The sequence below is a fragment of the Melozone crissalis genome, unplaced genomic scaffold, assembly GCF_028551555.1.
Source record: "Melozone crissalis strain CALT ecotype California unplaced genomic scaffold, PUWL_Pcris_2 ptg000026l_1, whole genome shotgun sequence".
Lineage (NCBI taxonomy): Eukaryota > Metazoa > Chordata > Aves > Passeriformes > Passerellidae > Melozone > Melozone crissalis.
This window is the reverse complement of record NW_026535804.1, coordinates 3,143,659-3,374,010: the sequence shown is the minus strand read 5'-3', so window position 1 is coordinate 3,374,010 and position 230,352 is coordinate 3,143,659. Positions and strand designations below refer to the sequence as shown.

Below are 230,352 nucleotides of genomic sequence, written 5' to 3'. Positions count from 1 at the left end.
TGGCTGTAAATGAGGTCTCCATCAACTGCTGAGGGCTGTGGGAACTGCTACCCCCACCACGTGCTGGGGATGTGCTGCTTCTGGGATGCAGCCAAAGCAGGTGTGTTTACCTCCCAGGAAAGAAAGGAAATCCATGTTTTGGTGAACAAATAGAAATTAAAAGGTAAAAAGATGGAGATAAAGTTATTTCCCATCTCCTAAGGGGTTGGCAGGGATAATAAAGAGAAGAATCTAATTTAGAAAGAGTCTACAAAGACAGAAGTGCTGGAGGCGTCTTGGCTGTAGTGTGAAGCTGCAGCCTGAGCATCAATGGAGCAAACCCATGGGGATGGGATGTGCCCTGGCAAGAGTAGGTGTCCCCATAGTGTTTGGAAACTCTTCAGCCCATGAGCAGGCTTCGCCAGGGGCTAAGCTCTGGCTGGGGAAGGGTTCTTGCTTTGCTTTCTGTGGCCACTGCTGGCGAGGAGCTCAGGGAGGGCCCAGTCTGGGAGGCAGGATGAGGAGAGCCCTGTGCTGTGAGCAGGCAGGCAGAGGCAGTGAGGCAGAGCAAAAGGAGACAAGAGGCAAAATTAGGAGACAATTAGGCTGGAAACACATCCCGGGGAGGGAAAGCACTGAGCACGGCTGGGTTAAGCCAGGTCAGTGCAGGGCAGAGGTTCAGTGTCACCATCGCTGTGACTGCAGTGCTTTGGCAGAGAGAGCCCCCAGAGGGGAGTGGGGTGGAGGGGACTGCAAGGGCCTGGTGTCCTTTGAGGCTTGCAGATCGGAGAATCACAGGCAGAAAACCCCTCTAGGAAGGTGCTGCTCTCTCTCCACCCCAGCTCCCAATCCTCCTGTCTGCCGTGCTGCTCTGGGCTCCCCCATCACATGCTAATGAAGGGCCTGGATACTGCCACTAATGAAGGGCCTTGGCTTTGATCACCACCACAGACCCTTGCCCTGTTTCTGGATGAGATCCTTGTGGCAGCAATGAAGTCCCTAAATCCCTTCTGTCTCCCAGGACAGCCAAGGGGAAGGGTTGCAGTGCCGTGGGGGTCCTGCCGCCCCCTCAGAGCAGTGCAGCACCCGGGCTCCTCCTGAGCCCCATCTCCATGGCAACACCGTGGATGCCTCTGCTGGATATTCCTACAGGGCCGTCTAAGGGGAATCCCAGCAGCCTGGGAACTTTGGCAGGGTCAGGGAGAAAATGCCTGTCTGGGTTAGGAGCACGCCTGTCTGCCTGTGTGTTCTGTCCACCCACAGCTACATCCCTGTGGATATTGCTCAGAGGCTCTGCTTGATCCCAGCAGCAGCCACTTAAAACTCAGTCCATGCAACCTCTCCAGTGATGACGAGCATCTCCCAGAACAAACAATTGCAGAATTAACCCCAAAGGCCTTTCAGCCCCTAATTTTCCATCCCTGACCATGTCCTTAGCTTGGCCTTGATGAGCCAAGGGATAGAAAATCCCAGCATTTCCATAACACAGCACCAGTGCAGCCTTTGGCTCTTGATACATATTTTTCCTTAACATCTGTCTTTCCTTTTTACTGTGGTTTTTATTACCAGGCACAGTCAGATTTAAGGAAACATAGCTGAGGCACGGGGGGCTCAGGAGTTCTTATGGTGCACTGGGAGGGGGAAGTCTGGGGCTGTTTCAGGTGAATGCATGAGCTGGTTAGCAGAGATATGGGATCCATCCTGCTTCCCTGAGGGTCTCCCTCAGGACGTCTTAGGGCAAAAATCAGCCCTGCAGAGGAAACACATTGCTGTGTTGCTGCTTGCTGGCTGGGTTGGAGGTGTCTTGAGGGGGCTGTCCTCCTCTCAGAGCTGTCCCCCTTGCTCCCCCAGGCTATGCACTGGGGAGCTCAGGCTGTTCCCCTTCATTTGTTGTCATTTATCTATAATTTAGAGTGGGATTTAGTTATATTCTAATTGAGTTTCATGTGTCACAGCATGTCTCAAACAGAAAATAAAATATTTAACAACCTCCACTGGTAATAAAGATTCACATTTGCCTCATTCTGGTTCACAGTACATGAATATTCTGCACTGCACTCCGCAGGTATTAACTTCATTCAGATTTCTCCCTGGTTATGCAATATAACAGTAATGACAGATAGAAGCCAGAGCTTAAAAAAATTATAATCAAAACCAACAACAACAAACCAGTTTGATGTCATTAACTCCCCTCTGTTGGTTAGGGGAGCATTAATATGTTCCCTTTCATTGCTGGCTCCTCTGTGCATGCAAATTCTCGATGTCTGCTCACACCATTATGGGCAGGAGGAGGGCAGGGACAGCTCCAGGGCTGGGAGAGCTCTGGTCCTGGGGGACCTAGGACCCAGCTGGGATGAAATAAAGCCAGGATTGTGTCTCCACTGTGCTGCTGCTTGAGAGATGTGCACTAAAGCATCACTGGTCCATGCTGGGGCTGGGTCAGGGCTGTCACAGCTGGACACTCAGGTGGTGAAATGGGTCAGGCCCATGGTGGGGGGAAACCCTGGGTGATTTTTGGGTGGTAGCTGGTCCCCATGAGGGTGAGCTGTGTCTGTCCTAAGCAAAGAGGACCTGGGTGCTGTGGGAAGGTAGATCTTGGGGAAGGTCTTGGGACTTGCTGAGGATGACTGAGTGCTGTAGTCAGGCCTGGTGTCTAGGGGCTTGCTCAGGGCTGTGCTGGGGAGATGAAGCCACTTGGGACACAGTTGTATCCAGGCTTTCCACTGCAACAGCTCTCCAGAGGCAGATGTTGGTGCCCTGTGCTTTGCTGTGGGGCTGCTGGGGGGTTGGTGTGGGGCACCTGCTCGTCCCTTGCCCCATCCCTGGATGGTGTGAAGACTTGGGCTGTTCCTTGGAGAGCTCCCATGGGAAAGGTTGGGGCTATGATGCCTTGGAATCTCCAAACCGACTCGTTACCCCAGGAAAAGGGAGGATGGAGGGGCGTACTGGTGTGGTACTGGTGTGCAGAGCATGAGAAGGGGCACGGGGCTGGTGCTGGACTGCCCTGGTGGTGTGGAGCTCCTCAGCACCACATTCCCTTGTGCTCCCTGCACCCCTTAGGGCAGCTGGATCGCCACCAGCCCTGCCCTTCTCCCACGCTGCCAGCCCTGCCCCACCCATGGCAATCTCATTTTGTCCCCGGTGCCTCTGTCCGTGGGCAGCCCCAAACCAAGCGCTCCCCTCGCAGGGTTAACCCAGCGGCAGAGCTGCTGTGCTGCTGCGGATTCGCCAAGGCAATGATGATTCATGCCGGGGAGAGGCCACCCACAGGCGGTGCGATCCAGCTAACACGGTGCGATCCAGCTAACACGTGTGGCACTGGCTGAAAGCCCCCCGGGTGCCACCAGCGCCTCCCCAGCGGCACTGGCGAGGAGCTGGCACATGTTATGAATAAGAAGCTTGACTAGGCCAATATTCAAGCAGCAATCAATTTATTATTTAATATGGTAAAGTATGAGCAATACAGTGCTGGGTAGAATGGGGGAAGTTTTCCCTCCAACTGCACACTGATAATTGATGGTTACAGGTATTTATATGGGTACTCATCAGGGTTTTTTTCAGCAGTTTCTGTTTCCAATTTTTACTCATCAGCAATTTTTATTCCAAATTATTACATCACAATTCCATACACTATTGTGATTTTAATTTCTCAGGATGTGTCTCAAAGGAGTATCCCCAGATGGTGACGATCCAGTTTCTGAAAGAAGAAAGACGAATCCCATCTGGTGGGGTCCAGCTCCCCAGATGTGTGTCCACCTTTTAATTGCAGAGATTCTAAATCTCATAACAGTGATGTCCAGCTTCCCTTTGGTCGAAACCATAAACCCTTGAGGTGATGTTCATCTTCCTTTCTCAAGCTGTTTTTCTCTGCTTCAATAAGGCATGAGATAAGCATATTTCCTTTACATATATTCCAAAGCTATAGTTTCAAGGATACAAGTAATATTCTAAAATTATACTTCAAAAGGTTTTTATTGCAGAGCTTTTTTATGGATTAAATGCAAGCAAAAAGCAACATCTTTAACACCTTAATTCCAATGCTCCTAAATCAACTAGGGTTAATTGCGAACAAAAGATAGGTTCAAAGGCCTTTTCCCATGCTTTATTCTCCTCAGTTATTATTAGAATTTGCAACTATCCCATTGTCGATGTCCACACATTTCACATTCACAACTACACATGTCGCCTGTTTGTACCTGACACGAAACACAGCTTTGCATCTCACACACAGAGGAGGGACCACAGGGAGCTGCCGGGTCACCCAGCTGCTCTGCCCCCTCACACCACATCCATGGTGTGTCCTTCTTGCATGTCCCCAGGCCTGGCATGGCTCTGGGGCATTGCCTCTGTTGCCTGGGTTCCTGTGCATCCTGAAGATGCTTGTGAGATGCTGAAAATTCGAAATGTTCTTTTAATTATGTGCCATGAAGAAAGCAGCCTTGATCTTGAAAGGAGGCTAATGATGGGACCACCGAGATATTTTCTGTAGCAGAAGCCCAGACTCCATCTCAATGTATCTTTAAAAAGGAAAAATTTCAGGTTTGCCTATGAAATAGTAACTACTAACTTATAAACAATGACATCACCATACACATGGCTGCTGGGGAAGTGATTTAGAGATGCCTTGCTGATGTGAAGCCAGAGCATCTGCTCTCTGCTGGAAGGTGGAGGAAGATCTCCTCACCAGCATTAAATTGAAATGAGCCAGTCCTCACTTCCATGCTTCTGCAGTGCTCAGCTCCTGCAAGAGGATGGCTGAGGAGCACAGGCTTCAGTGGGGGTTCAGCATGCCAGTTCTCTGTGCCTGGCCTTCTAACAGTGTCAAAATCAGACTTCTCTATCCAGGAAGGCTCCCTGGGTCTGTATGGACTCATTGCAGGGTGGGATTTGGTCTCCACTTGCCCCAGCACTTTGTTCAGCATCTTGTCCCAGCAGAGCCACCCATGCCCCATCTCCCACAGGAGGATGATGAGGAGGACTCCAGTGTCCCCACTGGTGAGACAGAGAAGTCCAAGTGCTCTTGGTGATGTAGAAGTTGCTTTAGAGTGAAGTGAGAGCAGGATGACCCCAGCCCAGCATATTGCAGTACCCCCACAGCCCAACCTGGGCACCTGTGTCTGCAGCCACTCAGGTGCACTGCCCCCACAGCCACCCCCACTGCCAGCTGCTGGCAGGCTTGTCATGTTCCACATTATTTTTAATTATATTTTATTTAAAGGGCTATTAATTACAAAGATTTCCCAGCAGAGGCCTTATACATAAAAAAAAAAAAAAAATCAGAAGGAAAGGAGTAAAAAAGCCCTGCTTTTCACATCAAGAGTTCCTACAGGTGAAATGGAATATGAATAAAATTGACAGGAGTTAAACAGTGAAGGAGCAAAGTTTGGGGTGTGGCACTCGAGGTGCCTCCAGTTCACAGCCAAGATCATTTGTAGGTACAGAACCCCCTCCCTGGAGGAAAGAGCTGCCATCCCAGCCATCCCAGGTGCTCCAGCCTGCAGCTGCCAGCTTGGGGCAGCACTCACTGGGATGAGATGTGCAGTGGGGTGGAGGGCAGCAGCTCTTGCTCACAACCCAGCACCCTGCTGGCCTGGCCCCGGGGTACCTGGGTCTCAGAGGGCAGGTCTGTGGTCAAAGCCCCACCATCCCTCTTGCCCTGAGCCCTCTCCTCCTGGCTCCCCTAGGGTCAGGTTTCTCTGCACCCCTGTCCTAGCTGTTCTCTGCTCCTCAGAGAAAGGGAGGCATTTGTCCCATGTCAGTCAGTCATTGCTGTCAGTGCCACGTGCTCATTCAATATTCACTTATTTTAAAGTCATTTGGGTCATTTTCTCCCCAGCTGGAGAGGGAAGCTACTGTTTTAGGGCTGGGGAAGAGGTGTGGGCAGTGTGGTGCTCACCTGAGCTGCCATCCAGAGCTGGGAGTTAGGGGACAGAGTCGGCCTCTTTGGGGAGGGATGTGACCCCTTCCCCACAGCAGCACAGCCCTAGCACAGGGATTTAATGACTTTGACCTACATGAGGTGGAGCTGATGCCTTGGAGTGGCCACCTAGAACAGGCGAGATTAAGAGAGTCAGAGTAGGTATTTAATAAAGGCTTTCAATAGGTACCTTGGGCAGTCAGAAACCTCTGAGGCTACACCCAAGATGGACAATGGTCACGAGTTTTTCAGGAAATTGTAAATTCAGTCCATTTATGTGAAAAATGCATGTATTTTATGATTGGCTTTTCACAAATATTAAAATGAATATTATATGTGCTGTGTCAGACAGCAATGCTGTAATAATTTTCTTAAGTACTGTGTTAAATATAGTTTTAGGTTATAAAAATTGTTAAAACAGAAACTATGCTATATAAGATGCTTTGTTTAACAGAAAGGACTTGGAGCGAGATAGCAGCCACAGGACACCTAGATCCTTCAGAGAAAGAGAATTTATTGCCTTCTTATCAGAAGAAACAAACTTCTTCCCGCCTTGGAGGCACTGTTAGGATTAGAAGGAAGAAGCTGACACTGACCAGATGGAATCCTGTGTTTGAATGGAATTTATGCATCATGTATGAGGTGTATGAATATGCAACAGGCTATTGTTTTTAAGGGTTAATCCTCTGATAACAGGTGTCCTTTTTCGGGCTCGTGATACCCAGAAAAAGGTATCCGGACGTCCGTAACTCTTTGTTTTTATTGTCTCATATTGTCCTAATTCAATTTGTCCAAATTATTATTACTCTAATTGTATTACTATTCTTCTTAACCATTTTATTACTATTAAACTTTTAAAAATTTTAAAAACAAGTGATTGGCCTTTTTCACATTTTACATATCAGGGGTTAATCCTCCAATTACAGCTTCGGGTAATGAAGTCATTTTCCCCCGGGTTGCTCTTCCCCCCTGAACTCACTTTTGTTTCACTTTTCTGGGTCTGAGGCAGAAGGGTGTGCTTGAGTTTCAGGCCTAGAGGAATTGTTTTGTCTGACCAAAATGTGAAGACAATAACCAACACTCTATATGGAGTTTAGAACTATACACTAAAGCAGTACAAGGTTTGAAAAATATAAAAGCTAAAATCCTAAGGCATCAGGGCTCAGTTGTTCTGTGGTGGCAGAGGTCGTAGGAAACAACCTTTACTAGGGAAAATTTTGAGGGTTTTTTTAAAATATGGGCCAAGATCTGGGTTTTTTTTGTGACTGTCCACCAACTCTGAACTCCTAACCTCTCCCTACTCTCTCCCCTCCCATGTCTGCCTTTTCCCAATTAGCAATTTGCTCAATTGCTCAGCAGGTGCTATCACAGCTCCACCTCCCACCTGTTCCTCAGCAGACCCAGGGGCAGGAGGGTGTTTGGTGCAGCTCTGGGGTGAAGGTGTTCTCTGGCTGGAGCTCCTGAGCACTCAGGTAAGAGCTCAAGCAGAATTATTAAGCTGAGACCTCTTGCTCTTGTGCCAGTAGAGAGGGGCTGGTGATGCCCTTGGGTGCCTCTGGAATCTTTGATGGAGACAAGGGGCTTTTTTTGAGCTTGGAGCTGCTGTGAGCAGTGACTTCTGGGTGTGCTGCTGTTGTTTAGAAGGTTTCGTTTCTTGCCAACCTGCACGTGCTGAATGAGATCTTAGTGTCCTGATCCCTGCTGAGCCCAAGGCTGAGCTCCACAGCTGGTTCCCTTGCCTGACTCTCAAGTGTTCCCCTGCCTCTGCCCTTCCCCTTGCCTGTCTCTCAGTTCTTTTCCCTTTTTGGCACCTTATACCCTTCCTTTCTGAGGCCATTCTTATCTCTGGGGATGCCTTCCTGAGCTCCCTGGGGTGCTGGAGGTGCTTTTATCAGTGCTGGGGCCAAGGCAGGTGCTCACCAGCATCCCAGTGCTCAGCAGAGCTGGCAGCAGCAGAGCTCGGGGATCCAGGGCCTGGCAATAAGCATCTAGCTTCCCTCCTGTCTCTTCCTGTCAGAAAGATTTGAAGATTCAATTAGAGGGGGAGTTGCTGATAGCAGCAGGGTTGGAGCACTGCTCGTGCCCTGTGCTCCTGCTTAGTGGGGACTCAATGAAAGCCAAAGAACTTGGGCGAAAAAAGCAAGAAATGCAAATTTGAGGGGGTTGAGGGATGGTTTAGAGCACAAGTCTTATGAGGAGCAGCTGAGGGAGCTGAGGGTGTTTATGCTGGAGAAAAGGAGGCTCAAGCAGGACTTTATTGCTCTCTACAGCTGGAAGGAGGTCGTAGCCATGTGGGGGTCGGTCTCTTCTCCTGGGTAACAGCAAGAGGGTAAGAGGAAATGGCCACAAGTTGTGTCAAGGGAGGTTTAGAGTGGATATTAGGAAAAATCTCTTCACTGAAAGAAAGGATGGTCAGGCATTGAAACAGCCTGCCCAGGAAACTGGTGGAATCATCATCTCTGGAGGGATTTAAAAGGTGTGTGCATGTGACACTTACAGATGTTGTTTCATGGTGGGCTTGGCCATGCTGAATTAATGATTGCACTTGCTGATCCTAGAGGGCTTTTCGAGTCTAAAATGCTCTGTAACTCTATGGTTGGAGGCCTGAGGGTGTGCTCTGCCCCCTGGCACTGCATAATGGTGCCCAGTCAGGAGAGGGCCCTGAGGCAGCACCAGGCTGGGATGGGGCAGACCTGGTTCACAGCATGTGCTCAGTGGGGTGAGCCTGGGTGCCAGGGCAGGGCTTGCTCCTCCAAATCCTCATCCCTCAGAGCTGGGTGTGCAGAGCAGCACTGAGAGCAAGCCAGAAGCTGGGCTGAGGCTCCATGTCCAGGGAGAGAGCAAGGCAGAGCCTCTCTGGGGCATTGGACAGGCACCTGCCTTGATCTTTGCTGGATTCAGCAGAGCTTATTTTCTCTCTGGAGGGAGGGAGCCATGGTAAATGTGAGAGGACATTTAACAGGGACAATACTGAGTGTAGTGCTGGGTCCTTGTGTGCTGTCTGGGGGGGGTGGGGTGGTGTCTGTTTTTGTGCCTTATGATGGTCAGAGCCAAGATGTAACCACTAAAACACCCAATCTGCCCGGACAGAATTGCCTTGAAAGGGAACTTCCCTCTCCTCTTCGTGTTTTCTGCAGGTAATAGAGGTTGTGAAGGGGAATGTAAACTTTTTAAGGATGGTGGGGGCCGAGAGATTTTTATTATAAATTATGTTCTGAACCCCAGAGCTGAAACATGGGTCAGCTCCTTGCCCTCTCAGGAGAATGAGCCACATCGGTGCTGCAGCCTCAGGCTGCTCAGCCCTCGCGTACGAAGCAGTTCCCAAAACTCAGGCCGTGCTCAGGCATGGATTGATTGTGTACCAAGAAGTCAAGGTGCAAACATTGATCATGTAGGAAAGTGCTGGTCATCTGCCAACAACAAGCATTCCCCAGCCTAAATTATTAATTCCTTCATGCACACCAAGGGGATTGCTCTGGTCACAGACGTCCCCTTGCACATTTGCGTGGTGGTGCTTTATGCCATAGTATATATTCCCTCCAACTACTTGTCTGGCTCTTCATTTAATAAAGATTGAGAGATACAATAAACCCATCTGTTAAAGAGGAAAAAAAATGAAAGATGAAGCTCTGCTTATGGCCTCCAGCAGTTGGTTTCATTAAGTTTCTCCCAAACCCTCCATGGTGGTTCCTGGTGCCAGGACCCAGCCCTGGGGTTTGGGGATGCAGCACCAGACTGGGGAGACCATGGCATTAATGGGATAACTGGGAAGAGCACGAACGTGTCTGGATGATGACAGAGCAAAAGGACCTCTTGAGGGAAATCAGATGTTTGGATGGGATTATGAGGAGTTAAGGTGCTGGTTTGTGCTGTTTGGAATGTGGGGCTGGTCTGTTGCTCCTCCCAGATCCTCCACTGCTGTCCATAGTGGGGAAAGCATTCTTTGAGCTGTAGGTACTGAGGATAGGAGCATCCCAGCAGGGCTGTGTCAGGGCTGGGGCTGGGAGGAGCAGCCAGATCACAGGAACAGGGAGGGCCGGGAAGCAGGGTGGGTGTGAGGCTGGGTTTGGTGGGTGTCTCTGCTGTAGCTGTGTCAGCTGAAATAGCGTGAATGGTGTTTCTCAGGGAGTCAATTCACTGACAGGGCAGTCAGGAGCCCCCTTGCACAGCAGGGACTCTGATCCCACAGAACTGGCTGTCACTGCTGGGGTGGGGGAGCAGGGACAGAGCAGATTTGCTGCTCTCAAAGTGCTCTTCCACAGCGCCTGAGTCTGTGAACTGCTTGTGGGAGGCCTGCTCTGTCCCCAGACTGTGACATCCAAAACAAAATGCGTGTTTTCTATCCGGTTCCAAGGCATGAGAAGAGCTTTGGACCTTGCTGTGATTAATCATTCAGCCCTGAGCTGGATACTGTATGGGTTCCATCTATAGCTCCCAGAACTGATAGAAATATTGTCCTGCCTTATTAAAATCACCCACAGCTACTGCAGCTGTGTGTCAACAGCAAAACAAATGGTGACTGGATCCCATCGGGTTGGAGCCTCTCTGCTGAGGCTGTCTGCAATCCTCCTCCTGCCAAAGTGGTTACAGATGTAGGCTTTCCCTATTGCAGCTCAGAGTAGCTCCTGTATGGCTGATTCCAAATCCCATTACCATGCTGGGGCCACAGCCATTTTTGGTGAGCATTTTTTAGCTTGGCTAAATCTCCTCCTTGACATGAAATGTTGCTCACAATGCTTTTCCTAGAAGGACTGCTGGGGAAGAGAGTGCAGGGCTGTGCTCTCCCCAGAAATCTCCTAAACTATGTGGAAGAGCAGAGTAAGAGGGCTGTGCTGGAATGAAAGCAGGGCTACTTCCTCTTCCTCCTCCTCCTCAGGTGTCCCTGTCAGGGTCTGCTGAGTAATCTGGTGCTCATCACAACTGCTGTTGAGGGCATAACTGATGTTGCAGTGCATGAGTCCCCTTCCTCTTGCCCCTCCAAAACCACACAGCCCTATAATTCCTGCCACTATATAAGCTGTCCCTGGCTCACCCTCATCCCCTCTCTCCTGTGCTATCTTTGGTCTAATTAGAAGGCCAGGACTGTGCATGTGAGGTGACCTCGTTAGTTCCTTATGCTGTATTGAAATTTCTACTCATTTACATCCCAAATCCCTAAATGTGCAGCTCTGGTCTCCGGGGTCACTTCTTACTGCTTTCCATCCTTCTCATCAAGGCTCTGGGCTGGAGCTCTGTTCCCTGTCCTTGCCCACATCACTCCACTTCTGTCTGGAAGCTGAGTCCCCCTCAAACAAACCCTGTTGTTAGAGGAAGACAAATTCCTGGTCTAGCCTGGGCACAAGGGAAGGGCTCCCTGGGGAGATGCAGTGGGCTGGAGAAGTGCTGGGAAGGAGATGCTCATTTGCTCACCCCCTGAGACAGGGGTGGGCAACTGAACATCCTGGCCGGGCTGTGCCAGGCTCTGGGTCCTCGTCCCTCCGAGATCCACAGCCAAGATCACTCTTCCCCTAGCAAGAACTCTTTTTAGTTTAGTATTAACTTGTGCCACACTCCTATTAGGCTGGTGGTGCAGGCTTGATCCTCCTTGAGTGCTTCACTTTAAATATAGGCTTGACAGACTGTATATCCTCTTCCTTTTTTCCTGTCCTAGTTGAAGGGAGAATGCTATTGGAGATGGGAAGGTTTGCATCGTCTCTCCTGTGTGATGTTGATCCCTTTATAGGGCAGGTATCTTCTAAAGCAAAATGCTTTCAATTCTCACGGTAAGCATAATTCTTGAAAATGTATGCAATAAACAAAACGAGCCAAATGTAATTAAAATGAAGACAGCATATAATCTGGTAACCCACTTAGAGGCTCAAAGCTTCGGCTTTAAAAAAATGTTTGCTCCAAATCCATTTAAATAAACAGACCGACACACAAAGGCTCTCTGTACATTATTGGGATACAAAGAGAATCGGATCAAAAGCAGCTGTGACCAGGCTGTACATGTGTAGCGAGGAAATTGCTTGATCTAGGACTGCACCTTGTACATGCAAATGTGTTTGTGGACCTTCCCAGGAACTGCCTTTGTACCACAGCCGAGCTGTTGGGCTGTGCCATGCCAGGGAGCTGGGGCTGGTGCGTGCCCCGCCGTGGGAGGGCTGCCTGGGCGCTCAGGGGCTCTTGGCGTGCTCATGTGCTCTGGCTGTGGCAGGGAGAAGCCAAAGACAGCCAAGCTCTGCCCCTTCCATGCACACACTGCATCCGGAGGGGGGAATCGCTCAGAAACCTGGAGAAAAAATGGGAGTCCCTGTCCTTAGCACCTGTGTCATGGGCTCTCCACTGCCCTGATGTCACACATGCCATGTGCTGTCACACCAGAGTGCCTCTGGGCCTGCAGGAGGGTCTCCTGGCCTGCACAGAGGGCTGTGGGGTTTGAATCTCCTCTGCCTGGACACTGTCGCTCACAGCTCTGCAGCAGAGCCTGGCTGGCCTTGAAGTTTTGCCAATAGCAATGTGATTTGTCTCAGGTTGGACAGCACAGGCTGTGAATCCAAGATCAAGTGTGCTCCCAGGCCAGCAGGGTTTGGCCAAGAGAAGGCACTTTGGGTCAGACAGGAGCATCTGCCTGTTGTTCTTGCAGGTGTTTTTGGACTAGCTGGAGCTCTTGGGAAGGACATGCTCACATTTATTAAAATATGATGGAGCGGCTACTGGGGAAGAGTGAGAAAGCTGTTTCTAAAGTGGAAAAACATTCTAAGCATTTAGAAGCACGGTCCTGGCTCAGCCTGGGGATGTCAAAATGCCGGCTGGTGGCAGAAAATCCTTTGCTCGGGTCCCGCTGGAGGAAGGTCTGACTCGGTAGCGGCCGGCAGCGCCCAGCGGCCCGTGCCCCTCGCTCGGGGCCGTGTGTCCCCCGCCTGTCCCCCGTCGTCGGGGCCGGCTCCCGCCGCGGCCGGGACTCGCACCGGCAGAGGGAGCTCCGGCCGCGTCCTGCGAGCGGGGGTAACCGGGGGGACCGGCTGCTCCCACGGCTGGGGGTGACGGGTCCCCTTCCCCTCCTGGGGCCGAGCCTCCCTGGGGCTGCTGGCTGTACCCAGTGAGCCCGGGGCGAGCGGCTCGGGACGGGGCGGCCGCTCTCGAGCAGCCGCACACCGACAAGGGGGGAAGGCCGGGCCGTGACCCACATGCACCGAGCTCAGCAGCACGGTCTCCGCTCTTGGGCGGCGAGGACGGGGCAGGAGGCAACCCCTGGGGACCCGCAGCAGGGCGAGGATCTCTTGCCAGGCTCAGGCAGCACTCGGGAGGGCTCCATTCCGGCTCCTGCAGCCCTCTCGGCACTTTGGCCCTGCCGGCCTTGCACTCCTGGCGCTCTTCTCTCCCGGGCGGGGCGGTCTATTCCCGCCGCATCTCTCCCTCTCGCCTCTCCCCGGCTCCCCTTCTCCCGGTGCTGCAGTGTCCCACCGGGGCTTGCCTCCGCCTAACGCAGCGTGCGGCTGTCTCGCTCCTCCCTGCCCCCAGCGCTCGGCGCTTCGTCTCCCCGTTGTGCCCCGCACCCCGCGGGGCAGCGGCTGCCCGGCCCCGGGTGCGCCCCGTCCAGCCCCGCCGGGGACCGCGCTGCCGGCCAGCGGTGCCCCCGGACGGACAGGCGGGGCAGCCAATGGGGAGGCGCCGGGGGGCCGCGGGCGAGCCCCCATTGGCGGCGGGGGGAGGAGGGGCCGGGACTTGAAGTTGGAGTGAGGGATCCAGCTGTGCGGAGCGCTCGGCTCGGCGCGGCCGCCGCGGGAGCATCCTCTGCCACCGCCCGTGCCCAGCGCGCCGGGCAGCATCCCATCGCCCCGGGCGGATGTTGGGGAGCAGAGGGGCCAGGCAGAGCCGCTAGGGGCGGGCCGCCCCCCGGGAGGGGGCCAGCACCGGCAGCGGGGGCCGCCCCGCCGCCGCCTCCCTGCCCGCGGCTCGGGCCCCCGAAGGCACGGCGAGGAGGAGCTACGGAGCCCGCAGACAGCAGGGCAGGACGAGGGGGGCGGCCCGGCCCCGGCGGGGGGAGAGGCAGCGGCTCGCCCGGCCATGCCACCCCGGCGCTGAAGCCGCCCCGCCGCATCCCCCAGCCCCCCTAGCCCGCCATGGCCGCGCCGCTCTAGGCGTCCCACCGGCTCGCCCCGCGTCGCCCCGGTTCCCCCGGGGCCGCCGGCCGGAGGATGGACGAAGATGGACCGCGAGCGGCCGAGGAGGATCCGGAGCCGGGCAGAGCCAAGACTTTCATCCGCCTTAATGACCTGTCCGGGGCCGGGGGCCAGCCGGGGCCGGGGGACAGGGAGGCGGGCAGCGGCGATTCGGAGGCAGAGGCGCTGCCCTACCCGGCGCTGGCTCCCGTCGTCTTTTTCTACCTGAGCCAGGAGAGCCGGCCGCGGAGCTGGTGCCTCCGGTTGGTCTGTAACCCGTATCCTTTGCAGGTGTTCGGCGGCGAGGTAAGCCCCACGGGGCCCGCACGGCCCCGGAGCGGCCGGCAGGGCGGGGAGCACCTCCTGTGCGAGGCCCGCCGGGTGATGGGGAAGGAGCCGGGCTTTGGGGGCACCCGGCACGGGCCGTCCCCGGGGTAGCGGGCGGCCCCCGGCGATGCTTCCCCCCCTCCCCGCTGCTGGCCCGGGAAGTTTTCCGGGCTGTTGCAGGGGTGGTCGGTCCGTGCCGTGCCGTGCCGCGGGGCTCCCCTCCCTCGGGCTCCCCTCCTGCGGCCGCCCCGCCGCGGCTCCCGCGGGCTGCAGCGCTCCGTTCCACGGGGACTCGGAGTGGAGCCGCTGGGGACCATCTCCCCCAGGGCACCGACCGTCTCTGCTCCAGCTCCCCGGACACACTGAGCGACCCTAAGCCCGGTCTCTTCCCTTGCGGATCGGTTTTTCGTTCTTGACCCCGTTTCTTGCCCATTTTAGGCTCCCTGGTCCTTTCCCTGAGGTTTTGCGAGATGGGTGCAGTGATGAGGGAGGCGGAGGTTTTGGGGGTTGGTTTGCTGCCCGGCTCCAGGGTCCCTAAACAATTCCGGGTGCTTGAGGCCCGTCCAAGGGCCCATTCTCGGCCCCATCCCCGGGGGATGCTCCTTGCCTGGACGGGCTGGGGCAGCGTGGGGGTCGTGGTCCCGGGCGGGCATTGGCCAGGGGCGGCTGTTTGTCACATCCTGGGGTGAGCCACGGCCCCCCAAAGGCTTCTGATCTTCTTCCAAGCCCCCTGTCTGCTCTGGCACAGGCCGAGCCGCTTCAGTCAAGTTTAAGCTTTCAAAAGGGGGGTTGTGGGGGGGAAGAAATAGAGGAGACAATAGAAAAATTTCTTCTTTCACAGTCTTGGTGTCTTTAAAGCTTCCCTTTGGAGTTGAGTTGCAACCAGCACATGGCTTCCGCATGGCTTCTAGCATTCCGAGTATTTTACCATCGCCAAATTCCAGCTTCATTTATTATCTGTAGAAACAAAAGCCCAAAATGAAATGAAGTGAAGCGATGTGGCTTCCAGCAGGGGCTGGTGCAGGAGAGGCTGCCTGGGAAGTTCCTGCATGGAACTGGGCTGCCGGCAAGAGGCAGGCGAGCAGTGTGGGCAGCAGCCCCACATCTGGAGGGGGAGAGGCTGTGCAGCAGCACGGAGGACATGTTACACGGTACAGAGCACCAGAATGCCTCGTGCTAGTCCTTCTCCGCTCCTGGTATGCAGGAACTGTTAAGGACGACATCTCAGCTGAGGCTGGTGTGCTTGGTGAGGGTCTGCTGGAGTTGTGAATATTGTTTTACTTGAGCTTCAGCAAAGATTCTCTGATAAACAGGCTGCCTTCTCTCCTAAAATGTCCCCCAAGAGGGAAAAATCCAAGATTTCTCTTCCCAGTCATGAATACCCTCAGCAGCTTCTCTACAGATCTCTTTCAGGCCAGCTAAGCAGTTCAAACTGCCTTTATTTAAACATAGGAAATCTAATAACTTTGTGAAGCCCTCTGTTTTGGAAAGAAATATTAATGACAGGCTGCAAGTCAGTGTGCTCTACTATGACTGTTAGTATTTATGATTACTGGTTTAAATATGTTTCCAAGTATTTATGGGTTTTTAAAATTTAAAAAAAAATTTTTAACCTTTGACATGCTATTTTGAATCTGATGTTAACACCTGTATGTTTTAGTGTTTTCAGCAAAGTCCCCCACCCCAGTAATGGCTTGAAATGCGTTTTCTCCTCTGTGGCTGCAAAAACAATCTGATTAACTTTTGTCCTTGGAAAATCAGTGGTATTGTGGGCACCTGCAAACACCACTGTGAGTCAGGGATGAGCATTACGTGCAGCCCCACTAGCTGGGATTTTTGTCACCAATTTTTCACTTGTTACTGACAGAGAAAGGATCTTGCTGGGAGTCCTGGGGCCACAGGGCTCTTTGAGTCATGTAAGCATGCAGCTGGTTTTTTTTTCAGGGTCACTGACCCAGAATTGGGGGAGTTTATTTTAAAACAACAAAAACAAACAAACAAACAACAACAACAAAAACCAGATCAGCTTTCAGATGAGAGGAACATAGTAGCTACTTTGGTACCTGCACTGTGTCCCATCACTTGCTGGGTTGCTCAGAACAGCATTGTCTTGCTCATCCCTTTGCCTTTCTGCCACTCCAGTGCTGGAGCTGAGCCTGCTCTTGTTTATATTTATTACTTTTTTTTTTTTTTTTCTTTAGTGTGGTGGCCCTTCTCAGGCTGTAACCTTCTAGGAATTGTGCCTCAGTGTTAAAACCATGTAATCATGTTGCTGGAAAGTCTTTGTTGCCCCCAGCTGCCCTGCAGAGGAGTGACAGTGCTTTGGCTGAGTGGGTGGTGAATCCTGCCCCAGCTCTGGAGAGTTTGGAGCTTTCACTGCCTTCTGCCACTCCCTCAGGTGGATTTTACCTTTCTGCATTGGCTCCTGCAGAAACTGGATGGGAGGGCTCTGGTTTGAGCTGTGCTTGTGGAGACGCAGAGCTTGCGGCGTTTCCAGGCAGATTTGCAGTGTTCTAATCTGACTGATAAAATTTACTGTTGATGGGGCATCAGGAGGAGGTGCAGGGCCCACTCTTGCCCAGGAATGACAGTCTGTGCCCCTGAAGTGCAGCTGGAACTCCTGGGGTTCTGCTCTACATCCCTGCCCAGGCAGTTGGTGTGACTGTGGTGCCTGAGGCCGGGTTGGGGGAGGGTGATGGTTGAGGTGCTGAGTATCCAGCAGGGATGCAAAGTCCTGTTGGTGTGGTTTTGGGGGTTTTCTGCCATGTTTCTGTCTAGAGCGTTCTCTGCCTGGACCAGGAAGCTTTTTCTCTTGCTGTCTGGGGCAGAGATGTGGGGCACTGTGTTGCTCTCCTGCTCCTCCTCTCCCTTAGGTCTAGAAAGAGGTCATGAAGTTTGTCCTGATGCAGAAATTTTCCAGAGCCTGAAACCTTGGGATTTTTAACTCTAAACACGTACCAGATGGCCAACATGCCTTCTCCCTGCACTCCATTGTGGTCTTTGAGTGAAAACCTCTCTGGGAGCCATGAGGAGCTGAGGGGACGAGCCTGGGTGACAGCCTCCATATTCCTGGTGGCTCTGGGGTGGAAGGTTCTTCCCTGGTTGAGAACTGCCTGGGTGTAGAGGGAAGAAGAGCAGGGACAAGTTCGGTGGTCACAGTGCTGCAGCCGCAGGCTCAGGGGTGGGAAGGGCTGTGGCACATGCAGGGTGTCCTGCTGTGTGTGCTGGCAAGGCCGTGAGAGGATTTTCTGAGGGGGAGGAAAAAGGAGGCAAGCTGGTTACTTGACTTTCACTTGTGAAATGAAAGCACCATGAATGATGGGAAGATGAGAGGCTGTATCAGGGTCTGTGCCAGGCTGCTCCTCTGATCAGAGACAAGAAACGAGGCTATTTCTTGAGAGTTGTGGAGTGATTGAAGAGTGGGGATGGAGAAAGTGGGGAGGATGCTACCACTTGGCATTAAGAGCTCTGAATAGAGAAATACCAGTGTAACTGAAAGGGCCTGTGATATCTATTGTACTGCTGGAAACTGCCTCATCCCCCACGGCCGCCTGCCTGCAGAGCGCTGCTGCCGGGGAAGCAGCACACGGCAATGGGCGCTACAGAACCCTGCTGGGAGGTGCCATTCCTGGGGAGATACACCCACCCTGGCTGGAATCCTGGTGCTTTCCTCCTGGCTGGGAGGGTGAAGGGCAGCTCTGCAAATTCCCTCTCTGGGAAGGGGAGGTTTGGGTGGCGCCAGGAGGAGCGCTCCCATCCTGCCTGGCTGCTCAGGGGTACAATCCCTGGGATGTGGGGTTTGGGAATGGCCTGGCTGCTCAGGGGTACAATCCCTGGGATGTGGGGTGTGGGAATGGCCTGGCTGCTCTGGGGTACAATCCCTGGGATGTGGGGTGTGGGAATGGCCTGGCTGCTCTGGGGTACAATCCCTGGGATTTGGGGTTTGGGAATGGCTTTGGCAAAGAAACACATCTTGATCTGGTCACAGAAACCAGCCCTGCCTTCTGTCAGCAATAAAACAGAGAGGACTCTTCCAGCAGCTGCCTCACACGGCTCTGCTCACTCCCCAATAGGAAGAGGTGGGTGACCAAAGCTGGGGCCTGGGAGGACTGATTGCCCCCAACTCCTGCTGGAAGTTGCAGATGCCCAGACACCTCTAGGAATGGGTCTGGAATCCCCATGGCTGCATGCCAAAGTGCAGCTGAGATCTGCACCAGGCTGGCTCACAGGGTGGCTGGAGCTGCTGTGCTGGAGCTTGGTTCTTCATGGAAAGCGGTGCTGGCCCCATTGAGAGCACAGTCAGCCCCTGCTGAGTTCACCCTGTGCCCTGCTCTGTGTTGGAACCACTCTGTGCTGCTCTGGCTGGATCCAGCTCTTCAGGGAGGGAATGCTCGTGTGTCCCACTGCACAGAGCCAGGACCCTCCTGCCCGGTGGGGTGAGACCTGAGGCTGCTCAGCTGTGTCGTGGTTTGGGCTCCCCAAGCCCAGCAGTGCCCCCCAGTATCCCTTCTCATGGGAATGCCTGTGGTGAGGGCAGGGCCAAGTGGAACCCCTGTCACCCTGTGGAGGATTGGGGTGTCCTCACTCCCTCCTCAGCCATGTCAGCTCATGGGGAGAGCCAGACACCGCTTATGCTGCTCTTTGAAGAATTCAGTGTAATGCAGGGTTAAATTCATTTTTTTGTTATCAAAAGAGAGTGTTTTTTGGGGCAAGTGCATGTGGTGTCCTTATATACACTTCTATACATTTGTTCCAGCCTCACTTCTGAGTTTAACAAAGCAAAACGCTTTGATTTGAGAGGTCAGACCTGAAATGGATCTTGTTTTAATTTAAAAACCCCACAAAGGAACCAGAATCCACTTGCTTCACCTGTGTCTGATCCATCCCAGGGCACCTGAGCTTGTTTCTGTCCCCTGACCCAGTTCACCCGCTGATGCCTCCCCCCCTCCCTAGACAGATGGAATTTCTCCCGCTGCTGCCGAGCCTCTGCTCTCTCTGTGCCCCTTCCTTGGTTCCTGGGGAGAAGAGAAGCCTGGCTTGTGTGGCTGGTGCCCGACCAAGGGGTCCCCAGAGCCCCTTGGCCCTCCTGGCTGGGATGGAGCATCCTGGGCAGGTGCGGGCGCCTCCCTGGGCTCGCTCAGCTCCTGCGTGATGATCTCAGCCCATCACCTTTGAGCAAGGGCAGCACAGAGGTGCTGTGGTTATTTCCCTCCTCCCAGGAGACAAATAACTGCAAATCCTCTTCCCTGCTGTTCACAAACCTTTTGCAAGCTCAGCGGGAGCAGGAGGCGGTGTTCGCTTCCCAGAGCTGGGTGCAGTGGCCAGCGTTCCTGTAATCCCTGCTTCCCTGGAAGAGCCAGGAGCAGCTTGATCCTAATCTGGGTGACACCTCATCTCACCATGGCCCAGCTGTGCCGGCAGCCCGGCGCTGCCTTTGCTCCCTGCGTGTGGATGTGTTTTTTAAGGAGATTCTTCTGCGAATTCCCCCTTCCAGGCTGTTGTGTCACATCTGGAAGTTTGTGTAGGAGTTTATCCAAGTGCTGGAGTACAGCGCAGCTTTTTCTCATTTAAAAATCATAGGCTGGCATTTTGAAGCGGGCTGGGCTGGGGTGGGGGGGAGGGAAGGGGAGAGGGGAAGCTGTCTGCCAAAAAGGAGACTGGAGCAGAGGAATCATAATGACTTCCAGAAGTTTTCTCTCTTTCTTTCTTGCTTGCTTGCTTTCCCTCCCTGTCTCCCGGCGCACAGACAAAGGCTCGGCCCCATGCAGTCCGCGGTTATGTCATCCCGGGGAGGGGAGCCCCCGTCCTGCCCGGGGACCCCGCAATGCTGGGACAGCTCTGCTTGGGCTCCTTGTAGGAAATCCGGAGCGCTGCTCTCCTGCGGGCTGGGGAGCGTCTCTGGAGACTCGCTCGAGATCAGGGCACAGAATATCCCGAGCCGGAAGGGACACACAGGGATCATCGGGCCCAGCTCTGCAGTGAATGCCCGTGTGGGGCTGCTCTCATGTGGGGCCAGGAGCCGGGGCAGAGATCCCAGCGCTCCCCAGCCCCCGTGCCCAGGACAGGAGGGGCAGACATGGGGCTGGACCTCCCCAGCCACCGCTCGTCCTTGGGGCTGGCGTGTCTCCCGTGGCTCTGCTCTCACTTTGATCGGCCTCTGTGTGCTCTGCCCTGCTCAGCAATGCAGGTTGTGGGAGCCAGTCTAGAAATGCCCAGGATTTTACGATGCACAGAAAATTTTCTGCTTTCTTCTCCCCCTGCACCCCCCGCAGAAGCTTTGGCATTGTGCTGAAAAATTCTGCTTTTGCATTTTTTATTTTAAACTCTCTTTCATTTTTTCCCCCCCCATTCTGAAAAAAACCAAGTTTCGGATTACCCCAAGTTCCCTGCCCAGCTTTTACTCAACTCCTTTTTTTTTTCTACTGTTTTGCTGGAAGGGAGCAAAACCTTAGACCAAAATGAACCTCCCTGATGGCTTTTTCACTTGGATCATGAAATCATTTTCCCTTGGCAGAGGACCCATGGGGAGCCTTTGCCCCCGGCAGCTTTGCTGGCTGGGAGTAGAGTCTGAGGGAACGGGGCCGTCCACGGGGAACTGTGGAAGGAGCATCCAGAGTCAGGTTAGAAGGGCTTTGAAGCTTCGCTGTGGTTTGGAGAGGGTTGAATTTCCTAGTTAACTAGGAGGCCTAAGTGTTTCTGGGTTTGTTACGAGGCCAGATCGTGGCTTTCCCTTCCTCTGTGCCTTGGCTCTCTGCTGAGCAACCTAGATGTGAAATGTTCTCTTTGGATGGTGATGCATGCAGAGGTTTCCCCCAACCTGGGTTCATTTGGCTTTGGCTTTCTTCAGCCTTGGCCTCTCACCCAGGAATCTGGCCTGGTGCTAAGAAATAAAACAAAAAACCAAACCAAAACAACAACAAAAAAAGCCCCTAAAACTCATCCAACCAAACAAAAAACCACAAAACAACACAAAAGAAAAAAAAAAGAAAAAAAAAAGGAGGAAATTCACATGGTTTTATATAACAGAGTGAGTAACGACTGGTCGTGCTTTGGGATGCTCTCATGCTCTCACATCTGCTTCCTACCAAAGCCCCAGCAAAGAAGCTTCGAGCAGATGGAAAAACACATTTTTCAGCCTGAATATTTGCTGAGAGAAGCTTTGAGGCTTGCTCTCTGTGCTGGCTGTGGCGGTGCTGGTTAGAGCCTTACGGGAAAGGGGCTCTCGGGGTGCCAGGAGCAGCATCCCCAGCCGGGCAGGGCCTGGCACACGGGCATGGCACTGGGATGTGCCCAGGACTCAGCCCCAAACCGTGACTTGGTTTAGTCACAAGTGGATAGAAATTGTCCATTGGTTTGGCTCCTGTGCCTGAAATGTTGTTTTGGTTGGGATTTTTAGCAGGTTTCCTAGGTGCAAGGCACTGGCGGCTGTTTGGTGTTGGGGTTTTCTTGTCACCTGTGTCATCCCAGTTTTCTCTCCCTCTCTGCCGGGATGCAAAATCCAAGGGCGAGAGCAGAAGAGGGCTGAAAATGGGAACAAAATGCTAAACAGGGGATGACTGAGAGCTTGGAGCTTGGCACAGACTAGCTTATAAAGAAAAGGGGATTTATTTACTGTAATCCAGGTGCTAGCCCCACACTTACTGGGTTTCTGGTGCGAAGCATCCTTACATTTATCTCTAATTTGATTCTCTTCCAAGAGGTTTCCCATTCCCCCAGTGCATCCACTGAATGAGCTTCGAGATGCTCCCTAAGCCTGGGGGCTGAAGGCAAGCCCACGGGCAGCAGCAGTGGAACTGGGAATCTCACAGGGATTCACCGACCTTGGCTGTCCGACCACCCCCGGGGGGTTTTTTGCCTCCAGGATTTCCTTCTATTCATACCTTAATCAGGTCAGGTTTCCAAGTCCCTCCTCTTGCATTACTGATGGCCTCTGTGCTCCCTGGGAGATGCTGGTGGCCAGAGCCGCCCAGCCCTCCCCTGCCCAGATGGCGAGGAGGGCTTGCCGATGATTTGTTAATTCAAATAGAAAGTGCTTTTAACCCCTGGTGAGGCTGGAGCTGCCTTCTGGAGGGCAGGGCTCGCCCCCATGCCTGCGACTCCTGCTGCCAAAACATTTATTTGGTGTTAAGCTGCCAGCCACGCTATGTAAGTAAGGATGTTAATCATGAGTAAAGTTCATTTTTAACTCTGGGTTGAGACTAGTCTTGGGAAGAGCTGTACTCTGGGAAGGGGAGAAGGTGGTGGGAGCTCTGCTGTGTGTGGGCGTGCAGCTCCTCGGGCCAGGTCGTATGGATCCTGTGGAAGGGAGCAAATGTCTCTGCTCCTTCTTGGCTACAGGGGCTGTAGGAATAAATTGTTCCTTCTGCTGTGGGTGAATGAGGCTTCTAAGTGTGTTTGATGGGCTGCTCTTTAATCAGACTCCTCCACATCAGTGCTAGCTGCCAATAACATGAATCCCAGATCTGGGCTGGTGGTCCCTGTGCCTGTGTTGGATGCAAAATGTCTTTAATTTGGGAACCATCATGTCTAGATAGCCTGGCTGTAACAATTCTGCCTTAATGAGAGAAAAAAAAAACTCCAATAAGAATGATGAATAAAGGAGCCCTCTGATGCGCCATTGAATTAATGTTTATCCGGGCAGATAGGGAGGAAAGGAATTAAATTAATATCTGACTTGTAACTGCTACTGTATGTGATTATTGACTTATCTTGCTTTGGAGGGCCATAAATATGTCTCAGGATATACCCCTGAGACCATAATCTGCTCAGGATCACTGTGCAGGTCTGTCTCTGATGTTCCTTCAGAGATTCATCTTGACTTCTAGGGTCAAAAATCCAAATTCCTCTGACAAAGGACCTAGCCACATGCAGAGAGGAATGTCTTTGCACTATATGGCAAGCATGCAGCATAATTCCTGCCTCATATAAATTGCTTTATTGTTTGTGATCCATGGCTGGCTCAGCATTGGAGGCTGTGGGGCCTGATTCAACTCAGAGGAGACATGCAGGTGAAGTTTCTTGGCTCTGGAATTCAGATGGATCACAGCTGCAGTCTCATATTCTCATCCACTGCCTTTCTTCCTGTCCTTGGGATTTTGTGCCCCTTAGGCAGTTGTTTGGGGAGATAAGATGGGCCTCAGCCTGCCCCTCAGCAGCCCTGGCCCAGGGCTTTGTGTGTCCATGAGCCTGGGGAGAGGGGTGAGCTCTTCCATTTCAGCCGTCGGTGCTGAGTGGATGCTTCTGTTGATGACCCAGTGGATGTGAGCTGACCCCAGGCACCCAAAACCCTGCTGGCCATGGGGGTGGCACAGGGCATTTCACGTTTCAGTGTCCTCAATGTCCTGGGGCTTTGTACCCACACATGTGTGGTGCACACAGGGCCAGCAGCTTGGGAAACGGAGGGATGGTGGCAGCAAGGGCCAGGTTGACCTCTCGTGTTCCCCCGGTGAAGCTGAGCTGGAGCATCCCTGTGTGGCAGGGTGCTTCCTCTAGCTGAGGTGGGTGTTTCCCCTCTTGGGCTGTGTTTCATGTAGGGGATAACTCGCTGCCTGTGTGACTCCTCTTTCAGCAGTGTGTGTTCACCCCATTCTCTGGCACAGCCAGTGTTAGTGCAGGAGTCCCAGGCTGTGAATGGTGCTCTGATCCCCCAAATCTCCTCTTCTTCCCACCCATTGCCTCAGGCCCTGCTGCCTGGATGGGGCATTGCTGTGGTGAGGGTATTTTTAAGGATGCTTCTGTTTTTTCCTTCCATCCTGTCCCTTATGATGGTGCGCATCCTGCCCCACAGCAACCCCCTCCACACACCAACATGCTGTTCCCATGGGGGAAAATCACAGCCCCTTCTCCAGAAGCTGCTCATGGCAGCAGAACAGGGGAATCCTGTCTTTTTCCAGGAAAAGAAGAGCAGAGGAGCCCAAGGCCAGCACGGGGTATCCACAGTGAGGGTGGAGACACTTCTGCCTTCATCTCAGTAAACGGGCTCTGGCTCCTCCAGCAGCAGCCGTTCACATCCCAGTTGGGTTCTGGGCTTGGCTTTGTGCTGGGCTTTGTTTTCTCCTGTCTTGTAGCCCCATGAAGCTGGGCTGTCTCAGCTCTGGGAGCTCAGAGGATTGAGCCAGTGGGGGTCAATCTACAGATCTTGTGGTGAACCAGGGGGTGAAAGGAAAGTGCTTTGCAGGGCCTCCCCCCTGCCACCTCTTCTCCAATCTCTCCCTTTGGTCTGCCGAACACCTGGATTTTTTTCACCTCTAGTTTGGGATTTTCTTTACTATTGCCTGGAATTTGCATGGGGGGCAGGCTGGAGGTTGGGGGGGGGGGTGTGCACTGAATCTATTCAAGGAGTTGTGATCTCTGCATTTCATTTTGCAGTTCAGCTGGAAAGATCTCGTTTCCAAATACACCCACACACAGGCACAGCAAGAGAGGAGAGCGCAGGGGAGGGAGGGAGCTGCTCAAGGGGGATGGGGCAGCATGGGCAGGGCTGGGGACCATGGCATGGCTACTGGGAGCCTTGGCAAATCTGACTGGGAATGGTCCTGCCTTTATCTGAGGACAGGAAATGCCTCTGCCCTGTATCTCGAGGCCATGCAGAAGCCTGGTGGCCCTGTGAGTGCCTGGCTGCTTTAGTGCAGAGCAAAAAGGGACTGAGAGGAGCAAAGGTCCCTGAGCAGAGCCCTTGCTCTGAGCCTGGCAGTGGCCCTGAGAGCATCTGGGGGGGACTCCAGGGCAGTTTTAGAATTGCCCACAGTGTGTGTGTGGGTACATACACATCCCCACCATGGGCTGAGCAGAGCCCAGGACGTGGCTGCACCGTGGTGAGACCTCCTTTTCTAATGGAAGAAGAGCAAAGGCACAGAAAGAAGTCACAAAGCTCCTTTCCTAATGACCTTCAAGCCAAAATGATCTTGTTTCCAAAGATGAGCCAGTTCTGGAGTGATTCTTTTAGTCTGTAACTCCCCATCCACACTATCTCCCTCCAGGGCCTTCCTTGCCTGCCATGTCCTGACTGCAGCTCTTGGGTTCTGGAGGAGCTGTGGGAGATACATCCTGCATCTCCCAGTGCTGTTAGGGATGGGGTTAGTGGAAAGCAAATGGACCTTCATCCTGGTGGGCTTCTAAATGTGCAGCAGAGGGTAAAAGTGAGGAGCTGAACAGATGGGAACTTGGTGTTGGTAGAAGGTTTTGGAGAGACACCTCAGTCTGCCTAAGCTGGGAGCTGACAGTCACCTTGCCTTGATGTTAGCGTGCCAGGGCAATGTGGGGACAGTTACCTGAGCCCCCAGGTCTGGCTCCTTCCCTCACTTCAGGGCTTTGGAGCAGCTTGGGGTGCTGGGATGTTGCCACAGGTACCTGCACTCCCACCCAGCTTCCCCTCGGGCCCCTTGGGTGGATGCTGGTGGCACGTCCCAGGCTCAGCCCCTGCACACCGAGTCCTTCCATCACCCCTTCGGGTCAGTGCGTGATTTTTTCCATCGCTCTGAAGCGGCTGAGCTCATACAACAATATTCCCTGGGCCAACACCGCTCCTTTTTGAAGTTCCTTGTTTTGGTGTTCCTCAAGCTCCGTTTCCTCAGGCATGAAATACAACACCCCTTGGCACTGGAGGCTTTCCCCAGTGCTGTGGCTTTGGTTATCCCCTGCATCCTGCTGCCAGGTGAAACCACTGCCCTGTCCCTGAGCTGCTACTGGTGGATGCCATCACCTCCCTAACTCATCCCAAGGCTTAAAAGGTGGTAAAATGGGATCCTTTGGCCGCCTTGGCGTGCCGCAGGATGCCGCCAGTGGAAAGGCAGACACTGGAGCGTGCCTGGGGCCATGTCTGCCTTAGCCAGTGGCCGCAACTGGAGCCAAGCAGTGAAAATGCCAGAGCAGTGAGTTTATCCCACGATGTTTGATTTGTGGTCACGGTGGAAGCTGGGTCAGGAGTGACAGTGGAGGATGCAGCAGAAAAGAGCAATTTCAAGACAGTCGCAAAAACGTTTCATGCTGCTAAAAGTCGGGATTTTCTCCTTTGTTTTTCCTCCCCCGCTGCTGGCCGCGCTGGCGGTGAGGTGAAGTTTATGGGAGAAATAGTGCGGTTCTGGGAAATATTTTGCCTCACTTGTATTGTTGAATTCTTCTTTTTCTGGCAGCAGATGAAGGAAATGGGAACACAAACAGCTTGGCCGGTGGGGTATTGGTCCAGAGTCAGCCTGGGCAGCAAGAAGCTGCTTTGCTGGGGACAGAAAATACTCGAAAGCGGACGGGGTTTTCATTGTTTTCATTCCTCTCCCTTTCTGTCCCTGTGCTCAGCTGGCTCTTAGGATGCTGCTAAAGGAGGGGTGAACACATCTTGCTGTTAAGGCAAGGATGTGCGTTGATGCTCTTGGCCTCCCGTGTGTTTTCACTGATTAAAATCTTAAATTCTTCCATTTTTTTACAAGATTTTGGGTTTCTGTGCCAAGCTGGAGAGTCTCTATGGCAACTGCTACAGGCAACTTTTTTCTGTAACCCTCATTGGGTTTTTTTGGAAGACGGGAGGAAGAGGATGAGTGTCTGGTGCTGAAGCATCAATAGCTACTTGAATACCCCAAATATTTGGGGTGGTGAGTGCTGGGAGAGCAATGGAATTGAAATAGAGAATTGCTTCGTGCCCAAGAAGCCAAGCACCAGGGCCCTCACTGGACCCCTCACCCCTCTGCTAATTAGAGTGGGTTTTGACTGTGGAGAGTGCAGGGTCCCATCCACCTCCACCTCCATCCCACCCCAAGGGCAGAGCTTTCCCACTTGGGTCTGTCATTTCTGGAGGCATTTAGAGCCATTCTTGGAGTGTGATTGCAGCAACATTTCAAGACACAATTAAAACCTGAGCCTTTCAGGAAAAGTTGCAGCATATAATAGAAAGGAAACCAGCTGGGCTAGATTGAAGCATAATAGGTTTTGGGAGTAATTTTTAGAATCCTATACTGCAGGTCTTTCTAGAAAGATACTATACAATTTAATAACATGTTATATTCCTATATGTTATATTTAAATCACCCTATAGTATTGTGTAGGAGGAATCTAATTTTCCACTACAGAGTAATATACCTTTCTATAGGTTTTTGGCTGTGGTTTTTTCAAATTTATTTTGGTCCATTGGAGTTAAATGAAAAAATTACATCCTTCCTAGAAAAATCAAACAGAATGATGAAAAAATAATACCCTTAATTTATTTAATAGAGCATGTGAGTATTTTCCATAAGGGTTTATATAGCTGCATAAAAACCCATTTAGGGTCTGTTGGGGAGGTGATTTGAGATAGGATGGAGATGTGTTCAGATGCTGATCAAGCAGTGTGGGGGCTCTGAAATAGGGCCTGGGACTGTCTAAAGGGGGAAAAATTAAAAATAAATAAAACCCAGGACTTTCTTGCATCTCTATTTCCACTCCTGTGATGCAGTTAGAGAGATGATGGAGTGGTGGGTGCTGGGCTGTGGCATGAACTGCTGGAGCAGGGCGAGACTGGGGGCTGGATTTGTGCCAGGGGCTGGAGAAAGGAGCAAGGAGCTCTCCAAGCTTGGAAAAATGGGCTTTGGAAGTAGCATGCAGGGGCTGTGCCACCCTGCGTCGCTGTTTGCAGCAGGCTGGGGGAGGCAGGAGGGGAGTCCACAGCAGAGAGCACAACGCTCTTGTCTGCATTTTGCAGCACTGCCTTGTTTGTAAGGGCTAAGTTCTGTGGTGGTTTTGCCTGGTGACGCATGGATTTGGCCGTACCAAATCCACCATACCAAGTGGGGCAAAGATTCTCTGTGCCGTGCTGGTGGGCAGGTGTGACAGGGTTCAGTGGGCAGATGGCAACTGGGCCCTTCTGTGTGCTCACTGTGCTTTGTGGGGTCTTTGTCAGCTGGAACCACACCAGCAAAAGCCCGTGGCTGGGATGCTCTGCTCACTTATGGAGAAGACACCTCAGAAGCTGGGGCACATGTGGTTCTGCATGGAAAAGTGCAGGACTGGGCTCCCTCTCCAGCTTAGCATGGAGCTGCCCATCCCTCTGGAGTCGGAGCCCTGCATGGCCGGGTCCCCAGTGGGATCCTGGGGAGCTGGTGCCATCCCAGGGAGAGAGGGAAGGGAAAGGTGGCAGCCTTGGTCCTTCCAGATCCCCAGAGGACAAGTGCCTTTTAATAGCCATGGCAACTAATAAGCCCTGCATGGTGACAGCCCTGCTGTCTCCATGGAAACGGGCCGAGTATCACATAGCAACATGTGCCTCATGTACCCATAGAAACGGCCCGGTAGCTTTTCAGCATCCTCTGTCAGATCCCTGCTCGGAGGGAGCAGAGCGGTGCTGGGGTTTATCCCGAGGTGAACCCGCTGCTGCAGGGAGCTGGGGCTGGGCTGAAACTGGGCAGGAGGGTCCCAAGGGCTGCAGGAAACCTGGGCCTTCGTGGGAATCAGGCATGTGAGGTGCCCACGGGCAGGCCAGCAGGGTGTTCCCAGGCTGATGGAGATTTGGAAGCTGTTTGCTATCCAGTTTTTATCTTCCTCATGACAGTAGCAGGACTTAGCCGAAGGGGGGGGGGGGTGTGTGTGCAAAATAATTTGATTTTGAATCTGATGGGTTTTGCTTTACTGAAGGAGAAGAAATAGAAAAGATGCTCAGGGCTGGAGGGCTGGAAACCACCTCAGCACAGGCAGAATGGTGTCGCAGTAGGATGCTCACAGCTGGGTTTTCTTTGTGGTTTCTGGAGTCACCTCGTCCTCAGGCTGGGGGTTTCCAAGCCACCAAGATGAGGTGTAGAGGCTGGGAGTGCCCCTCCTCTCTGGGCAGCACTCAGCAAGGGGGAGGCAGCAGGACACTTGCTGTCTCTGCATGCAGCCTCTGCCATTTCTTGCTCAGCAGCTCATTAACAAGCCTGAGCTGTTACAGGTTAATTAGGATTTGTAGCTGGTGAGTGTGAAGGCTTTGCTGGGGTCACACCGTGCTCAGGTTCATGTAAAACACTGTGGATGTCAAGTTGCCTACACATGCTGGGCGCAGCAATTCCTCTGAACCGCTGTAGCAAATGCAGCCTTCCACAAATTTATCCACTAAGACGCTGAAAATTTTAAGAATTCATTTATTTGGAGCAGTTGGAGCATTTCTTGCAAATGCATTTCTTCCCCCATTGTTGCAATGTGTTTTTAATGGGAAGCCTGCACGGACACTTAGGAGTGTCCCTGGTTTCTGTAAACATTCATGTAAATAAATGTGATGGGTTTGTGGGTTTGGGAAGGTTTACTGGTTTGGTGTTCTAAAGGCTGTGAACTGAACTGGTTAAATTTTTCTCTTTTTTATTATGAACTTTCAGAATTATTGTCTCTTAATTTTTTTTCTCACAGCTTTTGTTTGGTCTGTGGGCAGCTGGGAGACACTTTTAGGTAACACCTGCAGCAGTGCCCAAATCCCACTAATGTTTTGGGGAATGGGAGCTCTAACTTTGCTCAAGTGTGTTTTGAGTGAGACTGGGGAAATTGGAAACTTTTGGAATTTACCCTGTGTTTGTGTGTTATGGGAAGATAAATGTGAGTCAAGAGCAGGTGCTGTGGGAGAGGTGTTTTCTGTGGGAAAGTTTGGTATTGTGGGTCCATCCTGGTCAAAAAAGAAACTGATGGATTAACCTTAAAACTGGAAAATCTGTGCTGAAGCTCTTCTGGCTGTTGGGTCTGGCAGCAGAGAGACACTTCTGTGGTGCTGCTGTGCCCTGATTGATCTCGGGCCTCCATTCCAGCAACATAAAGCTGGTTAAATAAACAAATAAATAGGGAATTGCAATAAAATTTCCAACTATTGGGCTTCTTACTCTGACAAGAATTTGCTTCTGGGATGGGAGTGAGCCCTGGGTTGAGCATTACCCCCGTGGCAGCACTGGGCAGGAGTTGCCCCCTCTGGCTCCCTGGTGCTCGTCCTGCTGCGTGCAGCAGGCTCAGGGATAACGGCGTCAGCGCTGGCCTCAGAGGAAGGTTGCAGCCTGCTCAGCAAGGTTTAATTAAATCTGAAATCCCGGCTGTTTTCTCCTGGGCTTTGGTTTGGGATGCCACGGGTAGGGAATCAGTGAAAGGAAATAAAGATAATTAGAGCGACTTCAAGGGCTGTTGCACTCGCGGCGAGCGGGGGGCTGGAGGCTGGGTGGGCTGCAGAGAGGCTGAGCTGTGCTGCTGCTTTGAGACATGCACAGCATGCATGGGATCCTTCCCAGGGAAAGACTGAGCTGCCAATCCAGCCGAGAGCTGTCCAAATCAGGGATTTGTTCAAACCCAGAGCTCAGAGTTGGCAGTGCCATCTCTGAAACCCCCAAATGACTGGGCAGCTCTGAGCCAGCAGCAAACATCCCCTGCAGTGAGTGTTTCCCCCCCCCATTTTTTGGGGACCTGCTTATTAAAGCTGTGAAGATCCTGGCTATAAATGAGATACAAATGTACACTTAACACCACATCTCCCTAAGGCCAGTGTAGAGTGTAGATATTTAAACTACCAGAGCCAAGGGGAAGGAGACAGCAAAGGGGGAAAAAAAAGAGGAAAAAAGGAAAAGTACCTCTAATTGAGGTCAGTATTTGAACAGTGAAGATCAATTAATTCTCCTGAATCAATAGGTCTGGGTGACTTAAATAACACATCCCCACCAAGGGCTGGTACAGGCTGAGAGCTGGCCTGGAGTGAGCTGCTGCTGTGGTGGGGGTTTCAGTGTTGGCAGAGGCTTGGCCGGTGACAGAGGTTTTGGTGCTGGCAGAGTTGCTGCTGTTGGCAGCCCTGAAGGATGCTGAAGCTGGTGGCTGGCTCTCGAGGGCACTGGTGGGCAGCTCCCTCTGCCTTCAGCCTTGCAGGAACCTGTGAAAATCTACTTATACCCCCAAGCCGTGGTCCCTCACCCACTACACTTCCATAAGCAATTCTTCAGGCTAGAGTAGATTAAACAGAGGGGGTGGGGAAGATTCTCAGCCAGGAAAGGTGGGGTGCAGCCAAGGTGCTGAGCAGTGCTTTCCCCCTAGGTCCCCACTGGGATGCATGGGAACTGTGGACATCCCTCCCCTCACTTTTTGGCCAGGCGAGCCTCTCCAGGGTGGTGGCTTAGAAAATGTCCAGCCATTCCCAGACTCACATTTTTATTCTCCTTTATTGCTCTTCCAAGAAAACCCGTTGGTTCCCGTTTGTGTGTGTGTGTAGAGGAGATTATCACGTTAGCGTTAAATACCCTGAGGGAAGCTGGGGAGGGCGGGCTGTTTTTCCCGGTCTATCTCCCAAGGACAGCCGGGCTGGGCAGCAGCAGGTGCCTGTGGGATGTGGCACCCATGGGTGCAGCCGTGCTGGGCACGCAGTGTGGAGCAGCCAGTGCCTTCCGGGGAGCCTGCACCCGCAGCAGGCAGGAGAGCACGGCAGGGCGGATGACAAAACCCCTCGTTGTTATTGTTCCACGAATTTTATACACTGAACTGATGCATGTGGCAGATGAGATTATTTGCCTCCAGGCACACGGGAAAAGTGATGCGAGGCAGGATCTTTTTGGCAATCCTGCGTCTTAAACGTGAGATGAAATCTTGTGGGATGGGAAGGCAGTGGAGGAGCTGTGGTTTGGGTCCTCTTGGGGTCACACTGTCCCTGTACCACGAAGCTTGGCGAGGCTGCAGCTCGCCCTAACAGTGCTGCTTTCTTCCCCCATCCTTTCAGAGCAGGGGAGAAAGCCGCTGCTATTTCCACCGTCTCGCTCCGTTTCCAGGTTAGGAATCCAGGACGCTCTCAGGTTTGCCGGAGGAAGGTGAGGGAAAGGCTGTAAAACCTGGCTGTGCTCAGGAGATTATTTATGGCTGGGTTTGGTGCCACGTTCGATGCTTTTTGCTGCCTCGTTCCCACCTCCCACGGCCCCTCGCTGCAGCTGGGCTGGAGGAGGGGAAGGGGAAGATGCCTTTGGCAGCCCCCACGGGGTTGGATCCTGCCCTGCTTGGCCAGTGGGGAGATGAGAACGCCGGGTCTGTGCAGGTGCTGAAACAGCGGCTCCCCCCGGGCATCTCACCTGGCCTGGCTGCAAGGAACACGAGGCTGGTGGCAGTGTCCCCGTGCCAGCTCCCTGCAAGGTGACACAGATCCCGGGGACCCCCAGCCCCTCCCGCTGTCGGGGACGCGTGGGCAGACGGGATGAATGAGCGGTGCCTTCGGAGATCGCAGCAGGTGCTAACGAGCGTGGCTTGAAATACTTCATCACCTTTGGATAGGGGGGGTTTACTGCGTGTATGAAAAGGTAGAAAATCTGCCTGTGTGCTGGCCGAGGTGTCAGTGGGAGCTTCCTCCCCCTCTTCCTTCTCCCACGGCGCTGCCTGCAGTGCCCTGTGACCAGCACGGGGCTGAGGATGCTGCAGGTTGCGAGGCCATCGGATACCGGGGCGGGTGCAGGATGCATGCCCTGCACGGCTCCGGGTGCGGCAGCGCGGGCAGGCTGCAGTGCTGGTGCAGCTGTGCTCCAGCTGTGTCCCTGGGAGTCAGACAGAGCTCCTGGAAGGGCCCGTGGTCTCAGTGCTTCAGCCCCTGTGCTGCTAGGGGCTCGGTGAAACCAGCACCGACACAACGAGTTTAGAATGGGCAAAAGCAGCGCCTTTTTTTGCCTCCAGCCGCATCCTGAGCTGCAGATGAGAAGTGTGATTTGTTTTCATGCTTTTCTAGCAATTTCTGGTGTGTTCCCACGACTCCAGCTGCCGGGACAGCCGGGGAAGCAGCTGGCTGGGCGAGCTGGCATCGCCGGGCACTCCTCGCTCCTCGTGGCTGGCCCACGCCTGCCCAAATCAAAGCTGGGGAGAACGCGGAGCTCGCAGGCTGCTGCTGGAGGTGCAGAGAGTGCTTTAGCAAGCCAGCGTGCACTAAAATTACTGAGGCAGGCTCCCTGCTGGGAAAGCTGCTCGCAGGGTGCTGTGTGCCCCATTTCCTCAGCAGCTCCTTGCTGCTGGAGAGGCTGATGGCACAGCGTTTTCCATGGATAGAGGGGCACCAGCGTTGGGCCGGGGCAGCTGGCACTGGGTGGGCTGTGGGGACCCCCCGCACGCGTGTTTTTGGAGAGTGGAGAGTAAACACTGTCGTTTTGCATTATGTCCCAGCTCGCTGCCACACAGGCGCTCCTCGCACCCGCCGTGCCGCAACCCGGCCAAACCCGGGCGGCCCCGCCGGAGCAGCTCCTTTGAATGAGGAATTGTTGCGTAACCTCCGACGAGCCTTCCCTCCGCTTTGCAGCCGCTCGCCTTTCTCCCCTCTTTATTAAGCTGGCGCACAATTCCCGCTGGGTTTGCTTTCCAAGGAGGGCGGCTGAGTGGATAACGGGGCTGGGGCTGCTGCTCACCATGTCGTCTGCCCCGGTTTTGAGTGGTTTTTTAACGCTGGCTCAGCGGCGGGGCTGGGGACAGGGACACCTGAGAACGCGCCCAAGGGATCGTGAGCGTCGCTGCTGCCCTGGGTGCGGGATGGGGCGGCTGCTGCTCCAGCACTGCCGGCCTGAGCTGCTCCTCACCCACTGAGAATACGCAGAGGTGCTGCTGCCTGGAAGGAGGAAAAAGCTGAAATATTTTTCTTGGAGAGAGGAGGGAGCCAGGCCGGGAGGGCGGGAGGCGCTGCAGCGTGGCGGCAGCAGCCGGAGGGGATGGGATGGGGTGGGATGGGATGGGATGGGGTGGGATGGGATGGGATGGGAGGGGATGGGATGGGAGGGGATGGGGTGGGATGGGATGGGATGGGGATGGGACGGGATGGGAGGGGATGGGATGGGGATCGGGATGGGATGGGATGGGGTGGGATGGGATGGGTTGGGATGAGATGGGATGGGGATGGGGATGGGGATGGGATGGGATGGGATGGGAGGGGATGGGAGGGGATGGGAGGGGAGGGGATGGGAGGGGATGGGATGGGATGGGAGGGGATGGGGTGGCTTCTCCCTGCTGTGACCCCCGGGCCGGGCACGGCCCTGCTGGCTGAGCTCGCTCCTGCTGACACACACCATTGGCAGCAGCCGCCGGAGCTGGTTGTGCTGCGGGGAAACCCAAGAGGCTTTGGCTTTGCTGGAAATGAAATGAGGAGAGGGCAGGGGGCCCCGTTGGCGGGGGGGGGGGGGGGGGGGGGGGTCTGGCTTTCCTGCTTGGGGCTAAGGGAACAAAAGAAGAACCCGCAGTGACATTTCAAGTGTTGCACAACTTGGCACAGTTGACGGTGGGTTGGTTTTCTCATGCTGTTCCCTCTGTGCATGGCCTTCTTCTTCCCGAGCCGTCGCTCTCCCCCTTCCTCCCTAGGGGAGCAGCTGGTGCTGGAAGCTCCTCCTGGATGATGGCTCCAGGGAGAATGTGCCTTATGAGTCCCTTTGCCACCCAGGGAGGGGAAGCCGTGTGATGGAAACTCCTGACAAGGAGGCTGACGTTCCTGCTTTGCCTCCTGGGGGTTACAGCGGGACAGTGCTGAGCCCCGTGGGGTGCTTGCTCCTGCCTGGAGGTGGTGGCGGGGAGAGGGGGACATCCCCGGGGTGGCCCCGTTGGGATTGAGGCAGCCCTGTGATCCCGGTTCTGTGGGGTGGGTGCTGGGTGGCTCTGTGTCCCCCATGACAGCAGCCCCGCAGTGGGTGGCTGGTCCTGCTGGAATGCCTCCCTGCATACAGGCAGCATAAGGGCTTGGGATCTCATGGGATCCAGCTCTGTGCTGGCAGATCCTGGGGATTTGGGATTACAGGGGGCTCAGGAAATCCTGAAGTCTGTCCTATCCCCATCAGCAATGCGGGAATTGCAGGGAGAGTGTCATTCCAAACCAGTGAAGTGGAATGAGTGTTTGGGAACTGGCAGCTCTCTGGCTTTTCTCCCACCGCTCACAACCTTTCTCTTGCTCACACAGACAATTTTTGTATTTTACTTCTTAAAATACATATACATGTATATAAATACTGTATCTTGGCAGCTGCTGTTCCTCAGCACCTGCTATTTCCCCAGGAAAATGGGGATTTGGTAATGGTACAGCCTCCCTGGTCCCTGGGGCCTTGTAAACCTGGCAGTTGTTTATGGCACCGAGCGGCAGCATTCTCGCTGCTGCTCTCCACCTCTGAGCATCTCCCTGGCTGGGCCCTGCTGTGCAGGGATGGGCTCTTCAGGGGTCCCCTTCCCCTGCTCCCAGCTTGGAGTTTGCTGGGGGCTCTTTGTGGCAGTTGGGTTGTTTGAAGATGCAGGGCAGAGCTGGTCCTGGCTCAGTCCTGGAGCATCCCCTTCCGGAGTTTACCCCAGCACGTCCCTGAGAATGGAGCTGCTGCTTTGGATTTAGATTTTAATGACTTGCTGGTTTCTAATAAAAATAACCTGGGTGGAGTCATGGTCTGTCCCTTGACTGACCAAGGTCACCGCTCTGGGTTTCAGTAATGGTGAGGCAAAGGCATTGCCTGGTCCCTCACAGGGCTTTGCAGTTTGTCCCCACACCATACACACTCTGCCTTTTGCTTTGCCTTTGGGACACTCATCCTCGCACCCATGCAACTGAGGCAGCCTCTGCCACGGCCACGTGTCCCTTTGCTGCTGTGGTGGAGGCACAGAACATCACCATCTTCCTCCTCTTCGTCACTGCTGGAGGGAAAGGCTCATGGGGATGCTGGGCCCTGATGGGGAAGCTCCTGCCCTTTACTCCCTGCTGCTGGATTCCCATCATGGCCCCACAGAGGGAGAACCTAGCCTGGGGGTGGCTGTGGAGTTTTATAACCCTGAGAATGAATCCCAGCGCCATCCCTGCCTCTCTGGGGAGCAGGGTCACGTCACTGCTCAGGAAACCACTCCCTGGGAGCCACAGCTTGTTAGAGAGGGAGAGAAACCCAAGGGGGCTGGCTTGGCGTGGGGCTGGGAGCTGGGGCGCGGGAAGGCTGGCAGTGGATGTGCTTCCTGCATGCTCCCCGCTGCTTTCAGCACACGCTCAAGGGTTTTCCCCAGTTCAGGTGTGGGACCGCAGTGTTTTGGGGGGATTTCATTGCACATGGGGGACAGTGAACGTGCTCTGTACCTGCAGAGTCTCGGGCAGGCGCAGTCGCATTGTTCACTCACATGTGGGGTGGCTCTGGTTTGAGGGACTCTGAAAAGTGGTGATGGTCTGGTCCAGGAGAGGACAGACTGTGTGCTGATGGGGGATGTGAGACCCAGATTCCCCATGAACAAGGCTGGGGGTTAAGGTCTGCAGGGTCCCTTGGGGGATGTGCAGTAAATCTGATTCTGGGTGTCACCAGTGGGCACGACCCCACTTTTGGGGGAGCAGAGACAGGCGGTGGGACAGCAGGTATGGCCTTGGGGGCTGAGTGCAGGGACAGAGCTCTCTGCCCACCCTGGCCATCCCTTCACTGACACTACACCGCCAGTGATCCAAGCTAGCTGTGCCCTTAGCTGTCACCCATCCTGAGAACGTGTGTGGTCCCCAGCACTTGCCACATCTTCTGGCATGACATCCCCGCCTCTGCTGTTCCCCACTCGCTCCATCCCCAGGGTGAGAAGTGCCCAAATTCGGGCTCTGCCTGGCAGCATCGAGCAGCCAATGCCTCACCTGTGTCCCTGTCCCCGCTGGGGTCCCTGGCTCCTGCCCAGCCCCTGCTGCACGCTCGGCACCTCCTCAGGAGAAGGAAAACCAGGCGAATCATTCGCCCTGAATTATTCAGCTCGCTAATTTATTAGCTGGACAGACGTCACTGCATTCCTTCCCTGGGCTGCCCACCAGCAGATCCCAACCTCCTGAAAGCGGAGAGCATTCCTTCCCCTGCCGTTTCCGCTGCCTCGCTCTGTTTATTTGCAAATCGCCCATTTGCGTGTGTTACTTGGATCCCTCTGATTGCGCCTGCCTTTGATTCGGGCACGTAGCTCGCTCCGGGGGTGGCTGACCCCCGGCAGGGTGGGATGTGCTCTGAGAACCGGGGCTTTGCCATCAGCAGCTGCAGTCTTTTTTAATTCAGCATTTGTTTTCTGCAGCCGATCCCTGATTTTTCTCACCGCCGCTGCTCCCGGAGATGGGAGGATCCCGTGGGAAGCAAGGGAAGAGCAGACAGAAGTGGAAGAAGGGAAGAATGGAGTGCTGGCTTCTGTCTGGCTCTCCCTGCCTGGTTTGGGTAGTGGTTGCTGCTCTCCTGTTCTCAGTGCTGTGGGACGGGGCAGGCAGTGCTGGAGCTGCACTTTTCCAGACTGAGTGCTCTACAAACCTCCCTCTTGGTCTGGCTGTGCCCTCTTGGTCTGGCTGGGGTGCAAACCACCCCACGCACCCCATTGTTGATTCCTTTTCCAGGACTTGAGTTCAGGTCCGTTCTCTCCAGGGCCTGTGGGACGTGCTCCATTGACTCCCCAGAGAAAGATCGAGGCTAGCTGGGGTCCTGTTCTGCTTTGCCCCACTTGGGTACAATATCTGGGAAGTGCACAGGTTCTGCACCCATTCTCTGAGTTATTTTGGGCTTCATTGCAGGGCAGAGTCCCTGATGCGAATCTGGTGTGCAAGGCAGGGGTTGCAGGCTGAGCAGGGGTCCAGCAGAAGCCATAACCCAGGAGGATGCTGCATGCCAGCCCTCAGGTTTGAGGCCATCTTTAAAAATCGCTGCTCAGAGCACAGGTGTCTGTGGAGAGGAGCAGCCTCTTCCACCCCGTGGGAAGTGCAAGCTGTCCTGACACCTCCAAAGGCATCCCTGGGAACAGAGTGTGGAAGGAAAATGTGCCAGAGGCAGGGAAAACCCCCATGAAAGCTGGGAGGGAACAGCCAAGCTGCTTCCTGAGCCCTGGCACGAGGCACTCACCTTGTGGCAGGGAAGGAAGGGCTGGAAGAGGATGGGACCCCTGGGGGGGTTGTTATCCAACAGCCCCTCGTCTGACTCTCATCTTCTGGGTGCAAGAAAACATCTGGAGGGAATGGGAGGTTGTTCCCCCTGCCAGGATGGCTCTGGGATGTGCATCTGGGATTGGCAGTGGGAGTCTGTCCTCCACCAGCATTTCTCTGGAAGCTGTTAGCATCACCCTGGTGCAGGGCAGAGCCCTTGGTCCCTGTGGGGTTTTAGGGCAGGTGTCCGTGGGCAGACGGTCCTGCTGTGGCTGTGCTGGGCTTTGGCAGTGGCTCTAATTGTGCCTGAATTCCTCTGAACCACAAGTGAAATCTGCAAAAATACAGAAAGTAAACAGCTCGGGGCCAAAATTCCCAGCGCTTTAGGGAACCTTCCACTAGGAAAAGTTTCTGAGCTGCTAACAAAAGGTCTGCCTCTCCCCCAGCCTGCCTGTGTGAGGACCCCCTGCACTGGGAGGGGTGCAGCCACAGTGCCATGGGGCTGTGCTGAGAGCTGGACTGACTTCATGCCTTGGAGCAGCTTGAATATTTTCTTCTTGTTGTTGGATTTTTGTTGTTGTTGTTATTTTGGTTTGCTGTGCTTTTGGTTTTGGTTTTTTTTTTTTGTCTTTTTTATTATTCCTTTGCTGCTTGTGTCTGCCAAACAGGGAGGTTTTAATCTCCTTCTTGCAGACTGTGAGAACAATTGCCAGGATGCTGGAGTGACCTTTGCTGCACAAATAGGAAAGATGGCAGTGGGAAGCAGCCCCTCATTGCAGCTCCCTGGCCTGTCCTGCCTTGGGGAGCTCTGCTCACCCCCAGCTGCAGGTGCTGGAGGGGGAAGAGGCTCTGGCAAAGAGATGAGCAGCCCTTGCCTGTCCCTCCCTGCATGCTGGCAGGGTCTGAGAAAGATTCTGTCCCCTCAGCGTGTCCCCAAGGGTGAGCATCTCTCATGCTCCCCCCATCCTCCCTTCTCACTGCTCTGGTGCCCAGTCCCTGGTCACGCTGACCCTGAGGAGCTCTGGGCAGGGCTGTGACAGTGACATGGACACCTGGGAATCTCTGGGGCTTCACTGCACCCAAACTGTTCCAGGTCAGCTCCATCCCCAGGGGGCTGGGTGGCTGACTGTGTGCTGCACCTGAAAAGGTGGTAAATTTGGAGGAGAAAAACCAAGTTGTGCACATGAGTGCATCAAGAGGTTTTTGGTTTTGGCTCTCCATGGGAGAAGCCTGGCTTTCCTGGGAAACATCCCCGCACTGGACCCACTCTCCCACCCACCCACCCACAGATAATTCCTAGTGACACCTTCCCCTCCTGCTAGGGATGGTCTCCTGACCCTGCAGCTCCATGGGGCAGCTCTGGTTCCCTTGGCCTCTCCCTGCAGGTCAGGCCTTTCTCTGGCTCTCCTCCAAGTCTTTGGATCAGCTCTTGGAAAACTAAAGCCATAAAGTTTGCCCCAGCTGGAGTAGGAACCCGGAGTGGCTGGCCTGGGAGGCAAGCACTGGGCCCAGTGGTTATTTATAATGCAGCAGTGAGGTTAAAAATAACAGAAATTTGAGCTCAGGAAGTTGTTTTGGAGGATAAGAAACTTTTCCTTTGGTATTCAGATGCCAGGTCTAGTGCTGGCCATCCTTTGTCCCTGATGTCCCCATGCTGTGTCCCTTGGGGGTCTGCAGTCCCTTCCTTCTTCCCAATGCGTTGAGTCCTGTTTTGTGTCTTCAGGAATCATCTCTGTTCCCAAAGAGAGTGGGAACATTGTGGGAAGGCCCAAAACTGTGCAGGGGTGAGCTGCCTGGGATGTTCTGCTCAGGGGTCCTGGTGGCTCTGGGGAGGGGACAGTGTGTGCTCGCAGTTCCTGTACATCCCCCTGGTCACGGTTATTGTCACTCTGTGTGTGGGTCAGAGGGGTTCCCACCCCTGCTCCCAACCTCTGCACTGCCAGCCAGGCACACCTTGAGCCCCTGGCTGCCCCTGCCTGGCAGCTGGAGCCCTTTCAAAGCCTTTCTGGGGGGCTTCTCTGGCATTCCCAGCTGCTCTCACTGCAGACTGGGAGTCAGATCCTCCCCTTCATGTTCCCGGCATCCTTGCAACGGAGAGCCCAAGGGTTCTGCCGCCCAAAGCCTGAAGCCGGTTGGTGTCCCCCGTGACACAGTGTCCTCTGTGACACAGTGTCCCCTGTAACAGAGTCCCGCGTGACATGGTGTCCCCTGTAACAGTGTCCCCCCTGACACAGTGTCCCCCGTGACACAGTGTCCCCCATGACACAGTGTCCCCTGTAACAGAGTCCCCCATGACACAGTGTCCCTGTAACAGAGTCCCCCGTGACACGGTGTCCCCTGTAACAGTGTCCCCCATGACACAGTGTCCCCCGTGACACAGTGTCCCCTGTAACACAGTGTCCCCTGTGACACAGTGTCCCCCATGACACAGTGTCCCCCGTGACACAGTGTCCCCTGTGACAGTGTCCCCTATGACACAGTGTCCCCCATGACACAGTGTCCCCCTGACCCTCCTTCCAGCCGCCTGCTGCCCGAGACACCGAACCTTCCCAAACCCCTGTGCAGGCACGTTTCTTGGCGTGGATGTTTTATTTTGCTTCAGCTCAAACCTTTTCCCTGTTGACACAGTGCCAGTTTTGCTCCAGATTTCTGGGCCGAGCAAGGGTGACCTTTCCCGTGTTTGCTGTCTGGGTTTGAGATCCATCAGTGCTCAGTGAGGCAGTGGGCAATGGGGAGCACCCAGCAGGAAGAGCTCCCTGGCAGGTGCAGAGCCACCTCCCCATTGTCATGTCCGTCCTCCCGGCCTTGGGCCGTCTGTCTGTCTCCTTGGACCCAGCTGTGTCTTGTTTTCCTGATGCAGAGCCGTGTGGGGAGCCAGGCTGTCCCTGTCCCTGTGCCTCAGAGCCAGGCAGTGTGCCCCCAGCCAGGCTCCCTATAGGGGGTGAATTTCGCAGTGAAGGACGAGATGTAAAGTGCTGACCTATCCCGTCTCTGCATCACTACCAGCAATACAACCCTCTATGAGCAGGGGAAAAAATCCGCTCTTCTGCAGGAGGGAACTTCAGAGGTTAATGCCAGGATCACATCCTCTGCGCGAGGGTGCTGTCCCCAGCCTTGGACCCAGGGAATGAGGGTACAGCCAGTCCTGCCCACCTGAGTGAGGAGAGCATCCTCTCACTGGCCTGGGACCCACCACAGGTTGTTCCATCAGGGTGCACATTTTGGGTAGTGGAGCCAGCGGCCACACAGCCACTTTGGCAGCATTTCTAGCTGAGCAGAACAAGGCAGGGATGGAAACTGGAGATGAGCTGGAGGCTCCATTTGTGACAGCAGTTCCTGTGGGATTCATGTGGACTCGCCTGTCTGGTTCTGGATAGCAGAAGCAATGTGTTAAAGCCTGTGGGGGCTGTCCCAGAGCATCACCAGCCCCTTTCTTCCCACTAAGTCCAAGCAGCACATGAGGCCAAACTTTGCCATTTGTGATGTGTGAGGAAGAGAACTCGCTAATGTTACTTTTTGGCAAAGTCTTGCTGAGAACTCCTCGAGGGTGAAATGAAACGGGGTCACAGAAGGGTTTAATTCGGTACGTTGTCCTTCAAGGGAAGGAAAAGTCAGACAAGAAGTTTTAAACATTTTATAAAAATATCCACATGTGCTCAGCGCAAAACTCACCGTCTTTACCTAATTTAGAAAATGACTTTATATGGAGAAAGATTTAACTCTGCTCCATGGAGGAGAAGAATAATGAATACGTCTGCACCAAATCGTGCTGTCATCTGAAGATCTCCAAGTGCTTTCGAAAGGGTTGGAGAGAAATAATTGTTCTTCTCTTCCCTGGTTTTAGAAATTGAGGCATGGGATGAGAAAGCCTGAAAAGTGCAACTTTCCTGACTAATTTTAGCTATTTGAAGTCCAGATCTAAGTACCTAAATAAATGACCCGATTTTAATAGACAGCTGGTCAAGTCTCCAGGGTGAAACCTGGAACGAGTCAGGCTCCATAGGTCTGCAAAGGGGGCCTGGGTCTGGAAAGGGCGCTTCCTTCCCTTAATTTGACACTGTCACCACAAGCCTTGCTCAGATTTAGGATAAGATGAAGCTAATGAGAAGGAATCTATCTGAATTTCTTTGAACTTAAGAGAAAAAAAAGAAAATTTCTGTTTGGAGGAGCCTTGTTGTAGCCATGTGAGTTCAGATCCCTTGGTGTCTCTTGGGGACAGTGGCTGGATCCCTCTGGGTCTGGGAAACAAAAGCAACCCAGGCTTTTCTGCCCTGTTGTCACACCCCCAACCTCTGAAATTTATTTAGTAATAAATAGTGCAGATAGTGAAGGAAAAGAAGGAAATGAGTGAAGGACCTGCACTATCCTGAGCAGCTGAACTGCTCCTGGTGTGGGGAATTGCACAGACCATTTCCCACCCCTGCAGTGGTGGTGGGGCTGAGGCTGCTGGCCTCAGCTCCAATCCTGCTGCCCAAATATAACCCAAAATCCCTTGAAAGGAAAATGTGATCTCTCTTTCCCAGCTGAGCAGTCCGCTGGGTCTCCAGGGTCAATCTCACCAGGAATGAGCAGCAAAATTCTTGCCAAAGTGGAGCTTTGAATTAGGTGGGCTTAGCTGGGATGCTAAAGCTGAGCAAGTTGAACCTGAGGACAAATGGGGGCTGGTGAGTTGTGCTGGGAAGTGTATTCTGTTCCCAAAGTGCCTGGCCAGGCTGGGAAGATGCTTCCCACGGCTTGTCCTGGAGGGGCAGTGCAGATCCTTGGGGAGATGCTGGCTGGGTGGTGATGTGAGAAGAGGGCAAAATACCTGTCTTTGTGTTTTGCATCCTTGGACAGCCATGAGCTCACTTGTGCACCTCTCTGTGTGCAAGACAAAATTATAATTTAATTATGTGTGTACAAAACCAACTCCTTCTTTGTGATCAAGGTCTTGTCTGATGAGTGAGAATTGTAGTAAATATTTCCTGTGACCAAGGGCTGGTGCAGAGCTCCAGCACCTGCATCTTCTTCTCTGCATGCCACAGCTTGCTTTATTTTCATTCTGTCTTCCTGCAAAATCACCTCTCTCTGAAGAGGGATGGCTGGGCTGATCATGTCCAGAGCTGTCAGGTGCCCCTGAGACTCCTCCATCCCAAATCTGCATTGCCTCAGGATGGAGCTCACAGTGTGACAGGCAGGCTTAAGCAAGAATCTGGCTGCTGTGGTCATGGCTGGTGCTGGCAGATTCCTGCCTGATTGCCCTGCCGGAGCCCTGGGGACCCATGATGCAGGAATATTTTCCCTCAGCAGGAGCAAGGCACTGGGCACCCAGCAGCACTGGCATGGAAAAGGCACCCAGGCTTTGGCATTTTGCTTTCTGCTTGCTGTCTGATGGCCCCATGCCTGGTTTTTTGCTGCCTCCCCATTTTGTTGAGTCTGGACACGATCCTTTGTGCTGCAGGACCGTGGGCATTGCCAGCAGGGCTGCCTGGCTCTCTGGGTGCTCAGTGGGAAGCAACTGCACTTTCAGGTGGCTGCTCTTGTGGGAAACCCACCTGCCTTTGCTTTCTTGTAATTTAGAGATATCTCCCGCTCAGAGTGCCTGAAATGCACCTCCTGGCCTGCTGGCACTGAGGGCAGGAGGAACTGTGGCTGTGATCCAGATGAGATGGGAAAGACCAGATCAGGGGAAAACGAATTAGGACATACAGAAGTCCCCTTGATCGGGACGGTAACCTCTAATCCGCTCAGTTCTCCTTATTTACAGTTGCCGAGAGGGAAGGCAGGAGAAAAGCAGCCTGGCAAGATACACAGAGCTGATCTCCTTCCCCCCAGCTGCTTTGCTCTCACTAATGTATTTGCTGGCAGCGCTCGCTGTCCCCGGAGCATTCTGAGCTTGGTCGGAACAAGTGTTCACAGCCAAAACAGAAGTGTCAGAGCAGGCACAGGACTGGCAATGGCTGGGAGCTGATTGGAGCCCCCAGCCCCTCAATACAGGAAGCCTGTGGGGAAATGAAGTGCTGAGCCCTTGTGTGTCCCCTCCTCAGCTAGCAAGGATGGAGATGCAGCAGGGAAAGCTTGCAGGCCCTGACTGCAGCAGGGTCCCTCAGCACCTACAGGGTGTTTCTGCTGAGGGAAGGGACTGGGCACTGGAGCGGTTCTCCCAGGCCGTACTGCTTGAAAATACTCCCTGAGAAGCCCCAGGGCTGCTTTCCTCTAGCTCAGGACTCAGTAAGATGAATAGAGACACCTGAGAGCGCTGCCCTGTACCGGGACACGATGAAGGACAGAGTCCTGAGGGAATCGATTTGGTTGCACTTTGCAGTGTTGCAGAGGAGATCAAAATCTCCTCCAAAATCTCCTACACTGTAAAATGAGGCATTTGATACCCCAGGCTGCAAGCACATGCTTCTCTCCTGAGCTTCTCCGGACCTGGGCTGTGCTGGGACAGTGGCATTCCAGTGCCTGCTGCGGAATATTCCAGTATTTTTAGTATGGCCTGGTGCGGTCACTGCGTTTGTTACAGGCAAAAGCAATGAGAATTTTATGAGGTATAAATGTATAGTGCCTGAAAGCATCCATGTCCTGCTCAGCTCCATACATGCATATACTTCTTCTCCACCTCCTGTCCTCAGCCAAAATATCTTGTCTCCTTGCAGGCTCAGAGGGAAGATAAATATTAGCACTTCAAGATGCTCTGATCTGAGTTTCAGTCTGTGTTGCTGTTGTTGTGGTTAAAAAACACTTTTTCTGGCTGCAAAATTCATCAGGGTCCAGTCTCCAGGGTTCAGAGGGAAACCGGAGCAGCTGTTAATGAGGGAGCAGTAATATCTAGAGCTCATTTCAAAGCAATAATGGGATTAGAAAGGAGACAAACATACATTGGTCCCGTGCTTGATGGTTTTATTTTCAGCTTTTTTGTTGCTTTTCACTTTATTGGTTGGAACATCCATTTTGCATTAGACAGCAGATGATGAGATCACGTGGGATCACAGAGAGCTACCAGCAATGGGCTGAGATGGGGAAGTTTGAGCTTTCTTGGCCATTTCAGAGAGTTTTCAGCACACAGAGCAGGAGTTAGAAGTGCACAGGGAGCAGGAGCGGACAATGAGGCTGTGATGGAGAGGGAGACAGGACAGCGAAGGGCAGGAGCTGGAGACTGCAGCCCCTCTAGTGAGGTTTGTAATACCTTATTAATGGAAGAGAAACTGCAATTTTTATTTTGTGGAAATTCTTTTCTTCCACATTAAATTTTAAAGCACTTTGCTCCCATTATAGTGCCCTGCCAGAGCATGCTGCTGGCTGGGAGGAGCTGCCCTTTGAAAGGTTTTGGGAGAGCCCATGTTTGCATCCAGGCTGGGGGAGCAGGGCAGGGGTGCAGGGTCCTTCCCTGGGGCTGTCACCCCAAACCCAGCCCTCCTGTCAGAGTCTGGGCTGGGGTGTGAAAGGTGCCAGGCCGTAGTGGGCTGCATGCCCTTGGTGGGTGCAGGGGCTCAAGGAGGGCTTGCCTACACCCAGAGCTCTTTTTAATTCACTCCATGTGCAGGGACACGCGGATCCTGGAACAGGAACAAGGCACCCTTATTCCCCAATAAGCTTGTCCGCACATGGAGTAAATCAATAGCAGCTCATCAGGAGCTGTTGCTGGCTGGAGATGCCGCCTAAGGATGAGTCACATGCAGAGAAGGGGGCAATATAAAAAGAAAAGGGAAAAGAAATCTGAGGTTTGAGTCCAGACCTGGGCTTAGGAATGCCCATTGTGTTGCTGGTGTGCCAACCCAAAGGGCTGGCTTTGTGCTGTGTCCTCTCCCCTGCCTGCTAATCCTTGTGGGTGGTTGGAACAGAATTTTTCACCTTGATCCCATGATCATATGCTGTGCTGTGAGTGCCTGAATATCAGGACTCTTTGTGGCTTTAGCTGGTTATGGGTTAGTCCCACTGAGCTCCAGAGCAAGTGGTGCTGGCCTTGGGCTCCCAGTGAGAAGGCAATTGAGTGGGCTGGGACTGAACAGCTCCAAGGATATTTTGAAATGCCAAAGGTCATCCCTGTTGCTTTTCCGAAGCCAAAGCGAGCGAGGCTCGGATGATGTGCTGGAGATTGGGAACCTTGGGAGTTGTGTACATTTTTCATGAAGCTTTTTGGGAGATGAAAAGCATTAGAAATAATTTGGTTTAAGGTTCCTGAAGTGACCAAATGCCTTGAGTGAGGCTTATCCAGAGCAGCCTGAGGCTGTTCCAGGACACAGCAGTGTGCAGGGCCAGATCCAGCTGCAGAGGTAGGGTCTAGTAAAGGTTTTGGAAAGGAAAGGATGAATTGCTTCTTACTGGGGGCTGAGTGCCAATTATGTTTCTCACCTCTGTCCCAGCCCAGCAGTTCCTGATGGTGAGGGTCAGGACATCTGCACCAAAGGTGCCCAGTCCCCCTTGGCAGGATAAAGATCCCCAAAGTGACAATTTCCGCCCAAATGTTCTCAAACCAGTCTTGCTCCCAGTTTTCTCAGTAACGATGAGCTGTGCAAGGGATGTGGAAATGGAGCCTTTGCAGCTGCCGGGGTCTCTCTGCCTGATTTCTCTCCAACATCAAGAAGATCCCAGGGTAGTGGGCACCCAGCAGTTGCCAGGGCTTAGCCTGCAGGAATGAATGAATGGAATAAATCCATTTCAAATGCCAGGTTTTGACAGAGGTGGCAGGCTTTAGGAGGTGGCAGTGGCTCAGTCCCTGCTCTCCCTTTGTAGAGGTTTGACTCTGTCACACCTCACTGTCGGGGCTGCCAGCACAGGAGGAGCCATTGGGGCTGGAGCTGGTCCCTGGCTGCTGCCAGAGCCCTTTCAAGGCATTACAAGTCATGTGCCATCCTCTCGCTGAGCTCCCTGGCTATTGTTAGCTGCTGTTGAAACCTGACACTAATTAAAGAGGGTATTTTGCATTTAATAAATTCCCACTTGAGTCATGCCAGCAGGAGGGCCCTGGCCAGATACCTGCCAGTGTCACTGCGGGCTGGCAGCCCTGCTATAGTTCTCTCTTAGAGTCTCCTGCACCCCTCAGCCCTGTGGGTGCTGCCCCACAGGGTGCATGTCCCTGCACCATGGCAAGCTTCTCTGCCCGATCCTTGGAAAGAAAAGTCCCCTCCCTGTGGTAGCAGCACCTTGAAATACCCGGAGGGATCATCAGGTGCTGGGAGCAGGCTGAGCATCCCTGGTGCCATGTCCCATCCTGCCCCCTTTGCTGCCAGCCCAGGCAGCCAGCCCTGTGCTCACCCTGCTCCCTGTCTGTTCCCATCTTTGCAGGGAGACCCCAAGGCGCTGTCAGGGAGCTGAAAGCACCAAACTGCTGCCAGGCCCCAAAGCCTCAGGAGCTCTGGAGCCCTGCCTGCATCTCAGCTGGTGGGAAGGTGGGGAGCTGCCCCCGCTGCCAGCCAGGCTTCATCCTTCTCCTTCCCTTTCCTTGCCTGGAGGGGAGGCTGGACTGGTCTGTTTCCCCTGGGAATACCAGAATCACTCGGACCACCGCTAGCAGCAAGCTGGGAGGGAATTGCAGGAGTAGAGGACACGGCTGGCTCCGTGCCCCTCTCTAGCAGCTGTCCTTGCCTGGGCACAGGAAACCAGGGGCAGTGCCATCCCTGCAAGCAGATTCCACAGGATGTACCTTAACTTTTGCAAAATAGCCACTCCTGTAATATTTTCTAAGACTTCAGATATTTCATCAAACATCCATCATGCAAACCCTGCAGGGGAGCCTCTGCTGCTTTTTGTGCACCTTCCCTCCACATCTACCTTTGTTTTTTGGGCAGTGGGGTGTGGCATGTATAGTGCATCCCATCTGAGTGTAGGCCAAGGTTTGGGGTGGAGCATGTGGGGTGAATCCTGCTTTTAAGCTGGTCTTGCCCTGTTTGCCTTGGCTGCAGCTGTGTGAGTGTGCGAGATGGGAGGTGTTTGGGGTGGCATTCCCTGTCCATACAAGTGCCACAGGAGAGCTTGGCTCCTGTGCTGAGCCCCATCCCAACCCTATTCTCTGCTTCTTCCTTCCTCTACCACCTCCCTCCTTCTCCTCTGCGAGCAAGATGCTAATCCATGAGTTCCTGCCATGGATTTCCTGCAGGGTTCAGTTGGACCAAACACCCAACTCTGCTGAGCCCCTGCTCCTGCTGCCCACAGTGGCTCAGCTGGGGAGAGCAGTTTCCTGCCCCTGGTCATTCCACATAAGCCTGGGATGGATTCTAGTCACTGTGGGATTTTGACGTGCTGTCAGGATTTTTCCGTTCCTGCAGACAAGTGTTGCTTATAGACACCTCAAAAACTGAGTCAGGTGCACCAGCATCTCCCAGTGAAGTCACGGACTGGCTGCAGCCTCTTCCATGCAGGGAAAAAGGCAGGGATTGTGGGCTGGGGTAGCCTTCACCTCCACTTCCCCACCTGCAGAATTCCCTCCTTGCTGCTCATCTCCATTGTGAAAGCTCTGTGTTGCTTTCACTGGAAACAACTATTTTTCTTATTTTTATTGATCGTAGACTTCAAAACCCAAAGTGCGTAAGATGGTTCCAGTCTAATTAGTACTTAACCTGCAACAAAATATTGTATTTTACATTGATTTTTTTTTTTTTTTAGAAAGGAAACATTGGCTCAGTTTCTAAATGAAACACTTTAGCAGGCCATTTGGAAAATCATCATCATGTTCAGACTCTGTAAACATAATTTCTTCAATATTCTTTTTCCCACAACTTGCAGCCGGGTAAGAAAACATACACAATAATTGGTGGGTGGTTTGGGTGGCCCCAGAGCTGTATTTCTCCAGCAGCACTCTGAATGGAAAGTTGTACCCGGCATTGGCTAATGAGAAGTGAGAAGGGCTTGGTTCTCCCCTGGTCATGCTCAGCTCCCAGAGCAAGGTTTCCTCAAAGGAAGCTCTCCCTCAGTGACCCTTCCAATCACAGCGATCAGGCCTTGCCCTCAGAAACTCCTGGGGACCCCCAGGCCAGCGTCCCCAGGTCAGGGCTGCAGTGGAGGGGAAAGGAGAAGGTGTGGGGACAAGGGGTCTGTGTGCCCCAGCTCTGCTTTAAGCCATTTGCACCCTTCAGAAGTGATAAGGGGCCCTCCATCCTTTCTGCCCTGGCTTGTTCCATAGGCCTAAAATGATTCTGGGTTTGTCCTTGGATTTGTCCTCTGAGCTTTTTGTAAGGCTTGGCCAGGTTTCCTGAGGGACTTTGAGCTTGTACCCTTTTGCAATCAAAATACTGTGCTGGGGACATGGAGGGCACAGCTGCAGCAGATGTGGCCAAGAGCTGGATGCTTTTGGCTCCTCTTGGAGCCACTGCAGCCAGGACTCTGCCTCTCCTCCTGTCTCACTTTTTCCTCCCTGAAGCCAGTTTGGGGAGCGCAAATGGACAAACCCCAAAGCCCCAGAGCTTCTCTAGGGGCCTTGGAAGATGTTTGCCTCACTGCAGTGGACACATTTCTCTGCTTGGTGAAGGAGGGTGGGTGGAAGGTGCTGTGGAATGTCCTCATTCCTATTTGCCTTTTGGGACTTCTTGGTGATGACTCTGTGGGTCTGGCAGTGTGGGGTTTTCTGGTGAGGGCTGTGCTGTGCTTCGGATGCTCTGCCTCTCTGGGAGAGTTCCCTCTCTGTGGCCCTGTGCCATCATTTCCCTGTCTGTCACAGTCTGCACGTGGGCACCCCTTGCCCAGTGTCTCTGGATGGATGGGAATGGGCTGAGTGCAAGGCCAGGGCAGGGTAGAAACAGCTCATGTGTCTGGGACGGAAATGGGGTTGTTTGTTTAGCTTGCTCACCAAGAGCTCTTCCTCTGAAGTTTCCCCTGGCCCTCAGTCAGCAGAGGGATTCCCTTTCCCTCTGCCCAAGATCCAGCTGGATTGCTGCAGGAAACATGCAGACCAGCTGTAATTGCTGTCTCTCCCCATGTTCACCAGGTTTTGTGGTCCTCACTCGATGCCATCCTGCCTTTCGCTTGTCTGGGTGATTGGGGATGTGCTGGATTCATCAGCAGAGGTGGTGGTGATCCTGCAGACCTGTCCCATCTCCTGCACTGCCCCAATGACATTCTCTGCCCTGGATGAATCTTTCATGCACTTACTTTGTGTATATTTAATAGGCTGGGATTTGGTTTGAGCTCGTGTTTGGGGGCTCAGAGGGCTGCATCCTGCAGTGGGATGTGGCTGGTCCCCAGGGGAGAGGTGTGTGGAGGGAGGCAGAGAGCCTGTTCCACCTGTGACAGGCAGGGTGCTAATCTTCACAGGGAATACTTTGGCTTCGCAAGGAATATTTTGGCTCTGCAGGTGTGGGCACAGAGTTTTCCTGGCCAAAGAGGGTTAACCCAGTGTTGGTGGGAGCAGACAGTGAGCTTGTCAGGCATGGTAAGGGAAGCAGAGGAGCTGCCAGGACAATTAGCACAGGCTTGTTCTCCCCAGCACGTCCCTGGGATGTAATCAGCCCGTCAGTTCCCTGGCTTTATTAACACATTGGTATTTGGAGGTCTTGGCTCTGTGCAGTGTGGTGCCTGCCAGCCAAGCCTCTGCGGGAAGTGGGGGTTCAAGGTGGCATGTCTCTGGGCATGGCAATGCCTCATTTTGGAACCCTTTCAGCTTTCTTCCTTGGGGACTGATGGCAGAAGAGGAGGAGGAGGAGGAGAGACATTCCCTCCATCTGTGCACTGCCCTAGGAAGGGATTTAAATCACAGGTTTGCAAAAAAGAGGAAATGTGCCTGATTTTTGCAGGCTTTGAAGCCTGCAGGAGTCTCCTGACAATGATTCCCTTCCAGCTTCAGGCAGGTCTGGCTCAGACCTGGCTTCTTCCCCGGCCAGGGAGCCAGGCACTGCCAGCTGGGGCCTCCATCGTGGGGCTGGGCAGCAGCAAGGCTCAGGCTGTGCTCCTGCAGCTCCCAGTGAGTGCAGGCAGGAGAGTTTCTGTTCCCAGGGTCGGCACCCTGCATCTCATCTACCCTCTGTGCCAGCAGCAGAGAGTGAGAGATGCTCTTGAAGGAAATACATCAATATTAAAATATAAATAATAAACATAGATTAAAAATTCATATATACGCTTAGGACTAGTTTTATCCTCATCCATCTTTCCATGAGTCTGGGAACTCCTCTTCCCTGTCCTGTCATTCTTTCCCCCTCCAGTGTGAACTTGTCTGACCACCACAACCTCCTTGGCACGGCAGCCCTGATGCCACATGTGTGGCCATGCAGAGCCATCCCTTCAATTCCTTCATTTCACCAACTGTTACATAAATCTGCTTTTATACTGAACTTGTGGACGTCACCGGAGCTCTGTCCATACCCATAACATCACTGTTTCCATGGGAACCAGCGTACTTCCAAGGGGGAAAAAGTAGAAGGAGACTAAAAAAGGACAAAGAAGGAACAAAATAAGACAAATATGTGACATATCCCAACTATGTGTCGGTGTAGGATGTTACAAAGATTTCACTGCAACTTGTTTAGGCAGCCTTGCATAACAGTTTTTGTCTTGAGCGTAGCAGCAAGCAGAGTCACGGGTGGCAGAAACTCAATAGTATCCCAAATATCCGGGGTCCCTTAGTGAGGAAGAGATGTCCCTGGCAGCTCTGCATGAGGTGCTGCTCTGTGTAAGCAGCAGGGGAAGATGCATCTGCACGTGCTGCAGCATTTCCCCAGGTTTCCATGGGTTTTCCTCTCTCCTGGAGTGTGGCTGGGGCTGTGCACTGTGAGCAGGTGGCACTGCTGGGTGTTGTGGATGTGTCTTGGCACCGCTGAGCTTTAGGGGCAGGTGCTATTAAGGGACATTTACAGTGAGTGAGTTTAAATATATTTATCTGGGGGGTTTAGTGTCCATCCACTGTGCACTTTATAAGGCATGGTGGGAGAAAAGGTCTTAAATAAGTTATTGAGCCTCAGCAATGGCTTTGGCATATTGAGAGTGTTTTAACAGGTAGCCCCTGACTCCTTGTGGAAGACCTGGCCATTAGGAAGGATTTTACTGTTCATGACAACATCTTTGTTCATGCCATGTGTGAGCTGCTGGGAGGGAGCCATCCCCTGGCTCTGTCACAGGAGGTGAGGGCTGGGGCAGAGGCTGAGCTGGGGCCTGGCAGGGACAGGGCTGGGTACAGGATGGGGACGTGCTCCCAGCCCTGCAGCCCCATTCTGGTGGGGTGAATGGCAGGAGTGCCTGTCCCCGAGCCACCCAAATGTTGGCTGAAGGTTTGGGGGGAAGTTGAAGCTTCTGTGGAGCTTGATTTGGGTGAGTGAGGCTTCACCTTCTTCTCTTCTGACCTTCTCTCCAGGAGATGCAGGGCAGTGGGAGTTGGATGGTGGCTTTGGCTGGTGAAAGAGATGGTGAACTCCATGGGGCTTCCACCTGACCCATCCTGCTGAGCCAGGGCTGGGGCCATGCACTGACCTTTTGCAGCACTTCATTTTGGGCTGTTTTGGTCACTGCTCTTGGTGCTGAGGTAGGCATGAGGAGGAAGGAAGGACTGGGATGAGAAGCCGAAATAAATTTTGCCTAAAGTGCCCCTGCTTGACATATATTATATATACTAATTATATTATATTAATTATAGTATATTTTATTAATTATATTAATTATATTAATTATATTATATTATATTATATTATATTATATCATATAATATCATATTATATCATATTATATCATATTACATTAATCATATCATATCATATCATATCATATCATATTTCTTTTTCTAAAGCACCCATCCTTGCAGGTGCTGGTGCCAGAGCCAGGCTGCCAGCAGCCGAGCCCTCCCAGCTCAGGAGTTAATTGCAACCGGTATGTAGGGCTTTTCTTAAAAGCTCCAGCTCCTGAAATTTGGTGATTATGCAAGTCACTCAGCTTGCAGGATTTTTTTATCTTCATTTTTTTTTTTTTCTCTCTTTAAGCAATAAGATTTTAAACCCTTCTGGTTGCTGGAAAAAAAAGCCCTTAGAGTAGAAATCTAAAAGGTTACCAGGAAACAATACTGAAACTGTAAGACAAATAAGAACCTCATCAGGGTTTCAATTTTATATCTTTTCTTTTTTTTTTTACCAAACAACCTTTTTTGTCACTCCCCATCCCCTCTAAATATGGCATCATTCTTTGCCTCATCACTTGGGTGGCTGAACAGGGCTCCTCCACACTGCTGAGCAAATCCTACCTCTTCCTTCAGAGGTGGCTGCATCTCACAGGCACAGGAGAGCATCTCTGCCTGCAGCTGACAGCGCTGATTCTGAGTCCTTGGGAGAAGAATGATAAGGTGATTGCTCCCTGAAATCCCCCTTTTCCTCCACTTTTGGGCTTTACAGTCCCTTTTATGTGTCATGGAGCCACTGGGGACTCCGTAGTCTCACCAGGATGGGAGCAGAGTGCTGCCTTTCATGGCAGAGGGAAGCAGCCAGCAGTGCATCTCTTTGAACATCTGCAAGCCGAAATTAATTAGAGATGACATTTCCAAAAACACTGCCACGAATAATCAACCTGTTTTGGTTTCCCAGGTTTAATTGTGAGGCTGCATGAATTAAAAGAACCTCCTGTGTCTGTCTGCACTGGGAGGGAAAAGGTTCTGAAGAGCTGCAGAGCAGTGATGAGGCAGGGAGGCTCCTGCCGAGCTTTTTCCCAGCTCAGAGCCTGAGGATGGGGACGTGCCAGGCTCAGTGGGGTCATGCCAGCTCCTGGCAGCGTGTCCTCAGCCTGCCAGCTGCACTGACCCGGCATGGGGACACTATCTGAGCAGTGCTTGAATTTTTAAACTCCTCTGTGCAGCCCCACTGGAGGAGCCTCATAGCTCTGCTTTCCAGGAATGCCCTGGCGATGGGACTCGCCTGGCACAAATCCCTGCGGACCGCAGGGCAGGAGGCAAGGGCTCCACCCCACGTGTGCCATCAGCGTGCCGGGGCTGCCGTGCCTGCGGTGGCTTTTCCATGCTGCCAGGGGAAAGCAGGCCTGCTGCTGCTGTGCTGCCGTGCTGCTGCAGGAAAGGCTGCAAACCCTGCAGCATCTGCCCTGCTTCAGCCTGAGCTTGTGTCCCTCAGAGGGACAGGTGGCAGCAGGCCTGGAAAAGCGTCTGGGAGGGCAAAGCTGTAGGGTAGAGACCACAGTGTTACAATGACACTGGGGGCAGATCCCTGCCAGTGCTTGGCTGCAGCTCAGGGAGGTGGATTCACTGGGTAGAGGTGCTTTGAGAGCACCTCTGGCATTGCTGTGCCCACAGATGTGGAAATACTTCCTGCAAATGCTAAAAGTAAAATACAGAGGCTGGTCTTGCTTTGGATGTTTTGGAAGGAATGTGGTAGGAAAAAAAAAATCTAATTAAATGTCCAGGACTGTGATGGGAATCCTATAACCTTTAACTGGGCATGACATGAAGAGCTTTTCCTGTTGGCTTGGTGCAGTGAGAGGCAAAGCTAGGAAGGGGTTATTATTTCCATCTATGAGGCAGATTAATTCTGAGAACTTTTAACTTCCCTTGCAAACGGCCTAAATTAATGTTTTAGGATTTTAGTCCCTGCCTTCTCCCACCCCCCCAAAGGCCAGGCCCTGGAAGTGCCATTATGCTTCTGTCAAAGGGGCTATTTCTGGAATTGATGATATGAATGAAGCCTAAAACTCCACTCTCATTAACGTCTGCAGCTTATCCCGGTGTCACTCCTAAGCTGGTGGGACTTGGTGACACTGCAGGGGAAGGCTGTCATTTCAACCCAATTTTCATATCACATTTGCACAAAAATTTCCAGGCCTTGCCAGAGCTTTCCACACATTTGTCAAATCCCAGCCGCTGTCCCAGTGAGTGAGGCTTCTCCTGGCACAGAAGCGACGGCTGTGGGTGCTGATGGAGGACGTGGTCCTGGGTGTGATCTCTGTGTTGAAACGACGACTCCTTGCCCTAGAAAACAGACAGCAGAGAGAGCCCAGTGTCACCTGTGTGGATCCAGGGGGTTTATGCATTGCTGTGGCTGAGTTTCATTGCGTGGTGCAAGCCTGCAGCCCCTGGTGCTGCCCCTTGCCCACGGAGCCCTGCTCCCATCACGCTGCTGTGCCTGGGGTGGGGGCAGAGGGCTGTGCCACCCCCTGCCAGCAATGGCAGCACGTGTCCTTGTGTTGAAAGCGAAGGGAGATGACCCATCCTTGTTGATCAGCATCGAACTCCAATTTATTGATCTCACTTACACACTTTATAGTGGTGTTAATTAAACTCATGCATATTGCAAAATCCGAGCTCCTCATAGGCTACAGCTAAAACATGAATCCCTCCTTTTGTTTTCAATACCTGTGGTTTGTTATTGAATACAAGATTTATTTTCTCACCCTGTTATGAAAGTTCTCAAGGCCTCCATGTTATTGAAGACAGGTTTGAGAACTTAGCTGTTTACAGAAACAGGCTGTGAGAATTTGCTCCTTGCAGCTGCCTTTTACGCCATTTCTGAGCAAAATTCTCCAACATCCTTGGAGCTGCTGCTTGGCTGGAGAGGGGTCAGGAAGGGAGAGAGGGGGATGCAGGGAAGGAGGAGAAGGGGAATGGTGGGAGCTACCTGGGAATAGCAAAGCATCAAGGGAAGAAATAAACATTAATCCCACAGAAAAGTGTGCGTCCCTGTAGAGCATCACCAAACACTCCCCTCCATACTCAGCTCAGTCAGTGGCACTTCCCCAGGGAAAGGGAACCCAGTCTCTGGGGCACAGAGGTGTCTGCTGTCCTCAGCCCCAAGCCAAAGAGGCCACCAGGAGCAGTGCAAGTGCTCCACCTCCTTGGAAAGAGTCCAGGATGCAGCTGGACAGAGCATCTCATCTGGTTACTGCTGCCCTTGGGCAACAGATGCTGATTTAATTCACTCACGAGTGAATTTGATCCAAACTCTTGCAACCAAATCATAGCAAGCATAATGCAATATCTTTCTCTTTTAATTATATTAGGCTGGATAGTGTTGGCTAATTGAATCTGGGACTCTTGCCTCTTAATTACAAAAGGTCAGGTGCTGTGAATCGTGGGCAGGTGGCACTGGGACCACCGGTGATGGGGAGGGGCTGAGGGCTCCTGCTCTGTGAAAGACCTCCTTTCGTAATGAGTGAGTGACTCCTGGACATTTTCCTTCTTTTTTTCTTTTGTTCTCTCTATCTCATGAATTTTAAGTCAGATTACAACAGAAGTGTTACTGCGAATTTCTGTGTGGCAGAAACAGGGGTTTTTTTTAGTTGAAAAGAATCTGTGAGGATTTTGGCTGCCTGCCTTGAGCACATTGATGGTACAAATGTGGATTTTTAAGAATACGCTGGGATGAGCAAGTGACCCTTAAAAGTGGTGACTTCTGACACCCATCGGGTGGGGTGGATGGGGTGATCACCCGCTGTGTGGTCATGAACCCCATTATTAATCCTTTTTCTCTTAAATATCAGCTCTGCTTGGTGGGAGGAGAGGGCAGGACCCTGAAGGCCAGCTCTGTTCCCAGTAAATATTTACCTCATGCAGCGAGGGCTGTGGGCTCAGCGCGACACTGGGTGGTGGCAATGCCACCTCTGCCCCTGCTTTCAAGTAGTCTCCTCCTCGCCTGAACTGCTGGCCAGGGACCAGCACTGTCTCTGATGCTCCCCCAAAGCTGCTTTGCCCCTTCCCTGCCTGCCCTGCAGCAGTGAGAGGCATTCAAAAAAGCACCTTCTGCTTTTGCTAATTGAAGAGTTTCCCTTTGTCAGCCTCTCGCTCAAAGGAGGGTCGGTACAAAGCCGTAGCCAGCAGCACTTTGTGTGCCTCTGAAAATCCCATTAGCAGAAGAAAGAGCTTGAATTTTCATTCAGCTGGAAAAAAAAAAAAAGAGGGGGGGAAAAATAACACCCCCCCAACCTTCTGATGTATCAGCTGCACATTAACATACTGCCCTCGGCACTGCTGGGGTGCCTGTCCCGGGAATATTTAATCAGGGAGAAGTGTTATATTGGACTGAAATGTATGTGCTTCAGGGAGAAATGTGCTGAGAAGTGGTCTGCAGTTAAATTTGGGGTAAAAAAAACCCTCTGCCCTCGGCAAATAAACATCCCTCCCCTCCCTGGGTCCCCCTCCCTCTCCAGCTGTTTTCCTGCCCGCAGATGTTTGTTCCTGCAAGACAAGTTGGGATGTGGGGAGGGCAGCCCTGAGATGGGAGGACAGGGTAGGATGGAGGGACCTTCACTGTAGCCATGGTGGGCAGCATGGGGGAGCCATGGCTGTGCCAAGGTGGGAGGTTCTGGCCCAGGGTAGCATGTCTGTGGGCAGGTTGGGGCTGCTGGCTGTGCCACGGGGACCTTCTTGGGGTACAGATGTGGCGCCAGTCCCCAAATCCTCCTGCTGGCCACAGCTGGTGCCCTGTGTGGGGCAGGTTGTGGCATTTTGGGGGGTGCACTCTCCTGGCTTCCCTCCACTTGCAATCGGTCACTGGTACCAGTGCCAGCACTCTGATGAGTATTGAGGGACATCTGAGCCATGGTGCAGACTGTGGCGTGCCAGGGAAGGACGGGCCTTTGGTGCCATCCTGTGCTCTTCCATTTCAGCCTTTGCTCATCCCTCTGTGCCAGATATGGGGCTGTGGTGGGCTTGGCTCTGCTCAGCTGCCCTGGGTGAGCATTAGGGCTGTGCTGAGTCTTGGACAGGGAGGAGGTGAGATCAGAGTGGCTCCAAGCTGATGCCCACCACGGTTGTGTGCCCGTCTCTCTGCTTGCCCAGGAGTTTGCGGTCCTCAGCCAGCATCAGCAGCTGCTGACTGGGCCAAAAGCCCTCCAAGCTGGGATGGAATGTGTGGAGGAGATCCACATCCAGTGAAGGCTCTTGGTTGGTTGGGTCAGAACCTGCGGAGACAGATGGACAAGTCTCCAGCTGTCCTGGGACATCCTCACTTCCCTGCTGCGTATCTTCACAGGCTGTACAGGTGACGTTCCTTCTGTCACTCCTTTGGGATCATTCAGGGTCTTTTTAATTCTTTCTGTTCCCAAGGGCTTTGCAGCTCCTTGCTGGCAGAGCCCTGGGCATGGCTGGTTCTGCTGGGGAACCTTCCCAGGCCCCCAAGCTGGGGATTCTCTTCAGCAGCTGCCCCTTCTCCTGGCTGCTCTCCATGCCTGCCCCCACTGGGATATTTAGGCTAAATATCCCAGCCCATAGCCCCACCCTGACAGTTGGAATGTCTGTCCCAATATCCTGTAAACATTTCTCCCGATTAAAAGATCCAGATTGTCGACAACCAAACTGTGACTCAGCCCCATGTGGTTTTCCAGGAATTCGCCCAGGATGGGTGGCAGGAGCTGCCAGCCCCAGGCCTGTGTGCCCTGGGTGGAGAGGCACCTGCTGATTCATCCTGACCTTGCGCTTCCCCAGCAGATAACGCTACAGCACGGGCTCCTCAACACCACCCGCTGCTGTGTTGCAGTGAAAACTCTCGTCTGTCAAGGGCCATGCTTATTTTCCTGGAGCAGAGAAGCTGCTGCTGGCACTCAGGCAGGAGCATGGCCCTGCTGTCTGTGGGTTCTGGCAGTCGAGAGGGTGTTTTTCATGCTAGGCTGGAAGATAACCCCAGCACCACACTGAACCAGTGCCTGGATTTCCCATCTCTGTGCTCCTGGAAATGCCCCCAGAAGTATGCAGGAATTGGGTACCAGGTTTGAACCATCCCTATGGGGATGTGCTGCAGCAGCACACTCTATTCTGCCCCAAAAGTGCATCCAAGGTCTGTCCCAGCAGCTCAGCTCTTTAAAAATTGCTCTGAGAGGCAGGAGGCAGGTGGGGATTGGGCTCTGCTGGCCCTCCCTTAAAGGCTTTTAGGCTGTTCATTAATGGTTTTGGCAGTCTTGATTTGGATTGGGAATGAAAGTTTAAGCAGTGGCTTCGAGGAAACACCCCTGGGATAAGCTGAGACATGGTTAATAGAAATTGTAATGTTAAAGTGCTTTTCTGTAAAACGCTAGGAGAGGAAATTAATGGTGTGGAGTTTTTTAGTTTTTTTCTAAAAGTTGAAATAATTCATTTAATTAAATGTTTTAATCCATCACATCAGCACTCAGCACTCTTGCCATGCAACTTCCATTTTAGAGTGGTTTTCACATCAGCTGCAGCCACTGATGGCAGCATGGCCAGAACACCTGCAGGTATCTCAACATGCAAACTCAGAGAGTGCCTGATGTAGGGAAGCTGCTCTGCTCCTGGCCTTAAAGACCAGGAAAAGCTTTCCAATTCAGATGTTGCTTCTTGTGGATGCACCTCTGGGTCTGCTGCCTCCTTGACAGGTGTGTGCAGATGGTTTGAGAGGGTCAGCATGCTGGTGATTCTGCTCAACTGTGTGACGCTGGGCATGTTCCACCCCTGCGAGGACATCGCCTGCGACTCGCCGCGCTGCAGGATCCTCCAGGTACGGCCCCAGAGCTGCTGGGAGCTCAGCAGCAGCCCCAGGCTGATGTGGAGGGGGAAGGAGTGAGCTGGCTCCAGCCACGGTGCTGTGGTGTCACAGGATGTCGGTTCCTGCCTGCGCTGTCTGTGCTGTGAGCACTTGGGAAATGCTGGGTTTGGTGCTCAGATGAGAACATGCAGTGCCATCAGGCAAAGCCCCTGCCAGGCTGTGCCAGCCCCAGCCCAGCTAAGCCTCTCTTGGAGTGCCTGGGGAAGGCCAACCATCTAGTGGTCAGTGAAAGCAGAGCCCAAAATTTGCTTGTCCATTTTCCTGGCACTATGGGTGCTGTTGGACCATCTGGGCTGGGCCCTGGTCCACAGGGCTGCTCTCAGCACATCTTCACAGGGATTTAGCGTTTAGAGATGCAAGAGGAGATCTTGCTAGGTTCAGCTTTCTAATTCCCTCCCTTGGAGCAAATGTGCAGGAGCATCCCTCCTCCCTTCCTTTCTTTTGCAGAGCTTTGATGACTTCATCTTTGCCTTCTTTGCCGTGGAAATGATTGTCAAAATGATTGCACTGGGGATTTTTGGGAAGAAATGCTACCTGGGAGACACATGGAACCGCCTGGACTTCTTCATCGTCATTGCAGGGTAGGTCTGGGGAGGCAGGTCCCCTTCTTCCTGAGTCTCTGGGTTGTCATTTATGGCTCTGCTCAGCAAGCACTGGACTTGGGGGAGCAGCTGGTGAAGGCTGGGCCTGGCTGGTGTGGATTGTTGGCATTGTCCATCCCAGCTTCCCAGCAGGGATCACTCCTGAGCTGCAGCTGCCCCTCTGGTGCTCTCAGTAGCTGGAGGCAGAGCTGATGCTCAGTGCACGGGCAGAGCGGGGCAGGGTGACAAAAGTTGTTTGTGGTGGATTTTGACCAGCCTGGGGCTCCTTTGCTGGATACTGTGCTTGGCTCTCTTCCCTCCAGCCCACCAAAGGTTTCACTTTCCATGGTTGGAGTGGGCAGCTGGGAGCATGGAGGGCTGTGCCAGGAAGGATCATTCAATGAAACATGCATGATTTCCCTCATTATTATACTTTTTTTTCTTGAGGGAAAGTGATCAAGTTCGCCTTTCTGAGTGTTTTCCTTTCAGAGGCACCTGGTTTGAATTAAAGGGTCTTCCAGCATCTGAGAGTCTCCTGGCAGAGGAAATACACATGGAAAGTCCTTGGCCACTGGCCACTGAGCTGAGTTTCTTTGATACACAAATTTCTTGCTGGCCCTTGCCTCCCTCCCTGCCCCAAGACCCCCAAGACTTTTGGGAAAACAGTTGGGTTTTGCCTCTTTTGAGAGAGCTGGGGATCAAATTTACTAGATTTTCTTGGAAAGAAGCAGAGGCTCCTCCCAACTTGTTTGCCTGGCATAGGTTTGATGTCCCAAAGAAAGGGCAACAGCCCCTTCTTGTTTGGTCCAAGAAGGAACAGCACCTTAATGAGTTTTGCTTATGGTCCATTGCTGGCCTCACAGGGACATGGCCCATGCTGATCAGCTGGGAGAAGTAAAACAGAGGTTCCAGGTCTCTCAGTGCATCCTTGGCTTGAAAAATTCATTGTTTCAGAGGTGGAAAGGTTCAGTGAGCTTCAGACCCAAGAGCTGTATTTGTCCCCATAAACCTGTCTTCTGCAGGAAGCCACAACCTCCTCCTTTCCAGCCCCACCAGCCTCTGGCTCCTCAGTTTAGGAGAAGGTTCAGGGTTTCCTCCTGAAATGTCTGAGCAATGTTAGGGACAGCAGTGATGGGATGCTGGACCAAGAGGGAGCCACAGGTCCAGTTAGGTCTGGTAGGGTTGTAGGCACCAGCAGCACATCCAAGGGCTGGAGCTTGCTAAGCCACCTTTATTTAATCTCATTTATTATGTCTTATAGTGGAATTAATTGTGATGAAGAGTCCAACCCAAGCAAGGCCTGACATCCCATCCTGGGAAGCATGGTCACAGATGCTGGGCTGTTCCAAACTTCACTGTGCCAGGGTTCTGCCACCTTGCCCTCCCAGCCTGGTCCTGCCTTTACCTGTTGATCTTCCAAAATCTTTGGAGCCAGACTTAGCCCTGATGTCACTCTGTGGGGACCCACCGTGATGGGACCTCACTCTAGAGGGACACCAGCCGGGACCATTCTTATTCCTAAGCCAAAATAACTCACTTCTCTTTGCTTAAGCAAAGAAATCTCTGCACAGCTGCTGCACCTGGCCAGGTGTTTGCATATGTGAGAGTTGTCTCCTTCCTGGGCAGAGCTGCATCGTGGCACAGATCCCCTCTGCAGCAGCTGCTCCCCATCCCCGTCATGCAGAGACATTTTTTGCTGCAGGATTTTGCAGCAGGGTAGCCTGACCCTCTCGTGCCTTCTGCCAGGTCGGCTTTGCTTCTCACTAAGTGACGGCTCCTTCCTCCATGTGCATGAACTGTTCCCATCTGGGCCCCGTCAAAACCAATTCAGCTGGCAAAGGACCTAACTGGATTTAAATACAAAGCAGAGCCTCTCCTCCTCCAGCACTGACTTTGTCTGCTCCCTTTTGCTCCCCTTTTGCGCCCTTTTGCTCTTTTCCAATCCTAGCCCATCCATCCTGGAGTGCTGCATCCTACTCAGAGCATTGCTGCAGTCCTGCTGAGGGCCAGGGAAAGCTAAAGGGCCTGCTGGAATGGGACACTGCTGAAGCAGAGGAAAAAATAAAAAGGACTCAAGCCCTTGTAGACCTAAGATATTGGTTAAAAACACCTTTAGTGTTTTTACCTAGATGCTGCAGGGTCAAATCCCAACCAGACAGAGGGAAATTCCTCAGGTAGCCCTTAGTGCAACTCTTTGGTTCCCAAATGGGGCAAACTACCCCAAGGAGCACCCAGCCCATGGTGCTCACAGCAAGGAGCAAGGGATGAGCAGGGCTCTGCATGGAGGAGTCCTGCATCTGAGCAGGTGTCAGGAGAGAAGCCAGAGCCAAACTGGGGTCCTGGAGAGTGCAGGGCAATCCTCAAAACCCAGCTGGGTTTGCTTAGATACCAGATAAAGCAAGTCATGTTTTTAATGGAGGTCTCACATAAGGGCCTCAACCAGATTCCCCAGTGAAATTCCAGGGGAGGAGACTGAAGTTTTCCTGTGGTCCTGGTGACCACAATGAAGCAATTCTGTTTCTGCATTCACATTTTTTCTCTGCCCTTTGTGTGCCAGAGATGGGAGGAGGGAAGCAGCAGCACAGTGTGAGCTCCCCAGCACCAAGCAGGACCCTGAGCTCCAGCTCTCCTGCTTTCCTTGCCACTTCCCTTCTCATGGGCTGCAGAAAGTGATGTCAGGGGAGAAGAGAAGCAGCAAACTACATCTGTGGGGCTTTGGGTGGGGAAGGCATGTGATACTGGGACTGAGCACTCCCACGGGCACAGCATCCATGGAAACCCACCGCCCCCCTCCCCACAAAAATCCCAACTTAGACCATTTCAGCTTCCCCATTCTCTGAGAACTCTCTAGATCTGACAGGGGTTATCATTGTGGAAGAAGCCTTTTTGTGCATTTTCGCTCCAAATCTCCCTCCCTGTTGTAGTTCTGGGGGAGCCTCTTGGATGCTGTCCTTGCTCCTGCTGGCCACTTCTGTGGGATGCCATTAAGTGCTTCTCGTCTCTGTTAAACTGTCCAGACCAATCTCATGAACTCATGGAGTGTAAATGACTTCTTTGTGACAATGTAATGCAATTAGTGCTAATTACAGAGTGTGTAATGTCTGCAACACATCTCTGTAATTACAGTAAAACTTGCTGGAGATGAGAATAGTGCTGTATTCTCAAAACTCTGCTTAGGGAAACATGGCTTAGGCTGGAGGTTACAGAGTTGCGTGGGGAAAAAAGTGATGAATGGCATAATTATGTTGCATTATTTTTAGAGGAGGGCATTTGGGGAGTTTGCTTGTGAGAGAACACTTCTTTGAAGGTTAAAAGGCATTGCAAGCAGCTCTTGCCCTCTAAAGATGATTAGATACCATTCTGACCTCTCCCAGCATAACACACAGATGTACTGAGGATGGATGCTTGTTCGCATCCCAAAATATGCAGAAGATGCTGACAGGGGCTTGGGCTGGCAAGCCAGAGCTGTGGGATGGAGATGTGCCCTGACTTGGTGTTTCCCTGGTCACTGTGGGACCCAGCATCTGCCATCCTCCCAGCAGGGCACAGGAGCACCCTCTCTGCTCCTCTGTGGGCAGAGGAGAGCCACAGACTGAGGTCTCCCTTCTGCTCAGCTGGAGCCAGCCCCAGCCCCACACTTTGCTGCAGTCCCAGCAGCTTGCAGGAACACAGCTTGTTCTGGCTTTGTCCAGATAAGGACTTCCATGGCCTCTGCCTTCCTGTAGATCCAAATGGACTTTAAGCCATCCTCATCAAAAAACCCCATGGTGTGATTTTGGAGTTAGCCTGTGCAGGGCCAGGAGCTAGGCTTTGGTCTTTGTGATTCCCTTCCAGCTTAGGAGATTTTATGATTCTATTTTATGATTCTAACCCCAAAACAACAAAAACCCCTAATGGTTTATTGTTTTCCTGTGAGAGAGCCTTACACCAGGGGATAATTTGGAGCTGTCAGAGCTCATGGGGCTCCTCTCTGCCTTCCTGTGCCCACATTCTGCTCCCCACCGAGCAGGGCTGTGCATCATCCCCTGCTTGAGCTGTGTGGGTCTGTGGTTACTCCAGGCTCAGTCAGTTGCTTGGCCAAGACTGAGGAGCCCTGTTTGTGCTTTGCTCATTGTAATGGTAACAAGCCTCTTCAAAGACTCTGTAGGAAAGTTAAACACTTCTGGAATATTTTGCTTACGACTGAAGAGGAGCTGGGGCTGGAGGTGGTTGGCAGGCTGCTTAATTCAGGCACAGACACCACTCCTTTCTCTCTTTGCTTCCTGAACATTTCTATTGTTTGTTATGATATTTTTTCTCTCTCTGTGGAAGGCTGTATTAAACAGTGAGCTCCACTGAAGCCTTCATAAACAACCTTAAGGATGTCTTTCTCCCTCCTGGTTTTGAGCATTGAATTTCAGGGATGAAATAGGCTGCAGGAAGCCCTGTTGTGTCCATAGGTGACAGGAGAGAAAGGGATGACACAGCCCCCACTCCATCCCTGCTCCATTTAAATCTGGATGGGATCTGAAAAACTCTTTAGCTCAGAAATTGGAAGGAGGGCTATGGTGCCAGACGGGTCTCCGCAGGGAGCTGTGATCCCATAGCTGCAGCAGCCAGAGCAAGATTCCTGCTGGGTGCTCTTGGTGAAGCTTCCAGCATGTTGCCTTCATCCCACAGCGCCAGATCGCTCCACAGGCAGGCAGGGCTCCTCTGGATGGCATTTTAGCTGTTCAAGGCTGATCAAGGTGCTGTTTCAGCTCCCTGGATCAGACACGGGGAAGAAAGAGCTGGTGTGGGACTGCCTACAGGAGCCCCTGCTGCAGCTTCCCGCTGCAAAGGCTGATTTTCCCCATGTATTAGGCTTTCATCCCTTAAAAACAAAACTCACAGGGAGGAGGGGTGAATGTTGCTTTTTCATTCCCTCTGCCAATGTTGAGCTGTCTGACCTGGGGAGCAGCACAGGGGGATGTGGCAGCAGTGCCCTCTGTGCTGCCTGGCACCCCGAGCCAGCCCCGGCTGATTTGCACACACAATTACCCAATGTGCAGCACTGCCACAGCCCCTCTGGGCCACAGGGAAAGCTGCACCAAACCTTCTCCCAGGAGCCTGGCCCTCTCCTGGGCTTTCCAGGATGGATTTGAGTGTCCTGGAAACTGGGAGCCTCCTCCACGGCCTCACTGTGTCCTGACTAATCCCAAATTAGGTGCTTTGTGCTCTGAGCACAAGTGCCAGAACATCAAGCCAGTACTCGTCATCGTGAACTGCCAGGACTTCGATATCTGGGGCTGAGCTGTGCAATTTAATGTTTTAAGCTACTTTTGGGTGGATAAAGGGTAGCCAAGACCTGGGCACAGATGAAACCCATTGGCTGTGGATGCTCCGTGCTGCCTTCCCACAACCTTTGGAGCAAAGCATCCCGAACAAGCTGCATCCCTGACTCACAGAAACCTGCTGGGTTAAAGAAAGCACTCAGCAGTCTCCCTCGCAGCTGAGCTGACTCAAGTCCACCTGTGAAAAGCCTAGAGGGTTTTTTTTAAGTTTTAGGACTTTTAAAAAGGTAATTCTTTAGTTTCTTTCAGTTCTTCAGCTGAACTTGCTGCTGCTTCAAAAGCCTCATTAGTCAAGTGTCCTGGCTGGGACACATGGTGCAGCCAGATCCAGCAGGCTGCAGGGTTCATGCTCTCTGTGTGCTATTCTTTTTCTTCTGTTCAGCTTGATTGAAATGAGTATTTTTAAAATTAAGCAACACCCACGAATGCGGTGAGACTCGCAAGGCTCCAAACGCAGCCACTGAGTGAAAGCGGAGCACAGCTGAGCTGGCGAGAGCTGGGCGAATTTTCATTCCAGCTTTCTGAAGATACACCACCTAAATAATTTCTCCTTGTCTTTTCCAACACCGATGGCTTAATATCACCCACTGATGGCTGTGCTTTGTAGATAAAGGGTGTCTATACGCCCAGTTTTGGAAGCTTTTTAACGCTGAATAAATCTCAGACTATCTCTCCCCAGCAGTGCAGGGCTCTGAGTGCGCAGGGGGTGGGCAGCTCTCGGGGGTGGCCCTGCCTGCAGCCGCTGCTGCTTTGCCACTGTTCCTCGTTGTGGGATCTCAGCACAGCAGTCCTGATGTGCAGAGTCACCGAGACAACCCTTGGGGGGCTCGGAGGTCCTGGAATGTTGCCAGAAGTGTCTGGTGGTTGGACTTTGATCCTGCACAGGAGACGACACCTGTATGAGGATGGGAGGATCACACGGGGATAAGTGGTGAAGGGATAGGTTAATTATAGTGTGAAACACAGGTTTTAGAATCTCGGTACAGGGGGGTTCTAGGGAGACATGATGGAGGAATTGGGGCGTGTCCTGTCCTTCTTCTTCTTCTTCTTGGCCTCCATCTTCTGTGGTGGTGGTGGCACTTTGGGATTGATTCTTACTAAAAGTGCACTTGTCAATAAGGGCGAAAGGTATTGGGGAAAATAGGTAAATATCTTACACGTAGTTTTGGGTATAAAGATAAGTGACCGCCCCGAGGGCTCTCAGTGTGTCCATGGCCGACGCGCTGTGCGGACCTCTGTCGGGCCGGGAGAAAATATTGTAGATAAAAACTAATAAACACTGAAGACCGAGAAAAAACCTGAAGACTCCTTTCGTCCTTTGGAGCGTGGGCTGACCCAAGGCCATCCCGAGCCTTTCCAGGCCATCAAAAACAGCCGAGAACGGGACACCTCGTGTGCCCTTGGTCACATCCCCTGGGTGTGCAGCACCCCCAGCACCCAGCTGTGCAAGGGGGGAGTTCAGGCTTTCCTTGGAGAGTGCCCTCAGCAGAAACTCTCTGTGTGACGCTGCTGGGTTCTCACAACGTTCTGCTTCCTGAGCCGGATTGATCCTGGAGATGGGAGCAGAGTCAGAGCTGAGAGCAGGGCGCTTCAGAGATGCAAGGCTGGCTAGGTGTGGGAAGGACTTGGCTGGAATTTCTGTGCTCTGCTAGGGACTCTCTGGATAAGCAGAGCCCCTTGAACCCTTTCTGTGATGCCCTGAGCATCGCTTTGGAAAGCCCTTTGCCTCAGGGTTGCTGCCTGGCATTGCGCTCAGGCAATCCTTCCTGGTGCATTGAGTTTTACACGAGAGAAACCCCAGCATGATCACTGTCTCCAGGTGGAATAGGAATGAATTTCTCCTTCCTGGTCCATCTTGAGCCATCCTCGTTGCCTGTCAGCTGAGCTCTGGGAGTTTTCCTGCTTGGAGAAGCATTTGCCAAAGGTTTGCATCAGCTCCTTCTCTGCCTCCCACTAGCAGCCCGTTGTATGTCTGGCTTTGCAGATGCTCCACTTTTATTCTTAGAAAGTCCTAAATATTTCCGCTTTCCTTCTGAATAACTCCAGTGATGGGGGTTGCTAATCACCCTGACGAGCTGTGAATCCATCCTATTTAATGCTGACTTTCTTTCTGAGCCTTTAACTTGGCTGGGCACCAGGTTGGTGGCAGCGGTGCTGACAGGCATCATGCCTTTCCCTCTGAGCAGAGATGACATTTGAATTGAAGCTTCATCAGGAGCCTTTTACACTGCAGATTTCCAATGCATAAATGCTATATGTGCTGGTAAATGTACCTGTCACCTCACCAGCTGGTGACATCCTGACATTTGCTCTCCCTGAGTATCTTCCCTTGCCAGGGATGTGGATTGATTCTTCCCGTGTTTCCCCTTGCCTTGGGAAGTGACCTTAGAGCTGAGGACTGCTGGTGTTCTCACTGGACTTGCTCTTTAGTGACTGAGCTTTACTGACATTCTTTTCTCTAATACCGAGTTCTCCCAAGGCACTTGAGAGAGGTTACCAGCAAGGTGTGGGCCCTGTGCTCTGTGTCTGGGGCTGAGCTTGGCAGTGCTGTCACACCAGTTTTGGCAGCAGTGCCCAGCAGCATAGGCAGGAGACCACCTTCTTGCTCTTGGTCTTGGTGTTCAAGTGTTTGCTTGAGCCTCTGGGTTGTTGTTCGGCTCGTTCCTTTAAATTTGGCATAATAATTGTTCTTTAATAAGTTAAATCAAAATGTATTTTACAGCACATCCTTTGCAGCTTACAAGCACTCACATCTCTGGAAGTGTGTCTGGAGCTGTCATTAATCAGAAAATGATTTGTCTTGGTGCATTTAACCACGTGCTGCTCTGAATTTTGCTGGCAGCCTCTGTTTTAATAATGGATGAAAGAAAAGCTGTATGTTTGATATGGGCTTTTTACCTGAATTTTGCCAACCACACAGAAATCTTTTTGAACAGCAAGTGAAACTTGACAGCAATGAAACCACTGCCCCTCTCCTCACCTTAGCCAAAGCTTGCCCAGTGCAAGGAGTCCTGTGCACTGAGGAAGGGACTAGAATAGAAGGTTTTCTATTCCCAGGTCAGGTGGGATTTTGTGAATACATTGCATTCCTTTCTGGGTAGGGGCTGAGAACAAATTCGTAGTATCCATACATGCATGTCCAACCTCCTGGGGCTGTCCCAGTGCTGTGGGATTCAGCTAAGCAGAGAGGAATATGTAGAGGTTATTTTAAATGTAGATATGGTTTGATCATCATCATCATCATTCCCATTAGAGCCCATCACTGCATTAAACACGGAGTTCTTTATATGAGGGTTGGAAGGGGAGCCTTCCCAACCCTGGGGCACCCTCACCTGCTGGGGCCAGGAGGGAGGAGAGGGCTTTGGCTGCTCACAGCAAAACAGAAGCCTCCAGTGTGCTGCAGCCAGGGCAAACCTGACACAGCATGGATGGAGCCTGCAGGATTTCCAGCAGGGAGGAAAGGGACAGCATTGATGCCTTGGTGCAAGGACCAAAACCTCTTCCAGAAACTTGATGCCTAATCAATCAATTCAGACCAGGGCAAGCGTGGAGGAAGGTTGTGACTGAGAAACAGAGAGCCTGTCTGTGAGATGGGGCTGGAAGAACTTGATTTGTTTGACTTTGCAAAATCAAGGCTGAGAGAAGATGTGCTTTGTGCTCCGTAAATACATGGGTGAGTAAACACCAGGGACAAATAACAGCTAGAGAAGCTACTTTAAAGACAGTGCTGCTGTAAGAACAAACAGATATGAGCTTGTCCTGAATACATTCAAGCTGGAAGTTAGCCTTCTAGTCATTAGACTTGGAGGGAGGGAACCACCCAGCTTGTTTGGAGATGGAATTTTTGGAAGAGATTAATATGCTGTGGTTGCCTGTGGTAGTGGGAGCCTGACTGTCCAGGGAGCCTCAGGGCTGTCTTTCTCACCTTTGCCTGGCTCTGCCTCTTCAAGAATATTCTGGGCAGAGCTCTGGATCTTCCCACAGCCAGAGAGCAAAATCCTGGAGGTGTTGTGGCTGATGACTCTGTTGTGCTTGAGCAGAGGTGCCATGAGAAGAATGAGAGGTGCTGGGACACCCCAGGAGCTTGCAGCCATCCAGGTGCATCCTTAGACTAAGTCCTGGGAATGTTGCTCCTCTATCTCCTGAGCTGGGGAATAACCCTGCCAGACAGTGGGAGCACTGGGAGGTTCCTAGGTCCAGGTTGGCCCCATTTTTTTGTCTGCAAGTGTCACCAGTTTTGGTCCCACCTGCTAAGGGTGCCTGCTGAGCAGAGACAGCAGAGCTCAGTGTCCTGTGCTGATCATCTCCTGTGTCCCACAGAGGGTTCTGCACCAGAAGATGTTCTTCCTTTCTGGACTGTGGTGGTGCTCAGCACAACAAACTCAGATTCATTACAGTATCTGTAGAATTGATAAAAGCAGGGCTATGCCTGGAAATTTCCTCTCTGGAATGTGCAGGGACTTTCAGAAGCTTCTGCCCTGTGCAAAAACAGTAACCAAAGTGGAAGATAGAGAGAGGGAGAGATTGAGAGGGAGAGATCTGTGGCTGTGTGAGCTGGTGTATCACATTCCCCCTCGCTGACTTTATCCTGACATGCAAACAAGCCTTAATTAATTCCTCAGGCAAACTTTCCTGATGGGAGAGATGCAGTAACAAGTCCCTCTGTGAGTGGTTGGCATTTAATGTTTGCTTTATAATGTTTGGTAATCTAACATTTCTGCAGCGGATCCATGACACTGCTCGTGGTTGTGTGTCTTCCCCAGGATGCTGGAGTATTCCCTGGACCTGCAGAATGTCAGCTTCTCAGCCGTGCGCACCGTCCGAGTCCTGCGGCCGCTCAGGGCCATTAACAGGGTCCCCAGTAAGTCAGATCCTTGTTCCTCACTGTTGGGGCCAGCTGGCTGCATCCATGCCCCAAAGATGAGAGGGCAAACCCAGACGCTTTGCATCACAGCTCAAACATTTGGCCAAGGCTTGCAGTGATGGGTACTACCACCACTGTCTGGGTTCCTTTTGACACCTGTGGCATCAGAGATGAGTCAATGAGTTATCCAGGACTGTCTTCAAACACCTTCCTTTCTCATCTGGAGAGGGGCTGAGGAGGCTGCTAAAGGGCTGCAGGTGATAGGGATTGACTGAGCCAACAGCCTTTGCCAGGCAGTGCAGGCAGTGGGGTCTGAGCCCCACTGGTCCCATCCTCCCTGGCATACTCCATCCTTCCCTGGAGAAATTGGTGTGAGGAACTCTTGTTGTGCCTGAAGATAGTGCTCTGGGCGGTGCTGAAGACTCTAGAGCTGGTCCCTACAGCCCAAACCCCCAGCATCTCCAAAGCAGGCCTGGGTGGGATGGGCGGTGACTCTTCAGTCCTGGTGTACCAGGACATGGACCAGGGCCTCAGCCCTGCTTTAAGCAGCAGTGGGTGCATTGCCTGCCCAGCCCCACATGGCACTGGCACCACAAACCCTCCCCTGCCCCATGCTGGGCTAATCCCAGTGCTCCGTGGGACCCTGGGCACGGTCCCTCTCAGATGCTGTGTGAATCAGGTAAGTACAACTGCACCAGGAGCATTCCTTTTCCATCCTGGTCCAACAGTCCTGGTCATCAAATCCAGTACTGTTTTAGCCAAATTAAATCCAAGTCTGCACTCTCCTATCTGAACTGGCCCAATGCATTGATGAGAACTAATCAGCTTCAGTTCTCTATGCTGATGCTGGAAGTTCCTGGGATCTATTTATTTTCCAGCTCCTGACTCTTGAACTTAATCTGGCTGTGCTGCTGATGTTTCAATCATTACAGAAGCTTCAGAATCGTGTTTGCAGTGGTTGTTTGTTTTTTTTTTTATCCCCACCACTGAACTGGTGGACAGCTGAATTTATCCACCAGTGTCTAACTGGGGGTGTAATTCACTTAATGGGTTTTGAAATCCTGGGTAGTTTATCTTGTCTTCTCTGCAATGTAGTTACAATGGGATAGAAATGCAAGGTAAGAAAAATAAAAAATGAGCTTTGTTTGATGATCAATGCAATAACCACAGAAAGTAATTTTAGTTAATTAGGAGTTGATGGAAGATGGTTGTTCCTGGTAAAAGAGTAGAAGAAAAACCCTGAGAGAGGAGGTGACAGCATCAGGATAAGAGAAAAAATCTTCCTGAAGTATCAAAGTAAAGGATGCAACAGTAAAGCTTTCTTTAGATAAAAGCCAATATAAGCAAGTGAGAGAGTGCAGAACATGGGGAAAGAAACAGAGTGAGAGGTGAGCAGAATATTACACAGATGTCAGATGAAATAAATTTTTTGTGTGTAAATGTCAAGTTGAAGTCACCATCAATTTGTCCTTGTTACAGAACTGGCTGTTCCTGAACTTGTGAGAATTAACTGCCAGAGAGAGTCCTGTATTTTAAGGAAGAGAGGACATTTAGGGTAGATGAGGGGAAATAGGGAGGGAAGGGAATTTTGAAGTATACTGAGTGGAGAAAGGAATACAATTGAGCAAAAGAGAGCATCAGAATTTAATCTGAGGGAAGAAAGGAAACAAAATTGCTAGAAAACTTCAGAGAAGAGGACTTGAGGAGCAGGGAAGGTAGGTCTGGTGTCCAGGAGCAAGGCATGAATGAAAGAGCTTGTTCCAGAGGCTCTGGGGGGAAGCTAAAGGGGATGGGAAGCTGTGACTCTTCACAAGCCACATGAGGGTGATGAAAATAGGAGGAAAATAATAGAAGGAAATACAGGTGTAAAAGTATCAGTGGAAAGGAGAAGGTCAGGAGAACACAGCTGGAGCAAGAAGATTCAACGTAAGCTTTTCCCCTTTGCCTCAGGTATGCGCATCCTGGTGACGCTGCTTTTGGACACGCTGCCCATGCTGGGGAACGTCCTCCTCCTCTGCTTCTTCGTCTTCTTCATCTTCGGCATTGTGGGAGTCCAGCTGTGGGCAGGTTTGCTCAGGAACCGCTGCTTCCTCCCTGAGAACTTCAGCATGTGAGTCTGGGCAGCCCCAGCGTCTCCCCAGCCTGAGGGAGGCTCTCCCTGCAGGATCTGCTCTGTACAAAAGCCCTTCTCTTCTGTAAATGCTCCCCGCTCCTAAATGCCACCATCACTCCTGCTTGGGCACGCACAGCGGGTACAGAGCGAGCTGTGACAATTTGCCATTTGCGTTTGCAGGCTGTCCTTAACTCTCAGCTGGCGCTTGAGAGCCTCTCTGATTTCTAAAGGCCTCCAAAAAAGCCCTCTGAGAATGGGAGTTCAGGCTTTCTAAATTCAGCATATCATTAGTGTGTGACCTTTTCTGTGTGGAGATGCCCAGGTCTGAATCCCCTCCAATGGCTGGTGGTCTTTATTGCCACAACTTTTGTAGTCCCACCTAAATCCCGGGAAAAGCTAATGGAACGCCTGTGCATTTTTAATGCTAGATAGTTTTCAGCCTCAGAGCAAGAGATAGTCCCTATCCCAAAGTCTTAATTTTTACACATCCCTGAATTTTAAGGCTAAAATAATTGTTGTGATCAGTTTGCTGATGTAACACTGTTTGGACAGTGGTTGAAATACCTGGTAGCTGACAGCCTCTTTCAGGGTTTCCTTGCCTGTTCTACCTACCTGCTTTTTCCCACCACCTCCATCGCATCGAATGCTTGGAGAAAGGCAGGTGACTGCAAACCCTTGATGGCTCTGCCCAGTTCTGCCATGCTGGTCACCTTTCAGTGGGTTGCTGACTCCCCAGGGATCTGGCTGGATTCCCACCTAGATGGAGGAATCTTACAAGCCCAAAGCCTCTTTTCTGTACACATCAGGACCATGTTGCTGCTGCTGCTGCTGTGGACAGGCCGGCACAAGGCACCTTCCAGCTTCTCCCACCCACCTCCTAATCAACTCCCACCCCTCTTGCAGGTCATGCCCTCAAAGGGTGGCTGGAAATGACATTACCAGGACATGTCCCTGTTAAGTAAATGTCAACAGAGCAGGGGGACAGCCTCACCACCGAGAAAATCCAATAGAGCCACAGGTTTGGGTGCTGTTTAATTGAGCCAGAATTCCAGGGCTTTAGATAGGCTTTGAAGGGTATTACAGGCAATTCTGCAGGAATTAACCAGGCTGAACTAGGCTTAAAAATATCTTTGCAAGCTTTAGTGGGAGTCCTGGCAGCATTAAGGAGATAGTGTGTGCAGAGCAAGGAGCCAGGTTCTGACTGGTCATGGGTTGTTTCATCTCCCTGAAGAGCATTTTTGCTTGGTTTCCTGTGGTAAGGCCACCCTCAGAGGGAATTTAGACCTTACCTGTGGGCTGAACTGACATGGTGAAATGCAGATGAAGTCCCTGTCTCTGATTTTTAGGAATTTTGGGAGGTCCTTGTACACAGAGTCTTCCTAAATGATTCTCAGCATCTCCAGAAGGACAGGACACACAGGAGCTTAAACAGACTGATTTCCATCTTACTGCAGCAAAGATATTTCAGAGAAGCCCTGTCATGCTGAATCCTTCTCTTAGTCTCCCAAAGTCAAAGCCAGAGTGCTTCCAGAGGGAGTAACTTTTAATAATGCCTTCAAAGGGATTTCCAAGGGGCTGAGTGCCCTGCCTCAGTTTCTCAAAACCCAGTTAAGGACATCAGTTCACCCTGTGGAGCTGCAGTACGTCCAAGGGGACTCCTTTAAAAAATAGCTTTAAGATCCAGGAGAGCAGATGTCAGACTTCTATGCTGGTACAGCTGTCTCTTTGCCGGATTGCTTGCAATCAGTGTGCAAACCCCAGCCTTGTCTGGACTCTTTCAGCCCCTACACGGTTGATTTGGAACGGTACTACCAGACAGAGAACGAAGATGAGAATCCCTTCATCTGCTCCCAGCCCCGGGAGAACGGGATGCGCTACTGCCGGAGCATCCCAACACGGAGGGAAGAGGGCCTGGAGTGCACTCTGGATTATTATTCCTACAACGACACCACCAACACATCTTGTGTGAACTGGAACCAGTACTACACCAACTGCTCTGCTGGGGAGCACAACCCCTTCAAGGGAGCCATCAACTTTGATAACATTGGCTACGCCTGGATTGCGATATTTCAGGTGAGCCCTGTCTGCCAATTGACACCAGGTGGGCAAACAGCAGGTCCTGCTCTCAAAATGTTCCCAGGGGATTTGTAATTGTACTCCTGGGAGCTGTTTTGTACTAGTGTGCACCTACAGAGTAGTGCACAGGTGCTCAAAGTGTTAGGGATACAATATGATGCCTATTTTGAGAATTTCTCCACCTCACATGCATGGACAAAACCTTGTGGGTGTGCAGTCTGATGATGCTGGTGTGGGGCAGAGCCTAGAGACTGCTCTTCTTTCTGCAAAATGCACTAGTGGCTCTTAAGTGCAGGTGGAAAAGGGCTAGATTCAGCCTGGGCAGCTGGTAACATGGCTGCTGGCGTTGGGAGGAGCAGGAGTTTGGTTCCTCAGCATCCTGTTCTGCACCAAGACCTGCTATGAGGTGTCAGACATGACCCAGCCAGAAGAAACATTGGCTGTGCACTTTATTGTAACTGAGCCTTCAGGAGTTTGTTTTCCCTTCCTGTCTCCACCAGGTCATCACTTTGGAAGGCTGGGTGGACATCATGTACTTTGTCATGGATGCACATTCCTTCTACAACTTCATCTACTTCATCCTCCTGATCATTGTGAGTGGCCTCAGGGGAGCAGGGGGCATCCTCCTGGCATTTGGAGAGAGCAGAGTGGAGTCACCCAGAGGAACAGGGCAGAGGGTACAGTGAATATAAAAGCTGAAGTAGCAACCAGCCTGCTGGGAGAAACGCAGCTTCCCTATGGAATTGTGCTGCAGCTGCATTTAGCTGCAAACATGAAGAAGGAAAGAGATGTGCTCAAGCGGTGGTAGATCCACTTCTGTTGTTGCTGCTGCTACTTCTCTTCTTGTGCTTAGAGAGCTTTTCCCTCTTGCTTACCCCCTTGAATTTAAGTTTTAAAGTAGGCAAATTTCACCTGCCCAGTTTCTGAGGAGAAAAAAAAATTCACCTGCCCAGTTTTTGAGCTAGAAAGGGAAGAGGCTGCCCAAAAATTCCCCCATAATACAGAACCCATCTGGCTGGGTCCTTGGTGCCGTGGGGATGTTACGGGAAAACAGTCCCAAAGTTCAGAGAGCACATTAGGAAAGGAGGGAAGAGATTACTGCCCACAGCCCACCCACACTTCACAGCATCATCTGAGACCACCCACAAAGGAGCCAACAAAGAGTTTCTGTGGGGTGGGCTCCATGATGGGCTTCATCTATGCAAGCAGAATTGTCTACAGTGACTGGCTGAGCTCGTTGTCTAGACTCCCTTTATCGTCAAGGGAGAAAAATAGGTGCTTTAAGGGGGTGATTCATCTCCTCTGAAGGTAGACATCCAAAATAAATTAGATGCATTGCAGACTTGATGCGCCTATTTCTTGTTTGACTCTAAAGGATCATTAGGTACCTCACTCAGATGTAGCTAAGTGAGATGGGTTCTTGTCTTGCTACACAATTGTCTAAGTCCAGAAAAATAGCTGCACATGGTCAGTTAGATCATTGTGGGGATTTCTGCTCCTCATCAAACCAGGCTCCAAACCCTGACGAGAAAGTAGACGGTTGTTTAGTCCATGATGCTGTTTTTTTTCTGTTAGCTTCCCCAAGAGAGAAGCAAACCCTTGCTCTCAGCCTCCCCAAGATGACGAAGAGGAAGAGCAAGCAGTACTTTTCCAGATGCCGTGCGAGTAACGGTAGCAGTTTGTGATAGCCCGTTAGCACGTCAGTAATTCCCTGTAACCCAGGCTGGGCTCTGCAGAAGGCAGGACCTCATGAAACCCTGGTTGGAAAGAAAATCTCCAAGCTGTGGGTACAGGATGATGATGCCCTTGCATAACAGTCACCCGCAAATCCCATTAGCAGGGGAAAGGGATCTGCTCGCAAGCTGCCCACACACTGGCAGAAAAACGCTCCTATGAGGAAGGCGCAGTGCATTCATTGTAATGTCACTAATTGTGATAATTACAACTGCTGTCTGTGGAGAGAGAAAAACACCATCTTAAAAGAGCAAGAGATTTTTGTCAAAATAATCTTCTCTTGTCTTTGATCTCTGACGTCCTCCATGGAGGGCTGGCGTGGGAGTCCCTGGGGTGAGAGCCTGGGGGTGAGTCAGCGCAGTCAGTGGTCCCTGCTGGGTGACACAGGGGGTGGGGTTGGCTGGGGTTTGCTGCTCTTTGTCCTTGGCAGATCTGTGTGGTGCCACGGCCACACTGAGGTGCCTGATGTCCCCTGCCCCCTTAGGTGGGCTCCTTCTTCATGATCAACCTGTGCCTGGTGGTGATAGCAACGCAGTTCTCTGAGACAAAGCAGCGTGAGAGCCAGCTGATGAAGGAGCAGCGCGTGCGCTACCTGTCCAACGCCAGCACCCTTGCCAGTTTCTCAGAGCCAGGAAGCTGCTACGATGAGCTCCTCAAGTACCTGGTTTACATTGCCCGGAAGGGCAGCAAGCAGCTGGTGAAGGCCTACAGGGCAGCAGGCGTGAGGATGGGCTTCCTCAGCAGCCCCACGAGCAAGGCGAGGGCCGAGCGGCATGCCAGGAAGCGCCGGAGCAGGAAGAGATCCTCCGTGCACCACCTCATCCACCACCACCATCACCACCACCACCACTACCACCTGGGCAACGGGAACCTGCGAGCGCCCCGCGCCAGCCCGGAGATCAGCGACGTGGAGACCAGCTCGCTCCACAACGGCACCAACCGGCTGATGCTCCCTCCCTCAGCACCCAACTCCCTGGGGGCCCCCAGCGCCTCTCCCAGCAACACCGAGTCCGTGCACAGCATCTACCATGCCGACTGCCACTTTGAGCCGGTGCGCTGCCGGTCATCCCTGACGCAGCCGAGCCTCGGTTTGCCAAGCCCAGAAGGGATCCCCAAGAACGTGATGGGCAGCAAGGTGTACCCCACAGTGCACTCCAGCACCTCCCATGAGATGCTGAAAGAGAAGAACTTGGCGGAGGCGGCGGTGGGCGCTGGGAGCAGCACCTTGACGAACCTCAACATCCCGCCCGGGCCATACAGCACCATGCACAAGCTGCTGGAGACACAGAGCACAGGTGAGCTGGGGTTGGAGCTACATCTGGGGCTGCTTTCCAGAAATATGATTTTTGTCCTAATTTTTTCTCTCTCTGAATTTTTGCAGGGTTCTTTTCAGTCCATGTTACAGAGAAAGGTGATGGCTTTCCAGGTGAGATGAATAGGAGTCTTATGACCTACCTAATGCCTCTTATAGCCAAATTTAGGAGGGAGATTTCATCCTCCCAGACTTCATATCTACAATAATCGAAGGCATATGAGGGTTTTCAGTGAATCCATTTGCTTTGCAATCCCCATCTCATAGATTAGAAGAAGAGTACAAGAGAGCTGCAGAGGGACTTTGACAAGGACATGTAGTGACAGGAAGGGGGGAATGGCTTTAAACTTTGCAGAGGGTGGGTTTAGATTACTTGTTACGACAAAATGCCATTATTTCCCTCCACTCCTAAACCATTTACAGGGAGCACTTCCCACATCCTGTACTCCCAAAATCAGCTAGAGCTTGCAGATGGACACCTTCCAGATCTGGGTCCTATCACACACCTGAGTACTGTGTAGCTCTGCTCCTGTGGGACACAAGGCTTGTGGAGATTGAGTGTCTGCTTTGTGTGAGTGCTCAAGGACAATCACAGATGCCGAGTATTACAAAACTGTGATTTGCTCAGGAAGCCTGTAAGAGTCAGACATCTTTCGTGGATCAGGGATTTCATATCTTCACTTCAAGAAAGTGAAGATATTTTTCTTTTCCCCTCCACATCCTGAAGTTTGGGAGTTCAGGCCAGTCTAGCCTAAATACTCCCAGCCTTCAAGAAGCGTTTCTGGCCAAGATTTCCCAGGCAGTCAGTGCCTTTTCCGCCCCACTGCAATGGCATTGACCTTTCCAGCCAGGAGCTGTGCAGGGAAGAGACCAAATCCTGCCCCCAACCCAGTGCTGCCCAGAGACTGAACACACAGAACTGGGCTCTGAGTTGGTTTTGCACTCTCACTGCTGGGTGCTGCCGTGCAGGAGTCAGGTGCATGCATTGCTGTCTCCTTGCAGCCAGCTGGAGGGAATTTTGGGGAATATCCCACTGGTATTTCACCCAGGATACACCTGGCAGCTGCCACCGAGGCCAACGTGTGGAGAGGGAAGCCAGTGGTTTTGGAGCATCAGAACAGGAAAGAAGGCTGCTAACAGTCCTCCTGATAATTACAGCCAGGAAACTGCCAGGACCGGGGGAACCGATTGCTTCCTCCTTCCTGTGATGGCTGGAGATGTAATGAGGTGCGCTCAGGGTCCACGGCTGGGGCGGTGTCTGTCTAGGGGCAGCAAAGAGAGCTTCATAAACAGAGAGAGGGCACTTGGGAAGCCCAGGCTTTAACCCAGCAGAAGCCCTTTTCCCTTTAGGAAATGCCTGTCATGTCAGAGGCAAAGGCTTGGCGCTAACAGGGAGTGAGGGTTGCTTCCCGCAGCCCCCAGTCCCAGCTGACCAGCTGCCCTTTCCCTGCTCTGCTGGCATTTCAGGTCCCTGCCAAAGCTCCTGCAAGATCTCCAGCCCCTGCAGCAAGCTGGATGGAGGCTCCTGCAGCCCCGAGAGCTGCCCCTACTGCCTGGCGGCGCTGGGCGAGGCCGAGCTGTCCGACAATGACACGGCCGACTCGGACAGCGACGGCGTCTACGAGTTCACGCAGGATGCGCACTACAGTGACCAGCGAGACCCACAACGGGGCAGAGCCCGGGCCGGGAGGGCCCATCTGGTGCTGGCCTTCTGGCACGTGGTGTGTGAGACTTTCCAGAAGATCGTGGACAGCAAATATTTCGGCCGTGGGATCATGGTGGCCATTCTCATTAACACACTCAGCATGGGGATCGAATACCATGAGCAGGTGAGTGCTGTCCTGGCAGCTCCTGGTGCAGAGGGGTTGCAGATGGAGTTATGAGTCTGAATTCATCTGCTGGTGGGATGGTTTGGGGTGAGAGGAATTAAAAAACTCTGGGAAGGGTCCCAGAAGGGAATAAGGCAGGCTTTTTCCTCTGAGTGTGCTTCCAGGTTGCAGCAATCACCTTGACTTGTACCTGGCTATGTGAGCTCCTGCATCCTAGCCCTACCAGGGATGGTCAGCACCATGCTGAGACCACTGTCCCCTGGGCAGCACCAGGTGGTGCTGGGGTCTGTGGTGAGGGAACCAAGGAGATGAGGCAGTCCTTTGCCACCAGGTCACTGTGAGCCTGGCAGTGCTTAAGGTGCTGCCAGCACCTGTGGGCTCTGTGGGCTCCGTGAGCTCTGGGGTCAGTGCAGCTGCAGGCAGAGAGCTACTGAATTTGCACTCCTTGGAGAGGAGGTAAAAAATGGCTTTGCCTCCTCAGTGAACGCTCCAGCAGCAGCATGATGAGTCCAAAATAGCCTCATCACTGGCTATTCCTTTGCTCAATTATCTGAGTCCTTGCAGGCAGGAGAGTGCCTGTGCTCCAGCCTCTCACCACTTGTCACCTAGCAGAGCTTTCCCTGTGTACAGTCATTAAGAAAAGGAGTTGCCGTGTTCCTCTTGAAACATCTCCATTATGTTCCATGACAAGAACTCTGCTTTCAGAGGGTTTGCATGCCGTGGCCTCACATGAGTTTTGTGGCTGCTGCTGAGGCCTGCCTGGCGTGGTGTCCTTGATCCTACCTCAAGCACATGTCTTGGGGCTGCAGGTGCATGCTTCCTTTGGGGCGGAGAGTTTATTAGTGGGGATGCAGGGATGCTGCAAAACCTTGTTATAAAGCACTCCCATTCTTGAGAGCTCCCAGCATGTTGTTTCTGCTGGGATGTCAGAGCTCTGGGCTCCCAGAAAGACACAGCCACCCCTGTGCTAGCACCAGTCTTGGCTGAGAAGCTCGTTGCATCTCAAGTCGTGGCTCCCCTTTTCTCCCCTCCTGGCATGTTTCCTGTTTGCTGGGTTGCACGCAGAGGTGTTTCTCCCCCAGCTCCCGGTGGAAGCAGTGGTGGCTGTGGATCAACTCCCAATTCCCCTGTCATCCTGTGGCGTTAATGCCTCAGTGACCAAGTGCCAGGGAGATGTGGCTGTGCTCAATGTGTCCCTTCCAGCCAGCACCTTCCCCCTGATGCCCTGATGCAGTCTAGCTGGCTAGGTGTTGTTTTCAGTTCACAATAAACAGTGGTGCACTCCAAAGTCCTGCTGGTTTCACCTTCATTTGCTGCCCTTGGTGGGAGCTCTGCAGGGAAGCTTGAGTGATTCCTTTATTTAATAATCTTGGGAAGATTATCCCAAAGAAGCTGGGAGGAGGTGGTTCACAAAAACCAATAAACACTTTTATTCCTACCTTGGCTGAAGGGTGAAAGCACATCCACGGTGTCTTTGCTGCAACTGCCCAAGGGACAGACTGTCAAAGCTTGTTGCTCTTTTACCAGGAGCGCTTTTGGGAGATGCTGGTGTGGTCTCCCATGTGGGGGAACCACCCCACCGGGGATGGGTGCCAAGTAAGCTCCCATCATTAAACACCCTAAGTGCAACACAACTCCTTAATTCTTTGCCTTGGGAAAAGTGGGGTAGGAGGTTTCCGGTTTCTGCCCTGGCCAGTGGTGTCCCAGCAAACATCTGGATGACAAGAGGCAGATTTTTGTGTGGTTTTTGGGTAACAAGGGTGAAGGGAGCTGATATGCGTGGGGGTACTCCAGACACTGTGGGTGGTTGCTTTCTTTAATGGTATTTTTGAAGCTACTATCGTTCCAGATTCCTTTCTCCCAGGCACTTGGAGGGAATAGCAGAGCTTGTTTTTATTAGTTCATCTTCTCAAAGTGGCAGAAGAGAACAGAGAGGTGTTTCTTTGTAACCTCGTAAGGTTTAGAGTTGGCAATTTCATAATCTGACAGTTATGAGAGCAGGAATTAGAGGGGCAAAATGTTGGACCAGGCCTTCCTGCAGAGATTATGAACACTGAAACATGATTTTTGTCTTTTGGAAGAGCCTTTCCTCAAAGTGTGAGTGATCAACCATGTCAAATTTATCTTTACTGACTGATGTTTGCAAAGATGTGAGGGCGCTTGAAGAGTACTTGACTCCGTGACTTTCTATATTAAGCTCTCTGCTTATTCAGACAGTATTTACCTCTTGGGCTTTCCACATGCTGCCCTGGGCACCGTGGGCTATATTAGGGTAAATATTTTAAGGGCCTATTTTAAGGTGTCACGTCAAAACCTTGCGTTGTTTAGAGGCCCCTTGGCAGAGGGGCTGCTCCTCTCTGAGAGGAAGGACAGGCTGGAGGTTACCCAGAAAGGAAGAAGGAAAATGCCCACCCATCTGGCCCCAGCAATGCTGGATGGGATTCAGCAGCTCTGGGACCGCCAGACCATCCTGGACTTCAGGACAGGAGCTGGTGAGCTGAGCTCCTCAGAACAGCCAGGGAGAAAAGTCTGCTCTTCTGGAGGTTTGACATCTCACCTTGGGACAGGCAGCCTGGAGGGACCTGAAAAATCTTTTAGTCCCTTGTTTAACAGACAAGGCAACCAGAGTAGGCCTGGTTGTGATATTTAAGATGATAGTGGTTCTCTGAAGGCACATACAAATTAGTGGGAATTGGGAGTGTGTTGAAAACACTGGCCCCCACCTCTTGCTGCTTATTTGTATTCACCCATCAGTCAGCCTGGTCAGATTGAGCACCCATGGCCAGGGCTGCTGGATGAACCTCCTCTTCCACCCAAAGCTCTTTTCCATAAGCCACCTTCCACCCTAAATTGTCAACACACATTTTACCATCACATGGCTGAAGCTTCAAGAGCTGGGTTTCCTCTAGGCTCCTTCTGACATGAGCTGACTTTCTCACTCATCACCAGGTTGTTGCCACATGGTTCCTGCACATGCCTGAGCTGCAGGTACACCTGACTGGTTGTAATTCTGTATTTCCTCCACACCCCACCCATCCAAAACCAACTCCTGCTGTTCTCCTGGCTCTAGGTGCAGTCAGAGGGAGCAGCACAGTGTGAGGTGCTTGCAGCACTTGCCACGTTGTGGCTGCTGGGCAGCAGTGTGAAATTTTCCATCAGGGAAATGACAACCAGATTGCCACAGATTATTAATGTGGCTGCTAAATAGCTTGTTTTTCTACAGAGATGAAGCAAAATGCAGGTAGAAACTATTAGCTTTGGGTAGAGGAATATAAATGTGATTTAAAGGTAGACTCAGGGGATTTTAAATACACTGTTGAACCAATTGACTGATTCGCCTTAAGGAAGCTGAGCCTCTGCAGCACTGTGGGTTCAAACAGCTGCGGCTTAGCAAAAGATTTTTCTGCCACAGAGCAGGAGTAAAATGTGCTGCTAAACCAGAGGGTTTCTGTGCTGCTTTCCCCCCCGCCCTGGCTGTAAGCCAGGCTCTGTTCCATAATATGCTGCTTTTATTTTCCTTTATTTCCTCCAACTCCTTTCTTGGAGTGAAAAGCAAAGGCTTTAGTATGAGGCGTGATGTTGGACTCCTCAGTAGGGGAAAGAATTCAGCAAGGGCTTCCTTGAGGAAGGGCTTTGGGGGTTTTGTTTTTGTTTTTAAAATCTGGTTCACATTGAGCTTCCTGGCTGTTCTGAGTTTCCTTGTCTGAACTCGCATTGTATGAACTATACCCTACATATTCTTTTGTTTAAATAGCCCTTGAATTTCAGTCGCTGTCTCTGCGGTGTTTTGCCATTGTTAACAAGAAAGAGACTGGAGAGTCCTTCACTGGCCTCCCCAAAGCTGCAATGGGTTCAAATCCCTGCCTGGGTCTTGTGTGGACTTGGATCTAGATTGATCCAAAACCCTGGTGTCTCCGAAAGGAAGGAAGAATTGGTTTAGACCTGTGGGGAGCCTTTTGTTGATTTTTAAGATCAAATTGGAGAGGTGGCAAGGGTGAATGACTCTCTGGGACAGCACCCAAGGAGAAAAGCTCATTATCCATGGGAGGCAGTTCTTCAAGGAAGTGGGATGAGGCCCTGCCTGACGTGTCCCCAGCATAAGTGCAGCCATTGGAGGACCCCTGGCTACAGCAGCCTGTTGTGGGGATCCACCGAGCCACAGTGCCCCAAGCCAAGGTGGGCAAATCCCTTCTGCAGGAAACAGGAGCAGCCTGAGGCCGTGGCAGTATCTCAAGCTGAATTCCTGGTACATCCTGCTGCAGGGGAGGGAGCAGGGTACAGATGATGTAGAGTTGTCACTGTTAACATTACGATCTAATAGCTGCTGCAGCATGGAAATAGCAACCATCTGTGCCAAGGAGTCAAAGGAAACCTTGCTGGCAAAATGCATTAAAGTGTCTATTTATGTAAACAGTCAAGGCTTGAGAACAAGAGGGTTGTCTTAATCAGCATCAAAGAACATTAAATTTTTAGATATCCAGTATGATGGAGAGGGGGGGTGAACAGTTAGAAAACCTGCCAGCATGGAGCAACCATTAGGCTGCAGGTTCAAGTATTAATAACAGTCACCCAAATGGTATTTATGTATTTCTGCTTCTGCCTGAATTCAATGTGCAGAGAAGAAGGTAACTGGAAATTATTAGCTGTCATAACACCCACTGATTGATTTCTCCATGTGGGAGGAAAATTGGATTGTTCCATGGAGAAATGGTGTAAGGGAACTGGGCAGTGGGGCTGTGACAGGTTGGTGCCCAGGTCTCAGGGTGTCCAAGGTTCTGGGCAGACTGGAGAGTAGCAGGTCTGGATCCCTGTATGAGCACTGCCTCAAAAGTTAAGGGCATATTTGGGATGAGAAGTACTTTGCTCCCAGGACTTGGTGGTCAGGAACATCCCAATCCCCACCAGTTTCAAGCCCAGTTGAATATTTTGCTGTTGGTAGATGGCAGCTGCAGATTTGTCAGATGTGTGGAGGCTGCTCCTTTGACCATCCCTATATCCTAAAAGGAGATCTTGCCCAGTGCTGGTTCACCTCCTGAGGAGGCTGTGGGAGATCTGGAGACTGGTTGCAGCTCACCCTTGTCTGGCTGCATAGGGCAGCTGTGGACAGCACTGTGTCCCTTCCAGCCTCTGTGGCTCCATGCCAGGTCAACCCAGGGCACACATATTTTGCCTTCTTTGATGTGCATGGATTTGTGTCAGGCCCCCAAGTCAGGAAGGAAGAGAATCCTTTTGTTTTGTAGAATATTTCTGGTGTCTCTTGCATCTCTTCTGAGTTGTTTCCTGTGAGTGCAGGGACTCAAAGACCTGTCCCATGTCCATGTCCCAGCTGGTGCTGCACCAGGGGCTCTCTGCATCACACACTGATGCAAACTGGTGCTGAACTCCTTAACCCTGTACCTTGGCTGTCCCACTCCAACTGAATGGTACAGACCAGCTTTGTGGTGAAATTTCTCATTTGATGCTTCCTCATATGAGTCTGATTCATTAGACTTTGTTTTAGAATGGCACTTACACAGGTGCGTGCATCCCTGAATCAATGGAACAGCCTTTCCTTGGAAAACCTCCATCTGCCCAGGGCTCTTCCCAGGAGCTCACAAGGCCTCGTGTTTATGCACTGCCTTCTCTTCCTGTGGAGGTATCTCCACTTCCACTGAAGTGCACATCCCACATCTCTATTTAACTCCATTGCACATCTCTCCAGCCCTGTGCCAGCTGCTCTTAGCCAAGCAATCAAAGCCTTGGCAGCTCAGCGTCGGCTGGCTTTGCCCAACGTAGGGCTTGGAGCTACCGTCAACGTAATTCCTCGACACTCCAGCTGCAAGGGGCACTCCCACAGCAGGCAAATGCAGTGCCCTATGGGTTTGCACGCACTGTATTCAATTAGCTCCTGCTTATGCAGAAATTACTCTTATTAATGGCTTGTTGTTGGAGACTGGAGGAGTCATCATCCAACGCTAATGGAAGACATCAGAGCTGTTAATCGCTAGGATTACCGACTTCAAAACCAGTTTTCTATTTGTCAGTGGGGGTAATTCTTTTTATGGACCTTGGGGGTTCTTCTGCTTCTCGGGGATTGAAAGGGTTTCTGAGGTCTTGTAGAAAGTCACATGTTTTAATTGACCTGCTTGTGAAGCTCTTCCAGGGATAAAAAATGCCATGGTCCTCTTAGTCATTAAAAAATGGACTGTGACTACAAAGCAGACTTCATCCTGGTTCTGGAGACTGAATTATTTGACAATTAAATGGGATTTCATGCAGCTGGGAAGGTTAATTTTTTTTATCAGATAAATCAGTTCTTTGTATGCTTTAGGGATGAGCCTATATAGATTCCTTGGCACCTGCTAAAGTTTTCTTCAGCTCCCTGGTTGGGGAGCCATAAGTGTCAGTTCTTTCCTGTTAATTTAGTTGAGAGGCTGGAAATACTTGGGCTACCTTAGATCCTATCATTACAGCTGTTGTTTCAGCTGCCATCCATAGCTTCCTGTTATCTCTGCCCAGGCAGCATGGAGAAGAGACTCCAGCTAGGTGAAATGGAAGAATGATGTGCACTTCCAAAACTTGCTTCATCCCTGTATGGATGAAAAATTGCTGCTCTATGCAGATAGTCAGGCGTTTCTTTCTATTCCTTTTTTGATTATTGTGGTTGTTCCCCTTGGGTGGGATCCAGGAAATTCAGCTAGAGCATCTGGAGCACCCTCAGCTTGCACCACAAGCGCTTTCATCTGTAAGCACTTCTGGTTGTTGGTGTTTTCCCAGGGATCAGTCCGTATTTTTCCTCAGTTCTCCTGGCAGAGGTTTGTCCCAGTGCTGTTAGCACCCGCGACTCTGCCCTGCTGTCACTCGTGTCCTCACAGAGCCCATTCCCACCCTGCTCAGCCCCCAGCAGGAATGGGGGCAGCAGCTGAGTGTTTTTTCCCTCATCTCTGCTGGATTTCACCTCTTTGTTATAATTGGTTTTTTGCTGATGTTAGGAAATGAGTGGCTTTTCCCCCATGGATGTCTGTCAGCATTAGAGATAGTGTTACCAGCATCAGAAATCCAGGTTCAGCAGAACTGTGCAGGAGCTCTACAGTGACAGCATTTTTCTTTGCCTCTTTTTATTTCCTCCCTCCCCCTGGTCCCTTCTCAAGTACTAATAGGGAGATAAGTTTCAAACTTGGTTTAGATTAACCAGAAATAGAGGGCTTTAAATCTTAAGTACTTACAAGGTGTGACCAAGTAGAAATGCAGCTTTTGTTCATTTTAAGCTCCTGCGAAACCTGGGCAGAGGGATGAGCTGGTTCATGTTTTTCTTGCATTTTCTGGGATAATGCTCATCCAGAAATCTCAAGCAGAGAGAGATAAGGAATCCAGGCAAGATTATATGCTGTCCCTCCTGAGAGCGATAACGAGAACCCAGCTGCAGGGCTTGGTGGAGGAGGGTGTTGTCTGCAGGCCCTGTTTATGGGTCTGGGCAGCCATGCTCCATGGAAGGTCCCTTCAGGGTGGGTCGATGAAATTCTCCATCAAATTTGGGGCTCATTCCCTCGTTTGCACCCCACTCTCGAGGCAGACAGGTAGGAGCAGGGAGACAGGTGCCCTGTATGGGCAATAGGGGCCAGGGAATTCAGTTTTTTGCCATGGTTCCTCAACAAAGACATGTTGGAGAGGAAGGTCTTGCACCAGGAGGTTCCACGGCCACAGGACTCATCTCCTTCTCTCTGCAGATGTGGGCTGGGAAGGGACACTTGTTGATTGCAATGGGGGAGGCTGAGTGGAAGACAAGAAGATTAGCAGAAGGGATGGAAGGGGAATCCCTCCTGTGCAGACAGCTCTGATTTCTCTGAAATGAAAGCTGCTTTCCTCCCTTTCTTACAGCATTACTTGCTGTGGCATGAAATATTCAGCCTCCATTCAGCCCGTAAGCAAATCCTTCTTTCCCATGCAGTGAAGGGATGTAGCTGGACTTGTTAACTTGTCTGAGAAGTCATTTCCTTATAATAAATGCCTATAAATCCTGAACATCCCAGCAGTCCTCCAGCCCACTGAGCAGTGAGCACGCTGTCCTTTTCCATGTCTCCAGCCCCAGGAGGAGCAGAGCAAAACCTGCTGCAATCCTCCTACTTTCTGATTGTTTTCTTTAACCAAGTCAGCAAAGGACAAGTAGAGAAAGCCTATCACACCCCGATTAAGCATGGCTCAGGTTTGCTCTGCTGGACACAGGACAGTCGTTAAAGCTGATACCTTTTAAGGAACCCCAAAGACAATGAATGTCACTTCTGAAAATATGTGTGGATTGAGTTTCTATTTATAGTCACAAGCAGCTCCCGAGCCAACAGGAGCTGTATTTACTGAAGGGAGCTGAAGTGGTATTTTGGATGGTCGTGGCTCAGTGGGTGCACTGATACAAGGGGTTTATGTGGATACGATAGGGGCCGTGCATGGAGAAGGCTTGTGGGTTGAATGAGGACACAGCCATGAGCTATCAGTCATGGGGAACTGAGCGTGGGAGAGGGCAAAGACAGGGCACCTCATTTTGTTAATTAAGAGCTGCTTCTGTTGGTGAGAATTTCTTGCATTTTGCCCCAGGACTTGTGGTCTGGCTTCTGTTCTGGGGTGGACCTGGTGTGTGTCTGCACCCACAGGGAGGGTGGAGAGGATCTTAACAGAGCAGTGTTAAGTTGAAAATCCTATCTTTGTGTGACCCATTTGATTTTCTTTCTTATGTATATATATTAGAAATCTGCAAGTGATGAGTCAGTAAAATGTTGTTGGTGTTTCCTGTGAAATAGCTGAGGTCGCTATTTTCTTTCTGTGTTATTTTTCCTAGTTGCCATGGTAATGATTTCAGAAAGGTCTTATTCTTGCAGCACTTTGAATGGGTTAGAAGTTTTCACGGTCTTCTGGATACTCTCACAGCAGCAGAGCAATATCTCAAAGATATCCCTTGGGATCAGGAGGGATCTGCCTCCTGGCTGGTTGTCCCATCCCTCGCTCTGCGCTGCGGTGAGACAGAGTGGGTTTTTCTGTTTTAATGTTAGCAAGACAGAGAGGAAGGACCCTGGGGTGCTTCTGTTCTTTTGTGTTGGCATCCCAGGACCAGGGGCTGGACAAGATCAGGCTTGCCTGCATCCTGGAGCTCATTGTCTGGACAAGGGGAGTGTGGGATGGATGGATATGTGCCAGCCATACCACGGCACTGGGTGCAGGTCTGATGATGATGATGAAGATGATGAAGACCCTGTGCCCTAAATGGGTCACAGCTGGAGGAAGGCAGGAGTTGGAAGCCTTGCAGGCTCTGGGCACTGTTTGCTGGGGCACTTGGTTGCACTTCATGCAGCAGCAGGGCTCGTTTTTCAGAAATTGGGGAACACAGACCCTGGGGCTGGCACGGCCTTCTTCCCTACTCAGTGCCCACAGCCTTGCTTGCTCAGCAGCACCTTGGAGCCCTGCGTGCAGGGAGAAGAGGCATGTGCCCGCATAGAAATGGAGTGTGCCACTTCTACCATTGAGCTTCTACTCAACTTTGAGAATTAGGGGGGGGAAAAGAGAAAGAAGGGCATTACAGCCTATTTCTGAGTGCCAGAAAAGGGCAAGGTGCTGGTCCAGCTTTGAGATACCTCTTGAGGCACTCTGGGGACATCTTCCCTTGCTTCCTGCCATGCCCCCTGGCAGTGCCCTGGCTGGTGCCAGACAGCCCTGCCTGTTTGCTGCAGACAGGTGCAGGGAGCGTGCCCTCCTGGCTGCCACTCCTTCCTCCTGCCAGGCAGGATCAGCTCTGGGTGGGTGCCCAGGCTCGCATCCTCCTGCTGCCCCAGCGATGCTCCGTGTGTTTTGAGCAGCACTGCCCTGTCTGCTCTGATTTCTTGTGCTGCCACAACTTGTCAGTGTGCTGTTTGGTACATCAACAAATCGACACTACACAAACAGAAGGCTAACAGGGAATGATTTATCCAGGACAACATATCTGTGTGTCCAGCAAAGTAAGATGTCCTGTAAACAAAATTCAGTATTTACTGAGGGCTCATCGGCAGAGCTGGTGTTTTGTACCACAGTTGAATTACACTTGGATCTCGCTCTTTCTGTGTGTTGCTTGTTTAATCATAGGATGCTTTCCTTTTAATTAGGCACTGCTGCTACTGATGAGAGAATTAGCAGACTCTTCTTTTAATGGAGAAGCTGAGGCTGTGGCAGCTGTGCTGTAATGGGGGTGGTGGGCAGAGGCTTCGTGCAGCATAGAAACCCCAGGCTCTGCACCTCAGTTTCTGCTTCCGGAAAAATGTCTTTTTTAGGGTGGTCCTGGAAGGTTTTTTCCCCCCCACAATATATCATTTAGCCAAAGGAAGGATGTTACTTCCCCCAGCTGCTGTGTTGTGGCCCTCAGAGAGAAAATCTGAGTGATTTTGCCAGCTGTTTTCCTCCCAGCCCAGTGAGGATCCATGGAGCTGGTTGTGTGCCAGGAGTCAGTGATTCTCTCAGGTGCATCATGTCTAGAGCTGGTCGATCGTGTTTTGATTAGACAGTTATTGTCAGAAAATGGCAGTTTATCACATTTGAAGCTGGCTGTGGGAGAGGAGCAGTTTCAGTGGACTGGCCTCAAAAACCCCCCAACTTTATTGGAGTTTGTTGTCTGAGGTGTTTGAAATGTCCAGCTGGGGGTTTAGCTCCCTAATGGTTCCCATTGGTTTCCCAATGACAGTTGGGGAACAAAAAGTTCCATGTTCTTCTTCAAGCTGGCTTTTATTTATGTTGGTTTTTTTTTAAATTTTGGTTGATTTACAGTACAGAGCAAAGGGATAAAGGAATGGGGAGTGAAATAGCGGGAAGAACCTCCAAGATTTTGTGCATTGTGTCTTAATTTCCCAAGTTTGAAATTTTGAATTCTTGTTTGGGATGGATTGATAATTTCAATTCCCATGGGAGACAAAATCATGTTCCTGCTGTACTGTAATGATGTCTCAGGAAAGAGATCTCAGACATATTTGTGATTTCTCTAGAGTAGAAGCATCTTATAAAGAACCTTATTATCTTATACATCTATGGCTGAATGAAAATCCCATAGCTGGCATTCTTAGAAGGGTTTGAATCCCCACAGCTTGGCTGAGATTCCCCAGGGCAGGATCATGATCACAGCCCCCCGCTCTTGGTACAAATAAATCCCAGTGGTGTCATGGCAGGGGTCCCCCATGGACCAGCTGCAGCTCTGTGTCCCTTGAAAGGGATGATGAGCTGCTTCAAGGGACTCATGGGCTGCCCTGGGGACCCCTGAGTGGGACTGAGGGTCTTGAGGGGATGCCCTGCTTCACAGATGGCTGTGAAATCCCCCAAGTAATTTGCATCACCCCATCTCAACTGTTTAGGGATGTGTGGTTTCCCGAGGCAAGCTAACTCAGCGGATTTCAGCCAGGTCAGAGTGGGATGTTCTTCCAGTAGATGCTCAAATTAACCAGCCCAGCAGAGCTCCAGGCTGCTCTGGATCTTCTCTTCTCTTTTCCTGGATGGATGACATGGAAGTTTTCCCTTTCTCTTTCAATCCAGTTTGACCAATTAGTTTTTTGGATATTAATTCTCACCTCTGGTTCAGGAGTACCCGCTCTTCATTTTTATTATGTCTGCCCAGTGTGTCAGATATTGAAAACTGTTTCCTGCAAGAGAAGTGGAAAAGAGTGTGTGGAGGAGGAGTAGGAGGGCAGGCAGCTTTTTTGGGGTGAAGTAATGGGAGGCAGGTACATTTTTGGCTGCTATGCCAGCACAGGTTGACCCATAGCCCTCACAAGCCAGTGCCAGGGCTATTTGGGTGTTGGGTATCTCCTGAGTTGGATGGTCTGGGAGGGAAATTTCATGGGCCAGAAGGGTCACAGCCCCTCCAGTGTGTGCTGAGGATCCTGGGAGAGTTGCAGTGTAAGTGCTGCTCCCCCCCTGCCTTCCCACATCGCCCAGCTATGCCCTGCCAGCACCTCCCACCTGGATTTGCACATTCCAACATCTCTGACCAGAGAGCGCCCATGAAGTCCAAAGTTTCATTAATCCATGCTATTAACATGTCATCCCTTTCCAGGGCTGTTGGATTTTCCATGTCAGCCCCCACGAGGAAGGGATGTTGTGGCTGTGGGAGATGTTGGGCGAGGGGTTTAACTGGGTTGGGCCTGTGGCTCCGGTTGGATTTCACTGTACCACTGCAGAGAGGGAAGAGAGGGTGGAAATCACCCTTCAGGGTCCAGGTTAGTGGTGCTGATGGATGAGAAGGAAAGCTTCCAGGAACGCATCTCCTTTCCAGCTGTATCACTGCAGTATCACTAATAACAGCACAGAGCCTCAGCACTGAGGCACTCATGAATGAGTTGGCATTTTTTTGTGAGTAATGTAGAATTGTAGCTATTTCAAATTGTCCTGAGGTGCAGCTTGACATATAAGTTCTTGGCCTATTTATTACCCTGTGTCTGAGTGTTCCCATAGGTATTATGGCATTAAACCATGGCTGAATTTAATATTGGGAGCTGCCACGTTTGTATTTTAGCTGTAGATCAGTGGCAGATGATTTGGGCTGTGTGCACGATGTGTTTGGCAAACTCTAGCCAAGGGATCTGTTCTTCAGCAAGGATGTTTGAGGTATAAGTTGTGTTCAACACCCTCTTTTTTTTACTTTTTTATTACATTTTCTTTTAAATGCTGCTGTTTCCTGCTTTGCTATCCTGTGTCATCACAAGCTCCTGCCAATATCCGTGCAGGGATATTATCCGTGCAAGTCCTCAGGGATTCACTACTATGTTGAGATAACATCGCACCGATTTGTTTCCCCATCTACCCTCAAGCTGGGTTGGAGGAGCTTGAGCTGCAAAGGCTGGACCTGGCTAGTTTAACTCTTGGAAAAATATTTGAATGCTTCCATGGATTTATCTGTGGTTTTTGCCAGCATGTATTTATGAACCCCTTGGTCACTGTGGTTTTTTGAGACACTGAAGCACGGTTGACCAAGTGTTGATCCTGCCCCTGAGGCCTCTACTCTCGTGGTTGCCATCATGTCAGGGTTGGGCCACCTCAAGTCAAACCCTACAGCCTGTGCTGTGTTGTGGCAGCTCCTGGTCTGTCACAGGAAGTTTTTGGCCAGTCATGAATGTCTCTCATGTAAGTGGAAGGTGCTGCCAACTGCATGTGTTGCACATTGTCTTCTGCTCATAGTGTAGTGCAGTGTATGCACATCTGGCCATAACCCACCATGGTTATGGTCCAGGCATCTAAAGCCACATCGGTGGTTATAAGTTAGACCAGCCAGTGCCCAACTAGCCCAGGGGAGCCTAGCAGCCCCTGTGTGTGAGGTGTGAGGTGTGAGGTGAGCTGTGCCAGCCCACGGCCGTGCGCCACCTCAGCGCTGCTGATGTGACCCCACCACCACCTGCCAGCAGGATGTCAGCTTCTGGTTTTAATGAAGCCTTTCAGCAGAAACAAGCAGCTGCAACTGTGTCTTGGGGTTAAATGGGGGGAAGTGATCTTGTATGGTGATTCTGTCCTTGCCACTGACTGATCCCACACTGGCTACACCACTGGGTTTTGTCTTCTGCCATATGTTTTCCAATAATGCCTGCCCTCCTGCTGGGGAAACTGAAGCACTGGGCATCTGCAGGCATTGTTGGGAACCCTCTGTGAAACATGCTAAAAAAACATTAAAGGTATTAATTTAGGTCTAAGACTACCAGGGGTCTGTTTGATAAGTTTTTGTGGTTTTTTCATTCCTCTATTTTCAGATTGCCTGTCTGGAATGCCAGCATTGGGCCCTTCCTCAGTTGCAGATTTGGGGCCACTTGATAATGAGATTTCTTTTGAGTAATGAGATTTTTTTTGGAGCCATTCTGGTTATATCACCTCAGATCTCTGCTTTTGAAAAATGTTGGCTCAAATCTTTTGATGAGCTACTAAATAAAAAGACAGGCCCTAAAGGGATATTTATGTGAGAAAATGGCCTGACTTTCCCTTCTGCATAAGGAGAATCAGTGTGGGGGATGTCAAAGCATTAAGCCTCAGTACATGGCACTTCTGCCTGAACCTCCTGAGGTGGTACTAAAGCTCTGATTAACGTGAAGTCCGTGTCCTGATTTACCAGCTGAATTTACAATGGACTTCTAAACCTTAAACACTCTGAAAGTATTTTCCTTCCATCTCCTGGGCTTTGAGTGAGCTGTTGCCGTTTTCTCACCACATCATTAGCATCAGTATTCTTGCACTTGTAGTATTGGGGCTTGTTGTGTTTTCATGTGTGATTTTTGGATACGGAGCTGGCTGTTTGTTTTTTCAATTTCCTCCTCTTCTTTCCCCAGCCGGAGGAACTTACCAATGCCCTGGAGATCAGCAACATCGTCTTCACAAGCCTCTTTGCCCTGGAGATGCTGTTGAAAGTCCTTGTTTATGGTCCTTTTGGCTACATTAAGAATCCATACAACATCTTTGATGGGATCATTGTGGTGATTAGGTACAAACCTTGAGCTTTCTTTATGTGTGCTTCTCCTCATTTGGGTGTTTAATTAAACAGAAAGTAATGGAGAGTTGGCATAAATACCTTCCTGTGACACTTTACACTTCTCTCTCTAATTAATGCACTTAGGCACGATTGCTAATACATATCTTGGGATTATTTTACGGTCATTTTAGAGAGAGGCTCAAGCAGAAAGCTATCAGTCCCAATGTCCTGGGACAGTCTGGGATCCAAATGGCACAACCAGTGCCCAATTAAGTATCTCTGTTTTTTTGGCACATGGAAAGGCTAAAATTGCCCCTGCAGCTGCAGTCACTGATTTCTAGGCGTATTTTTGACATTCAAGTAGGGCTCTGCTCTTTGCAAGCCTGGACAGAGTCCAGATCTCTATGAGCATGGGCATCACATCTCTGCCCACTTTCCTTCTCTCTTCTCTCTGAATTTCACCTTCCCTTCCCTGCCCCTCCGCTGGGCCTTTACAATTAGGCTTTGTCTGTCAGCTTGCAGTGACATTTTCTGTCCTCCTCAGCGTGTGGGAGATCGTGGGCCAGCAGGGCGGGGGGCTCTCGGTCCTGCGCACCTTCCGTCTCATGCGGGTGTTGAAGCTGGTCCGCTTCATGCCAGCCCTGCAACGCCAGCTCGTTGTCCTCATGAAGACCATGGACAATGTGGCCACCTTCTGCATGCTGCTGATGCTCTTCATCTTCATCTTTAGGTGAGTGTTTCCAGTTCCCTGTCCTGAGCATGCTCTGGGTTTTTAGATGGGATCCTGTGGTGGGATGAGGAGGGGGCAGAGTCCGTGCCAGAATATGGCTGAGCTGAACGGTCCCAGGAGCAGCATTGCTGGCTGTGGTTTGCTGCCGTAAATTCTCTCAGTCAGCCAGATGAGATTTCTTTGCAAAATGGTTTACAAAGAAGATCTTTCAGGCTGGATGATTCCTTGACATCACCACAAGACGGCAATCCCGTTACTTACCAACTATCAGAAAGCTTGGTGATAAAAATATTGCCAAGAAGAGGATGATGTTCCCAAAGGAATGTCATGGTGGTGCTTGTGTTTTTTCATGGCCTTGTCTTCAGACAAGTAGAAATGTTAGAAACACCGTTGGGGTAGCTCTGTATTTTTAGATTTTGAGAAGAGTTGTTCTCTTTCTACAGCCAGCTGTGGTGTTTGAGCAATGCAGGCACTGGGAAGGCTGACGAGAGACAGTCTCTTCCAGGGTATAATGTCCTTTCTTCCAGTGAGACTCCAAAACTGCCATTTGCAGGCGTGGTACTCAGTAGAGCTGTAAATAATTTGATTATTCAGGTTACTAGCAGAGAGCAGGGAAAAGCAGATTATTCTTTTAGTATCTATCCATAATGAAAGGTATTCTGTTCTTCTGTCAAAATTGAAAAAGCTGTTTCGAGTCCCCTGATATGTCTTATTCAGGCATTTCACAGAAACCCTTTTTGTCTTCCTAATTCAGTTGAAGCATATTTTGCTGAAAATGTGTCATTGCAAAACAGAAAGTCAAAACATTTTGTTTAGAAAATGTTGAAAGACAATGTTTTGACTTACAAAAAATGAAGCAGAAGAAAAACAAGGAGCAGGCATACTTTTTGGTTGAAACTCCTTGACAGATTTGACCTAAATTCACGACTGATTTGCGTGATCTCAAGGCGTGTTTTTCAGCGAACAAAGGATCCATCTTTTTTAAAAAAGCATAAAAAGGAATAGCTCAGGTGAAATCAGGAGAGAGTCGCCCTGCTGTATGATTACTGACTTGTGTGGTGGTCTTATTGTTGAGCCCCTGCTTCCTGTCATTTGCAGCATCCTGGGCATGCACCTCTTTGGCTGCAAGTTCGCTTCAGAGCGGGATGGCGACACTCTGCCTGACAGGAAGAACTTTGACTCCTTGCTCTGGGCCATCGTCACTGTTTTCCAGGTACAAAATGGAAAATACAACTGATGGGCGTTTTGAGACTGCAAAGACTGGGGTTGTTTTCCAATGCATCTGAGAGAGTTTAGTGAAGCCCCATGCCATGGAAAGAAGATGACCCAAAACCACACGTGCAGGTTTATGGGGGCTTTTGGACTGTTTTCCAGCCTAAATCAGGACCCTGGTGAGGAGGGGCTGCCAAGTCAGGAGGCTCTTGTGTTTGCAGGGTATGGACCGGGTGGGTGAAAGTAAATATAGAGGGAAGAGATGGAAAGGAGATCAGGACCATTTGTAGTGGTATTTTGACAAATAATGGAATCTTATTTAAAGCTGATATGTGCAGGGTTTTGTTCTAGCAGCTCTGGGCCCTCTAACCCTGGGATCTGTGGAGGACTTTCAGTCATTCTGGCTGACCAAAGGAAAGGTCTGACCAGTGTGATGTTATCCTCCCTTATGGCTGTCCCTGGATATGGGGGACAGGGCAATTTGCACAAGGTCCTTGCTGGTGGTTGGGAATCTCTGGTTCTCTCTCTTCTCTGGCTCAGAAGGGATTTATCCTCTTGTGGTTACAGCTACAGTGGAAACCCTAAAAGCAGGATGCTTGTCTGGCCTATCCAGAGTGTGGATACCCAGCATGCTATCCTCCAGTATCTCCACAGTCCTGATACTCTTCCTCTGCAGATTTTGACGCAGGAAGACTGGAACAAGGTCCTTTACAATGGCATGGCCTCCACCTCATCCTGGGCTGCTCTCTACTTCATCGCTCTCATGACGTTTGGGAATTATGTTCTCTTTAATCTGCTGGTGGCCATCCTGGTAGAGGGTTTCCAGACAGAGGTAATGTCCTTGTGCTTGTGCCTTTGCTTTCTTTTCAAGTTTTAGGACCTCCAGATCCTGGAATCTGATTTCTGAGGTGGACAGCAATACCTTGACAGAAGTGGTATGGGAAAAAAGTGGGGTAAAATATTAGGTCTTCTTGTTTTTTTTACTTTTTTTGTTCCCGTAGCCATGGTGCAATTAAATACAGCAAACCCTCTAAATGAAGGGCTTAAATGAAAGGCATTGTTAGCATTAATGCAGGAGTGGGAATTGAGGTGTGAGTCAGGCACTGCGGATGGGATCACTGCTATGACAGTCTCTTTGAAACAGTTTTCACCGTGTTTGTCATCCAGATTAAAGGCCCCTCCTGAAAACTTACATAGGCTGGTAAGAGATTAGTGACACGATTATCTTTTTTCATGGTATGCATTCATGGAGCTCTTCCAATTTCCAGCCCTGCAATGCTCTGCGTATTTTAAGGTACATGATTTCTGGTCTGTGCCATCTGCTTTGTCACAATGGGAGCTTCCACGAGACATCCTGCATTGCTGGAGGCTTTGAGGGGGCATGTAGGCTTGAGCTCAACCTTTTTCTCCATCCTACTGCCAATCCAACTCTCCAGCTTGGTGTGGGTGTGCAGGGGTACCCCTAGTACCCCTCAGAGTGGGGACCTGTGATGCTCACCTGCTGCTTGCAGAAATTTTCCAACTGTTCAAGAACACCCATAAGGGGAGGGGACCCCTATACCCTGTCTGGGGCATTGGTTGGAGGGGTAAATACAACCTAAAACTCCTCCCTAGGAGCTTATATGGGCTGTGCTTCTGCACACTATCTCTGATTTTTTAAAGCATTCTGGGATGAATAAATATTTGAGTTTTGTTGCATGTGTATTATGATATCCTGCCACCCTACAAACAGAACAGTTTTTATTATCATTATTGTTTTTGAAGTTTGGAGTTAAATTAATGGAGTCATACCAGGACATAGCAAGAATAATTTTTTTCTTTTGTATCGTCTCTTTCTCTCCGTGATGGTACTTTTCTTTTTTAATTGTTATTGTTGTAGCTGTTTCTGTCTGTAAATGTCCCCCACCATTCAGCCAAAGGGACAATCACTGCTGGGTTCTCTCAAAGAGCAAAATGTTCCTTTGCTCAGTCTCTCAAACACCAAAAATGTTCCCTTGCCCAAGTGAGAAGAGGTACAAAGCTCCTTGTCTGTTCCTGGTGACAGCTTCGAAACCCAAACTTTGTTCAGTCTGGCAAATTGATCTTTGAAGGTCACCAGCTCAGGAGATCATCTGGATCTCTGTACCCACTATGCAGAGAAAAGATGCAGCCTTTAAATGCAGCAGCCCATTTGCCAGCCTCTGGCCCTTAAGGGAGGCTGACTCCTCTGCTCCTTGGCTTGTCTGGTTTACCATGCAGGAGATGCTCCTGCTCCACCACTGCAGCACGCTTCTTCCTGGGCAGCAAATTATCCCTTGCCTGGTGGCCAGCTGTGCCATGGTGCAACTCCCTGAAAAGACACGTTCTGCCTTAATGCCTTGTGGTTTTATTCCAGTAACGATGTCCTTGAGGGTATGGCTCCCCTGGAGCCAGGGAAGTGCCTGCAGCACTCCTCAAATTTGCTCTTGGCTGTTTTCTGCAGCCGGGCTGCCCCATCAACTGCCCCCATGTCTCCACTGCCAGAGCAGCACTGGGCTTGTCCAAGGCAGCTCCAGGGTATCTGTGTAAGCTGAAATGTGCTTTAAGTGCTGTGTAAATGAGGGAGGAGCCTGGGATTTGGGACAGCAATGGGACAGCCTGAAGCCAGTGATGCCCATGCCAGTGCTGAGGCGAGCACAGGAACCAGGAACCAGTGCAGCCCCCAAATACCAAACCCAGGCTGTCAGTTCTGCTCTGCCCTGACAATTTTAACAAACTCACACCATATACCTATGATCTGTGACTCTGATTACATTGCTATTTTATATCTCAGGCTTTAATGATAGCTTTTTAATAATAATCTTCCTTCCACATCCTTGTTATTCTGAGTTCTCTATATTCATCCAGTAAGGTGCAATAGCGCCAAGCAACCCAGGTTTCCTGCAGCAGACTGGGAGTGAATGTCTCTGGAGGTCAGGCTCCAGGTCTGGCCTTGCTGCTTTATGTTTATTCAGCTTTGATGGTGTGTAGCTTTGTGAACAGATCACATTCTGGTTTTTGCAAGCCAGCACAGAGGATCCTCTCCTAAGCAGAATTAATAGAGAGATCATCTCTCGCTGTAAACCCCAGCGTCTGCTGCCCGTGTCTGCACTTGACTCTTCTGAGTTGAGTTTGTTGCGGTTTTTTTCTGTTCTCCTTCAGATTTCTGGGCTGAAACACAATCCTGGGGCTGCTGCCTTTATCTCCCTGGTCCTTGAGTACCTTTCCTCAATCCACAAACACGTCGTTAATTTTAGTGCATGGCTTTGCAGCCCCGGTTGCCAGGCAGCAGATGACTATAAGCAGCTGAAAAACTAAAAGGGCCTCTTCCAAACTTTAAATACAGGGCAGTATATTTTGCAGGATTGAGGTGGAGGGGGTTTCCCCCCCATTTTTTCCTTTAATTTGGAATTAATTCCTTTAATTTGGGATGTTTCATTTAACCAGCTTCTCTCATGACTGTGCAAAAGGCACAGGCAGGACTTTTTGCCGTGTGGTTATTTTTGACTGCACGTTCCCTGATTGGATTGGACCCTGGTGTTGATGGGGGGAAGGTGAGCAGGGGACTCTGTTTGATTGAGCTGCTAACTGGAAATTACTGCGTGACCCCTCTGGTGCCTGCCTTGGAGATGTCTCTCTGAAGCAAGGAATGACTCCTCTTAGTCAGGCATAAAGCTCCTCTCCTGAGGGAATTCCTAACAGTGTTATCTCCAAGGTGTATTCTTCCATTGGTAATCCTCCCAGTTTGTGTCCTGTTGTGCCCATCCGTCCTCGCTCGTGGGTTTGATCCTTTCTGTCCTTTGTGCCCTGCTCCCTCCCTGGCACCCCAGGTCCTGCAGCCTCTCCATCCTTTTCTCTGCAGGACACTACTTGCTCTCTAGAGGTAGCATCCTTGGGGAAATGCAGATGTTCAACTTCTTCTGAGCTTTCACGAAGGGAACAGTCCCTCCTCCTGCAGGGGGGATTTTGGATGGTGTTTTTCTTGCACCCCTTGCCTATTGCATTCCTATCGGCTTCAGTGGGATTTTCCTTGTGAAAGGAAAATTTCCATCTTTTCCCTTTCAATGGCTTTTCCATGTCTCTCTCTGTTACAAGCAAAGACTTTAAGTTAAGTGTCCATCGCATTGCAGGCAAGTCCTTAAACTCTTCATCCCAGCCTAGGCTGGGATGAGTTTTGTAACAATTTAGCAATCAGAAAAAAGAAAAAAAGTCATTTTTTGTAACAATTTTAACAATCAGAAAAAAAGATCCATTGCCGTGTAGGCAAGAAATTCAGCTGGTGGGATAAATTGTGCCCTACTGCTTCAGCGTGGAACCTCTTGTTGCCCCATGGGGCAGGACCAGGCACTGCCACACTGCTGAAAAATGCTGAGGAATACTGGGAGAGCCACCCCTGAGCAAGGGGAAACACAACAAGGTGGAAAATGATGTCTGTTTTCCAAATGGGCAGGGAAAGGCTGGCTTCTGGTGCTGTGAAATGTTGGGGTCATGTGTGTTGCAAAATTTCCCAGGATGGGGCTGTGTCCCCCTGGCTGCAGACCCCTGATTTAAACTGCTGATTCAAATGGGCGTTTCCACTGACAGGACTGAGCACGGATCTGAACTCACAGCAGACTGTGTCTCTCCTGAAACTAGGTATTTCACCTGCAAGAGCACTGATATTATGTTAATCAAACATTCATTAAAAACCTCCATTGCTGCTTAATGAAGGCATAATAAATAAAGATGCTATTATACAGCTGCAAAAAAAAATCATGTTTTCAATAATTAGCTGGTGTTTCATTAGCACAATTATCACTTAGGAGCTGAAGCAAGCTCTGTTCTAAACACTTAATTTAAAGGGTGTAAGGCTGGTCCCTTCAAAGGGCTTCTTTCTACCTGAGATCCCACTCTCTCCCTGTGCTGAGTGGAATGGATCCAGTGCCTGGCTCTCCATTGTAGCCACACACTGCCCTCCTCCCCCTTCCCTTCTGCTTCCCTGCCTCTTCTCCTGTGTTTTTTGATTCCCCACTCAGTCCTGCTGTTGAAACTGAAAATTGAACCCCGCCTTCCCCTTCCTCCCTCTTCCTTCCCCCCATTTCTCCTTCAGGAGATGTCCAAGCGAGAAGAAGCGAGTGGGCAGTTAAGCTGTATTCAGCTGCCTGTCGACTCGTCGGGGGTACGTACGGCGCATCCCACCGCCACCGTGCTTGTCTCTCTCGTGGTCACACTCTGTGGTGCTGTTCTCATAGTAGCTGTCATTCTTTTGGGGTCTATTTGAGTGTTTTGGAAGTGTTTTTTTGGGGTTTTTTTTGTTCCTTTTTGTCACCCTCATTGTTGAGTCAGCCCTGATTTTAAGTCCCTTCCTTCTCTGAGAGGGACCCAGGTAAATTAAGGTGGGTGCTTCCAAGTGGCTGATGTGGCTCCAGCCAGCAGGTCCTTCTGACCCCTTTCTGGATGCCTGCCCTGGGGAAGGCTCCCCAAGAGATGTTACAGCCTCTCCATGGCACAGTCACATCCCAGGGACCTCCCTGAGGATGAGGATGGTCATGCTGATTGCAGGGCATGCGTGCCGAGGCTCCCTCATGCAGGTGGGGGAGGATGCCTAGGAGTGAAGGGACCTGGAATCAAACCTGTTTTGATAGGTGTGTGTGTGTTGATGTGTGTGTGGGAGTCCTGTGCTCTGCAGGACAGGGTAAGACAGCAGCAGTTGCACTGTGGGAATGCTGAGATTGCCGGCGCAGTGCTCATTACAGGATGTGAAATGGTCCTGTTCGCGTCCGAGGAAGCTGTGGATCTCTGAAGCACAGCACACCACAAACCTCACCCTTCTGCCAAACTCATCTCTCTTTTTACCACTCACTTCCCTTTCTTTTGTCTTTTCCAAGAAGCCTGGCTTTTCCTCAGCCCAAAAGCCCTTTCCCCTTGTATCCCAGTGTGTCAGTCCCTTTCGGTACAGGCTGGTTTAGTTGTCGTACTGCCTGGCCCAGCTTGGCATTATCTCATTTCCCAAAAGGATTTTAACTCCCTCTTCTCTCATAACCCCTTTTCTATCCAGAAAGGCAAACTGGGAGTGCAAGAACAGGTAACGGGCAGCAGCACCAGCTGCGAGATGTTTGCCTGCACCGTCCCGAGTCTGGCACGTGGTGTTTGGGAGGGGATGCTCACTGCCCTCACACGTGGGGTTTGGTGCTGGGGAAGGGGGTGGGAAATCCCCACATAGCTCTGCCTTTCTGTCTTGGCACACATCTCATTGTGCCCCCTTAAAACTTTCCTTAGGGCTGCTGAAGAGCACTCCAGGAATACAAATAATGCAAAATTCTTCCCAGTATTTATTTATTTTTAATAACCCATCAGGGAGAATGAGTAATTCCTGGCAGGCCTGCTGACAGGCTGAGCTGGGAGCCTCTGTGGGGAGCATACCTGGAGCCAGCTGGAGCCCCTGCTCACACAGAGACTGGATCTGGCTCCAGCAAAGCTCAAGCCAGGCTGACTTTACTGCTCCCCCTTGCAAGGTGCATTCCTGACCTTCTCAGACTGCATCCTGCAGGAGGAGCTTCCCTGAAAAGCACAGAAGTCCGGAATCCTCAGGGTATATTTGAGCCAACACTTCATGTCACACTCTCTTTTGCCTTAAAAATATCTTTGAGTGTCTGGCCTGCCTGGAAAAAATATCTTTAATAGTTTAGTGACCCCACACTAAATATGGGAGGAGTATTGGGGCTCATCCCTCTGGGGTTTTACTTAATAATGAGGTATGGGGCACTGACATGTGTTGGATTCATCTCTTCCTTCTGTCCCAGGCTGGGGTCCTTCTGAGATTTTGCAATCAATGGGTACCCTAGCACCAAACCTCAGCAGTGCTGGCCAGGGCTCCTGTGGACGCAGCTTAGCCTTGGTGGGGTTTTCTGGGGCTCCTGGGCTCTCACTGCTGAAGTGAGGATATGCTTGGCTTTTCCCATCCCAGCATCTTCCCCCACCTTCCCACCTCTTCTCCATTGTGCCAGGGCTTGGTGCCCTTTGCCAGAGCAGTGGTTTCAGCCATGAATCCTCCTCTTTTTGGATGGGTATCAGTCCTTCTGGCGAGCACCTCTGCCCCTCTTAGGTGTATCCTAACTATACCACACCCTAAGTGCCTTTCTGCAGTGCCAATGGACAGAATCAGGGTCTGTGCCACAGGACGGAGCAAGAACCCAGGCACCACACAGAGAACAATGATCAACATCATCTTCCTCTGCCTGAGGATGGGTACCTGTCAGAGGAGACAGGCCTCGCTCAACCACCAATGTTTGAAATGAGACAGCAGAATTTAAACTTCCCAAATGATCCAGCATAAATCCCAAAACTCCTGCTCCTCTTGTGTGTGGCAGCTGCGAGGGAAAGGGTCCCTCATGGCAGTCGATGTTGGGTTCTGCCCTCTGGATCCTCTCTATGCTGATGGGGCGTCCATGGACACGTCACTTTTTCCATGTTGGGAGTTTGGGGTCTGTTGTGCCCTTTCTGAACCCTGGATTGCTCCACCAAAGCATCACTGGAAAGAGCCACACCCAGAGACTTTTAGGTGTATAAATTCAGAGAGATTAGTAGGATCATCTTTTGTCCACAAATTGTTCATCAATATTGGTCCTTCCCTGACATCTGCCACATATGCAATTACATCAGCAAAAATTAAGCAATAGTTTGGTTTTTCTCCTGATCCCTTTCTGGGACCGTGTTCAGAGCCAGAGGCAATCCATCTTCCTGATAGGAGGTTAATTAGTCTGTGGTATAAACCTGTGCATGCATCATTTTGTGGAAGGTGATGTTGCATCGTGGTACCAAGTTCAGTGGATCTGTAAGGTGTGGTGTTGGACACGGGAATCCATATTTGCAGAGGGCTGTCCGTGCACTGTGGCCGCTCAGCCTCCTTGCTGAAGCCTTTTGTTTCGCTCCAGGGTGATGCTTCCAAGTCTGATTCCGAGGGGGATCTCTTCCCCCACAGCCTGGAAGAGGAGGGAGAACCTAAGAAAAACTTGTCAAATCCAGCCTGTGAGTAATAACCGTGGAAGGACAGGGCCTTCCACAGAAACCTTGCTTTGCAGTGAAAAACAGTGTGTCCAAAAGGAAAAACCCCTCCTGGAGGGATTGCTGTAGTCCCAGTTGTGTCATGCTTGACTTTGCAGCAGGCTTGGGGTGGGATTGTGGGATGCAGGCAGGGAGAGACATGACTGCATTTGAACTGTTAATTTCCCCATTAAGGACTGGGCTTGAGGGGTGTCTCTGCTGGAGGAGTTTGGAGAAAGAGGATGGAGCAGGTGGGCAGGAAGTTCCCAGGGCTGGAGTTGGTGGGTGTTAATTGGAGGTTGAGGGGGCAGCAGGTGACATTTTGGGTGTGCTGTCCTCTGCCGTTGTTACCTGATCCCATTGACACCCGATCCCATTCCTGTTTGACATCCCCCTGCTGGGCTGAACGACCCAGTTCTCCGCAAGGGCTTTTTGGCCCACATCTCCCTGATGCTCAGAGCGGAGCCTTCCCTGCGCAGCAGCTTTGCCTGCCCACGAGCAGGCTGTCGGTGTTCCCCCTTGAGGTGAGACGCCTAAAAACCCGCTCGTGTCTTCCAGTGATGGCCCTGAGCGAGCACCCGGAGCTGAAGAAGAGCCTGACCCCGCCGCTCATCATCCACACGGCCGCCACGCCGATGCCCATGCCCAAGAGCGCCGCGTTCGGGGACGCGGCTCAGGGCTTCGAGTCCCGCCGGGCCAGCGGCGTCTGCACGGACCCCGGTGCCGCCCACGAGCTCAAGTCCCCGGTACTCGCATCCCCTCGCCCTGCGGGTGTTCGTGGGGCTGTCCGTCCATGGGGCTGTCTGTCCGTGGGGCTGTCTGTCCATGGGCCTGTCCGTCCGTGGGCCTGTCCGTCCGTGGGGCTGTCCGTCCGTGGGGCTGTCTGTCCATGGGGCTGTCCGTCCGTGGGCCTGTCCGTCCGTGGGGCTGTCTGTCCGTAGGGCTGTCCGTCCCATGGGGCTGTCCGTCCGTGGGGCTGTCTGTCCGTGGGGCTGTCCGTCCGTGGGGCTGTCTGTCCGTGGGGCTGTCCGTCCGTGGCGTTGTCTGTCCGTCCGTGGCGTTGTCTGTCCGTCCGTGGGGCTGTCCGTCTGTCCGTCCCGCCGGCCTGGGGCGGGTGGCCCGGCTCTGATGCGCTCCCTGTCGCTGTCCTCCCCGCAGCCCAGCGCCCGCAGCTCCCCGCACAGCCCCTGGCGGGCCGGCAGCGCCTGGAACAGCCGCCGCTCCAGCTGGAACAGCCTCGGCCGCGCCCCCAGCCTCAAGCGCCGGGCGCAGAGCGGCGAGCGCCGCTCCCTCCTGTCCGGGGAGGGCAAGGAGAGCTCCGAGGAAGGCGACAGCTCGGATGAGGAGCGCTCCAGCCGGGCCGGCAGCTTCAATGGCTCTTTGCCGCACCGCATGGAGTCGCTGGAAACGAAAGGGTCCTTTGACCTCCAGGACACCCTGCAGGTGCCTTCCCTGTATCGGACCAGCAGCATGCACAGCACCAGAACGTCTGTCTCTGAGCACCAGGACTGCAATGGGAGGACATCTCCGGGGCTGCCGCTGCACCAGCTCCACCTGGATGAGCCCCACCAGGATGGTGATGACGGCGATGATGAAGGAAGCGTGGTAAGGAAGTGCCACGTGCTCGTTTTGGGCTTTATGACTTGTCAAAACAAAGCTTGGCACTGTCTCGGGGTGCACATGTGAGTGCAAGAGATATCAGGTCTCACCATCACCACGAGACCAGACAAGAGTCACCCAGAAGGTCTCTAGGCAGTGGATGCTCTCAGAAATGGGATTGGTATCTAAGTATTACATGCAGTATCATATGGCTTATGATGGAGACATAAGGGCAAAACTGTCCAGATTCCACTAAATCATGCAGAGTGAAGGCTATTTGAAATATATGCTTTTATGGGTTAGTTTTTGTTGTTTTGTTGTTTTTTTTTTTTTTTTGTTTTGGTTTGGTTTGGTTTTTTGTTTGTTTGTTTGTTTGGGGTTTTTTGGTTTTTGTGGTTTTTGTTTTTGTTTTTGTTTTTTGTTTTTTGTTTTTGTTTTTTTTAAGCAAAACAGGTAAGTCTCCCTGCTTTCCAACTGTTATTCAGTTTTCTGCCCCCACACCAGCAGCAGAAAACTTCTATAGGCAAAGAAAGAGCATGGCTTGGTCCCCCATTCCCATGGCAGAATTAGTGCCAATGGTGGTAATTTCAGAGGCTCTGCATTAATTTCCATCTGAAGAGGCATTTCACTAACGAGTGTCTCTTTCACAGGCCTGAAAATTGTCATTTAGGAAATACAAGCTGAAAAGAGTGCAAATGCAGGGAAGGGATCAGGGTTCCTGGTCCTTTTTTCAGATGGATGTTTGTATCTCAAATGGAGAAAAGGGGAATCTGGCTGCTTTTCCGAAGTTGTTTGCCTGACTGGCAGAATGGGGCTTGAGTTGGGCACAAGGGTATCACAGTTCTGGCTGTCATATGTGCATTGGGGCCAGTTTTGGAGTGTTTCCTGCTTGTCCCAGGTTATCTCTTTGTTTGATTATACCTTGTTCCCAGATTTTAAAGGTGTGATGGTCTGATGTGTCATCCCCAGGGGTAGCTGTTTCTTTTGGGGGAGTAGATGGGGTTTGGCTAGAGACATGATGGTAGCAGGGGCTGTTCTGAGAACAGGAAAGCTGCAGATTTGGACATGATTTTACTCTTTTTCTCTGACTTTATTGAATGAAATTGGAATTGGGACCATGTGAAGGGATGTGAAAGGTGGCATTGACTCCAGAGTCCTCTGTTCCTTACGGGAGGAGAAGGAGAGTTAGTGCTGGCAGAACAGAGTCACTCAGCTGTGAACAGCCTTTGCAAAAAGCCATTATCCCATTACATCTCCAGCGTGGATCCTCAGCCTGGATTTTTACTCATTGTCTTAACCTGATTTTTAACTTCCATAAAATAAATTGAATTTTTAAGAAAGGGAGCAGTAATTATTTTTGGAAAATTCCCCACTATTAGAGGTGTGGAAGAGACCATGCTCCTGATTGCTTGCTGTGAATTTTTTTTCTCATGCTCCAACATCTGCTTACCTGGTGCAATCATCCCACCAGTCCCTTCAGGATCAAAAGCCAGCAGTGCCCCTTGGGCTGGGCATGGTGTGATGAGATGTGTCCCTCCTCTCCCAGCCAGTGCTTACAATGAACCATTGAATGAGATTTTTAATTTTTATCATCTGTTTTTAGCATGAACCAAACATCATCCTCTGTGTACTGGGGTCAGGCCATGGAGGGTATAACCACCTTAATATCCTCCCGTGGAATGGTCAGGAGCAAATGCCAAGAGGAAGAATTGACAGAATAAGGGAAATAAATTGTGTCCTAGCCCATGGGATAGCCACAACTGGGATACCTGCAGCTAGCTGGTGCCTTTCCCATGCTCTGAAATATGCCTTCCCTGCAAATCAGTAAACCAGACGGATGAGAAGATATTGCTTAGATTAGAAAAATGAGTCCCCAGGCTGCAGGGCTTCCCCCCTGACATTTGGGGAGAAACTCTGCTCCTAAATTAGCCTTAACGAAATTGGGGGATGGGGGAATTGCATTTTAAATTGAAAAAATGAAATACAAAACTACCTATGAACAAAAGAGGAGAAGAACTTGACTATTACTCAGATCAAAGTAATCCTAAATATGCCCTTCTACATCAAAGCTTTGCATCCCTCCTTGCTGCCTGGATTTGATTGTCTCTGTGCAGAAATTAAAGGAAGAGCAAAGGCTTCATCTGGATTTCCCAGGCTACCCTCATGTTAGTGAAGCTCTGCTGCCTTCGATGAATTTCTTTATTTCTTCGATGATTTTCTTTATTCTGAATTTCCGTCCCTCTGAGGGGACAAAATCAGGCCCCTGGCAGCTTCTGTCCCCAGAACCAGGAAACCAAGGGGCTGTTCTTTATTGCATCACTGCAGACAAGAAGTCTCTCACAGCACAGAGAGAGTGATCCACAGCTTTCTTGGGTTCACATGGCTGTGACCAGGATCAGGGCTCTGCTGCCAAGTCTTTGTTGTTCCCAACTGCTGGATTTTAAATGCTTTTGGGTGCTTTCTACCAAAATTGCTCAGTGCTCACAGCTGAAAGTGAGGAAAATATTGAATATGCAACCAATGTGTCCCCTCCTCTCCAAAACCTCACTGCATTTTACTATAACTGCTCCTTTTCCTTTGCCTATTCCACTTTTTTCTTTGTGGCATATGATCCAGCCACTCCCAAGCCCTCTCAGCCCGTCCCTGTTGCATATTAAAATTAAATAATCAGGTCTCAAGCGTCTCTGTGCAGCTTCCGGCTTGCCTGGAGGTCCTCTGCTACTCACAGAGCATTTTTCAGCAGTTCCCCCATCCTTATAATAAATCTTTTATAAATCTAAACCTCGCCCTTACTCTGAGGAGTGCATCAGTCATCTTTTATTGCCAACTGCTTTCATCCTGCCCTCAGAAGTGCATTAATATCTGAAATTCCTAAAAATAATCAGAATGTTAAAAGCAGCTATTTATCAACAGTTCTCGTTGCTGTGGGATGGAAGGCCTTCATCCCCGTTGCTGCCTGTTAGCACCCAGCACCTTCCAACATCCCTGCTCCTGCTGCCTCTGGGGAGGGGTTTGGGTGGGCTCACCCAGGGAGGTTTTGTCCCAGTCACTGGCAACTGAATTAAAGACTAGTTTTCTTCTCCCCCCATATCTTTGGTCATCCTGTCCAGGTGTGGTTTATGAACAAATAGATGTGATTTTAGCCACATAATTGATGTCTTACTTTGACCCTAGTGCAGGCTTTAACAGCAGTCAGCCCCATTGTCAGCACTTGGAGCCTGCCTGGGCCTCGCTGGGAGAGCCTGGGACGGGCTGAGGCTGGAAACTCTCTGGGCTTGTTTCACAAATACCTTACTTCTGGCTCGAGTTAGCTGACCTGTGCTGTTCCACTGGTGGAAACATGGAGTAATTCCTCTGAGTTTAGGTTTCTGGGGATGTACTTCACCCTGCTGCAGCCCCAGCTGAGTCCTGGTGCTCACCCTTACTGTAACCCTCTGAATAGGGAGACATGATGGGAGATCACTTTTTGCCTTTGTTATCTGATTTAGCCCATTAACTGCAAGCTGCAACAATTAGCCAACCCCCAAAATATCTTTGGCATTAAAATTGGACAAAAAGAATATAAAGAATCATTCTGTGCTGCTGACGCATTACCATTCACTACAAATCCCCTTGATAAATACCAGAACTGCTTTGAATAATAGATACTTTTGGAAACCTTCCAGCTCACAAAATGAACTGGACAGAGTTGTAGCTATTACTCCATGTCCAGAGGCTAGGGTAGCAATCACTGCTCTCACCACAACTTTGAGCAGACACCTGATTTTTATCCATTTATTTACCTTTGTTAAATCTATGGATAATTAGACTAACCAGGCAGCTTAAAGGGATAACACAACCCCAAGGATGCATGCTCTATTAAATACAGTTTAGAGACAAGGGAGTGGTTCTGGCTCTTTGCCTGAAGCTGGAAAAGGGATGTGAGAACATCCAAGACAACCAAAACCCCACTGGTGTGCAGTGCATGGTCTGTGTGTGTAGAAGCTTAGGGAAGAATGGATGGCTGAAGGAGCAGGGTAGAAAGCTCTAACTTTTTGTTATTAAAACTTTTCGTCTTATTTGCCAAGGTGATTTTAATTTTCTGAAGGGTTTGGTTTGTCACTAAGGGCTTTCATTAAAACAGGTACTACACCAATTATTCTCCATCACTAATGAGACCCCAGTCTGGGCGTCTGTAGGAAGAGAAAGCACTTCCTCCACTCCGCTCAATTACTCTAACAAATCCCATTTTTACAGTCAAGAGTACTTCAAGTGCCAACAGTTTGTCTCAAAATGAATCTGCCCTCCCTGTTTCCTAGATGAAATAAGTAAAAGTACCTTAGTCCTGGGGTGCGGGTGCTCCTGGGGTGAGGGTGATTCCTGTGCTGTCCTTCACACCCCTCTGTGGCCTCATGGCCCTGACATCTCTAGAAGCTTCAAAGAGCTCATGCAGTTATATTTCTAGGTCTGCCCATCCAAGCCCAGGTGGTAGCAGAGAAATAAGGCTTATGAAAGAGCAAGAATTGTTTTTTATTTATCTGCAAAGAACTCTGGTGACAGTGCACACACTGCTCTGTGCATTTATCTTGTGGTGCTTTGATGTGGAAGCGCTGGGGAAGCCCTGGTGTGGTGAGCAAGATGTTGGCCTGGCTTTTAATGGTTGTCCATGCACAGCATGCTAACACTGCTTTGCCAGTGGCATTAAAGGTGTTGATTTTCCTTTGGAGGTCTGTGGATGAGAAGGTGATAAAGTTAAATCAGTTGTTGCAGCCAGGATGAGGCTTCCCCTTGACATCCAATTTTTGATGTCTTTGGTTGACTTGTTGGCTCAGGCTTTTGTAGTCTACCCTCCTGACCTGAAATGACCTTCCAGACAGCCTGTAACATAAGGATGCATGGCTGAGGATGTGCTGTGGTTTCAAGTAGAAATTAAATTGCATGAATTGGATGGTCCATGTTCATGCAGGTCAGGTTGTCCATGGTGTTCCCTTCTGGCTTTATAATCTCCCATCTAATCTGTTCATGCTGAATGAGAGGCAGATGATCACCATCGTGTTCCTGGACCAAAACTTGGGCCTCAAGTGCTTTCTTCAGCTTTACAGTGGTGCATGGACACAGGGCTTTGCCCAGCAAGCAGCTGGAATCTCTCCCTCTGCTCTATAACATCTGACATAAGCATTCTAAGCATTCTATATTATTTTTTTAAAAACCAAATTAAAATACCCCACAAAAATTCCCCAAAATACCTTAGAAGATTCAGGCAAGCACCTGATGAGTATTTGGAGGCACTGAGTGGGTTATCATTCCTTTGGGCAAGGGTTCTATTTATCATGTTTGTTCTCCTAGATAACTGTCAGACATGGTTACAGTGCAGGGAAAGAAGCAAGACCAAGCGCTGTAAGCTCACAGGGCTGGCACAGCCCTCATCTGGCTGCCAGAGCTCTTTCCCCTGCTCAGCAGGGTCTTGTCTGAGGACATTATTTTATTTCAGCTTTACTGAGCACTTGAAGATAAGTTTTTAGTGAAAAGCTACCCCGAGTCCTACACGTGGAAGTTTTGGGGCGTTGCTGTTTTAACAGTTCTGTATTTTGCCACTCTGTACATTTTCCCTGCAGAGCAAAAGGGACCGCATGAAGGCCTGGCTGCGGGCACGGCTCCCCACCTGCTGCAAGGAGAGGGACTCCTGGTCCATCTACATCTTCGCCCCTCACTCCAGGTAAGGCAGGGCGCTCGGGCGGTGCTGGGGTGGTAGGATCGACGGTAACAATGCATGCCCTCATTACAGTGCCTCATCTGCCTGTTTATCCCAGATGGGTCTCTGTATGTCAGTCCACAAAACTCCTGGCCCTTCCTCGGCCCCAGCGTGACATCAGGGTTGAACAGCAAACAGTTGCTGGCTGCAGAGGGCACAGGAGTGTCCAGTCAAGACCCATAGCCCAGGGCGTGCCTGCAGCTTCATCAGGTTCCTCATTTCCTTTGGCAGTGATGCCAGTGCTCTGCAAGTTTTTCACTTGGTGGCGTGTGATGAGCTTGGAGCAAGGGGGAGAGGTGCAGCATTAAGCAGAAAAATCTGAATTTGCCCCACCACACACTTACAGCACAGCAAAGAACTCCCTGATCTTCTCAGCCTGCCTCTCAGCTGAACTTCTCTGTCCTCCCCCTTCCCTTTCTCTCAGAGAACACCCTCTCCTTGCTTGAAGGCCCCCAGATCTGCCCTTGCTAAGGCCTGGCCATGGGGAGCTGGCTGAGCTCTGTGCTGTTCAAGCATCCCTCTAGACATGCACCCATGCACCCGAGGGCTTCCTGTGCTGGAGCTGAGGGCCCTGGACAGCGTTCAGGTTCATTCATACAAAGATTAGAGAGATTTTCAGAAGCAGACTTTGGGAAATGTAATACGGTATTATAAATCCTGGGTCAGTGTACAGCCATCTGTCACAATAAATAGCTTCTGCCCCTTGGTTTCATGTGTGCTCAGCCCTCATGGGCTCATTGGGAGTATTTCTTCCTTTATTTAAGCTAAATCTGAGCATCTGAGGAAGCAGGTAGAGGGGCAGATCCAAACCTGGCTGTGTGTCTGAGTCATGGAAGCAGCTGCCCCGTTCCAAGTAACCAAAGCCCTCTGTGAGCATTCCCAGGGCTTGAAATTTGTGGCTCAGTTCTGTAGATCAGATCCCTCTCTGTTCATAACCCAATCTGCCCTCAGTGTGTGGCTGTGCCAGAGAGGGGATTGGGAGATTGGAGCTCATCTGCTTTGCAAGCAGAGTGCTCAATTCCCCTGCTATGCGTTGAGCTGCTGTGCGTCTCCTCAGCCAGTTGAGCATTAATAGCTAGTCTGTGTCTACTCTTTTTTTTTTCCTCTCTCCACAGATTCCGTCTGATGTGCAATAAAATCATCACTCACAAGATGTTCGATCACGTCGTCTTGGTGATCATTTTCCTGAACTGCATTACCATTGCCATGGAACGACCCAAAATTGAGCCTCACAGTGCTGTGAGTTTCTAAGGTTTTCCTGTGCTCCTCGTGGAGCAAACACGTGTGGCTTGGACCCCACTGCTGTGCACTTGGTCTTTTTCTCTTTCTCTTTTTAAAATGGGAAGGTGCCAACATCCCCTGAGTATCCTTTGAATTAGGTGCAGCCCCTCTCCTGGCCCCTATCCAATCTCCTTTTAAAGCACAAGTGCACAGATCGTGGCCTGCAATGTATCCAATGTCTCATTTCTGGAAGCACAATCAAGGTTTTAACACATGACATAGCATGACATCTGTCTCAGTTTCCTTCCCTGAGAAACCTTCAAACACTTTTCCTCTCTCAACACAATGTTCACTTCTTCCATCTGTTCCCCACAGGCACGTATGTGTGGTGCAAATGGAATGGGGGAAACTGTTCATTTCATACTCTTCTCTCCCCTTTGTGTATCAGCTTTGTTGTGACACCAGAAAAACTGAATTGATGCAGGCACTGCAATCCCAGTTCTTGGAACCTCTTTGTTCTAATACACTATATAAGGATTCCTCAAACTAGACCCTCACAGTGCCAGCATCCAGCAATCGGAGGGGCAGAATCATCCCATTGCTCTTTTATTTTGCCATAGATTGGGGTTGAGATGCACTGGGCTCTTGCTGATTTATCACTCAAGACTGCTCATATCACAATTGTATAGAATCCTGTTTTGTTTATGTAGGCGTGTCAGGCTGTTCATTTTTGTGGATTTTCAATGTAAGGCCTTAAAACTGGAGTCTAGGCTGCTCTCTGCCTATTTTAAGCATTCCCTAGTAGTCCTTCTTACTGTAACTATTTGCCCAGCAATCCTTTCCATAAATCCATTTTTTTTTCAGTTCCCTTGCAGTCGTGCACCAATTCGCAGCTGCAAGAAGAGAGCAGGGCTCCCTGCCAGCTGATGTAGCAGGAGATCACCCTGCTTATCCCCACATGGGGCACCCTGAGAACCTCCCTTAAAAAACTAAATACTTCCTTTGAGCCCTTTGCTATGTCCTCTGAGAGTTACCGCTCCCCAAGACTGGCTCCAAAAGGAGCTGCAGGTACATGGAGAAGGGAAATGGGGTGACATGTGTGAGTTGGAGGAGTCCGCAGCAAAGAGCTGTAGCACACAAACCCAATATTTCATATAGGAGAGGAGGAGCTGTGGTGTCCCTGGCACTGGGAGAGTGCTATGAGGAAAGGAGACAGGGCCTGGTGTGAGGTCCATCACCATTAGGTTATACCAAGGGAGCTGGACCATGGCCTGGGAGCTGCAGAGGAGAAGAGGAATGCTGAGCAGTGGGCAGGGGATTGAGGAGAAGTGCATGGGCCCTGCCTGTGCAGATGGAGCTCTCATCTGGAAACCAAGAGAGTTAGTTTAGGTTGAATTGTTTAAAATAATTGTTCTTTTCTTCCCTGAGCTGTGGATTTTCTAACTGCTTCGAGTGAGTTCTCTGTCCCTGTCCCAGTTTCAGCTGGCTTATCAGAACAGGAGCTGCTGTTGCAAGGCAGCATGTGGTCCCCACTGCAGAGTGCACGACATGGACCGGGGAGATTATCCTTCAAAACAGCCACGTGCTTGCCAGGGAGGACTGCAATATCCTCAGTCTCACCTCCATGATATAGCTGTTTTATCTCCAGCTGCACAAACAGGTCTCTGTCCTCTCCCTCCTGCCTGGCGTCTGCCCCTTACAGCAGCCTTTTGTGTGGCAGGCAGCTAACAATGGCGATGTTTTGTATCACAGCTCATGCAATCACAGTACAGGTCTAGGACCTAATTAATTATGGACCATGTATAGAAACAAGCTACTCTGTGGTTCCTGAGTCACTTCCAGTAAATCATGATCTGGCAAGCAAGAGAGTTGCCAGGGTGTTTTGTCTTGTTTAAATTGCATCTCATTTTGAGCGAGAGATCTGCATTTCTTATGGGACTGCTCTGTAGGGAGAGGTAGAAATAAATCCAAAACTGTTAAAAGCAGGACTGGGGCCAATTGTATGTGCTCATACATATCTGTACATGCATCATCATTCCTCCAGCATCTACCTTCTGCTGTCCATTTCTCAGTTCAGGGAAACAGAAGCTGTCTAGGGGTTAGGGTAAAGTGCAATTTATTTGATAATCATCATTAAAAAGAAAAGTTTCTGGTAACTATGGATAGGGAACCGGTCCATGGGCTCATCTGTAATCACTAGCTGCTCTTGCTGAGTGGTGGCCCTGAGGAGGGCACAGTCTAGTGGATAGTGCAGGGACTGGGAAATGAGGCTGTTTGGCTTCATGCCAGGTCTAGACTGTGGTTTTGGGCAGCAGAATTGACCTTTTGGGGGCAAGTCTCAGCTGGCATGAAGCCCCAGAGCTTTGCTGGCTTTGCAGGAGCTGTAATAACTCATGCCAGCTGCACTTCAGTATCCCACGAGTCCTGCTGCCTCACAGCTCTGTCACTCTAATATTGACTTAATTTCTGGGAGAATTGGGAGCTCAGTGATATTTACACAATGCAGTGATTTCTGCAGGTGAGAGGCAGGTAGAGATTTGTCAAGCACGTTTCAAGGAGGGAGCATCTCCCTGTTTCCGCTACGAGGGGGAGGATGATTTGGGGGAAATTAGGGAGGATTTGGAGGCAAATGGGAAGGCTTGGGGGGAAGGCGCTGGCCGTTGTCTCTGTCCATGGTGCTGACACAGGGCCGGGTACTGGCGGGCCTGAACCGTGCAGTGTTATTGTCTAAATATTTGGAATTTCTCCTCTTTGCAAGCAAACGGTTCAAGGCTTGTTTCAGCACAGAATTGGAAGAACAGTTTTCAACCACCCAAACATGCACGGGGGGATGCACAGCTGCAGAGAGCAGGCTATAAAACACTGTCTCTCGTTTTCTTTTTCATAGGAACGGATTTTCCTGACACTCTCCAACTACATCTTTACAGTCATCTTCCTGACTGAGATGACAGTTAAGGTAAATGCAAGTGGAGGATAAGTGTGCCTGTATTATATTAGTTGTTTTTAATTATCGTGGACTCACAAAACCCTTAGGTCCACCAGCTGCAAGTGTGATGTATATTTTCCTCTTCTGAATCATACTCAGAATGTCCACCATATGCCTTATTCCAAGCACGTTTTGCATCAGAACAATTGCACTGAAGTTGCTCTTGATTTACACCATTATAGGAGCAATGGGATCCTTGAATTCAGCAATCCTGTCCTATTCAGCAAAGCTCTTGAGCACATGCTTAACTTCAACCATGCATGTAAGTCCCATTGTCTTCAACAACCAGTTGTCCTCAACAACCTAAGCTGCTGTGTGCTTTCCTGAGGACGGAGAGACTTAAGCACATTGAAACACTTTGCTGGATTTGAGGCAGAAGGCTCAGAAACCCATGGCTGTAAATCTCTCTTGAGTAATTCACAATCATCTCACTGAACAATTGCTCTTTCTTTGGGAAGTTTTTCTAGTTTCTTTATTTGCAAAGCTTGTACATGATTGCTTGGGTCAGCCACTCTGCAGCTTCTCTCCTGCAGTCTATAGGAATAAAATATGATAGAATTTTTTTATGCCAGAGCTAAAAATGTTAGGAACAGTTTTGTGTTCCTGCAGGTATGTTTATCTGCATTAAAAGTACATCAGCTGTAAGGGACAACCTGGGATATTTCTGCAGCGGTATTTTCATAATTCTTTCAATAGAACACTTTGCTGGTTTGTCTAATTAGGCTTCTGTACTGGGAAGCAAATAGACTCACAGACTGGTGTCTGTAAATAATGCGTTCTCAGCAGGTTGCTAACTGCAGCAAACACGTTGGATGCTACAGTCATAATTTGGTGCAACTTGGTGTCTGGGCAGGTGGTGGCACTAGGCTTGTGTTTTGGGGAGAAAGCCTACTTGAAGAGCAGCTGGAATGTGCTGGATGGGGTGCTGGTGCTCATCTCCGTCATCGACATCCTGGTCTCGATGGTGTCAGACAGCGGCACGAAAATCCTGGGGATGCTGCGGGTCCTGAGGCTTCTGAGGACGCTGCGGCCCTTGAGGTGAGTAGAGGCAGGGCAAGATCCGAGGATGTGTGTGCCAGAGGTGGGGCTGAGCATTCGTGCACGGGAAGGGGCAGATGAGACGCGTGCGCAGTGTCTGTGAGCGGTGTCACCCCAGGCTCCTGCAGCGCTGCAGACGAGGGCAGCCCGCAGGTCCTGCTCAACTGCGACAGCTCTGGGCCCTTGCTGTGTTTTGGGACCAGCCCCAAATGCAATAGGAAACTGATCAATGCCTCTTTTGCTCATTAAAACACACATCCCCTGCTATTTGTGTTCTCATTTGCTCTGTGTAAAGTGCAGCTTAATAGCTTCTTCTCCCCCTTTCCTTCAGGCAGTCAATGGCTTTCATAACAAAGAAGGAAATTAGTAGCAGGTGGTAGATCATTTTTAAGGAAGCAGAGACTCAACTGTTGCTTAACCTAGAATGCAAAGAAGCTTTTTTCCCCAGCTCCCCATTAATTTTAGAGAGACATTTACTTTGAAAATGACCCAGACAAGATGAAAACAGTTGTTCTACTAACTTGGCCCCCAACTCTGCCAGCAGGAAGTATCCCATGCTCCAGGGACAGGCTCCACTCTGATAAGAACCTGCCCAAGGACCAACCTCTTATAAGCAGGCATCTGTTTGTGACCTGTACCCCAAGGCATGAAGGTTTCTCTTCATGCTAAATGCCGTTCCTCTTTAATACCATTGTTGCTGCTCCTGTTATGCAGCAGCTAATAAACCTTCCTGCTCAAAGCATCTTTGTGTGCCTGTCATATCTTACTGCTGCTTCCTCCATAAAAAGATTCACTTTGAATCAGGATTTTTCTCTTTCAGAACAGAAAAATAGGACCCTGCTTCTGATAGAAGATGTTGTTTTACTACCCCTGTGTGAATAATAAGTCTAAATAACAATGGCCATGCCTATACATATCTTTCAAATATTCTCAACAGCTATAAAGGACATTCTGTTCAATTGGTCTGTGTATGTGTGTTGTACCTGGTGAGTTTTAGGATGTGAGCTGCTTTTAATCATTTTTATCTGGACAGCTGGCACCATTGGGGTGGTTACGCTCTCTCACCATGTGAGTAGGCTGTATTCCTATGTGACTCCAATTCAGGCTCTTCTCTCTTTGTGTGTCCCCTGGTATCTCATGACAGCTGCAGTTTCTGGGGTAGTTTCTGCCCAGTTGCTGGTTGGGTTGATTTGCTCTGTTCCTCTGTTTCTGCTGATTTTTGACCCATATTAAGAAAACCAATAAAATAATCTAGATGGCTCAGGGTAAAAGAAGGATTGATTTCTCTTCTCTGAACTGTAGAATGCAACTTTCTCTTCTGATGTTCCATAGTTAAATCAGTTTTAAAGAGTGACATTTGTGTTGTGCTGATCTCTGCTGGAGTCACTTGTCTGACCTGGTCAAAGCACTGCATTTTTCTTTATAGATCTGTAGGGCAGTCTGGCCAGGACTTGGGTCTTTCTTTGCTGGAGCCTTCCTCTGTAGTCACCTATGTGCATGAATAATCTGCAGTTACAGGGAATAATCCACTCAGTAACTGCAGACTGAAGGAAGACTTGCCATCAGAAGCACGGGTGGGATTAGGGTCTTCCATTGCTATTGCATCCTATTGGTATTTTATTTGTTTTCTCAAGGGATTAAGTTCATGCTTTCAGCCAACATGCTGCTTTCTACAACAAAGGAAACATAAAAAAAGACAGCAACAAGCCCATTCCCTAAATATGTTCAGGATCAGTTCTGTTCTCCCATTATTAGATTTGTAGGAAAGGAAAAAGCAGCCATCGAACCGGGAGCTTTCCAGTAAGTCATAAGTCTCTGCCTGTGGGAGCCCATCTGCCTCTGTGCCGCACATCTGGGCAGCCTGAGCAGCCTCTGCCCACAGCTGCCCACGCTGCCTTTGCTGAGGCTCAGGGATCACATCTTCCCTGCACAGCCTGGGATCTGTGGCTGCACCAACGCGGGGTGACAGCTGGGACAGGTGGCCCGAGGTCTTTGCGCGCTGTGCCGTCAGTTGCCATGTCTGGGTGAAGAGTCTCATGGAGGCTGTGCCAGTCTTTCTGCAGGAAGGCAGAAGGCAGAGACCAAAGCAACTTTCCACTCACAGCACAGAGGAGCAAACCTGGCTCCTTGTGTCCTCCCTTTCTGGGCACACTCCAGGACGGGAGTGCAGGGGGACACCCTCAGTGAGAAGCCAGGCCACAGCTGTGTGTGTCACACGCAGCCCGAGGGCAGAGACAGCCCTCGTGCTCTGTGTTGGCTTTCCCACTGGATGGCCTCAAAGGGGGGTCCTTTCGAAAGGTCTTCCTCATTCTGTCTCTTATTTTCTCCTGTGGAAACCACCCCATTGATTTATGCAGTACACAAAAGCCTGCACAGTTCTGCCCTCTGCCCAGACATTTAAAAACCTGTATGCTAATTGAGGGGTTCTGATTGCATGATTGATTATCAGCCTCCATATTGAATCCACGAAGATTCAAACCCAACTTTATGACCAGAATTCCACAAATAAATTCACAGAGGAATGACATTTAAAGATGTTTCCATGACCCTCTGATGTTTCAGCCAGTAAAGGGATTGCTTATACAATAACATTCCTTCCTAATGTGTTCAATCTGCTATTGTTGGGATCAAGTGTTATAGCTTAAGATACGAGAGAAATCAAAATTGAAAATGTATTCAGATTTAATGTGGGTGGACTTCTCTACAGAGGCCAGGCTTTGACTCCTAAGCACACAGATAAATTAGTCACTTTTATACTACCATGGTCTAGTAGTCATTTCATTACTCTCTTCTATCTATCATATTATCACCTTCGCTAATTTTCTTTTAATCTGTGGAAGAAGGTCTTCATTAATGTTGATCTGTTGCCTCGTCTAAGTGCTGCCACTTCTTCTGAGAGTTCTCATCAGGAAGGCTTAATGTTGGTAAGGATCTGGCCGGGATGAGGCTGGCAGTGGGTTTGGAGCATCCCACACCAGGGGTTCAACAGCACTGGGAATCCTCAGACCAGAAGAACCAGGGGGAATTAGAGGGATTAACATTTCTTCACACCAAAATAAAGAGGAAAGAATGTCTCATTTGAATTTCCCTGTTTGTCATATGCCTAATGCAGACTGGAATTTTGCTGAATGGAACCTTGTCTGGTCTTCTTTTCTTGCACAACTGCAGGGCTCCAAATCAGCTGCATCCTTCAGCCATAAATTGCAGAGGTGTGGGTCAGATAATAAGATTTTACAAGCCTGATAGCAGCAGGACCTTGGCAATACTGATGAGGTGTGGAAATGCTGTATGTTGACATATTGTAGGTGTACTAATAATCTGGAAAAGCTGAGAATTTCATTGGCACCCCTTAGAGAATTGTGAAACTCTTAGGAGAATATCAGGAATCTTTGCACAGACTTGCCTCAGTGTTGGATCAGGCCCTTAGTCTGAGGCAACTCCAAGGTCTGAAGGTTTCCATTAGCAAGAACTATTATTTTTCAAAATCTTTTCAAAGTCTTTCCTCCCTGTAGTGCTGAAAACAGCACTGGCATGGAGCTAAACTGGTGGCAGCTTTTACTCTCGTGCATTTTAATTTGAGGAATTCCCTGGTTGATCAAAACACTTAAAGCAGCTAAATGCTGCTGGTTTTCAGCCCTTTATTCCTCTACATGCACATGACTTTGCAAATTCAGACAAGTAACCTCCTATTTTCCCTCTCAGCTGGATATGAAATAGTACCTCACAGGGGAAATCACTTTATTATTTCTAGAACAGCATTTCTTAATAACCATTGGAGAAAATGATCAACTTTAAACTCTGGAGACTACATGCCTTCCTTGTTCCCCAAAATTTAAGGATGCTTCAGTAGTTCAGACCATAGACCTTCAGTTTAGAAGACTTGACTTTGGTTCCATCCTGCATGACAGTGGACAGAAGTCCATGATCCCTAAAGTCAGGATCCCTAAAGGCACCAAAGGACCTAATTGACACTGAAATAATTGGAATTGGGTTGCCTTCCTCCTACCTCTGAGAATGTGGCTTCCCTCCTCCTGTGCCTCAGTTTCCCACCTGTAGTTTGGCAGGCGTTGTATTTCACCAGAGCTGTGCAAGGAATGTGAGGCGTGTGAAGGTCTTTAGTCCATCTGAGGAGCTGAAGGAGATGTTCAGCCTCAGCCTGTCCAGCCCAAGGCTTGCTCTGTGCACTCAGACATGGCCTGTTAGCTGCATTGCCTCGCTAATGGAGTTGGGCACACTGAGCTGCTCTTGAGCCTCTCTTTGCTGGCTGGGCTCAGCTCTCAGCCCCACGGCAGCACCAGCAAGGTCTCCAGGCTGGGCTGATCCCTGTGGGCAGCTTTGGCAGCCCACATTGACCAGTCCCCCCTCTGCTCATGGGGTATGCAGCCTTCTGCTCCCTCAGCCATCTCACCTCCAGCTCCTTCCATAAAATACCCAGATCTGAGTGTCAGGAAAGCTGAGGCATCTGAAATAGGGAGCCACAGCACCCACCTGGCAGAGATGCTCAGTGTGAGGAATAGCAGCATCTGCTCTTTGTGTTTCACTGGTAAGAGAGCAGATAAAAATACCACCATCTGCTTCTTTTTGAAAGTGATAACTGATGAGTTACCCTTGACATTTTGAGTAAATATTTAACCAGAAAAAAAAAAAAAAAAAAGGAAATGAGCTTTAGCTTTTCAGGATGTTATTTAAACCCAACAGTTTGGGTAAGAGCTGGTGGCTGTGCATTGAGCACTGCAGATCACTCAGCCTGCAGGCCCTAGGGCAGGAGAGGAATGGTGCAGCTTGGCTGTGGTCCCAGATGAGGCCACACATGATCAGTGTGAATGTGTCAGTGGGGATCTCTGCTGCGAGCACCATGCCTGGGAGAGGGAGTGGAGGAGAACTTGGACCCTGTCCAGGCAGCAAAACTCCAACAGTGCTTCAGGTGGTGGAGCCAGATTTAGGGAGAAATGGGAGAGGTGGTGAGAGGACTCGCATGGCAAAAGAGAGACCCAGGCAGAAACTAGAACATGGGGAAGTTTGGGACACATTGGAGAGCCAAGTGTTCAAAGGAGTCACCAGCAGCACCCAGAAACACACAGTCACTTCCCTCCTCTGACTTTCACAGCATTTAACTGCTTCTGAGTCATGGAAGCAGTTTCTATGGCATCAGTACAAACTGATTTACAGAGCTAGTGAAATATTTAATTCCAGTTGGCATCAAGAGGAGGGAGGCATGTAACCTCTTGAAATGCCTTTCTTGGTCCCCACCTTCAGGTTGGTGAGGCTGCATATCTTGTTCATCTTTCCCAGCATGCTGAGATGGCTTCTCTAAATCACACAAGACTTGTCATTTCTTTGCAACATTAAACTTGAGAGTATATACAGTTTCTACTTTTTTTTTACTTGTTACTTTTTTTTTCTTCAGTCATGAAGTCCACATTATGCTTCTTCAACTTTGGGATATGATCTAACCTTCTGTTATGAAATTCTGTGTGATACCAGACAGAGAGGAGCAACAGAAATTAGGTTAGATGCTTCCAGTCCTGCCAGTGAAGTTTCACCTGGAGGACAGCACTGTTTTAGAGCTGAGGCTGTACACTGGCAGGGGATATAAAGCAGAAATTGTGATGGTCTGAGGGGTAGCTCAGGTCCCTGTGCACAGCAGCGCTATAAGGACACAACAGATTATTTTTTAAGATGAGAGTGCTGCAAACACTGACACAGGTTGCCCAGAGAGGTGGTTGATGCCCCATCCCTGGAAATATCAGGGGCTCTGAGCAACCCGATATAGTAATAGTAGGTGTCCCTGCTCATTGCAGGGGGTTGGATTAGATGACCATTAAAGGGCCCTTCCAAGCCAAACTGTAATTGCTGCAGATGTGCAGGCAGATGTGTAAGAGCGGCAGCTCCATTTCATGGACTGAGACAGGGAAATCAGATGTCTTGCCTAAATCAGTATTGGAAAGGACAGACTCTCTCTTTGTAGTCCTAGACAGGCTACAGGCATGAACTGTGTCTGTGGATGGCCCAAGCAAAACAGCTGAATTTTCTGGCCTGGCTCTTCGTATGTTTTCTCCTCCTCCTCTTTATTTATGCAAAGCTGACCCTTCGCTCCAAGACCTCCGTAACTTTACAGTTAACTTTACAGAAGTGTTTTTTTCCATCATGATTTTTGAGTTACTTGTCACTGTAAAAAATTTTCTAATGCTGTGTTCTTCATATCTTCTCTCTTGATAGGAGGCAAAACTGGGCAGGAACAGGACTAACAGCTTTTGTAATTACTTGCCCCTACAGAGTCATTAGTCGAGCCCAAGGACTGAAGCTGGTCGTGGAGACTCTCATGTCATCGTTGAAACCCATAGGGAACATTGTGGTCATCTGCTGTGCCTTTTTCATAATCTTCGGGATCTTGGGAGTTCAGGTGAGTCTTCTGTAAGCCTCAGCACTTCTCTTGAAAGCGTAACAAGGCTCAAATTTCCCCAAGTCAGGGTATCTGTACGCATGGCACAGTGTAAGGCTTTCTGAACTCAAACTGATGTCAGGATGGATGGGGTCCCTGTGCTCACTGCAGGGAGTTGGACTAGGTGACCTATAAAGGTCCCTTTCAATCCAACCCATTCCATGATTCTGTGATCTCTCCTCCACCTTTTTTCTAGTTACAAACTGATAGGGAAATAGAAACTTGAAGCTGAGATCATTCGCTTGTAAACTCCAGAGGGACCTTGAACTGGAGATGCATTCAGATTCTGACAGTTTGTGTAACTGAAAGCTTGCAGAAACAAAGATTTCTGAGTCTGTTTCCTGCCAGATCTGCTGGCAATATTCTCAGTCCCAGGAGTGCAGGAACCCAGGGGGACAGTGGCAGCTTCCAATGCAATTGGTTTCTCATTACCTGGGAAGAAGAGATTGCTTCATATAAATATTCTGACATAACGCTCACTTCTTTCTGAAGTTTATCTGATCTGTCACAGCTGTCTTTTGGAAAGAAACTCTATTTGGCTTTGTTTTGGAAAGGTATCTTATATAATATTTTACTCTAACATACTGCTTAAATAATAAATACAGCATTGAAAATAAACAGGGAAGAAATCATACCATCCATAACCACCTCAGCAGCTAGATTGGTTTAGCATTACAGCATAACAACATCCATCCGTTATATTGAACAGACTCATAAAACTAAGCATATCCCATAAAACAATCTAACACTTATGAGAAAATTTATGCCAGAAAACAAAACTTGCAGTATGCTCTTTGAATTTCATCCCTGCTAATTGTGATGCTTTCCCTGGTGACTTGCAGCTTTATGTTAAATTGTCATGACTATTGATGTGATTCAGAGGTAGATAGATACAAGCAAGACTGATCCTGTATTCAGGATGCAAAATTCTCAGTGAATATTTATGTCTAATTAGATGTAAGATGAGGCCAGAGCTATTTTCTATAAAAAGATGATCACTCAAACTTACAGTTAGTTTTTCCATTTAAATATAAGCTGGGGTTCAAACTATTAAATCTATTTTATTGGTTTTAATCTATTAAAATCCAGACATCAAAGTTTCTAATGGTGTGTCCTCTTAGCAAAACTGTCTTGATTGTAGGGCTGCCCATGTGTGAATGGTCATTTATAAGATAGAAGAAATAGGTGGATAAAGCAAGTCCAGTAAGAAACATTGGGTCTTTTCCTTTCAGAAGTGCCCAACTGTGAAGTACTGACAAGGATCAATGTTTTTACAAATTGAGCTTTGTATTTCCAAATCCTGTCAGGAGCACTGTTACTGCTCCCACCTGAGTGGTATTACAGTCCAGCTCCTGGAGAAGTTATATTCACAGACAATATACTAGAACCATTTATTTACCTTCCTGCTTAATTAAAATTTTTCTCTGTGAGGAGTATATCTCCCCAGTCTGCCTTACCACTGATAGTGTTTCTCCATGGAAAGATCAGGGAATACTTCTTACATCCAAAATTTCTATGATTGCATTGAGCAGTGATTAATTTTGCATGCCTCGAGACCATCTTCCTGCTGTTGATTTCTGGAGGAAACCCATGGAGCAGTGTGTGAATTTATCTTGTTCACTATTATTTCTACTGTTATTTGTCTAGAACAACGGATCAAACCCCATCAGTGTCTCTTCTCAGTATACCCAGGTGGTGTTTTAAGGAGCCTGGAGAGCAGGTTGCCATTTCCCCTCACTTTCCAACAGTAATGTCAATAACTTCTGTCAGCAAATAAAAGTAGATTTGTTGGCTGTCTCCTGGGATTTGATACCATCCATCCTGCTACCATCAATCATCCTGTCTGAAGCAGTAATCAACCTCTGCCACTTTCTGTTCCACGCGTGGGAAGCACCAGGTCTAGAATTAAGCACGTGGAGGCTCCTGTTCCTCATGCAGGTATAAATAAGGAGCTGACTCTCCAGGAATTGCATCCCCCTAGGCATAAACCAAAGGAAATAAGCTCAGGATCAGGTACCCAGCACTGTCTGGGCTTGGCTCCTTAAGCTGTGCACAGGGAATAATTTCAGTGACTCTGCAGACTGCAGAGCTTTATGACAGCTGGGGCACAGCACCCAGAATCAGAGAGCAGAGCAGGACTGACAGCAGTCTTGATTCAACACGAATGTCACCCCCAGGGGCTCATCTCCCCTGGGAAGTGTCCCCTTGTGACGTCCATGAGCAGAGATTAGTCCATCACTCGGTCTCTTGGCTGCCACCTTTTCTCTGCTGACAGAGGGCCCCTGTTAGACTTCATTTGTTGTTAACTGGACTGAGAGTCACCAGAATTGTTCCACATGTGATAAGAGGCCATTAGCTGATCTGGGCTATTGGCTGGGGCTACACTTGAGCTAACAAGTGTAGGAGCAAAGGCCTTTAGGTGAGTCTCAGATCACTGAGCCAGACAGCTTAATGCATGAGGTGGGTGTCCAAAACGATGTGAAATCATGCATTTTCTCATTAGGTGTGTCTTATACAGGCTGCTCAGTCTTAATAACCTGTATGAATCAGGTCAGTTCCCTCGACAGCTCTGGTTGGCGTGTGCTGTGCGAGAGCCCTGGATAAATGCCCATCACCTGCATAGAAATCCTGTGGACTGAACCCTGACACTTCCTCTCTTTGCTTGTTTTGCAGCTTTTCAAAGGCAAGTTTTTTGTGTGCCAGGGGGAGGACACCAGAAACATCACAAATAAATCGGATTGTACAGAAGCAAGCTACAAATGGGTCCGGCACAAGTATAATTTTGATAATCTTGGCCAGGTATTAATAGAACGGTAATCTGCTTCTTTGCTCCTTTACCTCCTTGACTTAAAACCTGTGGCTTATTATCCCGTGGGATTTTCTTACAGGGCAGTGCCAGCCACAGTAAATATTCAGTTCACATACACAGCATTCTGTCTCTGTAAATCCCAAAGGCAGTGTTTCCAAGCAGGCATACACTTCTTTTCGGAACAGAACAAGCACATGTGGCTTCATGAAGCACTTAATTGCTTCACTGCTACATAACAAACCAAATATATCTTGCAGAAGGGCTTGTCTAATAGAGCTGGACATTTTCAGCCATCTCTGCAACGCAGCCTTTTTTTAGCAGTGTGGTAAGAACTAATTAGTTGGGAGCAGTAGAGACCCGGAGGGTGGAAATGAAGCCACTTTTGTCTTCAGCACTGTGGTTTCCAAATTGCTGTTCATTGCTGAACCAGGCATTGGCATTGATAGGTTTTGCTGCCAAGAGAAATATTGGTCATCAAAGTGTCCCATTATCAGGCAGGACAGGGCAAGGTGGAGTAAGATGTTGCAAGTAAAAAAGGTTTAGTGCAACTGCGTCTCACTGTTTTTCCATGCGTTTCTAGGCCCTGATGTCTCTGTTTGTCCTGGCCTCCAAGGACGGGTGGGTGGATATCATGTACGATGGCCTGGATGCTGTGGGAGTCGACCAGCAGGTACAGGCTGCAGCAGAGCTGTAACAAATGACTTGTGAAAGGTCTCGCATTTTAGCTCTTGTTTTGCAAGGTACTGTGGGCTTCCACTGTCAAATGGGCATATGAAATTAGGATCCAGGGTGGTATTTAATCCAAGTTGAGAGATGTGATGAGTTAGTAAAAAGTCTGGATTTGTACTCAACACTTTCCCTACAGATTTTGCATCGTGGTGTAACTCGTGTTAGGAGAAGCGCACCTATCAAAGGATGGTTTGACTTTTTAAGCAGTTTGGTCATTTCAGGAGAAAAGAAGTAGAGGTTTGCAATGAGGGACATACAGTAGCTGCAAAGGATGCTGCTGTCCTTTTTGCAGAAGAGAGGTGGTGCTTCTGTCCTCAACACACATTTTAGGAGCATTCAGTTAAAATGTCTCAGCAAGCTCTAATTTTCAGGAAGAGCAGAGCAGCCTGCCTGAAAGGGCTGTGAGTTCTGTGGATGGCACAGCTGTATCAATTTGTTCCCATTCTTCTTTTTGAGATTCAGTTGAAATTTGCCTTCCTCCACTTTGCAGCCAGTCATGAACTACAATCCATGGATGCTCCTCTACTTCATTTCCTTCTTGCTGATTGTGGCCTTCTTCGTCCTCAACATGTTTGTGGGGGTGGTGGTGGAGAATTTCCACAAGTGCCGGCAGCACCAGGAGGAGGAAGAAGCCAAGAGGCGGGAGGAAAAAAGGCTCCGGCGGCTGGAGAAAAAGAGAAGGAGTAAGGAGAAACAGATGGCTGGTCGGTAGTCTTTCCACATCTTTCTGAGTCCTGCTTGACCTTCCACATAATCCCCTCCTCCCTCCCCTCCCTGCCTCGCATCTGGTGATAATTCTTCTCCCAAAAGCATGTCCAGCTATAAAATTTGCATGAAGGAAATAGTGTCATTTTAGGCTGAACAAGGAGCCAAGGAAGCCTTTTTAATGGCTGCATGATTTGCAATGACCTTTCTGTTGGGGGTTATTTAAATTAAAAAATAATATTAATCATGCTTGGAGCTTCTTGGATAGCAGAGCTCAGTGTTACACAAATAGTGACAACTGCAAAGATCAGTAGTGCTGGATGGCATCATAAATCTCAGTCATGAGCACTGGTGCTGATAACTGGATTCACTATTTGGTTTATTACAGTCTTGTATTGCCACAGTGATGTTACCTGTCCCATTTATCAAGCAGGTTTATTTATTGGCACAGTAGCACCACTGCTATTCAAGAATGTAATAAAATAATAGAGCCATCTCATTCTAGTAATGCTTTAAAACTCCATAGAGAAACATATCAATGCATTTGCTTGAGAAATACAGATTAGAAGACAAAAAACCAACCAGACAAGGAGAGTAACTAACTACACAAAATAATGCTGATGCAAATTGAACCCAACTCCAAACTAGATGTGCAAGTGCGCAGCCCTGCCTAGAGGAGGCTCTACACGTGAAACGAGGAAAGATCCCACTCTGCCAAAAGTCTCCAAACTGACATTTGTCTCTTAGTCTATTTTCATTTTAATGTAGTTGAATAATTCAGAAATAAGTTAGCCAGAGGCCACAGATTGGAGGTGCTCTTCTTGCATGCTCTCTCTTCTGACTGAACTTTCTCCATTGCCCTTCCTGTCCACGGCCTTGCACATTCTCTCCCTGGTCAGTCCGCCTCCTGCGCTCTCCCTGTCCCCTCTCACTTCTCTATCTTTGACAGACTTCAGGACAGTTTAAAAGGCTGTCTGATTAGGTGCTTGTTCCCAGAGCTGGTGATATTGTCTGTTTTGTTTTTCAATAGCCTAAGAGGTGTTTAATAGTCTTTGCAGGCTTAATCACAGGACCACGTTACCACGGTGCTGCCTCAGCCTCTCTCTGTTCAGCATTTCCCCAACCATTTTCTTTGGTCACATCTTTTAGTCCCGTGAGCTTCACACGTTACAAAACGTCTTACAAAGCAGGATATGTCACACCAGCCCCTGGCCATCACACTCAGGTTAATGCCGAGAGCTGCTTCCCTCACTGGCCAGTGTAAAGTAGGAGAATTCCCTCAAGAGCACTGGAGGACACATTGGACTGTTCTCAGCTGAGTGGGATGCAGATGGAAAGAGGTTTTTTTGTTGCATGTTTTTTTGGGTTTTCTTTTTCTCCCTCAAGAAGACGCCTAGGAAGCTCTTTTGCTTAGCTCAAGTTCCCAAGCCCAGTTTAAGGCTGATGAGTTAGAAAAGGATTTTAAAGGTTGGATAGAACAATTGCTATTTAAAGTTTCGGTTTTGGAATGCTGATATTTATGTAGGAAAAAATAGATGTTTAAGTATTATTAATTACTTTATTTGTAATGCCAGAGGAACTAGATGAAGAAAAGATGTAAGTCTGGGCAATTTCCCACAGGGAAGGAATCACAAACCATCCTTGGAGATACAGTTATTCATTCAGTGCTATGAAATACCTCATTAAAGAGGCAATAAACAGATACTTTGCTGAGGATCAAATATTGCTGAGTATTCAATTGCCATAAAAACCTTTCAAGAGTAAAGTATGAAGTCCTCCAAATCGCTTCAGAACAGTTTTCTCAATCCATGCTCAGCGAAACATTAGTTTTAATTGATTGTGTCCAGCTTTCCCCTCAGAGGCAGCAGATGCCACTGCTTAACTTTGTTCTGCACAGTGGGAACTTGCAGACGAAACCATGACTAGGGCTGGAATTGTGCCAGCAACTGCATGGGGGTTCCTTTCAGCTGGGCTTCCTGAGAGACCCCAGATGCCCAAACCAGCCTAGGGTTGCCAAATACAGACAGACATTGTCATCTGACTGGTGGCACGGTCATTTTTGCTTGTAGACTCTTCCAATACATTTATCCAATCAGGCGTCTAAGAACAGGGGAAGCGCGTGAGATCTGAGATGTGGGCAGGAGCAGGAGTGGTCACTGTGAGGTATTGCTGTCCCAGCAGGAAGAGTCCCAGATGGTCCTTCAGCAGTGTCTTCAGCATCGACTGAGGGGGTTCTTGGGGATGTCTTGGGCTTTCACAAGAGGGAGAAGCACAAGAGCTCTTCCTTTTTCACACGTACCTGAGCCCACCCTGCACGAGGCACAAGGATCCCACAAGGAAACGCTCCCGGCAGAGGCAACGGAGAGCCAAAGGAACCTGCACAGGGGCTGGGGAGTCTTGCTGTGTGTCCTGCTGGGTGATTAATGCCGTTTCATTCTTTTAGATCTAATGCTGGATGATGTATTAATGGAGAGCTCAGCCAGTGCAGTGCAAGGTACTGGGCAGCTGGCACGTCGCGTCCCTCTGAATGGCAGTGCTGTGTCACTAACGGTTGCCGCCGCGGCTGAGGCGTCCCACTAAACCGTGTGTGTGTGCAAAGCTCGTTTGCTTCCTTCATGGCACACGCATCTCATCCTGAGCTGCAGGTCTGCAGGCCTGCCTCAGCACTGACACTTGCAAACCCTTAATTTACTCCTCGATCATCTTACGTTGTTCAGTATTTTTTTTTCCCTCTGGTTTTCATTAAGACACTGTCAGACTTTTCATGGCCTTTTTTTTTAATTTTTATTTTTTGGTTCTTTTAGCTTTTTTTTTTTTTTTTTTTTTCTGAAGAGAATAATGACTGGACTGTGAAAATGGGTCCTCTACTGTTGACTTTAGCTTTCCGACAACCAGCTTAGGAGTCTGAATGATTTTCAGATGTGTGTCTTTGGAAAGCTTAGGGAGGATATTTCATTATTTCTTCAGCCCTTGCTTATTGCGCTACAAACACTGTACTCCAGGGAGTGGTTTTTTTCAGCAGGGTAAAATTCAGTATAGGGCAAAGCTTCAGTGCTTCAACAGGGAACTCAACCCCACACCAACCCCTGCTGTGGACACAGGATTTAGTCATTGTGCTGCCCAGTGTGTAAATTCTGTGCATTGATTAAGAGTTGCTCAATCCATGAAGCATTTTGTAAATTAAAAAAAATAAAGATACCGCCTCAAAGCCTTTTCAGGTCCTGGTGGAGATGGACCAGCTGGGCTCAACACTAATGGGGTCTGAGCTGTCCCTTTTGACCCACAGCTCGCTCACACTTCCCTTTCCCAGCCCCCTTCTCAGGATGATGCTCAGGGCTGCAAATCCATCCCTTGCTCTTTTTACTTTTAGGAGAAGCTTTGATCTGGAAAGCATTTTGTTTAATTCATAACTTAAGAATATTAGCCTGAATATTTAAAGAAGCACCAACATAAAAACAAATATAGCTGTAATTTTCGACAAAAATAATACGCTACAAAAATTGTGCCATTAAAACTCTCACCTGTGCACAGGCTGCCACTGCTGGCAGCCTGTGAGAGATGGGTGCAGGGCTCCTTCCATCTCTCTTAGATTGCAGGGAGCTTTGATTAAATAAAAATTGGCTTTCACTGCAGAGATAACTCAAGGAGACAGAGATTCTACCTTGTATTTCTAAGGCCTTGTTGGAAGTTATCACAACATGCTTTAATAAATCCTGAATCTCCTTCCCATTGCCATTCCTGATGTTTTATTTCTTTGATGTCTTTCTTGCTGCTCTTGCTGGGCCTTTTGGCCTCTCCTGTGCAATGGGGGCAGCGTGAGGGAGGGCTCTCACTGGGTTTGGTGATCTGGTTACTTTTTCTTCTTTTTGCTTGATTGTGACTCCTCTTCTGGTCCTACAGAGTTGCATCAAGACTGTCTTATGTTATTTTTAAGACACTGAACTCATTCCAAACCCCTCCATTATTCCTTGCAGGCTCAGAAAATCTCTTAACATTTGCCCTTAAGATGTGTACAATTGTCAGATCTGTGCTGTGTGTTTCCTTTTGCTGTCTTTTCTTTGGATGCAGTGGTAGTGAATGTGCCACGCTGCTCTGCAGGCACCAACATGAGAAATAGAAGGGTTTTATTTCTGAACCTGACTGCTGGGAATTTAGGGAATGAGTCCCCTGGTGCAGCAGATGAACTTCCTGTAGTTCAGTGAGGAATCTGGAGTTCTGACCCAAAGCTTGCCCACATCTTGGCGCTTTCAGAGGGCGTCTTTTCTCTTTCTGTGAAGATAAGATGATATTGTGTGTGTGTGTGTGTGTGTGCTGCTGCCTGGTGCTTAGTGAAAAATTTTGTAATTTTATTTTTTCCTTTATTTTTTCTCCAAGTCTACATTTTATCACAACTGGAATCTTCGCAGTGGAAATAATTTATCATTTTCCATTTCACTTTTTTTTTTTTAATAAATCCATTCAGTACAATAAAAGCCAAGTAAAACTCTGTGTTTAAATAAAACAAGTTCCTTCAGTGCAAACTACTTTTTAACCTAATAATATTCTTGATACATTTTGTAAATCCAGCTGCCTCATGGGCTCAGTTGCTCACTGGTTTGCCACTGTCCTCCAGATACTCAAACCTGCAAAGCAGTTAATTCCCTTATTATAGGAGAAGGAAGAAGCTGAAGGAGATAATAATGGAATTGTCCCACTCTTGTGAATTCCAATTTCCCTTGCCCACGCACCTCCAGCTCGAAGTCACCTCAGGGAAAGTGGCAATTTCTCTCTTGACAGGACTATATTAGGAGGCAGATGCTCCTTGGAGATATTTTGGAGCTGCATGCTCAGCTTGATTCCCCCCCAAAAATGCAGTTAATGGGAAGAAAGTGGCCCCAGCCCCACTCCCTGCCGAGCCCTGGAGATTCTGGGAGTGGCACTGCCCAGCAAAAGCAGGGGTGCCCCAGTGCTGCTCTGCTGGGCACTGGTGATGTTTCCCAGGTGACATCCCACCGCCATCAGAAAAATGGAGTGCAGGGTTTGGTGCCCCAAACCCAGTCTGGGGTCTCTGAATCCCAAGGGCACCTGGCCTGGGAAAAGCTAGACAGGGGTTAGGAATGGGAAATATTTATCCACAGCAATGTTCGTTTCCTTTCCAGCCAAACAGGAGGGAACAGTGGTGAGTTCCCAGACCATGTCAAGGGGATCAATAATAATCCTAGAGCTTGATGCCAAGAGTTGAGTACTGAAGCTTGGGATACAACCTAAGTTGAGAGCCCATAGAAGGGATGAGCTAAAGCCAAGTGCCCTCCACTCCAGGCACTGCTTCCCATGCCAGCACAGTCAGGGCCACCATCACTTGCTCAGACCCCCTCCCAGCTGGCTGCAGCATCCCCTTCCTGCCTGGGTCAGGAGGAGATCTCTCAAGATCCACTGTCTGAGCCAAGTCTATCCTGTGGAATGATCTCCAGACTTGACCCACTTCTCCCTCTGCCTTGGCCCCCAGCCCTGGTGAAGCAGCTTGATTTACACCTTGTTTACCAGCCTGGTATCTCGTAGTGGGCTTTTGCTGTATTTCCTCATATTTTCTCATTCTGCCAATTCCTCTTTGTTGGTTTGCTCTCTGCCTTTCTTTAATGCCATATGTGCCTGGAAGCCACATTAACCTTTCCAGTAATAACCAAGACTAACCCAGAGCTCTTGTTGTTCTTGACACAGTGTATTGTAACGGTACAGTAATGTGGTCTTGTGTTAGTTGTGAAGTTCACCACCTGGAGTTTAACAGATGTCTGTATTTCCCAAGATGTTGGTATTGTTAAGCTCTTTATTGCAATAATTACAAATGGCACTGTGTCGTAGGAGGCAGGGGCTTCGCAGAGGGGGGATTATACCTGATCTATCCCAAATTCTCTGCAGAACTCTGCCGGGTCAAGTTAAAGAAATGGTATTTTCACAATGGTAAAAACTGATTTATCTGTTCAGGAAGTTCCCTGCTTACCTAGACACAGTGGGGATTTATCCCTAGCCCTCAGGCAGCACGTTAGCCTGTGTGTGGCACCAAGATGCATGGCTGACACGGGGACACTGGGGTAGCCAGTGGTGACATAACTTGTAAGCATGGGTTGCCAGATCTCCTCTTAACAAAGTTAATGGAGAAGGATGGAACGTTTATCTCTGGGAATTTTCCAAGGCTGCAAGGGCACCTGTGAGAGCAGCATCTAGAGAGGGTTGGCTGGGTGCTGGGCAAGGTGAGCAGGAGATGTGGTGCAAAGGGGAAAAGCCTTTGCAGATATCTCAACAATTAGCAACCCTGCTTATAAGGTCATGCACTGGCTAATCCAGGTGCAGGAGCCCTGCACAGGGAACACTTACAACCTCTCTCTAAATCCTCTCTCTGTTCTAACAGCATTGGTGCTATTCTGTAGGATTTGGAATTATCTGTCAGTCAAAGCTGAGAAAAAAAATTAAATTCCAGTGTCATTATTCATAGGCAAATGCATTGCAGGAAAAGGTAGAAACGTTGACATTTTTCTTTTTGAATGTGAATTATACATAAATGTAGAAGAAGTAAGTGATCCAATTACAATGGTGTTTCTTTCTGAGATGATAAGTTGGTTCATAAAAATAGGTCCTATTCCTAACCTAATTGTATTCAAACATTTTAGTTAATTTGCTAGTCATAATTTAGCATAATGTGATCGAGATATCTTGACTTTATGGAGATTTATGCAGATTCTGAGATATCTGACAAAGTCTTATGAGTGAGTCAGCAGCTACTAGTCTGCTTTTTTTCATAAGCACTCAATAGATTCAGAATGAAAATTAATTTCATAGACCTTTTCATCAATACTGTGCTTTAGCACTCAGGTGCAGATCACCTAAAGCCCACTGCAGATCAGAAAGTGAATATTAATACTGCCTTTCATTTGATGACACTGAAACAGAATTTTGGGCCTTCCAAACCCCTACAGAATAAAACTGCTGAGTGTTTTTTCCCTGTGGTCCCTGGGCTGGTAGGGAAAGGTCTGTCTCTATGGAAAAAAAACCAAAACTGATTTTTCAGGATCCTCCTATGAGGCAGAGAGCACATTAAACCTTTAAATCTATGGATTTGATTGCATTGTCATTAGCTATTGACAAAGTGAGCTCTATTTCCAGGCAAAATACAATCTTCTAAAATTAGTATTCCCCTAGGGCATCCCAAACCTGTGCTTCCTGGCATCATTTTTGCCGAAGTTTTTTTCTTGGACTGTTGAACTGTACATTTGCTCTGGAGCACTGTACATTTGCTCTGGAGCACTAAATATCAACTGTGCAATTCTTACAGCTCAACAATTTTCATAACCAGTTGATCATCTAATTATGAGAGTAATATTACACTCTGACATTTTCAAGACAGCCCTTTCCACATCAATCTGCATTATAATGCCTCCTTGAAAATTGTACTGAATTATATACTCAGCCTTGGCATTTCCTCATTAGATATTAGGTGAGTAAATGAGTTTATCTCTAGGAACATTTGGGGTCTAAAGTCCACGTGTCATCCCTGAGGCAGCCAAACATGGGATGCAGCTGGACAGTGCAATCTGCATTTTGATAATCTTGTCTAAATCGTTATTTTCTGATCACTAAGGCTCATTGATCAGTTTTCCTTGGTATTTTGATGGACCATTTTTTTGACAGCCAAGGTGTTGGATTCTGTTGTCTCTACAGTTTATTGCAAAGAACATCATATGTTTGCACTCTTTCTCTTTCAAAGACCACCACATACTCAATGGCCTGTGTTTTTAGGCAATTGTTAGTAAAATCTGTCCCCAGCAAATGACCATTAATTGGGTTTTCTAATGCTTTGGGGACTTTTAAGATCAACAGAAACAAAAATAGTTATTTTAATTTAAATTTAACTTAAATTTCCCTACAGAGAAAAATTCTTTTTAGCAGCACACTAGTCTCAGCTCACCTCATCCCTGATCCCTGATACAAGGCTGAGTATAGAGCATGTCCCCCTAAAATATTTAATGGATATAAGATGACGAGAGCCCTGCTGCGTATTAAAAATGGTAACATGCCAGCAAGGAAAAAAGGAAATAAAAAAGACAGTATTTTGCTGTGATTGGTCTAGAATTTGTCATCTCTGGAGTTGGAGAGTGAGGGTGCATTGACTTGAGAAAGATGCAGAGAAATCCCTTGATTTGCCTCTCGCTCTCCTCCCCGCTGCAGAAGCTCAGTGTAAGCCCTACTACTCGGATTACTCCCGTTTCCGCCTCCTGATTCACCAGATGTGCACCAGCCACTACCTGGATCTGTTCATCACCGGCGTCATCGGCCTCAATGTCATCACCATGGCCATGGAGCACTACCAGCAGCCCAAGGTGCTGGGGCAGGCGGGGGGACGTGCAGAGCTGTGCTGGGTGTGCTGCTGGGCAGGGTTGGGGCCAGGTGTGCTGTAGATGTCCACCTTTGCCAGGGGAGTGTAGCCATCCTACAGCCCCCAGCTCCATCCAGGGCTTTTGGCGCAAGGATCCCTCTGCACCTCTCCCTTCTGGTTAAGTGCAAACTGACCACTTTGAGAGTGGGACTGGGAGTGGGTTTGCTTGCTTTGCTAGATTGATCGTCATTGATATCTTCCATTTCACTCAGGTTTTACACCCACCCTCTCCCCCCGCCACCATCCCCCCCGACCCCGCAAAAAAAAAAGAAGAGAGAAAAAGGAAAAAATAATAGAAGAATTTGGGAAATGGGGTTTTTTGAAAGTTTCTTCTAAATCCCCAGTTTAGAACCTAGTTTTCACAGGAATTGGATTCCATGCTGGTCTTTAAAATGCATTTTAATATGTTAGTGTGCTTAATTCCTGGGTCTTTGTCATATTGTGAAAATAAAAGCAGCCTGTCCTGAGATGTCAAGTCTTTTCTGCATAAGAATGAAAGGGAAAGAGCTGCCTTTGCCACATAACTTGTACTTAATTTTATTAGTGACATTCAGAATGAATAAATATAACACACAATAGGAGGAAACATTCTTTAAAATTAGACAGGATGTGAATACTTAATATAAAAAAAACCCCAAACAACTAAAACATGCAAATGGCAGGGGCAGGGGGAAATATTCTCCACTCTATCATAAGCCAAAAGTTAAAGGCAGCTAGCCCAATTTATTTTTTCTGTCCAGGTCACCTTTAAGTACTCTGGAAGGCTCATTGCATGGTTCAGTTATTAGATGATGAAGCAGGTTGTTGGCAAAGGAGTCTGGGCTGGAGTCATTCTAGAGCACGTGTCTTACCACAGTTGCTTTGCAGCTACATTTTCCCTTGTATTATAGAAGTGTCGGGCAGGCTTTTGTTTTTCTTTTTCTTTAGAAAAATAACATTTTGTCTCTAAGCCTCTGGTATGCAGCATCTGGCTAGTAAGTCCAAGCTTGGGTTATGCTAGGATGACAGCATGGTCAGAGTCATGCACATGCTTGAGTCCTGCCGAATTGGGGCATGGAAATCCCTTTAGTCTGGATGATGGATGCTCGGATCCTGAAGATATTTGAAGGCCAAATGTACCAAAGAGATTTATATCCAAACTAGTGATTTCTTGGTGCTGAAAGGAGTTGGTTTTTGGATATAGCAGGATGGCCTGGGGATGAGACCCCAGATGGAGATGCTGCAGCTCCTGGAGAGGAGGGAATGCTGCAGTGTGCAGAGAGGTGGCTTGAGTAAAGAGGTGCTGAGAAAAATCTGCTTCTGCCAGCTAAATGTGCTCATTTGCTGCAGAGCCCAAGTGCCCTGCAGTATGGCAGGGAGGCTTGCTCAGAGCCACAGCTTTCTTTGGCAGCTGGGCTTGTGCTTCTTGGTCACATGAGGTGATTTTTGTCCATGGATGCTGGAAGCTAAACTGCAGCACAAAGGCAGAGTACATGACTTAAACTCCTTCTGCTATGATTTCTCCCACTCAGGGATAGGTAAATGTTGGATTTGGTCTGTGAGCACATCTCCCCTGTTCCCTAACACTGCCCTGGACATTGTTATTACCATCCTGTTTGCCAGCAGGGAGAAATTCAATGCACAATACTTAAGAGGCTGTGAAGGATGCTGCTACCACAGTGTTCCTTCATGAGTGAGGCTTTTGGGGATGAAATCACTTCTGATGTAGCTTAATGCCTGACTGTGCAAGAGTTGTCCCAGCCAGGATGCACTTGGATTAAACACCAGACTGACTTCTTGCAGAGGGAAGGGGGCAGAGGAAAATGCAAGGCACTTGCTTCCCCTGGCATGTTATCCCGCTGTTGCGCTCCTTGCCAACAGCTCAAGGTGAGAAGTAATGCCAGGCTGTCACCAAGGAGCCATTTGGCCAGCACTTGCACAAATGGACAAGTGGGATGAAATTCAGCTCTCTGACAAAAGCACAAGAGGTCTTGTGCTGCTGAGAGCAGCAAATGCAGCAGCTCTTTCTGCCACCCCAGCGATCCCAGCTGGGGCTGTGCTGCTGCTAGGGGAGCGAGTTGTGCCTTGGGCCTATGTCAGCCCCTCCTGGGATTCTGTCACCAGGCAGCAAGTGTACTCCATGAATCCCTGGGACTTTCCCCTAGGACATTTCTCATCAGAGAGAGCCCGTGTTTGAAGACTTTTAACTGTAATGGGTAACTGATGACACAAGAGTCAGGTTTGGAGGCAGCAAAGCACCTCTGCAGAGCTGACATCTAACCCCAGTCCTGTGTCCACATCCCAGGTTCTTGACGAAGCCCTGAAGATTTGCAATTACATCTTCACCGTTATCTTTGTCATGGAATCTGTTTTCAAGCTTATTGCCTTTGGATTTCGCCGCTTCTTCCAAGACAGGTAACCAAAGATCCATTGTGATCACGAGGTGAGCAGCAGGCTCTGTGGAGAGCTGCCCACAGTCCATGTCCTGAATTCCCATGCTCTGGCCCATACTGTGAGTCTGATATGCATGAAAGCTTTTTGGAGTGACTGGTTGAAGGCTGGGTAGGAAGAGACATGGGATGTAAGCTGGAGGATGGGTTGTGCAGGCCAAGGAGCGAGATTGCACCATTTTGGCCCTTGGGAGCAGATGAAGGAGGGACAGATCTCCCCCAAGCAGCCAGTTCTCTTCTCATGCCAGTTGCATGTCCATATAATCAAGGGAACCTGCTGAAGAGACAAAATTTATGTAAGAGGAAGAATCTATCCCTGAGTGAACACGAAAGAAAGAAAGAAAGGACCTCTTTTTAATGCAGATGAGGAGCAATAGATGACATTGTAGCCTTTATCTAGATTTTCACTGTCTTACTTCACAAACACACAAATCTTATGTCCTTGGTGGATCTTTCTCCCATTTTTGTCTTTTTCAATGTTAATACCAAAACCAGGGCACTAAGCAGGCCTTCACAGGAGCCCTTCAGCAACCAGTGGATGGTTCCATCCCTGTCCCCACATTTTGTGTATCCATGCTGGAATTAACAGTTTCTCCAGCCTGGCACAAATCCTTGGGGCCTTTCTTTCACCAACACAACTTTTTTTCTAAGGACTGGGCATGGGGTCCTGTTCTCTCTGGGGCAGATCTCACATCGAGGTCCACAAATGTCATGTCTGGAAGTGGCTAGACAGACAACACAATGCCTCTCCTGAGGTTTGGAATCTCTGTGTAAAAAACTTCCCAGCTTTTGTTCCTCTTTCCCCTCAGTCAAGGATATCTTTGGAATTGGCTGGTTTTCTAATGAGATGTATTAGTTATAATGATTTCATAACATCACTGCTTTTATATAATACCCTCAGAAAAATACTGCAGATTCATTTGAGTTCTCAAACCATTGAAATGACTGGAATTCGTGTGAAACAGGCTGCCTCCCATTGCCAGCTTCTTAGTAGATGTTAAACTTCACTTTTTGTTGTCTCCAGATGGAACCAATTAGATCTGGCAATTGTGCTACTGTCTATCATGGGCATCACTTTGGAAGAGATCGAGGTGAATGCTTCACTACCAATTAACCCCACGATTATCCGGATCATGAGGGTTCTCAGAATCGCCCGAGGTGAGAGGGATAAAGCAGAATTTACTTGTGCTTGAGGTATGTGGTTGGCACCAGGAGAGAGTTAAGTATTGAGAAACAGTCTTGGGGCACATCCCCATCATGATGTGCATATTTCTGGCATCACAGGCTGTAAACAAATGAAAGAACAATGGGGAAAAATACTTGCAAGGAGCCAAAAAGCTGAGCCAACTGACCATGTGTTTCTGCCTTAAGAGATCTTGAAGGCTGAGAGCTTAGCAATTAAGGAGAAGTAGCTGTGGCAGTAACTCCCAGAGATGTACCTGGGAAAATTGCTCCAGTCAAATCAAAGTCATCTCTAACAGGGGTTAGAGAATACAAGCTTGAGTACATTGGCTTTAAAAGATGAGCATCTAATAATTTTAAATTCCCACGAGGCTTTACATCACACCGCTAGGTGACAAAGCATGCCTTGTCACACTGTACCCATCTGTCCCTTCAGACGTCTTCCCAAGTCAGGGAGCCAATTTCTTCAGGGATTGAAGAAGGTGATTTTTCAAAACAGGGAGGTGTCAGGGCCAAATGTTGAAGACGTAAAATGTGAGTGCTCAGGCCCTTAATGAAGTACTTCCAGGCCCTCCTGACGGGTATTGTGCTCTGAGGAAGAATTGTTTTGATTACAGCCCTCATCTAAGCAGAGAAGGAGCTGGAGGAGAAATTAAATGCTGCTGTCTCAAGAGGGGTGAAAAGTGGGTTTTCTGTGCATTGGATCCCTTTCAGAATTAAAAATACATGCAGCTTCCAATTGGAAATGCAGCCTTCTGGAAGAGATGTGTAAATCATTCCTCAGTGAATCATGTACGAAAGTGGGTAGCCTATGGAAGTGGGAAAGTAGCCCCAGGGCTGGGAAAGGAACTGCTCATGATTACCAGAGGAAGGAGATGAGTCCAACACAGATAAAGTGGGGAAGGAAGAGCCAGGCAGAGTGATAACGCTTTCTCTAAGTCTCGGAGTAGGTGATGCTGCTATTCATGGGATTTTGATAGTATCCAGGCAACAACGAATGATGTAAAAAGGCCAAGGACTGTAGCAGCTAATGGAGAACACTTGACAAGATTTCATGTTTCTCTTCCTATAATCTGTGGCTCCCGGGAGAGGGACTGAGTTTGTGCCTCTGTGCTAACGCTGCCATTACCATACTGCAAATGTGTTTTCCACAGTGCTGAAGTTGCTGAAGATGGCTGTGGGGATGAGGGCCCTCCTGGACACCGTGATGCAAGCGCTACCACAGGTAACCTACTGCCATATCCAACCAGGGCTCTTCTGGCCCACAGCTCATTTCCTATTGCAGAGGAATGCTAATAATTTTATCTTTACTGTCATTAGAGAATCACATTTCCCTCCCGAAGCACTGAGATACAGTCCCCACATTGAGGTCATTTTTGCCCTGAAGCAATTTAAGTTTTGGAATAAAGAATACAGCAAGAAACAGGTCTGGAACAACAACAAAAAAAACATCAATGAATGTTCTCTTTTTTTTTGTGTTTTTTCCCCCCATTTCTTTTTCTCTTTTCAGGTGGGAAATCTGGGCCTTCTCTTCATGTTGTTGTTTTTCATATTTGCAGCTCTTGGAGTGGAGCTGTTTGGAGACCTTGGTGAGTCTTCCTGTGCCAGTGGGAGGGGTGGGAATGGTGTTGGAGTGGGGGGTCTCACAGCTGTGCTTGGTCTTGCAGAGTGTGATGACACACACCCCTGCGAGGGGCTGGGACGGCATGCCACATTCAGGAACTTTGGGATGGCCTTCCTGACCCTATTCCGAGTATCCACAGGAGACAACTGGAATGGGATAATGAAGGTAAGTGTTAAGTTTTTGTCAGCGAGTGTATTGGTGTTCTAGATGTAAAATTTGCCAAATCTTCTCAGTTTTCTTCATGAAAGGACACCCCATTGCAGAACCCACTGTGGTTCATGTTGCAATCTCTTCACATCCCTCCATCTCTTAGTGTCATTGTTTAGTTTGATAAGTTGATGTTAGGTGATAGGTTGGACTTGAGGATCTCCAAGGTCTTATCCAGCCTGGCTGATTCTGTGATCATTCCCCCCCTGTTTCCAGGACACACTGCGTGACTGTGACCAGGAGTCCACCTGTTACAACACCGTCATTTCCCCCATCTACTTCGTCTCCTTTGTGCTGACAGCCCAGTTTGTCCTGGTGAATGTGGTGATTGCGGTGCTCATGAAGCACTTGGAGGAGAGCAACAAGGAGGCAAAGGAGGAGGCAGAGCTTGAAGCAGAACTGGAGATGGAGATGAAGACCATCAGCACTGGCCAGCACAGCCCCTCGAACATCTTTGCGTGGACAGGCACCACCAGTGGAGAGAGACCAGAGAACCCCGGCGGATTTACCAATCCCATGCAAATCAAGATGGATTCTCAGCTCTCACTAGCTTATCATACGGTGAGAATCTCTGTGAGGAGGGCTTGACCTGCATTTTTGTTGGGGAAGACTTGCATGAGTTGGTAGTGGAAGAGGCGTGTACCAGATGTTCTGGGCTTGTATTCCCTGCTGTCTGCTGCTGACGCTTTTGTGGTTTGGGAGCCAATGCTGCAGGGAACAGACAACAGGCAGTCTCCAGTCCACCTTGATGCATCTGTTTGGAGGAAAAGAGTTTTGCAATTTACTCTGGAGGTCAGCTCAAGCTACAGAGTTCAGAGCTAGCTCCAAATTTACTCTAATTCAGAGTTTTGACTGGTCTTTTGTGATAGCAAAATCATGAGCATAATGTGTTTGCTTTTCTAATACAGACCATGAGCCCCAACATAAAAGAGGAATAAAACTTGCTAATCTTTGCTTCAGTATTAAATTTGTTTTATGTAACCTCAATTTAATATCCATCCCCACAGTCAGGCTTGTAAGAAAAGATTCTCTTAACAGTAGAATAGTCCAGAGGAGACTCAAACCTGAGCTCACCAGAGCTGGTGGCAGAACTCCCACTAGCAGCAACATAGGTGTAATGTGGGAGCTGCTACGAGCTGCACCACGTCTCCCTAAAGCACAGTTTTTGGATGAAGACTCAGTTTGAGGAATGAGAGGTGAGATCAAGCCCCAGACAAGTTATCTGGGAGGTCACTGAGCTGAAACTACTCAGGAAATACAGTCCAGCCTTTTTTTAGTCCTAGCTGATTGCAGATTGGGTTAAACTCTCTGCAGACCTCATTAACTTTTATTACATCATGATTTCACAACAGCATATCTTGGCCGCAGCCTGGGGTAGACTAATGCATATTCTAATGCATGAAAAACTAATTTATGATTTTTAGTCCAAGGGTGAAAGAGAGTAAATCCCCACTTAATCTTTGTTTCAGTTCCTAAGCTACTGGAAATTTCTGGTGCCATTAGAATCTCTGATGTCTGAGATAGAGTCCAAAGCTCCTCTTTGGCTCAGGAAAAAGGACTTCAGGGCCCTATGGGGAAATCCAGATTTACTACGTCCTCTAGGAAGAAACAACGCATCCCAACTGGTGCTGTATGTGTTGAGCAGAGTTCTGGCAAACTGTCCTCAGCCTTGTTGTCCTGCACCAGCACTGAAACTGGCAAAAAAGAGAAATTGCAAAATTGTGAGACAAATCAGTCTGAATGATACCCTCACCCTGCAGTTTGTTAAACCTGCCCTCTCTGAAGGTGGCCTGGGAAGGGGTTTATTCCAGTAATAACCTTCAGAGTGTGTTTCTTGCTCTTTCCCTCAAACAGAAGCCTCTAAAACCTCCCAGAGATCTTATTCTGACTGTTTATTTTCCCAACCAAAATCTTCAGGACAGATCTGATGCTTGAGCTTGATAGCAGAGGAATGCAATTCCCAGGACACAGCCCTGCAATGACAGCATGCTCTTTTGCTTGCCTCGTTCCCGGGATTTTTGCGCTGTGTGCTGTTTGACTGTAGCGCTGGTCCTCATCTCGTTGTATGCGTTGGGCATTCCCCACATGGAAGGTGCACCCTGAAATCACTGCCCTGCTGCCTGCAAAAGCCAGCCCCTGCTCTGTACAACCCCAGTGCTGTGGCCTGCTGGTTTAACATTGGCCAGAGTGCTGGGGGCACCTCAGCCCACGTCTGGCACGTGAATTAGTGACCTGTGTCCAGCCTGCTCAGTTGCAGCTTCCATGGACAGGACACTCAGCTTCTCTTCAGTCAGGTTATTTTCATTTCTGTGCCTTCTGGATATGGTGTCAAGTATTAGGTCCTGCAGCTCAAAAGCGTGGACCATGTGCGTAGAAGTCTTGCAGCAGGTAGTGTCCTGATGAAGTTGACAGCACCAATGGAAAAATGCTGCTCAGCCCCCAGAAATGACTGGCCATGTTTGATGAGAGGGAGATTGTCCCCAAGAGGGGCCCTGGGTGGGAGCAGCCATGGTCTTGGGGCAGCTGCCCCATCTCTTGTAATGTCTGGGAAAGCTGTCTCTGCTCACCGTGATATTACTGCACTGTTCTCTCTCCTTTTCTCCTGTCCCATTGTTCCTGTTACTGCTGCTCTCCTTGAATGTTTCCACCTTTTTTCCCCCCCTCCTATTTTTTCCCCTCATTTTGTTCATTGGGTTTGATATGCTGTCCTTTTTTTCTTTCTGTCTCCATCCCTCGCCTTTTTCCTCCTCTCTTTTTGGCTTGCTCTCTCTCTCTGCATGCTATACACCACCCTTCCTAGGAAAGGCACTTGTTTGATACCATATCACTGCTGATCCAGGAATCTCTGGAAGGAGAGCTGAAGCTGATGGACAACCTGTCAGGCTCTGTGTGCCATCATTATGCCCTCCCAGCTCCCGAATATTACAACTCTGAGAACCAGGTTAATATTCCTCATTTCCTGCAAAGTCTCCATCCAAACTCAATTTGACTGAGACCTTTAATAGCAAGTTAAAGTTCTTTGTGTAATGCAGTCACAGGGATTGGGAAGCATAAGTCACTTTGGCTTTTTCTGTGGGAGTAGATGATGTTGTCTATCAATGCAAGAGGAAGAGAACATGCTCGGACTTTCCCTTTCCCCTTTCAACACAGTAAGAATTTTTTCATTGGGATTTACAGTTCATGGGTGTTAGAGGGGAAGTGTGCAAAATTCCATCTCCATCCTTCAGTGTGGTTCTTCTATTTGGCTTCCTGCTCCTAAGCAGGGCTCCACAGCAATGCCAGGGAATGTCTGCAGAGCCTGAGTTGTGGGGTTCATCAAATGATCTCTGTGTTCTGTGCCTACTTGTACTTCATGAAAATCCAGTTTTGAAAGGTTTTCCTAAACAGCCTTCTTGCAAATGGGTCACTGCAAACTAGATCCTCATCTCTGATGTAGTGAATTTGGGAGGGGAAGCAGCCCTTAATGATGCAAAGAAGTAACTGTGTGCTCCAGTGCTTTCTCAAGCAGACAGTGCTTGTTTAAAATTAGTCCACTTATTTCCTAGAATAAAATACCTACTTTTTAAAGTGCATTGTTCTTGAGAGCAAATATTTTCCCTAAAAGACAGCAGTGACCATGATAGCAATTCAAGCGCACCTATTTTTTGCTGCAGTTGGAATTGAGCAAATTCCATATTTCTTGATCTATTCCCCCCTCTCCCCCACCCCAACGTCATCTAAAAATAGCAGAAGTCTTCATGTTAAATCAGTGTGCTTGTTTATGAGCTCACTGACACTCTAAATTATCCAACTTTTGATGGTTCATTAGAGGAAAGGAACAAGCTTAGGTAAAATGAAATCCTACTGCAGATCTTTATATAGCAGGATAACGTCTCCCTCTGATTGCTCCATATTGCATCCCAGGGTCTATTAAGCTATAGGAAGTGGTTGTCTCTAATAATTGCCAGAGGAATAGAGATCGTAGCTTTGGCAGGGAAGACAGAGGGTCAGTAGGAAACTCAGTGAGAGCTGGTTGAAAATGTTTTGTCACAACATTTTTCATCAGAAAATGCTGCTGCAGCAAAAAAAAAAAAAAAAAAGGGGTTTGTTCTGACATTTCTGTAATGAAAAAAATACAGCATTCCAGTTTGCAATGGCTTTTTCTTTTAAAATTTGAGCATCCCCCACCCCCCGTCTATAATTAAAACTGGTCTAAATCAGTTAGGTGTTTCCAACAAAATGTTTTGACAGCTTCAAACTCAATTTTGGATTTAGGAAGGCTGAAGTGGGGTGATGTTTTGTTTACATTTTGGCTTTTCTGTTCACACCATTTGTCATGTTCTCAGGCAACTCAGGAATTTAGAGCAGCACTGGGACTTGCTGAAAGCAACCTGATTAATAGCAGCTCCCAGCAGGGCAGTTCCAGCAGGCAGGAGCTGCTGAGTCCACCATGCTGCTGGACTGCTTTTTCCTGGCTCTGGTTGGTGGGTCCCTCTTAGGGATTCCTGTCCAAAGGCTGGCAGCCTTCACAGTGATGCCTTTTAGGGGAGCCTCATATTAAATCAGGGGCTCCACATCATCCCTCTTATCCCTTGCCAGCAGATAAGTGTGCTAGAAGAGATATCAGAGCTGAGGTTAGATGAGAGGAGTCGGTCCCTCTTACTTATCTCAGCTGAATTTTGAGCCTCTCCAGGCTCACTCATCGCTGGGTTTGTTCCGTCCTGCGGCTGCCATTCCTAAGAGTGAGAAAACCCAGTCCTTTGACAACTTCAGTGCAAGAGATCTGGGCCTCTCTGTTTTCTCTTGGAAGATTTATTGCTGCTGAAAGACTTTTCAAGCACAGAAGATGGCAAAAAAAATGCACAGTGAGAAATGAAAAGGAAGCACCTGGGACTTACCTGGAGCAGGCAGCCCCTGCCAGCATGAGCTGGGTTTGGAGGTTCCCCGGTGAAATGCCATTCCTGGTGTCATAAGTACTGTGTCCAGGGAGGGGATCTGGGGAGAACTGAGCCTGCTGCAGGGCAGACACCCCCTCTGTTACAGGGCTTGCAAGGGTTGCAGGATGAAGAGAGAGGCCAGAATGTTGACCTCATGTTCAGAAGGCTTGATTTATTATTTTATGATATATATTACATTATAACTATACTAAAAAGAATAGAGAGAAAAGTTCTCAGAAGCTAGCTAAGCTAAGAATAGAAAAGGAATGAATAACAAAGTTCTGTGTCCTGGCAGAAAGCGAGACCCAGCTCTGCCGTGAGTGGTCAGTAAATCCAAACATCCACAGGAGACCAATCACGGATCCACCTGTTGCATTCCACAGCAGCAGATAACCATTGTTTACAGTTTGTTGCTGAGGCCACAGCTTCTCAGAAGGGAGAAAAATCCTAAAGAAAGGATTTTTCACAAAAGATGTCTGTGACATCCGTCTTACAGTGCCTGGCAGCAGAACTGCTGCTCTGGGGGAGATGCCGCTTGGCCTCTTTCCCCTTCTTTTTCCTCCAAAATCTGAAGTGACATTTTCACATTTCTTATAAAAAGACTTCTGTGTCTAGGGAGAGAGCTTCATCAATGATTTGATAAGGCCATTCATAGATTGTTTGAATGTCTTCAGTGGGGATCCATGTGCACAAGATACATGAAAAGGGGAGTGTGGCTGTATAGAGCCGATTCCCAAGTCAGGATTTCTCAGCGCCAGAGGAGACAGCTGGGACCAGGTCTGAGGGGCATTTGGGGGCTGAAAAAAGCATTTGGCTGTTTTAGAAGGTCAGTTATTGGTGCCACTGGTGTCACTGGCTTATAGCCAGCCAAAATGAGCTGAAAGCACCAGAAAGGTTTTTGCTGACCAAAATAAAGTTTGAAGTTTCTCCCTGTGCCCCATTTATCTGTGAGGAAGTGAATTGTGGTCCCACCTGCCTCTTGGGGGGAAGGGGGAGTGGCAGGGGGAAGTGGTCCCTGCAGCCTCCCTGGGGCACAGGGAAAGGCACACTCCATACCCCACCCAAAAATGTGGTTTTGTTGTTGGGGAGTCTTTGGGGACTCAACAAGTTTATCTTAGAAACCAGGATGGTTATTGGGGGGAACAACTTTGGAGAAATCAGATCTTGGGGGAACAACTTCAGAGAAATCAGATCTTGAAACCCCGTGTATTTGATCACAGCCAAGAGGATTAATCTCTCTATTATGAGAGCAGTGTTACTTTTGCTTATTTGTGTAGACAGAAGAACCACAAAATACAATGCTAGCATTAGTGTATGGTTTTAAACTCTCTCCTGGATCCTTGGTAAGCACTAAAGTATGAATGTCCCGCTCCTTTTTTAATTTCTTCGTTATATTTAATTTCTTTAATGTTCTGTCCCTGGTAACAATGTGTATGATGTAGCTCTCCCACTGCAGGGATATTGCTTTAGTGTCTAGAAGTATTTAGATTATGATACTTTTTTTTTTTCTTTTTTTAATTTTCTTTTCCAAAAGATTTGTGTCCTTATGTTTCTTATGTTTAATCATTTCTCCCTTTAGATCCCTCTAGCTGAGATGGAGGCTCTGTCTCTGACGTCAGATATTCTCTCTGAAAAGTCCTGGTCCTTAGCTCTGACGGATGACTCTTTTCCTGATGACATTAACACACACTTACTTAATGCTCTGGAAAGCAATGTACATACACTGGTCACTGTGTAGTCTGATGTTTACAGGGTTCGAAATACTGCTCCCATCTCTCTGCACCTGCCTAATGGCATTTCCAGTTCCAGCCCCTTCCCAAATAGCACCAACCTCTTCCCTGAACAGGATGCTGTCCTTAATGCCATTAGGTCCTGGGTTTGTTACTCTTGTCCACAATCTTGGCTCCTTGTGAGGAATGACGGGTTATTTCAATTTTTCTTTTGGTGTCTTATGTATAAACAATGTGTTTTCTACAAGTAAAATAAGTAGTAAAATTGAAGAGGCTTTGGAAAGCAGCAAGGTTGAAATTTCCTCCCCATCTGAAACAAATCAGTGATGAGCTAATGACCCATGTCCTCTGCTGAAGGGTCAGCCCCAGCACTTGGATTTGGAGTGGATTTTTGTCATTATGAACACAGGCACCACAAGGCTTTTTGCATGATTGGTGCCAGACCATTTCTTTTACAAATATCAAATGGGGATCTCTCCAAGATGATACTTGTTTCGCAAATTCTTTCTAGCAGCCACTATGCCGAAAAAAAAATTTAAAATTTGACTATTCAGTGTTTTTTTGACTGACATAACCAGTATTTTGAACCCTGCCTTCACCATCTCCTCTTTGAAACATTAGACATTTTTAGCTGTGTAACAGTCAAGTGTTTTTTTTCTGCTGTACAACAGACATAACTCCTTTCTCAAAATTTTAGATCATTCTTGTTTTCTTTGTTGTTGTTCATGTACCTTTGGATGTTTGTGTTGTTCATAAATTTTCTGCCATATTAGTTGACTGTCATCCTAATTAGCACTTATTTGAGAAAAGTTTCTTAAACCGTGACAATATTTCCCATCATGCTTCATGGCATCCTGTGCAAAAGATTTTGTGGACTCAGTTTTATTTCTTTTATGAGGCTTTTTGTTTCAAAATTAGTGTGGAGAGTTGGACAGAGGAGAAACCCTCCTAGTTTTGAATCAGATTAGACAACCTTGTTTGACAGCACTGCAAAGTCTCAAAGGTACAGTCAGGAAAGATGTTTTTTCTCCCCTCTCCAAAAAAAAGTCAAAACTGTGTTGAACAAAGGGTTTTGTGAATTTTTATCCATACCAAAAAGTTTTTGGTCACAACAGTCACCCAAACCCCTGAAAAACTGCAAGCTTTCATTGAAATATCTTCTAAGTGCAATATTTTTGCACTTCATTTAGATGTGGCTTTAGTTGAAAAATATTTGGATTGGGTTTTTTTTTTGTTTGGTTGGTTGGTTGGCTTGGTTTTTTGGTTTTGTATTGTTTTTGGGTTTGTTTTTTTGGTATGTTTTTTTGGGGGTTTTTTAGGGTTTTTTTGGTTCAAGGAAAACTTGGATTTTATTTTCAGTCAAGCCAAAACAACATGTTTTTCAAAAGTACCACTGAACCAAAAAGTCATGTGCTCCCACTGCTCTGTAGCCTGACCTGGGAAGATCATTTTGCAGCCATTTTCAATGGTTTTCATGAATTTCACTCATGAAATTTGCCCCAAGATTATCCAAAAGAGGAAATAACCCATATTGGATCCAGATGAACCTAACGGTTCGCTGAAGGTTGTATCTGGATGGGATCTCAAATCCAGGTTCTCATGTTCAGATTCAGATGAGTCTGAGTTTGAGATCTCAGGTTTCAGGTCACCTTTTCTGCTGTAAGCTCGGTAGTGTGACAGCAGAACAGCATGAGGTGGGTAGGAGGGGAAGGCAGGGAGGGACAGAGGGGTTCCCAAATCCAAACTCTCAGCTTTACCAGCACAGGTTTTGCTCTCCTTCCCCAAGCTGTATCAGGAGATTGCAGTCTCCCTTATCTAGTCTGTGTCCAAGCTCTATCCAAATCAGCAGTTTCCCAAGGACTGAAACAAATGCTGTGTGGCAGTGCAGACCTGTTTAGTTTATTAAATTTGAAACAGTGATCTCCTTTATTCTTTTTGCAAATTCCTTTTAATCTCATCCTGTTTCTTATGCAAATAAATGCCATAATGAAATTTTGTTTTTATGACTGAAGGATAAAATTGGTATCAAAAAAATCTGTCTTGATTCCAGAAAACCTGTAATGCACTGAGTGAAGGGAAATTTTTTCAGAAAATAAGATCTAAAGTTTTCCAAAAATGATCAGCCAAATACTGTACTAGACTACAATGGCACAAACTTATTCCTGTGTTTTTCACTTGAGACATTTTAACAATTAAATAATTGTTTCATTAGAAATACACCGGGAAGATGACTTTGCTTCCTTCTTTGCTAATACTCTCCATGACAATAACACCCAAGAACATTTGTGGGATGGAGATATTTTCTTATTAAATCAGAGCTGAATCTACTCAATATTGCCTCTGGGGCTACCCATTCCAAGAGTTTCTTTGGCTGTAAAAAGTCCACAATCAACATATATACAATACCCCTTGCTTGCATTAGATCCCTTCTAATTAGAGAATGGCTTTCACCCTGAAGCAGTAGGTTTAGATATCCTTTTCAATAAAATAGGTTTAGCTATTCATTATGTGAGAAGAAAATCCAATAAAATTGTGCTGTGAGCCAGAACAGAAAATATTTTTATAAACTAGTTTTTGCATTTGGGTTGGGGTTCTTTTGTTTGTTTTTCTTTCTTTTATTGTTAAAAGAGGAAACTACTCACCTTTGCAAAGGCCCGTCTTGCTGAGGAGGGCACCTAGAGAGGGTCAGAGTTCTGCCAAGCACGTGACCTTTGCCGACCTTGAGGCATGATGCCTTCTTTGCATATCTCTGAAATAGTCATGGTTTATTCCTGCGTTGTGGCTTCCTGTTTCTGTGGTCCATTGTGCGAGAGTTTATTGACAACCCCGACAAAGGGGGATGGCTCCCTCCTAGCTCCATTTGTGCCCCCTGTGCATGCCCATCGTGCCATCCTGGTTGCAATGGCTGTCACTCGCGTTTCTGGGTACTTCCCCTCTTTCCCACCCTTCCACCCCTGCCTTCCTCACGTTTTTGTTCCCCTCAGGCCGCTCTCCGCTCCAGGGACGCCGCGCTGACGCTGTCCCCCAGCAAGGACCTGCTGAGCGTGAGGAAGCCCTCGGTGGGCCGCACGCACTCCCTGCCGAACGACAGCTACATGTTCCAGCCGCCCTACTCCCGCCCCGGCCCGGCCTCCCTGGGCAACAGGAAGCCAGCACACCACAAGTCCCAGTCAGGTACACCTCCCTCACCGGGGACAAGAGCAGGATTCTCCAATGGGGCACGAGCTGGGGTTCCCCACGCTCTTCAGCAGGAAGGAGAAAATTGCCACTGGTTTCCAGTCGTGTGTTTAGACCTGTGGAATGGCTGTCAAAAGACTGTCCACAGCTTGCAAAGACCCTCCACAATTTACAATGCCCTGTTTAAGATAACTCCTTTCCTCAGAATTTTTTGACAATGTGACATTGGCCCGGCTCAACACTGATTATCTCCTGCCTGGTTCCCTAAGGTTACAGTCCCTACAGCCTGGGCTCCATCTGTCCCACCAGGCCCCAGAGGAGAAATCCCACAAGAGAAATATTTCCTCCTGTCTGTTTTTTGCAGCAGTACCTGTTCAGAAGCTCTGTCTGGGAACATCTGTGAAAGATGGGAAGAAGGTGTCTCTAAATGCCTGTAAAATGGACATAAATGTGCTGAATTGAGAGACATGTTGGTGTGAGATGAATGGGAAAATGAGAGAGTGTGGAATTGTTCTTCCCAGTGTGCATGGTTGGGAGCTAAATTCAGAGATATTCTTAGGTACAGGGAGGGCTCTCCCTGCCTGCACCTCTGTCCCTGTGCTTGTCTCTGTGCCCCCAGTTCTTCTGCCTGCCAGGGGCTGGGAAGTGAATGGAGCCACCTTTAATTTGTCTGTACATGCCATCATTTTAGAAATTTGTCACCAGTAAGACAGTGAAGTTTTTACAAGCATTGCCATTTGAAAGCCTCTAAGCAAAACATAATTTCAGCAATGTTCAGAATGGTAGGAGATTTGAACAGATTAGAAATAAGATGTTGAAATTTGCATAGTAATAAGAATTTGGATGAATAGCTACTGTTGAACAAGAGCAAAAAAAAAATATGTGAGCACAAGGAAGGAAGATGAATCTGGTGTTCTGAGAAATCTCTGCCACAATACACAATTTTCAAGGTCAAGAATGGTGTTTTGAAGAACCTGTTTGCACATAATGCTAATGGTGCAGCTAAAATCCCATTGAAAACAATAGCAAATCTCCCATTACCTTCAGTTGAGCTAGACTTTATGGGTCTCTGTAACAGCCAAGAAATTCCTGGCCATATGAAAGAATCATATTTGCTGCAGAGGGAATTTCCAGTGCTTCATTGTTGACCTTTAATTGGGATGTATTTGCACTGTCTTGAACAAAAATTACATCAGCAAGGACTGGGTAATTTATGAGTCCCTTCTTTTTCAAAATTTCACTTCCCAGTTTCAGTTTGGAGAACCTGAATAGCCCTGTCTGACAGCCCTGGCTTTTTGGGGACAGGCATTGCACCCTTGTAAATCCACAGGAACAACTGTTCCACTGAGGTGTATCAGAAATACTTTAGGGAGGTAAAGCTGATGTCTTGTAACCACAATAGGCAATTAAACCTTCTGTGTTTTCCTCCTGCTGGTGAAATTCCAATCACCTTCAGCAGGCCATAGTGCTGGGAGGTGTGTAAGGTCCCCACATTCTGACATATCACTGTCCTCTTCCATCTACAATGTCACTGCTTTTGAGGGTGGGGGAAGTCACCACCACCTGTTTCCAGTCTGTAATATTATAGAGTGCAGTGAAGACAGCAAAAGGTGCCAGGCATCTCTAATAAATCACCACAACCAAGCCACAATATTTCAAGCTGAGAAGGTTTTGTTGTCAGAAACACTGGCACTCGCAGGAGGCATTTGTTTGAATACTCCTTGGTAATGGGGCTGTTGCTCTGGGAAAGATTCCAGGACAAATGAGATTCTCTGGGATGCAGTCCAGATTAAATGAATTGTTTTGAAAAACATTGAGCCTGTGTGTGAGGGGAGCACACAGAGTTTCAAACCTTTTAGAAGTAGTAGCCAGCAACCATGAAGGGTCAGGAAGAGGTTGGAGAGTATGTGTTTCCTTCTTCTGGGAGGCTTTGTAAAACCAGCCTTGAGAGCTGCCAGGTGCTGTTCCCTTTCACTTCATTTCCAGTGTGTGCATGCTGGTTTGGAGATCCCAGCAGTTCAGGCATGGGGACGCCTTCGGCCTTTCAAAGTCAGATGTTTGCAGTGCTCAGAAGTGAGGCTGCCTGCGCAGTTATTGGCCCAAAAGCAGAGATGCAGGAATTGCCAGTTCAGATGAACTTGCAGTTCCTTGTCTTCTGCTCTCAACAGGAGCTAGTCCCAGTTGTATCAGGGGAAAATGCCAAGAAAAATGAAATAATAGACAATGCTGGAGTAATTTATTAGTAGAAGGGAGGTTTTTTCCCAGTTCTGGAGAGCCAGTTGCTGAATTCAGTGGTTTCGCCGTGCCTGTCTGATCCAAAGTGCAGCAGAGCAGTTTTCCCTGGGAGGTCACTGAGGTTGGGACACAACCCCTGCATGAACATGTCCCATTTCTGCCTCTTCTCCCCCTTGCAAGGTTCGAAGGCATCGGTGCAGTCGCAGCCAGCAGACACCAGCTCCCTCCTGCAAATCCCAAAGGAACATTTCCACCATGTGAGAGCTCACGAGCAGCTGGTGGGGGAGAGCAAGCCCCGGGTCTCCCAGCAGGCACACTCCCCTTCTGCTGAAAGGCTGCTCCGCAGACAGGTAAGCAGAGTTATGGTCATAAACCTGCTGGGCTTTTATATTGATGCATTTCCTGCTTAACCATGCTTTAAATTCAAGGAGGGATTCACAGAGAAACCTCCAGAGAACTGTAATTCTCCTGCAGAAATAGCAAAATGGTTGGTGGTTTTTTGATCTGAAAGCCATCCAGGAGTCTCCAAAGAACGTGCATTATGAGTATCATGTCCTTTGGCAACGTGCCTAAATGTTCTCCACATTGTTAGCGCTTTATTTTTTTTTAATCCCCTTCATAAATGCAGCCAAATGCTCCTCAGGGGCTTGTTGGGGTTGAGGAACTCATTCTTAACTGCTGTGATTTTTTTGGTGCTTGAAAGGACACAAGGATTGCAGGCTCCATCCCAGGCCAGCCCTCCTCTGACTCCTCTTGTTTTCCAAAAGAGAAGTGTTTCATGGAAATCGGTTATCTCATATGCATCCATCATGAGATGCATGCTAGTTTTACAGTGAGAATTGAAAATTAAAATATTTTTTCATCAGCTGTGAGCTTTTAAAAAGGTTTGACTTTATGCACAGCAGAACATGTTTTATTTTGTAGCCAGTTTTATCTCTGGTTTTTGCCTGGCATTGATTTAAATCCTGATTCAGTCAAAGATCTAAGGGATCTAATCAAAGATTCCAGTCTGGTTGATTGGAAGCATAAGTTTAGACTTATCTTTTTTTAGTAAAATACTTAAACTTGTGCTTCACTCTCACATTTTTAAGCATATTTCAATGATTGTGCAGCTGGACCAGGACCAGAAGCACATCTGATTCAAAAACTCTGCTTTATTCAGTATTTCCATGCCTGATTTTACATACACAAAGGGGATCAGTTCTATTTTTTCAAAAGCAATTTCTTTCCTGTATAAAAATATTCCCATTTCTTTCATCTTTTAATCAACATTGACAAATTAGACAGTTGATTCATTAAGCTCTAAAAATGGATGTGAAGTACCAAGGTTAACAATTACATTAGTCTGTAGTACTAAATTGACATAAGAAATTCCTTGCATGTATTCATTTGCATGGGGCTGGCCAGCTATCCCAATCACCACTAATGGGGAAACTAATTGATGTCATGATTCCAGTTCATAACCACTCTCTCTTGCTTTATAATGAATAACAGACCCATCCTTTTGAAGCGATCTAGCCAGAATGAATTACCGTGTTAGCCATCTTCTCCAATCTAGTTTTGTTCACCTCTTTGATGGCTTCCTTTTGTAGACCTTTTCATAAGTTTAAGTCAATTTATTGTCCTCCTTTTCTCCCTCTCCCTGCTCCTTCAGTGGCATGAACATGCTCGTGGAGTGACAGGTCAGAGAGCAAAGAGTTTTGTGGCAGTGAGCAGATACAGTGCATTGGCAAACCCATGAGGGGCTGCCTTGGGCAGGCTCCTGAGCAGCAAGGAGCTCCCAGTCTGGCTAATGAGAGCAGTGAGGTTTTTCTGGTGATATTGCTGTTACTGTTAATTGCAGTCTAGATGGCCAGACACTGGGAAACTTGGTCCTTTAAAAGGCAAAATTCCCCTTACAGCTGCAGCACTTCTGCTTGCTCAAGTGCTCTCTGTTTGACTCCTTTTTATTGCTACCACTAGTATCTCACTAGCACATCAAATAGCCCAAACTGGCAAAGCAGTTTGGTTTTCAGTACCCAATTATCCTTATCTTTAGATATACTGCATGCAATTCTGATTTGGCTTTTTTTTTCCTTTTCCTTTTCCTTTTCCTTTTCCTTTTCCTTTTCCTTTTCCTTTTCCTTTCCCTTTTCCTTTTCCTTTTTCCTTTTCCTTTTCCTTTTCCTTTTCCTTTTCCTTTTCCTTTTCCTTTTCCTTTTCCTTTTCCTTTTCCTTTTCTTCTTTCCACTCATGCCCTCTCCTCTCCTGAATCCATAATAGATAAACCTTGTCCATCACATACCTGGTCCTTGCACTTTCCCTGAACATTAAAACCTGTGTGTTTAACCTCCCTTTCCCTCCAGAGTGCTGGAGAGCAAGCACAGCCCCCACAGTAACGTCCAGTTTAGACTCCGGGATGTTTGACAATTAGCGATGCACTTGCAGAGGAAGATGAGTGGATCGGATGCTTTGGGAAAACATTCGCGCTGAGGATTGTGCTCCTCGGCAGTGCATGGCACAAAGGCTTTTCTCCAGAGGAATTCTACCTGAAATTAAACCTATATTGATTTTGTAGTTCCAGGACTCTGTATCAAAGGTGTAGCCCACACCAAGCTGTGGCTGCTACAGGTGTACACCCCTCTGAGATGGCAGAGGGTCCTTTTATTTTTCAAACAAACCACTAAAACCAGTAAAACATTTGTACTGTTACTACTAACAACAACCACAGATGCCTGTATCATAGAGAAAGAAAGAGCTGGTGGTGACTAATACTGTCGTGGTGTGCAACACAGGTTGGTGTGCAAGCAAAAGTAATGACAACAATTACTTTTTGCTTCTGTATTCAACTTCCGTGTGGTCTGTGTCTCTTTTCAGGATATGAACATGATTTCTTCTCCCAAACACTCATTAAAACTACTGGTGCTGAGGAGACCAGAATAACTTCATTCCTGACTGATTAGTTGCCAGCATTATGCTGTGAAATTTTAACTAGAAGGGATTCACCAGCACTGGATGAAATTGTTTGCCATATTAAATATTCTCTGAGCTGTCCCCATTGACAAAGGGAGCGCAATGTGCAGATGCTGCAATAGACTATGGTGTTTCTGTGCACACATGGACGCACTGCAGCTGATGAGAGCTTTGCTGGATAGAGATCATTTGGCTCAAATGATCCTTGTGGGACGGTATTTATATAAAGTGTATGATCATTTTGGGGTGATTTGTCACAAAAGTATTCCTTAGCATGAGGTATTTCATAATTTCATCTCCTTACACTTTTCTAAAGGACTGGGACCAAGTGTGCGCATTTCTTTCAAATTTCTCCGTGAAGATTTTTATCTTTAAGATCATTTAAAAGTCTTCTCAAATGGATACTCTGCCTTTAAGGGCCAGTTAATGTGGTTGATTTATAAAGCCTTTTGACAAGGCCTTTTGACAAGTGAAAAGGCAAAGCCTTCAAAACATGCCCAAGGTTCCTTCTGCCAGCGGGCACTGATGCTGTGTAAGGCTCCAGACAGCCAAGGCAAAATGTGCCTTAGGAAGCCTGAACTTAAGCATCAGAATGAATTGAAATAATTACGGATTATTAGTCCAGCTTTGGATTCCAGTGTTTCCAGCTTCTGCCATAAGATGGTGCAGAGCTGTGGCTCCAGCCTAGGGATCAAAGCCAGGGACAGGCTGTTGCCTTGGTGCTGGCACACAGCAGAGTTGCTCTGGTGTTGCTGGCTCTGGGGATCCTATTCCAGGCCCTCAGCATCGCCTGAGCTAGAGAAGGGAATACACAGGCTCACTTGCACATCTTTCTCTCCTGCTCACACCTGTGCTGCTGAAATCATTGAGGGCTTTGCTGTAGACCTTCATCCTTTGCATAACAAGAACGTAAGTTTGGGTGGGGGCACTCTGGTTTTGCAGCCCTCCATCCTTAGAGGGGAAAGCTAAAGCTAAAGCTAAACCATTTAGGAAAAGTGAAGGGCTGTCACACAGGGACAAACGCACAGATCCCTGACAATGAGAACTGGTAGAACCCACAACGCAGGTTGTTATAGGAGTCAATGGGTCTGTGCTGAGGGATCTCAGCAGAGCTGAGTGCCCTGTAAATGCTGTGCCTTGCCTGTACTAACCTTTGTTTGGTCTGTCTCTCTCACCTGGCAACTCCTCTCCTCCCCAACCCCTCTGCGCTCTGATACAGATGGCTATAAGGAATGACTCTCTGGATAGCAAGGAGAATCTCCACACCGAGGTGAGTGAACTCTCTGACCCAAAAGCTCCCACTGTGCCCAAGGAGGAGTCACCAGTGGCTCTGATGCCCTCAGAAGTGAATGAGTTGGCTGCCTGGAGTCGGGCGAGCGTCCATACGCAGCAGCATTCCCACAATCAGTATAATATTTCAAAGCAGGCACCAGCATCCTGTGCTTGTGCAGACTCGTATCAGGAGACCCCTGAAGATTCAATGGACCAAGAAGTATCTGAAATAAACAGCTCCTTGGAGCCTTTCACTTCAGAAACTTGCACAGCCTCGAGTGCCTGTTCGGAGGGTCGGCCTCTCACACCTAAGAGGAACGTGGGCAATACTGGCAACGTGATACTGAAGGACCTGAAGAAATATCACAGTGTAGACACCCAGGGTCTGCTAAAAAAACCGCCCTCTTGGTTAGATGATCAAAGGAGACATTCAATAGAGATTTGTTCCATAGAAAACAGCCCTCAGCACCATTCCACGTCCAGCTCTTCTGGCTTTATAAGTCAGGTGGTCAGTGAAATGGAATGCTTGCAAGGTACGCGGCAGAAGAAGAAACTGAGCCCTCCTTGTATATCTATAGATCCACCTGACGGGCAGAGTTTGGTACCTAGGGGACCCCACAGCATCTCACCTGCCAGTGGAGACGTGTGCTTGAGGAGGCGTGCTCCATCCTGTGAGTCCAAGGACTCAGTGGATATAGGGGATTCACTGCTTCCAGACAGTATGTCAACATCTCCTACCCCAAAGAAAGACTTGTTGACACTTCCTAGCTTTTCCTTTGATCAAACGGAAATGGACCCCTGAGTTACTTTTCTGTTGGTGCCAAATGTCTTCTTCCTTTCATGTAATAGAAAAAAAAATCTTAAAAACTCTGTACTCCAAAATGGCACTGGGTAAAAGATTTCCAAAGAAAGATTAAAGAACCAGCTAGTTAAAAGAGTGGTTAACCTATATCACGCTTACTTAAGCATACGTTCTGCTTAGGTAAAAGCAATACAATGTGCAGAATCTATATGTATATTATATTTTATTAAATTAATTGAATCTAGTATCATGGGATGTAGTACATTTTGTGACTAAAGACTCATTTAATTTTCTTCTATTTTATGCATCTCGGAATATTTCTGAGATAAAGTTGGTTTTTACGAATATTTTAACCTAAAAAAGTATATATTTATTCCCTTCTCTTTTTGTTTTGTTTTGTTTGGGTTTCATTTTGTTTTGCAAAGCACACAATGTAGCCAATTAGTGCATTACAGAGGAAATGTATCCCACAGTCAGCAGTAAATAAGGATTATTTAATGTAATATATTTTTCCCCTTGAACTTCAATGATATTCTGGGAAAACAATTGTTTGTGTAGTACAGAAAAGCAGTTGCAATTTTTTAAGAAAATATTCCAAACTTGCATTAAATTGATATTCAGAGTATGAAAGCAAGTGCTCAGACCCAGGAAGGTTCAACATGCTGATGCCTGAAGACGGTGAAGGCAGAGCCATTTAACAATACAAGATATTGAATTATGAAAGGATCATAGTGGATGTTATAGATCATCCACTGGCAAAAAACTGACTCACAAAATCATGTCAATGGTTAATTTTCATGCATTCCTAGGAAACAGACAACAGAGGCCTGTGGTCACTTCCAAGATGTTTTTGCAGTGTCTCCAGCATGGACTTTTTATTTTGCTGAGTTTTAGACCTCCCTCATCCCTCTGTTTTCAGTGGAGCTCCTCCTCTCTGCACTCTGTGGAAAAGAGAGTGAGATCAAGTTTAAGACTTGCAATGGGTGAAATCAGGGCAGACATGGCACAACAATAGGCTTCAGCACATGCCCAAAGTTAAGCTCTTGCCTAGAATGCCTGGAGGTTGATCACATTAAAGTAATTCCTGAAAATAAAAATCGTATGCTCATGTTCTACTGAATCAAGGCACTTCTGCAAGTTATTTTACAGAAAGTCTGTGGGTACTGAAATGACTGCTGGTTTTCAGTGAAATAGCCAGGTATTTTGCTGTCACTGCTAGAGTTAATTTACATGACCCCAACTGCAATTTTATTTCCAATCCACAATAGCCTTAAGCAGCAACATGATGATACAAAGTGGATAAACCCAGAATTCATGTCCTTACTTTATAACATCAATCATCTCAAAAATTACCTGTTTACTACTGTACTAATGTCCTCTACCAAAAGCAATCTGTAAAACTGGACAGCACAGCCTGAAAACCACTTGAGGCTGGCCCCATTCAACACCTCATGACTGATGGAAGCCAGACATTAACTCCACTCCATTTCCATGAAATCACATTAAGATGTAAGCTAAATTAGACTGCAGGCATGCTTTGAAGTGTGCCAATAGTCAGAGGCTTGAAACCAAGTCCACAGATGATGCCAGCAGAGGCAGGAGGAGGATTTGTGCTAATTCTGTCAGTCGGGAGTCCGTAAATTTTAACAACTACCAATCTTTGCAAATCACTACAACATGCTGATGTACAGCCTTTTATCCATTCAGAAATTAGGCTGCTTCCACCACGTGTATCTACATTGGCTTGGAGTGTACACACGAGGAGAAGATGCTGCTCATTCCCCACAGCCTATGAGAGGCCCTAGGCCCCTTCATTTTCACTTGAGGATGTTTACTCCATAAACAATCCCTACTGATTTACATGTCCACAAGAAATGTAAGGGCTTTCAGGAGGAAGTCAGGCAATCAGTGTATTTGAAGTAGGAGGATTAACATTCTCTACTATTTAGTGCAGTTAGATTAATTCTTGGCTGGGACATTTTTCCCCTCTTCACCACAGGCCCATGCAGAGCCCGGTCTCTTTGATATGCCAGCCCAAATCCAGAGTTAAGCCCGTCTAAAGCAATGATTTCAAACCTTTCATCAGTTCTTCCCCTAGATCATATTTAAGGAAATAATAAAATTACAGTGCATTAAGCCTGAGAAATATTCTTAATCCCTTTTTGGTTTTACACCCAATAATGAGCCCTAGCTTTTCCATGTGCTAAATAGCTTGGGAAACTAGCTAGGCCACAAAAATTGCCATCCCTGGTACCTCAATGATTAGGATTGTGTTCACATAGCTGGAATGATACTACTTTTCAGATCCTTCCTTACAAAAAAACCCACTGAACATTTTAGCTTGAAATCATGGCACAAAACAGTGATGTGACGTCAATCCAAATGTTCAACTCCAAATGTAACAGAAAGCCTAAAGGCTCTTCTATTTTAATGCTTGGGGTTTTGCCTACTGACAAGGTTTGTGGAAGTAGGAAAAAAGTTTACATCATACACTAATATTCAGTAAAGACTAGCAAATAAAAGATACTCTATGATGATGCTTTCAGGAAAAGAATTACATGTAAAATAGATTGTTTTCTAAACCAGATAAGTTTTTTCTAGATGCCCTTTTGAAAGACAAATACAAATGTACTGCAGCACATGCAATAATACTCAAATCATTTGAAATACCTTCGGGAGGGTTTTATAGAATTTGACTTTTTTAAACAAAATGTACAAAATCAACAGGAATTCTGTAGAATGGTTATGTTGATAGAATTTTTTATATTTTTGTAGAAATCTATAGAGAAATTGTTAAAAGTCTGTGCTGCATCTTGGCAACAGAAGCAGCTCTTATCTTCGAGTTTCTTTTCGTAACCCTGGAGCCAGGCCTGCTCTCTTCCAACGCGTGGAGCGCGGTTTCACAGCCTGCAGCCAGGCTGTGTTCGGGAGTCAGCAGCTGAGCTGAAGTTCCACGATACTGCAGTGCTATTTACTGTCCCAGAACTGTACCCACATGAAACACAACCCCCTCTCCCCCCAAAGCTCAGCCCTGCCCATGGTGAAGTAGTTGCATGGCTCTCCAGCTCATTCAAGCACACCAGCACTTTACTACTGTAGATTTACTGTATGCAGATGAGAGGAGGATATTTTGTTATTGCCAATCTGACACAATGGGGGAAAAGAGACTGCAGACGTGTCTGGAAAAACGTAAATTCTGTTCTTGCAGCCCCTAGCACATAGAAGTGATTTTTCAAAACTTGGTTAGAGGTTTGTACTGTAGATATTTTTGGAGGATGACAAAGAACACTGTTTTTGACTTCTGTGGATTGCACTCAGCACTAGGTGTATTCAAGGAGAAAATAAAAAACAAGAAAAAAAAAAAAACACCAAAAGCATTACCACTGTAAATTAGGCTATGCCCAGTCTCCCCTTTTCTGCCCCTTTGGCTATAATAACCCATGTACAGTATTACACAAGGTGAGTAGAGTAGGTGCAGTACCATAGCAATGTCCATAACAACCTAGTATATATGACAGAACTTTGTATTTAATAGTTAATATATTGTTATACTGTATCAGGTATATGGGCCAAAACAAAGTCTTTTGGTTGGGGCAACAAAAGGTGGTACTCATGGGGAAAATTGGATTTGGATTTGAAAATTGGAAAAAGGATATGATTTTTTTTTTTTTTAAAGAAAAAAAAGAAGAAAAAAACCAAGTGTAAATCTTTACAACTGACAAAAACAAATGTGTCCTATTAAAAGCTTTTGAAAATAAAAACAACGGTGCATTTCCCTTTTTTTGTTGTTGTTACTGATGATAATCTGTATCACTCCAGGCACTCAAGTCTTTGGTCATATTTTAATTGTGAACAGTTGGAGAAGGTATCAGATAGCGGCGGCAGCCAGGAGGCTGGAAGGGAGATTGGGAAATGATGGCCCTTTGTGGAAGAGTTTAATGTGTCTGCAAGCAGATGTGGCCCTGGACACTGCCCAGGGTGTGCACAGTGACCAGCACAATGATCAGCCGTGCCCGTGTGGATCCTCTGCCCTGGCAGGAACAGCCCTGTGCAAGGCTTGAGGATGTCAGGACTGCAGCAGAGAGAGCTGCGGTCAATGGGGAGAAAGGATGTGGAGAAGGGACAGATCTGCTTTGTCTGTGAAGAGGAAAATGCTGGATTTTTCCACTCATTCACATCTTTGGGATTTCCAGCCTGAAATCCAGCAGCGTCTCCTGCTGTCATTTAACTCTTTGCAAAGGAGGAGTTGCTGGGCATGGCACTGCCTGGAGGCTGAAGGGCAGCAGGGGCTCAGAGCTCAGGTACTGCTCAGGTATCACCAGAACATTTCATAGAATGGTTTGAGTTGGGAGGGACCTTAAAGCTCATCCAATCCCACCCTGGATGAGGGTGGGACTGGATGAGCAATGGGCAATGACATCTTCCACTGTCCCAGGCTGCTCCACGCCCTGTCCAACCTGGCCTTGGACACTTCCAGGGATGGGGCAGCTGCAGCTTCTCTGGGTAACCTGTGCCAGGTCCTCCCCACCCTCACAGAGAAGAATTTCTCCCTACTGTCTAACCTAAACCTGCCTTCCTTCTGTTTGAAGCCATCCCCCCTTTTGTCCTGTTGTTACAGGACTTTGTTAAAAGGCTCTTCAGGGGTTTTTAGTGAATGACCTGTGTAGCTCCTGACATGAAATCTCCTCTCCCCTGGGGAGCAGCCACTGGAGGGAGGAACCAGACACTGGGCACTCTGCAGCCCTGCTCCTCACTGCCTGGAATGATCTGATTTCTCTGCAGCAGGAGAGACCCTAAATTGACACCCAGACCAGTTTTGCTGTCTAGAGGATGTTTTGATAAAGTAATCTCTCAGTAGAAAACAGCAGGAAGGATACTCAGTCCTTAAACAGAGGGAAAATGTGGATCTGTTCAAAATCCAGTGCAAATCCCCTCCAGGTGAGCTCTGTGATGTGTCTGTGTTGTCCAGGCTGCGGGGCCAAGCGCACCAGGCTGGAACCACTGAAATGCCTTCCCAGCCCCCCGGTCCTGGGGGATTCTCAGGGCATCAAGGTAAGCTGGGCTGAGCCAAGGAAGCAGAGCCTCCTACAGGCTCGAGCACTTCACCCCTCTCTGCTCTCAGGTGAGTTCAGTTCCTTATGGGCAACAACAAATTCCTCCCTTTCCAACATCAGGGTCCAGAGGAGCTTGTGAGAGGGCTTGTTTCTCTTCTCTTCTCTTCTCTTCTCTTCTCTTCTCTTCTCTTCTCTTCTCTTCTCTTCTCTCTTCTCTTCTCTTCTCTTCTCTTCTCTTCTCGTGTTCCTGTATGAAGCTCTCCTGCTGAGTTTTGCTGTGGTTTTTCAAAGGCTTCAACCCAGGCTGGCTGCTTATGGGCGTGCTCTCAATTTCCTGAGCTTGGGCATGGCACTTTGTTATTCCATTTCTTGAGTAACTGGGATGACACATGGGACCAGGTTGCTTTCTATGTAATGGTAACCGTGCCTAGGGAAGCAGCCCTTCAAACTTAATTTATTTCTTGGTTCAGACAGGTGACCATGTCCTGCTTCAGCACAGCAGTGTCCCACTGCGTGCACACCACCTCCCTCAGCCAGAGCTCTGCTAAGCCCTTCAAGGTGAGAAATAGGAAAGGCTTGTTTGTGCCTTCTGTATTTCAGGCATTCCAGAGATACAAACTGAGACACGGAAACGTCTAAAATACGACCTGCACTAGAATCCCCCTCAAATAAAGCATGAAAAAACAATTTAAAGAGATGGCTCCCCTTATCTCCGCCAGCGCCGTGTAAGGGACCCGCTGTGACCAGCTGACAGACGTGGGGATCCTGCAGATCAGAGGGTTAAGGCCAGGGAGGTTTTGGGGGTACCGAGCCCCGATGCCGGCGATGTCCCACGGGCACGGCGGCGGCGCCGGGCGCGCTCCGAGCGCGGCGTTCTGCTCCCACCTAGCGGGCGTGGGGCGAGGGCCCGGGCGAGCCGCCCCCCTTGGCGGGGCTGGGACCGCCCGTCGCCAGGGACAAGGCTCAGCAGGACCCTGTGCCCTTCTGCCGCCCGGCAGGTGCTGTGTTCCCGGCTCGATGCTGCAGAAACAGCGCCGGATCGGTATTCTAAAAATATATCGGTGTTTGGCATCACAGAACCATTCAGGCTGGAAAAGCCCTCTAACATCACTGACTTAACCTGACACTGTCAATGCCACCACTAAACCATTTCCCCAGGTGCCACATCTGCTTGTCTTTCAGACGTCTCCAGGGATGGCGACTCCACCACTTCTCCTGTTCCAGTGAATAGCTCCCTTTCAGTGACGATATCTTACCTAAGATCTAATCTAAACCTCCCTGGCACAAGCTGAGGCCGTTTCCTCATTATTTTGCTTGTTACCAGGGGAAGGGACTGACCCCCACCAGGCTGCACCCTCCTGTCAGGGAGTTGCAGAGAGTGACCCCAGAATTTGAGGTGTGGCCTCACCAGCGCTCAGTACAGGGGTTTGGTCACTGCTGTGATTCTGCTGGCCACTCTATTGCTCATACAATAGATAGGCTCAGATTTTACCTTCTTGACCAAATAGTTTCTAATTCTGAGGACATTTTCAGTCACTGAATTTATAAAAATACCAATCATGGGAGGAAGAGAGGAAGGATTTCTCTCACTGTGGCAAAGCCCTGTGTGCTTGGCACTGTGCAAGCTGCTCAAAGCCACCGTGCTCCTCACATCCATCAGCCCTTCTGCAAAATCCCGACTGACAACGACCCGTCCTGGGGCTCTGTGGCATCTCAGAGGCTGTGGCTTGTCCCTTCACATCCTTTTAAACACGTGTGCAACACAGCGCAGGGTCCCTGCGGGGCTGTGCGCTCCCAGCAGCTCCGATCCATCCGCAGCCTGTGAGCTCTCAGGGCTGTTTCACCTCTGCTTGGAGGATCAATCCAGCCCTGTGCCATGGCTCAGCGTTGGGGTCTGGCCGGGCTCACACTGAGTGCCTGTCACTAGATGGCAATGCCACGGAGCGGGAAGCGCCGCCGGCAGATTTGTGAGCACAAGCTCAGGCTGCGCATGAGGTCTCTGAAACCTGCAGTTCCTGTTTGCTTTGGTGTGGTCATCAGCGAAAGCCTCGCTGGCACTTTCACGACTGAGGGTGATTGGATCTTAAGTTGGTTTTCACATGTTGTATTCAATGCTTTAGTTACATTTAAAACACACTGTTATAATCCTGCAGCATCCTCTGGTGTTTTCCATTACTGCTTGAGTCCCTGGATGCCATAATTGGCAAGTTTTCAGAGGTCATGAATAGATTATCTTCCCATATCTATTAAATACTTTAAATAATGCAGCCAGAGACCCTGACAGCTCCAGCTGGCAACTGGAAAGGATGTTTAAATCACTTAATTGCTTACTTTGCTAACAGTTATTTTGTGGAAACAGAAAGCAGAATACAGCTGTTTTGGGGAAAACCAGGAAGAAGTGAGCTTAGGAGTCATTCTACAAAGAATATACACTGAAGTGGACAGCATGTGCCATGCCGGCATCTACAAAGGCAGCACAGAACTGCTCTGCCACACGCCACCAGCTCAGTGTGGCTAAGGGCTGGTGACAACTGCATGTTTGTTCAAACAAAGCAGGACCAGGTGTTTGTATTTATGCAACCACTGTGTGCCCATTTTTTGGTGAAATCCTGAACAGCTTCAGCCCATTAAAAGTAGGAGTTTGTGGGGTGGCCAAGCTGGCAGGGGAGAGGATAAGCTGTGACAATTGTCACGGGCTAAAGTAGGATAGTTTGGGCCTTAGCCCCAGAAGGCCCAATGCTGTTTGTCTGTGGCTGTTTGTCCATCACTCTGAGCTCCGCCTGCAGCCAAGCCACTCACAAGCCAGAGCTTCTGCCAACCTCTATAGGCACTGAAAGCATGTCTGTGGGATTATCTAGCAGGTGAGAAAGATGCCCAGTGCATTCAGAGTTCAGCTACTGACAGCTGGAGCAGCTCCAGGATCACTTAGGGGTGATCTCGGCAGTACTCAGCATGTGTAAATTCTCCTGCTCATTGCTCTCAGTATGAAGTGCAGAATGGGGCAGGTTGGTATTACACACAGTGTCCTGGAGGAGTCATACAAACACCATTTTCTCCTTTCACAAAGACTTGATGAATTATGCGGATCCCACCTCACTCTGCAGTATGAATGGCCTTACAGTGCAGCTACAGGCCAAATGGAGTGTGGCCCCAAGCACCCTGTGCTGGCTTCCCAGGGAACTGCCACCTCTGTACTTCCAGTCAGGGAATCTTACCTTCCACTCCTACAAAGCCATGTAGCTGATATGTGCCCAAAAGCAGTGGAGAGAGTAAGAACTGGGGCTGCAAATTCCCAGCCCACTCCCTCATCTGTTTTGTCATGGGACTTCTAAACTGCTCATTGCATGTTCCAGAAATGAGGAAATGAAATCCTTTCGTGCAAGAAGGGAGAGGCACATATTTGCAACAGCACTGAGAAGAAGAAAGCCCAAATCTGCTGCTACTCATTCAATGCTAACTTCAAGCAGAGTTTGTTACAAGTTCCCATCTTATATGTGTTTAAACAAGGTGTCTCCCCCTTTTTTACAAATTAAATGTATAGGGCCTTGCTTTAAATGCACCCTCTTTGGCAGGCATTTTTTCCTTACCATCTGTAAAATGTGACACCTCTGTGGTTCTTGGAAAGGAAGCTGAGCCTCTGCTGTTCCAAGCAGAGAAAGAAGGTGATATTTATAGTCAACTAACCCTAAAACTGTGACTTTCAGAGCTGCACATGCTCAAGCCATCCCCAGCCCTCAGCTCTGAATGTAGTTCTTTATACAGATCTCTTCAGGAGCTGACCACACTTCATCCTGCTGTTAATGCTTTGAGAATTGGCACGAGGTGTGACATGGAAAGCAGCCTGCCTCATACCTGGCACCGTGCTTACACAAACAGCTTCTCTCTCACGTTACCTCCTGTCCTGCCCCATCAATCTCTCCAGCTGATATCTGGGTGCTCCTGCATGGCCTGGGTGTGCCAGGAGGCACTTCCTGATTGCTCTGGCTTGACCCAGGTGTTAGTAGGTGAAAAGTTCCTTACTGTTACTGTGCAGCTGACATGAAAAAGAAGATTCAAATGCATTATCGCTGAATGGATCCAGATCAGATCTTGCCACTCCCTGGAATAGAGAATAAATGTCCGGTGAAAGGAGGTGAGTTCATGGCTCCCTGACGTTTGCACCAAAGGTGCCATTTCATTTTCCTGCAGAGCCAGCCTGCATTTGAGGGAACACCACAAGAGTAATGACATGTTCTAGGTACCTCCATCTCCATTCCCACTATTAAAAGGAAGCAGGACCAAAGTGAGCTGCCCATGACAGTGCTCCAGGCTCTGCTTTGCACCAGTGTCAGCAGAATCCTTTACCATGGCCCTTCCCAGGAGCTTTTAAGCTTCCCCCTCCATCTTGTCTGTCTGAGAAGTTAATACTTCCTTAATTCCTGCCTTTGATTTTTCCCTCTCTGCTTGTCTGCCTTGACAGACAGCACACGGAAGCCAGTGCAAAGCCAGTGCAAGTCACAGTGTCTACTGTGAGGTCCAGGCTGCACGATGGCTCCCCTCGAGCTCAGGAGGAATGCAGGGGGAGCCAGCACTCCAGCTGGCACCTACTCATCACTACCATCCCTCTTTAATGGCATTAACTGCGACTGAAAGCAGAAGCTGCCCACCATAAATTAGGAACATGAAACAAGTGGCAGAATTATTTAGGGCTCCTTATTTAGAGTCTTATGACACCAAGGGAAACACCCTAATTCAGGACCCTCCTCCATGGATACTGTAGAAAAAATATGAGGTTCAACAGGACCACCAAAGTCAATGATTTAATCAGGAATTAATCCACATGTCAATTGGACTGTGCTGCTCATTGATGGAGTAAATGTCTCCCTTCCTGTACACACAGCCTACAGGAGCTGTTTGTGAGGTGCCTCTGTACCTGTGACATCTCGTAATATCAGAGGTGGTCTTAATTTTGAGCACATTCTCAAACTGCACCCAATCCTGCTTCTTGGTGCAAGAAACCCAATGGAGCATGTCCATATGTCAGGAGACATGAAACTCTCAGCACTTCTCTCAGAACAGCTTCTATCAGAGACTGTTGCAGGAGAGATTTAAAGAGCCATAAAGGAGTAACTCCCAGCTATTTCTGAGTTTTCTTACAACTTTTATTGCAGTGCAATTCCACTGAACAAAAGTTTTGCAGTAAGACTTGCAAGGCCAACCCACTGTGTCCTCAGAAAATCTCATTCACTCAGCTGGCAAGGGCTTCTCTAGTGTTTCCTCCAGAGGGTTGCATAGTGACTGTGTTGATTAGCCTGGCTCAGTCTGACATTCCAGATCTTGTAGGCAGTCACCTGAAAACCTTATCTTGGCAAGAGCTTATCTTCCCACACTAATGAGAACAGCACACCTTTAGCCAAGTTATAGTAAATGTCTAAAGCAAATTTTTAGCAGTGGTCATGGCTTTCTCTGATAGTAATTTGGGTGGGAAACAGTCCCAGTATCTCTGTAAAAGATTAGCAGAATATTTTTTCTTTAGGGATGACATATTTTTGGGACACAGCAACACTGCCCTTCTCTGAGGTACTGGAACAGGTTGCCTGGAGAAGCAGAAGATGGATGCCCCATCCCTGGAAGTTCAAGACCAGGGGCCCTGAGCAGCTTGATCAAGTGGGTGGCATCCCTGCCCATGGCAGGATGTTGGAACTAGATGAGCTTTAAACTCCCTTCCAACTCAAACCATTCTGTGATTCTCTGGTTCTCTGATTTATGATTCTATTCTACTCCTGTTTGTTCTGGTGAACATTTTTGACCACATCCTTCTACCTGAGAGTTCCGCATGTTACAGAAAGGAAAGAAACTCAGATTCTTAAAATATTGACGTAGATTTGTGGCAGCAGGGTTACTGTGTGGGAGATGATGTTAATTGAACCAGATGCTGCAGCAAGTGGGCAAACAAACAGCAAGTGTTGGAAGGTCAATAATACTGTAGAAGTCCTAATAGAGAGGAAAGCAAACAGTGCTTCTGCATCATGGGGAGGTGAAATCCAGATTGTGTCCAAGGTGCTACACTACAAAACCTATTAGTTACATATAATCATGAAAATATATTGACTAAAGGCTTTTGAAAATGGATCCATGCCACGGGTTTAATCACATGTCTACAACAGAAACAATCAGCATCAAGAAAGAGGCTGTAGATGGATGGAGAAGTGATGTGATGCTCACTTAAGTCCTGCTGGGGAAATCACATCCAAGGGGGAGGCGAGAAGCCTCTCCATGATGTTAACATTAGCCTGAGCGGTCTGGATGGATGGACATGGTCAGCCCAAAGCCAGCAAGTGGCTCAGCTCTGCACTCCTCAGCACACACTTCGCTTGAATCGTAGAATGATGTGGGTTGGAAAGGGCCTTAAAATCATGTCGTTCCAACCCTCTGCCATGAGCAGAGACCCCACTCACTAGATCAAGCTGCTCAGGGCCCCGTTCAATCTGGCCTCGTACACTTCCAGGCATGGGAGTTTCCACAGCTTCTTCTTGACACGTGGGTACCACCAAAGCCCCCCTCCATGATCAGGGATGTAGCTGCCCCAGTAAGTCACACTGAGCTGGAGGCGCTGGGATGTCACCCATGGTGTGAGGTGCCCGGGCTCAGGAGCAGAGCAACTGCAGCTCCTCATGGGAGGCAGGCCCTGATCAGACCCAGCCCCTCATGGGAGCCGGCCCCGCATCGGAGGCAGCCCCTCACCGCAGCCGGCCTCGCCGCCGCCCAGCGCAGACCTTGGCCCGTGCTCCGGCTCCTCCCGCCGCCCGCGGGGAGGGTGGGATGGGGCGCGCCGGCCCCACCGCCCCCGCCCCCGGCCCGCCCCACAGGGAAGGAGCCGCTCCTGCCTCCGCCCGGTGCCCGTGTGCGCCGGTAGCAGCTCCGCGCCCCTGCCGCGGCCATGGAGGCTTTCTGCGGGTCCCGCTTCTGGGTAAGCTTCTCCTCCCCTTCCCACCTCGCCGAGGGGCCGGGACAGCGCCGCGCCCGCTCCGCCCGGGGCTTCCCGTGCGTGCCCCGGGCCGAGCCGGGCCGGGCCGGGCAGCGCAGCCCGGTCCTGCCGCTGCCGAGGGGCTGCGCGGCGCCGTCCCGCGGTCGTGGGGCCGTCCCAGAGCCGGCGGTGCGGTGCCTCCGCTCGGGCAGGAGCAGCACAAGGGCCGCTCCGTTCTGTTCGTCCTTCAGCATCTGCACACCAGAGTCAAGACCTCATCACAAAGCATCCCACCGGGGATGCAGCTCTCCCCGCATAGTCCGCCTCTGGACCTCGCACTGATGAACCCGGGGCTCTTCCTTTCTGTTTTAGCGCGTATTCTGCTCTTCGGAGTCACTTCCATGACTGGCAAACTGCTCCCCGTTCAGTGCTTTGTTACTGTTAGAAGAGGGATGGGTTCGTGGCGCCCACGGTGGTCACCAGCCCCGGAGGATTATGGTGACTTCCCTCAGTACTTGGAGCCTTTAGCCCTTTGGAAAGGCTGATTGCAGCGGGTACTGGGTTTGTAAGCACAAAAGTTTGGAAATTGCTGCCGCGATCCGCTCTGATGATGATGAGTGTGTAAGTCCTGTTACCAGGTTTCCCCGAGGTACAGCATGGTGTTTGCCTCTCCCCTGTAGGAGAGGCAGACATTCAGACCATGAGAGGCCATGGGGATTTGAGCACTTATGCTGAATCTGGAACTGCCCCCCAGTGAATGAGTTTTTGTGTGTCCCTTTTTCTTGCACTACTTTAGCTCAAGGGAGATTTTTTTTTTCTAATGAGGAACTGGAATGAAAAGGAATTTCTGAAGTTGCATCACTGCTGGAAAGCTACTACAGGACAGCAAAAGCAGTTGGCTCTGAGAACTTTATGCTGAGTTCTATCCTCAGATAACTAATTACCTTTCAATATCTGTCCTAATATTACTGTTTAAAAGAGGAGTTTGGCTCCTAAGCCCCTTGGTTACATTTCTTTCTTTGTATTTCATTTCCAGGTGCTCTGCACTCTCTCTGCCATAACGGCTGGCAGATAAGCTTGCTCAAACAAGTATTTTTGTGTATTATTTCTACTATCAACACTTCTAGAACAGGAACAAGCACAAACAGCTTGACCCTGCTCACTGATCTATTGGCTGCCTCCAGAAGCAGGTCTTAGCTTCTCAAGGAAGGCTGGTAGAGCAACAGCTCTTGTAGCAGTTTATTGATATGTTAATGTAAATAGCCAGGGAGATTTCCTGGTTTGAAGTATGAAGTAAGTGTATCATTCTGTACTTGATGCTGTGGTGTTGCACTCCAGCACCGCCATGGTGCCCTCTGTGCTGCTCTCTGGGGTCTGTGCTCTCTGTGGACCTGTTTTCCTTTTTCTTCCACAGGTGCTTGGGGTAAGAACAACTTTCCATCTGTTTAATTGCTTTAAACAACTCAACAACTCTGAGAAATTTAACGCTGTGATTCCATGACCAGCGGGTTCAGGCAGTGCTTTCTGTTAGCAGGAGTGTACAAAGTGCACTGATTTTATAGGATACTTCAAGTGATGACCAGGTAGATGACAGTCACCTTGAAATTATTTGCTGTGCAAATACGTTGTTCTATAAGAAAATGAGGGAAAGGCTTCTATCTAAAATCTGCCCACAAAAGCTGGTGTTTCTGTGCACTGAACTAATGAATGGTGTCTAGCTTTGCAGTTCAAAACAAGAACTTGATCAAATGTGAACCAGTATTAATGTTCACTTTTGCATTAGCTGATGAACTTAGACTCTCTATTTTTTATCAAAGAAAATCAAGACATTTTTGGAAGCTGAATGCCATATTCATGTCAGTTTTAAAACTGTTTAGAGTGAAAGAAAACATGCTGCTCCAGTTTAAGCAGTTATTTCTTTTGGAGTTTAAATCAACTACAATACTTTTCTGTTAAAAGGGGATGAGAATAAAACCAAAATAGTTCAGAATTAGCTCATGAAAATGTTTAAATATATCAACTTAAACAGATTGTTGATTTATGTTGGATTTTTTTGGCTTGCTGGAAGTTTTAAGGTTTCAACTCCTCACCCTGATTCAGGGCGGGGAATTTTGCTGGAAATCTTGCTGATTGCATTTTTGTGGGTGGTTTTCGGGGTTTTTTTTTTAATATAATTTCCTGTTCTACCCATTTCAGAAATAAGAAATGAAGGGGAACGCTGTAGATCACATTAGAACTCTCTAAAAGCTTTTTGGCTTCCAGCTACTGCTTTACCTGTTGAACATGGAACCAGCAAATTGCTAATACAAATATAGGTTATTTATATATAAAAGAGGAACGACTGGAATATTATGTTTTTATAATGCATTATGAACACACTCTTCATCTGAACACTTGGAATCATAATGTCTCCTTCAGCTGTTAATATCTCCTAGGAGTGTTCCCATGCTAAATGCCTTTGGGGAGGAGATGAATGTGACAGCACATACCCACACAAGGCAGGCCTTAGGTGTGTTCTTCACCAGTGACCATAATTACGTCCTATTTATTGTGTCACATACTTGCTGTGTGATAGTAAGAGTGCCAAATAGGTGTGCCAATTGATGTGACCCACAATGCCCATTTTGAGAAGCAGATAGTGGTGAATTGGCACTTTTTTGTTGCTCATGTCCTCCACTGTAACGAGAGTGGCTTCTTTGAGTGGAGAGCAAAGTGATCTCCTGGGGAGTGTTTGCTACCGGTGTTTCAGCCTAGGGATTAAAGAGCACTTGGAAAAACTTGGAAAAAAGGGAATTCTGTTCCAGTGGAGAGAAATCTTGTCTTTCTTCAGCTCAGCCTTTCTGGGCTGCTGTGAGATTAAAACATTGGGTGCTTGGCACTGGTGTTGATGAATGTTGGGATGAGGGGCAGATAAATGCCTTGGTCTGCAGACAGGCAAGCAGCCTTTAACCAGCAGCTTGTATTTTGGGTGGGGTGTTCTATTTAACAGCATAAATGAGAGAACACGTGATAGAACATTTCAAAGGGAAGACCACAATTTCTCAGTTCCTTTTGGTGCTGCTCAGCTGACAGCTCAGTTCCCTTGCTCTCCCTGTGTCTTGGAATCCTGACAGATGTCTTGTTCTTGCCCAGCCCATGTGGAGTGCTGGCTCCTTCTTCATCAGAGGCTCTTGAGTAATCCAGCAGGAAATTGCAGCAACTCTCAAGAGTAAACAATACCTCAGTCTTGGCTTTGTGATAGTCCCATACAAAGCACCCCTTTAACCTTTAGGTTTGTGGGTATTCCTTCACCTTGAGTCATTCTGTCAAATTTTGGTAGATTTGGGCTAAAAGTCTTGCTGCTCTCTGAACCAGCAGAGCAGGAAAATGCATTTCCAAAGTGTGCCACAAGTTTCCCTTTTGCATAGCTTCCTCTTTTGCTGCATCATGTTTAATTTATTTGCCGTTGAAGATGACTCAGGATAGCTGTAGTAAGGCAGAAATATTTCTTTCAAGGAACATGTGCATACTTGTAGCATGTGTACTATTTAACCCCCTCCACAACTTATGTGGTTTGGCCCTAAATTAATTATACAACATTTAATTTTAACAATTCCATTATATTTTGAGCTCAATCAGTTCCAGCAGAGGATGAGCGAAGCAGAAGGTGATAGGAGATCACTGCCAAGAAAGGATCCTGCAGCTGAGCAGTATGATCCAGACTGGCTATTGTTTCTATTTTAGCTTCCCATTTCTGCCACCCTGTGCTGAACACAGAATGTTCCTTGTTTATAGATATTTAAACGTGATATAGATCTCTGTGTAATCTTCATTTACTGCGTCCAACTTCAGCTGAATCCCACTCCTATAAATCTCTTCACAAATAACTGCATGAGGTACCCGTGTTCTTTCTCATGTGAAGTGGGAGATCAAGCTAGTTGACTTTAATAGTTCCTTCAGATATCAAATCTGTAAAGTTTATGCTCTCTCAAAAGGCTAGCTAGGTTGGCAACATCCTGAACTTAAAATCAGTTAAGTACTCAAGCTCCAAGTCTCCAAAATTTTCAGATTTTTGACACGAGTTGAATAGAAGCCGCTGCTAATTGATTTGGGCCAGAGAATCTCAATGTCAGGAGCAGGATAAATATAAATATTTAGTATTGGATTTGGAATATTAACCAGTACCTGATACCGTTCATCTGTGTGTAAATGGCAAGACTGTATAGTCAAACAGCCTGGGTTTGACACTCTGGGAAAGACAAAGTAAGGATCTGAGAGCTGTGAGCAAAACTTGACTCCACTGAAAGTATCAAGTGAGACTCCTCAGCTTTCAACACAACTGTTCCTCCCTGGGCCATTTTAGCTTATGTGAAAGAGCTGGCGCTGTGATGTTTGGGACTTTGGAAATCTATACACTTTGCCTCCTGAAAAGAAATTATACTGGAACTAAATACGAGTTGCCTGAGGAGCCCCTTGAAATGTAGTTAAAATTTAATTGCTGTGCTTGGGAATATAAAGCATTTTGAGATGGACCTCACCTCCCTGGTAGGCAAATTGCTGTGTCATGGCAGAGATAATCCTTTACTTTCAATGTGTGCAAATTTGTAATGTATTAAAATAAGGAGACTATTAGTGTTTAAATTTAATTTTTTTAATTAAAAAAAAATCTTTTGAAAAACATATTAAATGAGGTCTTTGATTTTTCCCAGTAAGGTCTTGCTTGATTTGTCTCTTGATCCCCTGTTGATTGTGACGGGCCATTATCCACTTGCAAATTCCTTGGCTGGGCTTGTGGAGAGCAGGGTGGCCATGAGACAGAGATCTTCCTGGGAGTGTGCCCAGGCTTTTGTGCCCAGCCCTGATTCCATGCTGGGCCTGTGTGAGCTGGCATCTTGTCCCTGTGCTAATCTCTTGGTAGCACGAGAGGTGAAGTCAGTGCAATGAAATTGAGGTAATTTACAGTAATGTCACGTGCCAGTGTCATAAAGCCCTGAATTAGAACAGAATGAAGGAGATGGAGAAGAGAAACTGTTTCATAGGAGTTGTTTCAAAAGTCAAAAGTCAATTTCAGAAAGAATTTTTTTTTTTCTCTCTGAAACTGAGAATGCATTTGACATTTTTACAATTAAAAGAAAAATTCTCTCCTCTTCCCTCCAGTTAAATGATTTCTATTCTAGAATATCTTTCAACTGCTCTCAGAGCAGCACTGATGGCACTTTTTCTGTGACAATCCTTTTTATTAGTAGTATACATCAGCCCAACAGGATGGGCTAGCTTAAAATGGCATTACAGTGGGGCTGTGTGTCATTCATAGCTGTTTGTGCTTTTCCTATCTCTTCAGTTGAGCTACATTTATGATGATCCTTAAATTACTGAATTCCTCTAACTGAAAGGAGATGGCTGAAATCACAGATATTCCCTCCCAGTCGTTATCACACTGGTCTGCAACAGGACACCCCAGTTCTTTACTGGTGCTTGCACAAGGCCATAGGAAAAAGCATCAGTGATGCCAGTAGCAGGAAGTTTTCTCTCCAACAGTATATAGCTGTGGTCAGTTTTAAAAGACAGTTGGAAACTTTCTTATGTAGGAACAATCCTGTTTCATCTTCTCAATCCTGCTTTTGATTCTAGAGCATTTTTACCTGTATGATTGCACCACCGTGCCCTCCCCTCCACAAGTAAAAAATGTCCCTCTGTCCAAGCAAGAGGACTGAGTGTTACTGAAACACCTGAAATAGATGGACTTTACTTTTACTTTAGGTGTATGTTCTCTTAGATCCATATATATAGTGTGTTCTCCTTCACTATCTCCCTGAGGCTACAGGTGCTTTTCTGAAAAAAAAACCAACATTACTTGGCTCCCATGGCTGTGGGGAATATGAACCTGCCTTTTTTCATGCTGTCTTATTTTTGTACCTGACAGCAAAGAAGCTCTGAACTTCTAATCCTAAAACTCAAAAACTGAAATGAGAGTAAAAAAGGAAAGTACTGTCTAGTATTGCTGTCTAATCCTCAAGTACATGGTGTGGTTAGTAGCATTTGAATTATGAAACTTCAGCTTGAGCAAAAACCTGTGACAAGTTGCTCCACAATCATAAACTAACCCCTATAGGCCCTGGCCTTCTGCCAGGCCTATTTGATCTCTTAAAATAAGCCACTAAAGAGCCTTTTATTGCTAGAAAAGAAAGTTCAGCTTCCTGCCCAGTGTCCTTCACTTATGTAGAGAACTGGTGCAGTGTGCTTTGTAAAACAGAAGGATACCATTTCTGCTTGTTACCTGTGTGGTTTTTGCAGAGTTGTCAGTGCTTATGTCCCTCAACCCCACCTTCTTTCTGAGCAGTGCTGCTGCAGTGAAGAATGCTGTTACCTCCTGCCCTTACCAGGTGGGGGAAAGGTTGTTCTGTAATCATGACAAAAAGTTGAGTGGTGCAGCAGCCACTCGGGATTAATGAAACATCCAACTCCTTGTGTCAGGGTGACGCTGTTCCTTTGGAAATGTAAATGGGTGATGGTGCTCTGAAAAGCTCATTTGAAACTGGCACTCTTCTGGAGGCCTGCTAGCATTTATGCTCTACGATGACTATTAGAGTTGGTCCCAAAGAGTTTATTAACAAGGACCTAGCAGAGGAGATGGACAATAGGTAGAAGTGGGAGGTGAGACAGGGAGAGGCTGAGATGAAGCTTCTACTGTACCTAAGACTGAGCCCTGGTAGTTCTTAGTGTTGTAGTTCAGATCCACTCTCATTCCTGGGAGGAGGCAGTGTGGTAGAGCCAAGAGAAAGACATCCTTTGTATTCCTTTCCTTTCCTTTTGATTTTTTTTTCCTTTTATTTATTTTTTCCCCAGGCTGTGCAAGTGAAAGTCCGTGGCAGGGCATTGACCAGACCTAAGGGCAGAAGAAGGGCAGGAAGAGTCTGCTTTGCATTTTAATTCCCACTAACGATTTGTTCTACATTAGAAACCATTCCCGTGTTAATGTACTACCGGGAGGCATTGTTACTTTCGGTTATTCCCTTCCCTATCTTCCACACTGGATGTGTACCTTCCTGGCCAGCTTTCCAGTTTCATGGTTAATCTTCCATAAAATGCAAACTAGTGATGACTGACACGGAATCACTGGTAGGGTTTTTGTTAGCCTTGGGTAAGGTGTCAATGACTTCAGCCCGATGGCCTTCACCTTCCAGCAGATATAGCTCGGGTTTGTGTCTCCTGTGCTTTTCAGCGTTCTTGTGCAGCTGTAGAATTTAGAGAGAAGCCTGTATTAATGTATCCATTTAAGGGAGAGAACTGCTTGGCACTGCAAGGATGCTGTAAGTCATCCTTGTTTGGATGCTCTCTATTACTGTTTGAGGAACATTACTGCAGCATCAATGATGCTTCAAGATTTTAGCTTTTATATTTTTCAGATCCTGTACTGCATTACTATGTAACTCTGAACTCCGTATAGGGTGTGAATAAGCTCTCTTCACATTTTGATCAGACATCAGACAATCACATTTTGATCAGACAATCCTTCCAGGCCTGAGATCCAAGGACAACCTCTGGCTCAGCCCCTGAAAAGTATAAACAAAAGTGAATGGGGGGGGAAAAGGGGCAGGGGGACAGAGCAAACTGGGGTAATATGCCTTCATTACCTGAAGCTGTTACTGGAAGATTAACCCCTGATACACAGATAAACCAAACTTTTAATTGTCTGAAGGACTCGTGACCCTTGTCCATCTTGAGCGTGGCCTCTGCAAGGCTCCTGCACTGTCCAAGGTGTAGCTATTGAAGGCCTTTAATGAATACCTACTTTATTCTCTTAACTTTATCTAGCCTCTGTTCTAGGTAGCCACTCCATGGCATCATCAATAATTACTTTTACTGCTGGGTAAAGCCAGTGTGAGGCAGCTTTATTTTAAGCTTCTGTATTGGAGTAGGAGTTGATTTAGACTTAAGCTTAAGACCAGAACTCCAGCTGGTCTTTTTCAGCAGGCTTCTTTAACATCATCTGGGGATTTTGGGAAAGGGACAGATAGGAATTTCCCTGTCTCTGTTTTGTAGCTGAGTTCTAGGCTTTCTGTTTGTTCTTTAAATGCTGTAATGGATGATGTGCAGGAAGCCCAAGATATGTGGCACTGAAGTTTTGTTTCTTTTCAAGGCATTATCAGTTTCAACAATGGCTTTTTTAATAGCAATGTTCTTTTCCAGAGGGCAGAACGTAATAGAAAGTATGAAGTATTAGAGCAGATTTAGGGGTGCTCAGAGCCTCCCCTGTTGAATACCTTCCTGTGATTAAAGATCATGTATTTGAAACTAGTCATTTAAATGCAAGTCCTACTGCCCAGATTGCCCTTAATACAAGAATTGTGTTTATCTAAAGACAGACTGGAGTGAAGGATGTGATTGAAAGCTGTGGCAAGGGCCCCTGTCAATGATATCCTTATCCCTGTCAATGATCAGGAGAAAGCCCCACTACTTTGTAAGTTTTAAACTCTAAGAGACCCCTTTTCTCCTGTGAAGCTGAAGAACAAGCATCTCTCATCTTTTCCCATGGGTCTTCCCATTGTATTTTAGTACTAGAGGATTAAATAAATCATGTGCCCAGGGAGTTCAGTACAGTGGTCTGGTGATTTCTGCAGTACTGCATCTCACGGGCAGAGCCTCCAGCACCCAAGCATCCTGCATCCAAGGGAATGCTGCTGCGTTTGGCAGTCAGGAGAAGCCCCAGAGCACGGGGAGTCTGGATTAGCAATAGGTTGTTGTCCTCGGCGCTTGCTTGTGGGTCAGGGGGATGACAGCAGTCCTGACTGGGATGGGTATGCTGGCTCTTGTGGTTTCCCTGGAATGAGTTTTGTGGAGAAAACTGTGTTTCCCAACATTTGCTGTTGAGTACTTCCCCTGGTGAGGGGGAAGTGCCTGTGCTGGGTCAGCACAGCCCTGGTTCACAGAGGGTGTCACTGAAGGGCACAGCTGTGATGTGCAGGGAAAGGTGAGCAGCTCTCGGGAGAGCTCAGAGCCACGAGCCAAGGAATAGCGCAGCTCTCCAATGTCAGTGTGTTAGACCTCTTTCAGCGGCAAATCCAAGGAAAACTCTCACACCCAGACAGTCCAAGGTGAGTATTTCCACCCTCAACCAGAACAGGACATAAGGAACATTACAACTTGATCTGTTTCCCAGGACAGAGTTCAGAAAGACAAAGGCAGATTAAAGCAGGAGCCTTAAGGACAGGAGGCCAAGAACTGGTGTCTCCCTTCAGCCGTTGCTTCTTGTGTTTGTTCTCCAGGGTGGAGTTCAGTAACTTTACTGCTGCATTGAATATGTAACAAAGTTGGCTTGCTCAGGAGGGATTGTATTGAGCCTTTGTGTCATATTCTGACTCAAAATGAGTTGTTCAGGGTTGGAGTGGGTGTTGGAATACACACTGTCAGTGTGGTGATTTATAAAGCCATTAAATGGAACTTGCAATTCTATGAAGACAGATTCTGTTTGATAAAAAACACAACTTGAAGTCTCCTTGATTTAAAAGTAATAATAATAATAATTCATTGCGGAGTCCCTGTTACATGAAACATATATGGTTTAACCCCAGCCAGCAGCTGCTCACTAACCCCTTCCACTTTCCTACTGGGATGGGAGAAGACTTAGGAAAAAAGTAAATCCCATGGGTTGAGAAAAGAACAGTTTAATAATTAAAATAAAATATAATAATAATAACAAAACTGTAATGCAAAGAGAGACAACCAAAAAAAGAGAGAAACCGAACGATGTGTCAGCTACCAGGGAGACAATAAATAAAAGTATATTGAAAAAACTAAACCCTTAAGAACTCTATCCCAGGACACATAGAAACATTAGTCCACTCCAGTCTGGTCTCAGGGAGAGCAAGTTACTTGTCTAGAATTCAACTACTTAAGTGCTTTAGGCACTATGTCTTCTAATAGTGACCCCTCTCCTATTCAGGATGGGAGCAGTCTGCTCTCAGAGCAGAAGAAGATCCTTACAGAAACAGATCTTTTCCAGAAAAGATTATTTTTCTGATCCAGGATAGAATTGGAGCTGAAAAACATCACCAAGAAGCCAGTAGTCAGTGCTGTTATCTTGGCCACAGGTCCCTCCTTCAGCCCACATCCCTGTTCCCATGTGCTGTGCAGTAGTAGTTCTTAGGTTCTTGTTGGCCATCACGTGGATACTGCTTCCTGTAGTTTCACATAATTTTGGAAAGGTTCCACTTTTATTCTCAGGGATAGTTAGATTTTGAGATTTGTTTTTTGGTTTGGTTTGGTTTTTTTGCGGGTTTTTTTTTTTTTTGGTTGGTTTTTTGACAGAATTTTTGTTTTCTGGCCAGCCACATTTTTAGATTCAGAAGTGCAAACCCTTTGCCTTGTTTAAATAAGAGTAAATGAAAACCTTCCAATGGCTTGGCAGCCTTGCAGTCTGTGTCTTGGTTACAATAGGCAGCTTGTGTTCAGTTCAGAAGTTAATGGACATCTGGGGCAGTTTCTAAGTTGCTGTCAGACAGAGAGCTATTTGTGACATTTTGGTCCTATAGGAAAGGTTTAAATTAAAAAGCGGGGGGAGGGTTCTGTGAATATCTTTTTGGTTAAACAGAGTCTTTGTTTTATTCTGAGCTTCAGTTATTGCTATTCTTCATCTGCTTTCCTTTTCTAGGACTTTTTCCTGTAAGCAAAAGGAACATAGTTGCAAACATGCTCAAGACATTGTTAAACATGAAATTTAAAGAGGAAATTAGTATTTTGTTGAATAAATGAGAGTACATAAGCTCCTACTTGAGAACTAAAGAGCTCCAAGCTTCTACAGGGCCTCAGGCAGGGTAGCTGCTAGAGGAGCTTTTTGCATTAGAGATGCTGAAATGTTTTGATGATGAGCCAAAAGATGGGTGCTCTTTAAATGTTTTCATCTGTTCTGGTGCCAGAGACCTGTTTGCTGGAGGTAAACACAAAAATAGTTTGAATGTGGGGCTGGACTTCTGTTTTGTTTTGATCTTGTGTTTGAATTGCTGTGTAATTGGCCCTGTGTTGTTGATTTGTGGCTGAAGGTTGCCTGAGGTCTGGACAAACCTGTTGAGGAAATTTGGGCTGTTTTTATTCTGCTGACCCATGCTGGATGTCTGACTGCCTCCAAAAAAAGCCATTTCTTGGCTGAAGAAGCACCAGCTGTGCAAAAGGTGCAGTTCAGATGTGGAGCTGGTGGATTTGTGCCAGCCTTCACTGCCAGAGCTGAAGCACTGAATGACAAATGTGTCACAGTTCAGCCAAACTGTCCTGCGCCCAGCCAAGGCTTTGTAGTCTCATTACACTTAACAAGCTTGTTCATGTTGTAGGCACGTTCAGATCATCAACGAAATGGAATGATTCTCTGCAGATTGTGGCTCTTCAGTTTTCCCAAAATCAACCACTGCATTCAGCATTCAATCTCTTTTGTGTTGATAAAGAAAAGCAGGACTGGAAATACTTTGAGGAATTTATTTTCAGAGCAGTCTGTCACAAGGCATGAGAATTGGCTCCGTGTAACTGAAACACTTGGGAGAGGTCACACCCAAAAATGATTAAGTAAATTGTTGTAGTGCAGAGATAAGGTATATCTGAACCAGGGATATCTTAGTTTTATCATCTTGTTAATGACAGTACAACAAAGTAATTTTACTTTCCCTGCAAGTAGGTATTTATCTACCACGTGTAAGATGTCACATCAGGTGCCAAAATCCAAGTGGTGAATTTCCAGGAGGTTTGATTAAAACCAAATTCCCCTTCACCATACTGAAAGCTCTGTTTTAGTCTGAACTTGTGTAACAGTGTTTGCATGCAGTGCATTCAAATCTTTAGGTTCAAGTGCATATGTGGCTTGTGGTGTCCAGGATCACAGCTGCAAAGCATTACTTGAAATGTTTCCAAGAAAACCTGATTCCTACCTGCATGTTCAGTACATTCCTTTTGCCTTTGTTTAGAATAGGGAGGTAATTAAAGTTGGAAGCATATGAGTAAGAAGGACAAAGTGTTAATCAGAAATTGAGGGGATTTTCCCAGGACAGCATAGGATTGGTCTAAATCTGATCATTTTGTCCAGTCCTTGACAAGTCATTCTTGCTGTTCTCAGATGGAGAATTTTTCCTCAAGAGCTTTATTTAGCAGAGGCACTCCAGGCTAGGAATGCCTGAGGAACGTGGTGTTGTCAGCACCTGTGACCAAGCCTCAGCAAAGACAGAAGCAAAAGGAGATTGTCTACTACAAAATGTATGTCCAGCTCTGAAATACAGTAGGGCAGAAATCTTTCTCTTTTGCCTGCTTTATAGCTGTAAATACTTAGTCCTTGCACTGGAGGAGATTAACCAAAAATGCTTGGGGTAAGTATCTCGGGAAAGCTCTTGGGCCATGTGCTAGCTCCATCAGGATCTGAATACAACTTCATTCAAGCAGATATTCCAATTGGCAGCACTTCTGCCTCTCTGCTAAGAAATGTGTCTCATCCTTCTTCCAGGATTCCAACCTTACAATACACACGGATAACCCTGACCTAACACCATGTTTCCAGAACACCATCCTGGCTTGGATCCCCAGCATTTACCTGTGGAGTGCTTTACCTTTTTACCTTCTCTACCTGAAGCACAACAAGCGGGGGTACATCGTGCTGTCCGTGCTGAGCAGGTTCAAGACGGTGAGAGCTCTTTGCTGTGCCCCACACACCATGTACACTTCATTTTTATTAGTTCAGCATCCAAGGAAGTGCTGCAGTAGGGTTTAAACTAATTTCCCTCTGATTTATCATATTGAAGAGTTTGCTCATAGGAACAAACAGTTTGCATAAGATCTCTGAGGAAGGAAATCCATCCTAGGAGTCCACCTTTCTCAGTAGAGGGAAGAACTGATTGCTCTACCTTGAGCAGTCCCCCTTTGTGAGCCAAAACTGTGCTACTTCACCCTTAAGTAATGTTTAAACCACCGAAAGCTGCAGAGCAAAGATGTTAAGGTAGGTCTAGTGGGCATTGTTTCTCTTCGTGCAATTACTTTCACGAGAAGGGTTTTTTCAAGCCACTCTCCCCACAAAATAGCAATGTGATTTTGTCTGCACCTTGTGCTTAAAGTTTTTCTGGTGTTGGCAGCTCCTCAGTCTGTGAGTGGTTGGATCTAATAAAAGCAAGAAAGTTGCTTTCCATAGGCCATTAAATAACTCGGGTTATTGTTGGAGAAAAACACCAGGCTTCTGCTTCAGGGCATGTCTGCCTTTACTCTGGATGCTGCCTGTGTTTCCAGTCAAAACTAAATAGGGGGAGAAATCCAGGCAAATACAATAATCTTTCTGCTGGTTGTGATTGGAAATCCCTCAGAAAACAGTTGAGATGAGATCCTTGGATTGAGTGCAGTGGGACAGTTCATCAAATTGTAGCTGCTCAGTGCTCTGATTGTGTTTACACAGGTTTGTTTTGCTGGGAATCTGTGAATCAGAATGGGGGGGTTTAGCTCTCTGACCACTCCTGCAGAGGAGTTTACCAAATGTCATTTCTGTTTGCCTCCTCTCAGCTGTTTGGTGTCCTGCTGTGGTGTGTGAGCTGGGCAGATCTCTTCTACTCCTTCCATGAGCTCCTGCAAAACAGAACTCCTCCACCAGTCTATTTTGTAACTCCACTAGTTGTTGGCATCACTGTGGTTTGTAGCTGTTTCTGTTCACTATGACCAGTATGAATAACTTTTTCTTAGACAGATGAAGGATGAAGAGCCCCTTTGCCTTCATTGCCTTATCTGGACCTCTTTTAACTGCATTATTAGTATTTGTATCACTTAATCAAATTTTGCTTCTGAAAAGGCTGGAGTCACAAATCTCTCTCTCTCAAGTAGATTCAGCTTTGTAAATTAAAATATTTGTAATGGAGAGATTGTTCTGCCTTCCAGCCTGCTTCCACCTGTTTATCCGGGCTCATGATCCGGGACTGGAGAGAATTTGAGTAAGACTTTGCCTAAATAAAGAGATACCATAGAGCATGGTTTGTGCATTGTTTAGTATAGTATTGGACTTTGTAAAGCTGTGTCTGTTATCTGGTGGTTGTTCCTCCATTAAGCAAAACAAGTTGGCTTTGGCTAGGATGACAAACAGGCTTGTGGCTGTTGTATGAAAAATAAAGCAGTAAGATTTGCCCATTAAGTTTAATTCCCTTGGTTAATTTTTTTTAAAAAACATCATTTTCTAGACAAGTCAGGATGGTCTGTCTGGATTGGAAAAATTGCAGCTCTTACATTTGTTTAAAATGTTTGTAGCTAATATTTAATTGTTCCCAGCCCTATGCGCAAAGGTTTAAAAATTGAATTCTGAAGTTGAGGCTCTGAAAACACCAAAACAAATTATTTCAGTGCTATTTGCTCCTCTCCTTACATGATGGAGGTTTTGCCATTGACTTCTGTGAAGTCATGATGGAGCTCATTTCAGAGAGGTTCTGCTGTTCTGCTGTCCTCCCAGTCAATGGTGGCTCTAAGAACTGCCAACTGAGAGTGCAAAGAAGGGTAGCACTGGGGTGGGGTTGTGTTCATGTGTTCCTGTATTTACTTTTACAGCTTTTAGCCACACTGCTTATTCAGTATGAAAGGCTGAGAGGAATCCAGTCCTCTGGAGTGCTCATTATCTTCTGGTTTCTGTCTGTGCTTTGTGCCGTGGGGCCCTTACGGTCAAAGATCATGACTACAACAGCACAGGTAACAAGCTGTCCTTGTTAGCACTTGGAGAACAGGAAATGTAGCATCCACATCTATGTGAAAAGCATGAATCACCTGAGTTTGGAGGCAGATCTGAGCCCAGGTTTTGCCAGAGAGAGGGGGAGAGGAGTTTGGTTCTGTTGTTTTGACTCAGACTTGTGTAACTGGAAGGGAACTGGATGTCGCAGGCAAGGCAGATTTTGCTTAGCCCAGGGCTATGCTGGTAACCTGATAGACATAAGAGAGCAATACCAACATGTGGGATCTCAGCCTCTCAGGGCTGAGGGGCAGGGTGACCAAGACCACCCCTGGGGGGCTCGGGAGTCCTGGAATGCTGCCAGAAATGTCTGGTGGCTGGACTTTGATCCCACAGGGGAGATGACATCAGTATGAGGATAGGAGGATTTCACCAGGGTGAATGGTGAAGGGATAAGTTAATTGGAGTGTGAGATACAGGGTTTGAGATTTCTGTACAGGGGGGTCTAGAGAAGTAAGATGGAGGAATTGGGGCGTGCCCTTCTCCTTCTTCTTCTTCCTCTAAGCCTCCATCTTCTGTGGTGATGTTGGCACTTTGGGATTGGACCTTACTAAAAGTGTACTGGTTAATAAGGGTGAAAGGTATTGGAGAAAAATGGTAAATATTGTATACGTAACTCCGAGTATAAAGATAAGTGACCACCCCGGGGGCTCTTAGTGTGTGCCCATGGCTGACTGCTGAGCAGAACTCTGTCAGGCCAAGAGAAAATCTTTTAGATAAGCAATTAATAAACACCGAGACCGAGAAAAGATCTGAAGTCCCTTCTCGTTCTTTGGAGCGCGGGCTGCCCAAGGCCACCTCGGGCCTTCCCAGACCATCTAAACAGCCGAAAATCCGACACCAACACTGTGTATATGTGAACAGACTCCTGTCTTTTTTTGTCTCTTTCCCTTTTGCAGCCTTTTGCTTAAATGGAGATGGGTAGTAATCAGAGAGGACACATTTTAATATGTTAAGTTCCTTTTTTATTTAGGCAGCTTGGCCATATTAGACAGCTCCATGGGCTTCCTTGTGTCAGTGCCTGATGTGCTGAGGACAGCATTTTGACTCCACTGGGGCTGGAAACAGAGAGAAAGTTGTAGGGAAAGAAATCTGGGCTGTTAAGATTCCTGTTTGAAAACATAGCAGGTTCTCCCAAAGTAAGAAACTTGTTGAGTTTTTCACAGAAACATATTTCACTAAGCAGGGCAAGACAGGTTGCTCCAGTGATTAAATCATCAAAGCCTGGGAGAGAAAAAGAGTGCTTGGAAAAAATTAAGATGATCACTTCTCCTCAGTGAAATCAGTGTTGAATCTGTTTGGTAATTTCTTGTTTTTATTCTTGCTTCTTTGTAATATTAGCAACACTATCCTGTTAGCAAGGATTTTCTTGTAGCAGGCTGTTGTAAATATTCCATCAGAGATTGAATTAAACCTTCACTGAGAGCCTGGGTAGAACTTTGTCAGATAATAGCTGCAATCTGGTGAGACCCTTTCAAACACCACTTAGAGGCAGCTTTATTAAGTGAAAATATTGGACGATCAATGTTGAATCCATAATCATCTTGAAATTTTGGGTGCAGAGCCTTAGAACAAGTCTGGGTAACATTTCTCCTACTCTGACTGCCCAGAACCAAATATTCCTTCTTTTACACTTAGGTTTAAACATTTTAAGTGAGCAACGGGACTGTTCAGAACGGCATTAGGGCATGAAAGAGCTGTATAAAGGACATACCCTCACAGCAGGAAGGTTTAGGTAAACTGCAGACTCATGATTAAGAAAGGAAATCTCTCTAGAGCAGATGGAACTCTTATTATGCAATGCAGTGGTTTTTCTGCAGATTCTTCTGAAAGTATTTGGCACTCACTGCTTTGTCAGTAACAAGATATTAAAGTAAAAGGATGTTCTCTGATCTGGGTTGACAATTCCTATGCTTAAGACATGATCATGCGAGAACCCCCAGAGGTAATTTAAAAGGATATTATGTAGACCTGATTCCAGAGGGTGTCTGCATGCAGTGAAGATGTATAAGCACTTTGAACTTGACATGATTTAATGAAAAGCTTGGAGATAAGCATGTTCTTGGGCACTTGTCAGAGTACAAGCATACTTTTGTGAGATAATTCCTGCTGGGAGCTGCTTTGCAGTATTCAACTGTAAAGGAAGAAAGGAATTGCCAAAAGAAGCAGTGAAAAAGTGGGGAGAGAGAGAGTATGGGGAACTTGGAAGTGCAACAAAACAATCATTTACAGTGTTTCTTTTTCCTCTAGGGCCATGCAAATGAAAGGTTCAGGTTTACCACATTTTACATCTACTTTGCTTTGATAATCATTGAGTTGATACTTTCATGTTTTAAAGAGAAGCCTCCATTTTTTTCTCCTGTTAATATAGATGCTGTAAGTATTTTTTCACTTTTCTTTATTCGGATTTTACTGACTGTATGGTGTTCTGAGAATTCCACTGAGAGTACTTGTCATTGAAAGCAGCTTTGTTTTGTTGTAGAGATGGCAGTATTTAGTGACCCTCTTAAAATACACTGGGTGTGAAGAGTAGTATTGTGGTTTGGAGTATTTTTACATTATCTGTGTCATCAGAAATGGCTTGAAGCTGTGTAGTGAAAGCAGCTCTCCTGCTTGCTGCTTCACAGCAGTGTAAATTATATTTGTGAGCACTGAAGTGTAATAATAATTATTTCAAGAGCGTTTTTTGAGGATATGGTGCACTACTTGTTTAACATTCATCTCAAATTAGCAAAAGTCTATGAGGTTTGTCTTAATAAATGAGTTCTATATGTGTTGAGAACAGATATGGAAAAACATTAATATCAAAAGATATTAGTAGTGTCACAGGTTAAATTTCTTCTCCAATTCAAAAATAGTCCCTATAATTGGATTTATGTTTGAACCAAGCTGAGAGAGAAGTTGAGCTCATGTCCTAAAACGAACATCTCTGAAACTGTAGAATGACATTTCACTTTATAGGTGTGATTTAAAGGCAGTGTATGAAGCAATTTTTAGGTATAAAAGGAGTTCAGTGTGGGAAATGGGAAATGAAAGAAATCAATTTTATGTCTCATTAGGACATAGGTACGTACATGTAATATACCACACTATATGCCAAAAATTATCAAAATAGACTGTTGTCATGTTAAAGTAATGGTAAATGTCTTGCTTTATTTATTTTCATTTTTCCCCCCATAAATTCATTATAGAATCCATGTCCAGAGTTAAATTCAGGCTTCCTGTCACGATTGACATTTTGGTGGTTTACCAGGTGAGTTTTTTCTTCAAGCTGTTGGACAGCTGACAAACCCAAAACCTGCTTGTGATCTGTATTGCAGTGAGCAGTACAGAGATTTTCCTTCTGTGAGCAGTTGATGTTGGATGCTCTTTTATCCACAGTAGTGTCAGCACTTTGAGCATTTGCCTTTTTAGAAACACAGAGCCCAAACTTTGTCTCTGCAAGGTATGGCAGCAACAGTATCATGACAAATAGGATGTGCAGCCTGGCTGTTCTCACCACATGCAGGAATATAACCTAAACCAAGATGTAGGTCTCTGCTCCACAAGATAAATTGTGGCAGCCTTTCCCCCAGCTGAGGGTGCATTTTTTTTTTTCTGTTGAGGTTCATGGATGAATGCTTTTTTTGTAAGGACATTTCTGTGCAAAAGGGAAGGTTAACTGGGTTATGTATATAAATTATTGCTGCCAACTGAGGTCACAGTATCAAAGATGCAAATTTGAGATTGGGCCTGCTACTCCATGATAAAGAAGTGGAACAGCTGTCCAAGGTCGTGTTAAGACCCTATTTTTCCACAGGGGTTGAGATCTTCATTCTTCCACCCATGTAATTTTATTGTCCTGGTAACAGCCCTGTAAAGTTCTTTTTAGTGAGAGGATGAGAACTTTCTAAACTTCCAGAATGTTCAGCTTTCCCAGTGAGATTCTTGGCAAATAGGATGTTTGTATCCCTTGACAAAATTCCCTTTACAGTTGAGGAACTGCAGTTTTCAGAAAAATCTGATTTTCCTTTTACTCCAGTGAGCTCCACTTCTGCGTTTTGTTCACCTCTGACAGTTATTCCAGATCAACTTTATTGTTTTCACTTCTAAAGCTTCACTGTTTCCATTTAACAGCACAATTTCATCCAAATGCTTCTGTTAGTTGGGTTTTTTTCTGCAGTAATGTTTTTTGTCTGAAGTAGTGTTTTCAATAAAATACATGTAATTAGAAATACATCATGTCCTTTCCTTGAGTGCAAACATCAATAAAAGGAACAAAGGGTGATAATTATTCTCCAATCTCCCTTTCTGTGGAGTGTCTTCTTGCTTTTGTTACCTGAATAGTCCTAGAGTTACTGGCAATGCTTTAAAACTGAAAATTCTGTTTTCCAAACTTAATTGCACTGTTTTTCTCCATATGTGCAGCATGGCAATTCATGGGTACAAAAGGCCTCTGGAAGAGAAAGATTTGTGGTCGCTGAATGAAGATGACACTTCAAAAACTATCGTGCAACAGCTGAGTAAAGAGTGGGACAGAGAAAAAGCAGAGTGCAAACAGTAAGTAGGTGAAAAAGTCTGCAAAGTTGAGAGCTTGGTCTGAGTCCTTTCAACACTCATAAGTTGCTCATCCATGAAAATGAGCCAACTAAAAATGCACCCACCACTTCAGCCTTCCTATTCTTCAGTCGTTAATAGTTTAACTTTCTTTTTTTAATATGGCTAGGCAGAGGCAAACAGGAGCCCTGTGGGGCTTGTGTGCCACCAGCACACTTTTTAGGTGCCTAAAATCTCCATGGGCAGGTGATGCAACTTCCCATGTGGAGAAGGGCTGAAGATGTGTGAGAAGAAGCTGTTGAGTTGGTTAGGTTGTAGAAAATGAACAATTTTTCACCACTGAGCTGGTAGTTGTCTAACTGCATAATTGCATCCCTCCCAGGTGTGTTGGAGCACAGCTTCTGGACACATAAACCAAAGAGAATTTCTCATCATCTTCAGCATGACTTTTTTGGCGTGGCAGTATTTTTAGCCTTAAGGCTCTCAGCAGTGAGCAAGTCTTCGCTTCCCGGTAGTAAAGATAAGAAACTCAGAACATGTGAAAGGCAGGAGGGGAAGAAACATCCTACTTTATTGCTGAGACCCTGCTGCTGTTGCCTAGAAATCTAGCAGCAAAATTGTGCTAGTATCTGATGGAAATGGGATGAGGGTCAGAACTTGCACACAGTTATACCCCTGCTTGGAGTGATTTCCTTTTTATTGCATGTTCTGTCCTAATCCAATCTTTAAAAATTATCCATTGTGCAACTCTATTTTCTTCTCTCACTGTTTGGTGTCCAAAATGTTTCCAAGCAAATAGGTGTGATAATAGTGTGTTTCAAATGAAAAATGTCAATAAGGAGGGGGCCTGTGCTTCCATTTCCTTTCATTGTGGAGATTTCTTCTCCACGTGGAAGCTTTCTTCTGTTCTCTTTTGTGCATGTCCTTGCCAAATTGTAAAGACACTATTATTTGATAATATTAGGAGAGAATTGTCATTTTCTTGGCAAGGCTAAATATGATGTGGAGAGTTCCATTTTGCAGCTAAAATTTGAAATCTTTCCAGCAGTTCACCCGCAGCTGTCCACTAATGCTCAGTGTGGATGTGTTATAGTTCTACTTCAGGGGGTTTTTTCATTGTCTTAATGTCTCTATTTTTATGGTGTCGAATAATGTGCATGGTCTGGGTTCTGGTCTTTTTGCACAGACATAAATCTTATTCCCTCAGGCTGTTTTATGGTAAGAGCGCAGCCATCGTGCAGGAGTGCATGCAGTCCAGGAAAACTTTTACTAGGAAAACAGAGACTGTGCCTGGAGTTTTCTCATGGGGTTCATTGCATTTTGGAAACTATTCATATAAACTGGGGCCAATTGGCAGTGAATTTAGCTATAAATTATGAGTCATATTTAGCTCAGGTAAAACTTTGTGGCAACTGTATTAATGATTCTAAGATGGGAAAAGAGCAAAAACAAAGCAAATTACTGCGCTCCAAATTGCTGTGCTCTATGGAACTCTGAAGGCTCTACTTATTCTTCAGTTATAAGTAGATATTCTCTACTACTTCCTGTCAAATAACATTAGTGGTAGTTGCTTGAGAGACATTGTAAATACGTTTTTTTCCTTTCAACTCTCATTAAATCTGCTCTGAGCAAGCTTTTATGACATTAAAATGCTGTGTCAATTTGTACACGTTGAAAGTGTGATGAAAAGTATTTGTGGTGCACATAGTAGTAATTTATTTTTAAAAACGTAATCAGTTGCAGCTCTTACGTAGCTAACGCTTTAAACTTTTGTGGTAATGATTGTCACATTTCTGTTGTTCCCAAACCTTTTTTGTATCACTGCTGTCTTGTGAGTTACTGTTAAATAATTGCTAAGAATTCTTTTGTTTCTTGTGAGTTACAGGAGAAACCAGCATGGATTTAAAATGTTACTATAGATAATAAAGCACACAAAGAGTATTTTTTCTTTCTTTTGCTCTCTTTGATTATATGGCTGAAGTTTCTACTCACTCTACTGATAAGTGCAGTTTCTTCTGAGAAAGTTAGAGCTATGCTGGATGGCGAAGAGAGAGCTGGAATGCATTTTCCCTCATTTTTAGCTAGCTTCTGATTTTAGAGACTGTCTTTATGAAGACATATTGAAGATGCAGGGCCGTATCAGCACCAAAACATATGTGCGTTTTCCCATGAGATAAATCAGTACCTATTATCTGCCCTGCTATAAATAATGGCAACAAGACACATGCTCTTTGCTTTGATTAAAAGCTGGGTGTGAGCAGTCCCACACACTGCTGAAAACCTGACCTCACCTAACTACAGGTAGTAAACACTAAAAGTGCTTTTTCTCCCTTTGGGACTCTTAGCTGCAAGAGAACCATTGCTTTGCTATAGCTCAGTGTAATAAACATTTTTAATAGCACAAAGTCAGGGGCAAGTAGTCTTGTTTCTTCAAGTCTTTCAATGAGTTTAACAGTCTGGTTGCCAGAAAAACAAGGCTTTTCTCATAAACTCTCCAGGTTTGATCTGGAAGACAAAGACAACACTGTTTGTTCTTGTCTGGGGGGGAAAAAAATAAATTGACTGGTTTAGGTTCTCCCCCTGACCTCTAGCTTTATTGCAAAGATGTTGGGATTTGCAAATGGCTTTTTCTGAAAGGATGTGGACAAGTTTATACATGTGGACTGTTAGCCTCAGTGATCACAGTGAATGCTCTCAGGCTGTTGGAATTATTGGACTCTGCGGCTAGCCAGCTCCAAAAAATCTGCACAGTCTTTATAAAAAAATCATAAATTCAACCTCACTTGGTAGTACTTACAAGTTATTTTTCAAATGCCTTGTGGTAAATATTCACTGTTTTTAGGGTATATTTTCCATCTGTTTTTTTCTTGTAGAGCTTATGTGCTCCAGATTAATTTCATTCTCCCTGTTCCACCTGGACTTAACTTTCCTGTCTGACATTCAGGAAATTTTTCACTAGTCCCATAGCCCCCAGGAAACAACATCAACTTGATATTTTCTGGTAGAAGAGTTGCCAGGCTGATGTTTGAGAGCAATTCACGGAGGAAATAATTTCCCAGAGCATACCCTTTGTTGATGGGCAACAGAAGTCAGGCACCTAAACCCCAAATGGGCTTCTACAAAACCTGCCTGGAGCCCTCAAGAGAAGTTTGGGCATGTTGGACCCATTTTTCATCAGTCGGTCTAAAAGAGCACTCGTGGAAGAATCACTTTTGTTAGCTTATTTGGCAGGGGGAGAGCGGCAAAAAGTACAAAAGGAATCCTAGAATCCTGGAATCATTAAGGTTGGGAAAAACCCCGACAATTATTGACTCCAATGGTTAACAAAATGGTTGCAGATAAACAGGGTTTAAATGCCTCAATTGTCAAGTGAGTAAAATTTAGGTACTTAAACCCAATGTTTCTCTCCTGGAAGAATCTGAACAGCTGTGGTCTGGATCTTGGGGATGGCCCAGTTTTGAAGGTGCTGTGGTTTCTACTCAATTTCAAGTTTCCAGAAATGCAAAACTTTGTATTTTGAGAGTACTGGGCCTGCTGCAAGGGCTGTAGCCCCAGGGGGATTAATTCTGCTTCTCTGGAAGCAGTTGCGTGATTGATAAGGGTACAGGCCTAGCACAACTACTGATTGAACAAGAACACAGGCCCAGAAGGAGTAGGTGAGGGTGCCTTGTGTGGGAGGTCCATAGCACTTCTTTGAGGATTCCTATACAAGAAATTGGAGATCCAAAGTCAATTCTGGCCTCCAAGGAAGTCCAGCCTTCCTCTCCTCCTCCTTTGGGCCTTGTTCTCATGTCATGGTGATTGATTTTGTGGCCTATGGGATTAGTACCCCCTAAGTACTGCAGAAAAAAAAGAAAATAAAACAAGACTCAATTGCACAAGAGTAGCTGATCCTGAGCACACCTTGATGGTGTTGCAAGTGTTGCTGTTGGTCAGTAGCAGAGCAGAGGAGGGTGCAGAATTTGGGGAGTTCCCACAGTGCTGTTCACACGGGACAGTGCCATTCTCATTGTCAGTTGTCTCCTGTCATTTGTTTTGTTTCCCTAGGAAAGAGGATGTGTCCTACATGGGGAAATCAACCCATGTACAGAATCATGCTGGTGGCAGCCCAGAGGAAGCAGAAGTCCTGATTAGAGACAAAAGGCACAATAGGAAACCTTCCTTTCTCAAGGCTTTGTTGCGGACCTTCGGGCCATACTTCTTAATTGGCTCCTTCTTCAAGTTGATACAAGACCTGCTCTCTTTTGTCAACCCTCAGCTATTAAGGTCAGTTTACTCTGTGAGTAGTTTCTATGTGTGATCCCTGTGGTTGCTTGGCTTTGGCACAGGGCAATTGTTTTTGAAATAAAGAGTTAGTTTCCCTCACAGTGCCACATGTGTATGCTCCCTCACCTTCCCCCTGCAATGCCATGAGACATGAATTCTTTGTTGTGGACTCAGCTGTAAATTGGACAAGTTCACTGAAATGTTCCATCTGTAAATCTCCCATTGCTGTGGACAGCTTTGACTTACAAATTACATGTTGCTCTCTGATTCAATCCAAAGCAATGTCTCCCCATTTCTAAAGGATTAGCTGTGAAATCAAAGTGAAGCATTGCTGGCTGGATCCAGTGGTCTCTGAATATCTGATATCCTCATATGTGGATGGTGGTTGCAGCTGTGATGTGACTTTATGTGCAGATGTTGTCTGATGCTCCAGTATGTGGTGCTCTGGCCAGACTGCTGTCACCTGGGAAAGGTTTTGGGTCGTTTAGATGAGTTCATGTGCTCTTAGTTGTGTTCAGCAATGAGAATGTGAGAGGCACAGTTGCAGTGAATTTCCATGTGAAAGAAAATTATAGTTATATTAAAAAAAAAAAAAAAAACAAACAGAGGAAGAGGTTATGAGAGAAGTGGTCTGTTCTCAAATTCTCTTTGTATGAGGAACACCTCTACCTTCCATCTCCAGGGGGGCCAGTTGCTCAGCCTGATCCATAAAGGAATTTGCACAATCCCCGCATTTTTTTCTTTATTAGTATTTTTCTTAAAGTGAGGAATTCAGCAGAAAATCATTAGCTAGAAAGAAAGCAATAGTGGAATTACCAGCATTTCTACCTAACAATTATTAATAGAAAAGCACAAAGTCCTATTAATGCATGAGGGAGGAATGGAACTTGGGTGGAGGTCACAGGTGGATGTTGGGAGAGGGAGAGGAGAAGGCTCTGCTCCTATTTGAGTATCTCTTAAAAATAACCCGTGTTCTGAGATCGTGTTATTCTGTGGGTGGTTTGTGATATACCCAGAAATTTGCTAAAAAGAGGGTCTGACAAGTATGGTGACATTTAATAGCTGACAGTCTGTCTTCTCCTGCTGAAGAGGAGGCTGCTGGCTCCTCCTGAGAGCACATTAAGTGGAATGTATTCTGGGAATTTCTCAAATTTGCATGAATTCCTGAATACGTTTCAGTGATATCTCAAGGCATATTATGGTGAATTCCTTCTTAAGTCTAAATTCCTGCAGTCTGGGAAAATGCCCTTCTGATAGTAAGGGAAGATGAAAAAGCCATGGCTGTCTGGCAGACTGCATGTAAGATAGTTTCATGTTTCTAAAAAGATTGGTGAATCCCTGGGACTACCCAGAAGAGATTTTCCCTGAAGCTGTTCCCTTTTGCAGAATGAATGAATGGAGCAGTGCAGAAATAAGATTTCTCTGGACTGAAAAAAGAAAGATGTAGCAACGTCATGCTTCTACTACAAAGCTTTGGTTGCCTGATTTTTAGGTTCCAGGTCCATTTTTCTCCTGCTGATTATTTGAACCATGGAGCAAAATCTCTTTTTCTCCTATATTTTGACAGTTCGGTATTCTGATCAGTAGACTGAAATCACAAACATGGTTTTTGAGAGCACTGGACATTGCCATGTGTCACTCTGCTTGTTTGCTGTGTGTCAGTGTGCAATGAGAGCTGGAAGGAGTAAAAAAGGACTTACCAATAAAAGCTGCTATAGCCATCTTAATGGTACCATTTTACAAAAAAAATGTAGGAGTGAAGGACTCTTTATGCATCCATCCAGGAGCATGTCTTTTAATTTAGCACTTTTTTTTTTTGTGGGAAAACACCCCAGGCAGAAGCACTCAGGCTGCTTGAAGAAGATTTGGGTAAGAAGCTGGTTTTGCCTGCCCTGCTGCACTGCCTTATTCTGTCCTATCATTCACCTCTTGCCCTGGGGGCCTCCCTAACAGAGCTCAGACAGTGCACTGTGTGTTTAAACCCTGAATCTCAGGGGAAACCAAGAGTTTCTCTTCATATTTCATTTTCAGGCTCATTTACAAATGGACTTTGTCACTGGCAGAGCTGCAGGTTTTGCTGTTGGATCTTTGCAATGTTGTTTGACTGAAACCATAACTCAGCCTATGTCCTGGAGAGCTGTTTGCTTTTTGTGGTTAGGGAGAGGATGTGGCAGGATGCTGTAGTTGGGAGAAGCTGTGTTATGTCCCATTAAATTTGATGCATGCTTTTTAAATTTTTGTTTCTTTTTCCTTTTCCTTCCCTACCCTGCTGACAAACAGTGTATTAATCGGCTTCATTAAGAACAAAGATGCCCCAGCCTGGTGGGGGTTTTTGATTGCAGCTCTGATGTTTATCTGCGCTGTGCTGCAGACACTCGTCCTTCACCAGCACTTCCAGTACTGCATTGTTACTGGGATGAGGCTGAGGACTGGCATCATTGGGGTGATATACCGAAAGGTAAGGCTGGAAGCATTTTGTGGGCTAGAATACTAGCCAGGCGAGTGTGCTCAATTCTCACATATTTAGGAAAGGTTAGGCATGTTGGAGAGGAGTAGCCTCCTGGAATATAAAAGATTGGGGGTTTGGTGAGTTTTTAGGAGTACCTCTTTAATACTTTACAGAATTTTCCAGTGAGCAGTAGTGTCATATGGGTGTTCTGGTAGGTTATTAGACATACCAATACCAGTTTGCTTTAAATGCAGGAAGAGGAGAGACTTAGATTAGATGTAAGGAAGAAATTCTTCCATGTGAGGGTGGGGAGGATCTGGCACAGGGTGCCCAGAGAAGCTGTGGCTACCCCATTCCTGTAAGTGTCTAAGGCCAGGTTGGATGGGGCTTGGAGCAACCTGGGATAGTGGAAGTTGTCCCTGCCCATTGAAGAGGGGTTGGAACTTTAAATTTCCTTTCCACCCAAACCATTGCACAGTTTGGAAGAGGGATCTAGGAGAAGAACATGTTTATGCTATGAGTCGATCAGACCCAATGAGATTTTCTTCAGATTGCTATGCACTGCTTGAGCTGGAGATGCTCATAAGCAAAACCATTTCATGAGCTCTTGTTCCTTGGAGATCAGGAATGGATATAGGTGAATTATTTTATTCTTTTGGGAGAAGCACATTATTCTTGGACAGTGTCATTTTGCTAATAATTGAGTATTTGTTCTCCATGTGTATCCAGATTGTGAATGCATTGACACTCTCTCCCTTGTCAGTCCTTAGTGATCACAAACTCAGCAAAGCGCTCATCTACTGTTGGAGAAATTGTCAACCTCATGTCAGTGGATGCCCAACGTTTCATGGACCTGATGACTTTCCTGAACATGTTGTGGTCTGCACCACTCCAGATATTTCTAGCTTTGTATTTCCTCTGGCAGGTACAGACATTGTCACAATTAATCTAGTTAATGTTCAGGGGTTTTTTTTTCCTTTTTTTTTTTTTTTTTGTCACTTTGAACTGCCACTGTGTTTTTACCAACTTAAAGTGTTCTGTCCTGTAGTAAAAGGGTGCTGCACAGCCTCACTTAATGTCTTAATTACTTTGTTCCACTGATAGGCCAGATGGGCATTTGAAACAGAATATTTCCTTTGTCTTTCCCCCTTCCTTACTCGAGTCTGATGGGCTCAGTCTTGGACTCTTGTTCCCAGTAGTTGATACAAATGAGAGCTTGAGGGTAGTGGTTTAGAGACCAAACCAAACAAAAACCTGGGCGTAGGAAATATCGTGTGTAGAGATTATATCCTGCTACATAAAGAAGTTTTGTGCAAGTCAATGTGAGACAAATCTCACCTGGAAAAAATGTGATTTTTCATTTGCTATATTGTGACATTGTTTCAGGTTTATTCCAGGTTCAGTTTGAGCGCTGGCTTTCAGATTTGTTTCTGTGCAATTAATGTCCTTTACTGCGTAAAACGGTAGCATCAATTTAACCATATTGATTTCAACTCAAAAGCCATTAAATTGCAGCAGCTCTGAATTACTGCTCTGCTGGAAGCTGAGCTCTGGTTACCAGCAGTTTGTATGCTTGTAGTCACACTGAGGTACTGGGTTAATTCCATAATTACAGTTCCCTTGGTCAGAGAAAAATCCAGAGAAAAGTTCCTATCACCGATACAATAACAACAACAATAATAGTTATTATTGTTATTATTATCATTATTATTCAAAGTGGTCCCTTATTTTCCTGTCTCCTCTTCACAGTTGCTCTGTGGAATCTCAACACTTCACTGGGATAAGTTCAACTTGTCAACATTGATTTCTGTTTCTATCACTTATTGTTGTTTTAGTCCTGACTGTAGGGAACGCTTGGGTACAACAACTTACTCTTTCTTTTTAAATCAAGGCTTTAGGGCCTTCTGTGCTGGCTGGAGTTGCTGTGATGGTCTTACTTATCCCATTTAACTCAGCAATAGCAATAAAAACCAGAGCATTCCAGGTAAGGTGGCAGCAGAAAAGGTAATGTTACATGAGTTGGCAGCTGTGCTATGAGAAATGAAGACCTCTGGAGTTGTTAATAAGATGCCATTTGCAACAATTTACTTATGAGTAAGAATGTACTGATATATTAATAACTGTATCATCTTAGATAATTTTTCCATAGTGAATTGAATGCAATTTAAGGGAAAAAAGCCTTCTGTCATTGAGCCAGTGGCTTCTTCATACCTCTGGAGCAAGCAGCTTTTGGGATTAGCAAGAGGTTTCTTTGCCTCCATATCCCTTCACCTGGTATCTTCCTCTAGGACTATCAAGAGAAAGGCAAATAAATGCTGTTCTTTAAGCTGCAAATGAATGTTTTCAGAGGTGGCAGCTAAAACCTGACAGTTTGAGTTTTATGCTAAAAACCAGTGTTGATGTTCACTGCTACTTAGCTGGGCCAAATTTCATTTATTATCTTAAGGGAAAATGATCCTTTATTCCTTTCTTTGTAGTCTAGTTCTCTCTAGTTATGGAAAGCTGAAAAAATACCAATATAACAGTGCCCTTTGGCTTTGTGCTAGAAAAAAATCCAACAATTGGCTTCTCCTGTGCAACCTATCAGACTGTTTGGAAGATTAAAATAGAAATTAAAAGTCAATCTGTTGGTGTAAAAAAGGTAAGAGTTGGATATAAATTAGGACTTTTAAGCACAGCCTTAGTAACAGTGATATTATTATATGCCTTAAAAAGACATACAGGCATCTCTTGGATGCTGACATGTTAGTAGTAACATTCCTTTTCTCCCTTGCCCATTATAAGATGCATAACTTGCTGTGCATATGTGTGTGAATTTTGTCTATAAATTTGAGCAGGGATGTTTTTATTTTAATAACTGAATTAAAGACTGTATTTTAACACATAGGGGGAAAAAAACCCCTAGAAGTAGCCACAGTTTTCAAGGGATAAGAAATAAAATGTGCAAACAAGGAAGAAAAAAATCTGAAGAAATCAAAGGAAATGATAATGTAGTATTTTTGTGAAGTGGCTGAATCTTTCTTCAGGATGGTTTAAAAATGTAGCTCTTAAGAGTTAAAATGAGTGGAAGGCTTTTGTACTCTGCTTTCCAGGCATTTCCTTTGATTTCTCATGTCTCTGGAGGTAGACTAACTTGCACAATAAGCTCATAACAGTCTGCCTTTCTGTAATTACCTTTTGCATCCTCTTCAGAAGTAGCCTGAGGGCCGTGACAGCTGTGAGACACATGTTAAAAACTCTCCTGTAGTCCTGACTGTGACTCTGTCTCCTGTGTTTACCAATAACCCAGGTGGAACAAATGCGATACAAAGACTCCCGCATTAAATTAATGAATGAGATCCTGGGTGGCATCAAGGTGCTGAAGCTCTATGCTTGGGAACCATCCTTTTCAGAAAAGGTCCTGGAGATACGGAAGAGTGAGCTGAAAGTTTTGAAAAAATCTGCCTACCTCAACTCTTTGTCCACCTTTGCCTGGATCAGCGCACCCTTCCTGGTAAATTAAATTTTCATGGCTCTCTAAGCTGTACAAGTATACCCTTGAAGGATAAGCCTGAGGCTTTCTGCTTGCTAATATACATAGAAATAAAATGTAAAGTTTTTGAAGAAATTATTCACATGCTTTGATACAGAGTTCCCTGTTCTCAAAAGCCCTTTTGTTAATCAGTATTAAAGTATTTTGTGATAAAGCCTGCCAGTGAAAGCTGGGAATAGCTGTCACAGGAGAATTTCCAACCACTTCAAAGTATTTCCCATAACAAATTAAAATTGGAATTTGAAACCTCAGAGAGATCCATGAAAAGCAAAATAAAAGAAACTTTAATTGAGTCAGTCAGGACAACGTCTGTCTTTAGCTCTCATTTCTACCTTCATGTTGCAGTGCTCTGCTTGTTTTAGTGAGAGAGCGAGTTGTTAAATTATTCTACAGCTCAAAAAAGATTTAATGTGAAAACTGAAGCCCAAATGATAATGTTACCAACTCTGAAAAGCTGAAAAGCATTTTCCTCAATTTCATCTTTTCCTCTGTTTTCTACTTCAGTGGACTGTGATCTCTTTTGCAGAAAGGGTTTTGGTGAATAAAACCATTCAGATAAGTCCGTGGTCAAAACTATTCCCAGCCAATTTTTCTCGAGATCTAAGGCCCAGCCCTGCAGGAATGATCTGATCAGCCTGGAGATTCTGCCCCTTTTGCAGTTCCTTAAAGTCATTGCACTTCCTTCAGTGCACATTCCTCTTCCTGCTCATTGTGAGTTTGCTGCACAGGATGATCCTTCCACGGTGGACGGCCCCTGTTATACAGCAAGCCAGCAAATAACTTGGATTTCACTTCATTTTCTACTGATTAGTGAATCTCGTTTGCTTAGCCTGCAGTTTACAATGGGGAAATTTGCTTGGGTGGAGCTGGAAGAAACCACAACCCGATAGAAGCTTTTCCTTGTTATTTACCCGAGTCCTGTAGTTCACCTCTTGAAACTCAACTGAATGTAGCCACTAGAAACCTGACAGGTCTTTTATTTTGTGTGCCCTTTTTCTGTACCTACTTGTCCATAGAACTTAACATTTTTAAAGCATGTTGAAAAGGTCAGAAACACAGAATTTTCCCAGTTCTGTGGTTGGTACTTTTATTTCCAAGATGCCTATCAGGATTGAGTACTTTTAAAATGTCAGAATATACCAGGCATCTTGCAGTAAACTGCCTTTCTGGCTTTCAGGTAGCACTGACAACATTTGCTGTGTATGTCTCTGTGGATGAGAAGAACATCCTGGATGCAGAAAAGGCTTTTGTCTCTCTGTCCTTATTCAATATCTTGAAGTTTCCCCTCAGTATGCTTCCACAAGTCATTAGCAACATTGCACAGGTAAGGAGGGCCTGCAGCACAGGTTGTTCTGAAAAATTTCAACTGAAAGAACATGAAAAATTTCAACTGAAAGAACATATCCTTGATTTCTGGAATGCAGAGATCCCTTGCATCTGCCTGTTTTAGCTGCTTTTCCTTTTAATATCCTTTCCTGCTCTCCTGCATTGGAAAGCCTGACATCTTCTGAGTGAGCCTGTGTGAATTTTGCTTTGCTCAGATAAACTCAGCTTGGTGTGAGAAATTTCACAGTTAAAAGCTTGACTCTCAGCATAAGACTCATTGCAGGGGAGGAATGACTCACTGTTCAGGAAGCCCATGGGGGGAAGCTCAAGGCACTGTGCATGCATTCTTTTTCAGTAGTAAGAGCGTTAAGTCCTCATTAAAAGAATGATGAAATAATGCCACATTCTTTTCCTAGACAAGTGTTTCCCTGAAGAGAATTCAGCAGTTCCTGAGTCATGATGAACTTAATCCAAATTGTGTGGAAAAAAAAGTGATTGCACCAGGTAAAGATGTTGATATTTTTCTTAACTATGCAAATGCAGCAGACTTATCTCTCTTGGACTGGTTGAGCTAGGAAAAAAGCCAAAAAGAAAATAACAATGTTAATCTTGAGTTTAAAAAAAGGGAAGAAGCTGCTGCTCTGAAAGTGCTTGGTGTTCAGGCTGTGTGGAAATCAGAAAAGTTCCTGGCCGTATTTCTGAGCTGGTTGGGCCTGAGTTTGCATCTGCAATGTACCGGATGGTAACAGCACTGAATATGGAATGCATCTGCTGACTATGGACAGCAAGACTTGTTCAAACCTTTCACAATGCACAAATGCTCAAGAACTTTGTGAACAGTTTTGATTACTTCTGTTCAAAACAGAAGTAGCCCTAAACAGTTGAGCAAGCCAGGTGTGGCAAGCAAAAAGCTGCAGAGTGTCAAAGTTAATCTGATAAATCAAAGTAAACATCATGCAGTGATCTCCTACTGATTTGAAAAGAGTTTCTGAAGCAAAGTTGTGGTGATGCTGAACAGCACATGCTGGGAGCAGCCCCACCAGGGCAGGGTGAAGCAGGGCATCTTTTCAGCTCCCTAGATCTGTCAGGTCACAGCCTAGAGCTGAAGTGACAGTCAGTTGTTTTCACTCTGAAGAAGCCTGTGCTTCCCATGTTCATGACCTGTGCTTCCCATGCCAGCAGAAAAGGGAAGTGCAGCGTGTGTAAATAAAGATCCCTCTGCCAGCCGGTTCTCAGTTGTGCTGTTATGAGTAACACATCTCCTGCCTCTCTTGTTGTTGTGTTTTTGCCACACAGGGAATGCCATCAGTGTAAGAAATGCGACATTCAGCTGGGGAAAGGAGCTTAAGCCAACGCTGAAAGAGTAAGATTTCTTTGTGCAGTTGCAATACAATATCTACCTGGTCTCTGGCTCTTGGGAGGCCTGTTTGAAAGGTGTCTGCTAAAAACTATGCATCACATGTCAGCATTTCTTCGCCTTTAAAACATGGAGCTCGTGCCTCATGGTCTTTAAGCTTTACAGAACAGGGCTTTAAGGCTTTAACTTCACAGGAACCAGCATAAAATAGTTACCTATTGAAAGAAAGGCTCCATAAATTCCTTAAATAGGCATTTTTTAACTGAAGCATTGTATAAATTAGATTGATCTGATGGATTTTGAGGGCAGTTAGGATGTCTGTGTTGGGACCTAGGTGTCCCAGCAGTGGTCTGTTACTTGAAGAGGCTTGTGGCAGATTCATCTCTGTGGCAGTGGAAAGGCCATCTTTAGACTGTGGGGGCGAATGTTTTGCACATTTGCCTCCTTGAATGAACAGAAACAAAATTTGCCTGGAAGCATATATACCTTCTGTTATGCATCAGGATATATGTAAATAGAAGTTTGGCTGGATTTCACTAGTGAAAAGCACTTTGGCTGCAAAGAGACTGTGTCTCTTTGTCAGTCATTTTTGTATCAGTTCACCTTCAGGGCTTAAAGTAGTACCTTTGAGAACACAGTGGGGAAAACAGTAAAAGATTTTAATTGGGAAAGTCCTGTTTTTCTTGGGTCATCGTGAATCCTATTTACCAGCACAGGAAATACAGTTCTGAAGTGGTTTGAACATTTTTAGATGGGACATATTCTCTCACTACTTTTATACATTTGCTTTTGGTTTTAAAATCAAACCCCAAAATACTTCTGGAAGATTGTCTGTTTTCAAAATGCTTATTAACTTTATTTGACTTGCTGATGGATTGATACAACACAGCAAAGAGTCTTAGAAGGCTTGCTAACAATCCTACTGCTTTAGCAACCAGCAAGATATATTATGCTGGGTTTTCATTTGCTCCTCAAGTTATGGTTACAGTTGATTGTGTGCAAGAAAGGGAGGAGAAAACCAGTGACCAAACTTTGCTTATTATATCCAGTCAGGCTGTGACTGTGTATTTCAGCCCTGGTTTAAAGACCGCTGATGTCTTTAGTAAGCTAATGTTCAATTAATTTCAAGCTTATTTCCTCCACAGTATAAATATGTTGATCCCCAGTGGTTCTTTGGTTGCCATTGTTGGCCATGTTGGCTGTGGGAAGTCTTCTCTGGTGTCTGCTCTCCTGGGTGAGATGGAAAAGCTGGAAGGAGATGTGGCTGTGAAGGTTGGTGGTTTTTTATGAAACCATTTAATGATGGTAGGGAAATGTGCTGCTTATGCCTGCCCTTGCCTAGAATGCACCTCAGGCTCCAGAGGGAATTCTCGTTGCTCCTCTGGCAGCTTGTCTGCATTTTTGAGTTTTGCCCAGTTTTATATGAAGTTAGTTTCCTGATTTGATCAATGATACATGAGCAGTTAGCACACATATACATATAATGTGAATGTATAGAAACCATATACATGCTGAAGGTCTTCCTCAGAGTATGAATTCATGCTTGTTATGAGTCAGAGATTTCTCTTTCCTTTTTCTAGGGTTCTGTTGCTTATGTGCCTCAACAAGCCTGGATCCAGAATGCCACGCTGAAAGATAACATTTTGTTTGGCCAAGCTCCTAATGAGGAAAAATACCAAGATGCCCTGGAGGCCTGCGCTTTAAAAACTGATCTAGAAGTGCTGCCAGGAGGAGATCAAACTGAGATAGGAGAGAAGGTAAATTTTTTTAGGTAGATTTTTTTTTTTCAAGTCAGACCTGCCTGGTGATTCCTGCTCTAGCTAGGGAGAGAACACTGTAAAATCAGCACCTCGTTTGATTTGATCTTCATGATGGCATCCCTGCTACAATCAACACCAAAACATGCAGCGCAGTTGTCCGGAAAGCACTTAACTTGAACGTTGTCTTAATTTCAGGCTTGTGTGTGAATTGTGGTGCAGAATTACACGTGCAGCCCTGGAAGACCAGAGTGCCCTCTGCTTGTCATGAATTGTAAAGGTGCATCTGTCCAGAATCACTAAAGGCCTTCCTTTTCCTGTAGGGATTGAAAGGGAGGGAACAGATGGTTTTGCTTCAAGTGAAAAAAAATTTGATCATCCCTTAACACATTTTAATGAGAAACACTTACATCTGTGTTTACCAACAAAGATATTATTTTTTCATAGGCTACTGAGTCTGAGCTAGATTACGTGAAATGGTGTGGAGATGGGGATTTCTGTATAAAAGGAAATATGTGGAAGATGTTCCAGGTGCCACAGCCCTGCTTTGAAATTTGCATTTTACATCCTGGTTGACAGTTTCGCTTTTTATTGTTTTGTTTTAACAGCTCCCTTTAGGAGCTTATTAAAAAGAGACTTACTGCATCTCCAGTTTGCTGGGTGAGTGGAAAGTTTGGCAATTAGCAGGCAGATCTAGAGGCATTCTGTGCCTGTCTCTGGGTGGGTTGTTTTCTTCAGTGTTTCATGTTTCAGTTTAGCACCCAAGCGCTGGGCTGGGTGAGAACCATGAGCAGTCAGAGCTTTTGTGTGACAGGTTTGTTCTCTCCTGTCTCCCTCCAGGGCATCAACCTGTCGGGGGGGCAGCGGCAGCGAGTGAGCCTGGCCCGTGCCGTGTACAGCAGCTCGGACATTTTCCTGCTGGACGATCCCCTGTCTGCCGTGGACTCGCACGTGGCCAAGCACATCTTCGACAAAGTCATTGGCCCGGATGGGATCCTGAAGGGAAAGGTAAACTGGGCTTTAGATCCTCTTAAAAGCACAGGCAAACTCAGGAGCACAGAAGCTGTTTCACCACGCAGGCCTGAGTGACAGCTCCTTCCTGAGATTCTGTGTGTAGCTGGCGAGGCCTGTACCTCTCCTCACAGCCCGGGCTGTGGCGGAGCGCTGCTCACACACGTCCAGAACACTGTGCTCTGGTCAGAACGTGTGCAGGCAGAAACCTGCCCTGCCTTTTAAAAATCCTTTCTCTATGAGATCTCCATAAAACAAGGCATGTGCTGGAACGTGCACAGGCTAGTAGTGTTAATTGTTGTTTCTTGAGGGCAGTGCAGCCAGGAAGCTGCACCAAATATGGATGTTACAGAGGATTTTGGCAACAACAACCCAAACTGCAGTGGTTTTGCTGCACCTTCCACTCCTGCTGCCATCTTCTCAGATCATCTTGAAGCTCAAAAGGGAAGGGCTGCAAAGAAAATCATCATAAGGGAGGGAGGGAATGATAATTAGTGTGTTTACTTTCCTCTCTGTTTTTGTCAGCAGTAGGAGCAAAGCGACTTCATTTACATCAGGTCAAGCTAATTTGCCTAATGTGGACAGTGTTATTTCACTGTGCATTTCACCTTGACACAATAATTCATTCCCTGTCCCAAAAATGTATTTGGCTTGCTGAGTACTGTCAGTCCCCACAGTGCAAATGAAGGATATGTGGTTATTTTTCCTTTTCCCTATCCAGACCCGAATCCTGGTAACCCACGGCATTAGCTTCCTACCTCAGGTAGACCGTATATTTGTCCTGGTAGATGGCAAAATCTCTGAAATGGGATCTTACCAAGAGCTTCTGAAACAAAACAAGGCCTTTGCAGAATTCCTCCGGAATTATGCACTGGATGAAGACATTGAAGAGGATGAACCAACAAGTACAGTATTATTTTTTCTTAAAACATGTCTTCTGTCAACAAGATTACAGATACTTTCTCTGTGTAGTGTCCCCTGGTTCTTCATGGCATTTGCCTTTCTGCACTACTGTGAAAATTATTGTCTGTGGCCAGGTCTGTACAACTGAGAAATCTTTTCACTAATTTGTTTCAAAATTTTGTGTGTTTTGTCCTAGAAGAAAGCAATCTTGTCTTAGAAATTATTTTAAACTTGGGAATTTATTTTACAATTAGAAAGGTCAAGCTCAGCAAGAAGACAAAATAGCCAAGAATAAACTGGGCTTGGTATGAAAGGGGCTACCCAGAGTCTGGTGTGTTTTTTGTTTATATGTGATTGTGGTATTTTTCATGTAGCAAAGTCCAAATGAAATTTTAATCTTGGGTTGCTTTTCAGCTTGGTTTGATTCTGATAAAATGGTGCAAGATAAAAGCATTCTGGTGGATGTTTCCCCTGTGTGATAGTGTTCCCATGCCTGTGCACTGCTGCTCTCCAGCCTGGCAGAGGAGCATGCATGGCACCTTCCAGCCACAGCAGAGGCTTGCAGGGCTCCTGATGTGACTCCCCCAGCCCAGGCTCATCTCTAGAATGTGCCAAATTAGTGAATTTAGCTAGAACCAACTCTTAACACAGGCAATAGCCTGGCATTCTGATTGGTTAAAGGGATGTGATACAAGTGCATTTGGCAGTCAACCTACGTCACAAGATCTTTGCAATTTCATTAGAAGTGATGCACAGAAGGGATATACACAAAGCTAGGGGGGAGCTTATGCATGATGATTTTCCTGGGGGAGCGGGGGTGGGTTTGTTTTCATGGCTCTTCCTTTTTATAGCCACCTTTCTCTGTGCTTTCCTATGACAGAAAATTGAGGTGTGATCTTGTCTTGCAGTGCTGGAGGAGGAAGAAGTGCTGCTGGCTGAAGACACCCTGAGCATCCACACAGACCTGGTTGATAATGAGCCCGTGACAAACGAGGTCCGCAAACAGTTTCTTAGGTAAACATGAGGTCCTTGCTATTCTAGTCTGTGTCTGGGGTAAAAAACATCTTTCAGATGTCAGTCACATTCTGCTTCTCCACCTGGGCTTCAGTTTCCTCAGTTTCCTCTCATAAATAAATTGGTTTAGTATCCTTTTAAAAATAAATGTGAACACTCAAGATCAAACATCTATTCCTTCTGTATTTTTTTCAGTCTGAACTGAACTAATTTCTAAAAGCAGCTCTCTGGTTCTCAGATAACACCACTGTGTGTATTTACCCACACTATGGTGAACTGCTGCCAGATGTATGAAAAACAAACTCCTTGCATTGCACCTTTCCGTTGGGAGCCTTGGAAATCTTTGAAGGTTTTTATAATCATACCCATAGATGCTGTCCAGCTACTGCTGATAGGAAAACAGAGAAGCTCAGGGTTTAGTTTGAAATGTCTGCCTTGTCATGAAGCCTCTAAAGGCCTTTCCTAAAGAGCTCAGGCTATGCCACAGCCTTTCTTAGATCCTGTATTTCTGGCATCCCTGAACATGCAGAGAGGTGGAAGAAGCATCCACAGCTATGAGTGAGGCTGGTATGGGAACTTAGTGGGAGAGCTGGGAATAAATCCAATTCACTACATCCCAGCCTTGCCTTAGCACTGCCACAATATGCCCTTTTTCTCCTAATGACTCTTCTGTTTTAACTAGGCAACTTAGTGTAGTGTCTTCTGAGGGAGGAGAATGTCCCAACAAAATGTCAACGAAACGAAGAGTCTGTGAGAAGAAGCCAGCAGAGCCTCCTCTTCCAAGAAAAAGTGCTAACGAGAAACTTATTCAGGCTGAAACCACTGAAACAGGCACGGTATGGTTTGATTCCCCCCTCCCCTTTTCTGCCTTTTTTTTTTTGTTTGAAAAAAAAATCCCCTTTATTTTAACATTAGATCCAGTTCTGTTAAATATGTGCATAAATCACAGCTGCAGGCTTTAGGCATTAATCTGGTGACCACTGACTGATCATTCAGATTAGGGATTTTGGCAGAGATTTTGGCACCCAGGTAGCCCTATATACTTAGGAAAACAAAAAAAAAGGAAAAAATAATCTCTTCCAGTTCCTTCCACAGTCCCCCAATACTGCAGAGCCCTGCATTCCATCAGCCCTGCCTTTGTCTCGCAGAGCTTTCAGCACTGTTGGTTTTGAAACTGTTTGGCTGCTGCTGAGTCCAGCTGCAGCACTGGGTTACACGAACCAGCTGCCTCTGGGTGCCAGTGAGGCTGTTCTGCCTAAATACTTGCCAACCTCAGTACAGAGCACTTTGTGCTTGTAGGTACAAAGAGGCTGTATTCCTCCTGAGTAGGGCCAGGGAGAGAAATAGGAACAAGAAAAAAGAGAATATGGGACCACAAAAGTCAAAGAAAGGAACAGAGAGGAGCTGCAGATAGAAGAGGAGCAAGGAGGTTTGATAAAGAAAAAGCCCCTTCCTTCCACTTGAGAAGGCTCAGTGTGTCCTGTTTAGTCTGATGTACATGATCCATGACACAGACCTGCTTTTTCTGTAGATTATTTTAGCCTTCAAAGTCACTAATCAACAGCACTTGTTCTTTTAATTATTCCTCCTTATGCTTTTTACTAAGCACTGAGTTTTGTCCCGAGTCTCTGTCTCTTTTTGCTTCTCTGCCTTTTTGCACAACCTCAGAGATAGCACCTTTACTTCTTGCTGTTTATGTTCTTGTTGGGTTGCATTAGCATTTGGTACCTCATTTAAGTTGCTGTGAAGACACAGAGTGGAGGCATGTTCAACACTTTTGCTTAAATAGGCCATTTAAAGTTGTCTTGAGTACGATACTCCTGCCAAGTTGCTTCCACTTCCTGAAAATCTTGGCTCCTATTCTTATTACCCATCTTTTGCTGCTATTTGATCTGGCTTCTTTCTTTCCTTTTTTGTTTTTTCTTCCCCCTCTGGCATAGTCTTAAAAACTAAAACCCCACAAAAGTAATGAAATACCAATCCTCAACATGGAGGAGAAGAGTGTTTCAGAGAGGTTTCTGACTTGTTTTGAAAGCCATCATCCTGACATGGAGCTCAGGCAGATGAACCTTTCTCTGTGGTGTTTAGGAGTTCAGGCAGTTTTGAGTTAGGCTGGTGTCAGAGTGTGTTAAAGTTTTGTCAGCAGTTCCTCTCACAAAGAATGTTTCTATCTCGTAATTCTCTTTAAACTCCTTCTTGTGTGGGTTGTGTAAATCAGCTTTAGTGTGTGATTTTGCAGGTAAAGCTAGCAGTGTTCTGGCAGTACATGAAGGCTATCAGCCCTGTCATTTCTTTGGTGATCTGTTTCCTGTATTGCTGTCAAAATGCTGCTGCCATCGGGGCCAACGTGTGGCTCAGTGACTGGACCAATGAACCGGTGGTAAATGGGACTCAACACAACACAGCCATGAGAATTGGGGTCTACGCTGCCCTGGGCCTCTTGCAAGGTGAGGGCAGGTAAAATCATCATACCTCAATGTTTTGGAATGAGGTATTAGGTCAGAAAGCCGTGGCACCAGTTGCTAGTGGTCCAAAAGGATGGTAAGTTTAGATTACATATTAGGAAGAAATTATTTATTGTGCTGGAGGTGAGACCCTGGCACAGGATGCCCAGAGAAGCTGTGGCTGCCCCATCCCAAGGCCAGGTTGGATGGATTTCTGAGCAGCCTGGGATAGTGGTGGTGGGGTTGGAACTGGGTGATCTTATAGGCCTCTTCCAACCCAAACCATTCTATGATTCTATGAAAGTTGCCCCACAGCTCCTATCCTAAGCAAGAAAGCTCATGTAACCTGGAGTTACACAGTCTGAGCTCAGCCCAACACTTTTAATTTTGTTGTGAAGCCCTTGAAGGGGCTGAACAGGTGCTGTGGAAGCTTGAGAGAGGCAAGTTGGAAAGAAAACATGCACATTTCAGTGCAGAAGGGGATGAAGGGTTGGGGTGAAGTTGTAACATTAGGACATCATGGAGGATTGTGGAAAACAGCAGGAAGATGGTTATGTGTCTGTTTTCCATAGAGAGGATGGTGAATCCTGTGGATGTTCCTGTGCCTTAGGCTGCAGTGGATGCAATGCTGATGTGCACAGGAAGAGAGGGTGGGCAGGAAATAAAGTGAAGTAAAACAAGCTTGGACCACAACAGGAACTGCCAAGGGTCAGGGAAGTTGTGAATCATGGACATCATGGGATAACACATCTGCTCCTCACCTGCCAGGGCTCATAGTGCTGATCAGCACCTTCACCCTGGCTATGGGGGGCATCAATGCTGCCCGGACCCTCCATGCTGCACTGCTGGAGAACAAATTCCACACCCCACAGTCATTCTATGACACCACCCCGACCGGGCGCATCATCAACCGCTTCTCCAAGGACATCTACATCATTGATGAGGTCATCCCACACACCATCATAATGTTCCTGGGGACATTCTTCACCTCCTTATCCACCATGATCGTTATCATAGCGAGCACTCCACTCTTTGCTGTGGTTATAGTCCCACTGGCAATTCTCTACTTCTTTGTTCAGGTAACTGAAAAAATGTGTGACAACTATTGCAATTATTCCATTCCTTTTCTTTTTAGGGAAAACAACACTGATTTGTGGGTTAAATGGAAATACCTGAAGTAGCTATGTGTTTATATAAACAAAACATTACTTACTTTTTTCAGAAAAATAAATGTCCTGCAAGATATGGCCATAAAACAGATAGGCATAAACTTTTTTAGCTTTTAAGTAATAAAAAGTAACCTTACTGCTAGAGACAGCACTGCAGTGCATGCCAATATATTAAATGTGGATATATTTGACATACTGAAAAGTTTTCAAAGTAGTTAGGAATTAAAATGTTGAAAATAGAAAGCATCAGTTTTATTGATTTCTGAGCCATAGTCAAGCTTATTTTACAGACTGTAAATAGAGACCTGATAATGGAGGTGCAAATGCACAATTTGTTTTCTTGGAAAATGAGGCTCCTACAAATGGATTCATTCTGCTTGATTATATTAACTAAATTTAAAGGTACATAGATAAATTCAACTTTCAGTCTATAGAAATTGCAGTTACCCAATACTCTTGTGGAATGATGTAAAGGTAACTTTCTTGATACTTTTCTTAATTTTGGGCAATATTTTAGAGGGTTGGAGTGCATTAGTAGCAATCTCCTTTAAATCCTTAACCTAAGAAATTCTTCACTGTTAATTTAAAAAGTGAAAGTATTTCATGAACCTTTCAATTTCCTGTGAAAAATGGCAGCGATTCTATGTGGCAACCTCCCGCCAGCTGAAGCGCCTGGAGTCTGTGAGCAGATCCCCCATCTACTCCCACTTCTCAGAGACTGTGTCAGGGGCCAGTGTTATCAGAGCCTACAGGAGAGTGAAGGCCTTCGTGGACATCAGTGACCTGAAGGTAGATGAAAATCAGAAGAGTTATTATCCTGGCGTAGTGTCAAACAGGTAAAACATAATTTCTTGTTTCCACTTAGATAACCCTGTTTGCACAACTAGTCCGAAGCAACCTTTTCCCACACTGCTTACCTCTGCATTCTTCCCAGGTGGCTGGGCATCCGAGTTGAGTTTGTGGGGAACTGCATTGTCCTTTTTGCTGCCCTTTTTGCTGTGATTGGTAGGAACAGCCTGAATGCTGGCCTGGTGGGACTGTCAGTGTCTTACGCGTTACAGGTACGCATTACAGCTTTATTGGGGGGTGTACATTTTTGTATATGATATGGATATATTTCCAGTAATCTAAGTGCTTGCTAAAGCTGGAGTTAATAAGTAAATAATTAAAATGAGTAGTGGGATGTTTGGAAAACAGAGATTCACACTGGATGCTGAAATCATCAGCAAGCTCACATGAAGGAGGATCTCAGGGCACTTTGGGAGCATCAAGGCTGTGCTGCACCCCAGCACCCTCAAGGGTGGTGCATGGGAGTGCCAGAACATAAGTGCCAGAACATCAAGAACAGACCATTTGAGCAGTGTAGCTTAATGTGTTGTGCATCAATTCTGCTGTGCAGCACATTGGTGTGTCCAGGTAATTACAGGCAGATCAGTGGGACTTATAATTAGACAAGGCAAATTGTAGTGACCCAGGCTGTGGAGAATGTAGCAGATTTAATGGCCTCACTCTTGCCAGAAGCGTTTTAGATACCCTGAGTGTGCAAAGTTGCTGTTAGCAGTTTTCCAGTGAAACACATGATTTGGGGAATGACTTCCTTCCAGCTTTTTTTGAGAGGGGCAAGTGTTAAATCAGCAAGAAGCATCATCATAACCTTCTTCATGTAAGCACTTGATAATCTGTATATTTCTTGTCCCAGTAACTGTATTAACTTTAATGCAAAGGTAATTATCTCATTTGTAGCATTAATGTGAATCCATGTCTTAATAGCAGTGTCTGCTGTTGTTGGAGGTTTTTGGGGGTAGGTTTTTCTGTGGCTTTTTTGGGGGGTTTTTGGTGTTTTGTTCGTGCTGAGGTTTTGTTTCTTTTGAGAGGTTTGTTTTGGGGGGAGTTGTTTTGGTTTTGTTGGGGGGGATTGTTTGTTTTGAAGCTTTGTTTTGTTTTGTTTGTTTTGGTTTTGTGGTTTTTTATTATATGTGTTGTTCCTCTGAGGGTGATGTTTTGTTCCTTGTCTTCCCCAAGGTGACCGTGTCTCTGAATTGGATGGTCCGAATGACTTCTGAACTTGAAACCAATATTGTGGCTGTGGAAAGAATAAAAGAGTATTCAGAAACTGAAACAGAGGTCAGCTACCATGAGTCCAGCATGCTCAGCAACAAGATGAAAATTTTAATGCATGCATGTACATGGTCCTTCTTGAGGCTCTTGAGATGGTTCCTGCTCTGAGAGTTATCATTTAACCTGAACAAATGTCATGCTCTGAACTGTAATTTATTCTATCACAGCTCCAAATTATTATTGCTGTCATGCAGCCTGTGCTTAGCATGTTATTTTCTGCTGCTGTGAGTGGCTATAGCACGGGAGATGAGTTTCACATCAGAATATTGGTCCCTTTGTGTTTGAAGTGTTTGATGCACAGTCTCCCCTGTGTGGCTGGTGCCATGGCCCTGCTCATGAGCAGAGCTGCAGTACAATTATCAGGTCTTACACACGTTTTCAATAGTACTTCTATTTAATCAACTTAATCAGTCCTCACCTCCCATGAGAAAACATCTCTAAAAACATCTCTGTACTGCTAATCATCCAATTGCCTACCTTTGCTGCCAAAGACTTCTGAAGCTGGCAGATGCAGCTGTGCCAGGAAAGCTGCTCTCTGGACACACTGGTTTGTTAGTCCTATGTGCACACTAAGAATTAAGAAATGGAGGAGACCTGCAGTAAACAGTTCTGCAGATCAAATATTTAACCTGGAACAAAAAAGGTAGCTAGACAAGATGTGTGATAGGTGTTATAAACCATAGCTTGAGCTGGCAGAAAACTGACAGTGTTCTGTTAAAGCTGACGGGAAAATATTCATATCCATTGAGGATTCATCCCTCTGTGCTCAGAGTTTTTTCCTGTTAACTTCACAACAAAGACAATTGGTTGGTTCTTAGGACCCCATGTTTTTTCCCCATTATTATAAATTTATTTGATCATGGAGATTTCATTTATCAGATAAAATGCTTTTATCTGAGCCTGAATTATCTTTTCTCAAGCCTATGTGAGGCATTTCTGACTTCTGCTTTCCTCAGGCTCCCTGGATCATTGAGGGCAAGAGTCCTCCAGAAAACTGGCCATCCAAGGGAGACCTGGAGTTTGTGAATTATTCAGTGAGGTACAGGAAGGGCCTGGATCTGGTGCTGAAGGATCTAAACCTCCAAGTGCATGGTGGGGAGAAGGTGAGTTACCAGCTGAATGTCTGCTAGAACTTTGCTCTGGGCCTCTGGTGACAGCTGTGGAGTAGAGGAGAGGGTCCAGAGGAACACTGATGCCAGTGCAGGAGCCAGCAGTGACACCTGTGCTGTCCGTGTGCCAGCATCCTCCTGGCTGGAAAGCAGTAGAGTGAATTGCATGGCACTTTCTGGACTTTCCAGTTCACTTGGCAACAGGCTCCCATACGCCATGTAGGAGGCACCAGTGCAAGTGACAAAAATTCAGTGACAAGAATGCTTTTCTGAAGTGTGCAGATGAGAAAAGGAATTCCAGCTTTTTCTTGTCTTTGACTTCCCCTGTGAAATTTTTGGCATGGAAGGAAATGACATTCTTTGCTTCCTTAATCAGGAAATTGCCTTTATTCTGGGAGATTCATTTCTTCATGCTTTGATGGAAAGTTCTGAGGTTTGCCTGCTGGAGACAGAATAATTAGCATGGGAAAGTCCTTTCCTGAACAAGCTGTTGCTAAAAAATAGAATTGCCCTTATTCTAAGCAGACAGGATGACAGCATCCTTCTGGCATGGAAATACATGTGCTTACCATGAAGTAGGAATTGCCTTAGAGAGCCTTTATTTCTTGTCCTTGAGTGCCTGGACCTACCATGGGTCTCCCAAATCACCCAAAGTTATTTAGGATGGCTCTAGGCCTGTGTTCTTCATTGTATTCATGACATGTGATATTTATATGGAATAGCATTCCAATTACAGGAATGGCAATAAGTACATCACAGTGTACCCAGGGTTTGTAGGGAAGGATGGAACATTCTTTCTTAGATTCAGATCTTCAGTCAAACCTCTTAGAACAATCTTGGGGGGTTGTTGGGGAGTTTTTTGTTGGGTGTTGTTTTCTTCTTAACTATGTGCTTTGTTGTTAAACCTGCAATTTGTTGTAGATTGGAATTGTTGGCAGAACTGGTGCAGGGAAGTCCTCCATGACGCTCTGCCTCTTTAGGATCCTGGAAGCTGTAAAAGGGGAAATTAAAATTGATGGCGTGAAAATTTCAGAAATTGGTCTCCATGACCTTCGATCAAGGCTAACAATTATTCCTCAGGTACTGTTTCTGTGTGTCACAATGAAGGACTGTTTTCTAACAGCTTAACAAACCATAAATAATGGTTTATCCAAAGAGGAAAATGTTTTGTTACACTCAGAAAATTGTTTCAGAAAATCAAACTATTTATACTTTCACTGGTCCCATCCTGCCACTTATAAGCTGGGTGATAAAAAAGGATTTAGAATAAACCATCTTTAGAGCTGAAAGTTGGGTTTGAACTGTATGATGTAAAGTATTTTGAGAGAGGATGGGATTGGGAGGTAGCCTACCTGCAATGCAATGGACATCTCAAAGCAGCAGCCCAGTACAGTATCTGTACTTAAAACAGCTAAAGCACTTGTCTAATGAAAATTGGTTTTATATCCAGGATCCTGTCCTCTTTTCTGGAACACTGAGGATGAACCTGGATCCATTTAATAAGTATTCAGATGAAGAAATATGGAAAGCACTTGAACTGTCTCATTTGAAGAGGTTTGTCAGCAGTCAGCCATCCATGCTGGACTATGAGTGCTCAGAGGGTGGAGAGAATCTTAGGTAAGGAATGCCTTGACTAGAGCATACACTGAGCTGTCATTCAGCTGTGACAGTGGGTGACACCTGAGCACAGGCTAACATTGGTCTGTCATATCTGAAATGATTCAGGCACCTGTTTCTGTTCCGAGAAAGCCACCAATGTTCAAACGTTTGCCTCCTCTTCTGCCTCTGCTACAAATGATCTGATTCCTCTCCCAAACCCAAATCCCATCTTGTCAGAAAGAAGTTTTAGGATTGCAGGATATTAGGGACAGGCAGCCCCTTAAACACATTCTGATAGGAAGGGAAATGCCATGATAACATTACTGCTGTGCTGAGTAAGAGTTCTCTGCCTGACACTTCAGCAACATTTATTTTCCATTACTATTTGAAAGGCCCATGAAGACATGACTGGGGATGATAAAATGCCATGTTCTGATATGCTTCATTGGCTTCTGAGGCTGTGGTGTCACCAGATTGCCTGTGATGAATGTTTGGCTCCTTCCTCATGGTGCACACACTCAGAGACTGAGTCTGGGCTATGTTTGTGGCAAGGGAGGAAGTCTGGATTGCTCAGATACATGTATATATTTTATTTTTTATGGTAGAAAGGACTTGCAGCCTCATAACATTTTCTTTTCCTTTTTATTTTCTTTTTCCTAAGTTTGCATATGCTCAGTGTTATCAGAACTATGAGTGTTTCTTAAAGCTTGGGCAGAAATGTTGCCATTAGCTGCCCTGGCTTTTGTCACAGTGATAAAAGGTACATTTGGTGGCTCTGCCAGCATAGGGCCAGGCAGTAAGTGATCCTATCCCTGTTAGTGTGGGTATGCTGCAGCCTGCATGTGTGAGCTATGGGGCTGACAGAACAGACAGCTTGCAAAATATTTCAGGGGTTTTTGGGTGACACTGTGAGTGACCTGCTGAGCACAAGTGGCTGTGAGCAGTGGGAGCTGGGCTCACTGCCAGGCTGTCTGTGCTTGCAGTGTTGGCCAGAGGCAGCTCGTGTGCCTGGCCAGAGCTCTCCTGCGCAAAACCAGGATCCTGATCCTGGATGAAGCCACGGCCGCCATCGACCTGGAGACAGACGACCTCATCCAGATGACCATTCGGACACAGTTTGTGGACTGCACAGTGCTGACCATTGCACACAGGCTGAACACAATCATGGATTACACCAGGTGAGATCTCTGAGTAGCGCGTGGTGGGCTCCTGGGTTTGCTGGGGATGTGAAGCAGCACTTCAAGGGGTCTTGTTTGTCTCTAGAGATGAGCACTGGTTCTCTTGTCGGGCAATGTGTAAGCAATGGTGTGCTGTATCATCCCAGAATTTCCAGCCCTGACTTTGTCTCTGTTGGCATAGGAAACAGGTTCTATATTCAGAAACCAGAGCTGTGTAGGGGACACTGTCCAGGGACACTCCTGAGACTGTCTGGAAGCTTATGGAACCTTATTAAACCAGCAGCTGCTGTAACTTCTTCACTAACAGCATGCCATTTTAATTACTTGAAAATATATTAGTATTCTTCATGAGCTTTTATCTCCTTGGCTTTCTGGAACTATAGTTTCACTTCCAGATGCTTTTTTTCCCTCTTCTTGCCCCTGGGAGACAGTGACTGTCCTGTAACATTTTTAGTCAAGCAGCAGCTCAGGGAGAATGTTTATCATCTATTGTGTTTTAACATGTGAAAATAATTGAGGAAAACAAAAGCAAGGCAAAGATTAGAGAAGTTTGCTTTGTGACACAAACAGGTACCGCATTCCTTGTGAGGAATTTTCTGATACATCTTTCCCCCACACCATCTTTTGTTTTGTACAGGGTTCTTGTTCTAGACAACGGGACCATAGCTGAATTTGACACACCTGCAAACCTTATAGCAGCAAAAGGTATCTTCTACAGTATGGCCAAGGATGCTGGACTGGCATGAAGAGAAGACCCCTTGGGTTTTGGTTTGGTGTTTTTTTAATATTACTGTCTTGTCACAAAAGTGACTTGGGAATGTACTGTAATTTACAAAACAGTTTTTGTAGTCGACTCAACTTGTGATATGTGAACAAAGAATTTTACAATTATAAGGACCAGGAAGTGAATTTTACATTTTAAAATATTTTCTATATACATAAAGTATTTTATTACATGGTTTTTTTCCCCGAAGAATGACAAATATTCCGCCAAGAAAATGCATGTACCACAGCACAATTATGTACTGCATTCAGGTTTGTAATTAGTAAATTATATTAATGGTACGAATTACACCTGAGTTGTGTGTTTTCTGCATAAGGATTCATAGGATTTGAAGTGAAAAGACAGGCCTAGTTAAGCTGACTCAGCAGAGTAACAGTGAAATGCTGTGTAACCTCTGAGAAGTTCCAACTTCTTCCTTTCAATATTTCCCCCAGGACAAGGGAGTCCTTGGGACCTTTAGGATCTGTGTCCAGGGCAACTTTGGCATTATAAAATTCCTCTTCAGCCTAAGGAGCAACATGTATTTAAAGCTAAACCTACAAATAGCTTCATATAAAACATTAACTACACAGATTTTTTTCAATTCAATAGACCCCACACAAGCTCACAGGGACACGATTGGACCAGAGGTATGAGAAGTTTGCTGTATGTCTTTGGTAAGAAGTCACTAAGAGCAAGTCTTCACTTAAGCTGAACGTGCCTGCTGAGACAGGTGTGTATTTAGTTTATCTTGTTCAACACTTAATCATCTGAAATAATGGGTGATTTGTTTTGCAGAAATAATTACCTATTTTATTATTGATAACCAGGCCTCTTCAGATAAAAGGAGGCCTGTGTTCAAACTGCATTTGCTGCTAGAATCTGCTAGAACCTCTTTTGCTTTAGTTGTGTCTTACAGTAAGCACTCCAGAAAACCACCCAGCAAGAATAGTTCCTATGTTTTACCAGAAGGAAAGTGCAGAAAAATTTTGAGAAGACAAAAATAATAATTTGTTAATTCTTACAAATTATATTTCTTAAATAGAAACCCAAATCTGCCGCCAAGCATTTATTAGACATTAACATTTCCTATTTCAGAGCACAAAGTAATGAATTATTTATCACGCACAGAATGTGATGGTTATACACTGATGAGAATGGGGAGTGTTAATAGTATCTTCCTGGTATAAACTGCACAAGGTATAAAAATATTCCTGGGAACGCATATATAGGGATCAGCACATGTGCAAGTTGTCCAAGAGATGAGCTTTTCTTTAGGGGGGTCTTACTGGTTAACTCTGAGTCCTCCTGGATTCAACCAATGCCTGAACCATCCTGTGCTGGGGAGAAGGCAGCAGCCAGGGTGACATGAGGAATGACAATTTTATTATTCCATCACAGAGAACTTAACAACCAACAATCTGGTCTAAAAACAGGTATTGTCAATGACTGGAACTATGTTTGACCTCTGGCACTTTGCAGAAGAGGCTTTCTCAGTGTGACAAAACCTTCTGTACTCACCTGGGGAGACTGAGCTTCAGTGTGGTGACTGGGCACAGGATTCAGGTGACAGCAGGGATCTGTGCTGGCTGAGCCCCGGCCTGGCCTGACGGCGGGTAGGGAGCTCCCTCTGGTGTGCTCAGTGCCTGAGTTCCAGCGCTGAGAGCAGCGAGCCTGGGGGCGCCCCGGGGACAGCTCCCACTGCATTGGGGTGACACGGGCAGCGACACGGGCAGCGCTGACCCGCACTGGGGTGACACACGGAGCTCTGACCCGCACTGGGGTGACACGGGCAGCGCTGACCCGCACTGGGGTGACACGGGCAGGGCTGACCCGCATTGGGGTGACACACGGAGCTGCTGACCCGCGCTGGGGTGACACGGGCAGGGCTGACCCGCACTGGGTGACACACGGAGCTGCTGACCCGCACTGGGGTGACACGGGCAGCGACACGGGCAGCGCTGACCCGCACTGGGGTGACACACGGAGCTGCTGACCCGCACTGGGGTGACACGGGCAGCGCTGACCCGCACTGGGGTGACACACGGAGCTCTGACCCGCACTGGGGTGACACGGGCAGCGACACGGGCAGCGCTGACCTGCACTGGGGTGACACGGGCAGCTCTGACCCGCACTGGGGTGACACGGGCAGGGCTGACCCGCACTGGGGTGACACAGGCAGGGCTGACCCGCACTGGGTGACACGGGCAGGGCTGACCCGCACTGGGTGACACGGGCAGGGCTGACCCGCACTGGGGTGACACACGCAGCTCTGACCCGCACTGGGGTGACACACGCAGCTCTGACCCGCACTGGGGTGACACGGGCAGCTCTGACCCGCACTGGGGTGACACAGGCAGGGCTGACCCGCACTGGGGTGACACGGGCAGGGCTGACCCGCACCTGCCGCAGCCCCAGCACAGGGGGAGGCTGTGCTTGGTCCCCGGCCCAGGACTGCCTCAGCAGCTGCACGGACACTGCACAGCCAGTCTCAGACTCTGAACTCCGAGAGAAGACAACAGATAAATTCCTTTGGCAGCTGCATTTTCCAAAGAAACTGGGGGGAAGGTGAATGGACCAGTTTGGTACAGTCTGTTTTCCTGTTATATCTCATGCTTTAGTTTATTCATCTAATCCATAGCACCTGCTTTTCACGTGGCCTAGCAGAGTAGAACTCTTCCTCAAATTCAAGTGACTAAATACTAAAATCCTAAAAAAATCAGATAAAATTCAGCTCTTACATACTTTTCAATTTCTTTATTCAAGAATTTCACAGCAAAGTAGTCAAACTCTGAATTTTAAGTAACTGTGATTTTCTTTTCAGTAAACTGCATGGGTAAACACAAGTCACAGTGAAAAAAAGAAAATACATTGCATAGGAACATCAAGTTTGGCTATCAGCCCCAGAAAATCCTGGGTACTTCACTAGTTTCTTTTTACACAGGTATCTTTATAGGTTCAAGATGCAGTTTTTCTCAGGAATGTAGAGGTCAAAGGAAAATAAAATTACATTTTATGTGCTTTTAAAAGGGGAAATAAAATCAGCATTGAAGAAATGTCAATACAGTAACAAAAATAGTATATTTAATTGCACATGTCATTACATGTCAATTGCTCATGTATATATTAACAGACAACAGGGAAAAAATTCTCTAAAAGGGATTTTGGTTGAGAGCATATTTATTATTTGGACAATTACTGTCACTTTTATTTTCAACCTGAGAAATAGGGAAAAGTGTAAACAGGGATTAAGAAATCACTATAAGTCACTTGATAGAATTTAAACTTGACATAGTTTTGTGCTTCCACAGACGTAAACCCTTCTGGTTGTTTTCCCCTCTAAGTAAGATAGGACTTAATAAACATGATCTAAAAAGAGAATATTGATGGTAACGGACTCAGTAGAAATATTAAATCAGCTTCATGGCAGGTTCTTTAGCTTGAGTACCTCTGCTATTTTATAGCAAACAAATTATTAGAACAGCTTAAGGTAAGCCTTTCCCTGAGAGCTTCTAACTCTGCAGTATTTAATTATCTTTTTGTAAGGAAGTGTTGCATTAACAGATAGTTCTACCAGTACTTCCTGTGCACTGAGCTACTTTTATACCAGACTCACTGTTTGTAGATTAACTAGAAGCTTTAAATGTGCATAACCACTTCAGTTTATTTCACAGTTAACAAAATAGATTTTTTTCACATCATTAGCCCTTATAGGTACTGTTTTTCAAACATAATTGTAAAATGAAAGATAAAAATACTTTGTTTTATTCCTTAATTAGTACGTAAGTTCTGATGCCTTCTTGTTATACCCACTCTGTTCAGAAAGTGTTGGGACTCTGAAAAGTGAGTTTTTGTCGCTTACTGTTAGAACAAGCTCCAGTTCTTGGAAATCCTGTAGCCTTGCAACATCCTTGTCCTTTAAACAAACACAATAAGGAGTTAGGTGATAGTGTTAGTGTCCTTTAATTTTGCAGAGGTAAGTTAAAATAATAAGCTCATACTAACACAAGGTATGTATTTATTTTTAACTATGACAGTTCTTCACAGTGAACTGGAAAGCAAATATCCTGTTGCATCTTGTATTTACTCTGGGGTCTTATTCAACTATTCCCTTAAGTCTATTTTTAGAAGGAATGCAACACTGACAGTGAGTGCAAGTCATGAGTAGGATTACACTTGCAAGATTTGCATGGCACCCAAATCCTTTTCTTTTTCCCCTTGCTAATTCTTAGCATGAATTAGCAAGCTGATGAATCAATGCTTGCATCTTCCCAAGCAGGTCCTGTACGTGGACCTTCATGGCCTGCATGGCTTTCTTCAGGGCTACCCAGCAAGGCCAGCTCTGAGCCCCTGCAGCAGTTCTCTGCTGCCAACAGCAGTACACAGAGTCAGGTTTGTGTCACTGCAGGAACAACAGGGGTCCTGAAGTCCTACCAGAGAGCCTGAAGTGATCAGAGATGAAAATAAAAAGTTCTTTCAACAACAACTAAAGTTGGAAAGTGACAGAATTGCTTATGTCTTTTTTTTTTCCTCCACTTTTTGACTAACACAGAGGAAGACATCCTATAGTCAGTGAAGATGCAGCAGAGTGAAGTCTGTGGATCTATTCCTAATCAGATTTGCCCCAAGAGTGATGCCAACAATACTCTATAAGGATTTGAGAGTGAAAGAAAGGTCCGTGATGAGTTGGTAAAACAGGCCAACAGGTCCCTTCTCTGTTGGCTACAGGCTAAATGCTACTAAAGGAAGGACAATTATGTTCAGAACAACCCTGAAAAACACCTGTGTGCAAGGACTGCAGCCAGGCCTTGCTGAACTCACAGAGCTTGGCTGAGCTCTGCAGGCCTTTTAAATGCTGTTGGCAGCTCACAGCGGTGTTGTGTTGTACTGAATTTTACAACAGAGACATAGAATCAGGTATTAACTGGGTCCAGCACCAAATGGTGATGAAAGCAGGTGATCAAGAAATTTGAGCACCGTTTTACTGAAGAAATCCCAAACGAGTGCTGAGTGTTGCAAGTTGAGCAGAGATTTTTCATTTTTGGTTGATTTTTTTTTTCCAACATGAGCCTATGCAAGTGACCAACAAATTATTCCTTTATACCAGTAACCTAAAAATCTCTTTTCTAAGTTGCTGCACTTCAAAAGGTAGAGCTCTTACCTTTCTTAACATTGTATTTGGTAATTTTCTGATCTTCTGGACATGCTCAGGGTTCACACCCAGCTCATGGCAACTCACTCGGAGCAGCTCCTTGTATGTCAGTTCTTGTCTGTCCAGTTCAATTTCAATGAAGTCATTTTCTCTAAGATTAGGGGTTTGTATTCTCACTTTAAGCACCAGTTCTATTAGAAATAAAAAGTCACATTAATAGGTAGACGTATAAAGAAATTGGAAACAATGTCTCTATAACAACTTCCAGGTATTTCTATGTTCTATTGTTGTTTGTGTCACTGGTAAGAATACATGAATACTCAGAAACCAAAACCTGGAATTGTATGACCACAGTTTCAATTAGATTGATTTTCATCAAACTATATGAAAAAATCATAGCAAATCTAATGCAATATATGTGTGCATGTCTGAACCATTGCATGAATACTCTTTAATTGATTTAAGCTGATTTAACAGCAGCTTGTACTGGTTATCAATTTCCTGAGCAAACCAAGATTGCTTTTATTGGTATTTCTTGCTCTCAGTTCACTTTGCATTGCTACCCCATGGTATCAGAATGCCTTTTACTTGAAGAACAAAATTGTTAACGGTAACTGGAATTCCAGGTTTCCCTCTCTGGGTAGGCAAAGTTTCCCTGCAGAACAGGCAGATCCTAGAACAGCTCAGTGCAAACTGAGCCATGTGAGGTTCTCTTGAGCTCACTAGCTTCTTGCTCATGATCTGTATTTGCAGCTTGGACTATGCTATTTAGAGAATTAGATTACCCTGGTGTCTGTATGCTTTTGTAGCAATTGAGACAGCAAATTTTACATGAATATTTTAATAACAGTTCTAGCAGAAACAGCATATCTGCCTACTTCATTCCCTTCAAATGTTTCCTAAATGGCTAAGCATGGCAATCTGAAAGTCTCCGGAAACCCATGATTAGTCTGCAGTGCCCAAGGTGTCAGAAGATCAACACAAAGCCAGAAGAGACTTTTGGTATTACCTTGCATGTTGAGTGGAAAAGCTCCTGTGAAGAAAACAGGCTGAAAGGCTGGCACAGGTCCCATGCAGGAGCTGTTCCCTTGCTGGGGTAGGGACTGGTTGGATCCTGCTGGCAGAGAGGGACTTCTGCCCCAAGCCACTGAGCCCTGGTAAACAGGAGCTCTCTGCAGGACAGGGTTTGGGTGTGATGGCCCAGCAGACCCTCGAGGCAGGGGTGGGATGTCCCTGTTGGGAGGAGCCTCAGGAGCAGCGTTCCCAGGCTGACACGGCGCTCGTGCTCGTCCACAGGTGTCTGAGTCGGGTACGGGTGGAGGGTTGGTGTCTTGTGGTTCCAAGTGTGAGACATTCCCATTCAGGGGAGGATCTGGAATGCTGGTACTCAAGGTGTTGTAAACATATGGGAAAGGTGGGTTAGCCAGGTAATTGGGGATGATTGGCAGATCTGAATCTTGCTTTAAGTCAGGGAGTTCATCTTCCACTGTAAAACAAACCAAACAACATTCTCCAAGACTGATTTTGGGTTTCTTTTTTTTGGGAATAGAGTGTTAAAAGCATCACAGGTTAAAAGATGCATCAGGAAGCACCATGTCTTTTTTTCGTACAATAAGTAGAATGCTCAGGTGTTGCCATACAGACATAAAAGCTGAGTCTGATTCTAATAATTCCGGGGGTGGTAATTCCTTCTAAACACTGCAGTACTTCTGTTTTGGCTTGTTTTAATCTGTACAGACTATCGTAGCATGGTCTCTGGTGGAATAATGCTGTCATCTTCATAATGTTGCAGGCAACAAAAAACAAAGGGTCATATGTTGTTTGATATTAAGGTAGAGTATAAAGGGAACATGCAATACTGGGAGAGCTGCAGGATTTCCCATTCAACAGCTGGGAGAGACAACAGTGAAAACAAAACCAGACACAGGAGTACACAGGAGAGACAAGATGTTGTTAATCAGCTGCATTTCAAATTACTTATCACCTCCAGCAGCAAAGCCTGCTCTATTCCAGCAGCTATAAAGCATGATAGAGATGCTCTACTGATGTCTTTTAATGAGCCATTTATCTAGGCTGCTGATTTTTGATTTATCCAACACAGAACATAAGGAAAATCAGGTGTTGCTCATAGAAGACCTTCCTACAGATATTTTTCTCCTGCTGTCCTTCTGAAAACTGGAAACTGCATCTACCTGGCACACAGCATTCCTGAAAATACGGTTTTTCTAAATTTCCAGTGTTTTGAAAAAAGTTTGGCTATCTGGGTATGGAATTTATTGGTAATCCCCTTTACTTAAAACTTTGTTTTCTTATCATGTAAACACTCTAGAAAGCAAGTCCTAATACTAAAATCCAAACACAATATCTTCACATGCAAAACAAAGATTGGCGCACACATGCTTTGAACACCCTTTTACCAATCTTTGATGATCATATGGCACAGTCACTGTAGGTTACCTCCCAACATCTTCCTGATCTCTCTCTTGGATGTTAACTGGGCTGGCCTCTCCCCTTTCTTTGTCAGGATGTCCTTGTCAGCCCCAGCATGCAGCAGATAAGCCACGACTGCCGCATGGTTCCGCTTGCAGGCCCAGTGCAAACAGGTCCTGCACATGGAAAACACTGTGTCAAATCCTCAGTTATGGCAGATTTGTTCCCACTCATTCTTGCTGCCTATAAGAACACTCTACGTACATGTAAAATAGGTTTGAGTTGCTAACTTCATTGGAAATTTGCCCTGGACTGGGAGTCTGCAATGGCACCTGCTGATGCCATTTTCTCTTTGCTCCAATGATCTTTACTGCAATAGTATTTTCAAAGTTCAGGATCTTTTCAATTTATCATTTCTTAGGGTACAGTCTTTAGGCTACTGGAAAAATAAGTATGAAAGTAAGGTTTGTGTATGATATTTTAATCTTTAAAAGAATCAGCTGTACTTAGAATACTTGTGTTTGTGTATATGTGATCTATTACTGGTATCTCCCTAGGACATGTACTCTTTAATTAATGCTGCCAGCACGACTACTTGCACTTTCTGGCAAGTAAATGTAATTTAAAATATTGTAAGCATCATTTCTAAGAACAGTTCTTTGCCCAATTGCCATTTGCTGTATCAGCAATTACTTGGCTTAGATCTGCAGACAACTAATTTTCTGCAATCTGTAAGTGATGCACAGAACTAATCCCTTTTCTGCATTTTCAAATTATTATTTGCAGTTTCTGACTAGAGAAACATATTAAGGAAACATAAAAGCTGCTTAGTGCTCAGATCTTATTTAGTGTATGTATTAAGTACTTAAAGACTCACACATTAACTTGCTATAGAGTTGTACCATTCTTTCCTACCCATGTTCTAGTGATATTTGACCCTTCTCTAGCTTTTATATTTTAATTCTCTAGCTCCAGCTGAAGGAAATTCTTCAGGAAAATGAACATGCTCAACCCTTCTCCAAGTTTGTTTATTTATTTTTTAAGAATTACATAAAATAAAGCAGAGATAAATAAACTTAGAAGGGAAAAATCTGTCAGTTGAAAGTTTTCAAAAAGCTTTTTCAACTTTGGGTGGTTTGGTTTGGTAGGGTTTTTTTACAGAAAGAGACTGCAAAGTCAGACAGGGGGTATTTGCATTGAGAACAAAATTTGCTGGTTTAGTTTTTAGAGAAGATATGTAAAGCTCAACAGCACAGCTTCAGTTGGGATTCATCCTAGCCATTCCATATGGCCTGTGCAGAGAGGAACCATCTACCCACAGACTTGATACTCACCAAAATATAAGTACTCAGCACCTCTAAGAATCACACATACTAAGAAGCTCACTGCAAAAATTTTAATTGTACAAACTTGAACAACAATGAGGATCCATTTATTGCCATGGTTAAAAACTACCATGTTGCAGGGTGAAGCAATATCCTGTTTTAGCTATCCCAGTTTCCCAGGTGTGCCAACCTCTCCCTTCCCCTCCCCCTTGCCCCCTTGCTAAGTGCTGCCGGTCAATTTTAACATTCCAGCACGGGCGCAGTCTGGTTGGTGAAGTTCAAAAGATGCTCCTCAGCCTTGGGGTCACTGGCCCGTCCGGGTGTCATTGTCCCCTGAGACTCCGTCCTCCCACCTGGTTGGTGGCACACCTACCCCTTCCCTCCCCCTTTCCCCGGGCTTACAAAGACACGGGACCGTGCGGTCGGGATTCTGTTGGAGCTGTTACCAAGATTCAGATGTCTGTGACCCTGAAATAAAACTCTGGATTTAACCCTCTGGCAGAATCCATCTCCTTTTCCTCTTCACCTCGCCTAAAGCCTTTCCATCAGAGGTAAAACCTGAGTTCCTGCTCGCCTGGACTCGTTCCAAGTGACAGCTGCCACATACAGCTGGCCAAAGGTGTCTCTGAGGTGAAACCACCTCATTTGCCGCCTCTGGTCGAGCAGCAAGAGCCAGACGAGCCCAGGCACGTTCCATCCGCTAATATTGGAACCTTACTGCAATACTACCAGATCACTATTTTTAAAAATAATTAATTTTATTACAAGACTTATTTCATCAATTCCAGTTTTAGACACAAACTTATCCCGATGACAGGCTGGTTTTTATCTCACTCACTAAGATAATTCAGCATCCTTTGAATCAGTTGTATTTTTACAAGCTTTAATTTTAATGACAGTTTAAAGCTCAAGTTGTTAAGTGTTCCATCCTTCTCAAAACTGCTGATTGAACTTTCATCTTCAAATGTCTTGCTCCTTTCCTAATTTTGTTTTTCCTGTTTTTAATTATAATGTCATAGAATCCTAGAATGGTTTGAGTTGTAAGGGACCCTAAAGTTCATCTCATTCTACCCTCTGCAGAGACAGGGACACTTTCCACTCTCCCAGGTTGCTCCAAGCCCTGTCCAACCCAGCCTTGAACATTTCCAGGACAGGAGCAGCCAGTTTCTCTGGGCAACCTGTGCCAGGGCTTCCCCACACTCACAGGGAAGAATTTTTTCCTTACATCTAATCTAAGTCTCTCCTCTTTTAATTTAAAACTGTTCCCCCTTGTCTTATAACTATCTGTCCGTGTAAAAAGTTGTTTCCCCTTTCTTATATATTTTCAAGCGTGAAACAGCAAATACAGGCTGAATTGAGCCTGCAAAAAACAGTCTCCAAAAATGTCTTAGCATTCCCTCAAAAATCTTCCTTCAAATAAAATTATGCATCTGTTTATGTCTACAGTGTTACTTGTACAAGTGTGTATTACAGAACAGCCTTCTCTTTAATGTCCTCAGGTGGATCTAAACGAGATGCCAAATCCCCAAGTGTTTGCATACATCGCTAGAACAAGTTCCCTGCTTGAAAGAGAAAGTAATTTTCAAACTTGAGTTAATAATAAATATTTCTGCTTAGGCAAGATCATGTAAAGCTGAGGTTTGTGTTCTGACAGACCACACCGTCTCAGGCTGGGGAAAAAAAAATCAAAACCAACACTACAAAGTAAGTCCACAATGACCTAGAGAAGGGGCAGACAGGGCAGGAGGTGGAGCGAGGACGCGTGTTTGTGACCCTGGTTATCCTCTCTGGAATAGGGACAGCTCCACAGCAGAGTATTCGGAGGCGGATCGACCTTTTCCTTCCTCCTCAATTCACCCCGCCTCGCCTTTCACGTGCGGAGCGAATGGACAGCAGCCTCGGCACGGGACCGCCCGGGCCGAGCTCCCCGGGAGACTGGGTTCGGGGGGCGCCCTTACCATCCGTTGACTTCGTTCTGGGAGTTGAGGCCGACCCCCAGCTCCACGAGCCGCCGCACCTCCTCCGCGTCGCCGAGCGCCGCCGCCTCCCTCAGCCGCTCCTGCCGCTCCCGCTCCGCCATCTCCCCGCAGCCGCCGCCCGCCTCCCGCATCGCCTTCCGCGCTGCCGCGGCCGCGCCGCGCCTCCGCCGCTACCCCCGCCGCTACCCCCGCCGTGCTCCGGCGCGGGGGACACTATTGCCGGTGACAACCCGGCCCCGACAGCCGGTTCCGGGGCGCGGCCGCTGCCCAGGGACGGGCCAGACCGGGCAGTCCCGGGTAAATGTTGTTGAAATGACGTACGGAGGCATCGTTATGTGCTGTCTCTTGCTCTGATGATTGTTTTTGCGGGCTCTCGATTTATCATAGAGTGAATTATGGAATCATCGACTGTTAAGTATTGGGAGGGACCTTGAGATCATCTCGTTCCACCCCCCCCCCCAGCCGCTCTCCACGGGCAGGGACACTTTTCACTACGCCGGGTTATTTAGAGGCCCCGTCCAGCCTGGTATTGGACTCTTCTAGGGGTGGGCCACATTTCTAGCTCACTGAGTGTCTGTGGTAATTTAATTAAGATTAATTTTATACAGTGGTTTTACTCAAGGAAAGAAGAACTTTATTATAACCACTGTTGTGCAAAAACCTTCTGCTAAAGAGGCTAAATAGAGGGATTCAGAAAAACTGGATTTGCCTGGTAACTCCATGAGGAGGTACTGAAGAGATTTTTAAGATTATGATGATTTGGGTTGGGAAGGAACATGACACCTATCCCGTTCCAACCTCCTGCCATGGGCAGGGGCAACTTCCACTAGACCAGGTTGCTCCAAGCCCTACCCAGCCTGGCCTCGAACACTTCCAGAGATGGGGCACCCTCTTGTCCTGCAGAGGAAACTCTTGTCATCTTTGTGCATTCTCAGCAGTCAAAGAATCCGTAAAAAACATAAGTAAAATAAAGATCACTATCTGTCTGCAAAGCAACTGGAAAGATTATAGGTAATTCCTCCCATTTTCATGGTTTGGTTTGAAAAGCTGATTTTTGTTGTCATGGATTTGTCCTAATCCAAGTTACAGAGCGGTCAGTAAAAACTTTACCACTATGAAAAGTCAAAATAATAATTTCAGACTTCACTCAGACTTTTGTATTCCAGGTTGCTCTGTGCAGCCGTGGCAGAATGCCAGGGAATTCTGGGTAGTTGGTCTCCAGTGTACCTGTTTGCCTCCTCGATGCAATCAGAATATTACAAAGAAACTGAAACAGCCCAAGTTCTGCCCCAGTTCCCAGCATTAGCACCCCACCTTCCCTTCCATCCCCAAACTGAGACTGCAGGATATTGACTGAAAATTCATACCATATCTTGTGCTACATTGATTTCAATCACACTGTTTCAACCGTTCCGTTGGGTTCTTAAATCATTTCAAGCTGGAAAGCTTGAAAGAGGTTCAAGGTGCCTCACAGTGCTGCATCAGGGAGACATTTCCAAAAGGAAACTCCTCAGATAACAACTGGTGCTTGCATGAAGCCCTCAGTGATGCTGAACAAAGTTGCTGTCAGTCTAAGCCGGTTTTACAGGATCAGCATGAACATTGGCTTCAAGCATTTCAAAAAATATGATATAATTAAAATTTTAGTTAGTTGTATGTACCTAGGACATTCAAAATTATGTTGAGCAATTGTAAAATAATTGACAATTGCTATGTGAAATTCAGTATATATTGAGTACAAAGTAACATCTAGAAAAGAAAACAAAGTGGGCTGCTTCCAAGGTCAAAGACTAAGATTTTTGTTACATATGCAGGACTTCTATTCTCCCTCAACCTGTGAAGCATGGGACAGGCTTTCCAGAGAAGTGGTGGTATCATCCCTCGAAGCATTCGAAAAATGTGTGAATATGGCACATGAGGACATGGTTTATTAGTGAATGTGGTGATGGCTGGACTAGATGATCTTAGAGGCCTTTTCCAACCATAACGATCCTACAATTCCCCGAATTCCTATGTGATCATGCACAGCTGGAGGCACTCAGAACAGGGACTCAGAAGGAGCGCATGAGGAGCAGTTTGGGTGACCTTCTCCTGCCAGGATGGAGAGGGGACAATGACACTGCTTCAGCTGTGCTCAGGCCCGTGTCCTTAGCCTCCAGCCACGACCAGCTAGGCCACTAGCACGTTGTCTCTGTGCTGTGTCCCTGCATTCGGACACCGCACTGGGCTGGACACTCTGTCGTGACAAGTTACCATCTGCAGTGATACCACACGGATCCGGACAGCATTTGTCAGGACACCTCACTGGGCAGGC

The 230,352-nt window shown here is 47.3% G+C and overlaps 3 protein-coding genes across 19 annotated transcripts; 2 read left to right on the top strand and 1 right to left on the bottom strand.

The window, feature by feature from the left end:
• Positions 1 to 13,959: 13,959 nt before the first annotated feature.
• Positions 13,960 to 161,698, top strand: CACNA1G (calcium voltage-gated channel subunit alpha1 G). 16 transcript variants are annotated; one of them, XM_054278740.1, is made up of 41 exons: positions 13,960 to 14,318; positions 59,358 to 59,469; positions 59,965 to 60,098; positions 70,174 to 70,271; positions 72,225 to 72,384; positions 74,169 to 74,460; positions 74,964 to 75,056; positions 76,682 to 77,492; positions 77,579 to 77,623; positions 78,977 to 79,338; positions 93,630 to 93,781; positions 94,314 to 94,499; positions 95,598 to 95,712; positions 96,388 to 96,543; positions 100,798 to 100,866; positions 101,746 to 101,772; positions 103,622 to 103,715; positions 104,289 to 104,476; positions 104,889 to 105,335; positions 110,924 to 111,024; positions 112,176 to 112,299; positions 115,169 to 115,237; positions 116,121 to 116,305; positions 122,582 to 122,708; positions 125,421 to 125,546; positions 126,137 to 126,226; positions 126,776 to 126,989; positions 129,434 to 129,484; positions 135,190 to 135,341; positions 137,682 to 137,791; positions 138,851 to 138,984; positions 140,163 to 140,233; positions 140,519 to 140,597; positions 140,676 to 140,797; positions 141,056 to 141,400; positions 143,640 to 143,780; positions 147,335 to 147,469; positions 150,470 to 150,659; positions 153,078 to 153,247; positions 157,069 to 157,119; positions 157,276 to 161,698. In XM_054278740.1, exons 1-41 carry the CDS (start codon positions 14,077 to 14,079, stop codon positions 157,921 to 157,923), a joined length of 7,218 nt encoding a protein of 2,405 aa, XP_054134715.1. In that variant the 5' UTR covers positions 13,960 to 14,076; the 3' UTR covers positions 157,924 to 161,698. The 16 variants fall into 16 exon arrangements, with proteins under 16 accessions (XP_054134715.1, XP_054134714.1, XP_054134703.1 ...); XM_054278739.1 differs by having other exon boundaries at positions 157,273 to 161,698; XM_054278728.1 differs by having other exon boundaries at positions 126,776 to 126,968; positions 157,069 to 161,698.
• An 8,190-nt stretch (positions 161,699 to 169,888) lies between these two features.
• On the top strand, positions 169,889 to 217,419 carry ABCC3 (ATP binding cassette subfamily C member 3). The gene is made up of 31 exons (XM_054278607.1): positions 169,889 to 169,926; positions 182,381 to 182,557; positions 183,421 to 183,546; positions 184,447 to 184,584; positions 186,872 to 186,997; positions 187,813 to 187,874; positions 189,029 to 189,160; positions 193,205 to 193,423; positions 195,704 to 195,881; positions 196,636 to 196,797; positions 197,764 to 197,856; positions 199,162 to 199,365; positions 200,582 to 200,728; positions 201,147 to 201,234; positions 202,027 to 202,093; positions 203,233 to 203,359; positions 203,668 to 203,844; positions 204,685 to 204,852; positions 205,577 to 205,760; positions 206,667 to 206,772; positions 207,455 to 207,608; positions 209,012 to 209,219; positions 209,985 to 210,295; positions 211,022 to 211,221; positions 211,320 to 211,446; positions 212,408 to 212,509; positions 213,460 to 213,606; positions 214,534 to 214,692; positions 215,063 to 215,229; positions 216,195 to 216,389; positions 217,027 to 217,419. Exons 1-31 carry the CDS (start codon positions 169,897 to 169,899, stop codon positions 217,133 to 217,135), a joined length of 4,590 nt encoding a protein of 1,529 aa, XP_054134582.1. The 5' UTR covers positions 169,889 to 169,896; the 3' UTR covers positions 217,136 to 217,419.
• A 2,242-nt stretch (positions 217,420 to 219,661) lies between these two features.
• Positions 219,662 to 228,169, bottom strand: ANKRD40 (ankyrin repeat domain 40). 2 transcript variants are annotated; one of them, XM_054278971.1, is made up of 5 exons: positions 224,762 to 226,216; positions 223,314 to 223,790; positions 222,314 to 222,495; positions 221,015 to 221,068; positions 219,662 to 219,862 (listed from the first exon to the last, which is right to left on the bottom strand). In XM_054278971.1, the coding sequence occupies exons 1-5, from the start codon at positions 224,916 to 224,918 to the stop codon at positions 219,848 to 219,850; spliced, it is 885 nt and encodes a 294-aa protein (XP_054134946.1). In that variant the 5' UTR covers positions 224,919 to 226,216; the 3' UTR covers positions 219,662 to 219,847. The 2 variants fall into 2 exon arrangements, with proteins under 2 accessions (XP_054134946.1, XP_054134945.1); XM_054278970.1 differs by lacking the exon at positions 219,662 to 219,862 and adding an exon at positions 228,018 to 228,169 and having other exon boundaries at positions 219,876 to 221,068; positions 224,762 to 224,910.
• Positions 228,170 to 230,352: the final 2,183 nt, after the last annotated feature.

What these genes read in the sequence shown, in the direction of transcription:
- CACNA1G (XM_054278727.1), top strand. Translation starts at nt 14,077, where the DNA reads ATGGACGAAGATGGACCGCGAGCGGCCGAGGAGGATCCGGAGCCGGGC. An exon ending in CCATCGTCACTGTTTTCCAG is followed by an intron (nt 95,713 to 96,387) that starts GTACAAAATGGA and finishes CTTCCTCTGCAG; the next exon opens with ATTTTGACGCAGGAAGACTG. An exon ending in AAATTGAGCCTCACAGTGCT is followed by an intron (nt 112,300 to 115,168) that starts GTGAGTTTCTAA and finishes TCTTTTTCATAG; the next exon opens with GAACGGATTTTCCTGACACT.
- ABCC3 (XM_054278607.1), top strand. Translation starts at nt 169,897, where the DNA reads ATGGAGGCTTTCTGCGGGTCCCGCTTCTGG. An exon ending in AAACTGAGATAGGAGAGAAG is followed by an intron (nt 203,845 to 204,684) that starts GTAAATTTTTTT and finishes GTCTCCCTCCAG; the next exon opens with GGCATCAACCTGTCGGGGGG. An exon ending in ACAATCATGGATTACACCAG is followed by an intron (nt 216,390 to 217,026) that starts GTGAGATCTCTG and finishes TGTTTTGTACAG; the next exon opens with GGTTCTTGTTCTAGACAACG.
- ANKRD40 (XM_054278970.1), bottom strand. Translation starts at nt 228,169, where the DNA reads ATGCGGGAGGCGGGCGGCGGCTGCGGGGAGATGGCGGAGCGGGAGCGG. An exon ending in CAGAACGAAGTCAACGGATG is followed by an intron (nt 224,911 to 228,017) that starts GTAAGGGCGCCC and finishes TTCCATGTGCAG; the next exon opens with GACCTGTTTGCACTGGGCCT. An exon ending in TTTTCCACTCAACATGCAAG is followed by an intron (nt 222,496 to 223,313) that starts GTAATACCAAAA and finishes TATTTCTAATAG; the next exon opens with AACTGGTGCTTAAAGTGAGA.